This window comes from Panthera onca, chromosome X (assembly GCF_046562875.1).
Source record: "Panthera onca isolate mPanOnc1 chromosome X, mPanOnc1 haplotype 2, whole genome shotgun sequence".
In the NCBI taxonomy this organism is placed as follows: Eukaryota; Metazoa; Chordata; class Mammalia; order Carnivora; family Felidae; genus Panthera; species Panthera onca.
Genome location: NC_138357.1, coordinates 117,328,952 through 117,617,309, shown reverse-complemented (window position 1 = coordinate 117,617,309; position 288,358 = coordinate 117,328,952). Strand labels below are relative to the sequence as shown.

Sequence of the window (288,358 nt, the reverse complement as noted above, 5' to 3'; positions counted from 1 at the left end):
AAACACACACACACACACACACACACACACACACAATGGAATATTATTTATGAAAAGGAATGAAATCTTGCCATTTACAATGATGTGAATGGAGCTAGAGAGTATTATGCTAAGCAAAATAAGTCAGAGAAAGACAAATACCATATGATTTCAATCAAATGTGGAGTTTAAGAAACAAAACATATGAACATAGGGGAAGGGGGGAAAAAGTAGCTTTGGGTGTATTGCGTGGTTCCAAAAGATCTAGGTGGAAAATAAGAATAATGGAGTGTGGGAGTTAAAAAACCACTAATAGTATAAGAGTTGGGATATTCTTAATCACTTTTTTATCTTAAGCAAGATTTGCTTAAATTTATTAAAGGCTAGGTGACATATGATCTAAATATAATGGATGGATGGGGCGCCTGGGTGGTTCAGTCGGTTAAGCGTCCGACTTCAGCTCCAGGTCATGATCTCACAGTTTGTGGGTTTGAGCCCCGCGTCAGGGTCTGTGCTGACAGCTCGGAGCCTGGAGCCTGCTTCCGATTCTGTGTCTCCCTCTCTCTCTGCCCCTCCCCTGTTCACACTCTGTCTCTCAATAATAAATAAACGTTAAAAAAATTTAAAAATATATATATAATGGATGGACTTGCCCTGCAAGAGTCACCATGATAAATAATCTCAAGGGTTAGTCGCATTTGAGCACATGACTCTTCATCTTGCCCTCATCCCAGTAAGCTGAAGACAAGCCCTTCTTGCAAATCTCACTTAGTGTTGCTTAACAGTAGCTACCACATAAGATTTTGTGAGTATCAAATGAGATCTGTATGCTTTATGCTTAAATAGTTCCTGGCATGTAGTATTCATCCAATAAATGCTAAATGCTATTAATAATAAATGATATAACATGTTCACAGATTGAGAAAAAATGGAGCAAAATGTTGGTGAGGAGTAGAAATCAAAGGCAAAGCAGTCGAGTGAAAATTTCCAGTCAATATCTAAAATGTCAAGGCAGAGTAATCTGGGCTAACCATTTGCATACATGTAAGGAAAGTAGCCCAGGGCATGACCCCCAAACAGCAGACGCCTGTTATTTCACCACAGGTAATGTGTTGCTGCTAGAACCCAAAGAAATGGGCAGCCTTCTTTTCTGAAATAGTAAACTTGGGACCAAGATGTGGGGAAGTTTTGGGTTGTCTTCTTTCTCCTTCTTTCCAGCTACTTCAACTTCGGTCTCTTCAGTAAAGGCAGGAGTGATTCATAATGCAAGAACTACTTTGCTACATGTGGGGGGAGAGCGAAGTCCAGAGTTATGAACCAAGGACAGCAAATATGTTGATGAAGCTTGACTTAGCATATCCTTAAGCGTCTACTACTTTAGGATTCACTACAAAGCAAATAGGTTCTCAGTGAGCTTCTGTTATTAGCTATCTGATGTGGTGTCTGGCCCTTACTGGGCACTTTACAAAAGTTCCCTGAATTTGGTCTTAAGCAAATAATCTTTGAGCATTTGTCAGCACCAGAGAACTCAGGGAGGGTGAATGTTGTTGAGAGGCAAAAGTATGACACTGACAAGTAAGGACGGTACTATTTTTTAGTTAACAAAAATTTTTTTTTAATGTTTATTTATTTTTGAGACAGAGAGAGACAGAGCATGAGCGGGGGAGGGGCAGAGAGAGAGGGAGACACAGAATCCGAAGCAGGCTCCAGGCCCTGAGCTGTCAGCACAGAGCCCGGTGCGGGGCTCGAACTCACGGACCGCGAGATCACGACCTGAGCGAAGTCGGCCGCTCAACTGACTGAGCCACCCAGGCGCCCCATTATTTTTTATTTTTTTAAAAAATCTGTCAACTGACAAAGGAACGTTAAGAAATGCAGTGACTAAATGGACTTTTGGAGCATTGGTGAAAGTTTCTGGGGGAGGTGAGATGTTCAGGCTGAGTCTTGCACAACAGACCAGCCCTGGGAGAGGACAAAGACAACCCCGCTTGTGTCGAGACACAGAGGAGGCCTGTATGTGGGTTGGAGATGGACATAGCATGGGATGGTGTGGAAGGGGTGTAGGAAGCTGGAGAGGCAGATCAGGACCAGGCAATAGGCGTTTTACAGACTACCACTTCGTTTGATGTCCAGTGAAAGGCCAGTTAGAGTTTTTAAATTAATAGAGGCACACTCAGATTTGCTCGTAGGAACAGCACAGCACACGGGTGTGCGAGAAACAGGTGCCAAGACACCAGCCATAAGCCAGTTCTAATGAATCAGGGAGGACATGGTAGGGCTTCCTTGATGATAATGCCAGTCGGTGAGGAGAAGGGACAGACTCAAGAGGCCTTTAAGAGACAGAATCGACAGGACTTCCCAGCCATTGATTATGGCAGGGGAGGAAGGCAAAGCAGTCAAGGACCACAGAGATTTCTAGCTGGGAAAACTGAGTGGAAGAAACACTCCTACTGTGTTCATGGGGTACAGAACAAGGGACGGGGGGGAAGGAATGTGATGAGGTCCGTTGGAGAGACCCTCAGGACAGCGAGGCTCGAGGCAGCTGGAACCCCCTCATCTGCTCCAAGCCAAACCTTGTTCCGGGGTCCCCCTGGCTGACCCCCATGGGTCTGATCTCCCAGCAGCTCCACCACCTGCCCCCACCCCACCACTGCTGTCCCAACAGTTTTCCCTCTCGGTGCTCCTGCAGTCACCACACCCGTGAAGTTTTATTTTTTTCTCCCAGTTCTGTTACGTCGGGACCTGCTTTTCAGATTAGCTAGCACCCACCTCAGCCCCCTTGCTTCTTTCCTCACGTCTGTTCACAATCTGAAACACAATGGAACAGTGCAGAATTAGTAAACCCGAATCCAATCTAATATATCCTTTAGTGCGGGTGTCACTTTCCAAGTGTAAACAATAGCTGAGGCCCAGAAAAAGTGGCATAAAGTCTACGTCACCTATTATTTCCAGACTCCACCTCTCCTGCTTCATTCACTTACTCTACAAACTCTTCTCCCCTTTCCTTCCTGCCTCCAGAGCCTCCCTGGCACTCCCCTCGTTGTCTCAAGCACTGTGGGCTGGAGAGAGAGAGAGAGAGAGAGAGAGAGAGAGAGAGAGAGAGAGAATATGAATGAATCCCAAGCAGGCTCCACGCTGCCAGCGCAGAGCCAGACATGGGCTCGAACTCACAAAGTGTGAGACCGTGACCTGAGCCGAAACCAAGAGTCGGACACTTAACTGACTGAGCACCCAGGCGCCCCTCAATCCCCTAACTTTTATTCTCTCCTTTTCTTGTGTTCTCATAGTATTTTTTTTTTCACATTAGTACATGCAAGTGTTGCCAACATGATTTGCTCTTGTGTTCTACAAAATTGAAACTTCCTGGAGGGCAGGGGCCTGCTGTATTTGGTTCATTTTTGCATTTTTTATGGCTCATGAATATTTGTTGAATATAATTGAATTGACTAATTCTAATCATAAAGTTGATTTCTATGAAGCCCAATACATTTTTTTCTCATTCCTAGACAGAAAAAAAAAAACAAAACAACCAATTTCCAGGATCTATCATAAACAAGGCTTTGGAATATTTTTGTCTCCATGCTGATATTTTATGCCCTATTTTAGGACAAGAAAATCTTACAAAACTGTGATATTGAAAAGGCTCATCAAGTTTTGTAGGTTAATTTTACAGCCATAATCATGATGATCTTTGATGTATTTTCCACAGGCTAACATTGCCTTACTTCAATGAAAGTGAATCATTACTGCTTGGAAACAAAAACTAACTGTAGTTGTGCCAACATCGTATTCCTAAAGTGGGACTTTAAACAACAGTTTCTCTTTTCTTTTCTTTTCTTTTCTTTTCTTTTCTTTTCTTTTCTTTTTTCTTTTCTTTTCTTTTTTAAAGAACATATGTGCCTGTGTGTTCCATCCTGTGAATGAAGACCAATAAATCATGAGTTTTATGTAGTAAAAGTATGACTACGGAGTGTTCTGATATTTTCTCCTAGAGGTTTAATTATTTACACTGCTTCTTAGATGTTACGCTGAAAGTTTTTCATGGTCTTGGCATACAATGCTTGCTGCTTTTCCAGGCGAAAATTCTTGCAACCATACATGGAATAGCATTTTCTGTCTTTGATTGCCTATCAGGCCACCTGGTGGAGTTTAACCAGAGATATTTACCCTGCCCATATGTACTTCCTTTGCCAGCCTTTATAAAGAGGTAGGAGGGGCATCAGGGCATGTACCACTTGGGTTAGAAGCTCTCATTTTTATAACAGAACCTTAAACTGTCCTCCTCCTAGCTGATATAAAAGCATATGAATTAATTCCTCAAAGCTTCTGCCCTTAAGTTTTGGCCAGCGACAATGGCCTTGTACTCTCTTCTGCCTGAGAGTTAGCAGCAGCCCTTTAATGAGAAATGTGGTTTCTGAAAGACTGTAAGGACCTCTACTCCTACAACTCAGACATACTGGACAGGTTGTTGCTTGCAGTCACTCCCTCATTCTGTAGTGTTGATCAATCACACAACTTTTTCCTTCCATTTTCCTTCCTTCAGCCCCCAAACTTCCCAGTATGGTTGCCAGTCAGCTACTATGAATGGATCAGAGTTGAAATGCTAGTTGAAACCTACTTGCCATCCTGGGGAACAATAATCTAAATGCTACCCCGGGTTAGGTAAGACCATTCAGGACCTGTATACTTTAGTTAGACAGGAACGTTTGGACATGGCTTAACACACTGTGCTTTGTGCTTATGGCAATGATTTATATGACATTTATATTCCACTTAGCTCACGACACCGTCTTTGTGAGAAAGCAGGATTTCTCTTAGTACTAAAAATCGAGAAAGCTTTACTTCCCCAAATCAATCAGCTTTTGTGTTATGAACACTGGAAAACCTTAAAATGATTATCATTCTCTCTTTTGATGGGCATCCAGAGGTTTACAGTCAAATCTCTGGCCTGCCTTTCACAAGGACATTTTCCTCTGTGCTCACAAGGGGAAAGTTCAGGATCTAATGGCTTGTCTACTTGTCTATCTTATCATTGGCTACATTACTCTCTTTCTTTTAAGCTCTCCTTTCCTTGATTCTTTCAGCTATTTCATTTATCCAGCATTGTCTATATTTTCTTAAGTTGCCTCAAATCATTTGGGGAAGAAGTAAGCTATTGCTAACTACATAAAAGGTAACTCAGTAACTCAGTCTGTATTCGGTCTCATTTCCTGTTATTTTTAAGGCAAGAAATCAATGACACTTGAAACATTTTATGTAAATAAAGCAGAGTTCTCAAGGTCAGAGTTAGCTGAATAAAAGTGCTCCGTTGAGAATTGTTCTTTTCTCTATGTACCTTCTAGCTCAACATTGTGAATGTTCCCACCATCTTCAGGGCAGAAATGGAATGGAGGAGGATGGGAAAGAAAAGTAACTAATATGTTATCCTAAAATCATTATTGCTGGCATATGAAGAGTTACATGTAGCAAATCTAGCTACTATGGAGGGAAAAAGATAGCTCTCTCTACATGAGTTAAAGGGATGTACATTCAATGAAGATTTATTGAGAATTTATTGTGTAAGGGGCCATAGTAAGTACTATATTTTCTGCCCCCAATATTCCTACTAATCAGATCAAGAAGGCCTGTGGTTATTATCAGATGACAAAAATAATACAGTTTAGTGACAAATTTGATGTCCTTTATTCAAGGGAAAACAATGCATGGATTGTGGGGGACAGTGCCTCACAAGCAGGGCCGCACTGTTCCTGATGGATGTGGGACAAGAGTGAGTTTCAGAGAGCATTAGAAGAGGCAGCCCAGGAACAGCGCATGATTGGGTAGGAAGCCAAGAACTTTCTTACGAGGCTAGGAGGTCCTATTTTCCACGGTAAGGTAGGCCAGCTAAAGCAAAGCTGGAGGTACCTGGTGTACCTGGTGTACGTTAGGTTTTCCTGACAAGCGTTTGCCGTAAGTGCTGGCTGACTTGGGTTTAGAACTGGGATGTGGGCAGGGCCACTGGAGCAGCCTCCAGTTTGTGGACCCCAGTATACAAATTAACTTTATCATTACCAAATCCTTTTTCCACCGGTCAACCCCCTTGACACACCTTTCTTAACTCTCCAGTCATTTCTTGCTCTTCAGAACTGAAGTGGGGACAACTTCAGGCTGTAAGATCCTTGAGGCTCATTTGTCACTGGACTATGGTACTTAATAAATATGGTTTGAATGAATGAGTGAGACTGAATGGCTACTGCAGAGAGCCCTGGCCCCAGGAGTGCTCATTCTGAGATTTTTGGATGGGAAAGGAAGTTGGTTATATATAACCTCTTCATCGTTTTCCTTCGGGACCCAGAGTTGTAAATGGAGGAAGCAAGGATAGCGGAGTAATCTCAGAGTCCAGGGCTACAGCCAGAGTTTCATTCTAAGCGGGGGTGATGTCAGGTCTGGCCCTAGACAGCCAGAGCACAGTAGGTACCCAGGAAGGGTCCTTGGGAGGAGACATCAGGAAATACGGGGTTGCTGATTACTCCAAAGCATCTGTCTAGTACTTAAGGTCAGCTGAGGAGCTGGAAGGAGCGAGGTTTTCCAGGTCACGTTATAGGGCATGAAACTTGCCTAGAAGGAACATAGGTTTAATGGACATGGAAACTGGCCAGAAGGAACATGGTTCTGTGACCCATCTGCCGGTTGTGTTTACCCACTAAACGACTATGTTGCTTCCCCTCAAGTCGTGGCATTTGGAGCCAGGAGGAATCTGAGGAAAGTCACATTTTATTGATTTTCTTTTTTAAATTTATGTAAAAGTTTATTTATTTATTTTGAGAGAGAGCGTGCATATGCATGTGTGTGCACAAACAAGGGAGGGGCAGAGAGAGAGAGAATCCCAAGCAGGCTCCTCACTGTCAGAGCAGAGCCTGGCCCTGGGCTCAAACTCACAAACTGTGAGATCATGACCTGAGCCGAAATCAATAGTCACATGCTTAACTGACTGAGCCACCCAGGTGCCCTAGGAAAGTCATATTTTAGACATGGACCATGGGTCCACAGCTTCCTTTCATTATACACATGCCACTGGAACCAAGCTCTGGGGCCTGAGTAGGATTCTCAGAACCTGAGCGACCCCTACAGGCACTCCCTGAGGTGTCAGGGACCAGGACTCGCCAGTGGGGAAACAAAAAGGTTGCGGCACATAAAATAGATTGAGGTTGAGACAGAGTGCACCTAGCTTTCCTGGTACTGGATGGGCGAGGCCATAGAAGGTTGCAAGGATGTGGCATGGGCAGAGAACAAAGAGATAGCCCAATTGGGAAGGGCATGGCTGAATAAGAGGGGCATGACCACTGGGTGTGAATGGGGTATAGCTGTGATGGGAGGGGAGTGAACATTGACTAGCACACAGGCCAGCCAGGGGAGTGGCCTCAGAGGGAGAGGAGTGTTGGATACAGAAGGGACTATAGTTAAGACTGAGCTCATTTGCCATGGCCCAGCCAGTAGTGGCATGGGGCAGGTGGACCGCAAGAGCATGGCCTTTAGTGAAGGTGTCTGGCAGATTGGGAGGGGGCTTATTTATGACAGATAATAGGGAGCAAGGCCCTACAGGTAGAGGTGTGCTCACAGCTGAACTTGGAGTACTTAGCTTCGCCAAAAGAAGTGTATTGGGAGGTAGGAAGTGGCTAGGAGTGAATGAAAGGAACTGCCAGTTGGTAGTGATAGGGGTGTGACCTGAACAGGAAGTACATGGCCAGGTGGAGCCCAGTGGCATGGCTTTGAAATGATGGGCATGGATGTAAAGAATTACAGAAGGGTGTTGGGGCAACAGCCAGAGACCAGAGAGACATGAAGGGGGCATGATGAAGGGTGGCCCAGATGGACCACAAGAACGTAGCCATAACGGGAGGGCTATTGCTCATGCAGAAAGGTCAGGAGAAGCGCAGGAGACCATTTATCTATACATCTCACAATACCTTGTCTTTCCCATAATTCCTTGTCTGTCCCCAAAGTCTCTACATCTCCCAGAATTCCTTGTTCTCACTCACAGTTCTCTACTGTAACCCACAATCTTCTCCCCTACAATGCTTTGTTCTTTGCCATGCTGCTTCTTTTTCCCTCTTAATACTTTTCTCCCACATTTCCGTTTACACACATAATTAATTCCATGTCTCTCCTGCAATTCTTTTTTTTAACCATCTTTTTTTTTTATTGAGGCATAATTGACATATAACATATTAGTTTCAGGTGCACAGCATAATGATTTAGTATTTATACATATTGCAAAATGATCATCACAATAAGTAGTTAACATTTGTCCCCATACATAGTTATACATTTTTTTCCCCTTAGGATAAGGACTTTTAAGATCTACTCTCAGCAACTTTCATGTATGCAATACAGTATTATTAACTATAGTCATGCTGTTCATTACATCCCCATGACTTGTTTTATAACTAGAAGCCTGTACCCTTTGACCACATTCCCTCCCCTCAAACAACAATCTGTTTTCTATATCTATGAGCTTATTTGTCTTTTTTTTAGATTCCACATATAAGTGGGGTCATAGAGTATTTATCTTTCTCTATATGACTTAGCATAATGCCCTCAAAGTCCATAAGTGCAAATGGCAGGATTTCATTTCTTTCTTCTTTTTTTTTTTAAGAGAAACCATCTTAGGGGTGCCTGGGTGGGTCTGTCGGTTAAGCGTCCGACTTCGGCTCAGGTCATGATCTCTTGCGGTCCATGAGTTCGAGCTCCACATCGGGCTCTGTGCTGACAGCTCAGAGCCTGGAGCCTGTTTCAGATTCTGTGTCTCCCTCTCTCTCTGACCCTCCCCCGTTCAAGCTCTGTCTCTCTCTGTCTCAAAAATAAATAAAAGTTAAAAAAAATGTTAAAAAAAACAGAAACCATCTTAATGTTTATTTCTTTTTGAGAGAGAGAGAAAGAGTGAGCATGAGCAGGGGAGGAGCAGAGAGAGAGGGAGACACAGAATCCAAAGCAGGCTCCAGGCTCTGGGCTGTCAGCACAGAACCCAACGTGGGGCTCAAACTCACAAACTGTGAGACCATGACCTGAGCTGAAGTCGGACGCTTAATCAACTGAGTCACCCAGGCACCCCAGGATTTCATTTTTTTTTTAATGGCTGAGTAGTATTCCACTGTGTGTGTTTGTATGTATGTATGTATGTATGTATTCCACAATTTCTTTATCCATTCATCCCATTAATAGACACATGGGTTGTTTCCATATCTTGGCTATTGTAAATAATGCTACAATGAACATAGGGGTACATTTATCTTTTTAAAAGGTAGTATTTTTATTTTCGTTGGATAAACACCCAGAAATGGAATTGCTGGATTGTATGGTGGTTCTATTTCTAATTTCGGGGGGAATTCTATACTGTTTTCCATAGTGGTTACACCAACTTACATTCCTACCAACAGTGCATGAGGGTTCCCTTTTCTCCACATCCTAGCCAATACTTGTTATTTCATATCTTTTTGAGAATTGCCATTCTGACAGGCATGAGGTGATAACTCATTGTGGTTTTCATTTACATTTACCTGATGATTAGTGATGTTGAGCATCTTTTCATGTACCTGTTGACCATCTGTATGTCTTATTTGGGAAAATATCTATTCAGATCCTCTGATTTTTAAATCACGTTGTTTTTTTTTTCTATTGAGTTGTAGTACTTCATATATTTTGGATATTAACTGCTTAACAGATATATGATTTGCAACTATTTTCTCCTATTCAGTTGGTTGCCTTTTCATTTTATTGATGGTTTCCTTTGCTGTGCAGAAGCTTTTTAGTTTAATATAGTCCCACTTGTTTATTTTTGCTTTTGTTGCCTTTGCTTTTGGAGTCAGATCAAAAAGGCATTGCCAAGACCAGTGTCAAGGAGCTTACCACCTATGTTTTCTTCTAGAACTTTTATGGTTTCAGGTCTTACATTCAAGTCTTTAAATCATTTTGAATGTTTCAGTATGGTGTAAGATAGTAGTCCCGTTTCATTCTTTTGCATGTAACTGTCAAGTTTTCCCAGCACCACTTATTAAAGAGACTGTCCTTTCCCCACTGTATATTCTTGGCTCCTTTGTCATAAATTAATTGGCCATATATGTGTGTTTATTTCTGGGCTATTTTGATCCATTGATCTATGTGTCTGTTTTTATGCCAGTACCATACTGTTTTAATTATTATAGCTTTGTAATATAGTTTGAAATCAGCAAGTGTGATGCCTTCAGCTTTGTTTTTCTTTCTCATGTTTGCATTGGCTATTTGGGTTTGTTTTTGTGATTTCATACAAATTTTAGGACTATTCCATTTCCGGGAAAAAAATGCCATTGGAATTTTGATAGGGATTGCATTAAATCTGTAGATTGCTTTGGGTAGTGTGGACATTTTAACAATATTAATTCTTCCAGTTCATGAACCTGGAATATCTTTCTATTTATTTATTTCTTCTTCAGTTGCTTTCATCGATGTCTTATAGTTTTCTGTGTATAGGTGTTTCATTTCTTGGGTTAAATTTATTCCTAGGTATTTTATTCTTTTCGATACAATTGTAAATTGGATTGTTTTTTAATTTCTCTTTCTGATAGCTCGTTATTAGTGTATAAAAATACAACAGATTTTTGTATACTGATTTTGTATCCTGCAACTTTACTGAATTCATTGATTAGTTCTAACAGTTTCTTAGTGGAGTCTGTATGGCTTTCTATATATAATATCATGTCTTCTGCAGACAGTGATAATTCTACTTCTTCCTTTCCAATTTGGATGCCTTTTATTTCTTTTTCTTGTCTAACAGTTCTGGCTAGGATCTCCAATAGTATGTTGAATAAAAGTGGTGGCAGTGGGCATCCTTGTCTTGTTCCTGATATTAGAGGAAAAGCCTTCAGCTTTCACCATTAAGTATGAAGTTAGCTATGGGCTTGTCAAATATGGTTCTTATTATGTTGAGGTATGTTCCTTTTATACACGCTTTGTTGAGAGGTTTTATCATAAATGGATGCTGAATTTTGTCAAATGCTTTTTCTGCCTCAATTGAGATGATTGTGTGATTTTAATTCTTCATTTTGTTAATGTGGTATATCACATTGTTGATTTGTGGATGTTGGATCATTTTTGCATCACTGGAATAGATTCCACTTGATCATGGTGTATATTTTTTAAATGTATCATTGAATTTAGTTTGATAAAGTTTGTTGAGAATTTTTACATCTATGTTCATCAGGAATATTGGCCTGTAATTTTCTTTTCTTGTGGTGTCCTTGTTTGGTTTTGGTATCAGGGTAATGCTGGCTTTGTAAAACGAGTTCAGAAGTGTTCCCTCCTCTTCAGTGTTTTAGAAGAGTTTAAGAAGGACAGATACTAATTCTTTTTTGATTATTTGGTAGTATTCATCAGTGAAGCCATCTGGTCTTGGACTTTTGTCTTTTAGGTGGTTTTGTTTACTGATTTAATCTCTTACTAGTAAGTAGTCCATCTATTCAGATTTTCTATTTATTCATCACTCTTGGAAGATTGGATGTTTCTGGGAATTCATCCATTTATTCTAAGTTGTCCCAATTTGTTGGCATGTATTTGTTCATAGTAGTTTCTTATGATCCTTTGATTTCTGTTGTATCAGTTGTAATCTCCTCTCTCATTTCTGATTTTATTTACTTGAGCCCTCTCTCTTCTTTTCTTGGTGAGTCTACCTCAGTTGTCAATTTGTTTATCATTTCAATGAACCAGCTCTTAGTTTTGATCTTTTCTGTTGTCTTGTTAGTGTCTACTTCATTTATTTCTGCTCTGATATTTGTATTCCTTCCTTCTATTAAATTTGGGCTTAATTTTTTTTCTTCTTCTTCTAGTTATTTGAGGTATAAAGTTGGGTTGTTTATTGGGTTATTTATCTTATTTTCTGATGTGGGCATTTATCACTATGAACTTCCCTCTTAGAACTGCTTTTGCTGCAGCCTGTAAATTTTGGTATGTTGTATTTCTATTCTCACTTGCCTCAAAGTATTTTTTATTTCTTTTTAAATTTCTTCACTGACCCATTCATTGGTTGTTCTCTCCTGCAATTCTTAGCAGCAGGCAGGTAAGAGGCATAGCTAGATGGCACAGGGGTGTGGTTATGGAGAACGAATGCATATGGCCCCAGCAAGAAAGGTATTGTGGTGCAGGAAATAGTGTGACCTCAGAGGGAGGGATATGACAGGGCATGGCCACAAGATGAAAGGATGGGCCCTGCAGGAAAGGTGGATAGAAGAACAAGGAATGAATTCTCTTTCCTCCATAGCCATAGTGGGAAAGGCGGGTTGGCAGCTGGGTGGGGAGGCATGGTGGTCGTGAAGTTGACAAAGCAGAAGAGGCAGGGCAAGCACAAAGGGTGAATTTTCAGTATCTCCCACAGGACCTTGTTTTTCCCACCATTCCTTTTCTCTCCCAGAATTCCTTGACTTTCACATATTTCTCTTCTCACCAACAAGTCTCTGTTTTATGTATTTTCTGTTTTAATTGTGTGTTTCCCAGGGTTCTCGGTGATGCCTTGGTAGTGGGCATTCTATTCAGATGTGCAGGCGGCATGGCTCTGGCAGTAGCTGTGTGGTCACCACATTGATCAGAGGGCTTAGCTTGTGGCAATAAGAAGGAAACGGACATGGCCTGATGGAATGTTAGGAGCTTGCCCAGGTTGTGGTGGCCAAGGTGGAGCACAAGGGTTGATTAGGAAAAGGAGGAGTGTGGCAAGGAGAAGGAATGGGTAGTGACTCAGATAAGAAAAGCTCGGTCAGCCAGAGTACAGGGGCATGACTCAAGAAAGATGAGAATGGCCATGAAGGAGCATAGGAGCATCCAAGGGAATATTCCAAGGACTAAGACTGAGCTCAGGTGCCAAGGCCAAGGTGAAGGGACCCATTTTTGGTCTCTTCTATAATACCTTGTGTATTAGGGTTCTGCAGAGAAAAAAAAAAAATATATATATATATATATATACACATATATATACATATACATATACATATACATATACATATACATATACATATACATATATATATACATATATACATATACATACACATATATACATACACATACATATATATGTATACATATACACATATATATTGAGAGAGAGAGAGAGATTGATTTTAAGGAATCAATGATTATGATTAAAGTATCAATGATACTCCAAATGATTATGGAGTTGTTAAGTCCAAAATCTGCAGGGTAGGCTTGCAGGCTGGGACTCAGGATAGAGTTAAGTTGAGTCCAAACAGTTGGCTGGCAGAATTCTTCTAGAGGAGGTCAGCCTTTGTTCTATGAAGGCTTTCAGTTGATTGGATGGGGCTCACTCACATTGTAGAGAATAATCTGCTTTACTCAAAGTCCACCAATTCAAATGTTAATCTCATCCAAAAGGACCTAAAAAAAAAACCTTCATAGAAACATCCAGAATAGTGTTGACAGAGTATCGAAACATTACGACCCAACCAAGTTGACACATAAAATTAACCATCACACCTTGTCTCACCAAACTCCTCTCCTCTCCCACAATTCTCTGTTATTGCCCCAAATCTTTCATTCTCCCCAGAGTTTCTTGTCCCAGAAGGAAAAACACCTCACTGCTTCTGTCATCAAGAAAGCCTTGCTATGAAAAAAAGTAATCCTAACTAAATACTGTGTTTCATGACATATCAGATTTACATTCCAGTTCAAGTTTCTTATCTCAGCTTGGACTAGTAACTAGCCACTCCTGAGCTAGTACTTGGGTAGCACTGCCATTTTTCATTTATAGCCTATTCCCTGGTATATAAATGAGCAGTTACTGAGGTATTCAGTCAGCAGGAACCGAAGAGATGAAGGAATCGATGAGTCTTGAACATGACTTATTCACTAATATTTATAGAGCACCTGCCGGTGTGTCAGGTGCTATGATAAGTGCTGGGAATACAAAGCTGAACAAACTAGTCAAAGTCCCTGCTCTTATGGAATTCACATTCTAGTAACCAACCAACCAACCAACAATCCAAAATACAAACGAGTAAATAATTTCAAGTTGTAAGACACAGCATGAGGAAAATGAAACAGATAATATGATAGAGATAGAGAAGTAGGGCTGCTACTCAAAGTGTCTTTTGTGGAACATCAGGTTTGCATCTCCTGAGACCTTGCTTGAAATGCAGAATCTTGGGTCACACTCCAAAATCACTAAGTCAGAGTATGCATTGTAACATGATCTCCAGGTGATCCCTATGCCCAGTGTAGATGGAGAGACTCTGGATGCAACTTCACATATGGTCATCAGGAAAGACAGCTCTAAAGAGACAACATTTGGGGCAGCTGGGTGGCTAAGTCCGTTAAGCAGTGATTCTTGATTTCAACTCGGGGCATGATCTCACGGTTTGTGAGTTCAAGCCCTGAGTTGGGCTCTGTGCTGATAGTGCGGAGCCTGCTTGGGATGCTCTCTCTCTCTCTCTCTCTCGCTCTCGCTCTCACTCTCGCTCTTGCTCTCTACTCCTCTCCCACTCTATCAAAATAAATAAATAGATAGATAGGTAAATAAATAAATAAAGAGACAACATTTAAACTGAGAACTAAATGATGAGAAAAACCCAGTCATGTAAATCTCGGCAAAGAGTGGTCCAAACAATAGGAACAGCAAAGGAAATGTTCTGAGATAGGAATGAACAGGGGAAGAGGCGCCTGGGTGGCTCAGTCAGTTAAGTATCTGACTTTGGCCCAGGTCATGATCTCACGGATTGGTTTGTGAGTTCGAGCCCTGTGTCAAGCTCTGAGCTAAGAACATAGAGCCTGCTTCAGATTCTCTGTCTTGCTCTCTGCCCCTCCCTGCTCACTCTCTGTCTCTAAGTAAATAAATAAATGAACATTTTTAAAAAAAGGAATGAAGAGGGGAAGACTAGTGTGGGTGGGACAGAATGAGAGAGGGAACTTGAACTCCGCTGTTAGATATTTAGAAAAAGCCCTATAAGGGCACCCAGGTGGCTCAGTCAGTTAAGCGTCCAGCTCTTGGTTTTGGCTCAGGTCATGATCTCATGGTTCATGAGTTCCAGCCTGGCATCAGGCTCTGTGGTGACAGCGTAGGGATTCTCTCTGTCTCCCTCTGTCTGTCTCTCTCTCAAAATAAAGAAAACTTTTTTAAAAAGCCCTATAATGAGAATTGTTGATTTGGAGCGACTACACAAAAACTCTGCATGCAAAGACCTCTATTTCTACAAATCAGAGCTACCAAATAGGTTTTTTGTATGTAGCCATTCACCCATCCTGGACCCAGGACAGACATTAATCAGTCACAGAACTTCTTCCTTCTGAGCCTAGACAAATACACAAAACTCAGCATAGTTATTCAGGTAGCCACTACAAACAGCTTTAAGTTGACAGATGAGTTGAAACCTATTTGCCATCCTAGGAAAGATTATGAAAATGCTACCCTGGAGGGCCTGTGTACTTGAATGAACAGAAAATTTTGATGGTTCACAGAATTGATTTAATGCACTGTGCTTTGTGATTGTGCCAATAGCTTACATTGAGGGAATCTGTGTTTAACTCCTCACGACTCCCATTTCCCACTTAGCTTACTACATCATCTATATGAGGAAACAGGATTTTTCTCAGGACTAAAATGCAAGAAAAACTGTGTTTCTAAAAAAAAAAACAAAAACACCAAAAGGTTGATTTTTATCTTAAGAAAACAGGAAAACCTTAAAATGATTGCTATTTCCTCTTTTCTATTGCTGTTCAAAAGCTTAGGGGCAAATCTTTGTCCCAAGTTAACAACTGTTCTGGATCTGGTGGCCTGCATACTTAAATGCTAATCTTATCATTGGCTGCTTTATTCTCTTTACATCAAGTTCCCCTTTCCCTGGCTCCTTAAGCTATTTGTTTTATCCAGTAATGTCAATATTTTAGTAAGCCGCCTCAAATTGTCCATGGAAGAAGGTAAGGCAGAAGTCATTATAAAAATCAACTCAGTGATTTATACAGGCTGTATTTGGACCATATTCTGTGAGTTCATTTTCCAGGCAAAAATGACTGACAGTTGAAACATTTTATAAATGAGGCAGGGTTCTCAGGGTCAGGGTGAGCTTAATACAACTGTTCTGTTGAAACTTGTTCTTTTCTCTGTGTTCCTTGTAGCGCAACATTTTGTATAGTCCCACTGTCTTCAAGCCAGAAATGATATGGAGGGTGGGAAGGAAAGAAAAACTAAATATGCTATCACAAAATTATATTGTTGGCATATGAAGAAATAAATGTAGCAAATCTTACTGCTAGGAAAGGAGGAATGTTATCTTTCTACACATGTGAAAAATATAAATATTCAATGAAGATTTATTGAGAATTTATTGTGTAAAGAAGTGTACTAAGGCCCATAAAAGTGGCTTCCTGTGTTTGCTGCCCAAAATATCCCTACTAATCAAATCAAGAAGACTTATGCTTACCAAATCCTTTTCCACCTATCAGCCCCTTGCCACATCTTCTCTTTCTCATCATTTCTTGTCACATTGAGACCCAAGTTGGGACAACTTCAGACTCTAAGCTCCTTGAAGCTCATCTCCTTTGTTACAGGAGCATGTACTCCAAAAATAGGATTTGAATTAATGAATCAGATTTCTGCACAGGAGTAGAAAAGCTGGTTATAACCTTCACATTTCTCTTGTGGACCCAGAGTTTTAAGTGGAGAGAGTAAGGCTAGCACAGTGATTTCAGAGCGCACACAGGGCTGCAACCAGAGTTTCAGTCTCATTGTGGTCGTGTCTCTCTACAGGCCGTAGACAGCCGAAGCTCACTGGGTGCCTAGCCAAGGTCATCTGGAGGAGGCATCAGGAAATACAGGAATTCTGTTTACTCCACTCGTCTGTCTAGCACATAAGGTTGGCTGAGGGACTAGAAAAAACATTGGCCCATAGTTCTGGTTGAGGGGATGTGAAAACTGGCAGAAAGGGGCAGTTTCAAATTCTAGTTCAAATGTGAAAACTGGCCTGAACAAACTCGGGTAAAGTGGACATGAAAATAGCGGGAAAGGGACACGGCTGCGTGACTCGTCCAATGCTTGCGTTTCCCTACTGAGCCACGTGCTCTCAGTGCACTCAGTCTTCATGTTTGGAAATGGGAGAAACCTGAGAAAATCATTCTCTCTACACGAGGCTCGTAAGCCTGCAGTCTGATTGCACCCGACAAAATGTCGCCAGCGCTCAGTTCCCAGACCCGGGAGTGTTTCTCTAGAGACAAGGGGAGGCCGCCCACGCGACCTCAAATTCCTACGATCAAGTCCCGCCTGGTAGGAGGGAGCGCTAGGGGCTCAGGGCAAGCGGGGCAAGCGGGGCCAGAGCGGAGCGCAGGGGCGTAACCAAGGTGGAGGGCTGGGCCCAGGGGGAGCTCAGGGCTGTGGCCCGGGTGGGGAGGCGTGGCTGTGACCGGGCGGGAGAGGCCAGGCCGCGGACTACGGAGAGCACGGTCGGGGGGCGTGGTCAGGGCAGCACGTAAGGACGTGAAGGGGCGTGGTCCTGCCCTGTGGGGAGAGGCCTAAAGGAGAGAGGCGTGGCCTAGGCTGTGGGGCGTGACGATGGGGCGTGGCTATGATGGCCCCCCGCACTAGCGTCAGGTCCCGGGACTAGAGCTAGCCGCCAAGGTTCGCGCTCTGGAGAAACGCTAAGGTAAGGGCCGGTGGCCGACTGGAGTGGGGGCTACAGCGGAGACACGCCGACTCGGGGAGGGCTGAGACCCTCACACCCCCCGCCCCACCACGCCAGGTCTCAGACTCGGGACAGCTGTTGGTCCAGCGAGAATTGCCGGGGTCCCCGCGGGGCGTCGCTCTTTCACCCCCGCAGCCCTATTCTACCATGGGACTCATCAACTAGATGGCTGCACCTCCTTAGGGTTATTGCACTTGCGGGGAAACAGTTGTCTGAGGGAATTTGGCGGGGAGGCGTGAGGGCAGTTCCCTAGGAGAGAGCGCTGCCAGGGGTGGTTGGATGTGAATTAACTCAAGTCCAACCTGCTGTGAAATAGGTGTAGACAGGGGTAAGGGCTACAAAATCTCAGATTGCAGTTCCGGAAACCAAGGCGCGGCAAACTGGGACTAACTTGGGTCTGGATTGTATTCCCCCCACCCCCGACTATACCAAGGTCTGTGGACGGAGTCCCAGCCACCCCCAAGGCAGGGACTCAGCATCACAGCTGTGTCACGTGGACGAATCTGAGCCTTCTCCATTCCGCAGTTACTTCTGGCCTTTTTGTTTTGTGCCCCGCCCCAGAACTGAAGGAAAAACGCCTAAGTACATTTTTGATAGTTATGAGTCTTTGTGGCATTCACTGCTAAACGCTGCTACCTTAAGGCTGGTGGCAACTCTTTAATATTAATGTAAGCACCCTCCCGTCCCCTGTATTTTCCCTGGGAAAATTTGAGAAATACAAGAAGTTAATGTGTACACCTGAATTTGGTTCGAACTTGTTCTCTCCCAGCGTCTGAATACTACAGACTATATTGCTTTCTGCTTCTCCTTCTTAGTCCTTTACAGATAATGTGGCCACCTCCTCTCTGCTATTAAAAGCCTTGCTGGAATAAGGAAAGGAGTAGCCAGATTTTCGGGTGAGGGAAGCTCCTCAGCCCCTACCCCTTATCTGCCTGCACATCCCTCAGAATATGTTGGAATATGGAAAACCTTTCAGCTATCTAGGGCCTTTCTCAGATAATTTTTATGTCAGAACCAGGACTGAAATTCACCAGAAGGCCAAGATCATCAAGGGCATGGTTCTCTGTGCCTGTACACACCGGCCCTGTTCTCCCTGGAGCCAGGCGAAAGGTTGTGACCACTCACAGTTGGGACTCGATAAAGAATGTGAATTGTGAGTGAATGAGAGAACTTGAATATTTTGGAAATCTGATGGGAGGAAGAAAATTCCATCTCATCGGCACCACAGGGGAGCTTGGTTGTGGCACACAAAACAGTTACTAGAAATGTATTTTGAAACCTTTGGCCACCCCAGATTGGGATCACGATCTTGGGGAAGAAGTGGGTGAGAGGAAGAAGCTCCGTTTTCTCATCAAGACGTGACAGCTTAACCTTTTATTTACATTTCAGGGCATATTGCAAAAGACTGGCTTCCTTTGGAACTCAGGAGGTGAGAAAATGGAGAGTCAGTCTGATGAAAATTAAGGAATTTTCTTCAATGTAATTGTAACCTTTAGTCAGTACTTTTTTTTTCTGTTTTGCATACATATAAATGGCTTAATCAGGCAGAGTTCAAACTACAGCTGACCCTTGAACAGCACAGGGATTAGGGGACACCAACCCCCTGCCCAGTCGAAAATCCATCTATAACTTTTGACTCCCCCTAAAACATAACTACTAATAGCCTAGTGTTGATCAAAAACCTTACCAATAATATAGCCAATTAACACATATTTTGTGTATTATATGTATTATATACTATATTACAATAAAGGAAGCTAGGCAGTCAGTTGAGCCTCCGATTCTTGGTTTTGGCTCAGGTCATGATCTCACGGTTCATGAGTTCAAGCCCTATGTCAGGCTCTGTGCTGCCAACCCGGAGCCTACTTGGGATCCTCTTTCTCCCTTTCTCTGCCCCTCCCCTGCTCGCTCTCTCTCTCTCTCTCAAAATAAATAAATAAACTTTAAAGTAAGCTAGAGAAAAGAATATTAAGAGAATCATAGGGAAGAGAAAATACATTTACCCTACTGTACTGTATTTGTTGAAAAGAAACCCACAGGGGCGCCTCGGTGGCTCAGTCGGTTGAGTGTCCGACTTCGGCTCAGGTCATGATCTCGTGGTTCACTAGTTCGGGCCCCGCGTTGGGCTCTGTGCTGACAGCTCGGAGCCTGGAGCCTGCTTCCGGTTCTGTGTCTCCCTCTCTTTCTGACCCTCCCCCCATTCATGCTCTCTCTCTGTCTCAAAAGTAAATAAATGTTAAAAAAATAAAAAAAAAAAACCCACATACAAATGGAGCTGTGTTGTTCAAGGATCAACTCTCCCTATCATTTAATAAATACATAATTTATTAATGATTCTTTAAAAGCTTTTAGAATCTTTTTTTCATACATTTCTAAGTCTGCAAAACATCAGATAAAGGACATGTTAGTAAAAGTTAAGGACGTACATAAATAATTAGTGATAGTAAAGGCATATAGTGAAAAAAATGTAGCGCTCCTGGGGCCCATTCAAGCTACTGTCCCATCTTTAAGGACAAACTTAAGTAAGGATGGATTTTCTGTGAAATCTAGTAATGTATACTAGTAGTTCATTGTTATATATAATGTTTGATAGACATTATTTATGGTTTTTACAAGTTACGGTTTTATGAGATCAACAGGTAAATTTAACTATCAATAAATTATAATTTTAATATAACAGAGGGGATTATCTTTAGGCTTTGGCATAAATAACCTCACGTATTGCTACAGGTATTGTAGCCCAGCATTAGCTAAGTTGAGTTTCTGTTTATTTGAATTTTCCTGGAACCCTCCTCACCCCTGACCTTCCATGCTCTGTTCCTTCCTTGATTGCCTTTGACTCTTCCTTCTGTCTCTTGGCTTCCTCACTGCACTTTGTCTCAGTCTCCCTCTATACACCTGTTACTCCTGGGGGAGGGAAGGGAATTTTCTTCTCTCTCTGACCTCAGGACCTCTCCTGAGCACCAGAGCTGCACTGACTCTCTCCTAGACTTTTCCTCCCGCTGTCCCCTTGGACCTCAACTCCGTAAGATTCACGGGAAGAATGACCTCTTTCCCTTCCCACCTGCTCCTTGAGCCGGCTTATTTCTCTCTCCAGGGACTCATCCTCCTTCTACCATCAGCGTCATCCCTCCATAAAATCATGGGGCCTTCTTCAACTTCTTCCCTCTTCTCTCTTCCAGTTGAGTGCCGGATCCTAGGTTTTTTTACCCAAATGGCAATCTCTTGCATACAGAGTACCTTGGTTCATCGCTACTGTCACTCTCCCGTCAGTGCTTCATATTCTGTCACTTGGATTCCTGGAATTTCATTTCAAACTCAAGTGCCCAAATCTGAGCTGCTCCTGTCCCACCCGAAACCTGTTCTGCACACTGTGGTGCTCATCTCGGTTCCTGGCAACTCCGTCCTTCTAGCTGATTAGGTGGAGAATCTTACGGGCTGTCTCTCCAGGATACAGCCAACACCCAACTGCTTCTCACCACCTCCACTACGACATCCTTCGTTCCAGCCCCTGGATTATTCTGAGTGATCTCCCTGCTTCTTTCCTGCCTCCCATCCCAGTTGATTTCCAGTAGGCACCCTGAATGATCTTTTAAAGATGCAGATCAGGTTGTGTCCTTTCTCTGCTCCCAAAACTCCATTGTGTCCCCCATTTCACTTAGAGCGGGGGTTTCCACTCAGGGGTGATTCCCCTTCTCCAAGGAACATCAGCGGTGTCAGGACACATTTTTGGTGGTCGTAATGGAGGGAGTGTGTCATCGGCATCTAACGGGTAGAGGCCAGGGATGCTGCTAACCATCGTACGATGTATGGGACAGCCCCAAAACAGAGTTATCTGGTCAAATGTCAACAATGTCAAGGGTGAGAAATGCTGAATTAGAGACAGAACCTTTACAGTGGCCTAGAAATCTACTTGATCTGGCATTCATGATCTCTCCACCTTATCTCCTACTACCGTCCTGCTAGTACACTCTGCTCCTGCCGTGTTGGGCTCCTTACTATCCCTTGTATGTGCCAGCCATGCTCCCGCCTCAGGATCTCTGCATAGGCAATTCCGTCTTCCTGGAATACCCTTCCCCCGATAGCCCCAGAACTAATTCCTTCATTTCCTTCAACTTTTTGCTCAAACTTCACCTCAGTAAGGCCTCCTTCAAGCGATTTATTTCAAAAGCAACACTCCTTTCCCAGTGGCACTCCAGAGTCACCTCATCCTGCTCTACTTTTCACTGAATTTATTTTAATTGTCCGTGCAACTGACTTATGTGTTACGTTGCTGTTTATTATCTGTCTCCCCGACCAGAATGTAATTTCCACCAGGATAGGGACTTTGTTTTATTTCCTCGGTGATCCGAGACCAGTGTCTGGCATTTGGTAGCTACTTGATTGACGTCCTGATGAATGAAAGGATGAAAGAGTGATGGATTGAAGGAAGGATGGTTGGAGGAATCTCCTTGTCACGGACCTTCCCGCGTCCGTTCTGCCCACTCCCATCCATCCTGTGCTGTGCGCACGGAGTCCTCAGAAACCATCCTGTATGTGTGGAATAATACCTGAGAGTCTTCCAGCCTCCTGGAAATTCATATTCTTCAAGTTAATCTCCAGTCCCATCCAGCTTCACCTTCAGCTGCGTCACCTGGGCATCTGCTTGGCCAGCACCTTAACAAATATTCATAACAGACTTGGGATAATGGGAAATTCAGATATACTTGGCTTTGTAACAAAACGGGATTTTTTGGTCTAAAAACACAAAAAAAATAATCCTCAGAGACTATGTTCACTGCAGTGAGGTCAGCAGCATTCTTAGAAGACAGAGAAATGGTTCAGGTTTCTAGACCCTGCGCACAGCCCACAGCTTGATGGGCTTTGTGAAAGAAGATGACCAAGAGCTGAGGGTACCAGCGGGCTCGCTGGAACTTTGTGTACTCCTTACCCCTAGAGAGCGAGTCCAGAAGCGGGCAGGAAATACTTCCTCTGGGCCGGGTGTCATCAGCCACCAGCCTCAGTGTCGTGCACAGACAGCATGACTGCAGAAAGCAGGGCAGTCGCCCAAGGAATGAACACAGCCCTGGCCATGCCATGGTACTTTCCTGATGGCTCTCTGTGGAGCTAGACCAAGGATCATTCACCCAGACTTCACTGGGCACCACGCTCACATGCTTCAGATCCCCACAAAGCCTCTTATGCAGGGCCAAGTGAGTACCCACTTGTCTGTACAACTCCCCTGGCAGTCAGACACGCACTTGGCTATGTCTTATCACAACTTTCCCTTTGAAGGACAACCAGCATGTCCCTTCTTTTGACTATATGTTGAACTTATCATTGGGTTCCTGGGAATTACTAAGTCTCCTTTTCCATTTAGATTGTTAAGCAAGAAAGGAGTCCTTTTCGATATGTTTGCCGACCTCTCTCTGACACTGGGATTGATTATTGAATAAGCCCAAGGTTCTGCCCATTTCAACCTCATTTGTCCTCTCCAGCCTTGACTACTAAACACTCCTGCCTCCCCAAATGTCCTCATCATCCCTGACATTACCCCTATCTCTCTAGCTTTGCCTCTCCTGTTCAAATTGTCTCTCTCCTGTGACACATGGTCCAGATGCTGTCCCCTGCTAAAATTTAGAGCCTCTGCCCTCTGTGTTCTCATTGAATTAAGTCAGAGCTGCCATCACATCTGGCTTTGATTAGGAAGTATTTGTTTAATTATACTAAGTGAAATAAGACAGGCACAGAGGGAAAATGTTGTATGAGTCCACTTACATGAATTATCTGGAATAGGCAAATACATAGAGGCAGAAAGTAGACCAGGGGGTGCTGGGGGGGGGGGGTGCTGGGGAGGACTGGGGAGTTATTGTTTAACAGGGATACAGTTTATGCCGGGAATGATGAAAGCTTGGGGTATAGATACTGGTGATGGTTACACAACGTTGTGAATGTGATATTTCATGCCACTGAATTGTACACTTAAAAAAGGTTAAAATGGTACATATTATGTACATTTTTCCGTAATATAAAAAGGTAACTAAAAAAAACAGAAAAGTTACATGTTTAATATTTTTTTATAGATTGTAAGTTTGTGGGAATGGGGAGAAAACATGACTTTTTCGTCTTCACCCAGCCCGGTGCTTTGCATGAGATAATCACTCATTATTGCTTCAAGTCAGGAACGGAAATCAATGAAAAGAAGCACAGAATTCAGGCAAGATTTCCCCATACCTCTTAGCAATTTTTAAAATTTTATTTTATTGTTGGGGTGCCTGGGTGGCTCAGTCAGGTAAGCATCCAACTTTGGCTCAGGTCATGATCTCACGGTTCATGAGTCCGTGCCCCACTTTGGGCTCTGTGCTGACAGCTCAGAGCCTGGATCCTGCTTTGGATTCTGTGTCTCCCTCTCTCTCTGTCCCTCCCCTGCTCGTTCTCTCTCTCTCTCCCTCTCTCCCTGTCTCTCTATATATCAAAAATAAGTAAACATTGAAGAAAAAAGAAAAAAATGTTACTGTCAAATTGATTTTATCAGAAAGAACCTTCTGTAGTTGGAATTGTTTAATGGCATTGTCTCAAAAAGAAAACAAAAAACATGAAATTAAAAATTGTCCCAAACTGCTTTCTATTTTCTTAGTGTTTGCATTTATAGCATCAGTAGCATTTTAGCAAACTCGATTTGAATAATAAGAACTTTCATTTATACAACACTTACCAGCTTTTCTGAGAGCTTTTTCAGCCCTTAGACCATTTGAAGTCACAGAAAGAGTCAACGTCATGTATAGCATTACTGAACAAATGTTTCTCCTTCTTCTCTGGTTCTAGATTCTTTCTTGCATAAGATGAAGTGTGTACATTAAGCCTTATTCTTACATATTTCAGTTCATATAATCCTTTTACTCTGCTGATCTGCAGTTATAAATTATACAGTTTCGTGCTGCACATAGTCTTACAAGTTAGAAAAAAGCATAAAGGTCTTGATATGACTCTCATCCAAGATTAGGGTGGAGATATCAAGAGAGAGGTGAAATGTTTACATGAAGGGATAGGCAGGTACTGAGAAAATATCAGGTTACTGGGCTTTTTTGCAATGTTTTTAATTTTGGAAAATTGATTATTTTCATATTCTGTCCATAAACAACACCAGAGGGTATTTTCTACAGATGATTTTTGTGGAGAAGAAACTATAAATTTGGAGATATTTTCCTATGGAAAACAATCATGGATAAGTTTCTAAGATGTCAACCATTTGCTTCAAAGTAATACAGAGAGGGGAAGTAGAAGGGAGGGTAGAAATAAAACATGCTTGGCCACCAGCAGATGATTGTTGGAATAAAGTATTGGGTATAGAGGTGGTTTTATTATAGTATTTCCACTGTTTGTACGAATTTGAAGTTTGCCAATAGAAAAAATTAAGGACAAAAAAGAAATAGATTCTGAAAGGAGGTAGCCAATGGTCTATTATTTCATACACCTGATGAGTTAATTCAGTGAATGGAGGGATTTGAAAATGAGGTACTTTTATTTGGCACAAGGCACTATCAAGATAATATCTTGAGAAGCAGCCTGTGTGGCTCTGTCAGTTGAGCATCCGACTCCTAATTTTGGCTCAGGTCATGATCCCAGGGTCATGGGATCAAGCCCCGTGTTGGGCTCTGTGCTGAGCACGGAACCTACTTGGGATTTTTTCTCTCTCTCTCTCTGCCCCTCCCCTGCTCGTGTGTTTGTGCACGCATGCTCTCTCTCTCTTGAATAAATAAACATTAAAAAAACCTGATAATATCTTGAAAGTTTATTACCAATCTATATTTGAAATCTGCATAGCTTAAAGAAGGTACATATTGACATATCACCCCAAAATGTGTATGCGTATGTATACGCGCACACACACATAAAACTAAACAAAAGTGATTTTATGTTGGTTTGAGAATTTCTGATACCTGTTGGCAATGCAAACATAGTTTAGTTGTTGCTGATCTAAAGACCGCAGGTAAGGAGTTAGGCCTGCAGGCGAGGAGCCTCCATGGGATTCACAACTTTCTACCAGTCCCCTTTAATGCAGCGACCATGCATCTTTGTTTCCTGTGTTCAGTGTGTTCACTGGCAAAGTGATGTATACAACAGGGTACATGGCACCAGGTTTCAAGGCTGGCTGCTTGCCACAGGTCACTTTACAGTACTTGGCCAGACACATGGCTCGTTGATGGTCATGAAGGGTTCTGCCTGGAGCCCTCACTGGTTCCTTTCAGGTAGTAACAGGAAGTAACTCTCCTTCCTGTTTTTACTGGACACACTTCAGGTGTGATTTTTTTTTCTCTCCTTTCCCTTAGATGTAGACCTCTCCTCTAGCTCAGATCTAACAAGGTTAAGGGCAGCAGCACAGGGGAGAAGAGCTAGTTTACCGTCAGTTAAAACCAGTGTACTTCGTGAAGTACACAAAGAGAGGAAAGGGTGAAATGAGAACATTTGCCTCTTTGCTCAGCATTGCTAGGGATCATTATTTCTCTTTTTATACCTTTGGGCACCTCTCCTTCCCCCACCATTGCCGGACAATTGAGAGGCCTCTAATAGGCTGAAGGCAGAATCTGAGGAGTCATGGTTTCCCTTCCCGTATGATGTGCATTTCAAGAGGCCCTGAGCAGGAGAAATTAATGGCACACCTGGAAGGTAGAGTTCGTGCCTTGTTCAGCTTTGCATCCCGGCACCCAACATGGTGCCTGGAACAAAGGAAATGATGATAAATGTTGAAATACAAACGTTTACTGGCAGAACTTCCATCCCTGTGAGACCAGCTTAGACTCATATTTAGCTATGGTCCTCCTTCAGATCGTACAGAACTTTGGGGGTCCTTCAGATCTTACAGGTAGGGATTGGGGCCCTACCCTTAAATGGCAAGCATTCCAAAGTGTTTCAGAAGTATAAATAGCCCCACAAATGGGTGACGGTGGCATCTAGGAAAAGGAAAAACCCTTCATACTGTCTTAGAACATTCTGGCATCACTTCACAGTTTGTGGTTCTTGAAATTAGTTAAGATCAACATCTTCTCTATCGCCAAGGAAGTGTGCCCAGGTCACTGAGTGGCCATCAGGTGCCAGACAGTAAGACATACAGCTACGGGAGAGACAGACACGGTCCCTACCACCATGGAGCTCGGCTTCCAGGAAGGTGGCGTCATAAAGTACATTCCTGATCAGGTGTTCAACTGCAAGGAGCACCGTGAGGGAGACGAGGGTGCTGGGCTCACCTGGTGAGTGCCGGTCAGGGGAGGCTTCTAGGAAGTGATGCTGGAGTGGAACACCTGGAGGGGGGTGGGGGGGAAGAACCAGGCGGGGATGGAGGGAGAGTGGTCCAGGGAAGGAGGAGCATCCGTACAAGCCCTGAGGCCGGAGGGAGCATGGGGAGTGGGAAGAACCGGAGCCCTTGTGGCTGGTGTGCAGGCAGAAGTGGGAAGGAGACTTGACAGCAAAGGATCTTTCCTGCTGGAGTGGCAGGTGAGTTTCAGGAAGAGGAGTGGATTAACTCTTGACTCATTCCCCCTCCGCCCCTCCCCACCCCCGCCCCACCATGTGTGCTCAGAGTCCTAATGTTGTTGCCCTACTCAGAGCTTCCGCTCGATGGTCACCCTCGGTTGTTTACAGCTTCGCCTTCTCTGTCCTCCTCCCTCTAGGTTATTAGGTTCCTGCACGTTATTTCGGGCCTGATCAACATTTCAAGCTAAACATGGTGGTGATGAGTATGCTCAGGGCCATTCTGCAAGCCTCTCCATGCAGGTCACCGTGGAGAAGATTCCAGATCCCCAGCTCCGTGCCGGCGAGGCCCTGCAGCCTCTACACCTGCACGTACAAAACCCGGAACCGAGCTTGTGAGTACCCCGCTGCCTTCGAGAGAGCGAAAGGCTGGTTTCGTAGCAATCACGTGTGTCCTGTTTATCCACGTGCTGTCAGTGGCATTCCAGAGTGGGATTCTGTGCCCTAAGAACCGTGGGAACAGCTACTTGTTTCTCTACTTGTCTTCTCAGATAAATGTGGAAAATTCTTCTCCCCCGGGTTCATTGAGATGTAGTTGCCACATAACATTGTGTAAGTCGAAGTTGTGCAGCGTGATGATTTGATACACGTGTATTGCAAAACCGTCATAAGGTTCAGAAAGTCCTTTCCTTGACCGATTCTAACATGTTCAAAGGATGTCGTGCCGAAATAGGACAAGGGAGATGTCCCAGTTTCCGGTACTCTGGAACCCGTTCTGTGCTGTTGTGGTTAGCAGTGGTCTTCTTACTAACGTGGATCCACAGACGGCGAATTCTCCCCGTGAATCTTAACGTTCTGCAAGTTGCGTATTCACGTTTGCCAGCAGGTCAGTGGCTTCGCGCTCTGGAATGTTCTTTCCCGAGTCACAAACTGCAGAGTTAATTCCAGCCGAGCAGCTTGCCAGCGTGTGCTCTGCTGTCAGTGCAGCATCAAGGGAGGCGGCAGATGGTCTCTCCTGCCACCTCCCGCATCCCGTTCTTCTCCTGAGACACCAGCTACCTGGCACATCCCTGTGGTGCAGGGATTGTCCACCGAGGCACTACTGACTGGGGGGATGGGCCACTCTGTGATGTTGCACGTGAAGCGTGCACTGTAGGGTGATTAGCTGCATCCCTGCCCTGTATCCACAGTGGTCATCCACAGAGATGACAGTTGCACCCTCACCCAGTTAGAACAACCACAAATGTCAGCAGACGTTACTAAATGAGCTCCGCGGGAGACAGAATTGCGCTGGTTAAAAATCAGTGGGACGAGAGGAGAGAATAAGAATGCATGTTTTTGTGGAGAGGTGAGTTTGAATTTGTGGAGAGGTAAAATGCCTAAGCATATTGTGAAAGAGGAATTTTTCATATTTTCTATTATCTTAAAGGAATTGACGCAGGGTTTTCAAATGTTCGTTTCCTTCTAGGTCTGGGTTTCTCTGCTTTTTCTCTCTGGGTTTTCTCTCTTTTGACATCATAAGCACATACTAAAAAAAGAAGGTAAGAAAGGAATGTTTTTATATCAGTAGTACTAATCTAGCTAAATCCAAGGACTTGAAACTTCTTCACAAATGCATTTTTATTATGAATTTACTTTGTTTCCTCTAACATTGACAATGTTCTCATTAAAATGAATTGGTCAGAGTCATAATAAATTTCTGGTTGCTGGGTGTGGCTTCCTACCAGCAGACCCACATCCTACTGGGACTGGCTTATTCTCAACACTGGCATTTTGTGGTCTGAGGCTTCAAATGGAAAAAAAGAGTCATATTTATGTAACTACCAAAGTTTTACTTTTTTTTTTTTTAAACAGAGAGTTGAAAGATAAAGGTCTAAAGTCCAACATACATATGTCTTGCTTCTTTTAGTGCCGACAAACAAAACGCGGTGGCTTGGGGAGGTGTGGGCTTTCCTTGATTAATTTTTCACATCAGATGTTCTTGTTTTTAACTTACTAAGAGAAACAGGCAACAGTCATGATTTGGTTTTGCTTTTGGCATATTGCTCTGCCCCTCCTGTTTTCACTGGGGAGAATATTGTAATTTCTGCTGCTCTGAGCCACTGGCAGCTTAATACGACGGCAGAAGGCCCCGTTGTGTACTTGTGTGACCAAGAATGACCCAAGATCGTTGAGGGCTAGAAAAGATAACCTGCAAAGCCCGTAGCTAGTGGCCGCTGTACAGTGAAGACTGTGTTGGCAAGTACTCCTACTCCTAGTACTACGATTATCATCATCACTGTCCTTATCGTCATAGGCACAGTGCCCCCGTCAGATGTTTTTGTGACCATTTTTAAGATTGGGTTAAGCGGGTGGCACCTGGGTGGCTCAGTCGGTTGAGCGTCCGACTTCGGCTCAGGTCATGATCTCACAGTCTGTGAGTTCAAGCCCGGCGTCGGGCTCTGTGCTGATGGCTCAGAGCCTGGAGCCTGCTTCCAATTCTGTGTCTCCCTCTCTCTCTGCCCCTTCCCTGCTCGTGCTCTGTCTCTCTCTGTCTCAAAAATAAAATAAAAACATTAAGAAAAAAAATTAAAAAAAAAAAGATTGGGGTAAGCGGAATGAGGAGTAAATGAAGTAGGAGGATATGGCAAATTCAGGAAGCAGCATTTCACTAGGGCCTTGTGCTCTGGGATTCACCTTCAGTCCCCGCTTCTCACCTCCCAGGGAATCATTGGCTGTCGACTCAGATCACTGTTCACTGTTATCTCAAGTAGCAGACAGTGTTGACAGTCCTAATTTGAGGATTTGTAGTCTGATAAAATAAAGCTAAAAGCCTGCCCCTGTTACCCAAGATGAAAATAAAATCAAATTCACTTAGTATATCTTTTACTGAAATTTATGTTAATTGTCACATAAAACATTCAGTGTTAGAGTAGATCAGAAAATGAAGCCCAACAGTCAACAATAAAGAAGTCTAACTAAAAACGGATCAAAGACCTTACTTAACAGACACCTCACCAAAGAAGATCTATAGATGGCAAATAAGAACATAAAAAGATGCCCCACTATGTGATCTGTGATCAGGGAAATACAAACTAACACAATAATGAGATATCACCAAACACCTATTACAGTGGCCAAATTCCAGAACACTGAGCATACCGAGTGGGTATGAGGGTGTGGGGCAACACAAACTCTTACTCATTGCTGGTGAAAATGGTACAGCCACCCTGCAAGATAATTTGGCAGTTTCTTTCAGAACGAAATATAGCCTTGCCATACAATTCAGCAATCATGTACCTTGGTATTTACCCAGCATTGTTTTAAACTCATGTCTACACAAAAACCTACACATGGATATTTACAGCAGCTTCATTCATAATTGCCAAAACTTGGAAGCAGCCAAGAGGTCCTGCAGTACTTGAATGGATGCCTTATCTATGGTGTATCCAGACAATGGAATTTTATATCCTCACTGAAAAGAAATGAGCTATGAAACCAGGAAGAGAAATGTAGGAACCTTAAATGCATATGACTAAGTGAAAGAAGCCAATCTGAAAAGGCTACAAACTGTGTGATTCCAACTGTATGGCATTCTAGAAAAGGCAAAACTATGCAGGCAGTAAAAAGATCAGTAGTTGCCATATGTTAGAGTATAGGGAGGGATGGATAGGTGGAGCAGAGGATTTTTTTAGGGTAGTGAAAATACTGTGTATATTTTGATGGATACAGATCAGTATACATTTGTCCAAACCCAAGGAATATATAACATCGAGAGTGAACTACAATGTAACGTATGGGCTTTGGGTGTTATCATGTATCAGTGTAGGTTCATGAATTATAACAAATGTACCACTCTGGTGGGGGTTGGTCATAATGGGGGATGCTGCATGTGTGGGGGCAGGGGTAAATGGGAAATCACTGTACCTTAAATTAATGAATAAATAAAGTCCTAAAAAATTAAACATGTGATCTGAGACCAAAATGACATAAATTTAATAATTTTAATTCTTAATTAAATATAAAGAATATCATCTAGAATTGAAATAGTACATATTTTTATTTGTTATTATTTAATTGATTCTTATTTTTCATGATCTCTATGTTTAGATGGAAGAGAAATATTATTTTAGGACAACATGGAATAGAATGGCACTGTATAGGGGCACCTGAGTGGCTCAGTCAGTTAAGCGTCCAACTTTGGCTCAGGTCATGATCTCATGGTTCGTGAGTTCAAGCCCCACATCAGGCTCTCTGCTGTCAGCACAGAGCCCACTTTCTCTGTGCCCCACTCTCTGCCCTGTATAAAATCTAGCCACTAACCCTATGTGTGTATTTTCATGTAAATATAAATGTATTAAAATGTTATGGCCACATGTTGCTAGCACTTACCACAATGGAAATTTCCATCATCAGAGAAAGTTCTGTTGGACAGGACTGGTCTGTATTATAGTTGAACTGTGTTAGAAAGTTGTTCTGTTATTTCTCCAGTTAATTTTGAAGGATAAAAATCCTAGAGGACAATAGTAGCAAAAAGTTTGTTTTGCAATGTGTTCACAAATAACTCTAATAACCCCTAAATAATACAGATTCAGGATGCCCCAGATAGAGTTTTTCATTAACATTCAAATAACCTTGAGAAACAATAGGCTGATTAAGAGCCCCTTGGAATTGTATTAATAGCTTCAGGGGTATCAGCAGCAACAAGGAGCTAACAAACAGCCCTGAACTGACCCCCAGGAACTGTGGCCTTTAGTCTTCTGTGTTGTTGACTGCATGTGTATGCTGCTGTTACCTGGGCTCAACATCAAAGTGCCTTTTACAGCCCTCATGCTCTGAGAAGACAATTTATGATTCTGTGATCATCCCTAACAATATCACATGGGAGGGGGCTGTCCCTGTGTATCCTATCACTGTGCTAAGCCCTCGGGCCTACTAGGATGGTCTTCAATCACATGAGAAAATTGTACAGCTCAAGAAAAAGGATGGTAACAGGGCAAGGCGAATGAGAAAAAAACAATGAGGGCCTAGAATAACAATGTCCAGTAGATGAATAATGTGAACCACCAATATGAGAGCCATATAGGCAATTCTGTATTTTCTAAAACTACATCTTTAAAAAGAACAAATAATGTCAATTACATCTCAATAAAATGGGAAAATTCATTCTAAAATAGTAAAAACATAGGCAAAATATAGTATATAAAGGGGCACCTGGGTGGCTCAGTTGGTTAAGTGTCTGACTCTTGATTTCAGCTCAGGTCATGATCTCACTTTCTTGAGATTGAGCCCCGCATTGGGATTCTCTCTTTCCCTTTCTCTCTACCCCTCCCCAACTTGTACTCTTTCTCCCTCTCTCTCTCTCTCTCTCAAAACAAATAAACAAATAAACTTAAAATATATATATAGTATATAGTTAAAAATATTTTTGCCAATATATTTGTTGGGGAGGAAGAATATTTAACCTAGCATATCCAAAATATTCTCATTTTAACATGAGATGAGTATAAAAATTCTAAATGAAATATTTTACATTGCTTTGTGCTAAGTCTTTAAGGTCCCTCGCTGTTTTACATTTATAGCACATCTCAATTTGAACAGTCACGCAAGGTGAGTGGTTACCTTATTACGTAGTGCAGGTACAGAGAATAGATATCAAGGGATGCTTAATGCAGTGTGGGGTTGTCTGGGAAGGGGCTCGAAGTGATCTTGAGAGCCTGTAGGATTTTAAGAAATGAGAAATGGGTAGATGTGATCATATGAACTGTTAAGGGGGAAGCATTTCTTTTACCCAGTTCCTGCTAGCCGGACTGAGAATCGAATTGACATTAGACAGATTAAAGGAAGATCAAATTTAATAGCATACATAAGGGAAATCCACAGACATGAAAATTCCAAGTATAGTGAGGCAACATGAGGCTTGTATGAGCTACAGAGAGGGGTAGGGGTCTGAGGACAAAGGGGAGGAAGACCATTAGCAGGAAGGTGTGAAGAGATGTTTGGAAAACAAAGGTTGCCCTATTAAGATCAGTCTCTTAAGTAAAGAGGACTCTTTATTAGTAGCTCTCTTCCTGGTATAAGCAAGCAGTTGAGGGAGAGGTACAGAGCTTTTCCTGAATCTGCTGGGGTTATTTGCTTTTAACACAAAATAGCATTCATGCCAAAGTGGCCTATCTTGGGGCAGCCTACACGTGGCCCCTACAGTTCGTTCCTCTGAAACTTGCCTGAAGTTTCTACACATTAAAAGTTGAGCTGGCAAATTGTTCCATCTCATTGAACCAGTCTTAGTCCTGACAGTACGTCGATTCAGCTAAGTTCATTTCATCTCTACCATGATGCAGGTGTGTTTTCAAAATTAGGCCTTTGGTTCAAGTCATTGGGTATTAAACAACAGGCATTTCTGTGGAAACAAAAGAAAAACAATGGTTATTCATTAGGTCAAAATATACATCAGTTTTTTTTGTTCTGAGGATAGCTGGTGGAGAGGATTTCTAGATGTCAAGCTTGAAGCATCTTCAGATAGAGTGAGAGCAGGCAGTGGCAGTGTGACAGAACTTCCTGGTTTGTAGTTCTGAGTGTCTGTGGTGATTTTTGCGTGGCCAATAGAAGAGCAGGCATGAAGATTGCCTACACATGAGCTGTTGTGATTTCTCTGAACTTACATCAGGTGGTTTATATTTATTTTGCAGGGCTTCGGGGGGAAAAAGGGCAGTTTTAGTTCTCAAATGAATCCAATTCAGAAAGGAGGAACAAAAATCAAAAGCATTAGTTTGGACAGTTGCAGCAAAGCATTGGAAGGGACTAGAAGAAATTAGGAGCTAGCCTTGTTTATAACAGACAGTATTAGAATCTAGTATTTACATAGGTGTGTTATTGAAACATACTTTTTCCTTTCTGTAATCACCCTGATTTCTACCAAAGATAGTCAAATTTAATATTTGTTTACAAAGTAAGTCTAGTTTTAAAAATTTGGCCTAATTATTTACAGAACCACCACAAGAACACTGATTGGCCATGTAGTTTCCTTTAAATCTCCTTTGCTGGAACTTTTCCTTGTTGTTACGAAATTATTGGAGTCTTTAAAAAAATAGGAAATATCTAGTTTCAAGATTTCAAGCTTAATTACCTTTTTTTACCATTAAAAATTTTTATTTTAATTCCAGTATAGTTAACATGCAGTGTTATATTAGTTTCAGGTGTAAAATACGGAGATTCAGCAATTCTATACATTACTCAGTGCTCATCATAATAAATGTACTCTTAATCCCCTTCACCTACTTTACCCATCCCCCCCCCACACTGCCCCTCTGGTAACCACCAGTTTGTTCTCTACAGTTAAGAATCTGTTTCTTGGTTTGTCTCTTTTTATCTTTGTTCCTTCGTTTTGTTTCATAAATTCCACATATCAGTGAAATCATATGGTATTTGTCTTTCTCTGACTGACTTACTTTATTTAGCATCATACTCTCTAGCTCCATCTGTGTTGTTGCAAATGGCAAAGGATCTCGTTCTTTTTTATGGCTTAGCAACATTCCATTGTGTATACATGTACTTTTTCTTTATCCATTCACCTATAGGTGGACCATTGGACTGTTTCCGTAATTTGGCTATTGTAAATAATGCTGCAATAAATATAGGGGTGTATATATCTTTTCAATTAGTGTTTTTGTATTGTTTGGGTAAATACCTAGTAGTGCCATTACTGGATCGTATGGTAATTCTATTTGTAATTTTTTGAGGATCCTCCATACTGTCTTCCACAGTGGCTACACCAGTTTGCATTCCCACCAACAGTGCACAATACTTCCTTTTTCTCCACACCCTCACCAACACTTGTTTCCTGTATTTTTTTTAATTTTAGCTATCCTGTCAGGTGTGAGGTGATACAGCCATTGTGGTGTTGGTTTGCATTTTCCTGATGATGAATGATGTTGAGCATCTTTTCATGTGTCTGTTGGCCACCTGGATGTCTTTTTTGGTGAAATGTCTTCTGCCCATTTTTAAATCGGATTTTTTGGGTTTTGGGTGTTGAGTTGTAGAATTTCTGTATATATTTTAGATAATGACCCTTTATCAGATATATCATTTGCAGGGGCACCTGGGTGGCTCAGTCAGTTAAGTGGCCAACTCTTGGTTTTGGCTCAGGCATGATCCCAGAGTCATGGGATCAAACCCCGCATCAAGTTCTACACTGAGTGTGGAGCCTGCTTAAGATTCTCTCTCCCTCCCTCCCTCTCTCTCTCCCCTGTCCCTCCCCTCACTCACACATGCTCTCTCTCTCTCTCAAAAAAAGATATCATTTGCAAATATCTTCTCCCATTCTGTAGATTGCCATTTACTTCTGTTGATCATTTCCTTTGCTGTACAGAAATTTTTATTTTTACGTAGTCCCAATAGTTTATTTTGCTTTTGTTTCCCCTGCCTCATGGAGATATATCTAAAAAATGTTGCTACAGCTGATGTCAGAGACATTACTGCCTGTGCTGTCTTCTAGGATTTTTATGGTTTCAGGTCTCACATTTAGGTCCATAATCCATTTTGAGTTGATTTTTGTGTATGGTGAAAGAAAGTGGTCCAGTTTCATTTTTTGCATGTAGCTGTCTAGTTTCCCTAGAACCATTTGTTGAAGAGACTATCTTTTTCCCCTTGCATATTCTTGCCTCCTTTGTCATAGATTAATAGACCATATAATAGTGGGTTTACTTCTGGGCTCTTTTGGTTGCATTGATCTATGTGTCTGTTTTTATGCCAGTACCATACTGTTTTGACTACTACAGCTTTGTAGTATATCTTAAAATCTGGGACTGTGACAGTTACAGCTTTGTTGTTTCTTTTCAAGATTGCTTTGGCTATTCGGCGTCTTGTGTGGTTCCATGCTAATTTTCGGATTATTTGTTTTAGTTCTGTGTAAAATGCTGTTGGCATTTTAATAGGGATTGCATTAAATATGCAGATTGTTTTCAGTAGTATAGACATTTTGAGAATATTTGTTCTTCCTGCTGGAACTTTTCATAAGGAATTTCTAGTTGTATTTTTAGCAGCATCAAGGCCAGAAGCCAAGCCAAAACTTGCACCAAATACCTGCCAGACTTTGCCTGTAAGACCTATAGATTTGGGTGAATTTTTCTCTTCTTGAGGTTCTCCAAATATTCTGAGGTTCCCATATACCTGTCAGGAAGTAACCTTCTTTATCATCTGGTATGGCTGCTGGGAACTCTGTAAGCAAAGTTAATATTAAGGCCAATATTTCCAGGGGGCTTTATTGGCTCCATGAAGCCAATCTTAGTTCCTTAAAGCTGTCTGGTCATATCTAAATCTATATAGGTATCAAATATTACATTCCAGTCAAAGCCTTGGTAATATAACCTATGTTTCCAATTGTGTCCTGTTACAGGAGAACAGATTCTTATTGACCTTATGCAAATAAATGTATTGCCATAAAAATATAAGAATACTTGGGCTCCTGTGTGGCTCAGTCAGTTGGGCGTCCAACTTCGGCTCAGGTCATGATCTCACGGTTCGTGGGTTCGAGCCCTGCATTCAGGGTTTCCATTGTCAGTGTGGAGCCTGCTTTGGATCCTCTGTCTCTCTCTCTCTGTCCCTCCCCTGCTGGTTCTCTCTCTCTCTCATAATAAATAAATAAACTTAAAGTTTTTAAAAATATAAGAATACTCATTTTCTGAATTATGGAGGGTTCAGGTATGGAGAAAAGATAAATGTTTCAATTCTGTTTATAACAATATAATTTATCAAATTATTATAGGTCAGTTAGCTTAAGAGAAAAGATTTCCTCAATCTTGAAAAACAAACCATTTCATGGGGCGCCTGGGTGGCCCAGTTGGTTAAGCGTCCGACTTCAGCTCAGGTCATGATCTCACAGTCTGTGAGTTTGAGCCCCGCGTCAGGCTCTGTGCTGACAGCTCAGAGCCTGGAGCCTGCTTCAGATTCTGTGTCTCCCTCTCTCTCTGCCCCTTCCCCGCTCATGCTCTGTCTCTCTCTGTCTCAAAAATAAATAAAAACATTTAAAAAAAAAAAAGAAAAGAAAAGAAAAACAAACCATTTCAAAAAGTCAGATATATTTTAAACAAAGAGTCACCAAAATTATAATTATCATCCTCAGTTCATTGAGTCCCATGTTTTTGTTTTGCTTGAATCCAGTTTTTCCACTAGTTTTAGAGATTCTTACCTAGTTCTGTTTTATGATTTTTTAAAATTATATTTAAAAAAAATTTTTTTATGTTTTTATTTATTTTTGAGACAGAGAGAGACAGAGCATGAGCAAGGGAAGGGCAGAGAGAGAGAGAGACACAGAATCTGAAGCAGGCTCCAGGCTCTGATCTGTCAGCACAGAGCCTGACACGGGGCTTGAACTCACCACGAGATCATGACCTGAGCTGAAGTCGGATGCTTAACCGACTGAGCCACCCAGGTGCCCCTCTGTTTTATGATTTTAAGGTTATCAGAAACCTGTGCTCAAGAGTTTTTTCAATGAGTTTTACTGAAGATGAAATACATTTGCAGTGACATCCCAGTGTAAAACAGTAACTGTCAATGACAAGAGTTAAAAATGGCCATGGCTGAAGATTTGATTAGAGTTCAGTATGATGCAGTTCACAAGGAAATTTGATTATTTCTCTAACACACAGCACTTCAAGATAACATACCACGACATCAGATTTCTAGGGGTGTTATAAATAGTTTTTAGGACACTTATTTTAATTGTATATCTTACACAAATATAATCTAACAGGGTTTAATGTCACTTATTTGACAATGCTTCTCATTTAATTTAATACATCAAATAAGCCTAATTAGTTTAATTTTTCACAAAATCTTTGAAATGTTCCAGGAGTTCTCTCAAACATCTCAGTTAGATTGTAGTCATTTTAGAATTTGATTTTGGGGTGTATGTAAAAAAATATCAAAAGGTTTGAACATTTCATTAAATAGGATCTCTGATCATTATGAAACAATATTTAATTATCCATGTAACCAAAGCGACAAAAAAGATACCAAAGGCAAATACAGAAGGTTACACAGCTGTGAGCAAATTTAGGTTTTTTTAAAAAATATTATGATTCAGGTTTTTTAAAAAAGTAAATCAAAGATCACATAAACATAGAAAATTTTGGCAAAATACAGAATCCTTGTTTTCTAGTCAGATAACTTTAAAGATAAAAGCATTTACAGTGTTTTATTAAGAGCAGATCAATAGTTTAAGAAAAAATTTTTTAACAACGAGAAAACAAGAATTTTACCTTTGCGTTAGTATATTTTTGTCATTGAAACCCATTTACTTACTTAAACTTATTCTAATCTTAGCTAGTACTGACCATACACAAAATTCCCTTCTAAAGATTCCCTCTTCATAAACCTTCTACAACTTTGCTGTGTACATTCAGAGTTTGTCCTAAGTTTTCCTTCTTTAAATAACCAGTCTTACTTTAGGAAGAAATTACTTTCTTGTCCCTCAACAAAAATGTATTCCCATTCCTCATATTTTTCCCCAAAACACAGATCTTACTTTTCTTGCATACAGAGTCATTTTTCTTATTATTTCTAGTAGATGTAACTACATTTATTAGAATTCTTAACCCTTAGGAACTTTAGCTTCTAGTGAAAACTAAGTACTAAGCAATTATGAACTTTTGTTATACCAACATTCTTTAGATTCGCAAATTTATGAATACATTCCATAATTTCTAGAAACATGCATTTTTTCATAGTACAATTTCTTAAAGAAATCACATAGCAAATTTACTAATAGAACCATATTTGTCTTTAGTTGCTCTGCAATAAAGCAAAAGTAGACAGATCTATGTTTACTACTTAATGTTTCATTATTTTATCTTATTTGGAAATGATGCAGATAATTCAATAAATCAACTCATCATGTAACTTAGCAAAATTCCAAATTTTCAGGCTACCAAACATTTTGGAAGCCACCCAAAAGTTTACCTATAAACCTTTTTTTTTAATTAAAAAAAATGTTTTTTTAATGTTTATTTATTTTTGAGACAGAGGGAGACAGAGCGTGAGCGGGGGCAGGGTGCAGAGAGAGAGGGAGACACAGAATCTGAAACAGGCTTCAGGCTCTGAGCTGTCAGCACAGAGCCCAATGTGGGGCTCAAACCCACGAACCATGAGATCATGACCTGAGCCAAAAGTTGGACGCTTAACCGACTGAGCCACACAGGCGCCCTGCTTACCTATAAACCTTTTAATCTTATTTATATCTATTTACTCTACTTGTTCTTAGAACAATTATGTTCAGGTTACCCACAAAACTTCATGAAGCATTAGACAAAGTTAACCATTACTCTAATGTTTTTGACACATTTGCAACAGAGACAACAAGAACCCATTCGACCTTCATTAAACACAGACAAAAGTCTTACATTAAAAATTTTTTTGTTAACATTTATTTATTTTTGAGACAGAGAGAGACAGAGCATGAATGGGGGAGGGTCAGAGAGAGGGAGACACAGAATCTGAAACAGGCTCCAGGCTCTGAGCCGTCAGCACAGAGCCCGACGCGGGGCTTGAACTCACGGACCGTGAGATCATGACCTGAGCCGAAGTCGGCCGCTTAACTGACTGAGCCACCCAGGCACCCCAAAAGTCTTATATTTAATGCACAATGCTAAAGACAATTTTATTTTAATTAAGCCAACAACCTTAAATTAGCTTTAGTACTGGATATTTCCCCGGATCACATATCCTTAACAGAGCATTTGGGTTTCTATCTTCCAGAGTTTTGGAATACTCAATTCTTATAAGCACTTGCCTACAAACCAATGAAATAGAACTCTTTTACAAGTTTATTTATTTATTTTTTTAATGTTTATTTTTGAGAGAGAGAGAGAGCAGGGGAGGGACAGAGAGAGGAAGACACAGAATCTGAAGCAGGCTCCAGGCTCCGAGCAAGCAGCAGATATCCCGATGCGGGGCTTGAACTCACAAACCTGTGAGATCATGACCTGAGCTGAAGTTGGCCACTTAACCGACTGAGCCACCCAGGTGCCCCTAGAAGTTTGTATTTTTAAAAAACCTCTTTTTCCCTTTTATTTCTTCAGTCTCAGGCAATTGTGGGATGTGTTTACATTTTAAAGATGTAAGATGTATGATTTCAAGGGACAGGATGAATGCAAAAAAATGTGTTTTTTCCGAGTTTCAGGGTAATTGTGATTTAAAATTTACCTTTAAAAAAAAAAAGTACAGGACACTGTTTTAATATCCTGATCTTTCATGATATCCACAAATACTTTGAGAGGAATAGGTGAGGTTTGGGGATTGGTAAAGATAGGTGGGCTTTGACTGGCTTCTAGAGTTTCATTTCTGGGTTTGTAGAGACTTATAAGACCAAGAGTTGTTTTTAATTCCTCAAAGAACTAGATTACAGCCCGAATATCAAAAGACTGACCTGTCCTTTTAACTAAAGTAGGGAGGTTTTTAACTAAAATGGGAATGAAAAGATTTTTCTCTGTATAAAGTCTGTATAAAGCATCTTAACATTCTCACATTTAAGAAAGCATTTTAACCCTTCTTTCTGGGTACATAATTCAACACAGGCTTCTATTAATCCCTGAATAATGCTTTTTACAGATCATTTGTAAGAGGGCCTAGGAGAAATTTTTGGTCCTGTTTCCTGTGAAGGGGGTTTGTGTAGTCATTCTTTTTATCGCTACATTTAGTTGGATCTTTTCAAAGTGGAGCTAAAAGGGCTTTATAATTTAAAACATCTTGCTGCTGTCCAGAAGACATGAATTCTTTTGTAGTAGGGGGTTAGGAAACACCTGCAAAGGACATTGCATTGGAATGCCTGAAGCTGACAGGGCCCGATTATCAATCCTTGGAAGGTAGAATCAAAGCCAGCCTTGTTGGTAGTTTCAGGTGCTTTTTTTAAATTCACTTCCTAACTTTCAGGATTTACATGGCTACCTGCATACTTTAAGCCTGGAGATTAGGCCTTGAGTGCTCCCTATAAATCTTACATAGAAAGGAAAATTCTTAAGTCTAATTTCTGTGATTTTTACTAGTAAGACAAGTGAGAGCTCTCTATAAAGAATATTTTTCTTTTAAATATAGCTAACTTAAAGGTTCCATTGTCTGGCCATTGATGAGTGGGATCTATTAATAGCAACGGAAACCAATAAGCCTTAATGGTTAACCGAAAATGCAAGATGCGTCCAAAGAGGGCACAGGTGATCTGTCCCTGTGATCCAGAAGTTTACTCCCAAAATCAGTCTAAGAGAGCAAAGACCTTCATTTCACAGGCAGTAAGGGTCATATGGTGAAAATGGTGTTTCCAGTCTCCCACAACATCGTGAGACGCCTCCAGTAGGACAAAGGAGGTTTACTGGCGTAAACCTGCTTGCCTGGTTGGAGAGACTATTGGTGTGAGTGAGGTAAGGGTAGAGAGCCTTGGTATCAACTTGTTTGGTTTTCTCTATCAATAAAATAAGCATTAAGTGCCTCCTTTGTGCCTGGTACCAAGTTCAGCCTGGAGGCTGTAGAAGAAGTCTAGGACACAGGCCCTAACACTGAGGCCTTGACACGGGCCCCGTGAGCAGATAAAGCAAATGCACACTGCACGAGCAATGGTTGGATGTGAAAAGGGCTAGAGTCAACATGATGTGAGTTCAAAAGAAGGAAAGGTCAACCTGGTGGGAGCTAATGTCAAAACCAAAGTTTGGGAAGATGGAGTAAAGGGGAATGAGAGAGCAGGAAAAGAAATCAAGGAGCATGGTATGAAGTCTGGGGTGTAGGGGCCTGAACTGGGCTGCTGGTCATGGGCCAGGCACGGAAGAGATAAACCTGAAAGATTCTTAATGAAAAAGTAATGTGGTGATCAGTAGGGTACTAGGAATAAACAGAAAAGGGGACTGGAACCTTCTCAAGGATGCTCTTTATCTTGTACATTCAGTGCACAAGCAGTGATTGAAAGCCAGCTCAGCTGTAGACTGTGGAGCAGTGGGAGAGGCAGATAATTACGCGTATGTGTGTAGGGGAGAACAAATAATTTTCCTTCCACCTTTCTGAGTTCTTGGCCGAGACCACCCATAATAAAAGACAGGTTAACAAGAGAAAAACAAACACAAGTTTAGTAACCTGTACACCTCCTGGACACATGGGAGAGACCTAGGAAGACTGAGAAGCTCCCAGAGATGGCCACAGCCATCACCTTAAATACCATCTTCAGCTAAAGACAAAAGATGTTGAGGGGGGCAGTCATGGGAGGTTACCAAACAAAGCACAGTGAACAAGGGCATGGTTGTTAGGTGGATTTAAGTCTAGCCTTTTCCTGTTGATGAGAGCTCCTGGTGATGTATAGTCATCCTTCTCTCCTGGTATAGAGAGGGAGACACCCATGCACAGGGAGATTTCCCTTATAAATGGAGATTTCCCTTACACCAAGAGTAATTTCTACTCAGTTTTCAGAGCTTCTCCTGTGTTGGCTGTTGCCAGAAAAATCAGCTCAAAATAATCCTTGTGCCAAAGAGGCATATGGGATGGTGTATCTTGCTACCCTTCACCACCTCAAAATATGCCTCTTTGGCATAAGGATTACTTTGAGCTGATTATTTTGAGAAACTGCAGATACAGGAGAAGCACTGAAAGGAGAGTAGAAGTTATCCTTTCATCAGGGAAATTTACATTAAAAGGGGGGGCTGGACCAGGAGGAGAGTTATTACCAGAGACAGCTTTTTCTTTAGAGAGACTTACCTGCTTGGAAGGGCAAACTTGGCTTCCCCTGCATTTTCTCTTCTCACCTTCCTGTGAATTGCCTTCCTCCGCTTTGAAGCCTTGGGCCTCTGCACCTTTCCTTATCTCCCCTGTTATTTAAGCCTCAATTGCCTGACTGCCATTGGAGTCTCATACCTCTGTGGGTCTCCAGTCAGGAAATAGATAATTAAAATTTTTTCTCCTACTAATCTATATTTTTATTACAGTGGGGGGAGGGTGTCTCAGCTAAGGACCTCGAAGGGTAGAGTAAAACTTATTTGTCCTTCCCTACAATGGCATATTCTGCTACCCTTCATATAAATACAATAATAATTATACCAGTGGAATAAATCTTTTGAAAGAAAAAAAATCAGAGTGTTATGATCAAAAAATAAGAAGATCATATTATAAGAGTAGCCAGAGAACATTTTACTGAGGAGTTGACGGTAAAGCCCAAGACTTACAGATGATGGGAGCTGAGTGAGGGGAAAGTGTTTTCTGAGGAGAGGGAGGAGCAGGAACTGAGGGGCCAAGGCAGGAACGTGCTTCCTGTGTTTCAGGAGTTGAAAGAGGGACACTCCTGAGGCTGGACACATAGGGTGGTACAGGCACAAAAGAAATCAAAGCCGGGACTAGTCCTATTAATAAGAACTAAAACCGAGCACATTTTCTCCATGGAATCTAAAGAGATGTTGATGCTTGTCAGCAATAGATTAGTGACTCCTTCATGATGACGGTGTACCTCTACTCACTGAAACCATGGTTGATAAAATCACGGTTTCTGTTTATTTCATTTTCTTCATACAAGAATAACCTGAAAATGAAGGCACTGTTAGAACACGTAATCGTCTTCCTATGTGGGGGGAAAGTATGAGCAACTACCAAGATATTGTTTCATTCTGTATTTTGTTAACATGGAGGAAGAGGATGGGAGAGGAGAACAAAATGTGAATTATTTTTAGCAGATCAAACCGTTGGCAAAAGTTGTCTTCCCTAAGGCCACAGTAGACAAGGGCCCCTGGTGGGGGGATGGTTTGGGTTCCAGAGGAGGAGGTTTGGGGTGGGAGTGGGGGTCAAAAATCTTCCAGAAGCTGACCTCGTGAATCGAAGGACATAAATTGACAGAAGCATCAAGGCCATAAAAGAGCAATGAAGGAATAGGTCTGGGATTTGGGGGCTGGTGTTTGCATGGGTGAGAATAGATTCTGGTCATTTCCTGAATGGGGTGGGGGACGAGTCAGGGTGAAAGGAGGGATCGTCTTGGGGATCTGCTTGTTAGTCCCCTTCTTGCCTGGTCTTTACAGGAGACCCTCACGAATTGGTTTTGAAGAATGTGAATTCTCAACTCCTGGGCCACAGTCTGAGATCTCAGAGGGGAAGGTCCTGCAGAGTCTCTTGGTGCCAGGCATCCTACAATTGAATCAGCTTGAACAGACCAATTACCAGCAAAGAGACTGGATCTGTAATCAAGACTTCCAGCAAACAAAAGTCCAGGACCAGATGGCTTCACAGGCAAAATTTAAAACATTTAAAGAGTAAATTAAAAAAAAAATTAAAGAGTTAATACCTATTCTTCTCAAACTATTCCAAAAAATAGAAGGAAAACTTCCAAAATCATTCTATGAAGCCAGTAAACAGCCTGATACAAAGCAGATAAAGACACCACAAAAAAAGGAACTATGGGCCAATATCTCTGATGACCAAAGATGCAAAAATCCTCAACAAAATACTAGCAAATAGAATCCGTTAAAAAAAAACCATTCACCATGATGAAATGGGACTTATTCCCAGGATACAAGGGTGGTTCAATATTGAAGTATCAATCAACGTGATACATCACATCAATAACAGAAATAATAAGAACTATATGATCATTTCAATAGATGCAGAAAAAGCATTTGACAAAGTAAAATATTCATTCATGATCAAAGCCCTCAACAAAGTAGGTTTAGAGAGAACATACCTCAACATAATAAAGGCCATGTATGAATAACTCACAGTGAACATCATACTCAATGGGGCAAACCTGAGAGCTTTCCCCTAAAGGTCAGGAGCAAGACACAGATGTCTACTCTCACCACTTTTATTCAACATAGTACTGGAAGTCCAGGCCACACTAATGAGACAACAACAAAATAAATAAATGAAAAGGATCCAAATCTGGAAGGAAGAAGTAAAACTTTCACTATTTGTAGATGACATGGTACTACATACAGAAACTGGAAAGACTCCATCAAAAAAACTACTAGAACTGATAGATCAATTCAGTAAAGTCACAGGATACAAAATCAATGTACAGAACTCTGTTGCATTTCTATACACTAATATCAAAACAGAAGAAAGAGAAATCAAGGAATTGATCCTGTTTACAGTTGCACCAAAAATAAGATACCCAGGGATAAACCTAACCAAAGAGGTGAAAGACCTGTATTCTGAAAACTATAAAACATGGATGAAAGAAATTGAAGATGACACAAAGAAATGGAAAGACGTTCCATGCTCACGGATTGGGAGAATAAATATTTTTTAAATGTCTATACTACCCAAAGGAATCTACACATTTAATGCAATCCCTATCAAAATTCCAACAACATTTTCCACAGAACTAGAACAAAAAATCCTAAAATTTATATGGAACCACAAAAGACTCCAAATAGCCAAAGCAATTTTGAAAAAGAAGAACAAAACTGGAGGTATCACAATTCGAGACTTCAAATTATATTACAAAGCTGTAGAAATCAAAACAGTATGGTACTGGCACAAAAATAGACATATAGATCAATGTAACACAACAGAAAACCCAGAAATAAACCCATGATTATATGGTCAATTAATCTTTGACAAGGCAGGCAAGAATATGCAGTGGGAAAAAGTCTCTTCAACAAATGGTTCTGGGAAAACTGGACAACTACATACAAAAGAATCAAACTGGACCACAGTTCATACACAAAATAAAGTAAAAAATGGATTAAGGGCCTAAATGTGAGACCTGAAACCATAAAAATCCCAGAAGAGAGCACAGGCAGTAATGTCTCTGACATCAGCCATAGCAACATTTTTCTAGGTATGTCTCCTGAGGCAAGGGAAACAGAAGCAAAAATAAACTATTGGAACTATATCAAAATAAAAAGCATCTGCACAGCAAAGGGAATGATCAACAAAACTAAAAAGCAAACTACTGAATGAGAGAAGATATTTACAAATTACATATCTGATAAAGGGTTAGTTTCCAAAATATATAAGGAACCTATACAACTCAAAACGAAACAAAAAACCCAAATTATCCAATTTAAAAATGGGCCAAAGACACGAACAGACATTTCTCCAAAGAAGACATACAGATGGCCAACAGATGCATGAAAAGATGCTCAGCATTACTAATCGTCAGGAAAATGAAAATCAACACCACAATGATATATCAGTTCACGCCTTTCAGAATGGCTAAAATCACTAAAGAAACAAGAAAGAGACAAAAATCACTAAAGAGACAAGAAACAACAAGTGTTGGCGAGTATGTGGAGAAAAAAGAACCCTCTTCCACTGTTGGTAGCAATGCAAAACTGGTGCTGCCATTGTGGAAAACAATATGGAGATGCCTCAAAATGTTAAGGAACCTACCCCTTAGTTCCCAGCAACTGCACTACTGGGTATGTACCCCCAAAATACAAAAACACTAATTCAAAGGGATACATGCACCACTACGTTTATTGTAGCATTATTTGCAATAGCCAAATTACAGAAGCAGCCCAAGTGTCCATCGACAGATGACTGGGTAAGAAAAGGTATATATACACATACATATATACACACACATACACACATATACAATGCAGTATTATCCAGTCATAAAAATGAATGAAATCTTGACATTTACAAGGACACGGATGGAGCTAGAGAGTATAATGTTAAGTGAAGTAAGTCAGAGAAAGAGAAATACCATATGATTTTACTCATATGTGGAATTTAGAAACAAAGCAAACAAGCAAAGGGGAAAAAAAGGAGAGAGAGAGAGAGAGAGAGAGAGAGAGAGAGAGAGAGAGAGAAACCAAGAAACAGACTCTTAAACTATAGAGAACAAACTGATGGTTACCAGAGGGGAGTTGGGTGGGGGGTGATGGGTGCAACAGGTGATAGGGTTTAAGGATGAGCACAGGTTGATATATGGAATTGTTGAATCACTATATTGTATACCTGAAACTAATATAACACTGTATGTTAACTAAATTGGAATTAAAAGTTATAAAATCAGAACAAAAAATAATCAAACCGAATCAGGGCTTTTCTAGGGGATTCTAGAAGTTTAAAAAATATTACACAGGTAATGAAATAGACCTTTTTATTCCAGAAATGGCAGATGGATAATCAATATGAAAATGAAAGGACATATATTCAATAAGGCACTATAGGGGAACAAACAGAGGAGGAAGATATGGCTCCTGTCTGCAAGGAATTTGCATTGTAATCAGATTGTGACTGTATTGTAACAATTCATATGTATTTTTCACTTAGGATTTATGAAACAGAAAGTTGTCATTCTTTTCTAAAATAAATTCTCGTTCTTCACCAGTTCTTTTACACTAAGGGAAAAAAACAAAAACCCTGGGTTCAGATTTCTCTAGGGATGGGAGTACTGAGCTATATGAAAAAAGAAAACGAAAAAGAGGATAGTTTGAGTTTGCCTCTATCTTTCAGCCCAAGACAAAGACTTGTCAAGTTTTGTATTATTGGTAATTGGGGCCAGACGATTCTTTCTCGTGGGTGCCTGTCCTAGGAATTTTAGGATGTTTAGCTGCATGCCTGGCCTCTACCCACTAGATGTCAGTAGCACCTAACTCTAGTTGCGACAACCAAAAATATCTGCAGACATTACCAAATGTCCCCTGGGAGCAGAATTGCTCCCTTCATTGAGAATCGCTATTCTAGTAACTGCCTGAAGAGCTTTGTCTATACTGCTGGGGCTCTTTTTCCAAAAATAACAAGGCTAAGATCTTGAATTTCTAGCTTTGGGGCAGCTAGCTCAGAAAGAGATGCCTTCTCTGTAAGAGTAAACAGTGGTAGGGGCGCCTGTGTGGCTCAGTCGGTTAGGCATCCGACTTCGACTTCGGCTCAGGTCATGATCTCACGGTCTGTGAGTTTGAGCCCCACGTCGGGCTCTGTGCTGACAGCTCAGAGCCTGGGGCCTGCTTTGGATTCTGTGTCTCCCTCTCTCTCTGACCCTCCCCTGTTCATGCTGTGTCTCTCTCTGCCTCAAAAATAAATAAACATTAAAAATTTTTAAAGAGTAAACAGTGGTAAGTTTCTGTTTGGTTTTGTTTTATTTTATGGAAAGTGGAGTGTCAAGGGACCCCATCATACACACAGGAGATTGACTGAGTCACAGCTACCTCATCACTTTCTCAAATCCTTAGACTCTTTCTTAGAGGTGGAGTGAGGTACAGAGCATTGTTGGTAATGATTTATCTCAACTCATATTTCTTCTGGTTGTCCTGCTGCTCTTGGTTCTTCTGTGTCCGTGGTGCTACTAAAGGGCAGAGAACTGGAGCACGCCGTATCATGCACATGGGTTCTATCACATCATGCATGGATGTCTCAGCAGCTGCTCTGTCTATGTTACAGGAAGTCTGCTGAGATTTATCAGGAATTTAGCACAAAGACCTGGTGCTTGGCTCTTTGTAGAAAAATCATCGTCAGTGCTATATTGTGTCTGTGGGGAACAAACTGTGCATGGACACTTTAATATATAATGTCCATAGCTATGTATGTGACAGAACTCGAGGGACCTTAGCAGTACTAATATTCCACCCGGGTTTTGTAGGATGGTTGCCTAATCCTCACAGTTTGCTTATATAGGAGATGAACTCAGCATACACACTTATATAGGACCATATAATCCCACCAAAGGGATTCATCTCTCTGCTTCTCTTCCCTCTGACACACTTCTCTGCTGTGATTCAGGAAGTGTTCAAGTCTGTCCTTAAAGATGTAGGTGTCTCTGTGTCCCCTGTTTTTGTTTTTTCTTCTCCTTGGTATAATATGGCCCCCAAACCCTGAACATCTTACTCACATGTCTCAAATTTAGAAGAAAGTACTCTTCTTTTCCCCAGATTCTTTGGCATTTGTGTTAGTTTTTCTAAAACCCAAGACTGTCTCCCCCATCTCAGTTGGAAGACTGTAATATTGCATTGTGTAAATAATCCAGAGATCTTCAAAACTGCAAGTTAAGTTACAGGTGCATGCCACGAAAGTGTTTACTTCAACCAGCCAAGCGATCAAAAACTTACAGTGCTTGGTTCAACATTTGCTTTGCAAAAATTCTTCCTCTTCTTCCCACATTTCCTTTGTTGGAAATAATTCATTATTGGAAATTTCATTGATTTGTATTTGTATGTAAACTTGGTTTGGTAAGTGGGGCTCAGAAAATTATCAATAAAGAAAAACAGCTCATTTGAAGGTACCCTCCTTCCACACGGTGCTAATCTGCACGCGTCTTACTGTTACCACAAGAGCGGGTGGCACTTGGTTCGGGTGAAATCAGAGGGTGGACTGAGCCGCTTGTGTCTGACAAAGCAGCAGACGTCTGTGCCCGTGCAAGGTGCTCTCTGAGCTGCCTTTGTCCTCTGCCTTAATCAGTCCGTTTAGCCCCCAGGTGGCTAATTCCTAAGAGGTAGACTCCATGGGCCTGGACACACTCCCCACAACTCGAATTGCCTCGTGTGTGATCCCACATAGCAGACGTCTTGATGATGGCCCCGCTGTGCTTTTTCTCCTAGTGCACCCGCTCTGGGAGAGCGTGGACCTGGTCCCGGCGGGCGAGCGCCAGTCGCCCATCAACATCCGGTGGAGGGACAGTGTCTATGATCCTGGCTTAAAACCGCTCACCATCTCTTACGACCCGACCACCTGCCTCCACGTCTGGAATAACGGGTACTCCTTCCTCGTGGAATTTGAAGATTCTACAGATAAATCCGGTGAGGGTCAGACTGGTGGTCTTGTCTGGAGTTAAAGGGACAGTTTGATGTGAGCACAGGCCACACCACACTGCCTCCTTGGGACCATGGACCTGTATGAGTGGTGGCATGGGACTCCTTGCACTCAGCTTTTTCAATGTATGAAAAAAATCCCGTCGAGTTTTTATGAACATTTTCTTCTACTAGTATAGGTAGTACTTTTATTAATAAGTATGTGTATCTCTATGTATAGACAGAAGATAGGTTGTGAAATTAAAGCTTTGCCTGAAATTTATTTTGTGTGTATTGAATACGTACTGATTTTCTCTGCTTGCTGACTTTACAAGACACTTTTACCTTTAAGAGTAATACTATTTAATCAGATTTAACTGATCAGATTGCAGTACCTTTGAAATGGGGCAAAAAAGCATATTCATGTGTGCGTGAGGTTATAATCTTAACAACCAGTTCTATATTATAAAATGAAAACTCATATTCTGTTAATTTTGTTGATTTAGAAGAAACACAATTTAAAGGAGATTTTCAAAACCAGATATTATATTGCTTTTGAATCTTCTCTGGTTTTGAACCTACCCAGATATAAACTAATCTGAATGATTTCAAAGTTTACCTAAAACTTTTAGTATCTATTGAACACAGAATGTGATTAATTCTATGTAGGTTTCTTTTCTCTTTTTCTTTTCCTTTTCAAATCAAATTTGATGGTACCAAATAGTCTTCATCTGAAATAATTATTATTTGAAATAGTCTCTCTTTGTGGTTATCAACCAGTGGCAATTTTATCACCCCTTCCTCCCTAGGGGCTGGGGACACTTGGCAACATGCGTAGGCATTTTAAGTTGTCACACTTGGGAGGGTGGGGTGCACCTGTTGTCTTGTGGGTCAAGGCCAGGAAAACAGCTGAAGAGCCTACAGTATGCAGGACAACATTCGCAAAGAGTTATTCAGCCCCTAATATCAATAGAGCCGAGATTGAGAAACCCTTTAGGAAATTAGTTTTCTCTTATGAATATGAGGAAATAAGCCCATGAACGTGTTAATGAATCAAGTACAAAATGTAACCTAAAGCATAAATGGAAGCGTTTAGTCCTGTATCTATCCTCGCTCTAGAATTCCCAACTGTATCTTGGTTCTCTATGCATTTTCCTAGGGTTGCTCTGAAACTTAGACATGGCTCTCTGGCCCAACAGCAAAGAGACTGCTCCTCCAATGGGAATTCTCTCTCTCTGGCTCTCTTCCCTTTGATGTACTTCTCTGCTGTGATCCACCAAGTGCTCAGGCCTGTCTTTAAGAGCTTAGGTGTTTCTATGTTCCCCATTTTTTTCCTTTCTCCTCTGTGGTATGACGTGGCCCCCCAAACCTGAGCATCTTGCTTACATTTCTCAAACTGAGAAGAAATTACTCCTTTTCCTCCCAGATTCATTAGTATCTTTCCTAACTTTTCCAAAACCCTATAGTGTGCTCCTGTCTCAACCGGAAGCTATATCACTGGAATACTGTAGTGTTACATTGTATATAAGGATTCCAGAAATCTTCAAAACAGCAACCTAAATTCCTATATTCCAGATAGCTATCTTGCATGACAATGAGCTTTACTTGTCTCAGGAGTTCTAGCATTACTCCTGCCGACTACACCAATGGGCAGACCCAGTCTGTAAATACCAACTCTCCTACATACACTCTGGATGCACAGCAACCCTCTCAAGTCTCAATTTTGTCTAGGTCCTTGGCAACCTTCTTTTTCTTCTGAGGATCCTAAATGTTGGTCAGCTTTCTAATGACCTTGATGGTCTAGAGACTCTTTCCAATATAGGTTTCCTTCACTGAGTTGGAAATTGTGGGAAGTTGTTTAATAGGTTTCTAACCAAGTGAGTTAATCTCAAGATCATTCGAGGCAAATAGCTTTCTGTTTCATTTTTTAGTCATTTTTCCCCCTTTTTAACAATAGATTCACGAATTCTTATCCACCCATTTGCTAGGGCAATCTCAGATGGAATACAAATGACCTGCATTTTCCTCATAATAACTCCTTAGATACCTCCAAGCACAACTCACTAAACTGATTATTCCTCGATGTTACCTTCCCTAGGTGTGTCAGTGTCGCACTATTTTTATAAAATATCCAGAAAAATTGTAGAGAGGTTGCTAATTTTCCACTTATTTTGTTAGGAAGGACCAAAATAGGTAACCCTTTTTAAAATTATGCTTTAATAATCATTCTCTTTAAAATACCATTAATCTTTGATAAGTATCTAACTTTCTCTCTCTCTCTCTTTTTCCACATTTCAGTGACTGCCTCCTATTTCCTGCTTATTCTTCATTGCTATTTCTCCATGCTGTTGCAAAATAATTAATAGCATTCAAAGAGGAGGAAAGAGTGAATGAACATAAAAAATAAAGAAAAAGTAAAAGACAGCAAAGACTTCCTAGAAATGAAGAAAGGCAAGAACCAATTCTAATTGTAGAAAGGAAAGGAGCTAATAAATATCAATGTCTATAAATTAAAAAAAAAACAACTAGGAAATGCTGCTACAGTGTGCTTTACAAATAACTCGGGATAAGGTGTGCAAAGAAAGGGTTTGAGGAAGGTATGTGACAAAAAGAAACCATACCAAACCTTATGGGATGTAGCAAAAGTAGTGCTTAGAGGGAAATTAGAGATGAAAATGCCTTTATTGAAGAAGAAATTTCTCAAATCAATAATCTAGCTTCCCACCTTAAGGAGCTAGAAGGAGAAGAGCAAACTAAACCCAAAACAAACACAAAGAACAGAGCAGAAACCAATGAAGTCAAAAGTTGGTTCTCCAGAAAGATCAACAAAACTGATAAACCTTTAGCTAGGTGGAGCGAGAAAACAAATAAGAGAAGACTCAAATTACTGAAATCAGGAATGAAAGAGGGACATCACCACCAACCTTACAGAAATTAAAAGGATAATAAGAGAAGGTATGTGAGCATCTCATAGCACTGCCCTTTGCTGGGTACTGTTTTGTTGTTTGGCTCCCCTGAATAGGACACAGTGCATGTGAGGGATGCAAAATGCCATGGGGAGTGGCACTAAATTATGCCTGGGCTGAGGTCCATGGATGATCTCTAATTTCACCTCCCGTGAAAGTACTCTCATCAGCTAGGTCACTAGGCCTCAAAGAGAGGAAGAGATGGGTCCTGTTGCTCCCCAAAGGGTGCTTCCTGCCCCATCTTGTGTCACTTTACACTTTTCTGGGGTATCACTGGTAAACCCAGGAAGAATGTTTCCCAGACATTTGAAGAGCTCTCCTTCCTAATTTTGGTCTTACATTTGCTTTTTGGGAGAAAACAATGTAATGATTTGTAGCAAACCTACAGAGTGGTGTATCCGTTAGGACCATCCAATTTGAGAACATTTCCATCACCCCAGTTATTCCATATATCTTATGACCACTCTGCTTTCTAATTTGCAATCTTCTGTTTCCCTTCTGCCTGTTTCTTGCTGACTGTACTTCCCCCTGTCGTCCACACATCTGCCCCACCCGACCCCACCTTTTTCTTCGCTCTTGCTGAGGTTACCAGTGATGTTTCAATTAACAAACCCAACAGATACTTTGCAGTCTATTTCTTTAGTTCCTGGTTTCATTGAGAATCTTCTAAGTGCCACACACTGTGCCAGGTGCTCAGAATGGAAAGAGGAAGAAGGGATGGTCGCCACCTTTAAGGAGCTAATACTGTGGTGGGGAGACAGACCCATGAACAGACAGCGCTAATGCAGAGTGCCGAGCGCTGCGAGGGAAGTGTTCAGGTGGGGTCCGGTGGGAGAAGGCTTCCTGGAGGGGGTGACACCTGGGCCGTCTGCATGGAGGGGGAGGTTCAAGGCAGTGCAATGCTTGTGTTTGGTACTACTGTGTGTAAGTGCAAGAAGGAAATGGCAGCCAAGTGAGGCCTGAGGTAGGCAGGAGCTGATACACAGCCAGTTCTGCAGACCTTGCCCAGAGAGGGGTAATGTGGGTGCAGCTTACCTGCGTACTCTTGCTCTGGGTCTCGCGCTGGGCTGTGATGGAGGTGTCAGCTGTGGTTGGGGTTTCATCTCAAGACTCCTCTGGCGAAGAATCCTCATCCAAATTCACTCACGTGGCTGTTGGCAGAATTCAGTTTCTCTCAGGGCCTTGGTTTCTTTGCTGGCTGTTGGCGAGAGGCCACTCCCTTTTCCTTGCCCAGTGGGCCTCTCTGTAGGGCAGCTCACAACATGGCAGCTGGCTTCGTCAGAGAGAGCAAGCAAGATGACAACCAGCATCTTTTTGTAACCTAATCTGAAGACTCATATCGCATGACTTTTACCCTTAGAAGCAAGTCACAAAGTCCAGCTCACACTCAGGAGAGGGCATCACACAAGGGTGTGAATACCAAGAGATAGGGTTCATTGGGAGTCTTCTTAGAAACTGCCAGGATACGTGGCCGATGGCACAAAGCCAATGAATTCAAACTGAGGTCCCTTTCCTGTAAAGTGCATGCCCTCAGCCCCATTATATAGGAGAATACCTCCTTGTCTCACTTCTCCCCTATGTACAATTTATGTGGATCTAGTACCCAGTGCATGCAGAGACTTCATGATTTTTCTAGTTAGAAGTGCCCAAATCAGATGCCTGGGCATCTCACTTCTCTCCCAGGGATCACAAATGTAGAGGTGCCTATAGTGCCATAGAAGTAATGAGCATGAGCCAGGCTGGGAGAATCTGAGACAAATGGTAGTGATGGCGACTGAGAAACTGGCAGGACCGTCGAAAGGTGGTGGCCGTTTCTCCCATCTAGCCTGTTGTTGCCTGGTGGGAGCATGTGCCCAACATGGGCAGGGCTTCTCATTCTCCAGTTAGAAATGTGGAGTTTTATGGGAAATTGTCTAGCTTTAAATGTCGGCAATGAACTTTAAGATGTATTTAGCATTGTGTGGGTGAATCAAAACACACCTGAAGACCAGTTCTGCCCCCTTCCCCCTGCAGCCACCCACTAGTAACAGCTCCTCTCTGCCTTGCTCATTATCTTTGGAGGAGACACACAGTAAGTTTCCAGAATATGTTGCCAGTGTTTTTCTGGAGATAGGAGAGAAAAGCTAGCCTTCCCTTCTGCCTTGGTCACTTAACATGGGACGAGGACTTCAATTTCATTCAACAGATTAGATTGAATTTTGCCAAAGTCAAGCTCACAATATGGAGCTGGCATAGAAAAGCAAGGTTTTGGAAAATATTTTATTTTTATTTCAGTATGCTTTAGTACCATCCTCCTGTTATTTTAGTGAATCAGGTGGTATTAGTCTCTGTACCTCCCCTGCCCCTTGAAGAAAAGTGGTCATTGGTGTCTTTGCTCACCTCTTTCAAAACATTTTTTTTAGAGGAAGAAATTATGTAAAGTATTTTCAAAAGGCAATAAGATACATAGCAGACCACTGCATGACATATCTGACGTATTTAGTCCTGGGATTGTTGTAATTGCACATAAAATTCAACTAATGATGCAGTAAACTCTAAAGATCACTAAGGTAGTTGAGATAGATGGGTTTTATGCTCTTATATTGGTTTAACCATGAACAGACATCTCCAGGGTTGGATTAGATGGAAGGAATGAGGAACTAATTAATATGTGTTAGGAAACTCAAGAAAAAAAATCAGTACAACCCAAAGTCTGACGAAAGATGATTTTAAAATCTTGTTTTATCTGGATATTTTGCATTTAAAGTATTATTTCACTAGTTCAGAAAACACTAGCCAAACAAAAGGTATTTATTATCCAACGTGGTAAGGACAGTGGTACAGTGTGGATGACTCACATCGTTCACTCTGTCCAAAGGGACATGGGTGATAAGTTTTCACTTGCAAATTTCCTATTTTATTTCAATGGAAGGGGAAGACAAACAGTAGTATCTTCCAAAATTGAAATGCAAGAGGCACCTGGCTGGCACATGATGGCACGTGGTACAGCACATGACTCTTGATCTCAGGGTCATGAGTTTGGGTCCCACACTGGGTGTAGAGTTTACTTTAAAAAAAGTATCAGTGCATAAAAAAGAAAGAATATCTTTTGTCCCCATACTTCAGTTTTATGAGATTGGGTTGGATAAATATGCTAAGAGAAATTTGCATTTTACTGCACATTTAAAAAGTAGGCGCAGTAACTCAAGGTCAAGAGCATGTTCTAGGAGGAGGCGAACGCCCTCATCTTCTAGGCACAGGCAGTTAGGAAGCAGATCGAGAAGGAGATCACATTCTAAGTCAAGGAGTAGGGGATGATCCAAACGTCCAAGACAGAGAAGATCTCATTTCAGAGAGAGAGGTAGAAGGTCAAGGAGTACATCAAAAACCAGGGCAAAAAGAAAGAAGACAAAGAAAAGGAGTGTTCCAAAACACCACCAAAAAGTTATAGCACAGCCATAGATTCCAGAAATGCAAGCAGAGACAGACAACCCCAATGAAGTAGGCGTGGCACAAGATCTCCTACAAAGCCTAGGTCACCTAAAAGAAAAATGTCTAGTTATATCCTATAGGAGATATAAAAAGGAGAAGAAAGGTAAAGAAAGAAGCAGAGATGAAAGAGAATGACCAACAAGCAAGAAGAAGAAAAGTGAAGATAAGGAAAAGAATCAGAAAACGAAATCAGAGAGTGATAAAGATGTAAAATTAATAACGAAGAGGAACAAGGGAATGACAGTAAGAAAGAGAAAAAAGAGAAGAAACCAACAGAACCAAGTTCCCCTAAAACAAAAGGATGTTTTGTGGAAAAGGGAACTGGTGATTCACTAAAAGAATCCAAAGTGAATGGGAATGATCATCATGGAGAAGACATGTTTATGAGTGACTGAATATTGCCACCATGGGAATCCAGCTGCATACATGCATGAATGTCATTCCTTCGTGTGATTTCTTAATGCTGTTTTTGTTCCTACCAAACCTAGATGTTTACAGTTCTGAGTTATAAATGGATACAAAGCTTCTAATATTGATACTAGTTATTTACATCCAAAACCACTTAGAAAATGATACAGGAGTAACCAATTCTTTAAAAAATTTTTTTCAATGTTTATTTATTTTTGACAGAGAGAGAGAGAGAGAGAGAGAGAGTGTGTGTGTGTGTGTGTGTGTGTGTGTGTGTGCGCGCATGAGCGGGGGAGGGGCAGAGAGAGAAGGAGACACAGAATCCAAAGCAGGCTCCAGGCTCTGAGCTGTCAGCACAGAGCCCAACATGGGGCTCGAACTCACAGACTGCGAGATCATAACCTGAGCCGAAGTCGGACGCTCAACCGACTGAGCCACCCAGGCGCCCCCGGGAGTAACCAATCTTGACATGGTGAAATCTGTCAAGCAGTTTTAAAAGTATTCTGGTGCTGCTTTAAAACAAAAACGAAAAGCTGCATACATCACAGCACCCATGGATAGTTTATGTTGTATGATCTCCTTTATTAAGTAAGTTCACTTATAGTATTTCTAGAATTTGATTCATTGCTATAATGCAGCTATGTAGGGAATGCACTGATTGCATGTTAATTGTGGCAGGAATATCCTAAATGTCATTAAAACCCTCCAACATGATGGATCTACTTATGGTCTTATCTGTTGACATGACAAATTAACATTCTTTTTAAAAAATTTTTTGTTAATGTTTATTTATTTTTGAGAGAGAGTCACAGCATGAGCAGGGAAGGGGCCTGAAGCAGGCTCCAGGCTCCAAGCTGTCAGCACAGAGCCTGACACGGGGCTTGAACTCATGAACTGTGAGATCATGACCTGAGCTGAACTCAGACACTCGACTGACTGAGCCACCCAGGCGCCCCAACATTCTTATAATTACATCTGAAAATGAAAATTTGAAATAAATCACCCTTTAAGGCTTGTAGTTAAATTTTTTGTGGCTTTTGTTTAACTTTGAAAGGTTCTATCTGCACTAACCTTTTTTGATGACTGACTAGGCTTTAATTACAGAAACAAAATTTGAAATGAAATTGTCTTTGGTAGTAAGCAAATAACGTATTTTGAAGTAGAGTTGTATACTTTTTTCATAAGGTGTTTGGGAATTTTTTTCCCTGAAATAATTTATTCCACATCTACATCAGTGAAGGCTTCTGCCTATCCTGAGCCCATCTGTTAAAGAAAGTTATCTCTTGTCCTGGTTTTCAATTTTCCACTCTTTTATTAGTTTGTTTTAATCTCAGTGTTGGGAAAAGGGGGTAGGGCATTTTAAATTGACTTTCATATACTTTAAAATAAGACAAATCTACTTTTAATGTTTATTTATTTTTGAGAGAGAGACAGAGTATGAGTGGGGGAGGAGCAGAGAGAGAGGGAAACACAGAATCTGAAGCAGGCTCCAGGCTCTGAGCTGTCAGCACAGAGCCCGACACAGGGCTCGAACTCACAAACCTGATCACGACCTGAGCTGAAGTCGGACGCTTACTGAGTGAGCTACCCAGGCGCCCCAAGACAAATCTACTTTTAAATAAATGTTTATTATTTTGAGAGAGAAGTGTGCATGCACATGAGCAGGGGAGGGGCAAAGAGAAAGGGAGAGAGAGGATCACAAGCAGGCTCCACACTGTCAGCACAGAGCCTGATGCAGGGCTCAATCCCAAGAAAGCCTGTGATCATGACCTGAGCCAAAGTGAAGAGTCAGACGCTTAACCGACTGAACCACCCAGGAGTCCCAAGACAAGTCTACTTGATAATGTACTTTTTATGTGACGTCCGGTATAAAACCTATCAATTTGTGTTACTGGTACTGCAGTAGTAATCTTATGCACACAGTGATTCCACGTTAAATGCAAAGTAGTTAGGCAACGGTTTTCTTAGTTACAGGAGTTTCAAGGTTCACTTTTGTGCAGAAAAAACTAAAGTAGGCTATAGTCTGTGTCATGTTGATGTACAGTTTCTGAAATTGTTTTATAAGACTTTGTTATAAAACCCTTATTTCATGTTCCTGTAAAAAAAGAAGTGGGCACAGTAAATATAGAATATAAAAATAAGTCAAGAATTGGCCTTTAATGGTTGTACAGAGCTTGGAGTGTGTTAATTCTCAGTGTCTTTCAGAGTGCAAGTCTTGCCCTTATACCTGTACTGACTGCGTGGAAATCAAGTTTATATACACGTGTATCTAATACAGTGTGCCCCATTTAAAACAGTTCACATAGAAGGTCCCCCCAAAGAGTCGGCCTTTCCCCTGCATTCCTCCATGGTATGAAAAACTGTCCCCTGAATTGTTGGATGTGCCATTTCAGTGATCGAGGGAGGACCCCTGGAACACAACTACCGACTGAAGCAATTCCATTTTCACTGGGGGGCCATTGATGCTTGGGGCTCCGAGCACACTGTGGACAGCAAATGTTACCCGGCAGAGGTATGTTGAGCAGCTTGGGAACAGCGACAGCCGTGAAGTGGGGATAATGCTGAATTTCTAAGAAATTATCAGGGAAAATCCAATGATTCCTATAAATGCTAAATAGCTCTCTCGGGCATATTTGATTATTCCCAGTTTATACATGTAAAAATGATATGTGCCCTCATCTCACATGATCGAGCAGAAATGAAACTTAAGATCCTAAAACGGAATCCTTCCAGAATTCCAAGCTAGGCTCAAATTATAGCCTGAAGTTATAAGCCAGGCAACAATGCAGGGCCACCAGATTAAATTAATCCAAGTGAGAATTGGGAGGAGCCTAAATAAAGCCTGTGACAATAGAAACAGAAAAAGAGCAAGATTTAACAAGCATTTCTGAAATAAAAGCAACAGGACTTGGAGGCATGGTCCACTTCAGGAGAGGAGAGGAGCAAGTTAACCGTGACCTTGAGGGTCTTACTTGGGAGACTGGGTGATGATGCATTGGCAAATGATGGACAAGAAATAATTTGTAGGGAAGTACAGGGACCGCATAAGGAAACACAATTTATTCTTACAATTTCTCCTTAATTTGGTTTTAAATGTTACCGTGAAAAGAAGCACATTTTAAGTGGTTATCCCTCAAAGAAATTTATCTTCAACTCTTGTCTAATTCCCATACAGAGAATCTATTTCTCTCAATATAAACATCTCTCCTTTAGATGCAAGTGGATTTTGGATATGACGGTTTCATATCCAAAACAGCGTGGGAATGGACAAAGTTTGCTTCCTCCCTGAAATGTTACCCACTTTGCTGTATTTGTTTTCTTTTATTTTTCTCCAAATAAATCCCTCTATTCAGAAGTAATGTTAATTGCTGTTCCTGCATACATTTCTTCCTGTTATTTATTTCTCTCATTTTGCACCAGATTGGTGTATGCTTTTCTCAGTGGCTTTATTTTGGGCAAGGAAACATTAAAATATTATGTGTTGAATAAGGCTGTCTGTTTTGGAGCAATCCTATATGCTCATGTATCAAACCATCTTTTAATGCTGTTTTAGCTGCACTTGGTACATTGGAATGCAGTCAAATTTGAAAACTTTGAGGATGCAGCACTGGAAGAAAATGGTTTGGCTGTGATAGGAGTATTTTTAAAGGTAAAAAAGTCTTACCACTTTACATGATGTGTTGTATTGTGGGGTAAAAAGATATAACATTGTCATATTAAGATCTAAGTATATCGGGATAAAAAAAAAACCATAATTGACTTGTGGAATCAATATGTTGTACACCCGAAACTAATGTAAAATTGTATGTCAACTCTACTTCAATTTCAGGGAAAAAAAAAGAAAATGAACAATGGTTAAAAGAAGAGATTGCTATGAATATATTTCAAATGATATTAAAATGCACAGTCCAGGGGCGCCTGGGCGGCTCAGTCAGTTAAGCGTCCAACTCTTGATTGTGGCTCAGGTCATGATCTCATGGTCATGAGATCAAGCCCCCTGTCGGGCTGTGTGCCAAGTAGCTGAGCATGGACCCTGCTTAAGATTCTCTCCCTCTCCCTCTCCCTCTCTCTCTCCCTCTGCCCCTGCCACACACTCTCTCTGAAAACAAAAATGTCCAGTCCAATAGAGTAACAAGAGTAACAAGCCACATGTGGCAAATGAGCTCTTGAAATGTGGCTACTTTGACCATGGTATGGTTTTTCATTCTAATTAATTAAAATTTCAATGTAAGAACTGGTGTTTATTATTTATTTTCGAGAGAGAGAGAGAGAGAGAGAGAGCATGTAAGTAGGGGAGAGGGACAGAGGGAAAGAGAGAATCTTAAGCAATCTCCATGCTCCACATGGAACCTGACAAGGGGCTGGATCCCAGGACCCTGAGATCATGACCTCAGTGGAAATCAAGAGTTGGCTGCTTAACCAACTGAGGCACCCAGGCGCCCAACGAACTGATATTTAAATGGAGCTGGGGCACCTTTCCCCGCAGGCACACTGACCCTATCAGCACACAGCCTGCTCATTTGTTTTGTGTCTAATTTGATTCAGTGACGTTTATAGCAACCTAAATTGCCCGTTTAAGTGTAGTTTAAGTAGTGTGATTGGTTTGTTTATATGTGATCACCAGGTGGCTAATTTTAATTCATATTCTGTTCTGATTTCAAAAGTGAAGTGTCCATTGTTTTTAATATTTTCTCATTGCTTCTTCTTTAGCTAGGAAAACATCACAAAGAGCTGCAGAAATTGGTGGATACTTTGCCATCAATCAAGCATAAGGTAATTTCCCCCCCTAAATCACTTGAAATACATTTTATGTTTAATCTCCGAGTGGAGACGCTGACAAGGCGCCCCGGAACACAACTCGCCACTGCCTTGGTTCTGCCGCCATGCCACTGAGCGCTCGGCACTCGGGAACACGGTGCCGTCCCCTCCTCTGCTCCGACACCTGCACACCTGCGTCTTCGAAGTCCCCGTGGGAACACTCAGACCAGCCCTCTTGGCTAGACCTCCCATCCCGCAGGCGGGGAGCAGGGAAGAGTGGGACGGACACTTGGCTTGGCTAGCTGTGAAGAACAGTTACCCGTTTCCGTCCGGCCCGTCCGCATGGACGCCTCTGTCCAGACCCCAGGATTAACTGTTGCCTCTTGAGGATCCCAAAGGGGCTGTTCCCTGGAAGTCCTCCTCTTCCCTGTCTCCCCCTCTTCTCCCCACCTCAGTCCCTCCCCACTGCCTCTTTCCCTCTCCCTCCCTCTCACTCTCCCTCTTTTTCGTTGCCTGTCTCTTTCTCCCCTTTTGATGCAGGAGCCTGGCTCCCTCTACTTTCCGTTGTGTTTTAGAAAGGAGAATTCTGTTCGTTTCTCTTGAGAAAGACAAGCCTCCTTGTTCATGCACCAGCTACCACCTGACCCTCCCGCCTCCCGAAGAGTTCAGAGGAGACTGGCACCTGCAGTAAACTCACGACAATGGAGGGGGGAAGTGCTTTTGGCTGTGTTCCCATGGAGGATGATCAGAAATACATAGTTAATTACAGGAGCAGTGCACGGGTGTGATTCTGTCCAAAGGTGCCCAGAGATACTCTAGACCACTGCTGGTCCCCAGATTCCCCTCGAATCATCGCCTCATCATCCGATTTCTGAGTGGTTTTCATCACAAAATGATGACTCGGTGACCCCTTCTCTTTGCCAGGACACCCTTGTGGAATTTGGGTCATTTGATCCTTCCTGCCTGATGCCCGCCTGCCCAGATTACTGGACCTACTCGGGGTCCCTGACTACCCCGCCCCTCTCCGAGTCTGTCACCTGGATCATTAAGAAGCAGCCTGTAGAGGTTGATCATGATCAGGTATGTTCTTTCCACCTTTCTGTATGAGGACATGCTAGTCTGCCCCTTTAACACAAGGCTGGGCTCAAACTTTGGCATCGGTTTTGAACATCTTGTAATGCTTCTACATTTTTATTAAAATGCGCTAACATCTTATCTCAAAATTTGGATATAAATTGGGGAATTCTTCAAACCAACTAGAGAGAACAGTTAAAATTTAGGACACATAAGCTTTTTACTTCCATATTTGGCAATGACATATGTCTTATGTATTGTGTATTTTATATATAAATATGACTCTCTATATAAACAAGGCCCTTTTAAAGGGAAGAATGAAGACTGGAGATGGGTGTGCTCACAACCCTTTAAAATCCTTAAGGAGGGGCGCCTGGGTGGCTCAGTCGATTGAGTGTCCAACTCTTAATTTTGGCTCAGGTGATGATCTCACTGTTCATGAGTTCAAGCCCCACATCTGGCTCTGCAGTAACAGTGCAGAGCCTGCTTGGGATTCTTTCTCTCTCCCTCTCTCTCTGTCCCTTCCCACTTACATGCACTTTCTCTCAAAATAAATAAATAAACTTTAAAAAAAATCCTTAAGGAAATTTTGCTCTGGAACCTCAGGATAAAGACAGAATCCAACAGTGTCTGTCCATTAATTTTAAGTCAGTTGTTTTGAACTTGGAGTTTATTTTCTTTTTAAAAAGTAAGTTTAAGTGGTAATTACTTGCCACTAATTACTAAATTCAATGCACAAAATCCTGTTTAATTCATAATTTAAACTATAATAGTACTTGTATATGCTTGCTTTATGGGATTTTTATTAATTACAAAGCATTTTTATAGGAGCAAAGGCTTCCAAAATCTTTTTTATGAAGCCAAGATAACTGATACCAACACCCATTAAATATTTTTAAAAATTAAAAGTAAACTAAAGATTGATCTCTCTGAAGAATATGTTTTAAAGGAAGCAAAAGTAATACATGAAAAACAGAAGCTAGCAGTACATTAGAAGAAACATACACATTTTGACCAAGTAGTATATATTCTAGTAAAGCAAGGATGGTTCGTTATTAGGAATGATATTAACATACTTCATCATGTCAGTGAATCTTAATAGAGAAATCATGTAATCATTTCCATATACTGTTAAAAGGCATTAGCAAAATGTACTATTCAGTTTTTTAAATTTTTAAATAAAATAGAAATGAATGGAGATTTCCCTAACTTGCAAAAAAGACATGGCTCTCACTTCAAAAGTAAACAGTATGTTTACTACGGAAAGAATTGTTACCATATACACTTTGGAAGTTGTTCTGGAAGTAGCCAATACAATTAGACCAGAAAAGAGAAAATGAATTAGAGAAACAATAAAAACTACTTTAAAAATAAGGTAGTTTAGTAATTAGTGGAGTATAACATTAATTTGTAGAAATCAATACATTGATTTTTTAAGTTCTTTTAACTTATTTGAGAGACAACACGCGCACACAAGCTGGGGAGGGGCAGAGAGAAGGAGAGACAGAATCCAAATCAGGCTCCATGCCGTCAGCACAGAGCCCAGTGTAGAGCTCGAACTCACAAACTGTGAGATCATGACCTGAGCCGAGACCAAGAGTTGGATATTTAACCAACTGTGCCACCCAGGTGCCCCTAGAAATCAATACATTTAAAGCACATATAAATATATATATCACTATATATAAATCACAATCAGTTAAAGGATGCAATGATATAAAGTTATAATGGAAGAATGAACCCTATTTATAATGAAAACAAAAGTATAAAATGCCTTGGAATAAGCTTAAGAAAATTTAACAAGTAAACTTAAAATATCCCTGAAGGACACAAAAGAAGAATTCATAAAATGTATACCATGTTATTGAATCAGAAGACACCATAAAGATATCTTTAGGTGTCAATTCTCCCTGACTCGTTATTATCCACTGTTTATTCTCCAGAAATTTGATGTGGTCCATTCACTATGCCAGTAGGATTTTTAGATAGATGTGCTACTTCTAAAATCATGTGGCAAAACGAACAAGCATAAATAGCCAGGGAAAATTCTGAGAGAGAAAATGAGAGATGATTAGATCTACAAACTTATAAAGTCACAATAATTAAATAGTATGGTACTGGCACACAAATAAAGAGATCACTGGAGGGAAGAAAGCGGTAAGTTCAGAAATATGTCTAAGTACATATGAGAATTTAGTTTGTGATAAAGGTAGCATCTCATCTCAATGGGGAGAAAAGATAAGATTCTTCAGTAAATGCTAATGCGAGGACAACTGGGCAGGCATTTGGGGGAGAAAAATTAGATCCACCATGCAGACCTTATGCAAGAATATATTCCACATATATTAAATGTTAAAAACACTGCTAGGACAAGCGTAGGAAAATCTTTTTATACCTCCAAATGGAGGAAGCTTTTTTCACTATATATCAAAACCAGAAGTCCTAAAGAAACCAACTAGTAAATTAGACCACATAATTTTTTTAAATCTGTCTGATAAAAGCCACCAAAAACAAATGACAAAACATAGAGCTTACCTGTTCATAAGCCTGGGCTTGGTGACCTATATGTTTAGTCTGCGTTTATCCTTCACATTTAAAAATTGACCTAACACTGGGGCGCCTGGCTGGCTTCCCTGGTTCAGTGTCCAACTTCAGCTCAGGCCATGATCTCATGGTTCGTGGGTTCAAGCCCCGTGTCGCGCTCTGTGCTGACAGCTCAGAGCCTGGAACCTGCTTCTGATTCTGTGTCTCCCTCTCTCTCTGCCCCTCCGCCACTCATTCTCTCTCTCCTTCTCTCTCTCTCCCTCTCTCTCTCTCTCAAAAATAAATAAACGTCAAAAATCAACCTAACACTGAAAAATAAGTCAGTAAAATAAATAAATCAGAGAGTCAGTGGCCCATGTGAGGAGTTTTCAAATGAAATCTCTACACAGAAAATTCAGTAAGAAAAAAAACGTTAGCTGTCATCTATAATCCTAGTCACCTATAATCAGTGTTAGTCATTGTTTGGGTAAATCTTTCTGGTTGTATATCTATACACATGCACATAAATCCTTTTAGTCTTTTATCTATATAAATATACATAATTTTCTTCACCAAATGGAATCATTCTGTACATACCATTTGGTTCCTCTTTTTACTCAGTGATATGTGAAACATTTTATCGGTAATAAACGTCTTCAATATCACTTTTAATGGCTATGTACTAGTCCATTTTATAGATCTAATGTAACTTAATGATACTTGAGCAATTTCTAATCTTTTGCAATTAGTTGAATAAAAATAAATCTTAAGTACTTGGACACATTCTTAATTTCTGAGGGTATATGCGTAATTTGCAAATACGGTCCCTATGTTTGCCACTCGCCCCTGGTCACAATCCTGCCTCCGCAGCTCTACTTGGCCTGAAGTCTTTGATCGAAACACATCTTCACATGCTTGCCTACTGTGCCCCAGGCTGTCCTCTCCATAGCTGCGGCGTGCCTGACTGACTGAGGAGAAATGTTGTGAAAAGATTTTACAGCGGGCTTGAAGTCCAGTGTTCCATAATAAGGTGGCTCGGAAAGCCAGGGGGGCGAATGATGCTATCGCCATATTAGAGAACAAGCTTTTGACTTGGGGTTGCTCCTCTTTGTACTGAGCTGCATTGTCCAGTCCATGAGCCACTAGCTGCACATGGCCATTTACATTGAAATATAAACACATTAAAATAAAAATTAAACATTCAGTTCCAAGGTACCCGGCTGGCTCAGTCATTAGAGTATGTGACTCTTGATCTTGGGATCATGAGTTTGAGCCCCACGTTGGGTGTAGAGATTCCTAAAAAATAAATGAATAAACTTTCAATAAATAAATAAGTAAGTAAATAATCCAGTTCCTTAGTTACACTAGCCACATTTCAAGCACTCGGTAGCCATATGTGGCTAGTGGTTATGATAATGAATCACGCAGAGGACATTTCCGTCATTACAGAAAGTTCTATTGGACAGTGCTGGCTGGGGGCATCCCACTGCCTGTTAAGAAGACATCCATACTACGGGCACCTGGGTGGCTCAGTCGGTTGAGCATACAACTCTTAGTTTCAGCTCAGGTCATGATCTCATGGTTCGTGAGTTCGAGCTCCACATCAGGCTCTGTGCTGATAGCACGGAGCCTGCTTGGGATTCTCTCTCTCCCTCTCTCTGCCCCTCCCCTGCTCGCTCTCTGTCTGTCTCTCAAAAATAAATAAACTTTAAAAAAATGTAAAAACAAGAAGACATCCATATGCATTGCCTTCCCCTGCAATGCCCAGGTACAGTGAGCAATGAAGAAGACATTGTTTACATTAATGATACAGTTACATTTTGAAAAAAATGAAACATTTTTGGCACTGTTACTGTATACATCAGGCCTTCCCTATAGTATTCTGTAGGCTAGTTATTTTGCCCATTTAAAGATGAGGTTCCTGGAATCAAAGATGAAAACTTGTCCTTGGCAAACGGCTAATGTGTGGGGGACAGGGCCTTTGACCCCCAGTCTTTGGATCCCAAGTACCCTGCTGGCTTCACCACCTCCTGTTACCCTCCTCCTCATACATTTTATTCCCTGTCTAGTAGTGAAGGTATTCCTAACCAGAAATAAGTTGTTCTGTATCTAGTTTTAGACGAATGTTTTGGAATTGTAAAAATAAAAGTAATTTATTCATGAAGTTAAACTGTTACGCCATTGAAATCATTTATGCTTCCTACTTCTATTTCTAGCTTGAGCAGTTTCGGACCCTGCTCTTCACTTCGGAGGGGGAGAAAGAGAAAAGAATGGTGGACAATTTCCGCCCCCTTCAGCCCCTAATGAATCGCACTGTCCGCTCTTCCTTCCGTCACGATTACGTACTGAATATACAAGCGAAACCCCAGCCTTCAACTAGCCAAGCAACTCCCTAAGACACTCATATCTAGGCACTACTTTGCTTTAATGAATACATACTAGCTTTTTAGAGATTGCTGATTGGAGTGTTCTAAACGCCTACATTTAATAATAATTGTAGATGCGCATTTCTTGGTGTGGCAGTGCTCCTTCAGTCTTTGAAGAAAGCTCTTTGGTAAAGAAGTTCTTAACTTTTATTGATAATGATGTTTAACACTGATGTGGCAGTAAGAGACACAAGTTTGTCCTTCAGCAACCTGTTGGTAATCGTAATGTCTTTTTATGTCCTATATTTCTGAGTTGTCTTATGTTTATTAGTTGTCTTTTTATGTTTATTAGTTAGTAACTCTATAGAGTTGTAAGTAGTGATGGTAATCAAAATATTTAACACCGGTAAGGTGCAGACACTGACCATCCAGAATGCAGGCCTTTCAGAAATGGCCCCAGTGCCCAAACTGGTACTTCCTGGCTAGCTGAACATTGGCCATGGTTTTAGGGATATTTTATTTCAAAATCTGAATGTATATTCTTTTCTAAAGCCTTCTCAACAAGTATATTTGCCTGATCTTTAGTTGTTATCCCTAGTACATGGTATGCTTACTATCAATTTATGACATAGAAGAAAATATTTTGTAGTTCTAAGAAAATAAGAATTTACTTATAACGGGGAATCCTTTTGCACTTCTGAAGATCAAATATTTTACCTCAAGACCTGATCATATAGAAAGCATATACAGAGCATTTTAAAGAAAATGCTTGAAGTTCCTAGAATTTAAAATTCTATCATGCTTTATTTACAGGCATCGTTTTCAAAAGACTAGTAATATAATAGTCTATAGTTTATAGTGTTATTTTGCATTGTTTGTACATTGTTTCATAGAATATAATATTTTCCACAATGACAGAACTATCATGGCTTTCCTTGAGAACTGCCTGACCTTTATTTCATGAGTTGAGGTTCTGTGCAAGGCAGGTGCTCAACATAAATCTCCCAGTTAATATAATGGTTTAAATGACTTCTGCTACAGTAATAAGGAGAGAAAATTAACAGGCTAAAATCTAGAGAATTCTACGTATTTGGGGGAATCCATGCCATTGTTGCCTTTGCTTGTAAATATCTTGGAATGTTTCTAGTTGCCTATAAGCCTGTGTTCAAACTCAATACTGAATTTACTGGTGGTCTTTCTTTCATTAGTATGCTAGTCATCTGATCTGCAAGGTAGGGTTGGATGAGTAGACTTGACACTACTAAACTATACACTGAAAAAGTTTAAGATGGTAATTTTTATGTGTATCTTACCACAGTTAAAAATAAATAATACATTCAGTAGAAGAAAAAGAGGGATGGAGTTGTATATGTGAGTTTTGGGCGGGGGGGATGGATATCTGCTCTTAAAAAAGGGAGGGGGCACTCCTGGGTGGCCCAGTCCGTTAAGCATCAGACTCTTGATTTCAGCTCAGGTCATCATGACCTCACGGTTCGTGAGATGGAGCCCTGTGCCACGCTTAAGATCGTCTCTCTCCCTCTCTCTCTAAAAAATAAATAAACAAACAGATAAATAAATAATTTTTTTGTCACACGATATGCATTTTCTAGAGCACAGGGCTTCCCTCCTAGGCCTCTCACAAAGTGTTTGTGCAAAATTCTATTGCAGTGAGTCTTCTAAATTGGAGTGAGAACCAGTGCACCAATATCCGACTTGCCCTTACTTCTTAGAGCTACAGAGGATGTCTTTATTGGGTGTGTCCCAGCTTGCCACTCCTGATTCACCTGCACCTGGTGTTTTGGTGTGATTATGAACAGCACCCTCTCGCTCTCAACCATGTCCTGGTTCGCATGATCAATTCTTGCTCACCTTCTCTGCGGAGGTTACATGGAAACCGCCTTGGGGAGGTGTGTTTCTTTTCCTCGGTGCCTTAGTCATCTGAGCTCCGAAGGGGCTGGCAGATTCCGGGGCTACTGATACACCCTAACAAGAAATGTTGTGTCTTTTGTGCCTCCAAAAGTGTTTTACTTGTACCTTCCTAAACAGCAAGGGGCAAAATGTCCTTGAGAAGGAATTTTGTATTAACATTGCTGCTTATCTTCATTAAATACTATAATAAAACCCTTTCTTTACAATATTAATATTGAATGGCTTTTTCTTCCTATTAGTTTTTTTTTTTCCAATATGTAAGATGTCTATAAAACTAGCGAGACATCCTTTACCCATGTAGTGACTTTACCATGAAAGTGACTGGAAAACTTGTAACGGATTTATTAGAAAAGCAGGAAACAAAAACCACCCACTCTTCAGCTCACCTCTTTCTGTCAAATTAGTGCACAATCTGCTGATATCACCAGTAGGGGAAACTGCCAACCCTTTTCTCCTCTGTGAGCCTACATGGATTAGGGTAAAATTGCCTGTTCTGAAGCAGGCATTCACCTCAAAAAAGTTTAGGAAGATACCTTTCCCTTGCTCACTGGGGGACACATTTCTTTTGGTGTGTTAGCAAAATTACAGTATTGTAATCATTTTAGGTATTTTTCTGTGTCACTAGAAGAACCAACACTATTTACTTGATACGTGTTGTCCTTAACATTTTACTGTCTTCTTGATTCAACTTTATTGGTTAAATTCTTTCCCATAAAATTTTACTTGGATATCATTGTTTTTTAAGCGAACAGGCTCTAATTTTACCATATAATGAGTGCATCTAAACAATACTGGCTTCTTTACATATAAATAGTAATGCATCCTTGTTAGGAACTGAATGTTTATGTCCCTCCTGCACCAAATTCATAGGTTGACACCTAACCCCCAACGTGATGGTGTTAGGAGGTGGGGCCTTAGGGAAGTGAGTAGGTCATAAGGGTGGTGCCTCATGATGGGATTAGTGCCCTTATAAAAGAGACCCCAGAGTGGTCCCTCACCCCTTCTGCCATGTGAGGATGGATACAGCAAGAAGATGGCCACCAATGAGCCAGTAAAGGAAGTTCTCACCAGACACTGAATCTGCTGGCACCTTGATCTTGGCCTTCCAGCCTCTAGAACTGTGAGGAATAAACAACCCAAAGAGACTAAGACCCTTTCTGTCCCTTCGTACATTTTGATTCTTGCTTTTTGAGTTCAACCACTCTTCAGAAATAGTACTTTGCTTTGGGTCCTGGGTGCCGATATGGACTCACCACCACATTTTCTCAAACCACCAGCAGTTTTTTGCTTAGAACCTACCACCAGAGGAAAGAATCGAGTAATAAGCACTAGCACTGCATAGTTTGTTCCTCTTTCAGTCAGTTGTACAAATATAGATTTGCATGCACTTTTCATGTTAATATACATCAAGTATTTTATTTTGCTATCTTAGGTAATGTATATATACTCTGGAAAATATATAAAGCCCTTGGTATAGCAATGATGACGGTTAGAGAGGAGTTGAGATCCCATTCTATGTCCCTGAATAAATCTAGTGACTCATACTGAAATTAATAGTAGGTGAGAAATTAAATGTTCTTTCCTGAGAATTTCTGCATTGACCGTTCCCTGAATCCTCGTACCACAGTCCTACGAGGGCAAGAAAAAACCAAATTAATTGAAAGAGTACCAGCCTGGCTTTCAGAGAGTAGATTCTTGCTTTTTCTTGCTCTCTCTTTATGCTTGCAATAAATGTGAGATACATTTATGGATCATTCTTTGGTCATGTTATAATAACTAAGATTCATATGTACTAATAACAGTATCTATGACATCATCTACATAAGTTAAAAAACTTTAACTTTTTGAAGATAATCATCTATTTTCTACTGACGATGTAAAATTAAAATTTAGGCATTTTCCCATAGAGGGGGGATAAACTGAAATGTACATACCTGAGAATAAGTAGATGTTGCATATCAGGAACCAAGAAAAATACATGTTATGTTGCAGAATAAAGATAACTTTGTTCTATTTATCAGGATATTATAGTAGAATGTACCTTTGCACTAAATTTTTACATACTTTATTTTTATCTTATGATTTATTGAATTCAAATGAGCGTAACTACAGTTTGAAATGAAATTGGCTTTTAGAATAACTTCTGTAATGAAGTTAATTTGAGCAATTCAAGCTTGTTCATGAAAATGAATTCAGTGGTTAATTGTTGAGGATAAATGTCTAACTCCTATAAAAGGAGATTTACATTCATTTGTAAATCATAATAAAATAAAATCTAGGGGCACCTGCCTGGCTCAGTCGGTTAAGCATCTGACTTCGGCTCAGGTCATGATCTTGCAGTTCACGAGTTTAAACCCCACGTCGGGCTCTGTGCTGACAACTCAGAGCCTGGAGTCTGCTTCTGATTCTGTGTCTCCTTCTCTCTGCCCCTCCCTCGTTCTCTCTCTCTCTCTCAAAAATAAACACTGAAAAAAAATTTTTTAATAAAATTTAAATCTGTATCCTTTTTAAAGTAGGAGCATGTTCACAGAAGACATCCTCACTTTATTGCTCTCACATGAAAGTCTGGTCTAACTCATAAGCAATGCTACAGCAGTCCAAACAACAATCCAAACAGTGACACTTTCAGAATGGCATCATAAGTCCTGGTCCCAGGAACCAGCAAAATTGGTCATTTGTACAGCAACGTTTTTTGCCCGTCAGGGCATTCTCCAGTTAGGGGCTATAACCACCAAGTCTCCACCTTCAAGTTTAAGATTTAGTGCAAGAAGCAGCTTTGTGAAAGCCACAAAGAATATAGCGTGAGAGGTGCTATAAAAGGTGAAATACGTGAGCTAGGAGTATACACAGGACAAGTATCAACCCACTCTTGAGGGAATAGGGGAGTATTCACACTGATGATGATGATATAACAGATAATGTGTCAGAGACACTATTGCCAGGCACTATGCCAACATATAGCATGCATTTGGGAACTGTTATCACTACCTTGATTTTTACAGATGAGAAAACCAGGGACTAGACATTAAGGAGTTTACTCAAGATCAGAGAGCCAAGGCTTGAGTTTCCCAGTCTGTCCAACTCCAAAGCCTGTAACCATAATTACTGACGCACTGAGCTGGGCAAGGTCAGCTCGGAGGTGTGTTGTTCCAAGTGTGTAAGAGGGAGCAGGGCAAGGCTCTATGCACTTTGGGCTTTGGGTGGCTGCTGGATGATTCCAAGGAGGGACTAGGAGAAGCAGGGGCAGTTTAGTAACTGGGTAGCTCAGTGATTGTCAATTGGAAGAGAGAGGAACAAAGGTAGGCCAAGGAAGTTATCCAATCACTAGAAAGATGGGGGTTGTTAATCATTTTGCCGCTGCAGTATGTCCTGAAGAGAAGCATTTTCTTCTTGGTCTTGTCTCTGGCCTTGTCTGTATACATCACAGTCTGATTATTAACAGGGCTGATTTTACTTTCTCAATCCTACCCTCATTGCCCCAATTTAATTCCTCATCTAGACTGTGATATTCCAGCCGTTATCCTTTGTATTGCAAACCAGAGTAATTTACCTAAAACACAAATGACGACAAAACTCAACCAAAAAGCTTTCAGTACTTCCCTGTTGCGTAGAGGACTTAATTAAAGCTTCTCTGCATGGTTTACTAGGCCCTTCTTCATAACCCAGGTCCACCCCACCTCTACTGCTATGTTCCTTGATATTTTGGAACTTGCCTTTAAATTCGATGGCCAAAATTCTTGCGGGTCTGGCAGATTCCACATTGTTTCATCCCTCAGTGACTTCGCTTATACTGATTTAGCTTTCCCACCTGGGGATCCCACCCTTCTCTCCCTGGGTAAAGGCCACCTTCCTTTAAAACTCAGGCATCAGAAAGTCCTCCCTGAATACCAGGTGGACTGTGTTAAGTAAATTCAGTTGCCTGTACCATATTATCTATGTATTTGGTCCTTCTTCGTCTCTAGAGTGCACATTCCTTGGGAGCAAAGATGACGCCTTGGCGGCCCAGGTGTTGCTTTTCCCTACAGAGGTGGCAGGTGTGAATGGCAGAGGGCGCTTCGTCTGAGGGACTGATAGATGGGACCGCAGAAGAAGGCGGTGCCTGAAAGTCGGACTGGGAAGCTAGGCGATACACTGTGCCTGGAACGAGGTTTCGTGTGACGATGAGGACAAGAGAGACAAGTGTAACTTTAACGTCCTAGCCACAAGACACACCAGTGTGGTGTGGGTAGAGGTAGTGATATTCCCGGGGAAACGCTAGGAGGGAAGAATTACTTTCAGGAAGGGGTAGGAATTTTCGGGAAGGAGACATTCACTTGTGCGGTTTCGGAACACCAGCAGCCTATCAGAACCCCCACGCGCCATGCGTCTTTGTTCCCCCAGGGGCGCCCCGCGGTACACGCGCCTGCGCGCGGCCGCTCCCTTGCTCGTCAGCCGGCCTCTTCCGGCCAGCTCGTAGGGGCGTGGCTGCCCTGACAACATGGCGGCGCCCGGGAAGATGATGTTTCCGGAGAAACCGAGGTAGGCTGGGCTGTGACAGATGAGCTGACGAGAAGAGGGGACGGAGCTGGCCGAGGCTGGACATGGAGGATGTGTAGGCAGGAGGGAGAAGGGAGCTGGGCCAGGCAAGAGCCACCGTGGCCGCTCGAGCACTTCCTCGGGCGCGCCCCAGCCTGTCACCGGCGCGTGTTGTGGGTTCGGGGAGGTGAGGAGGGGACCGGGGGGCGTGATGGAAAAGACCTGCCGTCTGCTTGTGGGACGGCGAGGCGAGAGTAAATCCGTGTTGTGTGATTAAAACACGGGAGGCAAGATTTCACTCCCGGGCACCCGAGCGATTTCCTGTACTGGGCGCCGAGGAGACGGCGCGCGGAGCGGGCGGGCGGGCGGGAAGGGGTGGGGGGAGCGGAAAGCTCCGGCAGCGCCGCAGGTGCGGTCAAGTGATGCTGGCGTGTGCGTGTCTCAATCTTCCAGTCACAAAAAGTTCAGAGCCGCCCTGAAGAAGGAGAAACGAAAGAAACGGCGGCAGGAACTCGCTCGATTGAGAGACTCAGGTAATTTCCCCAGCCCGTTTTGTGTGTCCGAAATTGCTGTCTCCGCTCCCGTCCTGACTTGAAGCCCCGGTGCCAGAAGGAAGCCAAGTATTGTACGCGCTGAAAAATTACTGCGGCCCCTGCCTCCCGGGTGCCGTTAGGTTAGACCCACTTCCGAAACGCTGTTAACGTCCTAAAAAGAGGGGGGGACAGGTCATGGTGAATCGCCCCTGGTCGTGTGTAAGTATTTATGAAGTATCCGGTATTACAGGTGCAGGCATCATGAATTACAGCAGCTAGCACAGCCCTTGCACATAGTAAGTATTCGGTGAACGTTTCCCTTTGTAAAACCAGCAGGGCTCGAGGGGTTTAGACCTTTTGCCCCAGTTTCTCTTTCACCGTTTCTCGAGTAACACAAGAGACCCTTTGTGGGCTCCGATTATTATTGTCATTTAAATGTATCTGAGCGCAAAACTGGATACGAAACTCTGACCAGAAAACAATGTCTTTACAGATTACCAAACCAAGTGAAATGACACATCCGGTAAAATTCAAATCTACGTGAATGTAATGTTAGGGATGATGTGAAGCAAGCTTACAAGCACGATCATGGTACTGATTGGAGTTTGGAATGCCACTGCTAGTGTTGCCCTGTGGTTATTTAGCAGTTTTTTTTATTCCTATTAAAATACTGTGGCACCTTCATCTGTACTGGCTGTGGTGTCATTTCTCCTTCACAAGGCAGAATCTAACATTTATATATTAAACCTGCCTGTTTAATACAATGAAATTAGTACTAACGCAGTTTTAAAAGTTACATAGTCATTATAGAGGCTGATGGAAGCACTGAAGCAACACAGTACTGTGTTAGGGTTGCCACCCCGATTATTCAGACAATTCTCTCTCTCTCTCTTTTGAGTTATAGTCCTCACTGCATTAGTTTTATGGGTACAATGTAATGGTTTGATATTTGGATACATTGCACAAATGTATCTAGACACTTCTTGCACTCCACCGCAAAATGTATCTAGACACTTCTTGTAGTCCACCGCAATGGCCTCAAGTAACCAAGATTCTCTGGCCTTGGGAAACATAGTTATAGACATTTCATTTACTCTTGGAGTTGCCCGGTAATTATTTTAGTAGCAATACTTGGAATATTTAAAATGGGAAGAGTGGTGTGTTTACCTGGGACCTGTGTTAGTGTCTCTCTTTTACTCATTCAACACTGAACCACTAAACGCGGGATAAAGCTTCAGGGATAAAAAGAAAAAACAGGGCAGGTTGCAGTTATTGATGTCCTTGGTGTCTGCCCCACCCTCATTCCCCTTATCGATCTCAGCTACAGTACTTTGTGTACTTAACCTGTTCTCTTCCAACATAACTTTTTTTTTTAACTTGTTAATCTTCCCTGTTTTAAATCCTAGACCTGTTTGTATTGTGTTCATTCCCCCCCCCCCCCCCCCCCGCCCCCTTTGACTTTGCAAAGTGCTTTCAGAGTGAGCCTTTGTGGAGAAGCAATCTGGTCATGTCCTTTGGCAGTTCAGTCAGTTGAAGGATGCAGTCACTGGTTTGGTCAGGATTGTATAGCTAATGGCAGATCCAAGACTAAGCACTTGTCTTTGGACTACTGCCCCAACTTTGGCCCACTCCAACTCCTAATTCTTAGTGGTGCTTCATGAATAGTGTGGCCTACCAAACACTGCTATTAATTGTAGCACATGTCAGATGGGCAAACAATACCCAGTAAGCTAGAAGAGATATTCTGTAAGAGTGAGTTGGAAACTGAGTGGTAGAAATTTCTGGAATATTGACCGCTCATTTACAAGAAGCCTCTTTAGCATCCAGTTCTACTTGAAATAGCCTGAAATGAGCTGCCTTCTCAGAAACCAAGGTGACATTAAGAATAAAAAGCAAGTTGTCTGATTCCAGTATGTACAGTTATATGTATAATACGGTTAGATATACTATACTTGTATATATCCTTACATATATTTGATTGTATGTATAGAGCAAATGCTATACCTCGTACTGTTAGTGATCACCTCTGAGGAGTATGAGCTTGACTTTAAGAGGATGGAGGGGTTGAGTGAGTCAGGCAACATGTTTTTGAGCATCATCTGTGCCCGGGCAATGTCTACTCTATGGGAATACCTCTGTAAGTCAATCAATCATAGCCCCATTGCCAGGTTCTTTGGAAGGCCCTCTCTGTAAATTAGATCATTTAATGATCTGAATAATTAGATTTTATTCTGTGTGAGTTAGGATTTACCCTAATTTTTTTTTTTTTTTTTTTACCTATTTTAATTTCAGGTGCTAAAATAATAATGTGTAGTCGCTTAAGTAAATTATCTAGGACTGGGTGTGCCTTTGATTAGACCTGTACTCAACATATATGTGGCAGATACAAAATCTTTTTCCTTTAAGTCTGAGATCTTCTGTTATATTTCCTTAGGATCACTTCAGTTTTCTTCCTTTTTTCTCAAATTTAAATTATGACTAGGAAAGGATAAAAGTTTTTATTATATTAAAAATACTTTCCTATGTTCTTATTTTGAAAATGGTCCAGTGTACAGAAAGTTGAAAAAATGGTGCAATAAACATCCACGAACCCTTCATCTAGATCTCCCAATTGTTAACAATTTGCCTTACTTTCTCTTGATATATATGGATACATATGTACACATTTTTTTCTAAACTCTTTGCATGTCATTTGCAGATATCATGACTTCTCATCCCTAAATACTTCATCCTGCATCTCCTAAGAATAAAAACCACAATATCAAACTTGCAGCCAAGTAAAGGAACAATACCTCAGTTGTGATATATAGGCCATACTGGAACTTTCCCAAACCAAGACTGATTATTGTGCAAAGCCCACAGTAGTTGTCTGGTGGAACACCCAGACTTCTGGATTAGCCTATCTTCTGATTAGCTTACAGTTATACTCCTTGTGACAAGTACTACAAAGCCGATGCTGTATACCTGTCATTGCACACCTCAGGGGGCCTGTGATGTCACATTGTTTTGCTCTTAGTAACGCTAGGAGCGGTCAGAGTGTCACCAATCAGATGGCTCCACGGAAAAGGGTATTCCCCCTTTGGAATTAGTACTCGTCCGTGCGCTCATGTTTTGAGGTGGGGTAAATAAATTTCTTGCCAACAAGCTTTCATCCAATGTTTCTAGCATTTTTTTCTAAATAGTTCTTAAGTGGGGGTTGCAAAAATGACGGCCTTTCTACATTTTTTTTTGTTGCCGTTTTTCTGTAAAAATGAATGTTCCTTCTCACACCCCACCTCCTTTTTGAGTATGACGATGGAAGCATCAATTAATTTTTTAAATTTAATGTGTTATCTACCATTATTGTTCTTTTTGGGTATCAAAATTGTTACACATTTGGTTGAAGCCTTTATTGTTAGACCCTTTATTATTAGAAGGCTTTAAAAACAGGTTCGTACCATAACTGTAAAGATTAGCTTTTATCTTTTTTCTTTTTTCTTTCTGAATCATTGACCAAGGTTTTACAATATTCAGATCGTTTAATAAAACATTTAAATTCCCTTAGGACTCTCACAGAAGGAGGAGGAGGATGCTTTTATTGAAGAACAACACCTAGAAGAAGAGATGCTGTTGGAGATAGAGAGGTCAGCAGTGATCGGAGCACTTCCTCATGAACCCAGTTGTTTTATTTGAATTTTATAAGTCTTTATGAACTAGTACAGGTCTTTATAATATCTTATACAGCATAGGTCTTATAAAATACCTTGGATAAACTATTTAAATCTCTACTTGACAGACTAAAGTTAGATGTTCTCATTTTTCTTAAATGGAAGTATTTTTCGCTATTTTTGCTAATATATAAATGTTTTTGAAAGAGAAATTGAAATAAGTGTAAAAAAGTGAAAGGGCTTCAATGAAATCAGCACACCCAAAGATAGCCACCATTAAAAATGTAAGTGGGGGTCGGGGGAGCACCTGAATGGCTCATTCAGTTAAGTGTCTGACTTCGGCTTAAGTCATGATCTTGTGGTCAGTGGGTTCGAGCCATGTACCGGGCTCTGTGCTGACAGCCCAGAGCCTGGAGTCTGCTTTGGATTCTGTGTCTCCCTCTGTCTCTGCCCCTCCCCCACTCATGCTCTGGCTCTCAAAAATGAATAAACGTTAAAAAAATTTTTTTTTCAATTAAAAAAATGGCCCATTTTGAGCTCTGCACTGAGTGTGCAGTCTGCTTAAGATTCACTCTGTCTCTCTTCCTCTGTCTCTCTCCCCTGCTTGTGCTCTCTCTCTCTAAAAAAAAAATTTAAGCGTGTAAATGTACTATACATGTTTATTTCTATAATGGGAGGATATTTATGCATTTTTTAAATTGCTTTTTTTGCATAATATATAGGACCTATATTTCAAATATTTTTTTAAAATGTTTAGTCATTTTTGAGAGACAGAGACAGCATGAGCAGGGAGAGGCAGAGAGAGGAGACCCAGAATCTGAAGCAGGCTCCAGGCTCCAAGCTGTCAGCACGGAGCCCAAAGCAGGGCTCAGACTCATGGACTTCGAGATCATGACCTGAGCTGAAGTTGGACGCTTAACCAACTGAGCCACCCAGGCGCCCCAGGACCTATATTTCAGTGTTGATTCACATACCCGATTCAACAGTTTCAGTGGCAACATAGTGTCCATTGTTTGAATGTGGCATAATTCTTTATTCATAATTTATAGTTTTCTACTGATGGACGTTTAGGTTATTTGCTATTAAATAACGTTCACTTATTATTTACTATGAATTTCCTATTATTTATTAATTTATACTTAGGTATTTTTTATAATTCAGTAAAAAGTTGCCATGAGTATCCACGCTTATGTATCGTTGGTAATTGTCCTGTTTTTTACTCAGGAAAATGCCTAGAAACGGAATTGTTGGGATCAAAGGATAAGTACATGTAAAATGTCGGTGGTTGGGTAGAAAGGGCATCCCAGTATGCAGCCCTTCCAGCTGTGAATCGAGGTGCCCATATCCCCATACCTTCACTCACACTAGGCATCTATTTTTTAACCTCCTGTCGTGAAAGTTGTATTTCATTGTTTCAAATATACATTTCTTAATTAGTAAGCCTGGTATTTTTTAATATATTTTATTACCTATTTTAGATTAAGTCTTGTACCTTTCTTTTTTGGGATACATGTTTTTAAAGTTTGTTGTGTAAGCAGTATTATTACTATTAATCGTTGGGGCGCCTGGGTGGCTCGGTTGGTTGAACGTCTGACTCTTGGCTCAGGTCATGATCTCACAGTTCATGAGTTCGAGCCCCGCATTGGGTTCTGTGCTGAAGTGCAGAGTTTGGCATTCTCTCTCCTTGCCTCTCTCTGCTCCTCGTGCGCGTGCGCTCTCTCTCTCTCTCTCTCAACATAAATTAAAAAAAAATGTAAAGAAAAATTTAAAAAAAGATATTAATCCTTTATCTGTCATATGTATGATGTATGTTTTTCTCATTTGTCATCAGTCCTAACTTGGCTTATGGCATTACTCACCATAGTTTGATTTTCATGTCCTCAACTTTCATCGTGATATCTGGCCTTGGTGTCTGGACTGTAAAAGGCCTACTCCATCGCAAGATGATGAACATATTCTATTTTCTCCTCAATATTTTTCAGGGGGTAGTTTTTTTTTTTTCCCCAAGTGGTGCAGAATAATGTGCATGTACTTAATGCTGTTCAACCGTACACTTAAAAATGGTTAAAATCCTAAATTTTATGGTACATATATTTTGCCACAATAAAAAGTAAATGTTTTTTAAAAGGAGTAGAAAACTTTATAGACACCCTCTAGCTATGTGTGTTTAGTAGGGAATGTTGCTTCTTTGCATGTAGTTCGTTCCTATTTTCCACCTAAGCACGTAAATAGGTGCAATCAGCAAAATGCCAAGAGAAAATATAGTGGTGATGCAGGCCATGGAGTCGATTCAGCCAGAGCTGCATTGCAGCCGTGGCCCTGCCGCTTACCAGCTGTGTTCCAGTTGCTTATCTCTCTAACTTCAATTTCCTCATCTTAAATCTGGAGATAAAATGGAAATAAAATCAATCATAGTACCCACCTCATAGAATTAGGGCGACGGAATGAGTCGGCAGGTGTATACACTTACCATCACGTTAGCAGATGGGCGGTGCTGTAATAACTCTGCTTGTTTTAGATTCCTCTTACGATGAAGATGATATACATGGCATGATATAGGGAAGTCACTTTTTTGTTTTCCCATTTATTTGAGGTGCTGCTTTTAAATCACATAGACAGATATTTGTGTTCCTTTGGTGTTTTTTGGTTCCTGTACAAGTTGCATGATACCGTGTTGTTGAAAAACAAGAGAACTAATTCTCTGGCAGTACCGTATGGCTTTATGTACTGCCTTAAAGCAGATGTATAGCATCAGAGAATAACACAGGCAGACTTGAAAGTGGTGAGAACAGATTGTGTCCCGTTTCTCCTGACTGTAGGGGAAAGAGCTGAGCTCCATTCTGATTTGTGCAGGGGAGATTTGCGTCTTTTAAAGGGAGAGAGCGGGAGGAGTATAGGGGCCCAAGAGAATTCAAGAGGTGAAGAAGTACAAAGGGTCAGTCAGTGTAAATGTGACCAGGCCAGCTGCGTTTGTCAGCAGGCAGGCAGAGAATTCAGCAGTCTGTCCTCTCACAGAGGCTGGGACACAGAGGCCTTATCCTTCTTAAAGACTGCATGTCCAGCGAATGGCTCTCGGGTCCTGGAGAGAGACCTATTCACAATCATAAGCCCTTTTTAGTAAATGCTCTAAGGGAGGGCAAGGGCCGATCATCCTGTGTTGGCTACAGCAAATGCTCCATTTTCCTGGCAGTGTTGAGCTTTCTCAGGCAGGCATTTTCGCGGGGGGTGAGGGTGGGGTTTCTGGGGGTCAGTCTAAGGACAAGCCTTCCACTGCGGCAAGCCGTGCTAGAATCTGCTCCAGGCTTCCCGGGGCAGGGACTTGATGTACTTAAGTGACCAGAGCTCTGCAGTCCTAGTTCTCAACACTGTATTCAAGTTGCTAAACTGTAAAGTTTGTGCCATTTTACTCTTTTGAGGTCTTAGATTTATATGCACTTTGTTTTTTTGGTTGGTATACAATTAATATATTCCTCAAAAGATTCATAAATTAGAGTCCTACACACTGAAACATCTATATGTAACCTACAATGTTGATGTATGCGGTGTGCCCATCTTTACCATGGGTAAAAGATGTGTTCCTACCATCTGTACTTGGAAATGAAATCTGTTTTCCCGTAGGGTATTTGATACTGTGAATAGGTTCCCCAGACTAGACATAAAACCTTACTTAACTCCTGACATTGCTGAAGAACCATTTCTCGTATTTCACTTCTCTTTTACAAATTCAGTGGCAAAATGGCAATCTAGGTTCTAAACACCATGGGGCACCTGGGTGGCTCAGTTGGCTAAGTGTCCCACTTTGGCTCAGGTCATGATCTCATGGTCCGTGAGTTCGAGCCCTGCGTCAGGCTCTGTGCTGACAGCTCAGATCCTGGAGCCTGCTTCAGATTCTGTGTCTCCCTCTCTTTCTGATCCTCCCCTGCTTATGCTTTGTCTCTGTCTCCCTCTCTCCAAAATAAAAATTAAAAATAAGTAAATAAATAAATAGACACCTGCTTGACTTTTGAGCTTTTGAAATGTAACCTATCTTTCAATTAGAACCTGTGCTATTGGATGTCTGAGACGCTTGCCATTTTAAGATAACATCACTCTTTATAATTGGCCATTTTCAAAAATAAACTAGACACCTGCTCATTTATTTTTATAACTCCTTGTCATCTTAAAGCCTGTAGCTTTATTTTAAAGACAAGATCAGGTATAGTTTTATTTCCCTTCTTCGAGCAGTGTAGGTGCTTGGGGCAAGCCACAGGAGTGTCTTAACTGTCTAGACTAGCCATCAAAGATCTATGGCAGCAGATGGCAGGTTTTCATGGTGCTGCGGTCTTCCATCACTACTTGTAAAACGCATAGAAGAGAAAGGATAGGACCCTCGGAACGGGAAAAGCTAGATGGTGCTTCGAAACTTGGCATCTTTATTGACACCTAAACATCACAATGGTCAACCTAAAGGGAAAGTTGTAGTGTCATCGTTCTATGTAAAAGATGTCACAGGTATCAAATGTGCACGTAGTGATTTTCAGCTGTTACCCTCTAGGAAAAGAGCTACTGAGATGCAGTGCTTTTCCAAGGTAGCTACTCATATCTTCTGTTCCTCTTACTTTCCACTTACCTGCTTTCTGGAAAATATCTTTCATGATAGCTTCATCATTTTGCTATCATTGGGTGTATTTGTAGATTAATGCTGATTTCTTTTGTTTGATTGCATCATTACATTGATAGGCAAAAATTACATGAGGCATGGTTGCTTCGGGAGCAGAAAGCACAAGAAGAATTCAGAATAAAGAAAGAAAAGGAGGAGGCAGCTCGAAAACGACAGGAAGAACAAGAGGTATGGTATTCATCAGATAACCAGCTAACTAACTAGTTAACCAAAATAACTCTAATTAAGAGTTACGGGTTTTGAACTTAAAAGAATAGATATTATCCATTTTACCAGTGGTAAAGCTTTTACTTTATCTTCCCCATATGTTACATGTTTTTAAAAAGTGTGTGAGAAGAATTACCTTTCCTTTTCTTTTTTTCTGTAAAGAGAAAGTTAAAGGAAGAATGGGAAGAGCAGCAGAGAAAAGAGAGAGAAGAGGAGGAGCAGAAGCTACAGGAGAAGAGAGAAAGAGAGGTGATTCCTGTCACAGGAGGATAAACGCACTGCGTATCCTCTCAGTGCGCAGATCTGGGCTGGGCTGGGGCTGAGGAATAAGCTATAGGCATATCAGGGTTTGGACTTTGTTTTCCTGGTTAGCAAGAGGCCTGTTTTGTATAGATACACACTAGAGTTGCCTTATGATGCTCTGCTTTGGGTCTTTGCAATGGCAGATACCTTAAATCAACGTTCTTCCCCTTTATACCAGGGATTGGCACACTTTTTCTGTAAAGGCCAGAGAGTAAATATTTTAGGTTTTGTAGTTTGTATGGTCTCTCTTGCAAATATCCAACTCTGTTGGTGCGCCATGAAAACAGCCAGAGATAATACATAAATAAATGGTTGTGGCTGTGTTCCAATAAAACTATTTCTAAAATCAAGCGTCTGGCCCCTGCTTTATACTTTGTATCACTCTAGTGCAAGTGTTTTGTTTTTTTTTTTCCCTCTGGCTCTTTACATTCACACCAAAGTGTTTTTCTGAGCTTCTGTTGTATGTGGGTTGACTCATTCAGAGAATATTTTGTATGGTTTCCACACTTATTTAGTAAATAAGACACTTAGCTGCTTATGGCATGTCAGCAAGAATGAATTGGTTGAAAGAAATCACAAACTCACATATTGAGGAATTAGGAAATATTTTTTGTTGCTAAATATTGACTCCCTTTCCAACTTGGCTATCAAGGTCATTGTAGGTAACACGTAGTCACTCATTAAAGAAAGAAATGTATGAGGTCTACGTATATATCTTCCAGGATCTTTTAAAGATTGCTTTGATGTGTTTTGCTGCTGTTCCTTAATGCTGTGTATTTATTTCCAAGATCCCATAGCTCATCATTCCTTGACTGACTCATCAGGATGTATCTTTTCCATCATATTCCCAAGTTTGAATAGCATAAAAATGGGTAGTCACCTTATCATGGAGAAAAATGGATTTGTCTGTCCTAGTTGTGATAGGGTAGAAGCAGCCTCCGTGAACTTTGTTTTTTGTGTCTCAGGCCTTCAGTTAATTGCAGTGCAGATTTTTAACACCCTTATTTGAGAGCTGCGTTACAGATGAGACCATGCTAGGTTTTTAGGGGGCAGGAAAACTGTTGGGAGCTTGTCATTATTTTACAGAGTAATTGATTCCCATTTTACAGTAGAATATTCTCAATTGAGGTCTTTCTGGCATCAGATAAAAGCTAAGGCTTCTTTAAAAAAAAAACTAAGGCTTTTGTTTGAAAAAAAGCCTGGTGAGACATTACGGAAAGGCAGGTAGAATGAAGTAGGTTCTAAACATGTATAAAGAGATATGCAATCTGTGTTTCTGCTGTATGCTCGGTACTTTTCTAGTAGATGGAGGTAGAATGGTGAAAAAGACAGTCCTTGCTCTCCCCGAGTGTTTTAGATGGGGGAACTAGATAATAAGTAAGCAAAAAATAATTTTAAGTGCTTTGAGATAATGGTAAGTGCTATAAAGAAAGAAAGCAGAGTCATGTAATAGTGATTAGGTCGGAATGTACTTTTTTAGATTGCCCTCACCAAGGAAGACTTGTCTAAGGAGCCGATGTTTGAGCTGAATGCAGAGATCTTGGGAGAAGGGATCCAGGCAGAGGGAAGAACCTGAGCACAGAGCTGAAAAAATGTCAGGGTGTCTGAAATCTTAGAGAACAAAGGAGAGAGTGGTGGGGGCTAGGGAGGAGGTCAGGAAGGTAGGCAGGGTCAGATCATGTAAGGCCTCCTGGACTGGGAGAAGGAGTTTGGGTTTTATGTTAAGTGTCATGGGAAGCCATCACACAGTTTTTAAGCAGGGTTTGACTTCATTTAATTTATATCTGTACCCTTAACAGATCATTTTTTTTTATTAAAAAAAATTTTTTTTAACGTTTATTTATTTTTGAGACAGAGAGAGACAGAGCATGAACTGGGGGAGAGTCAGAGAGAGAGGTAGACACAGAATCTGAAGCAGGCTCCAGGCTCTGAGCTGTCAGCACAGACCCGGATGCGGGGCTCAAACTCACGGAGCGCAAGATCATGACCTGAGCCGAAGTCGGACGCTCAACCGACTGAGCCACCCAGGCATCCCAACAGATGGGATGCCTTGTGTAAAGAAGGGGGGCTGGGGAGCAGGGAGCAGTGACCCAAGGAGGCAAGAGTGGATATAGAGTGACCGATTAGACAGTCTGTTCCAGATCGGACATGATGGTGGTTTGAAGGGGAGTGCTTCATATCAGATTCGTATCAATCACACAGATTTGGGGTGTGTGGAGGCAGAGTCACTGGGACTCCAGCTTGTAGATTGAGTGGACAGGGAGGGGAAGAAGGAGAGGCATTCCAGTTCTACTTTTTAGGCTGTTAGGCGGAACAAGCCAGCAAATGGCAGCACCGGTTACCAGGTGTGGGGCAGCCAGGTGGATGGGGATAGGAAAGAGCTAGAGCTGTGCCCGTGGGCACACTAAGCCAGCACCCCACGTGGCCAGGTAGAGTTCTCCAGCAGCCAGACGGATGAGTCTTCTAGGTCATGCTCTTGGGGGCTGGGGAAGAGAGGTCTGTCAAGAAGATTTTAAAATGTGTTTAAGTGACAGTGAGCTCAGAATTGACTGGCATATTGCAGGATTTCCTTTGCCCTACCAAAAACTTTGAGATTTTGTCATCAACCCGAACTACTACTGTTCATGTCATGATTTAACCTCTTTTAAGTGGTGATGACGTTTCTGAGCATTACATTTTGTAATATTCACTAATACTAGATCACTCATCTTAAAAGCTAGAATATGGTATATATGAGTAAATATGCTAAATGGTACTATTACTGAAACTTATAAGACTGTTTTGCCATGTGAGCTGTTCAATGCCCTATTTGAATAAACATTCTCAGCCATATGTACTTTGAAGGCTTTTCAGAAGATCTGTGCTAGAAGAGAACAAACTAGAACCTGAAGCCTTTTGTGTGTGTGGTTTGTTTTTGTTGTTGGTTGTTTTTTTTTTTTTTTTTTAATTGTTACACTTGAGATTCTTAACCAGAGAAACCAGACGTGACTTTCCTGACTTGCACGTTTTCATTAGTCCTGTGTTTGCACCATTTGTAGGAAGCTGTGCAGAAGATGCTGGAGCAGGCTGAAAACGAGGTATTTTTAAACCTTCCATTCAGAATTCGAAACTAGTGAACATTTCTATAAAAACAGTTTTTTTCTATAAAAACAGTTCTAGTAATGTTAATTTTGTGGTAAGCTATTTAGGTCATGTCTGAATATTGGAATCTCTTTTGTGGCTCTGTGACTTTTTAACTGCAGCGACAACAACGGCAGGAGTTTCCTGACGAACAAAAGCAAATGGTATCAAATCAGCCCTGTGGATGTTGCTTATTTATAGTCCTTAAAGTGTGTGTGAGCAACATGACACGCTGTTTCCCCAAAATAGACGGTTTAATTTGCTACAGCGCAGCGTAACGTTCCCTCGGGTGGCTCCCTGACAAGTCCTTTGACCCTGTTCAGAATGGATGGGCAGCAGGCAAACCTTGGCGACTGCTCCTGGTAGCCACAGTGATGCCCGCTGTGGGCAGTGAGTGGGAGCCAACAAACACCCAGTGCGTGTCTCCAGACAGTTGTTTGTGAAGTCTCAATTGTGTATTATGACCCATGTGTATATATTCTTAACTCGATTTTTTATTGTTAGCCAAAATATTTGGATATGTTTGAAACATTGAGTTCTTTGTGGATTTTTACACCACCAGTAAAGTCATGGTTATTTTCAACAGTTGGAAAATGGTGCCACATGGCAAAACCCAGAACCACCGACGGACTTACGGATAATGGAGAAAGACCGAGCCAATTGTCCATTCTACAGTAAAACAGGAGCGTGCAGATTTGGAGATAGGTAACTAATTTTGCTTTATCACGAATTGAAATGTCGAGGGTTTTCAGTTCCCCTTTTGGGAGCATCACAGGCTTGAGTTTGACATGTTTGCAATCAGGTACCTGCTGCATTCTTGCCACTTGTGCAGCCCGCTGTTCCTCCTGTACCCGTTCCCTGGGCGGGCTCAGGCTGGTTCTCTGACCGGGCTTCCTTTGCCCTCCTTCCACGGCTTCGCGAAGACCTTTTGCTTTTCGTTCTCTTCCTGTGCTTGCATGGGTCTGCGTGGGGCGGTTTGGATGGGGAAATGATGTAACTCAATACGCTGGAGTAGCTTGGCTTTCTTTTTTTGAATGGCCGACACTGTGCACAAAAGAGGCTTTAAAAAATTGGCATGCCTCAAAAAAATAATAAGCTAATTAATTAAAGTTTAAAATTTAAATTTAAAAAATTGGCATGCCCAGAGGGCTATCTGTGAAAGACAGGACCGGAAGGAGTGAGGAAAAGTATTGTAATTCTCCATTCTCAGTCTGTCTGTTCTGACGGAGGAACAGACCCCGGGTGCAGAAACTGACTTTAGCAGCTGTCACTTTGAGAAAGTTACTTAAGAAAAAAAAAAAAAGAGAGACAAAGTTACTTAAACTTTCTGTGCCTTAGCTTCCTCATTTCTAAAATGGGGATTAAAAATGGTATATCTCCCTTCCAAGGGAGGCAGTTGTGAGGCTGTGAGGAGCGCGTGCGGGGAGAGCACAGAGGACCGTGGTGGGCACACGGCAAACACTGTCTTGAGTGTTTGCTGCTACTTTCGTTGTGTTCTGGTTGCCCTCATTCTCTGAGACACTCAGTTCCGCCTCTTGTGGCTCAGTGTTTTTGAAACAGGACATTCATGTGGAGAACTAAGTGTCAGTGTCTTCATTCATTTAGCAGATATTTAAATGGTATATGCCAGGCGTTGATGATTTTTATAATTTGGCTTATTTATGAATGAACAACTCAAAGTAGATAAATAATTCATAATGGTGAATTAATCTATCCAAGACAAAAATCTGATTATTACTAAGCATTCGGCAGAAGAGATCTAATCATTTCTTAGTATCCTGTTAATCCCAAAAGGGATATGAATAAGCAAATTCATATGTATTTAATGAGAAAACTTTATGTTGTTGCTCACTTGATTCATAAAATTATCCATGCCATGAGTTCCATTTCCTTCTTTGAAAATATGAACTTTCTCTTATTTTTTATTTTTCATTTCTCATTTAAGCCCTCATGCCCTTTTACATTTTTTAAGAGCAATGGTTCTCAATGCAGGTGCACGTTAGAATCCTCTAGAAAGCTTTAAAAAGTTTGTGTCCTACCTTAAGTTGAGTAAATCTGTGAGACTTGGGCAGCCTTACTTTTGAAAGGCCCTCAGACATTTCTCATGCGCCCTGGGATTGAGAGCCACTAACATAGGACGCGTGGCTCCATTTACAATTTAGAGCCGGGCTTGTGTAAACCTACAGTATCTGTGAAAGGGCTCACAGGATGCGGTCAGTACTGGAAGCATCCTCTTGAGGAACTGGGAACTAGGGAAAGGAGAAGAGACTTTATATTCCCCTTTGTACCTTCAGAAGTGTTTCCTGAAATTTACTTAATTTCATCAAGAAATAGTCATAATTGATGTTAAACACCCCCCACCAAAGAGAACTGTTGAGACTCGATACACATTCACATTTGTGTGGGTGGCCGAACCAGATTGCGTTTAAAGTTTTCTAGCTGAAGGACTTCTCGTTTATGATGTATCTCTAGCATTTCCTTGAATTTGAAGACTGTGCTCATGTGATTCTAAATTCTCCTTTCGATGGGCAGAAATGAGAGAAGGGGAGATGGCCTAAATGATTTCAGGCAATCAGCCAGCAGTACTTGTCTGCCGAAAGGAGAGCGGACTGTCAGGCTCTCAAAACCCAGCCCTGAGAATTGTTTCAAGGAGATAATTGGCAGTGATCAGATTAGTTTGTGAACATTTCTTAGTATTTTCCTTGGCACGTGAAATTGGGAACATTTGGGTACTTTCATCATTCCAGTGATGAATTGTGAAATCAGATTCTATGCAATGAGCAATTTTGAAATCCAGCACCATCCCTTCAGACAGTGAAGCTGTTCCTCCTCGACAAAGGGCTGCGGTGCCTTGCTCCAGACTCACACAACCGTTCTTTGCTGTTGAGGCTTGTCCCATCGTCAGACAGACACTTCCATAACCTAAGCATTTCTTCGGTGGTTTTGTTTTCGTAATTAGTACACGGTTCAATTCTAGAACCTTTCTGGAATTGATACTTTTTGGAGTCACAGCTTTGAGGGGAGTTCTATTTTTTTTCCTCCTGAAAACATAATTGCTGATGAAAAGTAAAACTTATTTATCAGAATATTTATAATTCACTGATTTCCAGGAGTGATTTAAAGAGGGCTCGTAATCTACTGCACTAAGTTTACCCAGAGAAATGGAGAACAAGGAAGGGAGGAGAAAGTGACCTATTGTGAATGGGCGGTACATTTGGCCCTGGATTGTAACATAGCCTGGGCAGATAATGGCTCACTTAGTTCTTACCAAAAATGAAGAATGAGTGGTATCTCCGGAAAGACAGAGATTTTCCAGGCATCAGATTCTACATGTTTCTCCCACGGAATACTGCGTAAAGACCTGGAGTAAGGAGATGGACACTTTGATAGATGTTTTATTAACAGCTGCTTACAAAATTTTCCCAAAAATGTTTCTTTTTTAAATTTTTTTTTGTGTTTATTTTTGAGAGAAAGAGCATGAGTGGGGGGAGAGGCAGAGAGAGAGGGAGACACAGAATTGGAACCAGGCTCCAGGCTCTGACTTGTCAGCACAGCGCCCGACGTGGGGCTCGAACTCACAAACTGTGAGATCATGACCTGGGCCGAAGTTGGACGCTTAACTGACTGAACCACCCAGGTGCCCCTCCCAAAAATGTTTCTTACAGAGACCTTCAATAAATGGTTGCAGCCTAATTTCAGCATGTAACTTGGTTCTGTGGAGGACAAAGGTAGTGGGGACCTTGGGTGCCCCCTCAGGAAGAGAAAAAGAGGTGTAGTCAGTTGGCTATACCTGAGGGGCATCTGGAGACCATATGGTTCACGGGCCGACCTTGGGCTTGGGTAATGTCTTATTATGTGATTTCATGGCAGTCTTACTCTCTACTCAACTAACTGCTTGATAAGCCTAAACCATGGCTTCGCAAACATGGCTGACCTTCAGTATCAGGTGGGGAGAGTTACTGTGAAAATATGGGTTTCCCACCCTGAGCTCTTAACAGATGGTCTGGAACAGAACCTGAGAAATCTCCGTTCCTTCCAGTGATTCTGGGAATCACACAGGTTTGGTACCACACCTTTAGATTGCCTTCCCAGATCTCTCTTGTCTGAGAGGACTTCTCAGTAGGCGCTTTAGGGCTGGCCCCGAATGAACTCCGATTGTATGGACTGTCTCCAGGCCAAGTGGGGATTTTCCCTAGACAGGGACTTTGGCTGTGTTCCAAAACTCAAATGCTCATTTGACACCCTGGGAATTAGAGCCAAGTTCATTCAGATGTAATAATCCCATGAGCAGAATTTTAACCTTGTTAAATTGGTTTCTTGTTGAAGTCTCTATGTGCTTCGTACTTGGAAAATTCTGATTCACCACCAACACTTGTAGTCAGGTTGAGGTTTCACTCTCTGTATTGCTGGTAGCTCTACTTGGGAAGATGGATCTCATCACAAGGTTTCTAACTGAATCTATATAGGAGGGTCCTTTGAACATTTCACATTAATGGACACTGTGCATCTCTGTACTGGGTATGATGTATGGGAGGTACTCTGTATGCGTTGTCTCCCTCGGTGCACAGATGTATTACGGATGTGGAAAGTGAGTAGGAGTTCAACATTTAGGCATTTCAAGGCCATTGATTTTTCTAACACTTGCCTTTTTCTTCAGCTTTTTTTCTTCCTAAGTTGTGGGGATTTTTTTTTCTTGAAAATTTTGCCTCAACGAATTTTTTAATAGAAATCTAATCAGGAAAATTTGATGATTTAGAACCTTGAACTACATTTTTTGCCCCTCATTTTTGGAGAAGGAAGTAAATAAAGTAAACTCATATAAAAGACTTAAAATATTCAGGTATAACATGATTCAGTTTAAACTGTGAAAAGAAAAATGTTCTTCATAATGGTTACCCTCTTCATTACATGAAAACTAATTGCATTCATCACACCATATAATGAACAGGCATTAGTCAGGTGAACTCAGATCTCTTGAATCCTCTCTTACCAGCCATGTGACTTGGATAAGTATGCCTCAGCTTCCCTCTTTGCAAAGTGGGGAAAATACTGGCCCTGACTGTCCTAATGGGTTGCAAGGATCAGAGGAAGAAATAGAAAAATGCCACAGAAACCATGAAATGCTATACACATGTGAAATTGAAGTATTCCGTTAGCTCGAAACTCTTATATTCTCTAAGCACGGAGTTAGTTGAAGATTGTATGGAACCAGGATCGTATTGTTCTCCCCTTCCTCATGAGTTCCACATCCGGTATCTTCGTGCTGTCACCACAATCTGTCATGGCAGCGGACCTTTTTTTTTCCTGCACTTTTACACGTAGGAGGCTTTGTGAGCATCACCAAAAGGCAGCTGAATGGCATATGAACTTGGAAACAATTCGCAACTTTACATCTTCATGAAAGCAAGTATATTGGTCAGTCTTAGAACAGTTTAGGTGTTGAAATTGGACATCTGGATAGGGCTTATTATCTTGCAAGTGGAAACAACCAAGTTATTTGGGTCTCTATCCCAAAGTTTAAAGTGAGCTTTTGATACTGTAACTATTGGACTGCTGCATTTAAGTCTCCCTTTCGTATGCAGGTGCTCACGTAAACACAATTTCCCATCCTCGAGTCCCACACTTCTGATTAAAAGCATGTTTACGACATTTGGGATGGAGCAGTGCAGAAGGGACGACTATGACCCTGATGCAAGCCTAGAGTACAGTGAAGAGGAAACCTACCAGCAGTTCCTGGACTTCTATGATGACGTGCTTCCCGAGTTCAAGAACGTTGGGAAAGTGATCCAATTCAAGGTGGGCGTGCACAATGCACATGAAGGAGGGGACTGCTCACCTGCCACCAACGTGACCCGTAGGACATGAGTGCTAGGGTGTAGGCTCCCTGCCTGGGCTGGGTGTGTGTGATGGTACAGCGCCTAGTCCACTGGTGGGCACCCAGGCGCTCAAATGTGATTTCCTTGGCCTCCCCCCTGCGTCGGTGCCTGTGCAGTAGAGGACTGTGTGAAGTCCTGTGTACTAGTGTGCTGTTTCCTGGATTCCAGGATCTAGATGGATGGAAGGATCTCTCATGTATTCATAGTACCTTTATAGTCCAACTCTTTCCCAGCCTATGAACTCTCAGCATAAGGTCCTGCACATAACCATCCCAGCATTCATTTAGAGGCTGTGTATGACAGAGGATGCACTCCCTCCCTTCCAACTGTAGTGGATCTCACCTAGAGCCGCAGTGTATACAGTGGAACACCACTTACTGAATTTGTTGCATTTTGTTGATGGTGCCTGCTTGCAATCTCCATCCTAGGAACCTATTCGGTCTTCTGGAGCTACCCTAGAAAAGAAACCTTGATTCCTTTTTTTGACGTTGTTTTTGTTCATTCAGTACTCTCAATACTGAACACGGTGTTCTCCAAATCATGGCTTGTGGTGCAGCATCCTGGGTGAAAAAAAGAGCATTTCGGGTTACAGATAGTTATTTGAGAACATTCCTTAAGGCAAGAATAAAGGCAGAGGTCAATAGCTGCTGCTCTCAGGACCCAGGAATTGAATCCTAGCATAGCATGGCCTCCTACCTCATCTGTGATTTGATCAGTTCCGAACCTGAATGATTTTGCTGTGTTAGGGTGGGGAAAACGTCCCATAATTTGGAGGGGAAAAAAAGGAATAAAATCCTGTTTTTTCCCCGTGTTCGTTGGCACTGACCAGGGGCAAGGTGTAATAGCCAGGGAACAGAGCAATTGCTAAGCACCAGCAGCACTCACAGAAGCCAAAGCTATACTTCTGTCCACTGAGTGCAAAATTAAAAAAAAATTATTTTAAAATTTCTCTTCCCCCTTTATGTTTTATTTCTGTGGCGTGCACCTTCCTTCCAGTCTTCACACCGCTTCTCGACACAGGCAGCGAACACGAGAGTGGAAGGGCCGGCCCCACACGGCACAGTAGCACATTAGCACATTAGCAGCACGACCGAGGAGTCTGCGTGCTTTGAGTAGCTCTGGGCTTTTGAGCATGTCATTTTACCTCTTCCTGCCTCTGCCTCATCCCGAAGGGGAGGGACTTTGACTACATCAGTGCCTTCTGATCTGTGGGACCACCTGTGGGCCTACGTTATACTGCTTCTGTGAAGTCAGTGGTGCGGCTGCTTTCAAAACTTCCACCTGCTTAGTGGGGACCCCACCATTCGTTCTAATGGGCTGCACCCGCTAGCCATGGCGTGGTTTTTTTTCTGGTTTAGAATTTTATTGGCCAAGCTCATGCTAATCACATTGGAAGTTCTAAATGGAAAGGTGTTTGGTAAGAAAATTTCCAAAATACTGAATTTATCATGGAAAATTAATGGGTCCTTGGGAGCCACTGGATTAAATGATCTCTAAAGTTGCTGGTGTAACTGACATGGCCTCCCCAGGCCTTTTAGTCCTCCTTCTAAGGAAGGGGTTAGAAGCTATCATTATGGATCTACCTCTGTGGATATTCTAATAAAAATACTCTAGAACAAAATTGTAACAATGTAGGTTCATTTTGAAAATAAAAGCTAAACATTTGTATCAACATTTGAGGACCTTCTTATACCATTAAATAAAAAAACAAGTCCTATTTTTTTAATTTAAGTTTATTTTAATTTCACCATAGTTAACATACAGTGTTAGTTTCAGGTGTACAATATAGTGATTCCAAAATTCTGTGTATTTTTCAGTACTTGTCAAGGTAAGTGTACTCTTAATCCCCTTCCCCCATTTCACCCATCCCCCTTCCCTCCCCACCCCACCTCCCCTCTGGTAACTATCTGTTCTCTAGTTTTTCAGGTTTTTTTTCCTTTATTTTTTTAAATTGTATATATGGGTGAAATCATGGTCTTTGTCTTTCTCTGACTTACTTCGCTTAGCATTCTACTCTCTAGCTCTATCCATGTTGTTGCAAATGGCAACATTCATTCTTTTTATGGCTGAAGGACATTCCATTGTATATTACCACGTCTTCTTTATCCGTTCAGTGGACACTTGGGTTGTTTCCATAATTTGGCTATTGTAAATAATGTTGCTATAAACATAAAGGTGGATGTGTCCTTTTAAATTAGTGTTTTCATTTTCTGTGGGTAAATAGCCAGTAGTACTATTACTGGATCATATGGTAATTCTATTTTTAATTTTTTGAACCTCCATACTGTCTTCCACAGTGGCTGCACCAGTTTGCATTCCTACCAACGGTACACAGTGGTTCTTTTTTCTCTGCATACTTGCCAACACTTGTTGTTTCTTGTCTTTTTGATTTTAGCCATTCTGACGGGTTTGAGGTGGTATCTTATTGTGGTGTTTATTTGCACTTCCTGATAGTGATGTTGAGCTGCTTTTCGTGTGTCTGTTGGCCATCTGGATGTCTTTGGAGAAATGTCTGTTAGTGTCTTCCCATTTTTTTTTTAATGTTTATTTTTGAGACAGACAGAGAGAGAGAAAACAGCAGGGGAGGGGTAGAGAGAGAGAGAATCCCAAGCAGGCTCCACACTGTCAGTACAGAGCCTGACACAGGGCTCCATCTCACAAACCCATGAGATCTTGACCTGAGCCAAAACCAAGAGTCAGATGCTTAACCTACTGAGCCACCCAGGTGCCGCCATGTCTTCCCATTTTTATTATTTTAAAAAAGGTTTAGTATCTATTTTTGAGAGAGAGACACGAGCAGAGGAGGGCAGAGAGAGGGAAAGAGAAAGGATCCCAAGCAAGTTCCACACTGAGCATGGAGCCCGATGCAGGGCTTGAAGCTACAACTGTGGGATCACAACCTGAGCTGATACCAAGAGTCGGACACTTAACTGACTGAGCTACCCAGGTGCCCCTGCCTTCCCATTTTTACTTGGATTATTTGTTTTTTGGGTGTTGAGTTGTATAAGTTCTTTATATATGTTGGATACTAACCCTTTATTGGATATGACATTCACAAATATCTTCTCCCATTCCATAGGTTGCCTTTTATTAGTTTTATTGATTGTTACCTTTGCTGTGCAGAAACTTTTTATTTTGATGAAGTCCCAATAGTTTATTTTTGCTTTTGTTTCCCTTGCCTCAGGAGACTTATCTCGAAAAATGTTGTTTTGGCTGATGTCAGAGACATTACTGCCTGTGCTGTCTTCTAGGATTTTTATGGTTTCAGGTCTCACATTTAGGTCCTTCATCCATTTTGAGTTTATTTTTGTGTATGGTGTTAGAAAGTGGTCCGGTTTCATTCCTTTGCATGTTTTCACAGCACCATTTATAAAAGAGACTTTTTCCCATTGCATATTCTTGCCTCCTTTGTTGAAAATTAATTGACCATATAATCGTGGGTATATTTTTGAGCTTTCATTCCATTGATCTGTATGTCCAGATTTGTCATTTTTGAAGGCAAATGATCAAATGTTCAACCTGACTAGTAATAGAACATGCATATTAAATGAGATTATTCACACCTATCAGGTGAAAAGTTATAAATTCTGTTAATACTAAGACTGGGTGAGGAAGTGTCCATCAGCAAAACCACTTCAGAGAGCACTTTGTCAATACTTAGTGAAGTGGAAGGTACGTATAACTGGGATAGCACTTCTAATTATGCATACTAGAGAGATCCTACCCACGGAGACACGTTCAGGGATGCCGATTGCAGCACTGTTTGCTGATGAAAAATTGGAAGCACCTTGGATATTTATCATTTAAAGGAGTAGCTGAATAAATTTGAAAATTTGATCTATCCAGCATATAGTTAAAATGAGTCATGTTTATGTGATGATACCTTGAAAAAAGAATGTAAAATATACGCTATTTTTGTAAAAATTTTAAATGTACAAAGCAATACTATACATTATTTGTCAATACATATACAAGTTTCTTTGCATATGTAAACATAAATATACCCATATATTCACGAAAAATATCCCCATTTATTCATAATAGACCTGTCTATACATAATATACCTGTGTATTTTATGGCATGCCTATATGTGTATATGCCTGTCTGTGTGCATATAGCTATGTGTGTGTGTTTCTGTGTAGACAGTTGTCTGTATGTGTGTTTCCATTTGGAATGTGAAGGATACGCCAGCCTCAGGCTGGTGCTCTTCCGTGTGATGGGGGAGGGAAAATAGGCAGAAGGGGTTTCAACTGGGTCTTTCATGTTTTGCATATTTAAACATTCTTAGTCAAAAATAGAAAGCCTTACTGTTGAATCTGGGTGGTGTATGTATGGGTTGATTTTTGTTCTCTATACTTTTATGTATGTGTGAAGCATTTCACATCTATGAAAAATGAATCTAATATCAACAGGGATCAAATAATTGGGGCCTGCAACACTGCTGTGTGCTGAAGCATGCCTTAAATAGACCTGTGAGTGGTATTGTATCTGGGTTTTGGAATCTTCAAATGATAACTACTCTTGGTAGTGTTACTCTGGACAAGATGCCTATGATGACCTGGGAGGTGGGGGGGTTCTTTTCCTTCATTTTTCTTCATAAGATTTTTTTTTAAGTTTTATTTATTTATTTTGAGAGTGAGAGAGAGAGCACGAGGTGGGGAGAAGCAGAGAGAAGGAAAGAGTGAACCCCAAGCAGGCTCTGCACTGTCAGCATGGAGCCCAACGTGGGGCCTGAACCCACAAGCCGTGAGATCGTGACCCGAGCAGAAACCAAGAGTCGGACGCTTGGCCAACTGAACCACCCAGGTGCCCCTTCCTCCATTTTTTTAAATCAGATTTTTCATTGCTCCTTAGGTCAGCTGTAACTTGGAACCTCACCTGAGAGGCAATGTGTATGTTCAGTACCAATCGTAAGTATTTGGAACATAAACATCTTCACGTTTTGTCATGGTATAGTGTTGTGATTATGTTGCCATCTGGGGTTCTTCCACTAAATATATCGCTTTCATATGCATGGTATTTTTAAAAATGTAAATATCAAGAGCTAATACAGAAATCTATATAGAAAGGATTTGAAAATGCATTTGTATTTTATCCGTTGTACACTTACATAGTTTTGAGTCTTTTGCAATGGTTATTTTTTACTTACATAGTTTTAATAATTAAAATACAAACTGGAAAGGGGGATCTAGAATAGAGAACAGCAAAGTATACAGTGAAAGAGCCAGAAATTGAAGCCCCAAGTAATCTCCGTGCATTTGGCCCACTGAGAAAGCAATCGGTGTATCATTTCTGCCAGTCTTGCTGTTGGTTTGGGCCATGCCATGGCTAATGGGTTAAATTAACCATTGTGATAAGAAAACTAGCAGTCCTAGCTGAGAAAGGAGAGGCTCCGACAGTCTGCATTTTGAATGGTCGGATCTTTGGTTTAAGCAGCTTTGCCTCCGGCCGGTGGCCATTCGTCAGAACCTCTCAAGAGGGTTAGTACGAAGTGTTCCTGAATAGATTGTGAGCATCAGGGGCTTGAATGCTCTCATGAGGACTCCTTCGAGTAAAAGCAGTGGACTTGGTGGTCCTATGATAAACTACTAGAAGGGTTAATTACCAGTAGGGCTTATCTACGTAATAGAAAGTTACTGTAAAATGCACCCTTTAATGTGTGTTTTTTAAAGGGAAGAAGAATGCCAAGCAGCCCTGTCTCTGTTTAACGGGCGATGGTACGCGGGACGGCAGCTCCAGTGCGAATTCTGCCCGGTGACTCGGTGGAAAATGGCAATTTGTGGTAAAATACAGCACAGTGGTTTTACGCCACTCGTTCCAGTGTTGTATAAGAGGGCTTTCTTGAGGGAAAAAGCGGTCTTTTAAAGGGGTGAAACATAGCTTTTGCCTCACACCGGACGAGCAGAGGTCGTCCTATAAAGGCCCTCCCGTTTTAGATCTGTAATACACTTGTGGGTCACTTTATGGATGAGGTGACTGAAGTCCCAGTGTCTCGGTGGCAGAGTGGAGGCTAGAACCTCCGTGTTCTGGTCCTCAGTCCTGGGCTCTAAAACTTGAGGAAGCCTGGGAGTTGTGTCAGTGGGAAGCCGCGTCTTCCTCGTGGCGGTCAGAGGGACTCCCCTCACTCAAGCTTGGTTTGTTTCCCCATCTTTATCCCTAACGGATCTCCTGTCATCTTTGCCACCTAAAACATGATAACATGTCCTGCCTCGCTCGAAAGACATGCGTTTGTGCAGTGGAGAGCGATGATGGTGGGGTGTGGTGAGGGTGCGTTCAGTCAGACGGACTCATCGCGGTGTGGCTGCCACGTCCAGGAAGGAGTCTGTCCTTTGAATAGCTGGCAGTTTTGAAGGCCTCATTATTGTTTCGTCTCTGTCACATGGGCTTAGCCAAACTCTTTATTGTTGAACCATTCCGGGAGCAAAGAGATAGAGCGATCCGTGCCTCAGGGGAGCGTTTCTCTTACCCTTTCCCTTTCTTGGCTTTACAGTTGTCTGCTTAAAGCCTACTATTAAAAAGAATCTATGATTTTTGAATTCTTTATCTTTGGCAGCGTGGTCTTAATGGATGCTGTCACTTAAAAGCCATTTATTGAAGGCGGGGGGTGTGTGTGTGATAATTTAGAGTTCCTTCCTTTGGAAAGCCCAACTTTTCCGTCTTACGTTTGAAAGCTTGTGGGCTGCAAGAGACGGAACTGTTTTTTCCCCGAAGGTGGTTATTTTTGTCGGTTCCTGGGAATCCAGTGTGACTTCAGTGAGGTACCTCTGGGTGTGACATGGAGACGGTTTCACGTTTTTGAAATAACCACTTTGTGATATTCCCTCGTAACTAATGACATTGAGCAGTTTTCGTGTGTCCTCATTATTGGCCATTTGTAGAACTTCTTTGGGGAGATGTCTATTTAGATACTTTGCCCCTTGTTAATTAGGTTGACTTTCTATTACTGGGTTGTAAGAGGGCTTGATCCGTTCTGCAGACAAGCCCCTTATTGCATATAGGATTTGCAAATGTGTTCTCCCATTATGCTGCCTGTTCACTTTGATCATGTCCTGTAAAGCACAAAAGGTTTTAGTTGTGATGAAATCTATTTAATCTGGTTTTTTTCTCTTTTTTTGCTTGTACTTTTCGTGTCCTATCTAAGAATCCATGGCTCAGCCCAGTGTCCCAAAGATTTTACTTGTATGTTTTCTACAAAGAGTCATATGGTTTCACATCTTACATTTAGGACTCTGGTCCATCCTGACTTTTTGTTTATAACGTGTGGTGTGGAGGGATTTCACTTTTCACTGTTTTCCATATTTGGGGAATTTACCGATTGAAAAAAAAAAAGTTTGAAAACCTCACAAGGGTCTCTGAATCGTTCAGATAGATTTTACCTTTGACAAGAATCCTTTATATTACAAGCACTTGGTATAAATTTAAAAGCATTTGGCCAGTGTTTACCATCTTCTTAAAGTGTAAGGCAGGGACTCCGAAGGGCTGGGTGTTCAGTGTTAGGGATTTACACTGTCCATCAGTGGGATGGTGCAACTCTAAAAAAAAAAGGATGTGGTCACCATTTGTTCGCTTGCACTGCACACTGTCATGCAGGCGGGGAACAGGAGACTCTGGTTAATTAAAACTTCTGGCTTGTTACCTTTTCACAGTGTCATTTGTTAGAGCATTTGAATATTTTTGAAATTCTGGGAACCAGAGCTATGCCATCAATTTATGTAAGCCCCTTTTATTTTCTTATTTATTTATGGAGAGACAGAGCAGGGGAGAAGCAGAGAGAGAGAGGAAGAGAGAGAACCCCAAGCGGGCTCGGAGCTGTCAGTGCAGAGCCCCATGCGGGGCTCGATCCCACGAACCGTGAGATCATGACGTGAGTCGAGACCAAGAATCAGACGCTTAACCGATCAACCACCCAAGCTCCCCTGTAAGCCCCTTTCACATACGCAGGAGAAAATAGGTCTATCACCTCCAAACATCGGCAGTGTACCCTCTGAAAAGGATCAAGTGCCAGCAGTAAATGCTGTTTCCTCACTGTGCCATTGCAGGTTTATTTGAAATACAACAGTGTCCGAGAGGAAAACACTGCAACTTTCTCCACGTGTTCCGAAATCCCAACAATGAGTTTTGGGAGGCTAACAGAGACATCTACCTGTCTCCAGATCGGACTGGCTCCTCATTTGGCAAGGGCTCAGACAGGAGAGAGAGGATGGGCCACCACGACGACTACTACGGGAGGCCCAGGAGGCGGAGAAGCCCTAGTCCGTCGCATTCCTACAAGAGAAACGGGGAAGCTGAGAGGAAAAGGAGAAGCAGCCACCGGGGGAAGAAGTCTCACAAACACCTGTCAAAGAGTCGCGAGAGGCACAGTTCGCGCAGTAGAGGAAGAAAAAGGGATGGCAGCCGCATCCGGGCCAGCCGGAGCCAGAGTTCCTCCAGGTCCAGGAGTCGTGGCAGGAGGAGGTCAGGCAGCAGAGACAGGACAATGCAGAGTCCCAAATCCAAATAAACCGATTTTGTTCCGAAGTGATCGTACATCTTATTTGTGATGGCTGCTTCATACTTGGGTAGTAGAGGGCTCTGAGCTCGATGGATTAGCAAGTCCGGCAGAAAGAACCCTATTTCAAAATACTTTTATTCTCTGAGAATCAGTGTGTTTAGCATAGAAGACACAAAATGTATAGATAATGTGAAGATCACTTGTAATCCTAACCCTTGGTGATAACCAACACTGGAGCATTGCTTAAGTCTTTTTCCTCTTCTTACGGATGTGTACAAATATTTTTTACACAGAGATCATATGTGGCTGCAGTTGAATATGCTTTTCTTCCTATGCAAAACCTCATAATTTGTCAACCCTCTTACTTTTCTCACTGCATGGTGCGGATCTATCAGTTTTATTCAACCATATCCCTAATTGTTGGATTTTAAACTTCTCCCTAATTTTGCACGATTAAAAGAATCCTAAACAATCCTGCTGTGGATCTCCTTAAATACTTTCACACGTTTCTGATGGTTTCCTTAGGATAAATTACATTACACCAAGAGATAGGACTACTGAAGCATTTACAAATTGCCCTCTGGAAAGGCTGCAAAAATTTTACTCTTTCAATAATGAATTTTTCTATTCCCACAACACCAAGTTATTTTAATCTTTGCCAATTTGGTAAAATTTTAATCTTTGCCAATTTGGTAAATTTTATGGTTAACTCTTTGTTTCTCTATGTATTGGTTAAGCCAGACACTTTTTCTGTATTTAATCGCTGTTAAATCTGGTTGTTTGCCCTTTATTAATAATCTATTGGATTTCTCTACATGCAATAGCTGAGCAGCTTTTTGACTTTAAAACTCACTTTGCTTTAAAGTACTTAAAGGGAGGAGGGGCGCCTGGGTGGCTCAGTTGGTTAAGCGTCCGACTTCGGCTCAGGTCATGATCCTCGCGGCTTGTGAGTTCGAGCCCTGCGTCGGGCTCTGTGCTGACAGCTCGGAGCCTGGAGCCTGCTTCGGATTCTGTGCCTCCCTCTCTCTCTCTGCCCCACCCCCGCTTGTACTCTGTCTCTCTCTCTCTCAAAAATAAACATTAAAGAACTAAATAAAGTGCTTGAAAGGTAAAGTCAGTTTTTCCTCTCCATCCTGTTCCTTATTCACAGCCCCTTCTCAGGTGGAGGTTTTCCATTGGGGGGGGGTTCATCTTTTTTATAGTGTGTTGGGGAGCTCTTTATATAGAGGTAAATCCTATTTTTGTCATTTTCAGGAAAATCAGGATCGTTGCTGCTGCCTACTGTTAAAGGAATTCTCATTTAAAAAACAATGGTCAGAGACCTGTTTAAAGAAAAAAAAAAGGCTTAAGGCCAAAAAATACCATTCTTAGATTTCAGATCACAAAGAAGAAAAGATGCTCTCATACTTCATATGTTTTTAATTTCCTTAGTAACCTTTCCATTGACATACTGGAGATACTGAATTTCAGAGTATGTGGCATTTGGCAACTTGAGATTTGGAAATAAGGGTGCACAAAATACTGAAGCCAACAGAGGAAAAGAAATTTCAAGATTGGGATTTCTGAGTGGTTATCTGTTGAAAATGAGTTCTTAAAAAAAAAACAACAACGAAAAAATGAGTTCTTCAGTATGTAGTCTATGGAAGAAAGTATGGTCCAGGTGTGCCTGGGTGGCTCAGTCAGTCGAGCGTCCGACTTCGGCTCAGATCATGATGTCACAGTTCGTGGGTTTGAGCCCGTGTTGGGCTCTGTGCTGATAGCTCGGAGCCTGGAGCCTGCTTTGGATTGTCTCCCTCTTTGTCTGCCCCTCCCCCACTCATACTTTGTTTCTCACAAATAAACATTATAAAAAAATTTTTTAAAGTATGGTCCAGAAGTCATTTTACCTTACAAATTGATTTGTTCAATGCTTTAAATGCTTGCTTTACCCTAAAAACGATTGAAAACTGTCATTATCTACTGGACTCACTAATGCAGAATAACTATCCCTAAATCCAGTGTTCTTCAGTACTTTCCTAAATATAGTCAAGATATACACAATTAAAGGTGGTATTCCGAGCTGAATAGCCTTCACGGATCAGGGAGGACAAATCGGGATAAACACCAGCTTGGGCTCGAGGTAATCATGAGGTGATGGGGTCTTTTCCCTTGGGCATTCATGGGCATTGTGTGGAGGGAGGGAAAGGGCAGTTTTTAAACCACTTGACTGGTTCGTTCAAGTGTGCATCTTGAACTTAAATGTATTACTGTTTTTTAAATTTATAACGTGATTTCTATTTATGATTTAAAAATTCCAGCTCTACGTTGCCAGCAGAAGCCCATCAGGCCGGTTTCCAGTGAATAAACCAACTGAGTATTGGAGACTAAGTCTGCAAGTATCTTTTTAGCAGACTAGAAACTTGATGGTAGTTGATCCTTTGTTCTTTACTATCCTTGCTTTAGTATGTAACATTTCCCATCTGCACTTAGGAGGGGGTCCCTTAACTATCATGAAAACCGAAGTTTTGAGTTGCTGCTTATATCAGGCAGTAGTTTGCAAACATCAGTTCATTTTGGCAAGTGTGCTAGCCTCTCCAGGGCTGGGGGGAATGGCGATCCGGCTGATGTGGCTGATGTGCAGTACCTTCCATTACCTGGAGTAATCAAGAGTTGCTCACTCAGAAAGAGTAGAAAAGTCAACTGCATCGAGGTTTTAAAAGCGGCATTTATTGATTGAAAATAAATGTGTGGATAGGCTCTCAGCATGGAATCCACATTATTTTTTAATGAGCTTGAAGTACATGAAGACTCCTTACATCTTCCACCGTTTATCTTGTGTGTGCTTTTAGCAACCGCATTCAAACGGAGATGAATTTTTGACATTTGACTGAAAAAATGTAAAACTCTTTAAGCAGCTCCCCATAGTTGATAAACCTTTGCAAAGAGAAAGATAAAAACACACTACAGTGGTATACGTTGAACATTTATTACAACCAATTGGTGATGTGATAAGACAGTGCTAACATGGCCTGAATATGTATTGGTCACAATCACAACAAAGCTTAATCCAGCCCAGCAGATACAAATGAAAGTGTAAACCATGAAGACATGTTTACATACACAGAAGTATGTATAAAAGTGACATTGAAACAATTGTACAGCTTTAAAAAATATAGGGCCCACTAATGCCATTTTACCTCATTCGGCTCTCACTTTTATATGAAAGGTGGTGTCTGCTTTTAGAAGATTTCTGATAACTAGGCAGTGCCATGGAAGGGAATGAAGCTGCCCTAACGTTTGCAGCACTTGTAAGTGGAGGGAAGCTAAATAAATTTGGCTCTAACAAGCACCCCGGAAGGAATATTCGTGCTTTAAACAATGACTTAAGCAACACTCTGTGAAGAGAAGAAACATGTTTTCTGTAAGATACTGTTATGAAGAAATCCAGGTTACGTCTATGTTTCCTTTTTTATTTGGGGGCATCAAAAACCATCTAAGTCACTACATGGTTATGACCACAAAAAAATCTGTCTCAGGAGTTGAATGTTCCTTGGCCTTAAAAATAACGTGCTCACTATTAGTCGCTCTCTGTTCCTCGTCCCAGGTCTGGAATGCCAGGGAAAGATTTTTTAGTGTAAAACACACCATTTCAATTTAGTCATTTGTGTATTCCCTTTAAGTATGTAGTTTCCAATGAGGGTCTTTGGTATAAATTTGGTTCTCTTTTTTAAAGTTTCAACATAAACAGTTAAATTTTAATTCATTTGATATGTATCAATTCCCTTTATCCTCAGATATACTGAAATGTCCCACACTAGTCTTTGGTTTCATATAACCAGGTTTCATATAATTTTTAACAGTTTCCTTTGCCAAAGACCGTAATTAATGAATGTAGATTGCCTAATTGTGTCATTCTCATAGATACATAATCAGATTGAGAGAAACAGATTTAAAAACTAAAATATCCAGAAAAGGTACCTTTCTTTTTCTGCATCATTCTAACTCATGTTTAAGTCCCTTAAGTTATCACTTGATTAACCAAAGTTCCCTTTAAAAAAATTTTGTGTGTGTGTAGGCCTGAATGAAGCAGCTTAGCAAAACAGTAATACTGACAAGACGTCATCTTATACCATTAGCTAACATGGACATGAAGGCAGTGACCATCTACAGTGTGTGAAATGTCACAAGAAGTCATCAACAAGGGAGGTGAGTTATGTCAGTCCAATTTCTTCAAGAACACTACGTGGGGTTTCAGCTTCCTGTGGAGGGAAAATGTGAGACTCTGGTAAGCAGATCCGGGGAAGCTTGAGAGTGTGAAATTGACACGGAGGGATGTGCAAGTTTCAGAGAACAATGCAAGCAGTTCATTGGTTTGGGCACAGTCTAAAACCGAGAGCAGGCGGTTATTCAGGGTTGTGGACCCCAAAAGACCACAGAAGGGTATTTTCAGCATGCATTAAATACTCACTAATTAACCTACCAATGTGCTGGGTACCATCGCTATAACACAAAAAGCAGTCAAGCCTGCTGGCAATTTAGGAAATCATTGCTACTGAATTAGCTGCAGGAAAAGTAAGTTATCTTTGTGTTAAAATTCAAAACCTCCCCTAAATAAAAAGCAGGGAAAACCCCAAGTTCTTCTGAATCTTCACATAATGGTGTTTCCCATGGCCTTTTTTTTTTTTTTTTTTTTTTTTGGTCATGTGTATTCATAGAAATGTCTTACTCTGAGTTTTTACTCAGTTTTTAACTTAACTGTCCCCAGCAGCATGGCTTCAGAAACTCACCTTCCCAGACCTCTCCAAGGCAACCAATGGCTTTGGTGAGGCAACACAGAAAGAATACCTGGGGACAAAGGCATTTTTGTCCTATGTAACAATCAATATTCATTTTTAAATGTCAAAGGAAGACAAGACAAAGCAGGCATATCTAGAAAAAAATTAATATTCCAAAGTGGCTGATTTTGCACATCACAAAATAGGACCAGGTCAGATTCAGGGGTTACTTGCAATAATTCTGTAGTTAAAAGGCATACTAGAATTTAATGGAGAAAACGTAATTTTTAGTATCCAATAACAAATTAACTTACTTTTGCATCCTAATTATGGTACAGCACAAAACAAGGAAAAGAACAATATTAAACCACAAATCCACACGTTAGATTTAATTGCATGTAAAGCAGCACATGGAATAATCTTAAGTAAATTAAACGCTAGTCTGTTTCCGTATTTGGATAGTACTTACCTTCATATAGAGATTTGAGGGAGAAGGCTTAGTGCCCGACTTCTAGAAAGTGCTCAAAAAAATGTCAACTGATAACATTACACAACTGAGACCTAACTGAAGGTATTTAGCATTTAGTACTAAATAAAGTACTATAAATCAACTCTGCATATAAAGTTTTTATGGTAACCTTTTAGTAGGTGTGTTTACTAATGAAAAGTGGGTAAGAAATCAGCTTTGGTTAAAGAAAAAAATTCTGAAGTATTCTTGCCCTCGCCACCCCTCCCCCCAACGAAACCTCAGCTTAACCAGGCTACACATCAAAATATATATGGTGGATAAGCAAACAAGTTAAACAGCGCCACAAGATTACAACCCGCTGGAGGACATTCTACAACATAGGTGACTCAGTTTAAAAAAAATGGCAAGGAAAAAAAGCAGACGAGTTGTTAAAGATGAAAAGACTTAAAAGACATCAACCAGATACCACGTGAGCCTTGTTGGAAATCTGGTTCTAACCAAGTATAGAAATGCATTTTCAACAATTAGGAGAAATTGAACCAGGAACAAGTATTAGGAATTACTGTCAAATTTGGGGGCGGGGGGAGGACTGTGGTACTTCTTTCTCCTGGTGATACATATCGAAGGATTAAAGATGAAATAAGAGGTCTAGGGCTTGCTCTAAAATACTGAGGCAAAAATGGGGGTGGGGGAAATGGATGACGAAACAGGCGTAGTACTAGGAGTACTGAGCTGGTGGTTGCTGAAGCTGAGTGACGTGCACACAAAGGTTCTCTTTTATTTGCAGGTCTCAGAGTTTTCACGCTACAGTTTAAAGAAAGTCTAATGGAAAGATGCAACAGTCCCAAGAATCATGTAAGCCAGTCTCTTTCACTTCTCATGTTTAGCCTCAGACATTACATATACTGTACTGACATCTGAATCACATATATCTTAAATAAAGGAAACAATTTAAAAACAATCGTTTCCCTTTAGGCCTTGAACTGTAACCAGTCCATTTACTTGCGGACTTTTTTACCATATAGTAACTCTATTTTCCTTAGGATTTTCTGAACATTTTTTCTCTACCTTACTGTACTGTAAGAATATGGTATATAATACATATACAGACGAGGTGTTAACTGAATGTTGAGGTTGTCGGTAAGGCTTCCAGTCCACAGTTGGCTGTTAAGTTTTTGGGGGAGTCAAAAGGTGTATGTGAATTTTCAATTGCCTGGGAGGGTTGGCGCTCCTAACCCACTCGTTGTTCAAAGGTCAACTGTAATGTTAAATTGTCTTTAAAAACACCATATAGCCTTTAATGCATTTATTAAAAGATGCTACATTGAACTCCATGCAGGTAACATTCTTCACTTATCCATGTAAGAATGACTCCCATTCTATTCCCCGGAGCTGGTCAGACTTCCCCTATGTCCTTACTGCCTGTAATCCTCTATGGCATTTCCTGAAGAGAACCATGTTACGTGTCCCATATGCATTATTTAAAATATATGTCCTTTCCAAAAGGCCTACTTAAAAGCAATCAGTTACCTATTTGATTCCTTGAGACTTGTACTATTTGTACATTAGTTTTTTTGTTTTTTTTTTTACAAATTGTGTTCATAATATAAAATGTAATTTTGCCATGTTCACACTGAAATTGTAGCTCAAAATTACCTAGAAAAACTATTCTCTAAAGTAATCAAATTCATAGAAACAAAGTAGAATGGTGGTTACCAAGGGCTGAGGGGAGGGATGGGGAGTTGTTTAATGGCTACAGTTTCAGTATGACAGGATGAAAAATTTCTGGACATCACCTGCACAACGTGAATATACTTAACAGTCCTGAACTGTACATTGAACAGAATTTGCCAGCGTAACCATTTTTATGTTTTTTAAATATGTTTAATAAAATTACCTGGAAAAACTAAAGTGTAAAATATATTTGTCAAAAGGGATGCAGAAGAAAAAAGTCATTCACATGAGACAAAGTACATGCAATACTTTTATTTTAGACGTGCAAGAAAAGCGATTTCAGAATCTACTAATTTAAAGCAAGCAGCTGTATACAAATAACAAAAGAAGCAACATCTTGTTACAGCTCAGCACACAGCATCCAAAGCAAACAGGCATGAGACAATGCATATTCAGCATTAAAACCAGATGAATAACATATTGCAGGGTTGGGGGAGGGGCAGAGGACAAAAATGGAAATGAAAGACCAGTGTCTCCCAATGCTTTCAAGGTATAATGCTAAGTTTCTCATTTGATAGCCCATCCAGGTGCTTCAAATGTCATGCAGTACAGTGAGAATGGAAAGAACTGGTCTGCATACCTGCCTAATAGACACTTTCATAGGTCGTCTTTCAGTGGTAAACCTGTTTGAGCATCTTTTGAATTGGTTTAATGATAGCTTACTTAATCAGGCTTTAAACTCTCTACATATAAGCAATGAATTATTGGATACTTTTCCTTTTATAATAAGTTGCACGTTTTAAAACTATACACCATAATCAATATTAAGTCTTAATATTTAGAATATAAAACTATAGTTAACAAATCATTAAGTATTTAAATGAAGACTTAATATATTATAAAACCATCACTAGTAAAATACTAGTATTTAAACTATTAGGATTTTAACTATATAAACAAACTCAGTATTAACATTTTGAAAAGGTTATTTCCTATTAAACAACAGATACTGTAGAAGAGACTTCTAACACAGTTTTCTGATCATTCTTAAAGGGACCGTTCAATATTGTGTGGCACAAATGTGATCCAATATACATGGCATTACAAACTTAAGAAATGTGAATGTTTCACCCTTAAATATTATGTAATAGTACAGATTTTACTTTCTTGAATTATTTCCAAATATACTTTTATGTGATACGTCAGAATACATTAGCTCACAGAGAGCTGTAATACGGTCACACTAAATAGAATTTCTTTTCTCCCCCAACATCTGAAGACCAAGTCACACTGTATGTTACGGCACTGTTTATTCTGCTGTAGCACTTCTGCTATATGCTCTTTGGTAAAAACTTGAACGATTGCTAACGTTTCCTCTTACAAGATGAATCATGGACGTGTTTAAGGTGAAATACTACTCAAAACATTCATAGGCCATATTTCAAGAAGAAATTAAACCAGTTGAGAGCAGGAATAAACTATATCAAGATCATATATAGAATGAAAATCAAACAGAGAAATGACGACAGGAAAAAAAAAATTACAACGGTGAAGGTATTGATTCTGAAATGATTATACAAGATAATCAGTCACCAAGCTGAGGGCCTTTTCTTTCATAAGTATATCAGCTCTCTATTTCCTCTGTGCAATTCTGCATACACGATGAGTAGTCATTTAGTACACAGGGACATTAAAATATTCATGACGTGGCTACAAAAGAAATGCATATATTCTTATACAGTATACAAACTGAGAGACACAATCAGATTTCTAGAATGTTTACTGCACAGTAAGGAAAATGGAAACTTAAATTTTTGTTTTTGTTCTTTGGTCTATGGCTGAATATTTAGCTTTATAAACAGTGCTAAAGGAGTTCAGATTCCTCTTTTAAAAACCTCATATAATGATAATCAAAATGACCTATGTCCTACAAAATCCAAAAGCACTGTATTTACTAACAGGCTGAAAAGATTTTCGGTGTAAAGTCATCTGGTCAGTACTGAGTTAACTGAAAATTCAATTAGAACACTACCTCCCGCCAGTCTTCAAGTATGTCAGGATTTTATTACACAAAGTAAAGGAATTTAATCCGTTAATGAAAATCGTTACATCCTAAGGTGACCATAAACTCTTTTACAGATCCTAAAGGAAAATCTTTCCCAAGAAGTAGTGGAAAAGCAGTCACCCATTTGGTATTTTAAGTAGCAATGGAGGTTTTTCATGGTTCACTTAGCTTTAAAAAAACAGAACAAGAAGAAAAAAAACAACAACAAAAACTCCAAAGACAATGCCTTTAAGACTGAGGATATTACTTTTTAAATAATCCTCAAGATAGATTATAAAGAAATCTCCAAAAAGATGTCAACTGTCTATGCCTACAAATTTATGTAAATACAAGTTTCTCATGTCAACGAGGTAACCTGAGGTGAGGTTTTAAACTGAGCCTAGAGTGTCCACAGATGGATTTCTAGGGACTCCACAAACCCCTTAAAACTAGAGGCAAAACTCTGTGCAGATTTTCCTGAGAAGAGGGCCCAGGGCTCTTTAGACTCTCAAAGGGATTTTACCCCTGCCAAAAGGCTTGTGATTCAAAGTTTAAAATTGCTCATTTGAGTGCTTCTAAAATATCCTCATTTTAATATTAAATTCGGCATTTTGAAATGTTAGGCTACAAAGTCATGTAAACTGTTCAAATATGTGACAGATCTCTCATACGAGAACCATTAAATATAAAAGTATCTGAGAGGGGCGCCTGGGTGGCGCAGTCGGTTAAGCGTCCGACTTCAGCCAGGTCACGATCTCGCGGTCCGTGAGTTCGAGCCCCGCGTCAGGCTCTGGGCTGATGGCTCGGAGCCTGGAGCCTGTTTCCGATTCTGTGTCTCCCTCTCTCTCTGCCCCTCCCCCGTTCATGCTCTGTGTCTCTCTGTCCCAAAAATAAATAAAAAACGTTGAAAAAAAAAATTAAAAAAAAAAAAAAAAAAAAAAAAAGTATCTGAGAAGCACCAGTTAAATTTTAATCCTCAGATAATTCTTAAACACTTTCAAGAGACAGTTGTGCCTTCTTCCTCACTCAATACAGTGGAATGAACCAGCAAGTTAAAATAATGTAATAAACCCCAAATGCTTCATGTTCTTATGGAAGCTCTCATTTGCATAGGGGAATTCTATTTCTGTTATCAGTGACATTAGCGCTTCACAGTATTTACTAATACTTTTTTGTCAAAGAACCTCTGAACCTAGTTCAATATTCTGTGTAAAAAAAAAAAAAATTCTAAGTCCCAACGATGAATGACTAGCAGAGTAAAATTCCCTATGAAAATAGCAGTTAAACGAAGTATTGGGACTATCCCTTACAATTTAATGGAATCAGACTTATCAGGTAATACTAAAATATAAATAACAAACTTCACAAAAACCAAACTGAATTCATAGGTCCTACTACATTTTGATGCGTGTCAGAACTCCAGCACGTATTCTAGTACGCTCTCTTACACCCAATGAAACTCTTGCTGTGATACATATTCTCTGTTTTCTGGAGAGAGAACAAGAAAAGTTTAAGTCTGTCAACCTTTCACCTAAATAGCAGTTCTTTGAACCTTTATATTATAGCTTTAAATCTTTTTGTTTTCTCTTAATTCTATACACACTGTGCAAAAACCAACCATGGAGAGCTTATGCCCATTGAAAGAAAAGAGAAAGGTAGTGTCCCAAGTAGGGCTGAGCACACCAGCAGTCCTCCCCAGAAGAGACTTACTATGGAAGAAAACAAACAGCTCTCAAACATGACTGCCCGGCACGTCTGACAGGCCTCTTACTACACTTCGTAAAGGAAAGGGGAGATGCTAAACAGCCAATGATCCATATTAAGTATACTTAAACAAGAAATTAGCATCCATCAAGTGTGAAGAATATTCTTCACAGGGAGAAAACCCTCTTCATTGGAAAAATATTCTTTCAGAAACCCTAAAATGCACACAAATAATGTATCCTTTTACCACTTTTAAGTTACCGTAACATGTTTCAACAATTTCTCAGTTGAGACAGTCTGAAAAAGCTGTGCTATAAATGCCTTAGTGACCACTTAACATTTAAGGTTAATTTTAAGCTGAATGATAGATATGCCCACATTAGCCAAATGATTTTTTTCTTTAATATCCAAAGAAAATATGACAGCGGATTAAATATAACTCTAGTATTCTGGGCCCTCACACTATCAGTACATCTAATGAGTCATGGAATAATTATTTACTTAAGAATTGGGGAGGGTGAGAGTCAAGCGTGTCATAATGCACAAGGGGTCCTGTGCAGAACCAGAACTACTATCTTTTTCCACTACCCAGGCAAGGTGAGTTTCTTAATACACTAAAACATCAGCGATTTCAAATACAGGGGAATAGAGGCCAGAATGAAAGCAAACATTTTTTTAATACAGTTGTTTTATTACACAAATACCGCAAATTGCCCTTAGTACCAATTCTCTGGAGACCTGTTCTCTGATTAGAGATTAGACATTATTTTCAACCTGAAATGGGCCTACAGTCCTGGGCATTCCTTTTACTCCTCACTCATTTACTCCCCAGTTAAGTCTATTCCAAACCCTCAACATTTCCCTCAGGTTATCTACGTCTCCTCTTTCTCCTCCGTCCCTAGCAGCTCTTCTCTAGACGAGTTTCTCAAAGAAAATGACAACTTTCTCAATTTCGCTCATCCAGCTGATGAGGAAAAAACAAACTACAGCTTTACTCAGTTATCTCCTCCTAGCAGGAGGAAGATGTGTCTTGCCTAAGACCAATGCTTTTGATTCCATTCCCATTCACCCTGCCAATACACTTTCCCCTTTAGTCTATCGCTGTCTGCATTTGCTCCTTCTCCTTAGTGTACGTGCATGTATGTTCAACTTTCCTCCATACTAAGAGTAACTTTTTTCTCAACCCCCTACAAAAAGAACCAGAGGTAGCGGGAAGTGGAGGTTAACAAACACAGCAGAGAGAGGAATTAAGTGACACCTGTTCTTAAAACTGCCTACATTGCTAAGACAAACTCCATCACCTTCAAAATTCCCAGAAAGTCACCATACTAGGCCGATAACTCATAACAATCTGGGAAACTGTAATGAAATCTGGTAAGCTAGCACTTATATGAAGACTTAAGTCTTGTTGAGATGAGTGCTTAAGTTAACTACTGGTATTGGATCCAAAACGGAAAACCTAGTCTCCCGATTTTCTAGTACACAAAGAGAAAATAGTTTACATTTAATGAAAAATACAAGTAACTGTAATTTGAAGTTACTGCTTTATTCGTTTTTCTTGTAGAGGGGCTTCACTTATTCCTTGTACTAAAAGTAGTATCCTGTCCTTCATGTTCTAGAATACAAAGGTCCAGGGGCGCCTGGGTGGCTCAGTCGGCTGAGCATCTGACTTAGGCTCGGGTCATGACCTCGCCGTTCGAGCCCCATGTAGGGCTCTGTGCTGACAGCTCAGAGTCTGGAGCCTGTTTCAGATTCTGTGTCTCCCTCTCTTTCTGCCCCTCCCTCTCTCTCTCTCTCTCTCTCTCTCAAAAAAAACATTAGAATATAATGGTCCTTTTTACTGCCCCTCACTGTATTCTGTGGCAGAATTCCTACTCTCAACTCTGGAACCCTATTCCTTGTGCTTAAAGACCAAAGGGCCAGAGAAGATCCAAATTCACGAAGATCTATGTTTAGCAATGAATAGAAAGAGAAGAACTAAAAGCCCTCATAAGGTACCTTTCATGACACAGCTCATGTCAGTCGTATTCCATCAGCAATTGTGAGGCACTAGTAAAGTCAGAAAGTTTTCTGACGTTAAGTTAGCAACGATTGGCAAGAGCAATATGGTTGTTCCAGATAGTTAGGGTCTAAAATGGCCAAGAGCATACAAATGCCTCACTTTATATGCTGGAACTTTCTTTTTAGCAAATTCTACCTTTTACCTAATGGAATAACACAATGTGTACTCTTCCATTCACACAGCATCATTTTGTCATTTAAAAAACTTGTAGATTAAAAATATATTTCTACTTCTAGTACATGTTTGTTTTACAGTTCTAGAAAAGGGAGGGGGACCTCAAACATTTTCACAGGTAATGCTGATAAGTTAATGTCCCACTCCTAGATCTTTCCTCAATTGATATACTGTGAGTATCTTTCCTTATCATTACATAGAAATCAATCTCATTGCTTTTACAGCCAGGTTAACAGTTCCATGTATGTAGGTAGCATAATTTTCTTAACCTATTTCCCACTGATTAACATTTGGGTAAGTTCCAATGGCTTAATATTATACTGAGTCTTAGTGTATTTGTATATTTCTTTTGGACACAATTCCTTGAAATTTAACCGATGGGTCAAAAGGTGTACACATTTAACTGTTAACAGCACCAAACTCATGCTCCAAAATGGACTACAAAGTTTAAGTGGTCATAAGCAGCAGACAAGAGGGTTGCTCATCCATGCCAATCCAAGAACCAAAAGAAGTTATCATTCATATTTTAATTTACATTCCCTTACATAAAAGGGCCATTTGTTTTTTTCTCTCATCTGTGAATTATTTTCTTTCATCTTTGAATTATTTATTTATATCTACTGTTGTCTTTTTCTATTGTGCTGTTGATCTATTTCTATTCCACGTCTCAAAAGTTTGTCTTAAAAATGATAGGGATAGGGGCGCCTGGGTGGCTCAGTCGGTTAAGCGTCCGACTTCGGCTCAGGTCACGATCTCACGGTTCGTGAGTTCGAGCCCTGCGTCGGGCTCTGTGCTGACAGCTCAGAGCCTGGAGCCTGTTTCAGATTCTGTGTCTCCCTCTCTCTCTGACCCTCCCCCGTTCATGCTCTGTCTCTCTCTGTCTCAAAAATAAATAAACGTTAAAAAAAAAAAAAATGATAGGGATAACTACCATCTTGTAAACCCTGCTCTAAAACCTATTAGTTATAAAATACTAAGGACAAATTACTTTCTCTGGCAGTTAATTATACTTTTCAAATTAAAAAAACCAGACTAATTAGCAAATATCACTTTAGACTTGAAATAGTTTTAAGCATACTTTAGGGTAACTGTATTGTATTTGCCTTGGTCTTCCATTTGGATCAGGACTTGAAATGCTTTAAATTTGATTAGGGTTTTCAAAACATAAAAGATTTCTTTGAATCACTGAATTTCAAATATTCAAACTCTCTATCTTTGCTAAGTAAGTTCTTGAAGGCTAGTAAGGTACAGAAGAACAACAAAAAAAAAAGTCTGCATGTACAATAAAAGCCTGTATTTGCAAATTCTGATCATTTAAATTATTCCTCCTATAAAAAAAAATGATCAAATCCCTAAAGTGAATGGGGAAAACAGCAGAAAATTAAAAAAATATTCTAACTGCCTGCAGGGTATACTCAATTCTGTTTCCATGTAAAAACTCAATTACCTTAACAGACATCAACAGATTTGGTTATTGTTCAGGAAACGAAATTATATAGTGACAACCCACAAGCTTTGCTGTGGGTTAGGTGTTGAAGTCAACCACAGATTATCTCCCCAGGCACTGGTTATCAAGTAAGGGTGACTTCATTGACTCACAGAGGTGATTTTTATAGCCATTTACATGTTCTTATTAAGCACATTTGTCCTTCTTTTACTGTCCTTAGGGTTTTTTTCCCCCTCCTGCTTTTGATTCATTGCAGCCAATCATTTATACTCTGGACTATATATTATATTGAAAAGATATATGGTCTGTAAAATGTAAATGGAATCTTTGTATATATATCCTATTGTGTTAAATTAAACTAAAGTTTCTTAAGCAGGGCACTCCTGATACTTGAGGCTGGATAAATTCCTTATTCTAGGAGGGCTGTCCTGGGCACTGTTGGACGCTTAGCAGCATCCTTGGTGCTACTAGATGCCAGTAGCACTCCACTGCCTGTTGTGACAATCAAAAATATGTCTAGGCATTGTTTAATGTTCCATGAGGAGGCATAATTGCCCCACTCCCCATCCCAGTTGAGAACCACTGAGTTAATCTAATCGTCCCTGGTTGATGGGTAAAATTATGTTTTAGTGTGCGTACCTGTATTTGCTCATTCTTCTATAATGGACATTTAAAAAAAAAAAAAAGGCAATAGAGGAAACAATAGAAGAAAATGTAAAAGAATGTGTCAGTAGGGGGGAAAAAACCCTCAAACCTTGAAATTTTTCAGAAAGTACTTTTTAAAGAAAAAAAAATCACCACCAACGGCTAGGAATATGCTCTTTGCAGGTGCCAGTCTTAGGCCTCATGCAATCAATTTAGTAGATCAGGATCAGCATCGAAGAAAATAGAAGAGAAAATGTGAGATTGCAACACAAGAAATAAAAGTATTATTTAACAAAATATTTTTTCAGTTTATGTGCGTGTAACTACTGTGATATAAACATGTATTTTACTGTGGGTTCTTGTCAAATATCTTTGAAAATCAGATTTACAGCTACTGATTTTAAGTTACTCCAACTTTTCATTATTACAAATAGCCCAGAGTAGCAAGAGCAGGCTCAAAATGAGTTAAAATGAAACTCATTTAACTCATAAAAATAAAAGGGGGGGGGGGGAATCCTCAAATTCTGAAAAGCAGGCAAATACAGAGCTCAAAAAACACATCTAGAACAAAATGATTAGAACCTGAAAACCAGTGATCAAGGACATTGGCCAAATTGTTTCTTATAAAGCATAAAATGAAAGACAAGATTTGTTCTGCCTTTTGTTTTTTCTGCATCTGCCTTTCTGTATTTTCCATTTCAAGCATTAATGTAACCAAACCTTACTTATCTAGTTTGTTCTAGCAGACCCCAATCAAGTTTACCTATAAAAAATTACAATATGGGGGCGCCTGGCTGGCTCAGTCAGTTAAGCGTCTAACTCCCAATTTGGGCTCAGGTGATGATCTCATGGTTTGTTGGTTTGAGCCCCATGGAGCCTGCGTGGGATTCTTTCTCTCCGTCCCTCTCTCTGGTCCTCCCCTGCTCTCCCTCTCTCTCTCAAAATAAATACACTTAAAAAAATTAAAATACGCTGGCCTTGTTAACTTTTAACCCAATTTAAAAGAAAAAGGGTTAGGCTTAAAGGCTTTAACAAACAATGGAAATCACAAAGGAATCAAAGGAGTTTGTCTTATTAAACCAAATCCTAAGAGGATTTACATCAAAACACTTTTTGCTGTTAAAGGATATTGTAAATATTTGAACATATCTAGCTATTGTAAAACAATGTACAATATTCTTGAGTTTGAGTAGCATGCCCATTCTTAATTAACAAGATTTTAATTTAACCCCCCCCAACTTTATACTAAAAGGCATGTTATTAAATACTCCAAGTACTTATTTACTTAAAAATAATTTTAGGTTACAAAAGATTCATTTTTAAAAATCACTTTTTCTAAGATTCTTACCTTTCCATTTTTATGCAGTCCAACAGATTTATTATTACTTCCACAAAGATGTTGCATAGTACTAAGATATATCATGCAGCCCCAGCACTAAAACAAATCAATTTTAGCAGCGCTAATTCTCCACAGAGCACCACTTTCTAGCTGAGGCAGATTAACAACTGCAAATCTGAGTGAATCTATTCATAAAGTGGATCATCTCGAAGTAGAAGCAAATTCATAAGTGTAATGCTTGCTTTTGGTACCTCACTTATTTTTCATTTCTCAGATTACTTTGTGAGAAACAATACCAACAGCAAACAAAGCTCAAAAGGAAAACCCCCACAAATTTCAAAATGATGCTGTTAGTATAAAAAAGAAAGGCTGACACATCTCAAAGCGCTGATCAACACCATCATGCATCTACCGCTGAGGTTAAAGCCCGACGCCCGGTATTTAACTATTTGATCTTCACGGATCAGGCAAGGACTTGAAATCATCTCACGTGCAACAGTCTTTGCATAACACCCCACTTTATCCATGCCACAAAGATGGTAAATTTAGTAGTTACCAAGAAATAAGTTGGGGGTCAAAGGGACTAAAGCCTTAGACTGCTCTTTATCATAAGATATCCTCAGACAAACCTCCCCATTCTTCATTCTGGCTCTATAAAATTAAGGAGCAGAGAAAAACTGGTAAGTGCCTGACTTTACAAAGAAAATGCACTCTACATTTCCTTGGTCATTACATGTATGTTTATAAATCAACTGTACCACTCCCCCAGGTCCTCCCCCACAAAAAGCTGGCTTAAAATAGGCACTTAATTGGTGGTGTGGGTGGAGAGGTGGAATGTTCCAAGTATTGCAAAGAATGTCAGTTTAGTAATCTCAGCATGTTGCACTTTAGTAATTTAAGAATCAAGTACCAGTGGCATGTTAAGAAAACGTGTTAAATTCCAACAGACATTAAAAATTGGATAATAGACCAATTTTTCTGGGCTTTACCCCCAAATCTATGTATTCACAGAACCAAATACCAAGAGGAATACACGTACAGTTCAGTCTAGAAATGTCAAAACTGAACCACTATTTACCAAGTAATTAAATAAAATAAAAAAGATCTTTATTATTTGATCACAGTGTCTGATATTGTAGCAATTATTCAAATACCCATTGATGTTATGTTCTCATTACTGATTATAATATGCTAATAGAACAGCTACCATATCCACTGACTGTCCGTCCTGTTAGTCTATAAAACGAAGGACTACCTGAACAAACTATGTGACATATATACAAATCAGGTAAAAGAGAAATTTTTCTGAAGAAAAACATTCTTAAGGATAGAAATGTATATTTCACAGATTTTAAAAGGTCTAAAATCAAAATTATTTTGCAATTTCCCATGTAACATCAAGCCAACAAATATTTGCATTATAAATTTAAAGGCATCTTTGGTGTCTAGAAATAGTCAATTCAAGTAAAAGACCTGACACCAAACAGAAAAGTCACAATACATGGAAAAGTAATTAATTAGGCCCTCCACAAATTTAAACTTGCATTTAGATGAGTGTCTTTACAGCCATATTTACAATGTTGGAAGCAAAATCATTTCATGACATAGGCTAAATGAATACTATATCCCAAATTTTAAGACCAAAAGAGCTACTATAAATCCAGGAGTTTAGATAAATCCGAGAAGAAACGATTTAAACAATTATTATTTATGCATCCAACTGAAAAATACCAATTACCGATAATGTGGACAATGAAAATCTTCAGTATAAAAGGTAAAAAATGGTATCTTAGAAAATCTATTCTGTTCCATACAGAAAAACCTCCAGAATGATTAATCTCTTTATTCCTGAAAAACACAGAAGTTGGTACCTAAAACAGAAGGTTTAAAATACACATACCAAGACAATACACAAAGCGGGGGGGGGGGGGGGGGTGGGGAGGGCGACGGGGGAAGGGAGAGATGGACAGAGCTCAGTGGTTAAGATTTCACACAGCTCTGAAGTCTAGCAGATCTGGGTTTGGAATGCTAGGACCAGTTGCTGGAACCTCACTGAGCCTCTCCTTCGTCATCTGTTAAAAAGGTACTCATGATCTTTCTCAGGGCATGTTGACGATTAGCACAGGATGCTTCACAAATACATACTCAGTAAGCATTAGCTCTCATCATAGTTCTTTTTTTTTTTTTTATTTCATAGTTCTTTTTTGTTGTCATAGTGTCCAGACCTGATCTCATGACTGACTATATGTAATATGCTAAGAGAAAACCTACTTTATCACCTGATGGTCTGCCCTGTTTGCCTGTTAAAGGACTACCTAAACAAATCAAAACATGTTTATATAAATTGGGTAAAAGGGAAATTTTTAGCAAATTTAGAAATTTTAGAAACTTAGCAGTCTGTGGAATGCTTTTTCTCATCTTATTCCACTATTTTATGAACATAATATTCAAATACTCTCCTAGAGATGTAAACATGTATCATGTATCAACATATAAATGAATCTATTTTAGGAAACAATCATCTTGTCATCCCTGGATTTGTGACAGTATGTTGGCAAATAAGCTAAATGAGTAACAGGTTAACCTGAACAGAATCATCTGAAGCCTTACTGCCACAAAGAGACTTTAGCTTGGCTTCATAAAAGCCTTAATCTGCAATGTATTATAACTCACTCTAAATTCAGAACAGACTAGCCACATTCTGCCTCCTCAAGAACTGAATGGCTACATTGAGAAAAATGGTTTATTCAGACACCAAATAGAAACTGTCTTAATGTACTATCACTTTGGTTTATGTACAAAATGACGTTAAGGTCACAGATAAGAAACTGGGCAAAAGTTCTCTTCAAAAGGTAAGAAACTGTAATTAATAGCAGTCAAAAAAATTTTTTTTAAACTAGGGTGAGACAGGGTAAGGAAAATCTTACATGGAACCATAGACATCCCATGCTTCTCTCTACTCCTTTCTACTAAAGATAAAAAAAATACTGCTTCAAAAAGGGAGGTATTATTTACTATTAAAATACTTTAATAGGGGAGATACACACACACACACACACACACACACACACAAATAAATATGGACTTGAACTAACGTTTTTATCCCCGATACATCAAATACTCAACACATGCTATAAAGTAAACTTAGTACATTTGCCGTATTTACAAAGTCAATAGCAAGTTCCCAGTAGTTTAAACAACAGTCCAGACACAGGAGAGATCAGTACCCTAAACACTACTCTCCAGAAAAAAATATATTAAAAGGTGAACTTCAAGAACTTTAAAATGTTTTAAGGCAGATGGAATTAATCAAGAAATGATGAAGAACCTGGAGGAAATACCAGGATCTGACATAATATAGCTCCATAATAACAGAATATAAAAGTGAACAAGGGAAGAGACAAAATGAAAAATTCATAGTTCCTGATTCTGCTTTTAACCGAATTTTTAGAAAAGTCTGATTAGTAAACAGCAAAATAAGGGGGTGCTAACTTTAAAACCACATATGAGCTTGTGGTCAGAATATCAGATGTTAAAAAAGAATCTCCCCAGTGACATGTCTGCAATCAATGAATAAAGCACCGCGGCGAGCTGTACGCACTCAGGAAAGGCGCCGTGCCCCTTTCACTACTGACAGCGGATGGCATCAGGGCTGCCAACCAAAGATTCCACTGGTGCAGGCATCTTAACCACTGTTTTGGTACCTCGAGATCATTACACGCACAATGTGTTGTCTCACGTTTAACAGGTGTATGTTCTGGATGATATCGTCCCAACTTTGAGCAATCCTCACAACTGACCCAGTCAGTGACTGATGCAGAGCCATTATTGAGGCCCTTCCTCCCACAGGGGCCCACTAGAAATTATAATGGACAAAAAGAGATTTACTCTTCTTAGTTCACATTTCTGTTATAGCGGAAATGCTAAAAAACTGCATTTAAAGCCTCCTTTCATAGTAAAAAAGGCAATTATCGTAATGAAAACATACATTTTTTGTATTCACTACTCCTTTCTATTTGATTAAAACCACAATTACTGCTAAAGCATAATTCAACTTGGTATCTGAATTAAGGTATCCTTAAGTTTTTTGAAAAAGGTGGCCCTATCTGTGAAACTTTAAACTTCGGAAATTGAAGGTCCGGAAACAACAAATACACAGTTAACCCAGGACAACTATGGAAACTGGAAAGGGAAGATGGTTTATAAATGGCTCTCGTGATAGATATCAAGGCAAAATAAGAACACAGTCATTTGACAGAACACGGTTTGTTATTTCAAAAGAGCCAAGAGAAGGCCAACTACCTTTTAGTTAGTCTTGCTAACATAAAACTACAGACGTCTACGAAAAGTGTAATTATAACACTGTCATTTGCTTGGCTAACACTTGCACTTAATGGACATGAGGTGAAAATATGAACCAATCTGGGATGAAAACACCACAGTCTCACAGTCAACTGATGGAGAACAGGGGTTACCGTAAGTAAGTAATTCACAACAACGGATGGAGAGTTCTCAAATTCCTGTTATCTTGATGAATCTTTTCCCTTCTTAGTCTGTCCTCTAAAGGTTCAGACTCTCGTGTTTTAGGGTCCAAAAATGGGCCATCATTATGACAGACCATCTCCAAAGTAAACAATCCATCCACAGATAACTGAGTTGATGAGATGGACACATATTCCCATCAAGAAACTGTGCATGGACACTACATGCCAAGCATGCTTCAGAGTAATTTCTGAGAGTCTACGAATGAGGGAGCACAACTGAGACTTCCCTGGCAAGAGCAAAACATGCTACTGCCCAGCGAAGAGAACTCTGATTAGCTTACCTCCTGCAGTAGATCAGCCTGTTCAATTGCTTTAAGGACATTTTTCTTGGATGTTTCTTGAACTTCCCCTCCCAAAAGAAACTCATCCAAAATAAAATAAGCCTTCTCAAAATTAAAGATGATATCAAGTTCACACACCTGAAAAGCAAGGAAAACAATGGTAAAACTGAAAAAAGCAAAAGGTACTTACCCACTATCAGGTAGTGAATAAAATCTGATCAGAGCAAATCCATCTTAATTCTCTCTAAAAATGGCAATCTTGCTAACTAAGCATCATCAATTTAGTCAGCATATTTCTCAAATCTCAAGTACTTGGAAACACAACGCCTACAAGCTAAGTAAGAAAGACCTGATTCTGGAAGCTCCCAACATGGGCAACTTAATAATTTTCTACTCACAAAAACTGATCTTTTTAAATACGTATTTCCCGGATAATGTGATCGTGACTGCTTACCAAATCTAAATTCTATATTAAGCACTTCCAGAATGTTAATCTCTGCAGTTGAACTCCTTTCCGTTTCACTATTTTAAACCTTATTCTCACGACCATCATCAAATGAGGCAGCGGGGTCAAGCACTGCGGCAGTTAAGTGGCTGTGCACGCTGGCAAGAGTCAGAGTCAGCCCTTCCCTCTCCTGCAGTTACTTTCAAAGAGTCAGAATCCCCAAGACAATCAAATAATAAACTTGTTACAGAAAAGATTAAAAAAAGATACTATGGCATTCATTTTTCTAAAACAAAATACTACTCACACTGCCAAAATACTTGTCAAGTAATTCCACATAACGATGAATTATTTCCAGGGTAATTAGCTCATTGTCCTGATCCTCGATAGCACAGCAAAAATACAGACTAGCATATCTGTAACAAAAGCAAATGTGGAAAAAATTTTACTCTATAATCATGTTTTCTAAATATATTTTCATACCCTATTGTGAAAGATCCCATACTTAAACAATTCATTTTCCCTTTTACAACAGTGTAGATTATTTTCCTCCCGGAGTGCAAAAGTAATGAATGCATATAGAGAAAGTTTGAAAGGTACAGGCAAGAAAAAAAAAAATCACTCAAATCACACCATCTAGAAAGAGAAACTTATTCTGCTCTTCTTCCTTTCAGGCTCCTTTCTAAGAATATTCATAGAAATACATATAATATTCTAAAACATAGCTGGACCCAGTTACAAAACACATTGAATGAAATACAACGGCCCTCAATTGTATGAAATACGATCTTGTGTTTACTTAACTAAAACAAAATGCACTGTGATTAATGCAAACTACAAGTAAACAGGGAAGAAGATAAACTTTCCGACTAAAGGACTTATTGAAGATATTGTCAATGCGAAGCCAATGTCTCAAAATGTTTTACTGGAGCGTTAATATGCACAAAGAGAACACAAATCATGTATGTACAGCTTAAGGAGTTTTCAAAGTGAACCCACCTGTGTATCAGCACCCTGATCAAGAAACAGATTATCGAACTCCTAAATCCCCTCCCCTAGCCTCTCCAGTTCACCACCTGCCACCCCAAAGGGTAACTACTATCTTGACTTCTAATAGCATAAAATTGTTTTTTAAAAGGTGGTTTCTAGATCTGTGGAATAAACTCCAAGAAAAGAACAGCTCTGTTTTTACAGAAGTTAGAGAAAGAGAACAGGGGAAAACTGAAACCTGTCCTCAAATTTTCCAAGTTCTACCTGTTAAATGAAAGTTTTGGTTATTTACCCTTCATGAAGAGTAAGATTGGAAAAGTAAACATTCTCTTCCAAATTAGGATTGTAGCACATGGGACTAGACTATACTTGACTCAAGGAAGCCAAAACTTAAGACAACCTTGAGGCATAGCAAACAATGACCAAGTCCTTTGAGGAGGATTAAAAGAACATTTTCAAATGGTTTAAGTGTATTAAAGGCTTTTGAAACAAACAAAAAACAAAACACCTATGACATTCTTAACAAGTCTCAGTTTAGATTGTAATTTTCACTGAGGAGCATTTAAGGGATTTTTGGGAAACACGATGAGCAACTACTGCTCATAGCATTGATGGAAAATAATATATGCAAACACATAATCTGTTTTGGAACCCAATGAATTTCTGCTCTTCAGTATGAGAGTAACTAGTATTTACAGAATCCTCTATTAATTTTAATATTATCAACTGATTAAGATCAATTATTTGATCATTCCAACAGCAAGCACCATCATCCTTGACTGGGGGTGGGGGGTAGAGGACAAAAAAACTGAGGCCCCAAGAGTACAGGGTCTGCCAAGTGGTTGCTCTGGGACAAGAAATCTGATCTTCGGACATCAACTCCAGGCCTTTTCCCACTCCACCTTAGGGACTCCCTTGTCATCCACAGCTTGACTTTTCTGCCGTGTCCATTCTGACTCACACATTCAGTAAGATTTAAAATGGTAGGAGAGTCTGTTGCAGTCTTAGAGAGGGGGCTTTCCAATGTGTTCATTTATTAGCATGAAGGACATAACAGGGCACCACCTCCAACTTTAACAAAGTGTTTCCTCTCTTTCCTACCCTATGGTTTTATCTGTTTAACAGGCAATGGGATGTTTCAATTCTCCATCCTCCCTAACCCATGCTCACCAAATAGTTTTGAATTTGGGGAAATTGATACAAATGATACGTTACAAGTCCCTGAATTAAGCAAACTAAAAATTAAAGGAACTGGCATTAAAATGGTAGATAAAAAAAAACAGCCATGAACAGCGCACATGAACAGGGTGCTATTTCAATAATCCCATTAGAAAGAATTTACTAAGTCAGTTACTAATAGTAAAATTCCTTTTAGTCTTAATTGTCAGCATTTCGACAATGCTAATGTTAAGTAATCGAATGCTTGCCCCATGGTCCTTGCTCCTCATCCACAGTACTGCCAGTGCTGCCTTCTTACAAATAAACAGCACTGAAATACTAGTCATCGGTCTTCAACTGTAGAATCATTTGGAAATATTAACTTAAGTATCACAAGGACTGGGGGCTCCTGGGTGGCTCGGTCAGTTAAGTGTCCAACTCTTGGTTTTGGCTCAGGTCATGATCTCACAGTTCTTGAGTTCTAGCCCTGCATCAGGCTCTGTGCTACAGCTTGGGATATTCTCTCTTTTGCTCTCTCTCTCAAAATAAATAAACTTAAAATTAAAGAACTGTTTTCAATACGACCAGGACTGATGTGTCTAAGCATCAGCTGATAGTATTTTAAAAATCCTGCAATTCTACCTAAATGTAGAATGGACAAAGGGCCATCAAAGTAAACAAATTCTTTGCTGTAAGTGAACAGCTAGTTATCAGGATTCTAAGACACCACTTTACAGAAAGCTTACTGAAGAAACAGAATAGTGACAGGTAAGACTCACTGAGTCCTCCCTCTGAATGAGACACTAAATATTAGCTGAGGCTTTTGCATATTTTACTATTTGAATCCTCACAACTCTTCTAGAAAGATACCATTATTACTTGCATTTACAGGAGACCCAGGCTTAATTGAGTAACCTCCCTAGGAACAGCAATTTGACTCCAAAGCCCAAGTTTTATATTAAAAACAATAACCAGGAACTGTATTAAATAGAGTAATCCTGCACCTGGCAAACATTAAAACTGAATAGGCAGTATTTTAAGAGGTTTGAAGAGGCAGTGAAGTAAATGGTGTTACACTGATTTAGTAAAAGATTACCAAGAGAACCCTATTTTTGAGCCAAATGCTTTTTAAAAAATTCAATTATGAGCTCATTTTTTCTTAGTACATATTTGTAAGTCTAAATCTGAAGTAAAATTAATAATAGACTAGTAAGAAGAAAGGCATGTTTGGTTATTTTTAGCACAGTGGATTAAGGCTTACTCTAATTACTGGCACTCAGAGAACATCTGAAAGTGCCTATTCTTATACTCAAAACACATGACTTCTCTGCAGTCAGCTAAGTGTCAGCTGACTATGGGTGAATGTAACGAAACTGTTCTCAATCCCACCGGTATGTCATTAAAAATTATTTTGTTAGTAAAGAAAAGAAGGTATTCTGGCAAATTCTCAAACTAGTAATTTGGACCTATGTATTTTTAAACTCATTGTAAAACTTTAATCTAGTGCCTCTTCCGTAGCATGCTGCATAAAATACACTCTTCAGCCTTTAAGGGATCTTCAAGAGCATTTATTTCAGAGATGAGGAAAAAAGGAAAAATGACTTGTTCAAAGTTACAAAACTAGTTAAGGGTGCGAACCAAGCAGAACTCAAGTCCCCTGATTTTCAGTCTGTATTTTCAGCTATATTATCCCTATCAACCCCCATCCCCCACCTGCTCCCCAAGAGGGGGAACTGTTTAAGTGAAATACTCAGCAAGAAGAATGTGGCTGAGACAAAGGGGGGAAGGAAGACCTAAAGACCACTTACTGACAGGAACAGCCAGAGTCCTCGTTCACAATCTCTCAGAAGTGATAGCTCTTTTGCTTAAAAAGGTCTTCTCTTCCAGCTGGACTAAGGGGGAAAAAATCACCTGTTTCTATGAATATGTCCTTACAAAGAATATGTCCTTAAATATAAAACATGAGGTTTTCAGTATGAAATGGGGCAGATGTATCGAAAAATTGACTGAAGATTCTAACTTCTGTAGGTGAATTTTATTTCAATAAAGCTGTTTTTTAAGTGCACCTTTTGTTTATAGCCGCTTGATACAAGTATCAGAGTCAGGTTAGATTACCCTTTATAGCCCTTCATAAGAAAAAGTGGCGGCCCGACGTAGGTGGGCTGAATCCTGTGTGCGGGAATACCAATGAGTGCTTTCTTTCCCTCTGTTTAACAGGCCATTGCCTGCTGCAATGAATCTCGATTCCTGGGATTGATTCCCTTGCTGGTATTTTCCTCCTCCACACGGGGGACTCCTTCCCCTATCTAGAAATAAGCTTAAGTCACTCGCACCTTTTTAAAAACCCTGTTTCCGACTCCTGCATCTATGGGTGGTTACCACCTCTCTTCGTATCTTCGGAGCAAAGCTCCCCAAATAGTCTACACTTGGTGTTTAAAAGTCTCCACCTCTTCTTCACACTTTGCTCCATTTCTTCGAGACTTCTGTTCCTACTATTTCACTGAAAATGTTCCCACAGATGGCATTTTATGAACTCTCATTGTAAAACCTAAAAGATTCTTTTCTTCATTTAAACTGTTTTTGCAATTTTGGCAATGGTAACTTAATTTGCAAAACTCTCTCCCTTTCCCTGACGTTACTGACCCTACACAATACACCCTTTGCTTGCCCTTTGAATGCCGGTGATCTAACACTTTATGCCTCATTTCCCCCCCTGACTTCCACACCCGCCCCGAGAAAACTAGGCATCTTCAAATGGAAGTCATACAGGCATCGCAAAGTCAACATGTCTGCTACCTCCTATTTACCTGTCAGCTGAACCAGAAATGTGGAATCACTGCCCTCCCCCCTTTTAGCAGCCACCAAGTCTTCTAAAACTTACCTCATAGTAACAGCTCTCTCCACCTGCTGTGCACACAGCAGCAGTCTTCCTTCAGGGCCTCATTATAATGCGGTCTCCTTAAGAGACCCCTCAGGTGCCAGTCCCGGTGCTCCCCTTACCCATTCTCCTATTACAAGGATCTTTTAAGAAATACATATGTGCTCTTTTCTCATCCCCATTTAAAACCTTTGCCTCCAGGCTTAATATTTCAGTTCTAGTCTCCATGTCAGTCACTAACTAGAACGTGACCTTGAACAAGTAAGGTCTCCCAAATTCTTCTTTTCTAAAATTGAAGTTTAATCAACAGTAGCCATTTTAGGGGCACCTGGGTGGCTCAGTTGGTTAAACATCCTACTTCGGCTCAGGTCATGATCTTATGGTTCGTGGATTTGAGTCCCACATTGGGCTCTGTGCTGACAGCTCAGAGCCTAGAGCCTGGAGCCTGCTTTGGATTCTGTGTTCCCCCCTCTCTCTGCCCCTCCCCGCTTACACTGTGTGTGTGTGTGTGTGTGTGTGTGTGTGTGTGTGTGTGTGTGTGTGTCAAAAATAAACATTAAAAACAAAGTAGCGTTTTATTTAAAACAAACAAAAAAAACACTTCTCCTATGCAGAGGGTACAGGCCAAGTGAGCAGGGGTATAAGATCCCAGTCCTGATTTCATGAGAGCACCTCCACTTCCACTTGTTTCATTTAGGGTTCTAACCTTGGGGGCAACAAGCTTTTTAAAACAATCACTTGACTAGATTATTCTAAGACCTCTCTCAGCTCTAAAATGCTATGATTTTTCTCAATAAGTACTAAAACAAACACTGGATACAAAATCACCCAAAGATGACTAAATTTATTCTACTGGAAAGAGGAGTTTATGGTATTTAAAATATTCTCGATGTCCTATAACCTCCATTACTTCCTCTGCCATCTCCCCCACCAAAAAAAACGCATCCATACCTAGAGTGGAATAAAGGAAATGGAGATAAAACCCAGACTTCTCTTCAACTCTCCTTGCAGCCCATACCTGTTAGTTCCCTGCACTTCCCTACAGAAGACAATTTCTGACATGCAGAAACACTCATCTTAAATACAGTAAATTATTTGTAAGGGAAGGGAAATGGAGAGCAAAGTAATTATATTTCTTTTAACCTGATTAGCCCAATCTTGAGAAATGTATTTTAAGGTATTGAAAGACTTTCAGATATTAATAAAGACGTACATTTTTTTATGGTTTTTTTAAATTTTATTTTTGAAGGACAGAGACAGAGCATGAGAGCGGGAGGAGCAGAGAGAGAGGGAGACACAGAATCCGAAGCAGGCTCCAGGCTCTGAGCTGTCAGCACAGAGCCCAATGTGGGGCTCGAACTCACGAACTGTGAGATCATGACCTGAGCCGAAGTCGGATGCTTAACCGACTGAGCCACCCAGGCGCCCCAAGACGTACATTTTTTTAAAAGCTTAGTGTTCAGGGGCCCTCAGGTGGCTCAGTCGGTTAAGCATCCGACTTCGGCTCAGGTCATGATCTCGAGGTTTGTGAGTTTGAGCCTTGCATCGGGCTCTCTGCTGTCACTGCAGATCCTGTTTTGGATCCTCTGTCCCCCGCCTCTCTCTGCCCCTCCCCTGCTCACGCTCGCTCGCTCTCTCTCTAAAAAATAAACTTAAAAAAAAATAAAAAATAAAAGCTTAGCGTTCAAGCAAATGTGTGCGACATTTTGCAACACCAAAAATTTAAAAATCTATTCTTCCCAAAATTATCAGATCTAATTACACCTCCACCACAAGTATACTTCAAATCAGTTAACACTAGTAAAGAGATATTGTATATACATAGTTTCAAAACATCTATATGACTGAAATGGTCTATGCATCCAAGGTGTTGTGTTCATAAGATTGTAAAAGTCTGAGAAAAGGCATGTCAAGTATCAGTCATTACTGTATAGATTTTCAAGAAGGGGGTGGAGGGAAAAGGCTTGTTTAAATTCAGAGAATTACACCATTTAAAATACGGCCCCATATTCACCTGCAAAGACATAAATTCGTTGCATTTTTCTAAAAAGATTAAATAGTAATAATCATTTATGCCTTTATTTACATAATTAGTTTTCAATCGACTTTCCTGATTTTATCTTTTTGCCTGGGTAATCAAGCAAAATAGCAGTTATTTTAAAAATACAAAGCTTTGACTTAAACCTTTTTCATCTAAATCATTATTCATTATTTATAAATGTCATTTCTTAAAAGTCTGCCATTACCACATTACAAGTGACCAAATATTTGATTCTACTATTTCATCTTTCTGAGAAATAAAAATTATACCTTTTGTAAACAATCTTCAGATCTCGCCACTCAAGAAAGCTGCACATTTTCGGTTTCCGTGCTAAAACGGTTTGAACAAGTTCTCTTGTGATCTTTTTCTTTTCTTTGTCTGACAGTGGGACATACCATTTCTGCAGTCGAAGCTTTCCCTGACGACTAAAAAGCAACATAAACTGCATCTGTTAAGATAAATAGAACCAAGATTACATGCAACACTTTGATTCAGTAGAGATTAAGAGGACATGTTTCACAGAGAAGCTTTGGGGGCAGGGCCTTTGACTGACAAATGATTAGCAACCATCAGTATTTCTACGCTAGTAGAAATTCTGTAGAAATTCTTGTAGAAAGAAATTCTTGTAGAAAGATCTTCTGACCAGATGTAAATCTTCCCACCCCTTCCCACCCCATCCCTTTCCACCTAAGTTTAGAGAATAGTGGGGGGGGGGGGGGGGGGGGACAGGTAAAAAGCCAGAGTGAAAATTTTGAGGAAAAAGAAAGATAATTCTTACAATTTCAGAAACTACTGTCTGCCAGGGCTATACATTTCACATTCTCTGTATGCTTCAAAAGAGAACTGTTGACACCAACTGGTTCAGACACATTTGAAAGAAACAGCAGATCTAGTCCTGTTTTTCACCGTGAGGCTGTTCCAGTTCCAGGCTGAATTACTTGTAGACAGACTGCTATCACTTAGGATGCCCTCTTCAGTTTATGCTTATATATCTTAAGCAAAACAAAAGATCTCAAATATTAACCCAGAGAAAACCCCACAAAGGCACATTTTTCCTAATAAAAGCCTGATGTTTAAGTATCTCTTCTCATCTTCACTTTTTAAAAATTCCAGCATAAATATGCACACAATAAAGTGGGCTACTGTAATAATATGACAGAGAATATAAACCTCTAAAAGCCAAAATAAGAGGTACACACAGGCAGAGACATTACACGAAATACTTCATTTGAAACAATTAAAAAAGGCATCTACAGATGGAGTGGATGCTGAATTCTGGTGTATTTTACTTAAACTATTTTGTATATGTGTATTTGGAATCTCGAATCTGTTGATTTGTTTAGATGTTTAATTTTCAAGGAAAGCTTTTTGTAATTCAACTGGTCTTCTCAACTGCAAACAGGTAGGCATTGTTTCTACAAAAGTAATTTAAAGGTAGAATTCAGACACGGTTTTTTTTTCCCCCTTGTGAACTATTTTAAGTTCCTTTAACAGCGTTACTACAAGATTCCAGCCTGATTCTTAATATGCACCACACCATCTTAAATTTGAATATGGGGTGGGGAAATTTACACAACCAATTTAGAATAAACCGGGCTCTAAATTTCCCTAAGAAATTAGTGACGTTTTTCGTACTAATCCAAACGGGCATCAACAAGATATTTAGCAATTTATGAGGTGGCAATTTAACTTTAATACTCTATATTTAAGTTAAATAAAATCGGCTTATTACACCTCACTTCAAATCTTCCCTGGCACAAAATAAACGAACGACGTTCTTGTTATCAAAGTGCCCCCCATACGAGTCCTGTTAAGATAGCGGCATTCGAAGGGGGACAGCAAGTAAAGCATCAACTGGACAACGGGTTTAACGCAGACCCGTTACCAGAACTTTGAGAACAACAGACCCCTATTCCCGGACCCTGATGACCTGGAAGGGTGGGGGTTGCTTTGGAAAAAGAGTACGAGCTCAAGGCTGTCTGTATCCCCTCCCTACCACTTCATAGGGCGAATAAATAATTCACTCTTTAAAATAATTATGTGCTAACATGGGACGACACCCGGTTGCGAAGCACAAGTATTCCTTCCCTCGAGTTAAAAACTAATGCTTTGATTTTGCCGCAAATCACAGGCCACCCCAGTTCCTCGAGATTGGTATTAAAAACAATAGGCTCGGCCGCGGAGCGGGCTCAGGGCCAGCGTTCCTCCGTCCGGCCGTCTCCGACGCCTCCCCGCCGCCCCACGGGGCCGCACTCCATCACTGACCGAGCCCGAGCGAGGTGACGGGCTAGGAGCGGGGCAGACAATGGCATTCGCCGCCGCGCAGGGGGCGCCAAGGGTCCTCGGCCGCCCCGGGCCGCGAGCCCCTCCCGAAAATGCCCCGCAAAACTTGAGGTGATTCCCGAACCACAGGTGCCGCGGGGGCTCCGCATCCTCGGGGCGCGGTGAGGAGTGGAGAGGGGCGCGGACGCGGAGAGAAGTGAGTTGCCGGCCGCGGCGCCCCACTGGGGGGCCAGCGGCCAGACACGGGGTGGGGTCGTCGGGGCGCGCGCGGGGCGGCGGAGGGCGCGCCCAATCCTCCCTCTCGCCTCCCCGTCCCCGACGCCCCCGCTCGCTCCCCGGGACTTACGGCGGCCGCGGGCCGCGGGCACGGCGTGGCTCGGCCGGCGGCGGCTGCGACGGGGGCGGCGGCGGCGGCGGCGGCTGAGGGGAAGCCCCTGTCGCCGAGCTGAGGAAGAGAAGCCGTGTTGCCGCGGGGAGGAGACCCAGTTGGCAGAGGGAAGGCTTAGGCGGCGAGGGGAGGGCGAGCCGACAGACCCCGCCCTGTGGGCCGGACGAGGGAGGAGCCGGGGTTGCGGCGAGCGGAGGGGCGGGCTGGGCGACGCGCGGGAAGCAGCTCGACCGTTGCCAACGGCACCGGAGGCAGCGCAGGTGACCGCACTCCAAGGAGGCCGATTGGCCGCGTCTCTACCGAGAGGCGTGGTCCCGGCCGGAAGTTAGGCCACGTGACCCGGAAGCGGCTTTTGCCGAGGCCTGCGCGCCTGCGCGCTCCTGCGCGTACCTTCGGAACTCGGGCGGGCGGCTACTTCACCTATCCAGTGGTGGGAGCGCAGGGTTCCGAGGTGCCCTTTGTCGACCCCGCTGTGCGGGGCAGGGAAGGTCAGGATCGCCAAGAGCCAAGTTCGAGCTCCGATAACTCTCCGTGCCCAAAGAGGGCGGGGCGGGGAGGCGTCACTGCCGGTGGTGATGGTGAGGAGAGTGAGGGAGTGCTGCACCTCTGGGGAAAACAAGTCAGCTCTGTCGAGGAGCTCGTGCACGCGTTCAGAGGGCCTTTTGCAATCATTCTGCCTCCAAACTGCCTGGAATCCTGCACGTCCTTCCCATTGCACTGCTACAGCCCTAGACACCTTTTGCCCCAAGCCGTGCGAGTGTCTTTTCCCTGGGCTTGTCTCGCCAGTCCTCAGTGCTGCGGACCTGATGAATTACTGTCCGTTCTCTGCCGAAAAGCCCCGACCGCATCTCGTCTTTGAGATCCCACTTCCTTCACACGGACTCGCGCCCCCCGCCCCCAAAGCCGCCTGTGTTCCAGTTAAGCCTTGCCGAAGACTTGCTCTGCCTGGCATGCACTTCCTCTCAAATGTTACATCTATGAAGCCTCACCCTCAAACCCTGTAAGAACGAATCCCTCTTTCACCCACACGTTCATTAGCCTCTGTTTAGCACATCTTGAGTTTTACTCATTTTGCATCCCCACGTATCCATTTGCCTCTATTCAGCACGTTTTGAATTTTATTCATTTTGCGTCCCAACCTAGTTCACTGCCTGATAGATAACACATCTAATAAATGGGAGTTGACCGATGAGGACTATAAAATGATAGATTTGTTAAGAACCAAAGTGCTGAGTTTTGTGCCTGGCACATAATGGATGTCCATATTTTTTTGAATGAGAAGAATGGATGAATCATCTAGTCCGACTCATCTTTTACAGATGAGGAAAGGGGAGCCCCACGGGATTAAGTGACCTTGCTTGAACAGCCACGGGTTTCTCATGTTGAATGCTATTCATTACCCCAGTCACCTAGGTTCTTACAAAGGAAGCTAGAAAATTGCTTTTGTTGAGCTATGCCCTTTTTGCAGAGGTTCCCAAACACGGTCGCCAGAATTTTTTAATGGCCCAAAGTGAAAAAGAAATGCTACGTTTTCCACGAAGCTAAATTTAATCAATTTAAAGGAATCCTTTATTAGGGATTGTGTTCTTTTTTGTGTGGTAAAAGGTCTATAAAACTATGATAGTATATAGTAGGGATTTGAGGGCATTTTTAATGCCCTTATTTGACAAAATAAAAATGTATAATACCTTCCCTTTTGAGCACAACTATACTGCTAGGAAAATTTCCTACAAATATATATGATAATGTACGCTGGGATATTAAACAAGTGATCGACAGAAGGCACAGAGCTGGCTTTCTGTGGTCTTTAGGCCCCCTGCCCAAATTTCTCTCTGCTTCCTGAGTAGTCATTCTCCAAAGTCACATGTTAATGCCCCATTTCTCCCTTACTACACAAAACAGATGCCATTAGTCAGTTCAAAGATAGATCTAATACTATGCAATGAAAACTTGTCCTCTAGATCCAAATGCTGTTTTTCTCTTTTTCTGTACAAACGAGGTTCCTAAGATAACCACCTCTAAGTTTAAAGTCATTGGTTATGTTCCTAATGTAGGTCTGTGGTTCTGAAAATGAAGACAGGAGTCTTGCTGATGACATATTGGCAGTCTCTGGTGCTCCTAGCCAAGAAAAGGTGGGGGTGGGAGGGTAGTGGGGGAAAGGAATTATGGGAAAAATAATTAGCAGCTGAAAGCAGCTATTACATAATCTTGGCTGCTTATTAATTTAGGAGAAGGAATAGCTTATTAAATTCTAATAGCAACAGCACAACTGCAAACAACCTAGCAATTAACAATGCAGGGCCCATTATTTTGTTAATATGTCCTCTTTTTTTGGCAAGTGTATAAGAACAAAATTTATAGAAGCACATGGTCTTTTTCAGTAGATTATAGATGGTTTTTCCCCAGCCTTAGTATTAAGTGCTAATTGTGCATTCACTGTGGAAGACAAAAGAAGCACTGTTACTGTCTTTGTTAGTAATTAACTGCTTGACTTTGATTCCCACATGTTCCAAATTGTGGGCTTTCTTCTATACGGATTCTCACCTAGTATCTTCTTCATCTGTCATGTTAATAGGGTATCTTTTTTAATCCTCTGCTTTTGTTATCTGGGTGGTCCTGATTTCTTGGTTGTTAAGGATGAAACAAAAATTATTTTTTATGAAAAAGTAAAAATCAGGTTTTATACCTTTTTTTCTTGGTACAGGAGACATTTATTACAAACTCATTTCTCATGGAACAAGAGCATGCACTTTCATGGTGCGAGGCTGTCTGATGCTTCCCAGGTTTCAGTGGCCCAGGCAGATAAAGGAAAATTGAACAAGGTCAGAAGAGAGAAGAACAGATCTGTCCTTAAGTAGGAAAGATAACCGTGTTGCCAGTATACAGAAGGGGAGCAAATGAAGTATTTCTGGTAAACTGCCTTTTATTTATTTTTTATTGAAATATAATTGACCCACAGCATTATATTAGCTTCAGGGATACAACGTAATGATTTGATATTTATGTAGATTTGTGAAATGATCACCACAATCTAGTTAGCATCACTTGTTTCTTAAAAAAGAAAACAAAGTGCCTAGCTTTCATTTATGCTTAATGCGTGAGGTGAGGGTGAAGTAGGGATTTTGTTTTCTAACAAGAAAATTTTGAGATTTTTAATGTAATCTTTTAAAAGTTATCAAAAATAACTTTAGTTTCCTGTTAAATATGTGATGGCTATGTGCTTTTATCTCTCCTTCTCAAAATGCCCTTAAATGAAAAAAAAAAAAAAAAAAAAGAGGAATGTTTGAAGTATATACCCACATGGACAATAAGAGAGGGAACATTAGTGTGAGGATGTCAACAAGGATGTCTGGGGACACTGTTGGCTCATCGTGAAACATTGATGATTTAGGTAAAAATTGTAATATATTGAGAATGTGGAGGATCACAAGTGAGGGGATTTGAAATAATGGTAAACCCTCATGCACTAGCCGTAAGAAAATAGATAACATCTAACATAAATGAAAAAATAGGATTATTAGTGTAGTCTCTTCAAAAATATATTTATTTATTGGGGCGCCTGGGTGGCTCGGTCGGTTAAGGGTCTGACTTCGGCTCTGGTCATGATCTCGCGGTTCGTGAGTTCAAGCCCCGCGTCAGGCTCTGTGCTGACAGCTCAGAGCCTGGAGCCTGCTTCTGATTCTGTGTCTCCCTCTTTCTCTGCCCCTCCCCTGCTCATGCTCACTCGCTCTCTCTCTCTCTCTCTCTCTCTGTCAAAAATAAACATTAAAAAAATTGTAGATATTTATTTATTTTGAGAGAGAAAGAGAGCTTGTGCAGGAGAGGGGCAGAAAGCGGGGGAGACAGAGAATGCCAAGCAGGCTCTGTGCTGCTATTGCGAAGCCTAACCTGGGGCTCAAAGCCACGGACCGTGAGATCATGACCTGAGCTAAAATCAGGAGTTGAAATCAAGGTGCTTATTCTTGATTAGCACCGACTGAGGCACGCAGGGACCCCAATTAGTGTATTCTTGAGACACCAGGAAGCAAATTGCAGAGGCAATGATGACTTTCTTTCCAGAGACAGAATCTTGAGGTAGGAGGTATTAAAGGTTATTATTACATTATATTTTAGTACAGGTTTTACTTAGATCACTTTTTACAATATTGTAATGAAATAGATAAAGCCTCTTCTGTTAGTGCTAACACTATTTTATAGACTTGTACAACATTCCTTTAGCCAGTCTATGTTATTTAGAAATGATTAAATAAAAATGCCTTGTAATGCAGTTCAGTGCTGAATCAGTGTAGAAGATCACACTAAGTATAAAAAAGATGCTTAGAGTTTGTGAATTTGCATCTCCAAAGATAAACTTGTTCCAAGGAGAAAACTGGCCTAAAATAATGAGGATTTGTGAACCAATCATTTCAAATAGATAGAGCTGTCACTGCCAAAGCCCTCAACAATGAGCTAAAGAGAAATACGGGACATCTACTTTTTCTTGAAGCCTGTTTCCAGAGCTTTGAATAAAATGCAAGAAAATGATTCTTCTTTTACTCTTAGGCTAGAGCAGTGATTCTCAACCTGGGCAATTTTATACCCCCGCCCCTAGAGGACACATGGCAGTGTCTGGAGATACTTTCGGTTGTCACATTGGTGCCCAGGTATGGGGCAGGTGGGGGATGGGGGTGCTGCTGCTGCAACGCACAGGCCGGTCCCCTACAGAGAATGATCCAGCCTAAAATGTCAACAGTGCTGAGACTGAGGCCCCAAGTTAGTCACAGAAAAGGTTAGCATGTAGTAACCGAGCTCTTTTGTGGACATTTCAAGAAACGGGACACGTACTATCTTTATACAAGGTTTTCTCTCTCTCTTAGAGAAGTTGGAGGCCTTCTTAATATTTGATGACAGGTACAATTCTTAACTGCTGGAAAGACTGGCCACATACATAAGGCAGTCAGTAACTAGAATAAACTATTGAAATCGGATGTTTTTTCAAAGGGGCCCCGGAATATTAGTGGAGAGTATTTAGAACCTGAATCTATGGGATGACTATTCATTCCATCCATTCATTCATTTAACATAAGCGTTTATTACATATCTACTGTATGGCAGCCACTGTGAAAGATAATGGAGTTGCAAAGATGAATAAGATGTTGACTGTGTCTTAAAGCTCCAAAACCATTTCTCCTGACACAGAATTTCCTGTCTTTTGGAGACAAATTCTGGGTAGTCAGAGGAGCAGTCACCAACCAAACATAAGAATACATTCTCTTTTGGGGAAGCCCCTAGAGATGCTTCATAGAAACTTCGATTTCCATGGGTGCCACCTTTGGAAACTATTTGTCCTAATGACCTACCAGGGCTCTCTTTGTGAGCTTTTCATTCTGTGAGTTTTCTACAGCACTCTTAATTGACAGCAACATAAGAAAGTCGATATGTTTTCAACAAAATGATTTCAAATAATATTCTTTTGACCTGGTCCTTGGAATGAACTGTTTCAGCCATAATCTAACTAAACTAGACTAGTTATTAAGCTAACTAAACTAGACTAGAGAATACTAGGTTATTCTCTATAGGATTTGTGAAAACATACAGATTTTTGGGTCCCATCCCCAGAGTTTCTGATTCACTGGGTCTGAGGTGAGACCTGAGAATTGTATTTCTAACAAGTTTTCAGTTGCTGCTGATGCCAGCGATTCAGGGATCACACTTTGAGAACCACTGCTCTACACCAGAAATAAAACACAGCAGCCAACCCCCCCCCCCCAAAAAAAAACAAAAAACCACCCTGTGATACCTAACTGGCAAGTTCTCAAGCCAGCAATTGTGATATAATTTTCCCAGACTGAAGATCTGAAGAAACTTGAGATCTGAATTAAAAAAAAAAAATTTTTTTTAATGTTTATTTATTTTTGAGAGACAGAGAGAGACAGAGTGTGAGTGGAGGAGGAGCAGAGAGAGAGAGAAAGACACAGAATCTGAAGAGGCTCCAGGCTCTGAGCTGTCCGCACAGAGCCCGATGCGGGGCTCGAACTCACAAGCCGTGAGATCATGACCTGAGCCAAAGTTGGACGCGTAACCAACTGAGCCACCCAGGCGCCCCAAGATCTGAATATTTTTTATTGCTGACTTCATTAAGTTTGATAACATTAGGAGGGTAATATTCCCAGTTACGTGAATCTGAAGCTAACTCTATATGCACATACCAGTTTGTATGCCCTGTACAAACTAATGTACTATATTAGTCTAAGTTAGAAATTAGAGCACTTGGAGAAACTTGAATGTTGCACCATAAAAAATCAGACGCTTACTTAATGACTATCACTACTCTAAAAATATTTTCCAACTACTCTCACCAAGTAGGAAGCCCCTCTGAAATATTTTGTCAACAATTACAGGCATGAGGTAGGAAAGAGAGTTGAGAGGGAATGACTAGACAGAATCAGTATCTCTGGATATGGCAGAAACCCACTATACTAATCAGAATATGCCCCTTCTCTTCCTTGCCACACAGCTAGACCCCATTCCTCAGCCACCCCTGCAGTTAGGTATCCCATGGGGCTGAGACTGGGCTGATGAAATGGAGACGGAAGTGATATCAGGCAGGGCCCAGAAAAACCTTCCACAGGAAAGCCCCTTCTCCCTGCCTCCCTCCTCAGCCCTGCTTTTGTCCCCTGCGTGTTGACACCCAGGGTGACTTTGGAAGTTAGTCTTTTAAGATGGCTGAGTCTCTGTCAGACACGCAGACCACCACCGCCACCATCATACTTACCACCAGTTGCGCTTTAAGTAAATCAGAAACAACTTTGTATGAAGCCACTGATTTTTCTGGGTTCATCTGCTACAGCTGCTAGCAGTACTGGCCATTCTTGCGAACTGTTACGCTGTTACTCGGTTGCAAAGAGAAAGAAACATAGTGACTGGGAGAGCAGGTGAATTTGCCAGCGGATCTGCTCTTTTTCTTAATTCTAAACCTGCTTTTTGTGCTCCTTCACGTATCTCCTTTTCATTGAAATTTAAAGAATTTAAAACTACTCATGTATCAAAGGGGCAAAAAGACTGATTGGAGGATTTTTATTTTTTTTATTTTCTCTGGCAGAGCCTAGCATTTGTGCCAGGCGATAGATAAGGCAAAATTAAAAAAAAAAAAAAAATCATAGGAACTGAAAGAGCCAAGGAGTTGGGGGTTGGGGGCACATTCCAGTAAACTGTCCCTAATTGTCCAAAGTAGATAATTTTATCATCAGTCTCTCAGAATCAAGAAACCAAAGTTTATAGTTTGTAACCAGATTATGTCTTTGTCTTCTAAATATTCTAGGACACAGTTAAAACATTTATCCAAAAGCACTATTTAGAGTACATGAACATTTTAATTGAATGATTTGAAATTTTTTTAGAAATGCTGCATGTATATAAAATATAACACATATATGAAATAATAGAATTTTAAAGGTCATTTTACTCAAGAACTGCATTTTACAAATAAGGAAATTAAGGCCCAGAGAAGTTAAACAAATGATTCAAGATCATCCTACCTGGTTAGCGACAGATGAGGAGCTAAGACCCTATGTTTTGTCTCCAGGCAAGGTTTTTTCCACAACAGTATACAGTTGCCCAGAAACCACTAGTCCTTATCTGTAGGCAAAAACAAACAAACAAATAAACTGAAAAACTACACATACACAGCCCCTCAAAATGTAAACTCTTCAGTGCCTCCTCCTGTGATCTCTCTGACTCCTATTAAAGTATTTGTGTCTCAGGGCACCTAAGTGGCTCAGTTGGTTAAGCATCTGACTTCGGCTCAGGTCATGATCTCACAGTTCGTGAGTTCAAGCACCACGCTGGCCTCTGTGCTGACAACTTGGAGCCTGGAGCCTGCTTCAGATTCTGTGTCTCCCCCTTCTCTGTCTCCACCGCCCCCCCCCCCCCGCCCCCTGCTCATGCTCTGTTCTTGCTCTCTGTCTCTCTCTCAAAAATAAATAAACATTAAAAAATTTTTTAATAACATAAAAAAAGAATTGGCTTAATATGGTCCAACAGGAAAGGTATGCCATGCTCATGGATTGGAAGAATATTATTAAAATGTTCATACTACCAAAACCAATCTAGATGCAATCCCTATCAAAATACCATTAGCATTTTTCACAGAAATATAACAAACAGTTCTAAAATTTGTATGGAACCACAAAAATCCCTGAAGAGCCAAAGCAATCTTGAGAAAAAAGATCAAAGCTAGAGGTATCATGGGGCGCCTGGGTGGCTCAGTTGGTTAAGCGTCTGACTTCAGTTCAGGTCATGATCTTGTGGTTTGTGAGGTGCAGCCCCGACTTGGGCTCTGTGCTGAGAGCTCGGAGCCTGCTTCAGATTTTGTGTCTCCCTCTCTCTCTGCCCCTTCCCTGCTTGCGCTCTGTCTCTTTCTGTCTCTTTCAAAAATAAATGAATATTAAAAAATAAAAAAAGTATTTGTGTCTCCAGTAGCCAACTAAAACCCTTGGAATATCCAAGATTGGGACAGTATCTTATCAATCTCTGTCTCGCATAACCTAATGCAATGCCTTGCATAAAATAGACACTCAAAAATGTTAATTAAATTGAATTGGATGACTCTACTTCAAATTTAAAAAAAGGAAAGAAAATGAATTGGAATGGCAAAAGGTTTACTAAGCCCCTGTCTTATTACTTCTCGAATGTTGCCAGTTTTCTGTGCCCCCTCTTCCTGCCATAGCATGCAAAGTATCTTCTTTCTTTCTGTCCCCACTAATATTGCACTAGGTCAGACCAAGAAACTGGAACTTCTCTCTCACCCTTTCCTTCCAACCGATCCCATTACGGTTTCTTCTGCATGCGCATGGCCACTTGAGTGTTTTTTCTAAAACTTAAATCTGAGATTAGACCCCCTGCTTAAAATGCTTCCATTTCTTTATTACTTCGTGAATTTGTACACCTAAGTCTGGACCAGGCATTCAGTACTGGGGATAAAATAGAGAACAACTTAGATGGAACCTCCCACCAGGTTCATAGGTTGTAAAGGTGGGATTGGCAGGGGGAGTAGAGTTTACAATTGGCAATCCCAATACAGTGGAGTGAGTGTTTCAAAGGGGGGAGGGCAGGATGCTGTGGGAGCATATAAGTGAGGGCCTAACCTAGAGTTTTGGTACTAGTGATATGTGGTGGAGTCAGGGAAGATTGTTTGGAAGATACAGCCTTTGGCCAAGATTTTTAAAAAAGATGGGGGGAGGGGGGCATTAAGCGAGAGAAGACAGGGCAAGAGTGTTCCGTAAAGAGAGAATAGCATGGGCAAAGGTGAAGCGATGAGTGCATGAGTATTCTAGGGACCAGAACAGAAGGTCCACATGGCCAGAGGGTACCTAGGTAGGGATGAGTCTGCGAGGATAGGAGAATCAGATCAGGTGGGACCTTTCAAGCCAGATTAAAAAGATACAGGCTTTCTATAAGGATATTGGGAGACATTGAAAGATTTTTAAGCAAGGGCACTGCCATTACAGGATATGAGTTTTAGAGTTTCAGAAAGATCAGTCTGAATGAACTGTGGTTAATTACAGGATATATTGTAGCCAGAGTTTAGTTGTAGATAGAATGAACCATGTTCTAACTGATACTGATGGAAGCAGTCTAAAAATGATTGGAAGAGCACAATCTAGGCTGAGTTTCCAGAAAAACCTTCCAGAATAATACTACAGACCTTGACTGCCGGGGAGCCTCTGTGTCTGCCGTGATCAGTGAGCTGGAATGTTAAGAAGCTGTCTCCCTAACTGCTGGCTTCAGGACTATACCTTCTGTGCTGTGTTTAAGAAGTCAGGAAGCTGTTGCCAGCAAAATGGATGCTTGGGTACTGCCTTTTTTTCCCCAGTTATATGGATAGGGACTGGACACTGGGCTCCTTCTCCAGCTGCCACTGAAAGCCAGACGCTTCCATAACCATGCTGGCCAGCTGGAATAGCAGAGGCAAGGCCCCCTCTTCATGATATATCACTTCCATCTTCCAAATGTTACATGAGTGCACTTGATCATTACAGTCTATGTCACAACCAGAAGCCTGTTTAAAGAAGGTTGTTTTTCATTTTCTGGAAAGAGCACGGCAGGGAGGTTGGAATGGATATTGAGCAAGCAGGTCCACAATGTCCATAGCAGAGGTTAAGACTGGTGGCTAAGAGACCAGTTGGGAAGCTGTTGGATAATTCACATGAGAGGTGACGGTACCCTGAACAAGGAATAAAGAGAGGTAGATTAGAGAATAAAGAAGGAGGTAGATTAGAGAAAGTTTAGGAGGTAGGACTGATTGGTATAAGTTGCTATGATGTGGGGGCCAAGTGAGTGAGCATAAAGTCAAGAATGACAATGGGGGATGATTTTCTGAGAGGAAACTCAGGAAAAAGGCAGACAGATGGTGAAATGAACCCATTTTTTTAAGCTCCAAAATCAGATATCTGAGGGGCCTGAATTCTACTAGCACCCTGAATGAGCTTGGAAGAGGCCCCCAAGCTGCAGATGAGAATGAATCCCTGGCCAACACCTTGACTTTAGCCTCGTGAGACCTAGGTAGAGGACCCAGCAAACTTGTGCCCGAACTCCTGACCCATAGAAGCTGGTTTAAACTGCTAAGTTTGTGTTAATTTGTTACACATTTAACAGCTCACTTATACAAATACCCAGGACACAACTCAGGGATACTAAGTCTTAGGGGGCAGGCAAGGCAAAGCCTCAAAAGAAGACTGAGAAGGAGTGGTGAAAAGCATGGGAGGAGATCCGGAAGTATGTAGCATCATGAAGCTAAAGGAAGAGATCCTCATAAGAAGGAGAAAGTTGTCAAATGTGCCAAATATTGCTGAGAATTCAAGTAGGAACAGAAAGAGCTCACTGGAGTCAAAAAAGCCATTTGAGTGAAGTGATGTGTAGACAAAAAAGCTATTTGAGTGAAGTGATGTGTAGCAATACTCATTGCAGCATATGGAGGAAAAAGTGGAAAGGGAGAAATGGAGACAGCTTTTTTAGGAGGTTTGTATTTAAAGAGGGGGGGGAAAAAGAGAGGTAGCTGAGACAGGTAGGGCATCAAGTTCATGGTGCTGTTGCTTCAGGAGGAGGACATGCTGGTGAGTAGGAGTCAGCAGAGAGGGAGAGGGTGAAGATTTGAACAGTGAACGGTGGATGAGGAAGAAAAGATATTGATAAACACATAGTTTGGTGGTGCGGAAGGAGCTGCTTCCTCTCTGACATAGAGGAGGAGGTAAGATTATCTACTGGATGTGAAGAGGGACGTGGAGATGGGTTGCGAGGTGCGAATCAGTTTTCTACTGGACCTTGGAGAACTGGAGAGAAACTTGTGGAACAAGAGGAAAGGATAACTGAGGGCACTGAATAAGCAGTGGAGACAAGATCTAGGACTGGGTCATTCTGTAATTAGTTACACTGATGGAAGGTTGAGATTTGGCAGATGACTGAGATAGAAGGACACGAGCCTGAAGTGACGAGGCTTGGCATTCAAAGCAGAGCAGGAAGGCAGTGACGCTGGAAGTGGGGAGTTCCAGGATGGGAGGGCAGGAGGTTGAGGAGATCGAGAAGATCAGAAAGAGAGAAAGTAATGGGGCTGAGGAAGAGGAAGACCCTACCCCTAAGAAGGCCAGGTTATAGTTAGTGCAGCTAAGTGAGACAGCTGGAAGTACTGGAAATTGTGTTCCGAGAGAGACACGTGAATGCATTATCTCAGAGGTGGAGGAGGTAGGGAGGTTGGGTAGAGTGTGCAACAAATAAGGGCAGAGTGGGTGGCTGAGCGGAATGGAAGCAACGGTCCCCGGAGCAGAGAAGACCAAGGAAGGGACACACTTGGGTGTTAAGTAGCGGGTCACCTATGTGGATGTTAAAGTCATTTGGGATGGCAGCAGGACCAGATGGAAAAGGTGACCATGATCCAGTTGCTAAGGGCTCCAAAGAGGAGTGGTGTATAATGGTAACAGGAGGAGTAGGGTGTAATTTAAAACAAAACAAAACAAAACAAAAAAAACCCAGCTTTATGGGCATATAATCCACATGCCACACAATTCATCCCCTGATAGTGTACAATTCAGTGGGTTTTAGTTTATTGACAGAGCTGCGTAATTGTTACCAATATCAATTTCAGAACATTTTCATTACTCGAAAAGGAAACCCTACCTCTTAGCCATTACCCCTGAATTTCTCCACGCCCCCCCCTTCCCCGCCAGCTTCTGGCTTTCTGTCTATGGATTTGCCTATTCTGGCCATTTCATTTAAATGGAAGCATACAGTATACAGCCCTTTGTGGCTGGCTTCCTGTGCTTTCTGTCTATGTGCTTTCTGTCTATGGATTTGCCTATTCTGGCCATTTCATTTAAATGGAAGCATACAGTGTACAGCCCTTTGTGGCTGGCTTCCTTCAGTTAGCATAGTGTTTCCAAGGTTCATCCATGAGATTTCATTTCAAAGCCTGCTTTTAATGGGGGGACAGAACCTCAAAAGAACTTAGGGGAGGATGTAAGGCAAACACTCCCTTTGGACACCAAGTCAGCTCTGGTCGTTAACATTAAGCACTGAAATTGTTATAAGTACCTCTTTCTCTTGGAAGTATGTAAAATAAGTTAGTATTAAATACTAATACTTTCTTTTTCCCTCCCCACCCCCAGCAGTAAATATAACAGAAAGCGTTGCTTAATTACAAAGATGGAGTCAGTCATTGTTGCTTCATGTTAACTACTGGCTTAAGAAACACATTCATCTTGTAGAGGAGATAATGAGCAAAACTGGCAATGGCCTAATAAGCTCTAAATTAAGCATGCATAATATTGAGCAAAATAAAAGAATCAGCAAAAAAATTTTTCTACTTATTGATCATTAGTGTTAATGAGAACAGCAGCAAGTGGCTTTGTTCCTGTTCGCTTAGAAAGTATAAAAACAAGGTAAGCAAACAATTAGGAAGGTTAATGTGAGGATTCAGTTTTCATCCTGAGAATGGAATACTTTACTTCCTAGCCTTTTGACCTTGGAAGCCCTCGACGGCTTCGGGTTTTGTGGTCTTTGGCTAATTTTCAATCACATCAGTAATATAAACTGTGCAAATGGGATCAGGGCCTACTAACAGCAATAAAAGCGAATAAATACATCTCCCTCCAGGAAATGTCAGTTACAAATAAGCATATGGGGCTGTTGTGTATATGAAGGTACTGGAGCCCCTTATTAATAAGAGTGGAGGAAGTAATCCGAGAGACTAAATGTGCTGGCGTGAGGGGCTGAGACTCTTGGAGGAGCTCAGATTGGAAGAGACACATTAAAAACCTGGGAGGAAGGAGATAGCAATCAAAGACTCAGACCACAAGAACAGCACAGACCTGTAACACTAATGCAGGAAAGACTAACTCGAGAGAACTGAGACTTACTGAAGGGTATTTGAAATCGAAGGTTGGGTGCTACAGTAGAATCTCTCGTTTGCCCAGTATCCCTCCCTCCTTCTAAGCACAGCACCCCCATTCTTTAGGGAAACTTCTCTCCCCTTCCCACCACCACTCCCCCTCCAAGGATGCAAAGAATAAAAAGAATGCAAGTCTTCAGGTTTGTGCAAACCATAACTGAAACTATGAAAACAGTTTTCAAAACAGGTCCTTAAGATACCATCTGCAGTCTATGGGAAATAAAAGTGCTTCCTGAAGACAGGAAAAGGGCAAATGTCTTGGTTTTCAGAAAGAGGGAGAAGGTAGGTGATGGCAATGTGAACAGGGATTTCTTTTTTTTTTTTTTTTAATTTTTTTTTTTTCCAACGTTTTTTATTTATTTATTTTTTTGGGGGGACAGAGAGAGACAGAGCATGAACGGGGGAGGGGCAGAGAGAGGGAGACACAGAATCGGAAACAGGCTCCAGGCTCTGAGCCATCAGCCCAGAGCCTGACGCGGGGCTCGAACTCACGGACCGCGAGATCGTGACCTGGCTGAAGTCGGACGCCTAACCGACTGCGCCACCCAGGCGTGAACAGGGATTTCAAAATCAGTTCTGCATTAAGAATATCATAGGGGTGTGGTGCGTGAATTTGCACAGAGGGAAGAGGTGAGCCTTAAAGAAAACAGCATGAATTTACTAAGAAAAGGCAGCCTGACAGGCAGGCTTTGGTTTCTTTTGTGATATGTTTATTAGATGAGTAGATCAAAGGAACTCTGTGGACATAGAGTTTCTGTATTTCTGCAAGGCATTTTTCAAAGACTTTCATGGCATCCTTGCGGAAAAGATGGAGAAACTGGATGGATGATGAGATAATTTAGCAGCATAACCACTCTCCCCTAAGAATGCTGATCTGTTTTTGTCAAATCTGGCAAATTTTCTTGAATGCCTGTATTAAACAGGGATGTTTTCCTAGCATGGTCCTTTTTAAGTAACCTGAATATGGGCTGAGTGGACGTGGTTATCAACGTCTGAATAACAAGAAGCTGGGAGGGAGTGTGAACAATCAGATGACAAAGCAGGTTGCAAACTGGCATTGGCTCAGGGACGATGTATCAGCTAGTATCTTTTGGAATAAGGCAGGATAAATTCATAAATAAATGCATAAGTGGCCATCTCTATTAAAATGAAATTTAAATATGACCAGTTTGAGTGTTTTATTGTTGGAACCAAAGTTAAGGATATGGGGAGAGCTTGGTAAATAGCACGTAGGAAAAAAAGACTTGGGGATTTTAGTGGCCTGAAGCCAGGAAGAGCCCAGAGTGTGATGAGGCTACAAAACAAAAGAAAAAAATACCCAATGGAATCTTGGGCTGTTTAAATAGAAATATAGTATTCTGACTGTTCCGTGCTTTTGATAATCAATCTTACCATCCTTTGATTTATTATGTTCAATTCAGGGAAACATATTTCATGAGAGATGTAGACCAACTTCAACTCCTTCACAGGAGTCATACCATAGAGTGCCATAAATCATGACATAGGAGCAAATGCTGAAATGAGTAAGGATGGTTAGCTCAAGGAATAAAATATTTAGGGGCAAAAGGATGGCTCCCTTATAGCATAGAAAGAGATGGAATATAAGGCAAAATTACGTTTAGTTCCAAGAAGAAAGCAAGGATCAATGGATGAAAGTTACAGGCTGGTAGATTCTAGATAACGTATAAATAAGCACGACTAATAATTAGGAGTCTAGAGTTGAGGTAGGTGAGCTCCCGGTTGTTGGAGATGTTCACACGAATGACATGGTAGAGGGGACTCCTCTGCTACGTGAAGGGCAGGACGCTCAGAACCTTAAGGCTCCTTTCAATTTGGGGATCCTGAAGAGACCAGGGCAGGTCTGACATTGTTGGGGGATGTGTGTGTGTGTGTGTGTGTGTGTGTGTGTGTGCGCGCGCGTGCGCGCTCTCTGCCCTAAGCAGAAATGAAATGTTTCATGAGTTATATGCCAAAGTCTAGAATAGTCACGCACAAATGAAATAGGAGGCCAGTGTCTAGAATTTCTTTGGGTTCTCCTTCATAATGCCAAATGCACAAGCACTCAGCCGAGGGGCTCTTTTCTTGAAGTTGCTTTGTGTTTCTCTTAAAGATGCTTTCTTATTTTATACTCCATTTATATTCCTGATTTAACCTTGAATTGAGGTGATTTCTTTTCTCTTAAATGAAAGTCTTTCCTTCAACTGCTTTCTTTCTGCTTGTGGGTATCTCTTAATCTGAGTGGAGAATCATGCATTTTCACAACTACTAAAGAAACTGCATTTCCTTACTGTGATTTCCATCATTGCAAATTCATATTTAGTACAAATACTTTTCTTTTTACTTATTTTTTATTTTTTTAACCTTGACTTATTTTTGAGAGAGAGAGGGAAAGAGACGGAGCATGAGCAGGGGAGGAGCAGAGAGAAAAGGAGACACAGAATCTGAAGCAGGTTCCAGGCTCTGAGCTGTCAGCACAGAGCCTGATGCAGGGCTCCATCTCACAGACCACGAGATCATGACCTGAGCCGAAGTCGGACACGCAACCAACTGAGCCACCCAGACGCCCTAGTGCAAACACTTCTCTTTTTAAAAAAAAATTTTTTTTTCTTAATGTTTATTTATTTTTGAGAGAGAGACAGAGTGTGAGTGGGGGAGGAGCAGAGAGAGAGGCAGACAGAATCTGAAACAGGCTCCAGTCTCTGAGCTGTCAGCGCAGAGCCCGAAGTGGGGCTCGAACTCATGAACTGTGAGATCATGACCTGAGCCGAAGTCAGACGCTTACCGACTGAGCCACCCAGATGCCCCAGTACAAATACATTTCTAATTCTCATCTTATGGTTTCTCCAACAGTGCTTTGTTGTGGAAGGTACTCGGTGTTGGCCACAAAAGCCTGAAAGCTTTTCAGGGAACCATACAAAACACTATGCCCTTCAAGTCAGACAGACTCAAGCTTTAAATGTTGGTTTTTCTCTGTGCCCTAATCAGCTTGCTTAATCTTTCAGAACCTCAGTTTCCTCATCTGTTAAATGAGGTTAAAAATATATGTTTCAGAGGGACACCTGGCTGTCTCAGTCAGTACAGCATGTGACTTTTGATCCTGGGGCTGTGAGTTCGAGCCCCACATTGGGTGTAGAGATTACTTTAAAATGGATCTTAAAAATATATGTTTCAGACAGTTGTTTTGACGGTGCAATAAAATAAAGGATGCTGAGGACCTATCACAATGCTTTGTACATAGTAGGTATAAGGCGGCATGTGAATACTATGAATTCTTCACACAGCAACTTTCCAGGAATTCTCAGTTCTCCTTTTTTAAAAAAATTATTTATTTATATTAGAGGGACAGAGAGCATGTAAGTGGGGGAAAGAGGCAGATGCCGGGGGAGAGAGAGGGAGAAAGGGAGAGAGAGAGAGAGAGAGAGAGAGAGAGAGAGAGAGAGAGAGAGAATATCCCAAGCAGACCCCATGCTCAGCACAGAGCCCAACATGGGGCTCGATCCCACAACCCTGGGATCGTGACCTGAGCTGAAAACAAGAGTCGGACACTTAACCGACCAAGCCACCAGCTGCCCCTCAGCTCTCCTTAAAGTAATAAGTCAAACTAGTTTCTTTATTTTTATTTTTTTTAACATTTATTTATTATTGAGAGACAGACACAGAGTGTGAGCAGGGGAGGGGTGGAGAGGGGGAGACACAATCTGAATCAGGCTCCAGGCTCTGACCTGTCAGCATAGAGCCCGACGTGGGGCTCAAACTCACAAAGTGCGAGATCATGACCTGAGCCGAAGTCAGCCGCTCAACCGAGCCACCCAGGCGCCCCCAAACTAGTTTCTTGACACTGTAATATTTAGTGCCAGTTGCCATTTCTTTCCCTAATCTAATCATTCAGCTGCAGCTAAAATTTTTTACAGGTTTATTGAAAAAAAAAGTTGGTGTGATGGTAACCAAGTACAAGGCATGTGTTTATCATTAGCCTTAGCTTTTTTCTACCACCAGCTCTGTGTCTAGGTCTGAAGCTATAGTTCTCCCAGAATGTCTTGCCCGGAGAATAGCAACCACAGGCTTCTTGCCCTAACCAAGCCCAGGGCACTGATTGTTTCCTTCCTGTACTTTGCAGAAATTGGCCTCCTCTGTTGGATTTGAAGTCATGAGTCTGGATCACAGTAAGTGGCACACTCTGCTTAATGAATCATTAGTAGAACAGAGAAAAGAACAGACTCAATTACATGCTGGGCTGGTTAACCAGCCTTTCCCTGAACACTGCCCTGCTCCAACCTACACCGAAACAGGGAAGCTTTTGTATAGCAATGAGTCCCTTACCAGTGGTTCTGTCTGTTGAACCTAGGACCCATATTCTACATTCTTGATTGATTTTAATCTGACTTGGCAGCTGTCTTAAGTACTGCAGCCATCTGCAAGCAGGAATAATGAGGGCTTTGTACAAACAGCATAGCTGCTGGGCTCCCTGCCTCATTTCCCTCTTTCTGTCTTCTTGACCACATGCTCCGTGCTTGCTTGCTTGCTTGCAGGTGTCAAACTGTGTAGTGGCCCTTCAGGGCCAGACTCCTGGGGCTTGCTCAGGAGTTGATGAGCCCAAGAAGTGAGGGGAAAGAGAGTGGCGGACAGAGAAATGATAAACACGTGATCAGATGATGATAAGTGCTACCCTTCTCTCCTTTGCAGCTGGGGCTCTAGCCTCAGAATATTAAAGTTCCTTGAACGACCTATATTCTCTTCCACCTCAGTGACTGAACACCTGTGGAAACCTTCCTCAGCATTCAGAAAACCTCAGCCCTTTTCACTTCTTCACTGAGACCTCCCTGACATTCCCTAGATCGTGACCTATTGTTGTCTGGCCACTGCTATTAGTCCAGACGTTCCCTACCAGCAGGGACATTGTTTTTCCATTTTCTGTGTCTCAGAAACTTGACACGGTACCTGGCGTATAAAGATTGGTCAATAACTCTTGGTTGACTGACTGAATGGGTCAGGGGAAAGTTGAAGGCCAACCTGAATTTATTACATAAATAATGCAGAGCTCCTGTGATATCCCAGGGGAGCTAGACAATCCAAAAATAAACACATAACTCTGTCATGTAGTGAGAAGTGCCAAGAGGTGAGGAGAAGGGAGTGACAGCAGGAGACACACAATAAGCAGATAAACAAACAGGTCAGGAGGTGAGAAACAGCACCAGAAACATGCCAGAGAGGGGCAGCGGGTGTTGCTATTTCTTTTTTTTTGTTAATTAAAAATTTTTTTTTTTTGTTTTAGAGAGAAAGAGTATGAGCAGGGGAGAGAGGCAGAAGGAGAGAGAGAATCCCAAGCAGGCTCCATTCTCAGTGCAGAGCCTGACACGGGTCTCAGTCCCATGACCCAGGAATCATGACCCGAGCCGAAATCAAGAGTCGGGCACTTAACCAACCAAGCCATTCAGGCATCCCAGAGGTTGCTATTTCTGATAGAGTGGCCAGGGAAGGCCTGTCTGGCAATGTGATATTTGAGCATAGATCTGAGGAAAGTGAGGGAATGAACCTGTAGAATCTGGGGGATAAGCTTTCCGGGGAAAGAGAGAACAGAGAGTGAAATCCTAAAGATTGGTGGGAGGAAGCTGGCATGGCTGGAGTAGTGAGTGAAGAGGAGAGTGACGAGAGGTGAGATTTAAAAAGAAGAAGAAGAAGAAGAAGAAGAAGAAGAAGAAGAAGAAGAACGAGGAAGAAGAGGAGGAAAAAAAAATCAACAAAAATGCAGCATTGATTGGCCATAAGTACTGGGGTTTGAGCCCAGGTAAATACGATGAACCATCAGCAAAAACTTACAAATGAGACCCTGGATTCCTACTGTTGGAAAGGAGAGAAGCTAGAGGGATGGAAGGGTATGGGGAAAGGGGGGAGTTCCTAATTTTGAAAAATGAGGCAATACCAAAAATTACAGTCTAGTGTACTTGATGTAACTCCCAGGTAATTGATTACAATATTCAAAGAACGATTTAGCACCCACACAGGAAATTGCTGAGCTGTAGGAGCTAGGATGGTGGGGTCACAAAGAACGTAACATCAGTCATTAGATTTCCTTTTACTTGTACTTTTGCTAATGATGTGAGACTGGTTGGTCAAAGTAATGTGGTGTAAATAGTGTACAGAAAGTTCTGCAAGGTGTTTGGCAAGGTCTCAGTATCGGTCGAGATGGACAGATAGGCCTTATTAGGTGGCTTTGTTCTTTTTTATTTCTTTTGTAAATTGTGGTAAATTACACATGATATGAAATTTACCATTTTAATAATCTTCAAGTATGCAATTCAGTGGTATTAAGTACATTTTCAATGTTGTGCAAGAGTTACCACTAGTTGGTTGTAGAACTTTTTCATCACCTCAAAAGGAAACCCCATACCCATTAAGCAATCACTCCCTATTCTCCCCTCCCCCAGGCCCTGGAAATTACTACTCTGCTTTTTATTTTTATTTTTTAATTTTTATTTAAAGAAATGTTTAATGTTTATTTATTTTTGAGAGAGAGACACACACAGTGCGAGTGGGGGAGGGACAGAGAGAGAGGGAGACACGGAATCTGAAGCAGGCTCCGGGCTCTGAGCTGTCAACACAGAGCCCGATGCGGGGCTCTTGCGCTGTGAGACCATGACCTGAGCTGAAGTCAGCCACTTAACTGAGCCACCCAGGCGCCCCCACTAGTCTGCTTTTTTAAAAAAAAGTTTTTATTTTTTATTTTTGAGAGAGAGAGTGAGTGGGTGAGGGAGGGAGGGAGAGGAGCAGGGGGAGAGAGAGAGAGAATCTCAAGCAGGCTTCACACTCCGTGTGGAGCCCAACACGGCGCTCAATCTCATTACCCTGGGATCATGACCTGAGCCGAAATCAAGAGTCGAATGCTCAACTGACTGAGCCACCCAGACACCCCTATTTTTTTTTTTTTGAGAGAAAGAGCACAGGAGTAGGATAGGGGCAGAGGGAGAGGGGGAGAGAGAATCTTAAACAGGCTCAGCGTGGAGCCCAGTGCAGGTCTCTGCCTCATGACCATGAGATCATGAGCTGAACCAAAATCAAGAGTCAGATGCTTAACCAACTGAGCCACTCAGGTGCCCCTGACCATCTGTTTTTAATCATTTTGGGTATGCCTAGGGGTGGAATTGCTGGCCTACATGGTAACTTTATGTTTAACCTTTTGAGGAACTGCCCAACTGTTTCCCATAGCAGCCGTACCACTTTACAGTCCCATCAGCAATATATGAGGATTCCAATTTCTTCACATCTTCACTAACATTTGTTATTTTCTGGTTTTTGGTTTTTGTTTTAAATAGCCAGCCTAGTGGATGTGAAATGGTATCTCATTGTGGTTTTGATTTCTATCTCCCTAATGATTAATGATGAGTATCTTTCATGTACCTATTGGCCATTTCTACATCTTCCTTGTAGAAAGGTCTATTTAAGTTCTTTGTACATTTTTAAAGATTGTTTTGATGATTTATTTTGTATTAGCATAACACTTTATTTGCTGAACGAATATCCGTTGAGTAATCTTACATGTCTGCCAGTTTTGGGTGATAAACAGAAAATGAAGGAATGAAAAACAATGAAGGTATGACATCTAGAAAGGGATGCCCAGGTATAATTATAGATACTGTAAATCCTGTACGGTTATGATTGTGCACCTATTGGTGTTTTACATATATAAGTTACTTGGTGTAGAAAATAACGCAGAGGCTGGATTATCAAGAAGTTACATGAGTAGTGAAGGTTAGTCAAGGATAATTGGTTGAAATAAAAATGATGATATGGTGATGATTTTGACTTGTGAAATAATATTGATGGTGTGAAGTCTGTTTTTTTCAGATATACAGAATATGTTTTCTCTATGCCATTAAGGTAGAATACACTTACCACTTATGTTATCGTACAGATTACTTGGTGTGCAAGCTGGCATCAGTCTGTGTGCCAAGACTTTTCTCCTCCATCTTCACACTCCTTCTAGATCACAGGCCTAAGCCACTGACCGGATTACCTGTCATTTGGCCCTCCTGCACATAGTGATGCTCTTCACAGTAATGGATTTTTCTGTCACTAAATTTTCAAAATTATAAAATATAAGGCATTTCTCTATATGAACAGGGTAATTAGGGACCTCTGGATCTGTACCACCTGCCTCCTGAGCATGTTCTAGGCCATTACCATCAGCCCTCCTGGTTGGCAAGATTTAAACATAAATTCAAAGATTACATTACCCATATGTTCTTCCTTTTATGGTTCTTTATTTTGTCTTGTAGCGGTAACATGATCTTCTCCACCATGACTTCAGGCAGTCTTTCCCAGACCAATCTACTGACTGTCAGTGAACACTGCTCACTTTCCCCTATGATCTCCATCATCAGAGAACTCTTTTTCCCTTTGACACTATCTAGGGACATTTTCTTTGTAGAAGCCATGTGTCTCTCCAGTGCATACATGGTGATTCTTTTGTTCAGGCATCAGAAGGGAACTTAGCACCTTCATAGCATCAGCCTCTCCCCCAGAGTCTCCCCAGAGAAAAGGGCCACCAAGAACATCCTGCTGCTGGTGAATATACTGGGTGGACTTTGTAATTTCATCCTCCTCAACCCTTTTCTGGGTGTATGGCCCAGTAATCCTGGGTTTCCAGAGGCTGCTAGTCAGTACCTATGCTACTGTCAGTCCTTTGGTGCAAATGAGTTCTGCTAAGAGGACAATCAGTGTTCCACAAAATATGCAGTGGAAGTACCTTATTATTATTATTATTTTACAATTTAGCAATAGGAATATTTTTCTGAAAAACAGATTCTTCTGCCTATAAATTAAACTATTCAAGTTGCACAGAATTTCTTATCTCATCTTTTTAATTTATGGAATTAAAAATTTATTGTCTCAAGGCACCTGGGTGGCTCAGTCGGTTGAGTGTCCAACATCAGCTCAGGTCATGATCTCACGGTCTGTGAGTACAAGCCCCCCCATCAGGCTCTGTGCTGACAGCCCAGAGCCTGGAATCTGCTTCGGATTCTGTGTCTTCCTCCCTCTCTGCCCCTGCCTGCTCATGCTCTGTCTGTCTCTCTCTCTCAAAAATAAATAAACATTAAAAAATTAAAAAAAAATTATTGTCTCAGGGCGCCTGGGAGGCTCAGTTGGTTGAGTGTCTGACTCTTGATTTCAGCTCAGGTCGTGATCCCAGGGTTGTGGGATTGAGCCCCACATCATGCTCTGTGCTGGGTGTGGAGCCTGCTTAAGATTTTTTTTCTCTCTCTCTCTCTCTCTCAAATAAAAAACACTATTATCTCTAAATACTTTTGAATTTGATGCTGCCATGGATTATGGAGCTCCTTTAGTTTGATGTCCATGATGATTTGATATTTCCATATCAAATCACTTACTGTTATTTTCCTTTTATCTTCATATGTAAAAACTTCTATTTCTCCTAGAAGTGTACTCTTAAGAAACTGCTATTGGGAATCACATCACTCAGTTAATTTATTTTTGAAAACATTTTAACTTAACTCTTATTCGTTATAGATATTTTCACTAAGTTTCAAATTCTAGCTTGAATACTTTTGCTTGGCACCCAATATTTGTTTTTCTGTCTTCCACCTCTGTAGAAGCTGTAGAGGTTTTTACTCTCACGTTTGTAGTTTTCTCTCTTTCCTCCTCATTGCTTTTAAGTGTTTTCATTATTGTTAATGTTATGCAGTTTGTTATTTCTTCTAAGTAATTTTTGTTTTCTCTCTTTTTGACAAACTGTACTTCTGAATTCAAACTGTACTGTCTGGCTTTCAATTTTAGAAGCTTATAAATCACTGTTTTTGATTATCGCTTTGAAATTCTCTTTATATCCTTTGCATATTTTTAAATAGGGTTGTTTGTCTTTTTGTTTTTAAGTTGTAGGAGTTTTTTTTTATATATTCTAAATATTAGACCCTGATCAGATATATGATTTGAAAATAGTTTCTCCCATTCTGTATGTAGCTTGTTTTTTCACTTTCTTGGTAGTATCTTTTAATTCACAAAAAGTTTTTAATTGTGATGAAGTCTAACATATCTATTTTTTTCTTTGCTTGTGGTTTTGGTGTCATGTCAAAGAATCCATTGCTAAATCCAAAGTCATAATTTCTGTCTAGATTTTCTGCTAAGAGTTTTACAGATTTAGAGACCCCCCACCCCTCCACTGTTACTCCAATATTTATGGAGGAGCTGGAAGGGTCAGGCAGCACCCTGTCAAGTAACAGTGGGAACTGGGAAGCCTTGGGAGGTCTGTCAAAGGAAGGGCCTCCTGGTGAGAGGAATATCCTCATGTCAAAAGCCCACCAGGAGAGTCTGCTTCCCAGCACCCATTCAGCCTTTAGTCTTCAGGCCTTGCAGACCTTCCTCCCAGGGCTCATTAAATACAGGCTTCCTTTCAGGGGCAGAAGTTAACTGGGCCCTCAGTGGGGTTTCTACAGTTAGCCAGAGGTTAGAGAAGCCACTGTGTTAATAGACTCCAGAAAGTAGTATAGAGCCAACCATGTAGCTCTGTGGGGCTCTCAGTGCACACATACCCAAGGCAGTATCCCAAGAGGTGACCAGGAGCTGCTTGGTGGCTTCCCCAGGCCTTGCAGGGCTTGCTTGACTTGGCCTGGTTGATGACCAGACGGAGCAGGAGGTATTAGCCTCTGCACACACTCCTCCCTCAGCTAGGTGGCCTTCCAGCGCAACCTGACTGACTCTTCTGCTTCCTTTTTCCACTTTGAAGGACCCTTGAGATTACATCAGGCTCAAACAATAATCAAGGATAACCTCATTATTTTAAAGTTAGCCAGGGGCACCTGGGTGGCTCAGTCGGTGAGGCGTCTGACTTTAGCTCAGGTCACGATCTCACAGCTCGTGAGTTCAAGCCCCACGTTGGGCTCTGTGCTGACAACTCAGAGCCTGGAGCCTGCTTCTGATTCTGTGTCTCCCTCTCTCTCTTCCCCTCTCCTGCATGCACTCTGTTTCCCTCTCGCAAAAACAAATAAACATTAAAAAAAATTTAAAGTTAGTTGATTAGCAACCTTAATTCCCCTTTGCCATGTAATGTTACATATTCCCAGGTTCTAGGGATATAGGACATGAACATCTTCTGGGACCCATTACTCTGCCTTCCACCCCTTCCTTGTCATCTTTAGAGCGTGAAAGGATCTTCAGACTTCTGAGAAGAAACCAGGGGATGAAGTCATGGGCAGCTTTATCATCCCATATTTTCCTTTCATTGAACATACACTGCCCTAGGGCTTCTGCAGTCTTTGGGCATAAGCCTTGTGACCACCTGATGATTGGTCATTCCAACTCAGCCGGGTGACTTGCCAACAACCCCAGGGAAGATGTATGTCTCCCTGGGTGAACCCTTCTGTGTTTCCAAACGATCATAGCATTAGGTCAGGTGGTGCCACTATTAAATCCCAAGGCAGCAACAAATACTATACATACTACATAATGCAGTGGTAAACCAGGTTTATTGAGGAAACTTAGAGGAGGACCAATGAAATACATGACAGTGTCACACATGTGCCCTTCTCCCAACTCTTCTCTTTCCTGTAGAGAAGTGCTTGAGGGCAGGGTACAGTTGGAAGCACCAGGGTTGGCTCCAGGAGAAGGACTGTGCTCCTCTGTACTCATAGAGAAGTTGAGAGGGGCAGGAGGCGCCCGATAGGGAGCGCATCGTCAGGACTTAGGAAGACTTGAGTTCATGGTCAAGGGAATGGCTCTGCCAAGGTGAGGAGCATCCTAATCTTGGAATTAGCACAAAGCAACCACCCTTGTCAGCTGAACACCTCGAAGTCCTTCCTGTGAGATAGCCTGTCACTAGGCTCCCTGAGGGGAGGCACAGGCCCGTCCAGCACACCATCTGTCTCTCTCTCGAGATGGCAAATTGATCAGATTTTCAGACGATACCCGAGTGGATGGGGTACCAGATCCAGAATCAGGATTTTGAAAGATAGAAGCCAGCCAGAAAGATGAGTAAAACCTAATCACACATCTATTTGTGATCTTCTTCTCCTTCTCCTTTCTTCTTCTTTTTTCCAAAGGCATCTAAAAACTCCAACATCATAAGTTCAGAGTAAGTGAGATGGGTCACCTGTGGAAAAAGAGATTTTCTGGGCCAGTTAACACATCAATATATGTATTAATCCAAGATTAATTTTAAGGACCTATTTTTCCTTCAAAGAGTAACAAAAGATGGAAAGAATAGATACCTGCTTAAGGAAAATAAACATGAAAATAATTACTAGTACTCTTAACAGGAACCCAGAGGCTACCCAAGTAGCCTACCAAGGAAGGCATTAAACATGCCCAAATTTATTTCCAACATCCCGCAACAAATGAATGTTAAAATTTCAACGTGTGTCCTTCTAAATTGGCAAACTCAAAGCCCACTGGTTACCAAACATTTTGCTTGATGTGGTGATATCTGTCCTCCACTCTTCAAGAGCAGCTGTCACTGTAAGACTGTTCCACTCCAGGTGCCATACATAATGCAATGAATGAATAGGGTGCGTACATGAGGGCTGGGGTGGGAGTAGAAAAAGTACAGTTGAGACACCAAATCAGAAACGGTATTATTCTAGAGTCAACTTCCCCACCATAAATTTTTTAAAACCTCAAAATCCATCAAAATGCTTATATAATATTTTTCATCTTCAATATCAGGAGAGCACCAAAGAACAAGCCAATTACTTTCTAAAAAATTTATGAAAAAGTAAATCATAGAATTCCATTCAATTTTAAACTACGTATAATATTTATGAGTCCACAAATTGCAAATGAAAAAATAAGGAAAGGTAATAAAAGTGATTTGTTTCCAACTGGGAAACATGCATTAGAAAATTCGAATCTGCTCTTGCAGTCTTGTTCACCAGATTTTCTCCTGGGGGCCTGGACAGTTAGCATTAACACAGATTTTTCAGATGAAGAATGCCTCCTAAGGTTTGAATTTTCACAACTGACTAATTTTGACAGTTTTAGCTGATATCAAAGGACCTAACTCTTAGCCAGACCAGGGGAAAAAATGCATAATGTAACCTAGGAATGTCTGTGTCCCTCGTCCAGTTCCAGTCACCACCATTTATAACATTCCCATGACTCTAACTGAAATCTTTTGGCTTGCACTGTTACTTCAACTTGCAAACAGCAGTAGGAGAAAGGGAACTGATAAATAAAACATCCAAGAATATTATAATTTCCAAGTGTTGACAGAAAACCCATCTGAATGCTACAGCAGGCATGATTTTAAAGTAATATTTGGTGTTTGAAAACACGAACAAGTATTCTGTGTTGTGTGATAGTATTTGAACTTAAGTTAACTGATTACTTAGAACTTTTCAGAAACATGAATTCATATATCAAAAATAGGTGTCTACCCTTGGCCAAGAGAAAACAGGAATCGTCCCAAAACCCAGGGTAAAACTGAAGTGCTATATGTGGATAAGATGACATCTTCATGAGTGACACAGAAAAAAATTCAGGTCAGTAGGGGGCTACTGGATGCTTCTAAAACAACTAAACTGATTCTCAGTTCTCAGGTGGGAAGCACCAAAATTGCCATCTCTCTTGATCTTAGCACTATACATTTCAAACACTTTTTTTTTCCTTGAAGTTACTTGCAGACTAGATGTTGGTGTTTCCTAAGTTATAGAAATAAGCACAGATGAGGGCAGTAACCCCCCAAAAGTGTTTTTGGAATGCTGATAACAAATAATCACCTCTTTTAGACAAAAATCTGCCTCAAAGAAGATGTGAATGCATTTTAAATTTTTCAAAAAAAACCTTATTTCTATCCACAATCTAAAACCAATGGTAAAAATGAAAAGTCCCAAAGAAAAATGTTGAACAGGTGCCTGGGTGGCCCAGTCACTTGAGCGTCTGACTCTTGATTTCGGTTCAGGTCATGATCTCACAGTTCATGAGATCGAGCCCTGCATCGGGCTCTGCGCTAACAGCGCAGAGCCTGCTTGGGATTCTCTCTCTCCCTCTCTCCCTGCCCCTCCCCTGCTCATGCATGTGTGCGTGTGCACACTCTCTCGATCTCTCTCAAAATATACAAATAAACTTTAAAAAAAGAGAGAAAAGAGAGAAAAATTTTGGAAAGAGCATTACATCTTCCTACTTCCCCAAGATAATGTCTTATTAATTTAACAGAGGAAAATGGATAAATATATGCAATTTTTACATTTTACACTTTTACAGTCTATCCTTATGCCTGCAGTAGTAATTGCCATTATGATCTGGAATGCTGCTTTAAAAAAAAAAATGGTAGCAGTGTTCCAGATCATGATGGCAATTACTCGACTATAGGCCAAGCCCAGCCCACTGGTCTCCTCATCCCTATCCAGAATGTTCCGGTAGGGACTGAGGACTAAAATAGGAATTGTTTATGTATTTTAGAAAGTCTGACTATACCGAGGTGGTCAAGTAATGCAGTCACTGGCGAATTCAGCTTCTCTCTGGGGGCTCCACTGATTTCTAGTGTCTTTTTTCTACCCACCCACTTCCTTCCCCTCAAACTTCTTCATGTGTTTCCAAATTTCTACCTCTTCAGTTCGCTTGCCCTTTTGTTCATGGAGCCTGGACAGATGTTGCTTCCATATCTGGCCTGCCCCCTCTCTCAGTCATGCGATGGGGATCAGATCTTTTTCCTCTTTCGTTTTTATTTTTTTCCTGAGACACAATTTGCCCCTTTACACTATCAGCCTCTATAAGGAAACATCCATTTCTCACCCCAGTTTGTCATGACCACTCAGACCAAATCCTGACTCCAAAAGATAAATGAAATTGTGTGTTTTCATTAAGGTCAGAGGCCAGTAGATTAGGAGAAAAAACTGGAAGTTCAAGGCTTCATTTGTGGATATTATAGCTTAGACATGTTAAGAAATCATCTAGATTGTCTTGAAAAGCAAATATGAAACTGAAAGAACCCTAACTTCATGGTTATGGTGGTACCCTCCTATATAAACTTAAAACGCTTAATCTTGTTTTTAAGGAAATGCTTTAAAATTCCTACAGTACGAATAATAGAAATCCAACCAGCAGGATGAAGGTCCAAATTGTAGAGAAAGAAAAAAGATTGCAATTCTACTGAAAAAGGAGCCCTACTTTCTGTGAAGAAAAGTACAATGTGGCCAGCCCTGACTCAGCACAGATGGGGCAATAATAGCCTAAATCGAATTCTTCTGCTGCAGGATTATCCATTTCATTAGGGATTTCGATTCAGAGAGAGCTGTGCGTTTTTGCTCATTCTTATTCTCACAATAATAATATCCTTTCCTTGAGCTAGTCAATTTTATCTAAAGTTCTCTATGGCTAAGACTGCTAGAAGCTATAATACCCAGCAGAATCTTTTGTATGTTGCAAAGTAAGGGCCAAGGAATATTATTCTTTATGTTGTGACCCTAGTGATCTCCCCCTTTCTATCTCATTTTTATTTAAATTTATAGGAGGACAGAGAAAAAATGTTGAATTTCTCTGTTATCCCTAGTCTGTGACCCCTGTCAAATTGCTTTTATCTCAATAAAACTGTTTCCATAACACATATTTTTAACATCTAATTTTACATGATGAAGCATGAATGACTATTCATGATAAAACTTCAAAAAATACACATTGATGTTGTTGCACTAATTACTTGAGCATCCCCTGTGTAAAACCATAGAATTATTTCTAATATTTGCTTGAATAGATCATTTTTCTTGTGAAGGACCCACTAATAGAGTCAAATAGAATCAGCAGGGTATGTGCCTACAGGGAAAAATGAATCTATGCCTGTCTTTATTATGATAATGGTATACTTTTCTCTCAAGAAATAAAAGCTCATTGCATCCATCCCATAACCCTCTTGTGACAGTGTTAGGAAATGTTTTCCTCCTTTAGTGATCAAAATGATGTGTTTGTGAAAGCCCTTTGTAAGCTCTAAAGTAGTATTCATGTGTGAGTTAGTATCGTTGTTGGGTTATACTTATTTATATCTGAGGCTAAAATGAAACACTTACATGTTGTTCTCATTTGGTTCCCCCAAAGCAGACCCTGAAACTAGGATTTGGGGGCAAAGAGTAAAATGGGCAGGTGATCCCAGGAAGCATAGGTAAGGGAGTGGGGACCGTTAGGCGAGGGAGGAAGTCACCAAAAAGGGTGAGTTATGAGTCATTATACCCATGTGCAAATGAAGCTCAGGGGAACTGAGCAGCCTCTGAGCCCAAGGTATTTAGCCACAGGCTTCTGTCCCTCATTGATTAAGAGCTGCCCCCAGGGGATAATAAATCCCTGGCACTTCCTAGACTGCTGGGCACAGGCTGAGCCAGCTCCAAAGGTGCTAGAGAAAGCCCTCAGGCAGAGATGCAGGGAGACATGGGTCACTGCTTGAGGCAAGGAAGTGTCAGCATGCACAGGACTGTCTTCCCCAGTAGCTGCGGGTGAACCCAGGGTGGGCCGAGGGCATATGGGGCAGAGCATTTGTGGTGTGTGCTAAGAAGTCAACCGTCACATGCAGGCTCAGAAACAAAGTCTGGGATCTGATTTGTTACCTTGGTCCCAGGCGGATCATAAACACTTTGCCTGAGTGGAGCATCCGAGGTGAGATTACTCTGGGTTTCCTTTAATACTTTGTATTGCTGCCACTATTAGCTATTTTTAGATGTTGAGATTGAAGTGCTGTCCAGCCTCTGCTATGTTTCATGAAATTTACTCATAGCGTTGGGGAGGTACATTCTAGTACAGTTTGTTCTAACCCGGGGTTTTCATTAGACTCATCCAAGGAGCTTTGCAGGAAAATGCTGATGCCTGGGCCCCACCTATTTAAAATAAGGATCTCTAAGAGGAGTGGTGCCAAAGTCGTGTGTGTGTGTGTGTGTGTGTGTGTGTGTGTGTGTGTGTGTTTTAACTCTCCAGGTGATTTTTATTGCAGCCAAAAATGAAATCACTGGGTAATAAAGAAAATAGCTTTAGAAAAACTTTGAAATCAGATGGCCTTGGGTATAGATTTCTGCCTCTTCACTAAGCAGCTGTGTAACTTTCTATGAGTAACACGAGTTTTCTGGGCTCAGTTTCCTCATTTGTAAAACAGAGACACTATACCTATCTCACATACTTGAGAGTTAAATGGATGCACGCACACACACAAAAGTCTACTCTTGTTCCAGTACGTAGTTGGCGCTTAATAAATGTCAGTTTTCACCTTTCCATTACTCTCTGACTTGGCTCTAAAAAGTGGCAGTGTGTCTCTATATGTTGGAAAATGAAAATTAAGCTTTCCTGTGTAGGTGGAGAGGGTGGAAAGCTATAAGAACAAATGGAAGAGGGAAGGATAAGATTGTTGCACTGTCAGAAGTTAATGAGAGAGAATATAGCAAGAGAACAAACAACTGGTTGAAAATGGAAACAAAACCACTAATGGGCTAAAGAAAAGAGTACAATTATGCAAAGGCTTCTTTTGGAATAAACTTAGGATGGCCTGAGAGCCAGTCCCTGCCAAGGATAAGTGGATACTGTAGCGTCAGGCCTTATGAAGCATTTGTACAGAGTTGAAGTCTTAAGTGGAAATATCTTCAAGTATTTGAAAATATTTACTAAGGAGCCTTTACAATACCCTGTGTTAGGCTAAGTCCCCTCCTCTGGGTTTCTTAGGTTACTTTTAAATTAGCATTTAATATTACATTCAAAGGAACTATTTCTGAATTGATTAGAAGCCTGTGAGTTTCTTTTGGGCAGGGCTGTGTTCATTCATCAACAATACCTGGTTCAAAATTGAAGTGCAGCCATTATCAAACTAAACTGAGCCAAAAGAGAGACTCGGGTCAATGCGGCAGACTTGGCAATTGCCTCTCCCAACAAGTGGCAGCCTTAATCCCTTCCCCTTTTGTTTCGGGAATGCTGAGTTTGTCCAGTTAGAGAAGAGTCTAATGTCAGGAGAGACAAAACCTGCACCCATTTTACTTCCATAAAGAATGCCAGTCTTGGCAATCATTATGGTATTATGTTGGAAGACAGAGCAAAGAGTCACGAATAAATGGAGTCTGGGGCCCTTACTACTGGAGCTTGTCAGTTATGTGACCCAGTCCTGTTTCAGTTAGGTCTTCTGCAACTTGCAAGCCAAAGTTTCCAAGTGGATCTGGTTATTGTTGGGAAAGGCAGGCTCACATACATTGGCTCCCCACCTGGCCACATAAGAATGGGCCTTGGACCTTGACCACTACCTTGCCAAGAGGTAAAGAGCCTGCACAGCTTATGCTGCCTTGTGTGGGAAGATCTTTTCCTGTTTCATGCTCAATGAATGTTCCTTCAGTCTCCTTAACTCCATGTATGTCAACAGGCCACAGGCACACACCTAGCTTTTGGTATTGCAGACTCCATGGGGAGGGTCAGAGTTCTTCTGTGGCACAAGAGGGGTGTGCATAGGCCAATTGCCCTGCGTTGGCTTCCTGGGGAACCTGCTGGCTACGGCGGACTAACCCCCCTATTGTCACTGGTCTTGCTCTGTCTTTTCTCCATGTAAGTCAAGCATCATTCCATCTAGTGCTGGACTGTGTTGCGTTTTCCTTAGCAACTCCAGTACCAACATGCAATGGGCAGAAGTGTTTAGGGTCCTCTGGTGGCCAGTGTGCAGGGGATTGATAGCTGGTGCATGGTGTTCTGCTCGACAGTGATATATAGTCATATTTTGCACCAAAGTATAGTGAGTGCATTATCTTCAGACAAGCAGGATAATGACTAAATTTCTTAGCATTGCTAGTTGTATTAGTTGGAACTTTTCAAGACAGATGGTAAAACAAACAAAAAGGACTTTAGGTAAAAAGGGATTTATTAGAAGGACCTTGGGATGATTCATCGTACTTCTTTTCTCAGTGATGTGGTTTGTGGAAAGATGCCGATAGACAGAGTTAAAGGAGTATGTTTTCTCTGATGTCAAAAGATACAGAAACTTAGCTTCACGCAACAGCCTCACAAAGCAGGAGACGATGCAGTTTGCATCCTTGATTCCTCCAAGATCCTTTTAAGGACAGCAGGCACAGAGTGACAATTTTACTAGGTGAGAGAAACCTTCACTTGCTGCTTCTTTTGGGGTCTTTTTACTCTCTTAGCCCCTTTCAATCGTACCGGAGAGCCCGGCCACCTGCTTGCCTACTTGCCAGAAAGAAACGTACACAAAACAACCCTTGTACACTCCTCATTTGCCATGAGACTGGACACATTAAAGGTAAATTTCCCACAAGTTTCTGGTTCTGAGCCTTCAGGCCTGCTTGAGGTCCATTCCATACTTCTAGAATAGAGATCAGAACCAGCAAAGCAGCAGTCTTGGCGAAGCAAAAACCAGGACGCCCCTGGGAACTTCAGGGATAAGATGATGATGCCCCTCAAGATTCCCTCCCTCCCTTGTTGCTCCCTCTCGATGCAGGATTCAACCAGGATGTTGAAAACCTGCTTGATGGCAGCTCAAGGGCTCACATCCTTCTAGCACAGATGCCTGAAAAGAAACAGTTCTCTTCTCTGGGCTGTTTGGAAAATGTCCAGAACAATCTTGGTCATGTACCCTCTCCTGTGAATCAGGTTTCTTAGCTCAGGCAGCTATAACAGAATATCATAGACTTGGTGGCTGAAGCAACCAACATTTATTTCTCTCAGTTCTGGAGGCTAGAAAGTATGAAATTAGGGTGCTGGCATGGTTGGCTTCTGGTGTGAGCCCTCCTCCTGGTTTCCAGATGACCACTTTCTTGCTGTGTGCTCACACGGCAGGGTGCAGGAGAGGGGGCAAGCTCTGTCATGTCTCTTGTGAGGGCACTAATCCCATTTGTGAGGCTCCACCTCAACATCATTGTTTCCCAATGAGCCCCTAATACCCTCACATTGGGGGCTGCAATTTCAACATGTGAATTTTGTGGGGACACAAAATTCAGTCTCTAACATGGGCTGCGGGGTGCTGATGGGAGCTGGGAGGAGGGTATTAGGATTAGCAGTGCCATTAAAACCACACAGTTGGAGCACGAAAGACAGTTCTCCAGAAGAAAGAATGGGTCTTTGTCAGAAGGCAGGGTAGTGGCCACATAAAATAAGTAGATCCCACCACAACAGCAAATAATAAACCTTCAAAATCCAAATAACTTTCACCACTAATGCTATGACCCTGTTCAGGAAGAGCTATCATCCCTGGGAGCCTCATTTGTCTTCTTTTTTTTTTTTTTTTAATTTTTAATGTGTATTTTTCTGAGAGAGAGCGTGAGTGGGGGAGGGACGAGAGAGAGAGAGAAAGAGAGAGAGAGAGAGAGATTCTGAAGCAAGCTGCAGGCTCTGAGCCATCAGCACAGAACCTGACATGGGGCTCGAACCCATGAACTGTGAGCAGGTCAGACGCTTAACCAACTGAGCCACCCAGGTGCCTCTGGAGCCTCATTTCTTAAAGAATGGTGCCCAACAGAGTTGTTTTTCTAATCTTGTTCAGTCATGACAAATATTGTGGTACTCCTGTCCCTTCAAGAAAACACTCAGGAACAGAGGGTGACTGTAGGTTCCATTTCTCTAAAATGTCTAGAATAGGCAAATTCATAGAGATAGAAGGTAGATTAGTGGTAGATTGCCAGGGACTGGGGGAAAGAGGAGTGATAGCTAAAGTGTTTGGAGTTTCTTTTTGAGGTGGTGCAAATATTCTAAAATTATGTTAATGGTCGCACAACTTTATTGATATACTAAAAACCCTTGGATTGTACACTTTAAATGGATGAAGACAGTGGGTGGGGACAAGGTCATTATTTAACTCAGAGCTATTTCAAGTGTGGACTTCTCACCAGCAGCTGTGTCTCCTGGGAGCTCGGTAGAAATGTAAATTCTTGGGTCCTACCCCAAACTACCACATCAGAATCCCTGGGGATCCTTAAAGTTGAGGAAGCACTAATTTAATTTAATTCACCATTGCTTTTAATAACAGGAACTCCTCCCCTAACAGTGTGCAAAGTGCTACCAGCAGTGCTTCCCAAACTGCAGGTCAAACAAGTTGTAAAAGCAGCAGTAACACATTTTTTAAAAAAGGTTACTTGGGGACGCCTGGCTGGCCAAGTTGAAGGGGCATGTGCCCCTTAATCTCCAGGCCTTGAGTTTGAGCCGAATGCTTGGTGTGGAGATTACTTAAGTAAATAACTAAAAACTTTGGGACAAAGGAACTTTAATTCTGTACTTAGAAGATAACGATACCAACGTAGCATGGATTAACAACCATGGTTACTTGCAAATGAAGATAGGTTGTTTGCTGGAAGCTGCTGAAGCAGTTAAGCAGAGTGATGTGCCTTGAAGATGCAAGTATTTTCTCCATGACCTGCTGGAAAGATGCCTCCATCATTTTTCTCCACCCAAGATGCTGAAATTGGTGTGAATGGAACGAAGGCTGAGATGCAGGTGGAAATTCAGAGGTAGTTCTGTCATCTTGAAAGCCAATTACTTGCTCCAATGCCACATTTCCAGATCCAAGGTTTGAGGACAAATTTATCTCCTGTAATCATGTGAAGCAATGTAAGTGCTGCACACATATTAGAAATAAGAAGCCAGAACAAGAAAAACAATCTTAAGGCTGCTCCTGAAAATATTCAGAAATTCTCTTCTTTAAGCCGTACACAAAAGCTTGGTTAGTGAGCCTTCTTCACTGAAATTGCTCGTCAACATCCACCTAACCTTTAACTGTAGGAGGTAAATTTTGACCTTGGTCAGTTACTGTTAGGAAGGAAACTTAATAAATCAGTGGCAACATCCCCAGAAGCAGAAGTCCATGCTGGCAGGTGCTGGCCAAAAACACTGCACGCCTGCTCTGACTTCACTCGAAAGCAAACGTCCATCTGGTACAAAATTGCCAGCATGTGTGTGGTACAGTGGTTGAGAGAGCAGTCCAGCAGCTGTCTGAACTCAGAAGTTTCTGTAGCTACAGTAAGATGTCACATTTTAAATAATGACTACTGTAACTTTGAATAATAAAATTGTAATATTTTAGAATATGTATAGAAGATCATTCTAGGATAAAATACAGTTGGCCCCTGAACAAAATGAGGGTTAAGGTCCCAACCCCATTTGCAATTGAAAATCCACGTATAACTTTTGACTCCCCCCAAATTTAACTACGAACAGCCTATTTTTGATAGGGAGCCTTACTGACAACATAAACAGTCAATTAACATATATTTTGTATGTTATACATATTGTGTACTGTACTCTTACAATATTTTTTTCTTTTTTTGGGGGGCAGCTATTTCTAGACCATGTGTTTTGTCTGTGAGTTTTTTTTCAAATTGTGGCAACTCTCCAAAAATTTTCCAATATATTTACAGAAAAAAAATGCACCTATAAGTGGACCCATGCAGTTCAAAGCTGTGTTGTTCAAGGGTCAACTAACTGTATTTGGTTGTGGCTTTGGCTTACACCATTGGGCACTTGGCTTAAAATGTGTATTTTGTGCACTCCTGGATTACAATGGGCAAAACTGAAAATTAACATCAGATATCCAGATTTTTAAAACAATTTCCTGGCCTCCTTTACAACTCTGCATCAGCTTGTGTCCTTGTTCAGCTCTCTCTCTCTTCTTCCTCTTCTGTTTTGTTCCTCTCAGGAGCCAAACACAAATTCCTTCCATTTTCTTAGGGGAGAGATTTGGCTGTCTCTCACCTGGACCTCCAAATTCAGCCAGGGCCTTTCTTCACATAGCTACGCCCTTCTAGTAAGTACAGAAACCTGGGGCAACTCCTTCCCCAGACTCTACAGAGACAAATGTATATATTAGCAAATATATGTAATATAATGTAGTTTATATATAATATACATAAGACATATGCAAACAATAGATGATACTAAGTATTAAACTACATAAAAATGTCCAAGAGTACAAATAAGGGGTGCCTGGGAATTCTCCATACCATCTTCACAGCTCTTCTGCAAATCTAAGTTTACTCCAAAATAAGAAAAAAAATTAATAGATGGAAGAATAATATGTTGGAAAGAAAAACAGTCCCGCCAGCAAGACCCCTGTCTGTACTAATATAGAAGAGAGAGAAAACACAGGATGCAAGTAGTCCACACAAGAAACTGTGGAAATAGGGCAAAATCTCACATACTTTATAGAGCAAAGTAGAAGGAAAAACAATGACTTCTCCTATGTCCTGAGGAGACGAAGGACTTAGCTTTCTGAAGGCCTCCTGTACCTCTTTCAGGACACCCTTTAGCTAATTCCAGAGGTACACACATTTACATATCTAGAGGCTCTTTGGTCCTCGACCTTGGAGATAACTACATTGTCAAAATTGGAGACTGGAAACATTTATCTCTATTCCAGAGGTTAGAGTAAGGACTCCAATTCATGATGTCACTGTGTCTTAGGAAACACTCTAAGAAAAGGAGTGAGGGAGAGAATGGTCTCTTTGCCCTCTGTAAACAGAGAAATAGTTTTTATTTACTCTCACAATACCCAGTGTGGAAGACGTGTGTGAAGGAGAACTAATATTCTGCTGGTGAGGATGTGAATTGGTAAACTCCTTTCGAAAACAATTTGGCATCATCTAGAAAAATGAAGGTGCACATACCCCATGGCCTTACTGCTATACTCTAAAGAAACTGTGGTCTAGGTGTACCAGGAGACATAAAAAAATGTCCACCACAGATTATTCAAAGTAGGAGTAAACTGGAAACAACCCAATAGTCATTGACAGGATAATGAATAAATAGTATTGTATTCACATAATGGAATACTGTAGAGCAGTGATCATGACTGAACTAGAATTTCACCAATCAAGATGGCTGAATCTCACAAATATACTGATGAGTAAAGGAAGCCACAGAATATAGAATACACAGTATAAAGACACACACACACACACACACACACACACACACACACACAGAGCATACAGAAGCAAGCAACTCTAAACAAATATTCTTTAGGTTTAAATATATATGTTGTAAAATTACTAAGAAAAGCAAAGGAGTAAAAAAATTAATGAAATTCAAGATAGTGGTTACCACTGGAGGCAAAAGGGATGTGATAGAGATCTTGAAACATTGGTAGCATTGTTTCTTAGATTGAGTGGTACATACATAGATACTTGTTTTTATTATTCTGTATACCTTATATAGGTAGTATAATCTTTTAAAATATGAAGTAACTCATGGTGGATAGTTTTGTTTTAATGGCAGGTAGAGATAGTAAAAGCCACAGGAGAGATTAGTGCTGGCAGGATTTCCAGAGCAGAACCCTTCAGGAGGAGCTGAGACTTCAGTTGGGCCTTCAAAGGGAGGAATCACATAATTTTTCAAGCCTGGAACGAATATGAGAGTTTATTTGCCCCATCCCTTCCTTTTGTAGATGAAGAAATTGAGATACAGGGAAGTACCTTTTTAAAAAATTTTTTTTAAGATTTTTTATTTTTTAAAGTAATCTCTACACCCAGCGTGGGGCTCGAACTCACAACCCTGAGATCAAGAGTCACATGCTGTACCAACTGAGGCAGCCAGACACTCCGGGAAGTACCTTTTTTTCTTAAAAAAAAAAAAAAGGGGCGCCTGGGTGGTGTAGTCGGTTAAGCGTCCGACTTCAGCCAGGTCACGATCTCGCGGTCCGTGAGTTCGAGCCCCGCGTCGGGCTCTGGGCTGATGGCTCGGAGCCTGGAGCCTGTTTCCGATTCTGTGTCTCCCTCTCTCTCTGCCCCTCCCCCGTTCATGCTCTGTCTCTCTCTGTCCCAAAAATAAATAAAAAACGTTGAAAAAAAAAATAATTAAAAAAAAAAAAAAAAAAAAAAGATTAAAAAAAAAGTTCAATATATTCTCCACATCATCAGACCAATCGCAAGGTGGAAAATTGGGGCAAAAAGCTCTTTTGAGAAGAGCCTTTTAGGAGTTGAACACCACAGCCCTCCAAATGTCAGGTTGCCATGCTCTTTTTCTCAGTCTTTGCACGCCTCTCTGTTCAGTATATGCTCGTGGCCCTATCACGGGGGCCTGAGTGGGTCATTTGGCTATTGGTGATCCGGCATGACAGGCAGCTATGAGTGGGCAGACAACCTCAGTCTTCTGGGCTTCCCCTCTTGCACAGGACAGGTGCTGCCTGGGGCCTGTTAGAGTCCATTGGGGTAGTGACGGTACCAGATGAGTGTCCTGTCCGTGGTACTCTTAGACTCCTAGGTCATTAGCCCAACACATCTGGAGAGTGCCAAGCACTAGAAATATTATGTATTATTCATTTCTTCTTTAAGGGGCTACCTCACTTCATCATACGACTCACCTAACTACTCAGGAACAGGATTATAATGTTCCCTCCCACAATGGAGGTTGGACATCGTCAGGTTCCACCTCAGAGCTGCCTGGCTCCAAAGTGCGTGCTGCTTTTTACCATAACCTACTGGCTGTGTTATCTTCGTCACTCAAACTATTTAATCCTGTTTTAACCCTGTCTTTCCCTGTCATGAATTAGTAATGTTATCTATTTATTTGTGATATTAGTATGTCACTGGATCTAAGGTTGTCAGATTAAATGCTATGCAATATTTGGGACACGTTTATACTAAAAATGATTTCAAGTTTATCTGAAATTCAAATTTAATTGGGCATCCTCTATTTTTAATTTGCTAAATCTGGCAACCCTAACACAAAACCTTTGAGAAGGTATTTTATTATTTCTAGTGAGGCTTTCCTCCTCATGGGATAAAGAGCAACTCATGGGATAGGTTGGCCACTGAGTAAAGACCTTAAAGAAGTCTTCTCAAGTCTTAACTGGGGGTGACCGTGCCCCCCCACTCCCAACATTTGGCAATGTGTAGAGACATTTTTGGTTGTCCTAATTGGAGGGGAACTTGCTACTGGCATCTAGTGGGTAGAGTCCAGGGATGCTGTTAAACTTCCTACAGGGCACAGGACCGCCCTCCCCTGCCAGCAACAAACAATTATCTTGTCCCAAATGCCAATAGTACCGAGGCTGAGAAACCTTACCTTAAAGAATCACTCATCTAAGGCAGTATAAATCCAGGAAAATCATATATATTTATGGGTTTTTTAATCCCTTTAAGGCTACCAATATATTTCCAAATAGGGCTTGGCCTTCTTTTATTTCCTGGAAAAATAATGCCAAAGCCTTTCATTTATCTGAACTAGTTAATTCATAATTATGGATGCTGGTGGCAGCAGAAGTAGACTCAAATTCTTATGTACTTTGGCACATATTAGAATAGGCTTGTGATATAAGATTTGTACTCTTAATTATGTTTATTGAATAACATTCTTGATTTGTACTGGGGCGGGGTTAGAAATGAGGTGGTCTCGGGAAACAGTGTCAATATTAGGTTGAAGTACATGATGGTCAAAACTGGTTGAATGTTGGCACTTTCACATGGTTCGACCTGACGGATGCTGTGTGGTAAGACTGCACGAGATGGAAATGCACGCTGACCCAACCCTTTGAGTCATGTAGGGCTTTGGCTGGGCCGCAGAGTTGCTGTGGCTGTTGGTCCTGGGGTAGAACCTTCACTGAGTGGTTGGAAGGACAGCTTTAGTTTTTTGTTTTCATTACCAATGGCACTTGGGAAACTCGTCTTTCAGCTATTTGCTGTCCCTGCCCTTTTCTCCTTTATCCGCTTCTGTGCATTTCCCTGGCGTGGGCCATAAAGAACTTAGGTCCCCAGGTGCACACGGTGTGCCCAAGCCTTGAATAGCAGGTAAACCAACCAGGAAAGAGAGTTCTACTTAATTTCTAGTCTTCAAAATTTGGATCCAGATTTAGCTCAGGGCCCTGTAGTGAAGAAGGAACAGAATGTTTTAATTTTATTTCTTGTCAAGAGCCCCTAGAGATAAGGGACATAAGAGAAATGCCAATTTCCCCCGGTTCAACATCCTTGAACATAAATATTAGCTATATTTTGGAGTAATAGATTTAGAAGGAAAAACTTCTTTGTTTAAAAAAAAGACTAAGGACAACATATACTAAAATGATTTGAATTTCACAGATGATACCCTACTAATATTTTTAGTTTAGCACCATCTGTTTATCTGAAATTAAATTTCTGGCAAATGGTCACGCCAGGAGATGCTGTTTTTATTTTTGTGTGCAGCTGAAACACAGAATAATAAAAATCTGCTTGAGTTGAAGAAATATGTTCATAAAATGTTTCTTTTTTAATCTGAGTTGGCTGAGAAAATGACTTTTTAATCTAGTGGCAGCTGCTTTCGTTTGGCTGGTTTTCAGTCTAAATAGTTTATGTTGGAGACAGATCATTTGTTTTATATTTGGATGCAGTATACTAAACAGTGCCTTTTGAGCTATGAGGAGGACCCAGATATACAAACATCTCATTCTCTCATTAGCCTACCTTTCTGATGATCTCTTGTTTCTTTGACCGACACAAGTGGCACGCGGTAGGTCTGTAAATTAAAAGCACAAGTGGCAAATTGCATAGCACCCAGTTGCCGTGTTATTTTTATTCGACTCTAAGAAAGTCACATCCTACACATTAATTGGCATTTGTTTACAGGAGGGGAAAACGATGGCTTTTGAAAATCTGACTCAGTGGAAACCCTTCTCGTCACACTGGCTTGCAAATAGAATCACTGCACTCCCTTCGGGTGCTGTGGGTGATCCCACTGGGAGCCCGATTCTTCCCAACAGAGCGTTAATTAAAGAAAGCCACCTCTTGGCCCCTGTCTTGCTCCAGCTACACTTCAGAATCTTCCAGCCACCTCTTTAATCAACAACATGTGTTCGATGCCTACTTTTAATGTGAGGCACTGCAGCTCTCACCCTCATTTCAAAGGCAGTGGCAAGGACAGGGTGGGGGGGGGGTTACTGCATTCTTTCCAAGTCAGCGCACCTAAACCTACATCAAAGACGCCACTAACATCGGCCAATGACCTGAAATAACCAAAACTTCCCGAGAAAGGCGTGAATTAATTTCATGGGAGAGAGGGATCTGGCCTGTCTGCCTTAGTGCCCTAGCACTTTGTGCCCAGGTCTCATTATGTTTATCTAAGAAACCTGCTTGTCCTACTGGGCACAGTTAGTTTTTGTACCATTTTCTCTTAATAATGAAAAAACGATGCATTATTTTGAAGTGCAGAGGCTGGTCTTCAGAAATAAACTCATTAACTCAGAAAAGTGAAACGCATCTTAAAGAAAATGGATGTATTGGTTAGCTCGGGCTGCCATAACAAAACACCACACACTGGGGAGCTTAAACAACAGAAATGTATTTCTCACAGTTCTGGACGCTGGGAGGAAGTCCAAAAAGGTGCTAGATCCTGCTGAGCGCTCTCTTCCTGGCTCTCTTCCTGGCTTGTACAGCCTTCTTGCTGTGATCTCATAGGGCAGATTGTGGTGGGGTGGAGGTAGGAGTGGGGGAGGGGGGGCACGGAGATATCTTCCTCTTCTTGTAAGGCCATAGTCCTATCAGATCAGAGCTCCACCCTTATGACCTCCTTTAACCTTGATGACCTCCTAAAACCCCTGTCTATAAATACAGTCACTCTGGGGGCTAGGGATTCAACATATGTATTTTGGGGGGACACAATCCAGTACAGAGCAATTGGACTGGACTAAAAAAGACACTTAAAAAAATTTTTTTAAAGTGTTTATTTATGTTTTGAGAGAGAGACAGAGCATGAGCAGGGGAGGGGAAGAGAGGGAGACACAGAATCCAAAGCAGGCTCCAGCTTCGAGCTATCAGCACAGAGCCCAACGAAGGGCTCAAACTCGTGAACTGTGAGATCGTGATCTGAGCCGAAGTTGGATGCTTAACAGACTAAGCCACCCAGGCGCCCCTAAAAAAGACACTTTAATAATAAGACTCTCAAATTACCATAAAAAAACAACTTAAGAATTTTGGTATTAATATTATTACCTTTTAATTTCATGTTTCAAAAATAAATCCATTTTCAGAGTTTTACTTACAATTTGAAAAGATGCCAAACCAATCTATGGAATATTAAAAGGCAGGATAGGGGTGCCTGAGTGGCTCAGTTGGTTAATGGTCCAGCTTCGGCTCAGGTCATGATCCTGCAGTTCATAAGTTCAAGGCCCGCATGGGGCTCTGTGCTGACAGCTCAGAGCCTGAAACCTGCTTCAGATTCTGTGTCTCCCTCTCTCTCTGCCCCTCCTGCACTCGCACTCTGTCTCTCTTTCAAAAATAAGTAAACATTAAGAAACATAAATAAAAATAAATAAAAGTCAGGATAGTCATTCCAGGGGACAGGGTGGGGGTAGTGACTGAAAGGGGGCACAAAAGGGGCTTCTGGGATCCTGCAGCGCTCCATTTCCCATTTGGGTGCTGATTCAAAGGATGTGATCAGTTTGTATCTGGTGAGCTGTTAGTATATAATTTGTGCACTTTACTCTATGTGTGTTTTAGGTCAATCAGAAATTAAAACACAAAAGAAAAATCTGAATGATGTGTTTAATACTAGAGGTAAACGAGACAATTGTCCCGTTGAGTCCCAAACTAGACAGTGAACAGGCTACTCCTCCTTTGTGTTTTCTGCTTCAAAAAGGCAGCATGGGTTAAAATCTAATGAGTTGGAGCGTACGAAGACGACTAGCCTTGTATAAGGTTGAGTATAATATTATCTTCCCACAGGCACAAGCAGAAAGAACTGCAGACACAGTGAAAATTTCTGGCTGACATTGCTTGATGCTGTTTTTCTCAGCCTGGTAGCTCAGCAGCTGGAGGCTAAAAAGCCAGGTTTCCAGGGACAGGAGGAAGGCTTTCTGCATAAGAGGCAGCGTGGACTCCAGAACAGGGGCCTAGCCGGAGTCCTCTCGACAGCAGAGGCAATTTTAAATGGGTTGTAAACAAACACCGCCATGTTGTTCCAGGAAGCTCCAGCTGCCCCAGGAAGAGGCTTTGAATCTGTACAAGTGCCAAAGCCGGTTTTCCTAGGTGATGTGTGGAGCCGAAGGATCAAGTGATATGTCTGTGACCCCGGATGTCAGTGTCCCTAGAAGCTTCACACCCACACACCCAAGGGGGGACTTGTCTTCCTCAAAACAGCTGCAGTTACAGAGCTTGCTCCGTGTAACCTTTTACACCAGCCAGCGTCTGCTTTGTAGACGCCTTCCAGGGTTACAAACAAGATTACTGCCCAAATTGTAGAACGCCAGGACTCTGCTCCATTGTTCCCAGCTTACACATTCAGTATTTGATTGTTTCACATTGTGCTTTAACTCCCTACAGAATATTAACAGCAGTAGCCAGTTGAATGTTTTCCAAACCATTTACGTGTGTGGCGCTGACCGTGCCACACAGGCTAATGGAAATTTCATTGTTCCAGGAGTGCTGGCTCTGTCGACAACCATCTCGGTGTTCTCGACTTACTTTTTATAACTGTTGTGATGTAATTTTATTTATTTACTTATTTTTCTAATGTTTACTTATTTTTGAGAGAGAGAGACAGAGAGAGAGAGAGAGAGAGAGAGAGAGAGCTTGAGCGGGGGAGCGGCAGAGAGAGAGGGAGACACAGAATCTGAAGCAGGCTTGAGGCTCTGAGCCGTTAGCACAGAGCCTGACCCGTGGCTCGAACCCACCAACCCGAGCCTCCAATTAGTTTATGATCAGAGGGAAGCAAAGACTGAGGAGAGCCCCAGGGAACACCCTCCACCCCCAGCAGGATGGCAGTCTTGAGATGGCAATTAAGAAATGGACGGGGCGCCTGGGTGGCTCAGTCAGTTAAGCATCCAACCTGACTCAGGTCATGATCTCATAGTTCATGGGTTTGAGCCCCACATCGGGCTCTGTGCTGACAGCTCAGAGCCTGGAGCTTGCTTCAGTTTCTGTGTCGCCCCCTCTCTCTGCCCCTTCATTGCTCACACTCTGTCTCTCTTTCTCTGTCTCTCTCTCTTCCTCAAAAATAAATAAACATTAAAAAAACTTTTTTAAAATAACGGCATCAAATGCTTTTTACAATTAATTTGGGAGCTCTTAGTTGTTATTTCCCTGCAGAAATGTTTCCTTGTGGAAAAAAATTACGTTGTTGAGGGATTGCTTCTCAGCCTTTTGGTGAAGATCAAGTGAAGTTGTTGAGGTTGTTGAAAAGTTTTGATTTGGTGTTTGTGGGTTCTGTGTGGGTGTGGTGGCAACAAGCCTATCTCTTCCTGCTTTACTATGAGACTCTAGACATTCCTGATCACATCAGTCTCTAGCTGTTGGTAAGTTTCCAAACGTTGAGGGATGTAGCTCTCTTTTCTTCACCATTACCCAACGATTGACACTCAAAATGTCCTTGGACCACCAGCATGGGATTACCACAGAGCTGGGCAGAAGGACAGAATCTCGGGCCCCATCTTAGTGTATATAATAGCATAATTTGCATTTTAACAAGATCTTCTGAGTGATTCCTACACACATGCAAATGAATCAGCGCATAGGCAAAGGCAGGAATTGAGAGATCCCTCTTCTCAAAACTTCTCCCACTGGGCCAGGGCTGCTATTATTTAGGATGAATTTTTCTAGTTTGTGCCACTTATTATGAAATATGCCTGGCCTGCGTAACTCAGTAAGTCATTTTCAGTTCAAAGCCTTCCTGTGAATTCATCCACTAGGGCCTTTCCAACTCGACAGATGGCAGAGAGCAGGTTGACTGAGGAGTGAAGGTGGGAGGAAGGAAGTGGAGTAGAAAATGCAGCGCCTTCGGTGGAAGAAAGTAGGCAGTCTCCATAACTGGCACCCTGGAGTAGGGCTGCACGGGTGGGCGACGGGAAGGAGCCAGATATCAACGACAGTGATCACAATAGTGGTAAATCTATGTCGTGCAGGAATGCCTAAACTCGTTTGACAATAAGAGTCACCTCAGGGAGGAGGGGGGCTTCTTAAAAAAATAGATTCCCCAGAGGCAGGGAATTATGGAATGTTCACCCTGGTTTATGGTTTATTCACCTTGGGCTTATGACATCTGAGTCTCTGGGGGAGCAATGTGTGTATTTTTTTTTAAAGTTTATTTATTTATTTTAGAGAGAGAGCATGCGCGCTCATGAGCAGGGGAGAGGCAGAGAGAGAGAGAGAGGGAGAGAATCCCAAGCAAGCTCTGCACTGTCAGCACAGACCCCAGCTTGGGACTGGATCTCATGAACCGTGAGATCACTACCTGAGCCAAGATGAAGAGTCGGTGGCTTAACCGACTGACCCACCCGGATGCCCCAATATCTGTATTTTAAAAAAAATTTTTAAATGTTTATTTTTTTTGAGAGAGCGCACGAGAGGGGGAGGAGCGGAGAGAGAGGGAGACACAGAATCCGAAGCAGGCTCCAGGCTCCGCACTGTCAGTGGACAGAACCCGACACAGGCTCCAACCCATGAACTGTGAGATCGTGATCTGAGATGAAGTTGGACACTTAACTGACTGAACCACCCAGGCACCCCTCCCCCCACCGCCCAATATCTGTATTTTTAACAAGTGCCTCAGGTATTCACATCCACAGGCATGACTGAGCAAATGGATCCTGTGCCTGGTGTTCTATAAATATTATTTCTAGTGCCCACAATAAGCCTAACAAATTGTATGACATTTTACTACCTGCCCTTTGTAAAGGAGAAGTTCAGGGCCCTGCCCGGTGTCACACAGTACAGAACAGAGGCAGGATTTCATCCCAGATCTGACTCCAAAGCGTTTGTTCTCTTTACTCCGTCATACCTTAACCTTTGTAGGGGACAAAAACTTTCCCCTTCTTCCCTTCTAGATTCTTTGACTGGTCTAATAATGAAATTGACATGAGACAGATTAACAGGAGCACAACTAATTTAATTATATATGTGTGGCAGCTCGAAGATGTGAGACTCAAGGACAAGTTGAGCTAACGGGTAGGGCCTGGGGCTTCTAAGGGAAGAAGGGTGATTGACAGGACAAAAGAAGTGCAGATGTTTGGTAATGAGAGGGTTGCCCTGCCAAGCGAGGTGGCCCACTCAGATGAGAAGGTATCTCTGATAATAGCTCTCTTTCTGGGCCGGGCCCCTATCTAAGTTCTTTTAGGTAATTGAGGGAAAGGTAAAAGCTTTTCTTGATTCTACTGAGTCTTGACCGCCTTCAACTCAAAACAATCCACATACCAAAGTGGCATGTTTTGGGGTTGCATATTCTGCTCCCCTTCACCTTCCGTAAAGCTGTTGTGGCCCAAAGGTTATTCTACCCAGAACACACTGTTTTCCCCAACCCCACCCTTTGGGGGTGGCAGTTTCTGCAGAAGTTTCCTAATTTGATTCTGAAATTATGATATGAACATCCAGATTTGGGTGGAATTGGACAAGGAAACCACACTGGTGAACTAGGAAGGATGACGCCTCCTTCCTCCTGCTGCAGTTAATAACCAACAGAACTAATAACCCGGGCCTAGGCTGCTGGTCCCAAAGGGAGGAAAGGCAGGGCTCTCTTGGGGAAGTGAGAATTTCTGGTTGCCTTGGTAGTAAAGCAGTTTTCGAAAATGATGGAAGCAGGCGTATATTGTTCTTGCCCTCTGAAACCTTATTTTGTTTCAAGAAATCCCTAGAAAGAAAACACACTAATTTAATACGGCAATGTTGAATAGTGATAGTAGCAAGAACAGGGCACCATCTGGTACATTTGAATAATTGTCAAGGTTGGCTTTTCTTTAAATGCTGCTTATTACTCAGTCCACCCGTATTCAATTACTAGAGCTAGAAGTCATCTGGTGGTGATGTTTTGGTATTACAAGAGTGTACCTGCATAATAAACTCGTCAACTTGGACTCAGTTTGGAAATTCAGATGCAGCGTTTGACCTTCATCTGTATTTAATCTCGTGTTGTTGGTCACAGCCTCCTTTCTGGATTTGTTTCAGAAACTTTGGGTCCTGATTCTGTCGTTTAGGATGGTGGTTTCCCATGCAAGGTATATAAACCCCAAAATAATCCACTGGGATGTAGAAAACAGAATTGCCTTTTTCATTAAAGTTTTTATTTTATATGTACCTTGTAATGTATATGGCATTGTACTGTAGTAGTAGAATATGTATAAGATTTAGAAATGAATGCGTATAAATATACTGGGGTGAGGCTGCATGATGAAAACTTCCCACCCTTTGGGATGCTGGCTCAAAAAATTTATACACTTTTCTTGCTGTGTATTAACTCTTCCTCCCAGCGTCATGTTATCTGCTCATTTGACAAGAATGCCTTTATCCTTGTGATTTTGGTTCAGGCTTACCCTATGTAGGATCATGTGTTAAATGTTCTAGTATATAAAAGGATAAGGCATATGTATTGCTCTTGCAAAGTCTACTATCTGGAATGGAGATGTCGATAATGGTAGTGACTGTGGAAAAGGTGACCATGATAATGGTGGGGATGATGATGATGATGATGGCCAAGAAAGGGAAAGGGAGACGAAAGCCTCATTTATGGTTGACATTAAAGCAAAGCTGAAATCAACTGCTTCTCCTCCACGCTATCTGGTAATGTGACATCTTTCGCTAGCACTCTTCCCTGCTTGTTCATCTTGCTTCCAGCGCAGCTTAAAAATACTTTTAGTCATCGTCAGCATGTACTATAATTCTCAGCTTCCTAGGATTTAAAGCCTTGGGAACAGGAGGTTTTTCTAGGCCTCTGCCACTCTTCTGTATTTTGGTCCTCGGTGCTCCACAAGCTGTGAGTCATGACTCCCATATGGCGGGATTCCCTCCCCTCCCCTCGATCCACACGCCTGCCCAGCCATCTGCTGCCACTCTCAAGGTTATGGAGCAAGAGATGAGACAGGGAAGGGAAAGGAAAACACCAGGAACGTGAACACTGTTTTATAAATGAAACTGAAAAAAAGATGTATTTTCTTATTACAAAAGCAATTTGTATTCATTGCAGAAAATCAGAAAATGAAGCACAAAGACAAAACAAACAAAACAAAAACACAACACAGCTTCCCTCACAGCGTCATTAATCATTCCAAGCATCTCCACATACGTTTTTCCAAACCTGCCTCCTGCATGTATTTAGGTAGCTAGCTATCAAACAAAATGGGACCATTACCACTTTATTTCGTAACCTGTTTTTTGAACTGAATCAATGAACATCTTTCTGTGTCTGTAACTAAGCCCCCACACTAGCATTTTTTATGTTAAAGGAGTATTTTCTATGCGAGGCATTATTCCAATCGCTGCAGTTTATATACAAAAATAGGTAAGATCGTCTCTGCCCTCAAATGGGTATAACATTATTTTTTTCTCTAACATTTAGGTCATTTCCATATTTTTGCTTTTACAAGAAATGTGTGATGAGTATCCTTAGAGCTAAATCTTTGCATATACCCTTAATTTTTCCATGATTGTGTTGGCTACTGTCTGTTTGCCCCTCTGAGTTTACTCCCCATCCCTCTTTGCCTTGCTCTGTGGTCTGCGTCAGTGGGCTCATTTACTCTCTGGCAACGGGAAGCACAAGCAGGACATCGGGGGAGGGTAGAGAAAGGTGGGTGGTATATTCTGACTTCCACGCTGTCTCCTTGTGGATTGTCACTAGCTGCATTCTTGTATTGATGATGGCTGTGGTGCCTTGGCAGTCCTCTCCCAGGACTCAGTTCTCAGGGACTTGCTCACCCCAGGGTACCACACCATTCCATGATGGTTTCCCTTAACCTTGCCCTTGCTCTTATAGACAGTTCTTCATTACACCCTTCTCCGTTACCCCCATGGGAGTGTGCCATTTGTTTCCTGGCAGGACCCTGGAGGTTAAGGCATCCTCCTCCTGGCATATTGTGCATCCCTAACCACTTGCCTGCATTGGGAACCTGGGATGGATGGTGCAGAAAGGTCAAGAATTCCCTTTTCTCCTTTGATTTAAGACCTGGACACCAGTGACTAGTGAGCGGCTATTTCCCATTTCTTTCTCCTGGACCCCTCCATACCCCCATGGAGATCTCTCAATCGGTGACTATGGGACTCTGGTGGGGGCACAAGAGAGAACCAGGAGCACCCAGAGCTTTGAGCCCAGGGTCTGTGTCACCTTCATCTTGTTTTTTTCTTTTTAGTCCTGGAATTAATATATTTAATTTATTTATTTATTGGAGTATAACATACGATGTTATATTAGCTTTAGGTGTACAACTTGTTGGTTCAACAGTTCTATAAATTACTCAATGCTCAGCACAGTAAGCAAAGTCACCATCTGCCACCATATAACATTGTTACAATATTATTGACTATATTCCCTATGCTGTACTTCTCATCCCTATGACTTACTTATTTCATAGCCAGAAATTTGTACTTCTTAATCCCCTTTGTCCACTTCACCCATCCCCCAACCCACCTCCCCTTTGGCAACCATCAATTTGTTCTCTGTATTTAGGAGTCTGTTTTGTGTTTTAGGTTACACATATAAGTGAAATCATATGGTATTTGTCTTTCTCTGTCTGATTTATTTCACTTAGCATAATGCCCTCTACATTCATTTATGTTGTTGCAAATAGCAAGATCTCATTCATTTATGGCTGAGTAATATTCCATTGTGTGTGTGTGTGTGTGTGTGTGTGTGTATGTGTGTGTATGTATACATATTCTCTATCCATTCATCTATTGATGGATACTTGGATTGCTTCCATGTCTTGGCTATTGTAAATAATGCTCCAATGAACATAGGGATGCATATATATCTTTTCAAATTCATGTTTTTGTTTTCTTTGGGTAAATATGCAGTCCTGGAATTACTGAACAATATGGTACTTCTATTTTTAATTTTGGGAGGAACATTCATACTGTTTTCACAGTGGCTGTACCAATTCATATTCCCTGCAACACTGCACAGGGCTCTTTTTTCTCCCTATCCTCAGCAACACTTGTTATTTTTTATCTTTTTTATTCTAGCCATTCTGACAGGTGTCAGGTGATATCTCATTGTGGTTTTGATTTGAATTTCCCTGATATAAGTGATGTTCAGTATCTTTTCACGTGTTTGTTGGCCATCTGGATGTTTTCTTTGGAAAAATGTCTATTCAGGTCCTCTGTCCATTTTTAAATCAGTTTATATGGTTTTTTTTTTTTTTGGTGTTGACTTGTATAAGTTCTTTATGTATTTTAGATATTAACCCCCCTTTCCTTGTTTTTGGTGCCAGAAGCCTTCCCTGGGGACACAGTGAATTAGGAGTGGTTGTGTGGCCAGTTCTTATCCTTATAAACACCTGAGCTCATAGCAAACTTTTTTTCTTTAGTTCTTTCTCTACTTTAGTCTTAAGTGGTATTATAGTATTCTTTTTTTTAAAGTTTATTTATTTTTGACAGAGAGAGCGAGAGAGAGAGAGACAGAGCATGAGTTGGGGAGGGGCAGAGAGGGAGACACAGAATCCAAAGCAGACTCCAGGCTATGAGCTGTCAGCACAGAGCCCGATGCGGGGCTCTAACTCAAGGAGCGTGAGATCATGACCTGAGTCGAAGTAGGACGCTCAACTGACTGAGCCACCCAGGCGCCCCTAGTATTCTCATTAAATAGGCAGAGCTTTATTTTTAGAGCTTCTAGCTTGAATTAGTCCCCTGATACTATCTCTTCTGTGGTTTTCTCTTTTCTGTGAATCAGTAGAAATGTGTTTTCTTAAAAGTCCACATCCAATTTTACCTTCCTTGCCTTTTGAATTTTTAGATAATGCTATCTCTTTCTTCAAAAGTTTTTCACACTTCTGTTTAATCAGTTGTTCTTGACTGTTCAGAATTAAGTGTCCCATTTCTTTTGTCTGCCTCCTGTTCAAGATTTCTTGTAAGACTAGCCAAGAATGATCAAATACTCTTCTTTTTAGTAAGATGAAACTTTCAGATGTCCACGTATTTGGGGTTCCCATCTTATTGCTGTGCACCAGGGCCCTGCTCCTTGGTGCATTACCTTGTTTTGGAATTCAATTGCCAGAGGTGGGCACTTAGAAGGAGTTTAGTTTCCGAGTCAGAAAGATCTAGAGTTAAATGCAGTCACTTACTGGCTTTGTCACTTTAAGTCTTCTATCTTTACTGAGTCTCAAGTTTCCTGGCTTTCCTCTCAATGTTGTTGGGAGAAATAAATGAGATGACCTGTATATAATAAAGAATCTAGCACAGCATGTGGAAGAGTGGTGCCTCAGACTGTGTAACTTTCTCTTCCCTCCCTTGGCTCCCTTCTTCTTTCCCATCTCTCTGCCCTCCTCCCAACATCTCTTCCCTTATCCCCATTTCTTCCCTCCTGCCCCCCCCATGTTTTTCTCCTTCCCTTCTTTACTTTCCTCTCCCTCTCTCAGCTTACCCCTTTTCCTCTTCCCTTCCTCCCTCATCACTTCTCCTCTCCCTTCTTTTTCCTCCCCATTTCCTCTTCTTTCTCTCTCTTCTCCCTCCCCACTTTCCCCTCTCTTCTCTCCACTTTCTCTGACTGTGAGACTTACTCCAAAGGAAAACTCCCAGTTGTAAATCTAGGCCCCCAAAGGCTTTTCCAGTATTTCTGAGTTCTTTCATGAACTTTCTCCTTGTAGCGTCAAGACACAAAGAATGATGGGAAGTTGCTGATAATGATCATTATTTTCCCGGGCTTTGAAAAATGCTTGTCCAGTGTTCCAGACTGAAGATTTGTTGTGTTGAATCAAAAGATGATTACTCGAATGGGGCACCCTGCTGGCTCAATCAGTAGAACATGCAACTCTCGATCTTGGGGTTGTGACTTCAAGCCCCACATTGGGCATAGAGCTTACTTAAAAAAAAAAAAAGATAAATCCTCAAATTGGTTATATAATTTGTCAAATGGTCCTATCCCTGGTGGAAGGGAGCTGGCTGGCTAGCATGAGCCAGTTCAATAATTCTGAGGTATTTGGAGTTGGGTTGGAAGTATGATCCTGGGTTTCAGGAAACTGCTGTATCAGTTGATAAGGGCTGCTCTAAAAGCTACCTGGAGAAATGCATTGTGAGTCCTTTGCACCAGAATTGACACTTCACTTGGTCCCTCCTTCTCAATTCATACAAATTCTCAACTTTTCAAGGAGAATACATTGGTCTTAAGATCTTTTAGGAATTTACATCACAATATTATGACAGAAAAATATTTTTTTTCTTAAATTTTTATTATGTAATGTTTTATGTATACAAAATAATGAATGGGGGCACCTGGGTGGCTGAGTTGGTTGAGCATCAAACTCTTAATCTCAGCCCAGGTGTTGATGTCTTAGCCCAGGGTCTTGAGTTCAAGCCCCACGTTGGGCTCCGTGCTGGGTGTGAAACCTACTTAAGAAAATAGTAAATGTAATATGTAATGTATATATACATATACATATATGTATGTATGTATGTTGTGGAAAATATTAAAATATAAATACACAGGGGTTGAAACATTAATATGTGGCCTCTCCTCCATGATTTTTACTTTTTCCACCAAAATAACTGCTCTTCTGAATTTTGCATTCCCTTTTATTAAAAACAAAACACTTTTTGCCATATATAGATGCATTCCTAAACAGTTTATTTTTGCTTTGTTTGGAGCTTTATAAAAAAATGACATCATAATGTGTATAGTGTTTTTTCACTCAAGTTTCTAACATTCATCAATTCACTTATTGTTTATAGCTGAAGTTCATTCCTTTTTACTGCTGTTCTTATATTCCATTTGGTGAACATTACCACAATTCACTTATCCATTGTCCTGTCTGTGAACAATTTTGGTTGTTTATTGTTTCCAGGTGTTCTTACAATAGTCTTGTTAACAAAGATAAGAAATATACTAATAAGAATTTTTAGTGTTCCTTTGTCAAATTGTCATAAACACTAGATTTGTTTGCCTGGTATCCCTTTGAGCTTTTTCTATTTCATTATTCCCACTTATCACCTAAAGAAACCTAGATGCAGGAAAAGAAAATGAATGATTTACCCAGGCTCTGTTGTCACTCCACTATTATTAAATTCAAAAACCAGTTACGTCCCCTCTTGGTTCTTCTTCTCTAAACAAAGAGGAGCCCCTTCCATTCTCACACCAGAATTAGGAAGTTATTAATTTTTATCTCACAAAACTATGATCCAGGAGGCAGTGTGTTGCAGTGAAAACAATACTGGCAAAAGAGGCAGCAAGACTTGGCTTTTAAAATACTGGCATGGGCAGTTAGAGCAGGGGGTAGTCTTGTGCAAATTACTTTATTCTCTCAATTTCATTTTCCTCATCTGCAAGATACAGATTGCAATGCCTTCCTCACAAGATGGCTCACTGATTATGTGACCTGTGAAAGGCCCAGTCATCACATTATAAAATATGGAACAGAGGAGGATTCACAGCCTGTCCAACGGGACTCATGATCTCACCCTAAAAAAAGACACAGGTAGAATACAGAAAGAGATCAGTTTTGGCTTGTGCAATTTCTGACCCTTCTGCAGATCTTTCTAGCTTAGAAAAGAGGAATAACGAGGGCCTTTGCTGACCTGATGGTGTAGGGGTAGAAAAATGTTCCCTTCTTCTTTTCTAGGTTCTTTGGCTGGTCTAATCATTAAATTGACATAAGACAGATTAACAGGAGAAAAACAAATTTACTTTGTGTGGGTGCCCCAAAGACATGAGACTCAAAGGCAGCCAGGCAATTAAGACTTATATGCCATCTTGAGCCAAGGAATGGGATGGGCGCCTGGGCTTTCAAAGGGGAAGAGGGCAATTCACAGGATATAACAGCAGAAGTTTGGTTATTAATGTTTGCCCTGCTGCACAGATAGATCTTTCAGATGAAAGTTATCTCTGGTAATAGCTCTTCTTCTGGGGCAAGCTTGCTGTCTAAATTCTTTTAAGCAGTTAAGGGAGAGGTAAAAGTTTTTCTTGAGTCTGCTGGGTCTTGATTGTCTTTAGCTCAAAATAATACACATGTCAAAGTGGCACATTTTGGGGTGGCATATTCTGCTTCCTTTCAATGGTAATGTAATGTTTTGGCTTTGCTTTGGATATCAGCTTTTTCTTCCCCAGCCTATCTTGTGGGTTATTTTAACAGTCCTTTCATTCACAGCTTAAAAGTCCTTTGTATTCTGACTGGCAAAGAAAAACTGATCAGAGTGTCTAATAATTAAGATCATGCTTTTACGCTTGGAGAAAATTTTAAATTAATAAATGTGAATTAGTGTTAATTAGTTAATTAATGTTAAAGCCATTGCATAGAACATTTAAATCCAGATATTGGGTGGGAGCTGCATTGGGAGTGTGACTTAGTCTTTCGTGATCTTTACTCTATCCTCAGTGCCTTGCACAGTGACTACCCATAATAGTTGATCAAAAAATATTTGATGAATGAATAAGTGAAAGGGCTACTTCTTTTTTGTCTTTTCCTATTGCTACAATAATATTTTTTTCCTGTTCAGAATCTTGAATAATGGAGGTTTGGGATATCATGAAAGTTTGTCAAAATGTAAGCAACGTCCCTTTGGAGCAATTATCTCTGAAATACAAATATTCCTGGGAGTAACATACTGTCATGCTGAAGAACTAATGGATAAACTGAGTTTAGCTAATCCTATGGCTCATCCTCAGCCTCAGGGTTTAGGGAAGAGACTTGGGGAAGGGAACAAAGACATCACAAACACCTTTATGAATTAGTCTAATTGGAATTAGTTTAACTGGAGGCTTTCCTGCTGACAATTTGCTGATATTCATAGCTGGAAGGAAAGAGACAGAATGGGGGCGGGAGAGGAAAAAGGCCTAATCTGGGAGTCTGGACCTCTGTGAGGGAAAGAAGCCTGGAGTGGAGCTTACCAGAGCAACCTGAATACACCTTGCATGGGGAAATGGAGGTCAGGCAGACAAACCTTGTCTACATGCCCTTTTTCTAGGGGGTAGATAAATGAAGTTATGGTATCCTGCCATAACAGAGGTCTCACAGTAGAGTAATAACTTCTATTCGTTCATTAGTCCATTTAACAAATATTCAGGGAAGGCCTTCATTGTTCCAAGCATTCTTCTAGGGTCTTGGGGTACATGAGTGAAGAAAATGGACAGAGATCCCTGCCGTCATAGAGCTTATATGCTGCTGGGGAGAGACAGACAATAAATGAAAGATGCAATAAGTAAGCAAACCGTATAATATGCTAGAAAGTGAGACGAGCGAGAGGGAGCAGAACATGCCTGCCATCCTAAAATGTGCCACTTTGACATGTGGATTATTTTGAGCTGAAGGCAATCAAGACCCAGCAGACTCAAGAAAAACTTTTACATCTCCCTTAACTGCCTAAAAGAATTTAGACAGGGAGCCTGGTCCAGAAGGAGAGCTATTACCGGAGATAACTTTCATCAGAAAGACCTATCTGTGCGTCAAGGCAAACATCTAATGTCCTCCTCCCCTTTGAAGGCCCAGCCCCTATCTCATTTCTTAGCTCAAGATGGCATATAAGTCTTAATTGGCTGACTGCCTTTGAGTCTCATGTCTTTGGGGCACCCGTATGGACAAAATTAAATTTGTTTTTCTCCTGTTAATCTGTCTTATGTCAATTTAATGATTAGGCCAGCCAAAGGACTTAGAAGAGTAGAAGTAAAATTTTCTTCTCCTATACTAGCAATAGAAAACCAAACATGTGGAGCAGGGAAAGGGACACTGAATGTGGGAAGAAAAGGGGAGCCATTGGAGAAGTTTCAGCAGAGACAGCAGTATGATCTCACATGTTATAGAAGGTGCCACCTCCCTGGCTGCTAGAATACATGTGTGGCAAGGACAGATTCAGACAGAGAGACCTACAATTCAGGCAGAGTTACAGTTACCCAGGCAAGAGGCCAGGTGCTTGGACCAGGGTGGTACCAGTGAGGTGGTAAGAGGAGATCAGATCGTGGATGTATTTTGAAAGTAAAACCATCATAATTTCTTGATGAATCAGATATGGGGTGGCAGAAAATGAAAAGAGTTGGGAATGTGTCAAGAGTTTTTGCCTGAGCAAATAGAAGGCAGATGTTGCCACTACTTGAGGAAAAGTTGCTGGTAGAGAAGAAGGTTTGGGGGGAAACAGTTTGGAAATGTTGAGTTTGAGGTGACTGTCACATGGGATTGTTGACTGTGCAGTTGGATGTATGTGCCTGAATTGGAAAGAAGTATGGGCTGGAGATATAACTAGGGGGAATTAAAGGCATTCTGTACCATTTAAAGCCTCGAGATGGGTTGAGATCATACAGAGAATGGCGGAGAAGAAGAGAGCCAGTATTAAGCCCTGGAACATTACATGAAAAGAAGAGGAGGCCAGCAAAGGAGATTGAGAAGGTGCAGTCAGTGAGATGAGGAAAGCAAGAGAGGGTGGGACCCCGGAAACCAAGGAAGAAGTGTGTATCAAGGAGGAGGGATTATGGACTGTGCAAACTGCTGCTGCTAGGTCAGTGTAAGAGAAGACTCAACCGGGGATTCAGCAATATGAAGATCATTAGGGAGCTGTGGAGAGTGGCTTCAGTGGAGTGATAACATGAAAGACATAACTGAAGTGAGTTTCATGGAGAATGGGAGGAGAAGGATTGAGGAAGGCAAGAACAGAGAGAGCTATTTTGAGGAAAGACTTACCTTTCTGGGAAGTTATATGGCAACATGTTTTTTAAAATAAGTAATTAAATTCTTTTAATTATTAAAATCTAAAAATGAAATAATTTTTAATTAATATCTTTATTTTACAAGGATACTCTTACTCAATAATTCTAAGAAGCTTTTTGTTGTTGTTTTTAAAGAAAATGTAATCAGATATATGCACTGAGATTGGCCTACATCTTTAAACACAAGGATGCACATGGCCTTTACATGTGACTTCGGCTTTCTCACAGCATGGTGGCTGAGTTCCCAGGACAAGAGACCTGAGTGAAAGTCACATGCAAGTATCACCTGGGGAGACTTGACAAAAAATGTGTGCCTGAACTCCCAGAAATTCTGATTCTGTTTCTCTGGGATGGGCCCAGGTATTGATATTTTTATAAGCTCCCCAGGTTGGTTTTGTGCGCCCAGGGTTAAGAACCACTGTTCTCGTGAAGAGTATATGAAACAAAAGATTCGGCTCCCCAAGTGTCTGCTATCAGCAGTGGTTCCACAGTGGTTCCAGAATGTTTCCAGAGGTTTTAGTCATGGCCTGTGACATTGAAAGGCCTGCTGTAGAAATAAGATCAGGACAATGCCTGAAGCAGTTGGATCACCGGTGCAATTACTACAGAGCTGCACAGCTCCCACCAGGCTGCTTGAGGCTGATGGTGGGTGGGCCCAGACCGCAGGTGTCTGACCTGCTGGTGAGGAGGAAAGGTTGAGTTGAAGAACTGGACTGGGACTCCTGGTTGCCCTATTCTTGAGGTGGCCGTTAGATGAGCCAAGTGCCAACCAGAGTTTCCCCATCATTCCCAAAAATATATAATCTCTGCACCCGCGAAAGGAATTCCCCTGTTGTATTATTTGATCAGCAGCTAAAAGGAGCAGGTAAAGAAAGATGAATGTTAGCTACTGCTCATCTGAAGTATTCCCAGTAGGTGCCACAAAGAATTAAGATCTTGTTACTTTTTAACCTGACACAAGATGTCACCATTGCTCCTGTGCTTTTAGCAATAACAGTATAAAGTTAAACAGCAGTGAGAGTTTGACTCACTGATGACACAAGTTTTTCCTTTTCCCTAACGGTATGTTCTGTCGGTGAAGTTCATTCATCTATAGGCCATTCCATTTATCCAAGTTAAAGTATTTATTTATAACACTTACTTGATTTTTTCCCCCTTACACCAGCTATGGATCAAAATTAATATCTCTTTGTGAACACTTCACGAAGAAACTTTGGTGGAGGTGACTGTAAAACAAGATAAGCTGACATTTTTATAGGATAACTGGAAAATTGCAAATCATGTTTTAGTTCAGCTTTACTGCTGCTGCCAATGTTGAAGTGATCTCCTCTTACCATGCTTAGTTTGGTGCCAAAGTGGGAAAACAGGCATGGCCATCTTCCTAGGGTACAAATGGCTAAGAAGCAGGGTTGGTAAAAGAGCGCTAAACATCATTGGAAATGTTGCCAAGATGGAGAAACTTCTCTCACACAGCACTGTGCGTGGTTGGAAGGAATACTTTGCAAAGCCATTTGGAGGTAAAGATGGTGAACTCAAAGTAGAGCTGAGTGAAGTGTAGAATTTTGGGTTGGAGTCATATTATTGGGAGCATGAAGAGAGGCTGGGGCTACTGAGCGTTTCTATATTCTGCCATTCCTGTATAATACATCTCCTCTATATAAACATTGAACGTTGCCTAAAGAATATGTACTTGAAGTGGTGCCTAATTATGATTCTGCTATAGTTTTTCACACCAAAATGTTCAGTGTCTGTTGACTCAGGCTTGTGGAATTAAGGACTAGTGATTAATTTCCTTATTTTCCAATTTTTTCTAGAAGTATGTAACTAGAAAAAAGGATCTCAAAACAACACAAACTATATACTGTATAATTTCAACTAATGTGACATTCTGGAAAAGGCAAAACTATGGAGACAATAAAAAGATCAGTGGTTGCCAGGGGTCATGTGTGCAGGGGGCAGGGATGAATAAGCAAAGCACGGAGGATTTTTAGGGCAGTGAAAATACTCTGCATGATGCTATAATGATGAATTTAGAATGAACATCAAGAGTGAATCACAATGTCAACTGTGGATTTGGGGGTGATTATCACATGTCAGTGTAAGTATATCAGTTGTAATGAATGTACCACTCTGGTGGGGATGTTGATAATGGAGGAGGCTATGCATATATGGGAGGCAGGGGGATATGGGAAATCTCAGATCTGCTGCAAACTCATAACTACTCCAAGTCAGTAAGTCTTGAGAAAAACTCATGATTCCAGAGATTTGTGATGAAGAGAGATGTGCTTGTGTTATTAGTTAAGAAAATATAATTATCATTACTTTCTAGTCAATCTAGAGGCATATGTACCTTAAGCTCTGGATTAGTCATGGTCCTGGCAGGAACATGACACATTTAAATTCCGTAGTTTGAAGAGAATTTTAATGAAGAAGTTGTTTTTAGGGGCGCCTCGGTAGCTCAGTCAGTTAAGCATCCAACTCTTGATTTTGGCTCTGGTCATGATCTTAAGGTTCGTGAGTTCGAGCCCCACGTCGGGCTCCACACTGAAACTGCAGAGCCTGCTTGGGATTCTGTCTCTCTTCCTCTCTCTCTGCCCTTCCCCGCACTCACACAAGCACTCACTCTCTCAAGAAATAAACTTAAAAAAAAAAAAAAAAAGAAACTGTTCTTAAAGGTTTAGATAAAGAGAAATCCCAAGGGAAAGTGTGGTACTTGAATATAGATTAGTGGAGCTGTTACCATTATTAGGTCTGGAGTGCAAGTGGAGAGAGAGCCTTGTAGACCACCCAACTGGAGTTGTGACCTTCGCTGGAGGGATGTAGACGGCCTGTGGTGCCAGCATACAGAGGGAGCTGTGACATTAATGCCCTGGTCTAATTCTTCTCTCTCACTCCAGTCTCTACTGTTTAGCTAATTCAGCTAAGACTGTTGGTGGGGTCCATGTGAGTCAACTTCCCAGGACACTCAATGGGGAGGAGCAGGGCAAAGGGTAGATCTGAGGGGGAAATGGAAGATATACAGCAATATTTTTTTTAAAAAATTAATTTTTAATCACACAATTCTACAAATTCATAAGGTTCTATTCTACGAGGTTGTCAATGAAAATGAATAATCTCTTTCCCCACCTTTCTCCATGTCTGTCACCCACTTCTAAGAGTCAATCACTATTGATTCTATTAGCTATTTTTTTTCTGGGATTTATCTCTTTATTTTAAATCAACACTGAGAGTTCTAATTTTTTTCTAATTTGGTGCTATTTGTGAATTTATTAGTACAGAGGCTGAGGATTTAACTCTTCCCCTCCCCTTCCCTTCCAATCTCACACTGAGCTCCAAAACTCACCTATTTACTCCATCCTACCTTCCAGTTCTGTTATACCAAATTTGAAAAAAGATCAGAAGTCACTGTTTCTTATATGACTTTGTAACTATAATGTATAAATGAATTATGTAGTATATAATCATTACATTTCTTTTCTTGGAAAAGCTTTGTGTTCTTGGGAGCTGATGATTGCATAATTCTTGGACTGGTTTTCTGCATATCTTTCCCTAACTCATCCTCAAACACTCGGCCAGAAGCATCAATTCCCTTTGAGTGCATCACACGTGTGTGGTAATCTACAGCTTCATTTTGTGTTTGGCGTTACCATAATTGGAGCCCTCATCCTCTTTCTTCAGTCTGAATCAGTGGTTCTCTGGGTCCACTTCTTAGCTGTGTGGTCCCGGGATTTTCTTCACCTTCATCCTGGTGGAAGACAATTATCTTCTCTCTCCTCTGTTTGATTCCTTTTCTTGATCCTTTCTTTATCTTCTGTCTTAGTTGACTCCCTCAGTTTGGTGGACACGTCTACTGATACTGATGTCAATTCCAACAGGGGGGGATAGAGGTTCTACCCCACCAAGCAACTCTCCAAAACCAACTGGTTGTCCTACAATTCAACTCAATTCTGACATTATCTACCTGGAGATAGCATTGGATTCCATAGATTAAGGGCTCAGTCCTACAAGGCTGCCCCGACCCAGTACGTCAGAGTCAGACTGGATACCAATCGAAAGTCCAGGTTGTCACCTGTACTTCTAACCTGACTACTACTGACTATAGATTGGAGGTTATACCTGCCCCCTCCTTGGATTTGACTAATTTGCTAGAGTGGCTCACCGAACTCAGAGAAACATTTTACTTCCTAGATTGCTGGTTTGTTATAAAATAATGTAACTCAGGAATAGCCAGATTGAAGAGATGCATAGGACAAGGTATGGGGAGAGGGGCCCAGAGCTTCCATACTCTCTGAGCCCGTCACTCTTCCCACATCTCCATGTGTTCACCAGCTGGAAACTCTCAAAACTGTCCTTTTGGGGTTCTGTGGAGGCTTTATTACATAAGTATGATTGATGAGATCATTGGCCATTGGTGACTGAACTCCAATCTCCAGCCCCACTTCCCTCCCCAGAGATTGGGGGTGGGTGGGACTGAAAGTTTCACCTTTTTAATCACATGATTGGCTCCACAGGCAAACCAGTGGTTTCTAAAAATCACTTCATTAACATAACAAATGACACCTTTATCCTTCTCATCACAGGAAATTCCAAAGGTAAACTGAGACAAAGACCAAATCTATATTTCTAATAAGAAATAAATATAAATCACAATATCACAACATCCCAGTAGTTTCCTGAGGCTTTTGAGGCCCTATATGTTTTTGAGACATTACATGCCTGAAAATATTTTTAAACCACCATCAAAACAGATTGATGAGATGGCTATGTGTAGAATTCTATGTCAAAATTATTTTTTTAGAATTGTGATAGCGTTGTTCCACTGTCTTCTAGCCAGCTTGCTTCTTTAGCTTTTCTTTGTGAGCTATATTTTTTCTCTGGAAGATTTTATTTTATTTTATTTTTTAAGTGTTTATTTATTTTGGGGGGGGTGGCAGAGAGTGGGAGAGAGAGAATCCTAAGCAGGCTCCATGCCAGCAGCACAGAGCCTGACACAAGGGTCTATCCCAGGAACCATGAGATCATGACCTGAGCTGAAATCAAGAGTTGGATGGATGCTTAACCAACTGACCACCCAGACTCCCCTCTCTGGAAGATTTTAGAATCTTCCCCGTATACCCAGTATTCTGAAATTTTATAGTAATACCTTAGCAAGAGTAAAGTGCTGGGCAGGAGGTTGGCTCCTTATTCTGTTCTGGAACTTTTAATTATTTGTTTTTTATTGTTTTCTCCTCACCATTTTTATGTCTTTCTTTCCAGAACTCTTATGATACAGTCTTGGACCTTATAGATTGATCCTCTGATTTTCTTATTTTTTTCTTGTCTTTTCCATTTCTTTTCTTTTTCTATCTATTCAATTCTCTATAAAATTTCTTCAGCTTTATTTTATAACTTCTCTATTGATTTATTTTCTGTTATGTTTTAATTTTAGAGAACTCTTTATTGCTTCCTTTTTTCTATAGCATGCTGCTCTTGCTCCTTGGATGATGCAATCTCTTTTATCATTTCAGGATATAATTTATAGTGAGGCTTAGTTTTCCTCTGCTCTCTGCATTGTTTCTGTTTTCTCTGGGTTCCTTTTTTCCATTTTTCTTCTTTGTCTTTCATGTTAGAATCTTCCTTTAAGTGAAAATTCTTGGTAGTCTAGGAGTGAAACACTACAAAATTTAGTTTTGGGGCACTTGGGTGGCTCGGTCAGTTAACCATCCAACTTCAGCTCACTCAGGTCATGATCTCACAATTCATGAGTTCAAGCCCTGCATTGGGCTCTGTGCTGACAGCTCAGAGCCTGGAGTCTGCTTTGGATTCTGTGTGTGTGTCTCTCTCTGCCCCTCTCCCACTCATGCTCTGTCTCTTTGTCTCTTTGTCTCTCTCTCTCTCTCTCTCAAAAATAAACATTAAAAAATAAAAATAAATAAAAATAAAAAGCTTAGTGTAGTGGAAACTGTGTATACTGGTAGGGCTTGACAGTTGATGGACCTTACCATAGGTTGATTAAGAGGGGGCTTGGATGTTTCATTGGAGACCCCCACATGGTAGTATCTGTGAGTGCTTTCTCAGGGATTATTATCTTATCTGGGAAGTAAGTGAGTGGTTGCTGATATTCTCAGAGCCAAGTAGGAGAAGGGATTGGGAGCATATCACTATTTGGAATATAATAACTCTGAATTAATTCCTCTGGTTTTAGTACAGTACCCCTGCCTGCCCTCACTTATGGCTATGTTTTAGCCTTCTGCCAGTAAACCTTCAGAAGCACCTGGTCCTGCCAATTTCTGAGCATCCCAGGAATTCTGCGACTCAGATTCGTTTTTTCTTGCCACTGCTACCTAACCCTGAATCCTTGTGGATACTTAAGTTTTAGCTTTATGCTAAGTCAGTTACCACCTAGCCACCTGCTTTTCAGCTTTCAAAATTTTATGGCCACTTCTCATTTGCTGTCTTGTGCTCTCTCATTCTTTCTGACCTCATAGCCTTTCTAAAAAATCATTTTCCCTGCCATGTTTAATCTGAAATCTTTCAATCCTCTTGTTGTTTTGTATCTAAACTGAATGAGTGGTCAGAAGAAACTATAGCTTAAGGTTGTTCAGCTTCCCAGGATCACTCCCCCCTAAGTAGTCTCTTGCTGAAGATCTTAGGAAGCCTCATTTGCCTTTATAAACTTTCTTGCTTCTTTGCTGTGTTGACTCTTTCTCAGACATCTGGCCCATTACACCCTTGAAATTACATATTCCTCCATTACACTCAAGTCCAGTTCCTTTATTCCTCAGAAGATTACAGGCTTGCACATGATCAGTGTTGAAATGAATTAATTTCTACTCTATTTATAGAAATGTGGTGACATGTCTCCCAAGGTATAAATAGAACAATGGGTGTTGACAAGATTTTTTGTAACCATGGATACGCTGCAATTATTCCTGAGCCATACTCATTGTGTATCCATATCTGAATTTTAACAAACAGGGCTCTTGCCGCTAACACGAATTTTCCAGGGTAAACGTATCGCCCATTATTATCCTCTTCTCGTGAGTCAGGCTTTGTCTTTCAAGTTTAAATTCAGCCATATACATTTGAGAGGCCTGACTTAATCACTCTTCTTGGGTAATAGTTGAAAATTCATGATGAGAATAATAATGGCAATAATGATGATGACGATATAAGAAAAACCAAATATTCTGACAGTGTTATTTGGTTCTAAAAATAACTCTATGATGTAAGCAGGTATTATTGTTAATCCCCACTTTATAGATGAGAAGACTTGAGCCTCAGAGATCTCCATTTATTGCCCAAGACCACAACGCTAATAAATGACTGAGATTCATAATTAGGCTGTCATCAAACATTTGCTGGATACCCATTATGTCTCAGGCACTAAGGATACTGAGATGAACTACATACAGTCTCTGCCCTCTGGTTGCTTACAGATTGATAAATTAATGCATAAATGAATAAGTAAACAAATACTTGGGAATATGTACTGGACATAGGAATGGGGGTGGGGATGAGGGAGATAAAAAAATTTACCAAATTGCACGCTGATTTCAATGTGCCATGTGAAAGGACCAGAGAGAGAAAGGTTTGAGATTGTATTGGTTAGGTCATAATAATAAAACAGTAGTTTTGAAAGCAACTGATACCAGATCCACCAGCTGTCGGTGGTCCTTGTAGGTCACTTACTTGGATGAAACATTTGGGAGAGTATCTGGAGAAAGCATTGATCAACTGGGTTTTACACACTTCAGGATTGTTTTCAAAGTACGTATGTGCATTCCATGATGGCTGTCCCTACAGTAACACTATGTAACCACTTCAGTGAATATTCCACTTTATGTACTTAAATTGATTGACCACTCAGTAATTCACTTAATTTCACACTCTATTTCCTCATTTGTAATAAAGTACACCATAGACATTTCAAGTATACTTAGAAAGAAATTTTCAGAGCTTCTGAATGTATAATAAACCAGATATTTTTATTTAATATTTTCTTTCCTTTGGGGTTCTGGCATCCCCTGAGTTAGCCCTACTCCACTTATAATGATCCATAGCTAAAGCCTACCATATCACTCAATTTCAAATAACCAAAATTTTCCTCTGTAAAATATTCTATAATGTTCTTCTGATGCCAAAAGACAGATTTAAATTATTCATTTCTTTAAAAAATACATGTTAAAGTCCCTGGTTTTTGAATCCAGTTCTCTCCACTCTTTTTACTATTCCTACCTTTCTATAGAGTATAAGCATAATATTTAATATGTTAAATTAATGTTGTGACTAAAAAATAAAGTCTCCAAAATGCTTAGATTCACTTTTAAAAAATCAGTGTAAAACTACAGGCTTGGGAAGACATTCCCCCAAACTCTTCCAGATGTGGAATTACGTTGGATTTGACTTTCATATGGCTTTATGGTTTCCCTGGAGTGAGGTGCTAAGGGAGCTGTGGCAACAGTGCAAGGGATGATGGGAAAGTTCTGTCATTTCAAGGAGTAGAAGGGAGCAGTATTCACCAGGGACGCCTTCCATGAAGCAAGGGGCTGTTTGACCAATAGTTCCAAGTACTGATGAGAAAAGGAGGTATGCAAATTAGATCTGGTACCAGAAACTCTTGAAAACCAACCTCTAGGTTGGGATGGACCTATGTGCATATCTGAATAAGGCCTGGCTTTTTGTTCTGACCCCTCTGAGAGTTTGTATCTAGTTCCATCTCTCATCTGCCCCAAGGAAGCATCGCTCAGGTGAGTGCTCCTACAGTTTTTTGTGGGGACATAACATTGGCCTTCCTGATAATTGTACCCATAAAGCATTTGACTTCTCCATCAACAAATAAAAGATAATCCTCCTGATCTTGATTATCCTGTGTTCCGCATTAAAAATTTTTTTCAGAAGACTCACCAGCTAATGTGAAATTAATAAGAATTTTGTTACAATAAAAAATGGTAAAAATGGACAAAAGCATTCAGAATAGCTTCTTTATTCTCACTGGTATTTTCATGGCAGAAGATACACATTTTTTGTCCTCCAAGGAAAATGTGTAGCAATTTTACCCCAGAAGCCTACATTCTAATTGTATTAGACAGACTATATCTCTAGCATTGTCATTCCATTAGAGAATTTGCAATAAATCTTAATGATACATGCAAATACACCAACCTAATGGTCCATTATAAAAGAAATGACTGACTGTTACCATTTGTTTCCAGCAATTTATGTGATTTCTCACCTCCTGCTGGTAAAAAGTTCCAGAAGGCAGGGAACTTAATTTTTTTTTTTTAAGGTCAAAACAGATCAGAGTGAAAAGGGAAGACTAAGAAAAAATATTGCTCTTTTCTTCTGCCTGCATTAAAAGTTTTATAGACTTTCATAACCTGGCATAATTCTGAGCTTTTTGACTTGAAAACTACCTAAAAATAGTTATGTATAGATATTTTTTTGTTTACTTTGCTTTGGCATTCTTTTTGATGCCCTCCTCCATGGAGTTATCTATACAGAGTGTAGAAAAACAGGGGAGTAGGTAAAAATCAGGTCAGAGAGGAAAAAAAAAACTTTGAAAGGGTTTCCTTCTTCTAAAAAATCAATGGAATCATCTCCCCTTTCTGCCTCTAGGCTACTAAGTCATCTTCCAACTAAGAGATCTGAACTCCTTCTTGCTAGATATGACTTGATATGCATATACAATACTGGAGTTGGGTGAGAGTCATTTACGATAGCAAATTATAAATTCCTGGACAGGGTCCATGTCTTAATCAGATGTGCAGTCCCAAGACCTAGCACAGTGTAGAACCTCAGTTGAACTCAGTTTCTCAAATTGAATCCAACAAGCCAAACCAATAGACCAACCCCTTTTCACTATCTTTTTCCCTTAATAGCCTGTGATGACATATGGCAGGCAAGATGACTCTCCTGGCAGGAAGTAACAGATACCTACTCAATGAACTATACACTAGGGATGGGGATCGGGGAACACATAAAAAAGCCAGCAAATTTCATGCTGGTTCCGGTGTACCACATGGGAAGATCACAGATGGAAAGTTTTGGGATCATATTGGTTAGGTCATAGTAGTAAAGGTAAGCCCTTGACATGAGCTACACCAGCTCTTTATAGTCCTTCCCTTTCATCTACTTGGATGTAACTTTTGGGGGAAATATCCACAGAAAACATTGATCTGCAAAACAAAGGCTGCACCATCTCTGCTTCTCTCTCCTCTATTTGCAAAGTACTTCTCTTGGCATAAACTTGGCAGAAGATATCTGCCCCATTGTTTCTGAACTTATATATCCTTTGTTTAAATGACTAGTGGAGACTGACTTGTGCTTTTGATCACAGATCCAAAGTCTCAAAAGAGAGAAACAGGTCTGCTTAGCTTGGGTAAGTTTTCATCCCTGACGCAATATTCAAGGGCCAAGGGGTAGGTTAGGTAGTTATAAATATGACTCAGGGACCACTCTTGTCTGGGAGAGCAGTTCTCAGAGAGGGGAGTTGGTGGGTTAGGCAGATAACCTAGAAGGCCTGTAATACAATGAAAAAAATAATAATAATTTACTTTTGCCCAGAGAGGAAAGAAAGTACAAAATGAATAGGTTATATAGACAATCAATAAACAATATGTGCAAATTTATGGAAGGCAATTGAATTGGATCGATAGCTCTCATAAATATAATGCATTCATCTGGTAGCACAGGAAAAAAAATCTCATCAGTCTTTTTTAATTAAAACTTTCTTTTCAGAACCAAGCCTGAGAAATGGCTGTAACAAAGAATACCTGCTTCTAGAGGAAGGATTTATCCCCTTCTTCTATTAAAACAGTTGGGGCAAGGTGTTGCCAAAGAGCTGTATGCTGAAATTGTCTGCACGCAGTGGGACTTCCCAGAAAAAGTGTGGTTTTGTTGTTGTTGTTTAGCTCCCCCCCCCTTTTTTTTTTAAGAAAAGGGTACATAGCTAGCATACATGCTTTATACTTTTCACTCCTTTCCCTTCATCCCGACTGGAATGCAGGCATGATGACTGGATTCCCAGCGTCCATTGTGGAACAATGAGGTGACCTTGAGGGGATGATAGTCACACTCTAAGAATGAAGGAATAGAGGGGCGCCTGGGTGGCTCAGTTGGTTAAGCGTCTGACTCTTGATTTTGGCTCAGGTCATGATCTCGCGGTTAGTGGGATCAAGCCCCACTTTGGGCTCTGCGCTGACAGTGCAGAGCCTGTTTGGGATTTTCTCTCTCCCTCTCTCTCTGCCCCTCCCCTGCTTGTATGTACTCTCTCTCTCTCTCTCTAAATAAATAAACTTAAAAAAAAAAAAGAATGAAGGACTAGAAATATAGTAGGTGACTGGGTCTAGGATGATGCCATGGAGCTCTACTGCTTAGCTACAGACTTCTTTTACATGGTGGGGATGGTGTGGATTAATGTCTGTCTTAGTTGAACCATTTGTGTCTCAGGTCTCCATAACTAGCAGCCAAATGTAGATCCTAACGTGGTTAAGGAGCCTCTGTTCAAGGGGGGAGCACTATGTGATCAACTGATGAAAACCGATAAAAAACAAAATTGATAACAAGACCCATCACTGAGACTAGTTTGCTCTGGTCCTGACCCTTTATGTTTTCATAGTGGCTAAAATCTATTAAAACAAAATGGTATACAGATAAGACGGATAAACTCGTGTCACCTTTAAAAAAAAACAACCACTCTAGGTTTGGTTGTGTGCTGTGCTCTGAAGCTTGAGATATGAAGAATGAAGGATGAAATAATGTTGTCCCTCTTTTGCTACCTCTAATTTGGTTGAAAATACGAAAAAGTGGAGAGAGACTCTGCCCCACACAGTGTTCAGGAAACCAGGCAGACCTACCTCTGTCTGCTACCTTCAACATGTGGGAGGAAGGAGGGTAGAGGATTACATGGGAGCATTTTTGAGGCCAGGCCTGGAAATGGGGTGTATAACTTCCTGCCTATATTCCATTGGTCAGGAATCTGTCACATGGGAGGCTGGGAAATGTAGTCTACAGGGGAGCCAAGGAAGAAATGGAAATGGGTTTGAGGAACAATTGGTCAGTTCCTACCCCAGTCACTTAGAAGAGGAAGTATAAGGAACAATGGGGCCTTGGTTTCCTCAGAAAGGGGAGTTTCTTTTTACAGGGACATTTCCGTATAGTGCTTTCTCTTTATCAGTACTCTGGCTGCATCACTTCATTAGAAAGTATAAATTTTTAAGGGATATAGAATATAATAAAATATTTTATGGTAGTTAAACTGTCTTAACACCACTTAATTTACTTGGAGATTTGTTATGCAATCAAGTATTCCCAGACTGCTTTGAACAGATTGCAAAGCTGCCTGATCAAAATTCTCATTTCTTATTTATAGGCAGATTATCGTTCAGATCCAGATGTTGAATGGGGGAGCAGGTAAGAAATTTTATCTTGCGCTTCATAGGCATGTCAAGTGAAAAGATGAATTGTATTTTCTTTTTAAATGCACAAATAGATGGCTATGAATTGGACCCTGAATGAAAATATATTTAGGATCTAATCAAATTTCTATGAATTTGAATACACTAAGGCTATTTATACATTAAAAATAAAACTAGTTCAATATCACAATGTTCCATATGAACCATCACTCAAAGATGGAAATTTTATTTTTAACAGTGCATTAAACCAAATCAACCTTTACTTTGAATACTGCCAATTTTGGGGTGGGGTGGGGAAAGGAACATGTGTAAAATGCTCTCAGTAACATTTCATTTAACATTTGCCTAGACTGTCAGCATATCTTTTTCTAACTTGTGTTAGCTATTTGGCAATTCCAGCTGCTTGATAACAGTTGCAGGATACGAATTTCTCCAGATTGCTGACTACCACACGAGACCACACAAAGTCAGAATTAGATTAAAAATAACATTCGTGAAAGGATAGCAGAGTAACCAAAAGCATCACTTTTTAGTTTGGTTTCATGATACCAGCAGTTAAAGAAATTCTCTTGCCAGTAACACTTTATGAATGCAGTGCTTTAAATTCAGAAAAGATCTTAAAGGTCAACTAGTCCAACCTTTTCATTTCACACTTGAGAGAACTGAATCTCAAAAAAGCTGAAGGTTATGCAGCTAATTAGTTACATGGCCGGGTTTAGAAGCCAAGTTTGTCCATCCATCCATCCACCTATTCATCCAACTAATATTTATTGAGTTCCCACTGTCCAGACACATGCTTGATGCTGAGGATACAATGGTGAACAAAATCAGACATGGTTTCTGTTCTCGTGAAAGAAACAAACACTATTCAAATGGTTATAATAATATATTGCCACAAAAGACAACTACACTGTGTATTGAGAGCATATAACAGGGGCTGACCTTTTCTGGTAGGTGAGGATGGCAAGGAAGTCTGACTTTAGGTCCTGAAATTTAAGCTGGGAGCTGAAGTCTGAGTGTGCCTTAACCAGGCAAAGAGGAGGAAGAATACACCATGGAGATCCATGTGCTCTGATAGAAGTAAGGTAGCATATTTGACGAGCTTGAAGTAGACCAATGGAAGTAGATTGCAGAGACCAAGTGAGAACCTGGTTCAGGGTGGGGCTGAAAGATAGGCAGAGGCTAGCGGAAGAGAACATCTGTCATCCTAGTGAGTTGGTGAAGATACGAGGTTCAGACTTGAGCTGCCCTTTTGCTACAATGGGGGGCAGGCCAAGGCCTCAGCATACAAGGCCTGAGGATGGTGCCAATGCCACAGAAGGCTGAGAAGAGACTAGTGAGAAACCAGGCCCTTGGTGGCACTTCATGAGCCATGGGGTCAAGTCTCACCTGAATTAAGCAATAATGTGCAACTACTTAGTTGTAGTTTTTATGATTTGAGTGAGTTTAAATTGGATTTTTTGTCACGTGTAACCAAAAATGTCTCCCTCACATAGGGAGTCAACCAAATTAAAATGGCAGTCATTGTACTTGATGTGATGTTTGTCTTTTTTTTAGTAATTAGTGGATGTTTGCTGAATTGCGTGCCCATTTCCATCACTCTGTGGATGCATGGAATGCTTTCTATGTCTCTTTAAATCCTACTCATCCTCGAAGCCCAGGTTAACCTCCCTACCTTTCAGGAGACTGAACACGTACCTTCATCCCCTTTTTGACTGCTTCTGCTCTTCCTGTTGGTCCATTAATACTGTGACTGAGTCTACATGATCTTGTATTTTACTTATTTCTTTTTTTTTAAGAACTACCCCCTGCCTCTAACCTTTTTTTTTTTTTTTTAAAGAATGCTCTTGTGTTTTAATGTCAGGGCTTCACCTGTATCTTTTTTCCTTTGTGTCTTTTCAAGTATTACCTCTCACACATAACAATCACCTGTGGACTTGTTAAAAAGGCAGATTCTCTCATATATCATAGGTGCACACATGGAGAAACACTGTACATTAGGTATTATATATTATAGGCACTCAGTGCATAACTCATGAGTTGAACTGAATTAGAAGTCCAGGAGGGATTTGCTTTTGGGATTATCAGAAACCTTTCTCCTATAAGGCTTTAAAACTGGGAACCTCCTTCAACTTCTCCCTGGTGATCTCATAACCAAGCTGGGTACCAAGGTTGAGATATTGCATGATTAAGAGGCAGCCAAAATTTTTGATGACTTTAGCTAAAAGTGGTGAGAGAAACCGTATCTCACCCCTCAGATTCTGCATTAATGAGAATCAGTGTCAGGATTTCTTGACAAATAATGGGTATTTCACCAGCTCCTCAATGACTTTTCTTTTCTTCCCAAGTGCCTTTACTTCCTTCACCTTTGAGCACTGGTCTCTTCCCACTGATTTTTGGTTTGTGTTCCAATAAGAAGCACCCTGGTGTAACAAGAAGCAGTGATGCTTCTACCTGGACCACAACTTTGTCTCAGCAACAGCTTGTTCATTTCTTCCTTTCTCCCTCTGGCCTGAGCTGAGCCCTGCCTTACCCACCTTTACCTCTCATACACATATACAGCTCTTAGCGGTGTTTGCTGCAGAGGAAGATGGTCTTCCAACTTCTCCTACTGTAATCTTCTTTCTTGGACACACACACACACACACGCACCTTTTTCAATTTCATATATGAAAATATAAAATTTTACGTTTGTTTAACAAAACAATGGAGAAGTTTAAAAAACTATAAGAATTTTTTTTTTTTTTAGTTTATTTTTTTTGAGAGAGAGGGAGAGAGAGCAAGCAGGGGCAGGGCAAAGAGAGAGGGAATCCCAAGACGACTCTGCACTGTCAGCAAAGAGCCTGATGCGGGGCTCAAATTCACGAACCGTGAGGTCATGACCTGAGCTGAAATCAAGAGTCCGACGCTTAACTGATTGAGTCACCCAGTCGCCCCCAAAAGTATAGGAATTCTTATAAGCCCTAGTAATAAGGGTCTGTTTTAATTGCCCCCACTGGTGATGGAGGAATTTCCACCCTACAGTTCTAGGGATGGCTGAACACACAGCACCCCCCACTGGATAGATGAGATGGATGACAGTTTATTGGTCTTATGTACTCACAGTCTGGGGGGAGGAGAATACCACATGCCATACATAAGGCTACATGGGGATTGCATTCAGGAACGGAGTGAACACCCAGGGGCTGTGAGAGGCAAGCTTGATGGTATCAAGAGGGTGAGGTGACCCCTGGATCCTGTGGGAGGATGTGATCGGCTTGTCTGGATAGTTCTGAAGGCTGGCAGGGAACTGCAACCCACTACTCAGGGATAAGCAGGAGCCGTGCTCAGTCCCTCTTCAGGAGAATCGTTTGGCTAGAGGACATTACCCTCCACAGCAGAGTGGGGAGAGGAACTTGTATGTCAGCCATGGAGGCCTTCCTGATTTTACCAGATGTCAAGGCAACACGTAATATTAATTTTAGGCCTTATACCACAGGGTCTCTATTCTTCAAAAAAAAAAAAAAAATCTAAGCGGAGCTAGTCTAGTTGTTTCTGCCTCCTGTTTTATCTTCTCAGTGTTACTTTGTGAGTAAACTCACTCAAATAATTTTTCTGTTCGGAATTTATATCGCCACTTTGCTATGTATGCCTTTGGGTCAGATTAGAGTGTGTCAGAGGTCCTTTTATTTCTGCTTGCCCTAAATTTGAGTGATTAAGTAATAACAGTGAAAATGATCGACTCTTTATACACTTAACTTTGAAGCTCTTCACCTCCTCTCTGAGCTTGGGTTCCTTAGAAGCAGAGCCTGAGGCAGGAAGTCAGGTGGATGGGACGCGTTGCAGGAGCATTCTTCAGGAATAACCTGTGAGGAGGGAGGAAAACAAGAAAGGAAAGGAAAGCTCAGCAAGGAAGTGGTCTCATTTTCTTAAAGAGAGGCTCTGAAATGCAAGGCATACGTTGGAGTTATCCCTGCCTTGAGGGGAAGGGGGTCTCTTTTACACCCCATAGCAGCTTGTCATTGGCCGTGGGTCGTGGGGTGGGGTGACTTCAAGGAAGAGATGGCTGCTATCCATCCAGGGAAGTTCTGCAGAGAAGATGGGCAGCTGGGGGGAGGTGCTCTGCCCTCCATTGATCTCCTCTACAACCCGAAGAGGCAGATATATGATTACTCTATTTTTTAGGTGAGGAAATTGAGGCTTAGAAGAAGCATGGCTAAAGTCAAGTCCATATTCCAACCCGGAGAGCCGGGTGCTCATTTTTAGAGCATTACAGGGGAAACATGCTTGACAATTCTAAAGTGTCTTCTAGCTCTTCATTTTAGCCTTTTAATTTGATTCAATTCATAAAAGATGCACTGATCACCAATATTGTGTAGAGTTGTCTTACAGGAGTGTTTTGCTGAAGGGCCTGTGTTACATTGCATCCCTCTCCACTGGAGGCTTTGATGTTGAAAGACCCTTGGGCCCATTTTGCCCAAAACTTCAAATTATATAATTAACTACCCATACCTTGTTGGATTCAGTCTCAAACTGTCTAATCTGTCTAATGAGTTTGTTCTTCTTAATTCATCCATGTGAATTATCTGCTCATAAGATATGTCTTTTAATGAGGCAATGAAACAATGACTCTTCATTTAAGTCAGTAATTAAGGAATATCATAGAGAGGAACATTATCTCAGCTGCCAGCATTGTACCTTTTTATCCTCAAGCAAATAGCTTGAAAGAGAGAGGCAGATGACTAAAGATCTTTCTGGATAAGACCGGACAGGTAGCCTGCCGTGTTTCTGGTACAAAAGAGAAATGGCATGAGCCATGGGTTCTCTGTGAAAGAGGCAGATCCATCTTCTTAAGACTTTACCCCTGGGGTGCCTGGGTGGCTCAGTCGGTTAAGTGTCCGACTTTGGCCCAGGTCATGATCTCACGGTTCATGAGTTCGGGCCCGTGTCGGGCTCTGTGCTGACAGCTCAGAGCCTCGAGCCTGCTTCGGGTTCTGTCTGTCTGTCTGTCTGTCTCTCTCTGCCCCTCCACCACTCACGTGCTCTCTCTCTCTCTCTCTCTCAAAAATAAACATTAAAAAAAAAAAGACTTTACCCCTTTTAAAAAAATGGGATGGGTTTCCATCAGCAGTGATCTCTGGGGAAGAGGAAGATTGCTAGGTAGGTCAAGTTTGAGTCACAAATTTTCTAAATTTTTTATTCTTAAAATAGATAATACATCACATGGTTTAAAATTCAAAAGGGTATTACAGTAAAAAAAAGTCTTTATCCCTGATCCTGCAGGTATCTAGTTCCATTTCTCAAAGGCAACCAGTGTTGTCAGTTTCTTGGTTATCTTTGCAGAGATGTTTTATGAATATTCAAACAGGTACATGTAAATATTTCCTGAGATCTTTGAAAATTCAGTGCTCAGGGTAGAAGTAGGAAAATCCACGTATTAATCACCTACGGCTGCCATAAAAAATTACCAGAAACTGAGTGGCTGAAGACAACGGAGACTTATTCTGTTGCAATCCTGGAGGCTAGAAGTCCAAAATCAAGGTGTCGGCAGGGCCATGCTTTCTCTCAAGGCTCCAGGGAAGAATCTTTCTCTGCCACTTCCTAGCTTCTGGTGGTTGCCAGCTCTTCTGGGCATTCCTTGCCTCGTAGACACCTTACTCCAATATCTGCCTCTGTCGTTTCCTGGTGTTCTCCCTAGGTGGCTCTGTGTCCAAATTTCCCTCTTATAAGATCACCAGTCACTGGATTAAGGCCCACTCTAATCCATTATGATCCCATTTTAACTTGATTACATCTGCAAAGAGTGTATTTCCAAATAAAGTCACATTCACGGGTACTGAGAATGAGGACTTGAACATTTCTTTTTAGGGACATAATTCTACCCACTTTAACCCATAATGTTATAATTTCTTTTTCTTTTAATTTTTAAAAAATGTTTATTTTTGAGAGAGAGAGACAGAGTGTGAGCAGGGGAGGGACAGAGAGAGAGAGGGAGACACAGAATCTGAAACAGGCTCTAGGCTCTGAGCTGTCAACACAGAGCACAACACGGGGCTTGAACTTACAAACTGTGAGATCATGACCTGAGCTGAAGGCCAACACTTAACCAACTAAGCCACCCAGGTACCCCTTCAATGTTATAATTTCAAAGCTTTAAGTAGCCTTTGTAGGAAAGTAGAGTTCTTTTTTTTTTTAAATATATGAAATTTATTGTCAAATTGGTTTCCATACAACACCCAGTGCTCACCCCAAAAGGTGCCCTCTTCAATACCCATCACCCACCCTCTCCTCCCTCCCACCCCCCATCAGCCATCAGTTTGTTCTCATTTTTTAAGAGTCTCTTATGCTTTGGCTCTCTCCCACTCTAACCTCTCTCTCTTTTTTTTTCCTTCCCCTCCCCCATGGGTTCCTGTTAAGTTTCTCAGGAAAGTAGAGTTCAATTCATTTTTAGGATGTGGAATGGAGTTGAGAGTTCTGTCGTTTTGAAGAAAATAAATACCTAAATGGATCTTTCTCTTTCATAGACATGAAGCAAAGATCCACAACAGTAGATGGAGATTTCTAAACCTCCAGTAGCATCAAGAAACCTAGCTGTTCTGGATGAAAATGAGTATTTATACTGGTGAGGGTTTTTTTTTCCCCCAATTTTTTTTTGATTCTTGCTCATAGTACGAAATACGTCATAACCCTGAACATCCAAACGTTTGAATATACATATACGAATAGATATAACTGAAACAAGGACTTGCTCCATGAAACAGTATGTACATTTATTATTTGAAATGAATTTTTATCTTTTCTAGTCTACCCTTTTTGATTAATTTTTTTCTCAGGACTACTAATGGGTTGCCACTTACAGTATGAATAATACTTCTCGGTGATTCATTCTTCCCTAAGAAAGGGTTTATAGATTTCACTGCCTGCATGTTATTACTTATTCTCATGGAGATGTTTGTGTATAGCAGGAATAAAGTGGAGGACTAATCTTCACCTCCCCACGGGGGAGTTAAAGGCTGTAAAAGGGAAATGACCCCTGCTAATCACCTTGGCTCAACACAGATCGGACTGTAGGTGCCATGCATGCATGTTACTCAGTTTTATGTAAGTCAGACTTGGTTGAATGTACTAATGTCAGGCTTTTGTGTTCCAATGTCTTCTTGGAGTCCTAAGACCAAGATTAGGGAATAGGGCTGTCAGTCATCTTGGAAAATCCTGGAATTGAAACAGGATTGAGTGATGTCTTTAAGGGAGAAAGAAATGTCTCTGGGACCTCGGACTCCACGGAGAGGAGCCAGCTCAAAGACATTTTTGTTGGTGGAATGGAAAGGAGGTGGAAAAATGATGAATAAGGTTAAGTCTTTTAAACACTGATGAGGCCAGGGAGATTGGCAGAGGTGCTCTTCAGGAACTAGTTGTGAGCTCGGTTTTGGTCATTGTAATAGATGCTGTTGGTACCCACCCAGATCTCTGTCTGTTTAAGGGCCTGTGCCCCATCCCTTAGCCGTTGTGAGTGTTGCCTGTTAACAGTTCATAGCTGCCTCTTTCTCTGGAGAATTGTCCTCAGCAGAATGGGACTCTCCTTGTCTGGGAAGTTATGTTACCCTATCCCCTGAGTAGCAATGGCTGATGACTGACTGACACAAAGGTACAACAGGCTGGCTCCTTTGCCCCAGGGGACAGCTGTTCTCCAGGGTTCTCTGTGGGACCAGGTTGAAGCTGAATTCCCACTCCTTCCTTCCTTTGCCCCATCCTGCTTCCTTCACCCCTCTTCTCTCTCCTCCCAAGAAATCACATGCCAGAGAATTCTTATCTTAGGTTCTGCTTCTAGGGAACCCAGCCTAAGATGGTTACTCTGTTTTGTACCTTCCTCAACTTGCAGTTTTATTATTACTTATTAGCATGTTCTGATTACTATAAGCTGCAGCCTTGCATTTCACTTTGGAGATTAAGGAAGGTGATCAGGACCATGCTTTGGGCAGAGCAGCACATGGGAGTGATGCAGGAACACAGGGCAAGTGGATCCTGGGAGAGGACAGTGACCAGCAGCAGGGTCATCAGTGGCCCCAAGGCTGGACAGGAGTGGCTTTGAACCAGGAAGGTACTAAGTCAGCAGGGGACAACCAGGACAAACTCAGAGAAAAAAGTAAGCCCTTCCCTTTTACTTCTGGAGGGAAGTCAAAGCCTGGTCTTCTAGTGACAAGTGAGATGGGACTTGAGTTGTAATTTAGGGACCCGGAGTAAATTGATCTCATCTTGTCTGCATAGGCTGTTGGCATATTAGTTTCCTGTGTCTGTTGTAACAAATTACCACAAATTTAGTAACTTAGAACAACACAAATTTGTTATGTTACACTTCTGGAGGTCAGAAGTCCCACATGGGTTTGCGGGACTGTGTTCCTTCTGGATGCTCTGGGGGCAAATCTGTTTCCTTTCCTTTTCCAGCTTCTAGAGGCTACCTGCATTCTTTGGCTCGTGGCTCCTTTTTTTTTTTTTTTTCCTTCAAAGCCAGCGGCATAGCATCTTCCAATTTCTCTCTGTTCCTCTGCTTCTGCCTCACATCTCTTTCTCCCTGACTCTGACTCCTCTTGTGTCCCTTTTATAAAGACCCTTGTGAATTGAAAGGGCACACCCACGTAATCCAGGATAATCTTCCCATCTCAAGATTCTGAATTTAGTAACATCTACAAAATCTCTTTCATTATGTAAAGTAACATATTCATAGGTACCCTGTATTAAGTCGTGGACATCTTTAGGGAGGGCCGTTATTCAGCCTACTGCACAGGGGAGGCCTGGACACAAAAGTTATATTTGCCTTTCAACCTTTGCTTCACGTTCAAGGCCAATAATCAATTTTGCTGAGTTAATAATGTCTGCACCTACTCCTCACCCTCTCAGTGCAAGAGCTAGTCTCTGTGAGGGCTTGGAGCTGGATCACAGTAGGTTCTGCCTCCGATACTGGGGCCATGGGATCTGTGTCACACAGGCCCAGAGTATACAGGGCTGTGTGGTGCTGGTGTGCCTAGACACGGACAGACTTTGTCCTGGGACAATTTGACAAGGGCAGAACCATGAGTGACATCTCCATATGGTCTGTCCACCACCAGCTATCCGACCGGCTCTTTTGGGAACTCACTAAAGCCCAAAAGGAAAGGATGAGATGACTCTTCTCTCGCCACTAAGGGTGTATACGTATGTTCAGCTGATAATTTATAGCCACTAAGGAAACAAGGGGACTTAAAGAAGAAATCGCCATGAGTCGCACCCCAGCCTCACTCTCAATCATTCTCTTTTCCTTAATTTGTCATGTGTTGTTCCTCTTTACACAAGATATCAAAATCAGGCTCAGGGCTCCAGACAGAGTCTGCAGTGCATGCAAACGAATTGCAGAAGTACCGTTGAGTAAAATGCTAAGATAGGGTGGCATGGGCTTTCTTTCTCCATTAAATAAAAATTTCTTTGTGGACAGTAACTCATGATTAATGTCAATCAAGGGAGGAATAGTATCAGAAGGTGCTGTCATTTGATATCAGTAATTTTTCTTTTGTGTTCTTCAAATTACTGTCAGAGGCCATTGGGAGTGAAGTTAGGCATGATTTTGCCCAGCAAAATGTATCTGACTGAAACATTTCCTGTTTTGTCTTTGCATTGCAGTCTCGATATGAAAGAAATAATTCAGTCCCTCAGCAAGGGGTGCATGATGTCTTCCACTCCTCATACTTTGAATTCATGCCTTTGAGTCTCCCCTTTCATTAATCTCCCTGGCTTTCTCTCCCTCTCCCTCTATGCTGTTCAGATTTTTTTTTTTTTTCATCCTCTATATTACTTATGTTCTTCATTGTAGCAATTCTTGCTTGAGCAGGATCCTGGTCATCATATGGATAGTTTGGTGAGAGCTAAAGTTAGAAAGCTATGCTAACTCTACGTTTTGTTTTTTTTTAAGATTTTATTTTTAAGTCATCTCCACACCCAACCTGGGGCTCAAACTCACAACTGCAAGATCAAGAGTCTCAAACTCTATGGACTGAGCCAGCCAGGCACCCCTAGGCTACGCTACTTTCAAGACACTTGCAGTATGTCGAAAAACAAAACAAAACAAAACAAAACAAAACAAAACAAAACAAAACCATCTGAACCTTTTGAGTTGCTTGCCATTGAATTTCAAAAACCCACCAGTGATTTTCTCAGAATATTGGCTTGGACCATGTGCTGTTTATGACAATTCATTATTCCTAATATAATGCAAAAGAGAGATATTGACTAAAGGTCAAAATCATGCACATTGCCTAGTCACTTTTCACAATCCAAGATGTGGAACCATGAACTTGATGAATTCTGGGTGTCACTGACATGCTTCAGGAAACCAAGTGGCTGCTTCATGGATATTTGTTCAGTCTTCAATCTTTCTTGCTAGCTGACTGTGACAGTTTTGTACAGGGCAAGAATATCCTTTCTTAATATGTTTCCTTCAATCCCCAAGAATATAAATGAGTTGATGATTAGAGCTCTGAAGCATACAGGATTCCATATCACTCTGTTTCTGAGATTTGAGCTATTGATTTTGCCAGCTCAGTGTTTCTCCAATGCCAGGAAGAAATCTAGCAAGAGCAGGAACCCTGTGATGTTCTTCACGTGGGTATGACTGTAGAGACGATAGAATAGAATCCAACATGCGACCAACCTGTCTTAAGTAATAATAATAAGAAGAAATAATAATATGTAATAATAATAAGAAGAAGAAGAAGAATTTCTTTTTTTTACTTTAGCAAGAAGTAATAAATAATGTGCTCTTAGGGGAAATAAGCAAAATTATTTCAGAACTTGACTAAGGTACGTTATTGGCATTTTGAAAAGCATCAGACAGAGGATTTCATGAGTGCATTTGAGTTGATTGAACTTTTGTGTGGGATGGCAATATGTATAAGACAAATAGAAAGTCCTTTCTCCATTGAGAGCTACTGGCCTAAGGGAAGCATTTTTATTGACAACCAAGTAAGAATGCAATTTTATTAGTTTCTTTAAAAAAATAGATAAGTATTTTATTCCATAACTGTAGAAATATTTTTAAACATTTTATTAGGAGATTTTCAAGTACACACATAATTAGTGAGAACAGTATAATAAATTCCCACATATCCATCATCTAGCATAAACAACAGGCATAGATTTTCCAGTCTTCCAACTTCTTTCAAAAGTAAGAAGTACTTGAGTCTTATCTTATAGAGGCCCTATTCAGTGTCTTATCTACTCTTTCAACTTCTTATGAACCTTAAGCCTTCTTAATTTCAATAGATTTTCTTACCTCTTCCTTCCCTGAGAAGATAGGCCATTCTACCATGTTTCTTTCTCTCCTCTTCAAAATGTCTTGTCTGTGTCAGAATTCTGCTCTATTTCTCCCATATTTTCCTTTTATTTCTTTTTTTTAATTTTTGAAGGAGAGAGAGAGAGAGACAGGGCATGAGTAGGGGAGAGGCAGAGAGAGAGGGAGACACAGAATCCCAAGCCAGCTCCAGGCTCTGAGCTGTCAGCACAGAGCCCGACACAGGGCTTGAACTCATGAGTTGTGAGATCATGACCTGAGCTGAAGTAGGATGCTTAACTGACCGAGCCACCCAGGCGCCCCCTTTTTATTTCTTCTTGTTGCAGAGAAATAGTGTTTCTTCTCAAGAAATTAAACCTCTACCTGAATATTTTGGTCATATCTATCTCATCCAGAATCTTGTCCTATTGATTTTCCCTCATCTATTTTCTTTTTTTTTTAATTTTTATTTATTTTTGAGGGAGGGGAGGGGCAGAGAGGGAGGGACACGCAGAATCCGAAGCAGGCTGCAGGCTCTAAACTGTCAGCACAGAGCCCGATGCAGGGCTCGAACCTGCCAACTGCAAGACCATGACCTGAGCCGGAGTTGGACACCCAACCAACTGAGTTACCCAGGCGCCCCTCCCTCATCTATTTTCTATCTTTACTCTTCCTCTTGGCTCTGCCAATAAACATGCTCAGATCTGCTCTGACTCAAACCTTCCTATTTGTGGTTATTCTTTTTTTCCACCTCGACTTGAAATCTGGGAAAATTCCTGTTTTCTTCTTGTTGTTCTTTTTCCAGCCAGGCTCCGGGAATCCATATTCCCTCATTGACTTTGCATCTGCCCCAGAGTAAGAGGCTGTATTTTCTGAAGATGGCCACAGCAGTGTTTCCCGTCCTACATGTTCTTCTTACAGTGTGACCTCGACACACCTCCTATCGGGTGGTATGGTCTATGTCCCTTCCCCTTGCACTGGGTGAACCTCTGTGACTAACCTTAACCATTAAAGTATGGAAGAAGTGCCCCTATGTGATTTCTGGGATAGGTCATAAATGTGCCATCTGCTTTGCTCTTGTTCTTAGAGCCCAGCTACCATGCTTCGAAGAAGCTCAGATTTGTCCACATGGCGAGACCACATGAAGAGGCTGTGTGTAAGTGTGTCAGCTAATAGCCAGCCTCAACTACCAGACATAGACGTGAGAAAGTCTTCAAGATAAATAAATGGAGTTCCCAGTCCTTGGGTCACTCCCAGATTTGAAACTTCCCCAGCTGAGGTCCCAGGCATTTTAGAGCAGAGACAAGCTGCCCTCGTGATGTCCTGTTCAAATTTATGACCTACAAAATCTTTGAACATAGTAAATGGCCGTTTTATGCAAGTTTTCAAGTGATTTGTCACTCAGCCATAGCCCTGGAATACTCAGCCTCTCCTTCCTCGGTATGCTAGCTCTGGTTCACACACGCATTTTCTTGGCCTGATTTCTGGATTAGGCTTTTGCCCTTAAGGATCTCGTTGCTGCCTCCATGTCTCACCTGAACAGAACACTCTCCTGTTTTTGAAATACTTGTCTGTCACAGTTTTCATTTGCTCCCCAACACTGGGGAATGGGCAGGGCATATTCTAAGAATTATTTTGCAGATAAGGAACTGAGATTTAAGTAAAGAGAGGTTTAAAAGTCTCTCAATTTGGGAGGGAGGCAAACTGTATGAGACTCTTAAATACTGAGAACAAACTGAGAGTTGATGGGGGGTGGGGGAGGGGGAAAAGTGGGTGATGGGCATTGAGGAGGGCACCTGTTGGGATGAGCATTGGGTGTTGTATGGAAATCAATTTGACAATAAATTATATTTAAAAAAATAAATAAAAGTCTCTCAAATTAGCTTACAGAGCTAGGACTAGAGCAATAAGAGGGGATTTACTCTAGAATGCAGAGTTTCTCAAACTTGTTTCCCTATAGAATCCTTTCTGTAAACACCTATCAACATTTGAAGAACACTGGTTTCCCCAAGGACCACAGTTTGGGAAATTCCCTTCTAGCCCAATTTCCTCTCTTTATGGTCAGGCTTGGGAGATTCCATTTCTAAGAGGTAATTAAATAAAAGATACAAAAGGGACAACTGGAGCGCAGGGTTATTCTGCCAAGTCTTTACAGCTTGCCATATGTGGTGAGAATTTTTGTGCGCTTATACCTTTGGAATATTCCTATCAGCCTGGCTCGTGGTGTCCCAGATGAGAGAGGAAAAGATGTATTTGGAGGTGTCAATGCCTTTTAGCCAAAGACCACTGGCAGCACACTTAATTAAATAAGTTGAGTTTATTACTCATTGCAGGGTACCCTCAGTAAGAGTGTTAGAAAGAACATATTATAAGATTTGGGCTTCAGTTAGGGGGCAAGAGTTTAGACTGGATGCTGTCAGAAAGCAAGGATAATTCTATGATTGGGCATTTTATGGTTTGCAAAGTGACCTTGTTTTTGTTCATGCTTAATCAAAATTATGGAGTAGTCTTGTTTTGTTTCATTTTATCATGATCTCAGAGTAACCTTGTTTGAGACTGGTGTTTTGTCAGTTTGTTTATATCCAACAGGAGAAAAAAAATGGCCTGGCTGTATCAGATGAGCATGTAAAAGTATTGAGGTCTAGCTGTGAATATCACATTAGTTTTGGATAGCAAAGATTTTTTTTTTTCTTTTTCAGAGGTCATTATTCTTAATCACCTTAGGTATTAAAGAGCAAAGCAGGCTCATCCAAGGGAGCATGACTTGGTTTGGGGTGGGGTCTTTACTGCTGAGTAACAGGAGAACGTTACAGCAAAGAAACAAGCAGATGGCCAACAGACTTTGTGAGTAACATCCAATTCTTATTGCATGTAATCTTCCATAGAATAAAAGACACTGTTTCAAAACAACAACAACAACAACAACAACCCTTCTAACCAATGCCCATTAGAATTCTGAACCTTTCAATTACTGCCTTAGAAGAAACAGATCCTCCTGATTCAGGCCAAGAACACTCAAGACGCATACGCACAGAATTACATTAGAATGGAGAAAGAACACTTATGAACTTAGAACCTGGCTCATAAAGCAACATTTTCCCATTTTACACAACTGGTTAGCATTTGATTTAGGACTAGAACTCAGGTCTCTGACCCCTACTTCAATGCTATTAAATCCCCAGTGCCTAGCACATGGCCTGGTACACAGTACACATTCAGCAAATGGTTATTGAATGGATAAATGAATTCATCATAGATACTTGGTTTGGAAATGGATTGGTCAAAGGTGACAGTGAAATCTATCACCGTGTAACTGGCTGAATTTAACTGGCCTCCTGGCTTGCCCTGCCCCCCACGTGCCATTCTCAGCTTAGTCTTCAACAGAAAGCATAAGCTGAGGTACTTCCTGTTTCTTTTATAGTCTCGGATCTGTGTCTGAGGCAAACCAAAGTTTATTGTATTGGTTCTCCAGCAGGAGGTTTCAGCAATAATCAATAATCAAAGAAAACCCTTTGAAGGGTCCTTTAGTGGAAAGGTGAGTTTTCTAAATATAAAAATGTTACAACATTTGTTTTTCAACATCGATCAAATTGGCACTCATATACATAGGCATTGACATTATTCATAATGTTATGTTGGCATCTAGCACCAATTGTTTTTGTCCCTGCATGGCCCTTAATGGGTATGTTTTCCATAGAATGGTTAATCACATTTTAAATTGTTACTTCAGAACTCATGAGATCTGATAATCATTGGGTATTTGATGATTCTTCCCCAGTGTTTTTGAAGGATAATAAGACTGCAGAAGAGAAGTGAATATTTTCTTCTTACAGCAGTGTAGCTCATAATTAATTGATCATCATCTCCTATTAGTGAGGTATCTTTGATCCTGCTAATTGAAAATGAGACTTTTTCCCTAAGTACAGAATAAAAGCAATATTAAACTGCTTAGTCTTTGTCCACTTAAGGGCCAGACGTTAGTCAAGTGAGCTTAAAAGAACGATTAATCAAAAAGTTTAAACTGATTTTTTAACAATTTGCTGGCCACACTGGTTGAGAAAATCTTTTAGCAGGATAGCTTTCTTAATAGCAGAGAAGTAATTGTAGAGAGGTTGAGGGGGCATAAGAGAAGGGGACCACAAGATACAGTGAACCTTACCATCATCATCATGACACAAGCATGTTGCTTTCACATAATTATTACTACTTCCCAGAAGTCCCGTGAGAGGTAATTTTTATTCCCTTTTTACAGATAGAAGCATCAGGGCTACATGGTGTTAGGAAATTCACACAATGTAAGTGGCATAACCAAAATATAAATGCAAATTTTGGACTCTAAGTCCTATGTTAGGTACAGCACTCTTTTTCCTGTATCATTTGGCTTTATAATCTGATTAATGTTAAAAGAAAATATGAGCAATGCTAGAATATGAGCAGCTATAGGCAAATGCCCAGGATCAGTATAACTTACCATCACAATTCTGATGTGATTGTTATGCTTATACTTACATTGGAAAGACAATGTAACTTGCAGAGTTGATAGATATGGTAAAATGTTCTTGGAGTTGAGTGGCTGGATGTTGTGAAGTGATGGTGAAGAGTAATTGCTTTGGACTCTACAAATTTCCTATAAGACTAGAATACTCTTAACAATGGAACACCTAAGTAGATAGTTTTAGAAAGAAGAAATCAATCCACTGTTTTCCTCAAATTAGTTCTTTTCTTACTGCAATGCTACATGTCTTTATTCCCCTTAGCAGCAGCAAAAAGTATCACACAAGAGCACAATTTGTTACAATGTCATAGGGACATGATCTAGTGTGTAAAGGATGCTGTTGAGTCTTGCCTTTTTTTTTTTTTTTTTAATGTTTATTTATTTTTGAGACAGAGAGAGAGCATGAACAGGGGAGGGGCAGAGAGAGGGAGACACAGAATCTGAAACAGGCTCCAGGCTCTGAGCTGTCAGCACAGAGCCCGACGCGGGGCTCGAACTCACTGACCGTGAGATCATGACCTGAGCCGAAGTCGGACGCTTAACCGACCGAGCCACCCAGGCGCCCCGAGTCTTGCCTTTTTATAAACTTACAGTGTGGTCATCAACATACAGGCAAGAGAATGATAACGCCTAAATTAGGGGTCGGTAAACTTTTTCTATAAAGGGCCAAATAGTAAATATTTTAGGCTCTGTGAGTCACATGGCCTTTTTTTTTTTTTTTTTTTTCAGCTTCTCACCTCTGTTGTTGGAGAGCTAAAGTAGTCATAGATAATACAGAAACAAATGGGCAGGGCTATGTTCTAATAAAACTTTGTTTATGGACAATGACATTCACATTTGATATAATTTTCATGTTTCATGAAATGTTATTCTCCTTTCGATTTTTTTCAACCATTAAAATGATGTGAAAAACCATTCTTCACTCACAGGTTGTACAAAAACGTGCAGCAGGACGGACTTGGCCGGTGGGCCACGGCTTGCAAACGCCTGGCCTAATTAGGATAGAATGGCTGTAAGGGATAAAAGAGATGTGGATTTAATTGGGAGAGGGGAGAAAGGCATTAGGATGAAAACAAAGCTGACTTCAGGTTTAGAGAGGGACAGAGCAGAGAAAGCTCTTGGGAGCAGGCGGACACCTCTTCCCAGCCACAGTAATGAGCAGTGCCTGATGCTTTGAGGGATCCTGAACAGATTCACTCAGAATGACTCACCGGCTTGAACAAAGCTGGGGAAGACTTTTTGCCTTTTATTCAAAGAGAGTAATTGGCCCACCTGCATCTCTTAAATTAAGATTGCCAGAGCTCTAGGCCTTTAAGCCTCTTAACATGGTTTACTTCTTACACCTTTTATCAGCATAGAAGAATGGCCGCTCTTCTCATCTTTTTTTGTAAAACCCTGCTCCAAATGTCCAAACCACTTTATCCACATGATGATTCATGGCCATTTCCAGGCCTATGATCACGGAAACACAAAAAGTTACAGAAAATTTAAATGGCACCCTGTTAAGTGTTGTGGGCAGCCTTTGACAAGACATAGATAATCTGGAGTTTCAGAGATGTGACTTGAATTTCTCATCTGCCTTCCTTCCTGCCCCCCCCCCCCATTTTTTTTAAACTGAGGAATAGGTTATATATGGGCAATTCATTCTTTTTCGTACATAGGTCTATGAAGTTTGACAAATGCATGTAAGCACCATGACATGCTACATTTAACAGTTACATAACTACCATGGCAAGCAAAATATAGAACATTTCCATTGACTTAAAAAATTCCCTGGTGCTCTTTTGTAATTATCTTGTACCCTAACACCCTAGTCCCTGGTAAACATTTATCTGTTTTTCTGTCCCTATAGTTTTGTCTTTTGCAAAATGGCATGTAAATGGAGTCATACAGGATGTAGCCTTTGGCATCTGGCTTCTTTCATTTGGGATAATGCAGTTGATGTTCATCCGTGTCGTTCTGTTTTCTCACTAGTTTGTTCCATTCTATTGCTAAGTAGATTTCATTGTTTGAGAGCATCAGTTGTTTACATATTCTCCAATGGGGGATATTTGGGTTGTTTCCAGTTTTTGGTGTTTCTGAATAAGGCCAATATAAACACTTATGTAAGGTTTTTGTGTGAACATAATAAATTTGTATTGCTCTTGGGTAAACTCCTAGAAGTGGCCTTGCGGAGTTGTGCATGAAGCGTATGTTTAACTTTGTAAGAAACTGCCACGCCATCTTCTGTGCCATTTTGCATCCCCTCCAGCAGGGTATAAGAGTTCTAGTTGCTCTGCATCCTCTCCAGTGCTTGGTACTGTCAGTTTTTGTTTGTCAAGTTTGTCCATTCAACAGGTGTATAGTATCATCTCACTGTGGTGTAATCTGCACATTCAGATGACTAACAATGTTGAGCATCTCTTCATATGCTCATTTGCCACCCGTGTATCTTTGGTGAAGTCTAGTCAGATTCTTGCCCCATTTTTTAATTGGGTTGTTTATTTTATTACTATTCAGGTGTGCGTGTGTGTGTTTTTAAGTAAGCTTTATGCCCAACGTGGGGCTTGACCTCATGACCCTGAGATCAAGAGATACATGTTCTACTGAATGACCCAGCCAGACACGCGCTTACTATTGAGTTTTGAAAAGTTTTTTTTAATACTCTAGGAACAAGTTCTGTATCAGATATATGTTTTAGAAATATTTTTTATCAGTCTGTGGCTTGTCTTTTCATTTTCTTAACAATACCTTTTGTAGAGCAAAATAGTAATAATAATCATTTTGATGAAGTTCAGTGACACCCCAGTAACAAGGAGCACATATAGTGCCCAAATTTTGGGTTTAAAATACCATTCTCCAGTAAAAGGAAGCAGGACTCCTTAGGGAAATGACTGATTCCAGGGCTGGGGCAGGGAAAATACATGAAACATCATATGGTGTCAGAAAGCAAAAGTGCTAAAAACTCATGGGGATGGGTTGAAAGAGCATGTGAGTCAACCTGAAGGAGCCCTCAATGGCCACATGGGGAAAATACTAGCAACAAAACAAATAATGATAGTAATGGATTATAACCTATGGAATAAGATAAATATCCATGAATCCATACTGACATAAGTAAATAATTGAGTAAAATGATAAATGAAAAAGAAGTTCTTTTTTGATGAGATTTTAATAATAAATATGGAAAGAATGATGGAAATAGAAACTTGCCATTTGGCAAAAGCTACAGTAATAATTGTTTTAGGCAAATTAATAATGGATGTTAAATTAGCAGATAAAAGTTTAAGCAGATAGAGTATGTGAATGATACCTCAGTAAAGCTGTTTTTAAAAAAATTTTTTTAATGTTTTATTTATTTTTGAGACAGAGAGAGACAGAGCATGAGCAAGGGAGGGGCAGAGAGAGAGGGAGACACAGAATCTGAAGCAGGCCCCAGGCTCTGAGCTGTCAGCACAGAGCCCGACACGGGCTCGAACCCACGAACCCCAAGATCATGACCTGAGCTGAAGTTGGATGCTTAACCAACTGAGCCACCCAGGCGCCCAGTCAGTAAAGCTGTTTAAAAAAACTTTGTTATGGAAATTTCGAACACAGACAAAAGAGTCTAATACAGTGACCCCCACGTACTCATCACCTAGCTTTTTAAAAAAGCAAGTTTTGGGGTGCCTGGGTGGCTCAGTCAGCTAAGCGTCTGACTTCAGCTCAGGTCATGATCTTGTGGTTTGTGGGTTTGAGCTCCGAGTCAGGCTCCGTGCTAACAGTGTGGGGCCTGTTTGGGATTCTCTGTCTCTGACCCTACCCCCACCTCAAAATTGAATTAATCGTTAATTGAATCGTGTACCTCCTGATAGGATGCACTGAACCTTCTCAGCATCACTTCTATGGTTTTCTTACCCAAAATGCATAACCTGAATTTAACCATGAAGAACCATAATTTAAACTCAAAGAACTTTATATAACTAGCCAGTCCTTTTCAAAGGTGTCAAAATCATGGAAGGCAAAGAAAGATTGATAAACCGTCTCACATTGGAGACAACTAAGGAGTCATGACAACTAAATCTAGTGCAGGATCCTGGATGGGATCCTGGCCCAGAAGGAGGACATCACTGGGACAATAACAATATAATAAAATCTGAAAGAAGTTCATAGTTAAGTTAATAGTATTATACCAATGGTAATTTCTTAGTTTTGAAAAATGTACCATGGTTAAGTAAGATGTAACATTAAGGGAAACTGGATAAAAAGTATATGAAAACTTTCATATTATCTTTACAACTTTCTGTAAATCTAAAATTATTTAAAAAGAAAAGAAAAAAAACCCCAAAGCAGTGGAAAAATAAGCCAAAAACTTTAAAATTATCTACACATTGGAAGAAGGAAGAAACCATGATAAAGAGACAGGGATAGAAATTGGATTTTCTGCTACATTATGTTTTGTAGATTGGACTTTGAAATCATGTCAATATTTTACATAGCTCTAAACAAAATTAAATTTGAAAAGAATTTCTTAAAACTAAAAAGACAAAATAAACAAGTCTAAAGGTTTAGTTAGTTGCAAAAGTACAGAGACAAGACTATTTCAAAAGACTTTAAAATCACAGTGATTTTGGAGCACCTGAGTGGCTCATTTGGTTGAGAGTCCGACTCTGGATTTCAGCTTAAGCCATGATCCCAGGGTTGTGGGATCGAGCCCTGCAATGGGCTCCGTGCTAAGCATAGAGCCTGCTTAAGATTCTCTCCCTCTGCCCCCTCCTCTGCTTGTGCTCTTGCTCTAAAACTAAAAACAAACAAACAAACAAAAAACTCCAAAAAACCTACAGTGATTTGACTGTATATTTCTAATGAAATATACCCTTTGGACAAAAAAAATTGTAAAAATTCAGTTGTGTCTTATGGCCACAGCTGGGTCATATAGTAGCACAAAGCTGCAAGGGAATATGTGAAAGCACTTGACATTTCACTCTCTGTAGTGTGAGGCATCAAGGGAGAATGGGGCTGGGAATGGCTTTGGGACAGCCAGTCGACACTGCCAGCTCAGGATCTACTGGGGCCACCCTCCTCCCTATTTCCACCCCTCTTGGATTGGGGTAGACAGAGTCTTTCCCACCAGCAGATAAAATGGTAGTGGCAGCAATGCTTCTGCTTCAAGTGTTCTGCCAACTTACTGAGGCTAGGGTTGCTGCCATGACCGAGTTGGGCAGCAAATCTGTAACCATGTCTTTTCTGACCGATGCAGGAAGAATTCCAAGTTTGTTATCAGCGGTTACTAATCTCTCATCTCCAGGCTAACGGTTGGAACACTGCCTCCATCACTTATTTTTATGCTGAAGAAAATGGTAACCCTGCTTAGAGACTCTTGCATTTTGTAACAAGACTTGTGATTTTGAAAGTAATGGAAGAGTAATGGAAGCCTAAATTCGGGAAAGTTGCGTGGTGTGTAAATTCAGTCATCATTATGCAAATGTATATTCACATAATAAATCCAGAGATGGCTGACTATATTTTAGAAATATTATAGGCCAATTATTTTGACATCCTGCAGGAGGTAGATAAATTGTGAAATATATGTTATAGTATACACAGTAGCTTATTAACAAGATGTCTTTTGCTGGAAAATATTTTAGCAGAGAAACCATCCATCAGCACATTTCCAACTCTGTTCTCCTCCTTTGACTTCACAGACACATTTAGTAGCATGAAAAAAAGGAGGAAGCCTTGTGTGTTTGGTAGAGGCTTTTGGTAGTTTTATAAACCTTGTCTCATTTTATACTTATAATAATTAGTGAAATATTTGGGTTTTTTAAAGTTTATTTATTTATTTTGAGAGAGAGAGAGCAGGGGAGAGGTGGAGAGAGGGAGAGAGGGAGAGAGAGAGAGAGAGGGAGAGAGAGAGAGAATCCCAAGCAGGCTCAGTACTGTTAGCACAGAGCCCGACACAGGGCTCTATCTGACGAATGTGAGATCATGACCTGAGCTGAAGTCAAGAGTTGGACACTTAACTGACTGAGCGACCCAGGTGCCCCAATGAGTGAAATATTTGAACCATAGCTCCTGTTCCCATTTTATAGATTAGCAAACTGATTAATGATTTATTTAAGGTCAACTGGGAGGCAAATTCAGATCACAGCCCTTTATCTGCTCAGTATCTTTTGCACTGTGACATTTCTATCCTGCTTTCACTCCTCACTTTTCAGATTGAGAGAGTTTGGTGTAGTCTGGCACCCTCAGATGGAGAGTGACTGGACACACATGAGGGTCCTAGCATTATTGGTGCCATATCAACAGAGGGTAACGCTAAAGAGTTTGCCTTTTTAGCTAATGCCTGTGTGCAAAAATGTTCAGTAGACAAAACCCGAACCTTCCAAGACCTCTGCTATCGTTTGCATTGTTTATCAGGTAGCACTGGGGACGGTGTTTCTATATTCAGAAATGCACATTAATGGCAAAGTGTCAGGGCCTCAAGGTAGAGAGAGTGTCAGGAGACTACTGATTTCGTGGGTGACATAGTACAAATTACTTCACCCTTCTGGACCTCAGAGTGTATTATTTCTCAGGCTCCTACATAGTTCTAATATTTCATAATTCCTTGCTTGGAGTTGCAGTGAAGAGAGGGAACGTTCTAACCCAGGGGAATGGTAAGAGGTCAACTGTTTATGCCATAGATTTCTGTCTGGACACATGGGCCTCACCTGCAGAGTTTAAAGTCTGACAAGAGAATTCTCAACTCCCACAAACAATTGTGGAGTGCAGGAAAGTTGAATTAGTAAAGATAATAGTGTTACTAGGAATTTTAAATGATGCACTTAGTGCTGTCTCTGTCGGCCTCACAGAAGCTTCATGGTTGGTTTTGTAAGAGCAGAGAATGACATGGTTAAATTTGCTACTTAAGGACAAAGCTGGGGGTGGATAAGAGAAAAATACCCTGGCAGTCATGGTAGCCTGGTGGTAATGGTTCTCAATTCTGGCCATATCACTTATAATTTTAAGATTTTAAAGGTTATTTGCAATGGAGATTTAAAATAAACAAATAAATATACACACACAGAGCAAAAATCTTAAGTATACAACATAATGAATCTTTACCTATGTATCCACTTTTGTTACCATTACCCAAGTCATTCCCAGCACCTCAGAAGCATACCTCCCATTCACCACCTTCCCCCTGGGGTTACCACTCTTCTGTCCTCTATCACCATAGATGAGTCCTGCCTATTTCTGAACTTCATGTAAATAGAATCGTGTAGTAGATACGCTTGTACCTGGCTTGTTTCACTCAATGTTATGAGTGAGGTTCATCCATGCTGTTGTATCAGAGGTTTGCTCTTTTCCGTTACTGTGTCCTGTTCCGTGGCATGCAGCTACTACGTTTTATTTGGCCATTCTACCGTACATTTAGGTTGTTTCCAATTTTTGTATTACTCTAAATGAAGTTGCTATGCACATTCTTGTGCATGTCTTTTGACGCACGTGAGCACTCATTTCAGTTAAGTGTATACCTAGGAGTGAATTTTCTGGATCAGAGGGCAGATGTATGTTTACTCTGTAAGAAACTGCCAAACAGTACTGCAGAATGGTTGTACCCCACCAGTTGGCTCAGAATCTCTGAGAGTGGGGCCCTACCTGAATGATAGGGATCATTCAGAATCTCACTTGGTGGTTCTGACACACAGTAGAAATGACAGCCTCTGTGGTCCAGCCTTAATTCCCAGGCCTGTATCTCTGTTATCATCTCAGCTCCAAAGGAACAATTCATTTATTGTCCAAAAGCAAGGACATTATTCCTTGTCCACAGATCTGAGAAGGAGCTGAGATTTATCTTTTGGGGTTTGCCTCTTACCTCTTGATTGCTTTTGTTATACTTCGTGGGGATCAAATTAATCATCTTTGTCCTCCCCAAACCCTTGAACACAGGAATGGAAGGCTTTGTCCTATGCAAATGGGATTTTATGCATTAGGAAATATGAAGTGTGAAGATGAGGCAAAGAGCTCTTTCAGGGCTCTTGACAGCATCTGACCACATGGGTAACCACAATCTTCTCACACTGTAGAAATTCATCTCCTTTTAGCATTTCTCTACCCAATTAGGCTGAGGGACTGTCGTTATTTTCTCGGTCTGTCAGTGCTTTGAATTGACTTCGCTCAAAAATTTTACAAGCAACATGGCCCATTTAGTTATAGTTCATCTGAATTAATAAGAACAACTAATATTTAGTTGTTATTATGGACAAGGCACCCAGCTATGTCCATGTATTCTCTTGTAACAAGCCACCAAGCTTTAGGAGCTACTGTGAAGCCCATTTTACAGATGAGGAAACTGAGGTTGGAGAGCTCAAGTAACTTCCCCAAGTTCATGTGCTGATATATTATGGAGCTGGGATTCAAGCCCTTGTATTCTGGCTTCAGAGATGGAATTCTTAGTCACTAATTATACCACCTCTACTTAACCAATCTGAGCTTTTGAGAGCTATTTATGGCCTGGAATATGAAAAACAAGAGCTTTTCCTACTTCTCTGAGTTACAGGTCTCCTGGAAAGAAAATGCCAAATAATGGTGGTCTCTTGAATAATGGCATAGGGTGGAATGACTGAAGGGCCAAACTTGGACTTTATATCTCCTTAAAAGAGTTGCTAGTCTGCCGGATGATTTTTTCAGGAGAGGAGCAGAAAGCGAAAGGGAACAGAAAAAGCAATAGGAAACTTATACAGCTTGCCTTCTTGTTCTTCATTCTATGTAGATGATCTTACCCACAACTGGAACTAAAACTCTAAATGGGCATGAATCCAGGATTTTTATCCAGAATAATTCTAAGCCACTCCAACTCCTTATGTGGTTCCTTTACTTGGATGTCTTATGGGAACCTCAAATGTAACATTGTTCAAAAATGGAATTTTTTACTTCCTCTGGCCCCCCACCCAATCTGTTCCTCTTAGCATTCTTTACTCGGTAAATGTCACGTCCCCCACCATTACTTATGTCCCAAACCAGAGTAGCCTTGCCATTCCCCTTTGTCTTCTTCCACCTTATACCATCACTATGTCCTGTTGATTCTGGCTCCAAAATATATCCCACCTGCCTGTGTTTGAGTCCTGACTGTCCCATTGGAGACAAGTCTCTTAAGCTCTCTGTCCTCAGTTTTCTCTTCTGTAACATGGTGCTAATAGTTGTAAGGCAAGCTAGCAACTATGATTATTATTCTCGAGACTACACCCTAGTTTAAGTCACAACTCTTTCTTCCCTGGATTTCTGTAAGCACCTTCTAACTGGTCTCACAACCATTGGTGTCCTTTGGACCCATCGTCTAAAGCAGTGGTTCTCAACTGTAGCGGTTTTGCCCCCCAGGGACACTTAGACATGTTGGAGACATTTTTGTTTGTTACAGTAGGGGAGGGGATTGCTACACTCCCTGGCATCTAGTGGGTAGAGGCCAGGAATATTGCTAAACGTCCTACAGTGCACAGGACAGCACCCACAACAAAGAATTGTCTGGACATATGTGGAGAAGCCCTGTTCTAAAGTGATGTTTGTGAAACACAAATCAAGTCAGGTCGTGCCCCTGCTTCTGTCTATCCAATAACTCCCCACAGCTCTTGGACAAAGCCCATTCACTTGGCTGTGCCCCCAGGTCCTGTGGTCTGGCTTTAGCCTACTACCCCAGACTCATCTCCCACCACTCTTACCCATTTACCCTGATCCAGCCACCTCGGTGTTCCTCTAGTTCCCAAGTAGACTGAGTGCCTTACTGCCTTAAAATCCTCAAATAGCCTCTTCCTGCTGCCAGGGCCACTGTTTGCTGTCTGTGTGGATCCCCACCCTGCCCTTTTCTGACTTTCCTGAGAATTGGTGGAAGATAGCCCTTGAGATGGAACAATCAATTGCACTTGCTACCAGGTAGTGACCAGCATCCTCTATTAGTTCCTCTATCCCTGCCTTAAGCATCATAGTGTACATTTAGTCACACTACTCTTCTGTGGCCTTTAACCTGAAGTGATTACAGAAGGGTCCTGTAAGGATAGGAAGGTGAGGCAGAGGGCTACACTTCCCTGAAAGGCCTGCCTGGAGATGGTAAACGGGAAACCTGATGGAGAAATCAATTCTTCAGACTAGTCTCTGAGGATTATGAAGAAAATTAAATTAGTTGCCAATATTTAAAGATCCAGAAAATTACCATGGACATCGGAATTCAATTTATCTCTTTCATAGGAAAATCTGGGAGTACGTGGTTACTGCCTCATGAGGTAATACTCACCAAGTTCTGATTCTGGTTTCCCTTTAAATGGGGCTTCCGCAGCCCCCACCTGGCTTCCTTTATGCAGGTACCTTACCTGCCCACCCTTAGCTAGCCATCCTGTGTCTGAACCCCTGTGTCAGTCTAGAGCCCTCTAGTGCTAGAGGATTTTGTCTGTCTGGGGCTGCCAACCCATGCCACTGAGCCCTTGCTACCTACACTTAGGAGGAATGTAAACAGACCAGAGCCCGAGCTCACATCTTCTGCTTTTTGGAGTGTTCTGTGTCTCCCTCCTGGCTGGGGTTAATTTCCTGGGCCCCATTAGGAAGACACTCTGTGCTTTCGTTTCTGTTTGAAGTCAACGTGAGAGTAACTTGGCTGGAAAGCACGTTCATTCTGCCACCTCAGCTTGGATGTGTGTACCTGTACAGGGGAGCTTGGTCACTCATTGTCAGAGGTGCCTGGGTCTCGTGAAGACATTTTGTTGTGATAGCAAATTACAGTGTCATAGTCAGTTTGGACAGCTATAACAGAATACCATGGACTCGGTGGCTTAGGCAAAAACATTGATTTCTCACATTTCTGGATGTGGAAGTGCGAGATCAGCATGCCAGCATGGTCCAGTTCTTGGTGAGGACGCTCTTCCTGGTTTATAGATAGCTGCCTTCTTGCTGTGTGCTCACATGGTAGAGAGAGAGAGAGAGAGAGAGAGAGAGAGAGAGAGAGAGAACGAGCACAAGCACATGCTCGCTCTGGTCTCTTCATCTCCTCATAAAGGCATCAATCTCAGCATGGAGGTTTCACCCTCATGACATCATCTAGACCTAATTTCTTTCCAAAGGTCCTACCTCCAAATACTATCACATTGGAGGTTAGGGTTTCAGCATATGAATTTCGGGGACACACATTCAGTCTATAGCACACAGCATTAATATTTCTAGCAAATATTAGTGGTTACCAGCTATGCATCCCTAAATTGATTCCAAGCAGGTAGAAGATGAACCTATGTGTCCTGGATCACCTCAAATCCACCTCCTGCTCTGGGAGATTAATGTGGCTGAAACCCTATAGCTGCACACTTGAGCAAATGTGGGGCTCTTCCCACTGTGTTCTCAGTTCCACGCTGGACTTCCACAGAATCCCATGGCTGAATTCATGTTGGTCATCTTGATCCTGCCCTGAGCTTACCAGAGTTCAAGTCTCCTCTGCCAGTTTTTTTTTAAGTTTACTTATTTATTTTTGAGAGGGAGAGAGAGAGAGAGGCAGAGAGGGAGGAGAGAGAGAATCCCAAGCATGTTCTATGCAGAAAGCATGGAGCCCGACGAGGGGCTTGATCTCATGAAATGTGAGATCATGACCTGAGCCAAAATCAAAAGTCAGACACTTAACCAACTGAGCCACCCATGTGCCCCTGTTTTGTTTTGTTTTGTTTTGAAGTCCATTATGGGCTGGTTAGCCTATAGATTTAATCCAGCTTTGGGGCTCTCCTAGAGGAAGATTTTCAACTGCTTCCTGAACTTCCCATTATCTTGGCAGCTATTAGCTGACTTTCTCTCCCTCCGCCACCACCCTTGCTTACTCTCTGCTCATATTTCTCCCTCTACCTTCCAAGTTCTCCAACAAGGAGCAGGCTTTCTGAGTCTTCCCGCTGTTTGTAGCTTCCCTAGGAATTCCTGTGAATAAAATTTTCTTCATCTCATCCATTGTTCTGAAAGACAAATAGTGTGGAAGGTGACATTACTTTTCAGCACATATGTCAAGTCTTTCTGAAAATCACTGACTTGCATCAAACTACAGATTTCATCAGTTCCAAAGCATACATTTTCCTCCCACATTTTAACATCTGTGAAACTGAGGTGTGTATTATGTCTGCTAGTGGGTCATGATTTAATTGTCAGTGTGGTTTTCTTTCTTAGTGGTATAATAGTTGTGTGTCTTAGAGTTAATGACATCTTAGATTTGCTGAACTATACTAACATGAGCATCTTGCTTACAAAATGTTTTCTTGAGACAGAGACAAGAGGGCAGATGCCTGAAGGCTGTGTAGGGATGAACTGTGGGAAAGGGCTAGGGGTGCAGAGAGAGGCAATAATATTCTCAAGGCACCTGGTGGGGGGAAGAGAATGGCCTGTCCAACAAACCAAAAGTGTTTAGGGAGGCAGGTGTGTAGAGAGCAGAGAGGATAATGAGCCACTTTAAATGGATGTGAGGATTGCACAGGAATATTTATGGAAAGTGCTTAGGACTTATAGGCACTGTATAAATGGTACTTTGCTTTGGTTTGTTTTCTGGACAAATGAATGAGGAAATTTATGATATTTTATCAGTTCTCTGGCATTCTTTTTCCCCCCCACATTTTACACCTCCAAAATTCGGATGCATTTTACAAGTAGGGTGTTTCATTATTTAATTGGCAGCGTTTCCCTCCATAAATGGTATCTTATAGTTGATGAAGCATGGTATATAAAATCAATTGCTAAAACTGACACACTGTCCCTTTGTTCCTAAGTTCTTAACCTGAATTCCTGATCTCCTACAAATTCTGATCTGTATACTTGGAACTTTTTGAACTGCTTTTCCTAATCCAGGCTTAGGTTATGGGTCTCATGGCAAAATCCCTTTGTGCCTCAACCCTTGGTGTCTATGAGATCCTATGGGGCTGACCTGAATGTCAGTTTGGGCTTCTCTACACCTGTGTGAAAAGGAACAGATGAGCATTTGAAGGAATGACAGTTCATACAAGTATTCATGTATAGTTTCTTCTTCAAATTCCAGGCTTTAAAAATTCATCCATTCAACCAGTATTTATTTGAATATCTATTATCTGCTAGGCCAGAGTTTGGCAATCTATGGTCTACAAGCCAAATCAGGACCAATGCCTGTTTTTGTAAATACAATTTTATTGGAACACAGTCACGCCCATTTATTTACAAATGGTCTATAACTACTTTTGAGCTACAAACAGTAGAGTTGAGTAGTTGCAACAGATGGTATGGCTTGCAAAGCCAAAAATATTTACTATCCTGGCTCTTTATAGCACCAGTCTGTCCTCCGGGGATCAAGAAGGGTCCTATCTTAAATGAACAGTCAGAGAAAAGACAATACCATAAGAAAAACGTTCCATTTTATATTGAAAAGCACACATCTAACCCAGGAGAGCATGGGCCTTATATGTCTTTGTCTCCAAAGAATTCCCACTGACTAAAACAGTGCATGGCACAAAGTGGGTGCTTGTGGTAGATAAAGATGCCTTCTCTCTTTGTGGCTCCTCCCACTGAGAGGTGGAATCTATTTCTCCTCCACTTGGTTTGGGACTAGACTAGTGAATTTCTTAATTAATAGCTTATGGCAGATGTGATATTCTGGAACTCTGAGGCTAGGACATTATGCACCTTGCAGCTTACCAAGCCTCTTAGAATGCTCACCCTGAGGGAAACCAGCCACCTGATAAGGATTCTGACTCCATCATGCTGGAGGAGCCAGGTACAGACACTCTACTCAACAGTCTTAAGTGAGGCTAGCCTTGCAGCCATCACCTGCAGACATGTGAAAGAACCCACCCTGGACCCTCCAGACCTCCCATCCACCAGCTGAATACCACTGAGGAATCCCAGTTGATAACATGGGAATCAGAAGAATCACTCAGCAGAGCCCTGCCCAAATCCTGGACTCATAAAATCATGAGATATAACAAAATGATGTTGTTTTCTTAAGCCACTAATTTGGGGGTACTTTGTTCCTAAGAAGTAGATATACGGAACAATGTTCAATAAATATTGGTGGCTTTGTTTGTTTACATAGCCAGGCAAGTGTAGAGTCAGTACCAGAACCCAAGTCTGTTGATTCACAGCATTTATGATAGTTTTATTTCTATTGATAGTTGCCTAAGCTTAGCAGGGCAATCTGATTCTTCTCACACCCCTTCCGTTCTCTCCCAAAGTCTGAGTCAGTTAGAGGCCAAATAACATGTTAGGAGCTTTGTGAAAGGTGATGTCTAAAGTCTGACAAGTGTTTCTGGGCCGGATGCTGGGGAGCATGATGGCACTAGAGTGTGCTTCACAACATACAGGGGCCTAGGGTGCACCTTCAAGTTTTGAGGAGCCCCTCAGAAAGTTTTAGTAGTTCTGCAGAATCTCTGATATAGTACATTTATAGAGGAGGCCAGGAACAATAATGAAATTCAGTTTCTCCAGAAAGACTGCTTGGGTTTCAACTCAGATCTCATGCTTACTAGTTAGGAGGACTTGGATGAGGTATTGAATTGTTTTACCTCACTTACCTCATTTGCAAAATGGTGATAATATCGACACACGGGTTGTCATGAAGATTGAATGAATTAATCCATGCAAAGCAAGTAGATTTGTAGCACTTAGTAAACACTCCTATAAAGAGAGTCATTCTTAGTAGTAGTACTAAAGATCCAACTTTCATTAAATCTCAACTTTCATCTAGAAATTTTTAAAAATTTTTTTTAACGTTTATTTATTATTGAAAGACAGAGAGAGAGACAGAGCATGAGCATGGAGGGGCAGGCAGAGAGAGGAGGAGACACAGAATCCAAAACAGGCTCCAGGCTCTGAGCTGTCAGCACAGAGCCGATGCGGGGCTGGAACCCACAAACCATGAGATCATGACCTGAGCCGAAGTCAGATGCTTAACCGACTGAGCCACCCAGGAGTCCCTAGAATTTTTTTTTTTTTAAACACATGACATATCCAGTTGTCCTGTAGGGACTAATATATTGGCATATGTTTTTATTCATGGATTTGTTGGAATGATTCATGTGTAGTCACCTACCTTTGGTGTGTTGTTCCACTGCACATTTATCATTTATGTTCTTGACACACTGAATATCTATACTCTATTACTTCATTAAAGGCATTGGAATCTGTACCACAAAAAATTTTTTTAACTACATCTTTGGCTTTCCAGTTTACTCAGCTGTTAGGCATACTTTACAAACTCTGAAGGGCAGACACATCTCATCCATCCCCAAGTTTTCTGGATCTGCCTGTTTTGTACCCTAAGTGGCTCAGTGGAAAAGGGAGATGTTCTTTCTTTTTTAAATTATTTTTAACATTTATTCATTTTTTTAGTGTTTTTATTTATTTTTGAGAGAGAGAAAGAGTGTGAATCGGGGAGGGAAAGAGAGAGAGGGAGACACAGAATCCAAAGCAGGCTCCAGGCTCTGAGCTATTAGCACAGAGCCCAAGGCCAGGCTTGAACCCAACAAACTGTGAGATCATGACCTGAGCTGAAGTCGGATGCTTAACCAACTGAGTCACCCAGGTGCTTCAAGGGAGACGTTCTGTCTTTACTGAACCACACTGTGGGATGGAGCTAGATGTAGTGGTTGGGGTTGGTTTAAGGGAAACTTAGGTCCCAATAGTTCATTGTTGCTTTTATTTCCCCTGCCTCTGGAGACGTGTTGAATAAGAAGTTGCTGCGGCCAGGGTCAAAGAGGCTTTTGCCTGCTTTCTCCTCGAGGATTATGATGGCTTCCTGTCTTATGTTTAGGTCTTTCATCCGTTTTGAATTTATTTTTATGTATGGTGTAAGGAAGTGGTCCAGGTTCATTCTTCTGCATGTCGCTGTCCAGTTATCCCAGCACCACTTGCTGAAGAGACTGTCTTTATTCCATTGGATATTCTTTCCTGCTTTGTCAAAGATTAGTTGCCATATGTTTGTGGATCCATTTCTGGGTTCTCTATTCTGTTCCATTGGTCTGAGTGTCTGTTTTTGTGCCAGTACCATACTGTCTTGATGATTACAGCTTTGTAATACATCTTGAAGTCCGGGATTGTGATGCTTCCTGCTTTGGTTTTCTTTGTCAGGGTAGCTTTGGCTGTTTGGGGTCTTTTCTGGTTCCATACAGATTTTAACATTGTTTGTTCTAGCTCTGTAAAGAATGCTGGTGTTATTTTGATAAGGATTGCATTGAATATGTAGATTGCTTTGGGTAGTATTGACATTTTAACAATATTTGTTCTTCCAATCCGTGAGCACGGAATATTTTTCCATTTTTTTGTATCATCTTCAATTTCTTTCATAAGCCTTCTATAGTTTTCAGTGTACAGATTTTTTTACCTCTTTGATTAGGTTTATGCACAGCAAAGAAAACAATCAACAAAACTAAAAGGCAACCAATGAAATGGAAGAAGATATTTGCAAATGACATATCAGATAAAGGGTTGGTATCCAAAATCTATAATAAACTTCTCAAATTCAACACCCAAAAAATAAATAATCCAGCAAAGAAATGGGCAAAATACGTGAATAGACACTTTTCCAAAGAAGACATCCAGATGGCTAACAGATACATGAAAAAATGCTCAACATCACTCATCATCAGGGAAATACAAATCAAAACCACAATGAGACACCACCTCACACCAGTCAGAGTGACTAAAATGAACAACTCAGGCAGCAACAGATGTTGGCGAGGATGTGGAGAAAGAAGATCTCTTTTGCACTGCTGGTGGGAATGCAAACTGGTGCAGCCACTCTGGAAAACATTATGGAGCTTCCTCAAAAAGTTAAAAATAGAATTATTCTACAACCCAGCAATTGCACTACTAGGTACTTATCCAAAGGATACAAAAATGCTGAGTCAAAGGGGCACATGCACTCCAATGTTTGTTTGTTTGTTTATTTATTTATTTATTTATTTATTTATTTATTTTTATTATTATTTTTTAATATGAAATTTATTGTCAAATTGGTTTCCATACAACACCCAGCTCATCCCAACAGGTGCCCTCCTCAATGCCCATCACCCATTCTCCCCTCCCTCCCACCCCCCGTCAACCCTCAGTTTATACTCAGTTTTTTAAGAGTCTCTTATGGTTTGGCTCCCTCTGTCTCTAACTTTTTTTTTCCTTCCCCTCCCCCATGGTCTTCTGTTAAGTTTTTCAGGATCCACATAAGAGTGAAAACATATGGTATCTGTCTTTCTCTGTGTGACTTATTTCACTTAGCATAACACTCTCCAGTTCAATCCACGTTGCTACAAAAGGCCATATTTCATTCTTTCTCATTGCCACATAGTATTCCACTGTGTATATAAACCACAATTTCTTTATCCATTCATCAGTTGATGGACATTTAGGCTCTTTCCATAATTTGGCTATTGTTGAAAGTGCTGCTCTAAACATTGGGGTACAAGTGCCCCTTGCATGAGCACTCCTGTGTCCCTTGGGTAAATTCCTAGCAGTGCTATTGCTGGGTCATAGGGTAGATCTATTTTTAATTTTTTGAGGAACCTCCACACTGTTTTCCAGAGTGGCTGCACGAGTTTGCATTCCCACCAACAGTGCAAGAGGTTTCCTGTTTCTCCACATCCTCTCCAGCATCTATAGTTTCCTGATTTGTTCATTTTAGCCACTCTGACTGGTGTGAGGTGATATCTGAGTGTGGTTTTCATTTTTATTTCCCTGATGATGCACTCCAATGTTTATAGCACTGCTATCGACAATAGCCAAAGTATGGAAAGAGCCCAAATGTCCACTGACAGATCAATGGATCAAGAAGATGTGGTATATATATACAATGGAGTATTACTCGGCAATCAAAAAGAATGAAATCTTGCCATTTGCAGCTATGTGGATGGAACTAGAGGGTATTACGCTAAGTGAAATTAGTCAGTCAGAGAAAGACAAATATCATATGACTTCACTCATATGTGGAATTTAAGATACAAAACAGATGAACATAAGAGAAGGGAAGCAAAAATAATATAAAAACAGAGAGGGGGATAAAACATAAGAGACTCTTAAATATAGAGAACAAACTGAGGGTTGCTAGAGGGGTATGGGCGGGGGAATGGGCTAAATGGGCAAGGGGAATTAAGGAGGACACACATTGGGATGAGCACTGGGTGTTATATGTACAGGATGAATCACTGGATTCTACTCCTGAAATCATTATTGCACTATATATGCTAACTAACTTGGATGTAAATTAAAAAATAAAAAAATAAAAAATATATATATTACAAAAAAAGAAAGTTAAAAAAATAAAGGGAAACTTAGGAGCTCTGGTTGCGGTTGAAAAGCTATGTTAGAGCAAGAAGGTATAGTAAGAGATGGTTCTATATGCTGTTTCTTATTCTCAGGCTTCTCATGGGAGATGGCAAGGAATCAAAACTTGTTGAAAGGCTAAAGTAGATACTGGAAAAGGTTTAAAGCCAGAAATCTCTGGTGCTAAGGTCTGCAAATGTTTGAAGGAATATAAGCAGTCATGAAAGTCTATTCTGGGAACCTATGAGTTGTTAGCTTAGCAGGCTGGGCACTGGTAAAATAAGGTCAGGGTCTTAGATGTCATTCCTAGGAAGATAAATGAGCTTTACTCTGGTCCCTGAATTCTGTATTTCTATGAAGCCTGGCCAGGCTTGGTTATTTAACATAGGCTAGTTATTTTGTACCCCCTCACTGAGATCCTGAACACAACGGGGAGTGGATGAGCAGTACGTGAATTAGATGGATCCATCTTCCCTGGTTGGTTAACAACGCATGGTTTAAAAAATGTAGCTGTGAGTGGCACCTACGTGGCTCAGTTGGTTAAGTGCCCGACTTCGGCTAGGGTCATGATCTAACGGTTTGTGAGTTTGAGCCCGGCGTCGGGCTCTGTGCTGACAGCTCAGAGCCTGGAGCCTGTTTCGGATTCTGTGCCTCCCTCTCTCTCTGCCCCTCCCCTGCTTGTACTCTGTCTGTCTGTCTGTCTCTCTCTGTCTGTCTCTCACTCTCTCAAAAATAAACATTTTTTAAAAAAAATGTAGCTGTGAGGGGCGCCTGGGTGGCTCAGTCGGTTAAGCGTCCGACTTCGGCTCAGGTCATGATCTCACGGTCCGTGAGTTCGAGCCCCGCGTCGGGCTCTGTGCTGACAGCTCGGAGCCTGGAGCCTGCTTCCGATTCTGTGTCTCCCTCTCTCTCTGACCCTCCCCCGTTCATGCTCTGTCTGTCTCTGTCTCAAAAATAAATAAACATTAAAAAAAAATTTTTTTTTAATAAAAAAAAAATGTAGCTGTGAGAGCAGAGGGGCACCTGGGTGGCTTAGTCGGTTAAGTATCTGATTATTGATTTCTACTCGGGTCATGATCTCACAGTTTGGTTCGTGAGATTGAGCCCGCTTGGGATTCTCTCTTTCTGTCTCTGCCCCTTCCCCAGCTTGCGTGTGCACTCCCTCTCTCAAAATAAATAAATAAACATTAAAAACAAGTAGCTACGAGGGAAGAAGGATTATTTTGACCAGGTCGTGGGAGGGGAGTTAAAGTAGACCAAATATTAGACCTGGGAAACAGCTGAATTGCTTTTCTCAAAGGATGGCTCTTTGCAATGGACATGGAGGGGAGGGGGCAGGCTATGGGTTTAGGGTGACATGTGGGCATGGATGGAGCTTTTCTTTCTACCCTAACTATAAAATTCAACTGTGTGTTATTCGAGCAGGCAGCAGAAGGCCTCCAAGCACTAGACATTCTAACTCTTTCCAGTGAAATTTGGATTGTTGAGTGGATCACATGCTTTGAGACTCTAAGCGGTAGGAGTGGGGGTGGGGAAGAGCAAGGGACAGGAAATTCCATTTCTTTCATAGTGAGCTAACTTGAGGATGCTTCTCAGGGCCAGCTTATCAGCAACCACTCTAAATTGACCGTGATTTTATCCTTGCCTCTCCTTGTAAAGATTTCTTTTTCAGAATCTTCAGCCAACAGCTTCCAAACTGTCATTTACAATTTACGGAAGGACAGAAAGTAGAATAGTTGTCAGCAAGCAGCATAATTATGTGCCAGGAAATGACATGGCAAATACTCTAGCCTGGCAAGTGCTAGGCGGCTCTTTCCCTATCTTCTAGCTTCAGGCAGGAGCAGAACTATAATATCTGCTCATCTGTTTGTGACTTACTTTACACTTGGAGTGCAGATTACTAAGGAGTATTTGGTCTGGAGATGAGGCAGAAATTTATTTTTTTACAAAGCAGAGCAGTGGGGATACAGGAACTTGGAAAGTGTGATCTGATGTTATGTTATGAAATTCTATTGTGTAATCCAGTGGTTCTTAAAGTGTAACTCCTGATGGAGCAGCTGTGTCATGTGGGCACTTGTTAGAAATGCAATTTCTTATGAGCCATCCAAGGCCTACTTAATTAGAAACCCTGGGGCAGGAGTCCAGCAGTCTGAATTTTAGTAAGTCTTTCAGTTGATTCTGATGTCTGCTCTAGTTTGAAAATCACTAGTATGTAATAGACATCAAGTAAATCCTGCCTTGTTTTACTTGTTTATCGGTTACAAATAAAATTAGCTGCAAAAAAAAAAGCCCCCAAATCTGGAAAACCTAGCAAATAGTGTGGCTGTGTAAGTAAGAAGAATTTTTATTATTCTCACAAAACAAAGGAGACACAAAACAAGGGAGACAGTCCAGTTTTGTCTCACAAAACAAGGGAGACAGTCCAGGTTGTTTTCCAGGGCTCAAGGATGCTGTGTCCAAGGATCCAGGCTCTTTGTGACTTCCTATTCTGCCATACTTAGCAAGTGACTTTTCTCACCAGAGTGGCAAGATGGCTGTGATGTGTCCAGGCATTACTTCTATGTTCCAGGCAGGGAGAAGAAGGAAGGACAAAGGGCTTCCCCTATTTTTATTCGGGTAAAATAACTCTGCTCAGGGATTTCTGCCTTATCTCATGGCGAGAACCACGTTATATGGCCAACTTGAACAATAATGGAAGTTAATCAACTTTAGCTTTTTTAGTCTTTATGATAGAGAAAGTCAAGGGAAAAGGGGTAAAGGTGAGAGTAGTTTTGGGGAAGCCAATCCATACCATCTCCTTCAACTTGCAATTTGTAGCTAATTCTGTTGCTTTTTGTTGTGAAATTCTTGGGATAGGTCATTATGGAGAAAGTCATCTTAATGTTTAATCAGGAAATAGGATCAACAAATTATCTATTTGCACGTTAATTCTGAAAATCCAATTCATTAACGAAAGCTCAGGTTTTATGTCTAAGAAGTTATGTTACATTAGGTTAAGGGTTTGGCTGAGCTTGCCTTCTTGAGATTTAATGGAAGGTCTGTAAAATAAGGCAAAATAAGAAATAATGTGAACTACTGCACAACTACACATATTGGGACTAATTATAGTTGAGAGTCTGAAAATTAGAGTATTTTAAAATACTCATCTATTATTTCTTTAAAATATAAATAATAATTAGAATTACGTTCCAGGGTGGTTACATACAGTTTCTTCTTATTATAATGCATAGACAATGATGATTATTGACTTACTTACAGTAAGAATTGTTTCCAAATTAGTATAGCAGTGTAAAAGCTCTTTATTAGTTTCTGTAATCCTATAAATTTCTCAACAAAGCCATTCCTCTTGTATTTTAAATGGTAAATTTGCACAGACTTTGTTCAAAATATTACCAGTTTTGATTTAATGCAATGTGAATATATGAGCTACTGTTGGACTCATTGCGGTTGCAATGGTAATTATCTAGCTGACAGCTAGAAGCTGAGGACCAGAGAAGATCAATGATATGACTAGGGTACAAGAACTTATCCATGTCAGAATTAGGGTCAAAACAGAGATGGCCGGACACTAAGTCCTTTGTTCTTTTTATACTCTTTTCCTCTAGCTTCCAAAGTTCTAATTTTTAGTCTTCAACAAAATATCTGTAATTAAGACAGCCTCTTAGCACTCTCTTCCTTAATCCCCATCCTGTAAGTCAGGGGTTGGCAAACTAGAGACAGTGGGCCAAATCTGGCCCATCACCTGGTTTGATGGAGCTCATGAGCTAAGAATGGTTTTTACATTTTGAAATGTTTGAAAAAAATTCGTATGACGTGTGAAAATTATATGAAATTCAAATTTTAGTGCCCATAAATAAAGTTTTATTAGAATATAACCATGCCCATGTGTTGAACATGTCTATGGCTGCTTTCATGCTGCAACAGCAGAGTTGAGTAGTTGCAACAAAGACTGTATGGCCAGCAGTGCCTGAAATATTTACTATCTGGTCCTTTACGGGAAAAGTTTGTGGACCCCTGCTCTAGGCCAATCCTAATCAAGGGGCCTTTTGGACACTGAGAGAAAGGGAAGCCCTCTGGTCTGAAGAGCTTAGACACCTCTGATCAGTCTTTCTTGCTTTTCTGACATTTTTCATAGTTCTCTTTCTGCAGCGTGAGTCTTGCTTGGACATAAACGGTGATAGTTTGTAGCTGTGCTATCAAATATGGTAGATACTAGACACATGTGGTTACTGAGCACTTGAAATGTGGCTTGTGCAAATTGAGATGTGTTCTAAGTGTAAAATATATACTAGATTTTAAAGAATCAGTACAAAAAAAGAATGTAAAATCTCTCATTAATATTTTATATTGATTACATGTTGAAATGATAATACTTAGGATATATTAGATTAAATTAAATTTGTTTTCTATATATTAGATTAGATTAAATTTGTTTTTCTTACTTTTCAATATGGCTATTAGAAAAATTAAAATTACACATATAGTTCACGTTATATTCCTTTTGAACAGTGCTGGTTTGAAACTTTTCACTTCTTCCCACCTCACTCCACCCCTCGGAAATAGAATTTTTCTTTTTTGGGGGTCAAATTTGCATTTGATTTTTTTTCCAGCTTTATTGAGATACAGTTGACAAATAACATCGTGGAAGTTTAAAGTATACAAGGTGATGATTTGATATGTAGGCTGTGTAAAATGCAGTTAGTTAACACATCCATCACTTCACATAGTTAACATTTTTGTGTGTGAGAACATTTAAGATCTACTCTCTTAGCAAATTTCAAGTATACAATACAGTGTTGTTAATTATGGTCACCATTGCTGTGTGGTCTCCAGAACTTATTCATCTTATTACCGAACCAATTTTCCATTAGCAAACCTCTGTCAAGTCACTAGAAAAACCGTAACAGGTGCTTTATCAGAGTTCACCACCTTCTTGTTTCTCCATGGGTCATTAGTGACACTTTGGGCAGAAAGTTGTCTTCTTAACCAGGCAAGTAGACAGAAAAATTTAATGGTGGACAAGTATTTCCAAATTTGTTGAGTTACCAGTAAAATTGATTATTTACTGCTACAGTTTGAAAAGTGTTATTTTTCTAAAGGGTGAAAAATGTTAAACAAAACCATTTTCCAAATTACATCACTTAAAAATATCAAACCATTTTATCAATGTGAGTTTTCCCACTGGTATTTATATATTTTGTAAACTTTATAAATTACAATATGGGAATAGAAGCAAATGTAGGTTAGGGGTTTCTTTTTATAAATTTCAACATGGCAAATTAATGGTAAAAGGCTTGTAGTTAGCAAAAATGTAGAATTGACTGCAAGTACCTAGAAAATGTCATTTTTCCTGGCTATTGTACTTTCAAATCACCATTGGCATAATATGCTAATTCTTATTTGACTTTTTAAAAATAGACTCTATTTCTTACAGCAGTTTTAGGTTCATAGTGAAATTGAGTAGGAGGTACAGAGATTTCCTATATACTCCGTGGTCTCTCGTACCTCCAACGTGTACAGCCTACCCCATTATCAATATCTGTCCCCAGAGTGGTGTATTTGTTACAATCAATAACCTGCACTGACACATCATTTTCACCTGGAGTCCAGAGTTCACACTAGGGTTCACTCTTGGGTTGTACGTTCTGTGGGTTTGGGCAAATGTATAATGATGTGTGTCTACCATTATAGTATCATACAGAATAGTTTGACTGCCCTAAAACTCCTCTGTACTCTGTCCACTCATTCCTCTTATGTGATTTTTAAATCTGCACAACTCAATAGTTTTGTTTCTACGCAGCCACCTTCTTTTAAATTTTATTTTTCTTTTTAATCAGTTATTTTTGTGTGTAATTTAAAGAGACAGGTACTTTCCAAGATTTATTATGACTAAATGTCAGTTCCGTCTCCTCGCTTCACCCCTTTTCCTTCTTTAGAGGCAACATTTTCAGCTTCCTAATCTTTTTCTTTTTTTTGGTGTTTGTCTCTATAGCTTTAAATAACATGCTTATATTGCAGTTTTTTTTTAATTTATAAGAATTATCTGATTATTTTCTACTATCTTAGATCAGGGCTTAGCTCTTTCAGATCTTTTCATCCCCACCACACACATGAACATTTCCTGTACACCAATTTTCCCAGCATAGTTTCATTATAATTTTAGTTAGCTTAATAATTTGACTATATAAATGCTATTTGTGGCTGAGCCAAGTTAAACCACTGGTAAGACAACTAAAGAAATAGTTAGGGAATTGGAATATAGATTTAAACATTTACCCAGAATTCAGCTTACATAGATACAAATAAGAGAAAATGTGAAATAGAGGTTAAAGGGAAATGAAAGACAGAAAAAGAATGCTCAACATATGCTAATGTAAGTTTAGAAAGAAGTACAAGAATGAGGGGGAATTAAGTGTCAGAGAAAGTTGACTAAGGAAGAACAATCAAATAACTAGCAGGAACATTTTGTAAAAATCATACTTCTATCTGTTGAGATTAAAAATGAAATAAAGATTTTTCCCAATAAAGTCTGAGAGAGTTGACCATTCACAAACCCTTGATATTAAAGGATGTACTTCTGTAAGAAGGAAATTGAATCTAGAAAGAAAGATCAATACTAAGAAGTCATGTTGCGCAAATAAATTGGCAAACATGTTGGTGATTTTAAATAACCAATGACTGTTTATTTTATTTTATTGAACATTAAAAAAATTATTTATCTATTTGAGAGAGAGAGCACAAACAGGGGAGGGGCAGAGAGAGAGAGGTAGAGAGAGAGAATCCTAAGGAGGCTTCATGCCATCAGCCCCATGTGGGGCTGGAACTCATGAACTGTGAGTTCATGACCTGAGCTGAAACCGAGAGTCGCACACTCAACTGACTGAGCCATCCAGGCTCCCCTAAATAACCAATGACTATTTAAAAAAAAAAACAAACCTCAAAATCATAACAGCAATAATGACTATGGGGGGAGGAGAAGTTCAAAATAAAGTGGAATTAAATATTATATGACCTATCATGGAACATTGAGGATGTGTCCATATGGAGTTAAAGGGTTCTAAGTACCTTGAATTGTCAGGAGGAGTCTAAACATGAGATTACAGTCAAAATTTTGAAGTCAAATAAGCATATTAAATCTTTTTACTAAAATAATAGAAATAAGGGGGGCCTGGGTGGCTCAGTCAGTTAAGCGTCTGACTTTGGCTCAGGTCATGATCTCACAGCTCGTGGGTTCAAGCCCCACATCAGGCTCTGTGCTGACAGCTCAGAGCCTGTAGCCTGCTTCGGATTCTGTGTCTCCCTCTCTCTCTGCCCTTTCCCTGCTCATGCTCTGTCTCTCTCACTCTCTCTCTCAAAAATAAATAAACATCAAAAAAATTTAAAATAATAGAAATAAGATGTATATTTCCCAAATAAATGGAAAACAGGGAAAAGAAGAAGCAAAGAAGAATCTAGATAGGACACTCAATAAGAAGAAATCACATATACTTGTAGTAACGATAAATATAAGTGGTTCGACACTCCTCTTTAAAGATAGTGCTTCTTAGATTAAATAAACCCCAAATCTAACCATATTCTGTTTATAGGAGATGCACATAAAACCTAAAGACACAGAAAGGTGGAATGCAAAAGGATAGAAAATGAAAAACTAAGGGACTATTTGTTGAACAAATTACTAAAGTTTCTGGATGGCAGAAACTTTTTCTCCTCTTATTAATAGACTTCATTTTTTAGAGCAATTGTAGATTTACAGCAAAAGTGAGTACAAAGAGTTCCCACGTATCCCCTCCCTCCCAGCCTCCCCCACCACAGTGGTACATTTGTGATAATCAGTGAACCAACATTGACACATAATTATCACTCAAAGTCCAAAGTTTTTATTTGTAGTCACTTGGTGTGGTACATTCTATAGGTTTTAACAAATGTATCATGTCAAGTATCCATCATTCCAGTATCATACAGAAGAATAGTTTCACTTCCCTAAAAATCCCCTGTGCTCCACCTATTCATTGAGACTGTGTCTTATATTTATCTTTTTTTATTTGCTATAGGGCCATGCTTGGGTGTTTGAACGTCTGTGCTTGGATTTAACTGTCTTACCAAGTCTGTTCTCATATTCATCTCTTCTGATTATTCATGATAATCAGAGAAAATGAAAACTTTTTGGCAGTTCCAAATACTAGATCTTTAATGAAAATGCCACCACTACCAAGTACCTGATGCTTTTGCAGACACTTCAGAAAATGGTATTTCTTGCATAAACAGGAAATAAACCTCTTCAATTTTATCTTCTAGAACTAGGGATGCTTAGCTCAGCTCTATGGAAAATGGACATGTTATTTATAGTAATAAAATAATTTGTTCTGTGAAGGATTATCAAATAATCTTAATTTTTCTGAGTTTGTACTTATTATTAAAAGGACAGGGGCGCCTGGGTGGCTCGGTCGGTTAAGCATCCAACTTCGGCTCAGGTCATGATCTCACGGTCCGTGAGTTCGAGCCCTGTGTCGGGCTCTGTGCTGACAGCTCAGAGCCTGGATCCTGCTTCGGATTCTGTGTCTCCCTCTCTCTCTCTCTCTACCCCTCCCTCACTCACACTTTGTCTGTCTGTCTCTCTCTCTCTCAAAAATAAATAAACATTAAAAAATTAAAAATAAAATAAAATAAAAGGACAGCGCCCTATGTGACAATCATAAAAAAATCCTTGGACAGAAAGAACATCATCCATCAAATTAACGATTCATCAATTGATTTTAATAAGAGAGTTCTAAGATATTTATAGACTCAAACTACACTAAAATCCTCTGTATTCTTTTTCTTTTTTTTTTAAATATGAAATTTATTGTCAAATTGGTTTCCATGCAACACCCAGTGCTCATCCAAACAGGTGCCCTCCTCAATACCCATCTCCCACCCTCCCCTCCCTCCACTCCCCATCAACCCTCAGTTTGTTCTCAGTTTTTAACAGTCTCTTATGTTTTGGCTCCCTCCCTCTCTAACCTCTTTTTTTTTTTCCTTCCCCTCCTCCATGGTCTTCTGTTAAGTTTCTCAGGATCCACATAAGAGTGAAAACATATGGTATCTGTCTTTCTCTGTATGGCTTATTTCACTTAGCATAACACTCTCCAGTTCCATCCACGTTGCTACAAAGGGCCATATTTCATTCTTTCTCATTGCCACGTAGTATTCCATTGTGTTTATAAATCACAATTTCTTTATCTATTCATCAGTTGATGGACATTTAGGCTCTTTCCATAATTTGGCAATTGTTGAAAGCGCCGCTCTAAACATTGGGGTACAAGTGCCCCTATGCATCAGCACTCCTGTATCCCTTGGGTAAATTCCTAGCAGTGCTATTGCTGGGTCGTAGGGTAGATCTATTTTTAATTTTTTGAGGAACCTCCACACTGTTTTCCAGAGTGGCTGCACCAGTTTGCATTCCCACCAACAGTGCAAGAGGTTTCCCGTTTCTCCACATCCTCTCCGGCATCTATAGTCTCCTGATTTGTTCATTTTAGCCACTCTGGCATGAGGTGATATCTGAGTGTGGTTTTGATTTGTATTTCCCTGATGAGGAGCGACATTGAGCATCTTTTCGTGTGTCTGTTGGCCGTCTGGATGTCTTCTTTAGAGAAGTGTCTATTCATGTTTTCTGCCCATTTCTTCACTGGATTATTTGTTTTTCGGGTGTGGAGTTTGGTGAGATCTTTATAGATTTTGGATACTAGCCCTTTGTCTGATATGTCATTTGCAAATATCTTCTCCCATTCCATTGGTTGCCTTTTAGTTTTGTTGATTGTTTCCTTTGCAGTGCAGAAGCTTTTTATCTTGATGAGGTCCCAGTAGTTCATTTTTGCTTTTAATTCCCTTGCCTTTGGGGATGTGTTGAGTAAGAAATTGCTGTGGCTGAGGTCAGAGAGGTTTTTTCCTGCTTTGTCCTCTAGGGTTTTGATGGTTTCCTGTCTCACATTCAAGTCCTTTATCCATTTTGAGTTTGTTTTTGTAAATGGTGTAAGAAAGTGGTCTAGTTTCATCCTTCTGCGTATTGCTGTCCAGTTCTCCCAGTACCATTTGTTAAAGAGACTTTTTTTCCATTGGATATTCTTTCCTGCTTTGTCAAAGATTAGTTGGCCATAGTTTTGTGGGTCGAATTCTGGAGTTTCTATTCTATTCCATTGGTCTATGTGTCTGTTTTTGTGCCAATACCATGCTGTCTTGATGATGACAGCTTTGTAGTAGAGGCTAAAGTCTGGGATTGTGATGCCTCCCGCTTTGGTCTTATTCAAAATTACTTTGGCTATTCGGGGCCTTTTGTGGTTCTATACAAATTTTAGGATTGCTTGTTCTAGTTTCGAGAAGAATGCTGGTGCAATTTTGATTGGGATTGCATTGAATGTGTAGATTTCTTTGGGTAGTGTTGACATTTTAACAATATTTATTCTTCCAATCCATGAGAATGGAATGTTTTTCCATTTCTTTGTATCTTCTTCAATTTCCTTCATAAGCTTTCTATAGTTTTCAGCATACAGATCTTTTACATCTTTGGTTAGGTTTATTCCTAGGTATTTTATGGTACTTGGTGCAGTTATGAATGGGATCAGTTTCTTTATTTGTCTTTCTGTTGCTTCATTATTAGTGTGTAAGAATGCAACTGATTTCTGTGCATTGATTTTGTATCCTGCAACTTTGCTCAATTCATGTATCAGTTCTAGCAGACTTTTGGTGGAGTCTGTCGGGTTTGCCATGTATAATATCATGTCATCTGCAAAAAGTGAAAGCTTGACTTCATCTTTACCAATTTTGATGCCTTTGATTTCCTTTGGTTGTCTGATTGCTGATGCTAGCACTTCCAACACTATGTTAAACAACAGCGGTGAGAGTGGACATCCTTGTCGTGTTCCTGATCTCAGGGAGAAAGCTCTCAGTTTTGCCCCATTGAGGATGATATTAGCTGTGGGCTTTTCATAAATGGCTTTGAAGGTGTTTAAGCATGTTCCTTCTATCCCGACTTTCTCGAGGGTTTTTATTAAGAAAGGATGCTGAATTTTGTCAAATGCTTTTTCTGCATCGATTGACAGGATCATATGGTTCTTCTCTTTTCTTTTATTAATGTGATGTATCACATTGATTGATTTACGAATGTTGAACCTGCCCTGAAGCCCAGGAATGAATCTCACTTGATCATGGCGAATAATTCTTTTTGTATGCTGTTGAATTTGATTTGCTAGTATCTTATTGAGAATTTTTGCATCCATATTCATCAGGGATATTGGCCTGTAGTTCTCTTTTTTTACTGGGTCTCTGTTGGCTTAGGAATCAAAGTAGTGCTGGCTTCATAGAATGAGTCTGGAAATTTTCCTTCCCTTTCTATTTTTTGGAAAAGCTTGAGAAGGATAGGTATTATCTCTGTCTTAAATGTCTGGTAGAGTTCCCCAGAGAAGCCATCTGGTCCAGGACTCTTATTTGTTGGGAGATTTTTGATAACTGATTCAATTTCTTCGCTGGTTATGGGTCTGTTCAAGTTTTCTATTTCTTCCTGTTTGAGATTGCTTAGTTTGTGATTAATTGTTTTATATATTTGGGTGCTTCTGAATTCAGTGCATAGACATTTATAATTGTTAGCTCTTCCTGATGGATAGACCCTGTACTTGTTATATAATGCCCTTCATCATCTCTTGTTACAGCCTTTAATTTAAAGTCTAGTTTTTCTGATATAAGTATGGCTACTCCAGCTTTATTTTCACTTCCAGTAGCATGATAGATAGTTCTCCATCCCCTCACTTTCAATCTGAAGGTGTCCTCAGGTATAAAATGAGTCTTTTGTAGACAGCAAATAGATGGGTCTTGTTTTTTTTTATCCATTCTGATACCCTATGTCTTTTGGTTGGAGCATTTAGTCCATTTACATTCAGTATTATTACAGAAAGATATGGGTTTAGAGTCATTGTGATGTCTGTAGGTTTCATGCTTGTAGTGATGTCTCTGGTACTTTGTGGTCCTTGCAACATTTCACTCACAGAATCCCCCTTAGGATCTCTGGTAGGGCTGGTTTAGTGGTGATGAATTCCTTCAGTTTTTGTTTGCTTGGGAAGACCTTTATCTCTCCTTCTATTCTGAATGACAGACTTGCTGAATAAAGGATTCTCGGCTGCATATTTTTTTCTGTTCATCACATTGAAGATTTCCTGCCATTCCTTTCTGGCCTGCCAAGTTTCAGTAGATAGATCTGCCACTAGTCTTATCAGTCTCCCTTTATATGTTAGAGCGTGTTTATCCCTAGCTGCTTTCAGAATTTTCTCTTTATCCTTGTATTTTGCCAGTTTCACTATGATATGTCGTGCAGAAGATCGACGCAAGTTACATCTGAAGGGAGTTCTCTGTGCCTCTTGGATTTCAATGCCTTTTTCCTTCCCCAGATCAGGGAAGTTCTCACCTATGATTTGTTCAAGTATACCTTCAGCCCCTTTCTCTCTCTCTTCCTCTTCTGGAATTCCTATTATACGGATATTGTTCCATTTAATTTCATCACTTAGTTCTCTAATTCTCCCCACATACTCCTGGATTTTTTTAATCTTTCTCTCAGCTTCCTCTTTTTCCATAATTTTATCTTCTAATTCACCTATTCTCTCCTCTGCCTCTTCAATCCGAGCTGTGGTCACCTCCATTTTATTTTGCAGCTCATTTATAGCATTTTTTAGCTCCTCCTGATGGTTTCTTAGTCCCTTGATCTCTGTAGCAATAGATTCTCTGCTGTCCTGTATACTTTTTTCAAGCCCAATGATTAATTTTATGACTATTATTTTAACTTCATGTTCTGTTATATTGTTTAAATAGTTTTTGATCGGTTCGTTAGCTGTCGCTACTTCCTGGAGTTTCTTTTGAGGGGAATTCTTCCCTTTCGTCATTTTGGATAGTCCCTGGGGTGGCGTGGAACTGCAGGGCTCTTCCCCTGTGCTGTCTGGAGTAACTTGCATTGGTGGGTGGGGCCGCAGTCAGACCTGATGTCTGTCCCCAGCCCACTGCTGGGGCCACAGTCAGACTTGTGTGTACCTTATCTTCCCCTCTCCCAGAGGCAGGACTCACCATGGAGTGGGGTGCCTCTGTCTGGGCTACTTACATACTGCCAGGCTTGTGGTGCTGCTTCAATGGGATCTGGCATATTAGCCGGGGTGGATCCGCAAGGTGCACAGGGGCGGAAGGGGCAGGCTTAGCTGGCTTTGCCTTCGGTGGTCCGCTTCGGGAGGGGCCCTGTGGCACCGGGAGGGAGGCAGACCCGTCGGAGGGATGGATCTGCAGAAGCACAGCGTTGGGTGTTTGTGCGGTGCAAGCAAGTTCGGTGACAGGAACTGGTTCCCTTTGGGATTTTGGCTAGGGGATGGGAGAGAGAGATGGCGCTGGCCAGCACCTTTGTTCCCCTCCAAGCTGAGCTCTGTCTTCTGGGGCTCAACACCTCTCCCTCCCAGTGTCCTCTCGCCCTCCCGGTCTCCGAGAGCAGAGCTGTTGACTTATAACATTCCGGATGTTAAGTCCCACTGGCTGTCAGAACACACTCCTTCCGGCCCCTCCACTTTTGCAAGCCAGACTCCGGGGCTCTGCCTTGCCGGGTGGCCGCCCCTCCACCGCCCCGGCTCCCTCCCGCCAGTCTGTAGAGCACAGCGCCTCTCTGCCCTTCCTACCCTCTTCCGTGGGCCTCTCGTCTATGCTTGCCTCCAGAGAGTCTGTTCTGCTAGTCTTCTGGTGGTTTTCTGGGTTATTTAGGCAGATGTGGGTGGAATCTAAGTGATCAGCAGGACAAGGTGAGCCCAGTATCCTCCTACGCCACCATCTTCTCCTGTATTCTTTTTCTGTTATGCAAAATAAGTTACTCTAAAACTTAATGACTTAAAACAACGAACATTAATTATCTCATAGTTTCTGTGGGTTGAAAATTTGAGAGCATCTTAGCTGTGCAGTTCCAGCTGGGGACCTAGCTTAAGATTTCAGTCAAAGTGTCAGCTGGGGCTGCAGTCATCTAAGGGCTTGACCATGACTAGAGGGTTCACTTGCAAGATGGTGCACACACATTGCTTTTGGCAGGAGGCCTCAGTTCCTTGCCACATGGGCCTCTCTAGTTGCTGCTTGAGTGTCATGATGCATGGCAGCTGGCTTCCCTCAGAGTGAGTGATCTAAGAGAGAGCAAGACAGAAGCTACAATGTCTTTATGACCCAGACTTTCAATGTCACACTCTATCATTTTTATAATATCTTATTGATTATATAGGTCAGCCCTATTCAGTGTGAGAGGGAACTATCCAAGGGCATGAACTAAGAGACAGGGATTACTAGGGGATCATTTTGAAGATTGGTGATCATGTTCTCAGATATAGACATCAAACTAGTATTTGGAAAGGATAGAAGCAACATTTTTAGGAAATAATTTAGAATTTCATCCCTACTTTCATTTTTTTCTATGTTACATAATGACATTTTTAATTTAAATCAACATTTTGACTTTTCCTTAATTCCTACCGTTTCTAGTTTTATTAAGCCTGAAATTCTTGAAAGTTAAGGAAGCTGGTGACATTTAGAGGTTTTTCCACTCTTATTGTGTAGCAATATTGAGGATTTAATTGTCACTCTGGTGTGAATATCTCAATGTATGTATATATCATTTGAAGTGAAAACTGTCTTCCACCCCTACAACAATTATCTTCATTTTATGTGTAGCTTTTCCTAAAGTCAGAGGTAATCTCTTTTGTCAACATTTTAGCCGTTTTCATGCAATTGAGGCCACGTTAAATATAAGGAAAATGTTTTTTTTTTACCTTCTTGTCATCTTCTGATCTGAAAATTTCTGAAAAATGTCCTCTAACTTCCATGAAATTAATGCCTTTAACATTTTTCCATCCATACTAGAACCATAGTAGGAAGTGCTTTTGTAACATTTTTAAGGGAATGGTATATGAAAACCTGCCTATAATTGGCTAAATGGAGACATTAAAGAATGAAATACCTCAGCCCTTTCCAAAGGGCTGCTTCCACGGGACGATATGAGCTTTGAAAAGTGGATGCGACTTTATGAAATTGGGGGCTTACGATGCATTAAAATCTAGAAAGTCTGCACTTCATTTCAAATTGAGGTTTTAAAAGGAGTACTCTTACAGCTGCGTTATTTTCATAAAACTTCAGGGATAATTATTTTGAAACCACCGTCATCCTGGGTTTAAATGAAAATCACAAAAACTTGATTTAAAACTTGAAGCACGAAAGTTGCTAGAGTCTATTTCATATCATTTTTAAGGAGATTTGAAATAAATGAATAGCTGACACTGCCACCAAACCTCACTGCAGATAATCTTGCATGGGTCTCTTGTCTCTTAACCTTGGAGAATTCCAAGTCCTTAGGGGCCTGCACAGGCCCGTTTTTACTTTGTCTGGAATCTTCGTGGCTACACACTCTTCTGGGTTAGAGAACAAAGGAGAGGGCATTGTTTTCAGAAGGTTTTAGTTGTTTGTACATTTTGTGTCTCACCAGTGTGTGAGTTCATCCCTAGACTCCTGATTTGGAACCCACCAATTGCCAGACTGGCAGGATCTTCTTGTACTTGCCTAAAATCAGGCTGGTGGGATGAAACATAGCCCACAGGAAATCAGAGCTGATGTCTTTGAACTTGCTGTCTTTCTAACTGCAATGTTCTCCTACCTCTGACCCAAAGCTCAGCTGCTCTGCTCAGATCCCATGAGGGAAACCCTTGCCTGCTGATCTCCATTACCTTCCTTGGGATTTTGGCTGGACTATTAGAAATGCATCTCTGTCTCTCCCTCTCTGTCTCTGTCTCTCTCTCTGATGATAGGGCTACAGGGTAGGATTTCATCTCAGAGCTCTTGGTGGTCATCTTTGTCACCACTTGGGGAGAACTGTTAGAAAATAAAACCAACTGGGGCACCTGAGTGGCTCAGTTGGTTAAATGTCTGGCTCTTAATTTCGGTTCAGGTTATGATCTCACACATGGTTCGTGGGTTCGAGCCCCATGTCAGGCTCCAAGCTGGCAGTACAGAGCCTGCTTGGAATTCTCTCTCCGGCTGTCTCTGCCCCTCCCTCTCTCATGCACACTGTCTCTCAAAATAAGTAAACTTTAAAGTTTAAAACAAAACAAAAAAAGAAAACCAACACAGCAGAAGAAAGGGGCAAGAAATGGAAAGAGACTCTTCTGGGCTCCTGCCAGGTGACTGTTAGATTTGTCAATGAAATAAGCCCCAAGATTCCCTCTTCTTGTGCTTAAGTATATTTGAGCTGAATTTAGATCACTTGAGACCAAAAAGAATCCTTATTACAGCAGCAATTATGAGATGAAAGTATTGCTTATAAAAACAAATGTTATCTCTTGAGGGAAGAATTTGATTATGTTTTTCATTGAACAGTGGCCAAGAAAAAACAAAATAAATCCTTAGTATGGCTTTTTGAGTTGCTGTAAAAAGAATACAAATGACATTATACCTAAAAAGTGGAGTAAGCAAAGGCTACTGGTAATATAAAGAGGTTTGGATTGGCTCAATGGCTGAATGAAGATCGAGGGGAAAGCTAGTGGTTTTAGTCCACAAGTGCTTCGAGGCAAAACTAAATAGGAGAGATACTTTCTTCTTGTCAAGAGAATTTTAAGACAGCCATCTGGAGAAATGAGAGCAGTGGATAAGACAAGGACCTGTTGCCTGGTCAGTTTTAGGATGCGAATTGTAGGGTGGGGATTGGTAGGAGTAAAGGGCATTTGTCCTATGACTTTGTCCTAGATGTTTTTGTCTTATAACTTGAGACACCAAATCTCAAGACCCTGTGACCTAGCAAGCCAGATAGAGATATTAAGAATCAGACTGAAATAGGAGGAAATTTTGAGTTCTGAGCCTGATTTTTCCTTTTGTCTCATGGAGCAACATGTCCTTATTTATAGTCTCTCTTCACATGCTAGAGCCAGTGATGTGGTGAAGCCCTCGGGACAAACATAGAGAAAGCATCCGTGTGTGTGTGTGTGTGTGTGTGTGTGTGTGTGTGTGTGTGTGTGTTGTATTTTATGCAGGGGACAAGAACTGTCTATAGTGTACTTTAATTATTATTCCCTTTGACTGTTGGGGAGCACTTTGGTGAATCGAGGGAGAGAGGAAGAAGCTGGTTTCTGGGATCATATTGTAGACACTGGACAGTGTTTCACAGAAGCAGCAGAGAAAGAAGGACGTGGTGGGTTCACTGCCTAGGAGATAAAAATACTCAAAATCTGAATTTCAAGAATCCACAACTGTTACTTGCCCCACCCATGTTTCACCTCTGCAGCAAACACTGACAAGTATCTCCTCCTAGTTCTGCTTCTATCTATAAAATAGCACTTTTTGTGACATTACCCACCCCACCACCCCCACCACTCCCACCATCCCCACCCCCCCCCCACCCCCCGCTTCAAAGCTACCCTGATACTTAGGGAAGAGAGAAGAGATGGAAGGAAAGATGATGAAGATAAAATTCAAGGCACTCCTCCTCCAGGCCCTTAAATGAAAAGGAAATGTTTTAGCCAGGCTTTCAAATAACAGAGGCTTTGCTGGCTAATTTGGGCAAAACAGGGAGTAGGACCATCCTCGAGGAAAAAGAAGGTGAAAAGAGTCTTGAAGCCTAAGTACATTTCAGAGCACCCAGTGCTGCTTGAGAGTGAATGTCAAGCAAGGGCTTCCGATTCTCTGGTGGGCAAATTCTCACTCCTGTCTCACTCTTTGACCATGTTTCCTAGCATTGGAATGTTCAGAGTCACATTGGCTGCTGTAATATGAATTAGCGCAATATATGACTGGCGCCATTTCTGATTCCCAGCCTAAACCTGTGCTTTTTGCACCCAAGAGAAACAATGGATCCATAGACCAGAGTGTGTTTTGCTACAAAAACATTCATCAGTGTTTGAGCCCCACCTCAGGATGTAACTTGAATCACACTGGAAAATTATGTATTGGAAAATATGTGTCTAATAAATCCAGTGTCATTCAGAGAAAGAAGACCTGTTATTAGGCTGAGGCACTGGCCCGCTATTCATTTTCCCAGTCAAGACCTCCAGGCATGGCAATTTAAAGTTTAGCTCTGAAACAAACAGCCCTCTCGCCTTGGAAACCTCTTTCTCCCCACTGTTGCTAGGTCCTCCAGCTCTGTGCAAGCACCGTGCGTAATAGCTTCTTGTGAGGAAATGACATTTAGAGCTCTCAGTCTGTTAGCATAATACCCGCATTTTAAAAATCCTATGTTAGTGAGGCCCTCTCTTCCTTTAAGTCTAAATTTTTCTGCTTCCAAGTTTGAAAATATGTTCAAGGAGCAATTTAACATTGACACTGGCATTTGTGTGGTGATTTTCTATTTAACAGTGTTGATTTTCCATGTTGAAAATAGCTTCTTTAATGAGCAAAATATATATTAAAAAATAGCTGTGAATGAAGGGTTTTCTTGCCATAGCTCATTTCCCCAAAGCATTCCTTTCCAAGTAGGTTACTGTGGATGAAAGTAGATAATTATTTATTGAGTGGGCTGTTCTGCATTTTGGCTTTCTTTCTAGTGCCTGGCACATAGTAGATGCTCAATAAATAACTGCTTAATGTTTAAATGAATTAATGAGTGCCTGATGAATCAGACCTGCCTCGTTATTTTATACTGAACTCCAGATCAATATACCAGTGTTGTACTTTTTGGGGAAAAAAAACTTGATTATCTTGAAGGAATATTAACATTGCCATGTGTGTGCTTTTAATTTTTAAAATTATTTTATTGTGAAATTTTTCAAACATACTGCAAAGTTGAAAGAATTTTATGGTGATTATTTGCATACCATCACCTAGTTCCTCCCACTTATAGTTTACTGTATTTGTTTTACCACCTGTATCAAATCATCTTATCTGTTGATGTGTTAAAATTGAAAACATCTGTATGCTCCCTCCATGTCCTGCAGCATTCATGCTACCAATTAGAGTTAAGTATCTGCCTGAAGTTTTCCTTTTGATGTAAAATTTACATGCAATGAAATGCACAAGTCTTAAGTGTACATCCCTGACGTTTTTTGTTTGTTTGTAGTGTTTATTTACTTATTTATTTTTAATTTTATTTTTAATTTTTTAAAACTTACATCCAAATTAGTTAGCATAAAGTGAAACAATGATTTCAGGAGTAGATTCCTTAGTGCCCCTTCCCCATTTAGCCCATCCCCCCTCCCACACTCCCTCCAGCAACCCTCAGTTTGTTCTCCATATTTATGAGTCTCTTTTGTTTTGTCCCCCTCCCTGTTTGTATATTATTTTTGTTTCCCTTCCCTTATGTTCATCTGTTCTGTGTCTTAAAGTCCTCATATGAGTGAAGTCCTATGATTTTTGTCTTTCTCTGACTGACTCATTTCACTTAGCATAATACCCTCCAGTTCCATCCACGTAGTTGCAAATGGCAATATTTCATTCTTTTTGATTGCCAAGTAATATTCCATTGTATGTATACCACATCTTCTTTATCCATTCATCCATCGATGGCCATTTGGGCTCTTTCCATACTTTGGCTATTGTGGATAGTGCTGCTATAAACATGGGGGTGCATGTGTCCCTTTGAAACAGCACACCTGTATCCTGGGGATAAATGCCTAGTAGTGCAATTGCTGGGTCATAGAGTAGTTCTAGTTTTAGTTTTTTGAGGAACCTCTATACTGTTTTCCAGAGTGGCTGCACCATCTTGCATTGCCACCAACAATGCAAAAGAGATCCGCTTTCTCCTCATCCTCACCAACATCTGTTGTTGCCTGAGTTGTTAATGTTAGCCATTCTGACAGGTGTAAGGTGGCATCTCATTGTGGTTTTGGTTTGTATTTCCCTGATGATGAGTGATGTGGAGCATTTTTTCATGTGTCGGTTGGCCATCTGAATGTCTTCCTTGGAGAATTGTCTATTCATGTCTTTTGCCCATTTCTTCACTGGATTATTTGTTTTTTGGGTATTGAGTGTGATAAGTTCTTTATAGATTTTGGATACTAACCCTTTATCTGAGATGTCATTTGCAAATATCTTCTCCCATTCTGTTGCTTGCCTTTTAGTTTTGCTGATTGTTTCCTTTGCTGTGCAGAAGCTTTTTATTTTGATGAGGTCCCAGTAGTTCATTTTTGCTTTTGCTTATCTTGCCTAAGAAGTTGCTGAGGGCAAGATCAAAGAGGTTTTTGCTTGTTTTCTCCTCGAGGATTTTGATGGCTTCCTGTCTTACATTGAGGTCTTTCATCCATTTTGAGTTTATTTTTGTGTATGGTGTAAGAAAGTGGTCCAGGTTCATTCTTCTGCATGTCTCTGTCCAGTTTTCCCAGCACCACTTGCTGAAGAGACTGTCTTTATCCCACTGGATATTCTTTCTTGCTTTGTCAAAGGTTAGTTGGCCATACGTTTGTGGGTCCATTTCTGGGTTCTCTATTCTGTTCCATTGATCTGAGCGTCTGTTCTTGTGCCACTACCATACTGTCTTGATGATTACAGCTTTGTAGTATAGCTTGAAGTCTGGGATTGTGATGCCTCCTGCTTTGGTTTTCTTTTTCAAGACTGCTTTGGCTATTCGGGGTCTTTTCTGGTTCCATACAAATTTTAGGACTATTTGAGAGAGAGAGGGAGAGAGAGAGTGAAGGAGGGACACAGGGAGAGAGAGGGAGACACAGAATCTGAAGCAGTCTCCAGGTTCTGAGCTGTCAGCACAGAGCCCCACACGGGGCTTAAACCCAAAACCGTAACCGACTGAGCCACCCAAGTGCCCCCATCCCTGAGTTTTGGATGCATTCAGACCCCCATCAAGGTATAGAACATTGTCATCACTCCAAAAAGTTCCTTCATGCCTCTTCCCAGGCAGACACCGTCCTCACCTAACACCCTATTCCCCACCAGGAAACCACAGTCCTAATTGTTTTCCCTATAGATAAGATTTGCCTCTTCTAGAGCTTTGTATAAATGGAACCATACAATATATATTCCTTTCTGTAAGGCTTCTTCTACTCGGCATGTCTTTGAGATGAGTGCATATTATAGAGTGTATTGGTAGCTCAATTCTTCTATTGCTGAGTTGTATTCCATTATATGAACATATCATAGTTTGCTTATACATTCCCTTATTGATGGACACTTGGACTCTTTCTACTTTCAACTATTAAAAATAAAGCCACTGTGAACATATGTGTGTAAATCTTTCTGTGGACATGATTTTCATTTCTCTTTGGTAGTACCTAGGAGGAATTGCTGCATCATAGGGTTGGTATATGTTTAGTTTATAAGAAGCTGCCAGACCTTTTGCCCAATGGATTGAATACTTTTAAAGTCATACCAACAATATATGAGAGCTCTGATTGCCCCAAATCCTTGCCAACATTTGGTGCCTATTCAAATATCTTGCCCGTTTAAAAAAAAACTTTGTTTTGTTTTAAATTATTAAGTTTTAGTTCTTTATATATCCTGGATGCCAGTCCTTTGTCAGATAATATGTTTTCTAAAGCTTTAGGGCTTTTACTTTTATGTGTAGGTCTGGGATATATTGCAAATCAGTATGTGTGTGGTGTGAGGTGGAAGGCTGATGTTATTTTTTCCCCTTTACATATGGATACCCATTTATTCCAGCAGCGTTTGTTGAAAAGACTCTTCTTTTCCATTTGGATTCCTTTAGTGACATTATAAAAAATAAGATGACCATATAACTGGGGGTCAATTTCTGGGCGCTATTCAGTTCTGTTGATCTATTTGTCAGTCATTAGACCAGTACCACACTGTTTTAATGATTTTAGCATTGTAGTAAGTCATGAAATTAGGAGGTGTAAGTTCTTAACTTTGATCTTTATTTTCAAAGTTGTTTTGGCTATTCCACATCCCTTGATTTTTCATGTATTTCTATACTTACCTTGTCAATTTCTATAAAAAACTCTGCTGAGAGTTTGGAATTGCATTGTATCTCTATAGATTCAATTTGGGTGAACTGATATCTTAGTAATATGGAATGTTCTAATCTATGATATGATATATCTCAACATTTATTTAGATCTTCTTTGATTTCTCGCAGTGATCCTTTACATTTTAAAAGGTAGAGACCCTAGAAGGCTTTTGTTAGATTTATTATGTTATGTTTTATGTTATAATTATGTTATATATATTATATATAACATGTTAGAATGACTTTGTAATTGTTTTTTTTTTTAATTTTTTTTTTTTAACGTTTATTTTTGAGACAGAGAGAGACAAAGCATGAACGGGGGAGGGTCAGAGAGAGGGAGACACAGAATCTGAAACAGGCTCCAGGCTCTGAGCTGTCAGCACAGAGCCCGACGCGGGGCTCGAACTCACGGACCGCGAGATCATGACCTGAGCCGAAGTCGGCCGCCCAACCGACTGAGCCACCCAGGCGCCCCGACTTTGTAATTGTCGATGCTATAGATGGGATCCATTTTTAAATTTCATTTCCCAACTGTTTGTGACATTACTTGATTTTTTAAATTAACATATCTTGTGACTGCTAAATTCATTTATTAGTTCTAGCATTTATTTTGTGATTCTTTAGGCTTTTGTATGTAAATAGTTTTGTCATCAGCCAATATATTCCTTTTTAGTCTTTCTGCCTCTTATTTCTTTTAATTTTAATTTTCTGCCATACTGAATTGCCTGAGACCTCCTGTACAATATTAAATAGAAGTGATGACAGTGGCAACCTTGCCTTTTCTTAGTATTACAGAAGAAACATTCAGACTTTCAGTATTAAATATGAAGTTAGCTGCAGGTTTTTAAAAGATGGTTTAAAAAAATTTTTTTTTTAACGTTTATTTATTTTTGAGAGACAGAGAGAGACAGAGCACAAGTGGGGGAGGGGCAGAGAGAGAATGAGGCCCAGAATCCAAAGCAGGCTCCAGGCTCTGAGCTGTCAGCACAGAGTCCAATGAGGGGCTCGAACCCACAAACCGTGAGATCATGACCTGAGCCGAAGTCAGACGCTTAACTGACTGAGCCACCGGGCGCCCCAAAAAGATGTTTTTTATCAAGTTGAATAAATTTCCTTTTATTCCTAGTTTGCTAAGGGTTTGTATGATGAGTGAGTGGATTATTTTTCTGCACCTAGTCAAATTATGGTATAGTTTTTCTCCTTTATTCTGTTAATATAGTAGATTGCTTTGACATTAAATGTTAAACAATCTTGCATTCCTGAGATAAACCCTACTTGGTCATCATGTATTATCATTTTGATATATTGTTGGATTCCATTTGCTAATATTTTGTTAAAGGTTATTTTTGCATCTATGTTCATGAAGGTTATTGGTCTATAAATATCTTTTTTGGGCTGCCTTTTTCATGTTTTAGAATTAAGATGATGCTGACCACACAAAATGAATTGGGCAGTATTATTTCATTCTTTATTTTCTAAGAGAGTTTTGGTAAGATTGGTGTGATCTCTTCCGTAAGTGTGATAGAATTTACAAGTGAAACCATCTGAGTTTGGAGTTTCCTTCTCAGAAAGCTGTTTAACTATGAATTTAATTTTTCTAATAAATACAGGAATATTATCTTTCACACCCTCAATCCAATCCATCAGCAAATCCTATTGGCTTGACCTTCAGAATATATCCAGAAACTCACTTCTTATCACCTCTTCGGCTACCACCTTCCACCAAGCATCTCTGGTCTCTTTCTGGATTATTGCAGTGACTGCTTTGCTGGATTTTTTGCTTCTTCCCTTGCTCCTGATAGTCTGTTCTCAATATAGCAGCTATTGTGCTGCTTAATGTTAAGTCAGATTGTGTCACTTCACAAAACCCACAGCCAGAGTAAAAGTCAAAATCCTTGCAGTAGCCTATAAGATTTCACATGGTCTGGCACTACGTTACCCCTATCACCTCTCATTCTTCTACTCTCTCTCTCTCAGCTGCTCCTCTCCACACTGTCCTCTTTGCTGTTCCTTCAACATACCTTGAACATACCTTGCCCCATGGCCTTTGCACCTGCCCCCTCCCTCTTCCTCCCCTCCCCCACCTCAGCACATATTCTCCTTAAATATTCATAAGTCTTGTTCCCTCATCTCCTTTAGGTCTTTGTGCAAATGTCATCTTCTAAATGGAGCCATCCCTGACCACCTAATTTAAAATCCCCAGTGACCCCTGGAATTCCCTGTCCTTCTTTCCTTTTTTCTTGTTCTCTATACACTTATGACTTTCTAATGTACTATGACATTTACTTATCTTGTTTATTGTTTGTCCTTTCTATAAGGTCTATGAGAGCATAGATTTTTGCTTATTTAGGTACCACTGTATCTGAGAATCTAAAACAGTGCCTGGTAAATAGAAGCTACTCAATACATATTTGTGTAAGGAATAAACTGTGCTCCTAGATTCACAACCTTGTCTAAATCATATGGTATTTTGGGGGCACATAGGTGGCTCAGTCAGTTAAGCATCCGACTTTGGCTCAGGTCATGATCTCATGGTCCATGAGTTCAAGCCCTGTGTCAGGCTCTGTGCTGACAGCTCAGAGCCTGGAGCCTGCTTCGGATTCTGTGTCTCCCTCTCTCTCTGCCCTCACCTGCTCATGCTCTGTCTCTCAAAAAATGAGTAAAAATGTTAAAAATTTTTTTTTTAATTTTAAATCATATAGTATTTTCAAGAAAGGAAAACTAATATGTAAAAGTGTTCCAAAACCAGCTCTAATGACAGTACCTTTTTCCTAATACTCTTAATCTTTATAATTTAAGAAAATAAGATTTTTTTAAGTCTGGATCTTTTGTAAATAAATGATACTATAAAACAACAATTTTGTATCTTTGTTCAGCAACAGTGTCACAGAACTTATCCTCAGGAGCAGTGAATTATTTTATAACAGTTGATGGAATTGACAGGTGAGGTTGCTAAATGAAAATGCTATCAATCCCACAATCCTTTAACTGTGTTACAATATAGAATATAGAACACCTTAATATGATTCTTACTCAGTAAAAATATGTGTAAGAAAGAGAGAAGCCCTGCTGTGAGTTTATGATGATTTGAATAAATGAAGTTTGCAAACATCAGTAGTTAAACTATCCCTTTGTTTGTGTGCCCCTGAAGTTTTCACACTCTGGGGTAAGGCCTAATGGTAAGATTTGAGAATTCATAGAAATATGTCTATGCCTGAAACATGGAAAAGGATGCTTCTGAAAGGAGAGGAAGGAAAGAAGACCACCACTTTTAGGAGGGATTGCATATATAGAGAAGTTGAGCTGAAATTGATTTCCTCAAAACTATTTATGCCCTTGTATCCCTTGGAAAGTCTTTGTATAACCCCAGCTTGAAGACTGCTGCTATTGTTTTAACTCCATTCTTCTGCAGTTTTGGCTCTCTTAAATCATTTTGGTAGGCATGGATTTTTTGGAGGGGAAAGGATATTTATGATATAGATTTTTAATAACTGTAGGCTGGCCTAAGATTTTCTTTACATCTGCAATGACGAATATAGAGCCTGAGTTTAAGGATGCTTGTGACGTTATCCCACATGTGTGACTAGTCTCCACTGAGAGAGATGCGTTGTCATTCCTCACAGGGTCTTCTGTGGGCTACAGAGCCTTCATTGTGACTGGTGGAAAATTACAGCTTCTTCTAACTGCATTATAACCCACAGTATGTGGAAGCTTTTAAAGAATGTTATTGTAAGCTTCTAAGTCAAATCTCTCACTTCTTTCTAAATTTCTTTGGAAATTTCCCATGTATACTTAAAAAGAGAATCATATTGTACTTGTCTTTGTAGCTGTGTTTTTCCTGTTAGACCAGAGTATTATCTATCTATTACTATATAACAATTACCCCAAAACTTATTGGCCTATAATGATAAAACTTTGTCACCCCATAGTTTCTGTGAGTCAGAAATTCAGGCATAGTTTAGCTGGATGGGTTTGGTTCAGGTTGTCTCATGAAGTTGCAGTTAAGACATGGGCTACCCTCATCTGAAGGCTTGACTGGGGTAGGAGAATCGATTGCCACGGTCATGCAAGGACTGTAGGAAGAAGGCCTCAGTTCCTTGTCAATTGTTGGCAAAAGGTCCTAGTTTTGCTTCATGTGAGACTCTTCATGGAGCTGCTTGAGTATCTACACAACATGGCTGCTCTCTTCCCCCAGAATGGTTGATCAAAGGAAGAGAGTAAGGAGGAAATCACAATGCCTTTTATATCCTAAGCTCAGATGTCATAGACTGTCACTTCTACCATTCTATTCATTTGAAGCAAGTCACTAAATACAGGTTGCATTTAAGGGAAAAGGAATTAGTTTCTACCTTTTGAAAGAAGGAGTATCAGATAATTTGTGAACATATTTCAATGCCACTATAGCCATATATCTGGATCAAAAGTAGATTGCTCTTTTTCTTTGGCTAAGACATTCCATGTTAGGTAAAGCCAGGATAAAAATACTGTTTCTGTTTTTCAAAGGAGGCTCAGATACAATGAATGATTGACCTACTTACACAGTTAAAAAATGGTGGTCTGAGATTAGCTCAGATCTTCTGACTATGATAACTCCTACTGGTTGATAGCGGTTTTCATCAATTATGTCAATAAACACTTGAGAATAAGTCTTTCTGTTAATAACTCACCAGTACATTATTGAAAACTGCCCATGCAATAATGCATTGCATATTTCTTGTACTTATTTGAGCCTCATTAAAATATTTCATTGGTATGATATCCCCAGTAACTAAAGAAGAAACAGATTCCTATGAAAGATACCATTTCCATGGAAACTATTTTCAGTTGCTCAGATTATCTTTCAAAATACTTGGTGTGTTCATTGAAAATGACACATTGGAAAATAAAAATTTATTTTGTTTACCTTTAATGGCTTGAACTTTTGTGTATCAATCTACAGAGATTTTTCAATTAATAAGCTTGTAGCTGTGAGTTGGCAGAATGACAACATGTATACTCTTTGTGGTCTTTGGAACATCATTATCCTCTCGTCAAAGGTCAGAGATAGAGGTGCTGATAATTTGGGTCCTTGTTAGCAGAAAAGACAGGAAAACAACTGAAGTCATTATTTCTCAGCTGTTTGCAAAATAGTTGAAATTAGATTTCAGAGACTCAATATTATAACAGATTTTTCTGTTTGTTTATAAACAGTAGTTGAACTTGGCTCTTGAAAAGCTCATACAACTTTTGAGTAGATAATACTCCTTGCATATTACTAGCAAATCAGTCCCTTTAAAAATAATGGCCTGCACATCAGTGCTGGATACACACCTGTACTGCATTGTCACACAGCTCACATTGCTTACAAGTTCGCTGAGCTGAAGGAAAGATTGATCATCGTTCTGGAAAAAGGCTGGAAGATGGTCCCAAGTTCTTGAAACCTGGTGATGCTGCCATCGTTGATATGGTTCCTGGCAAGCCTGTGTGTGTTGAGAGCTTCTCTATCTTCCTCTGGGCCGTTTTGCTGTTCGTGACATGAGACAGACAGTTGCCTTGGGTGTCATCAAAGAAGGCAAGAAGGCAGCTGGAGCTGGCAAGGTCACCAAATCTGCCCAGAAATCTCAGAAGACTAAAAGAATATTATCCCCAGTACCTGCCATGCCAGCCTTAATCAGTGGTGGAAGAGCGGTGTCACAACTGTTTGTGTCAATTGGCCATTTAAGTTTAATAGTAAAAGACTGATTAATGATAATAATGCATCATAAAACCTTCAGAAGGAAAGGGAAATGTTTTGTGGACCATTTGTGTGTGTGTGTGTGTGTGTGTGTGTGTGTGTGTGTGTGTGTGTGTGTGTGTATGTGTGTGTGTGTGTGTGTGTGTGTGTGTGGCAGTTTTAAGTTATTAGTTTTTAAAATCAGTACTTTTTAATGGAAACAACTTGACCAAAAATCTGTCACAGAATTTTGAGACCTATTAAAACAAAAGTTTAATGAGAAAAAGAATAATGGCCTGGTAAGAACGTCCTAAAACCACTCAGTGAATGCTCCCACAGAAAGCTCCCCATAATTGTCACTGGTTTCGTTATAACGGCTCAACAAGAAAGTTATTCTATTTTGTCATGCCACTGGTTCTTCATCCTAGACGTATGACTACAAGCAGTATACTTTTGTGGCAAGTCCCCCAAATTATAACATTCTCAGCCAATCTTTTAAAATGAAAAATCCCTTCGGGAATAGGGGAAGCGCTTAGCAGAGGCACTTGTGTGAGGCACTTGATTGAACAAGAAAGTACAAGTATCTTTGTCTTTTGGTTTCTCCCCTAAGTTATCTATACTATGAGTCACCTCATGGTGTATTATAAAACGGGCATACCTGATCCTCAACTACGTTTCTATTGAAATATTACAACATGTTTGTCTTTAGCAGGGGGAGGATGCAACAATAACACATCATTTGCTGGTACTGACAGCTGTGTGGTTTTTGGGGAAGGCTGAGTTAGGGGAAAAAGAGACGCAGGATCTTATTGTTGAGGTTGATGATTAGAATCGTGCTCTCTGCTCTCAGTGCAGTATCCAGGCACCCTGTGAGGCGGTAGGCTCACTCTCTCACTGGTCTCACTCCAAATTTGCTTTGTTAGGGGCAGAGCTAGTGGAATGAGGATCGGACATAGAATAAATAACCCAAGAGAGGCAGGAGTAGCAGCATTAGAAGGCAAGGGAGATAGGTTAGCCAGATTCGTTTCTGGGCTCCAGGTTTATACTGTGGCAATAGTCAGACTTGACCTTTTGGGAGGCAGGGAGTGTCTATTTATTGTTATTTTAAAATAACACTAGTTCTTGGGGCACCTGGGTGGCTCAATCAGTTAAGCATCCAACTTCTGCTCAGGTCATGATCTGACTATTTGCGAGTTCGAGCCCCATGTCGGGCTCTATGCTGACAACTCGGAGCCTGGAGCCTGCTTCCGATTCTGTGTCTCCCTCTCTCTCTGCCCCTCTCCCACTCGTGCGCGTGCGCTTTCTCTCTCTCTCAAAAATAAAAAAATAAACATTAAAAGAATTAAAAAAGTAACACTGGTTCTTGACAAAATACAGATAAATACAAAGAAAGAAAACAAAAAAGGTCATATTCTCACTGTTCAGAGAATGTACGTTAACACTGAAAACATACCAAACTTCACATATGTACATGTTTAGAAAATGTAGGTAAAAAAGAAAGATACAAATAGCACAGACATCTTTTCTTGCTCACTTTCCCAGCCCATTTTTTTTCCCCAAAGGTGACTGCTGTTAACAGTTTCTTAGTATCCCTTAAGAAAGAGTAAAAACCTATCTGGGATTGAAGGAGTGAAAAATCATCTCAGATTTTGGTGGGGGGAAAGGAAGTCCTTCTACCACTAAAACTAAGGAGATAGACACATAAATTCAGATGCAAAGTTACCAGAAAACATTCTTTCTCCAATGATTGTGCAGCAGCTATAATATGCCGAAATGGCACCCCTTGTGAGTGGCTCCCGGTTTCTTACTGATGACAGCCCTCCAGCCCCACTTTTGCTACATCCATCTATTATCAAGAGACCCAATCCTGCTAAAGTCCCCTAACCTCAAGACAGCACTCAATCCCTAGTTGAACTCCCCTTCTAACACTACTTCAGAAAAGTAACCAACCCAGAACTGATCACCACTCTCTTAAACCTTCCTTATAATCCTTCAGCGAGAACCCAAATCTTATAAAAGATGTTTCTCTCTTCCTTGTTGTTGAGCAGCACTCCGTGGTTCTCCCAGAGGACCCTCCCTCGCTGCATCGAGCGAGACAATAAATCTAACCTTGTCATACTTCAAGTTTATCCTTGGTAGTCTTTGGCTGATTCGGCTTTAAGGTAACAAATTTTGTATTCATCTACCTGCTTTTTAATTTACAAAAGTGATTTGCTTTACACACTGAATTACACATGCCTTTTTTGTTTAATGATACATCTTGGAGGCCCATCTATATTACAACATAAAGGTCCACTCCTGCAAAGGATCCATAATAAGAATTACCATAATTTGTTTAAACTTAAGTCCCCTATTGACATGTACTTTGGATGTTCCTAGATTTTTACTATTGAAAAGAAGGTTGCAATTAACATCTTTACACACGTATTACTATAAAATTTGTGGTTGAACTACCTAGCATCTACTTCTAGCCTCTCCCTTCTCAATAGTACACAGCTTTTCTATCTGGGGGACACATCCCATCCTTATCTTTGGGGGTTGATGCTGATTGATTTAAATCATGTAGCAAAATCACAGGATGCCTAAGTGGCTCAGTCGGTTAAGCATCTGACTTCAGCTCAGGTCATGGTCTCACAGTTCTTGGGTTCAAGCCCCGTGTTGGGCTCTGTGCTGACGGCTCAGAGCCTGGAGCCTGCTTCTGATTCTATGTCTCCCTCTCTCTCTGCCCCTCCCCGGCTCACATTCTCTCTCGCTCTCTGAAAAATAAATAAACATTAAAAAATGAATAAATGTTAAAATATTAAAAAATAAATAAAATAAATCATGTAGCAAAATCAGAGGCCTTAATTCAGCCCTATTAGGCTAAACATGAGCGTTGTTTCTTGGAACATTGACACTGAAGTGCTTTCTATATCCTGCAATATCTATATCCCCAAATGGGACTGCTAATCATTTAATGAACACTATGGAAAATATTGGTTGGAGAGAACTAACCCTGGAAATCAGAGGGGAGAGAGTATGATGTTGTTCGGCTGCTGGATCGCCCAACCCTGAAGTCTGCCTGTGGCAGATGCTATCAGTGCCCTGCCCGTATCCACTTCTCTTTACCACTTCAGCGCACGCTGGCCTGATTTCTAACTGTCAGTACTAAACTCTTTGCCTCAGGGCTTTCTCTTACTGCTGGAGTCCCCTTTGCCATCCACTCAGCAGAATGGAAGGGATGTCCCTGAAGGGCAGCTCTCAACCAGTGACTCATTACATACCTCACCCCCCTAGGGTGGATTACCTCGAAGGCACATGTTTTACACCGGCTCTCAAGGGTTCCTCCCTGGAATTAAACTCCAGTTGTCCACAGTGGAAATTAGCTTGATAATATACCCAGCATTGGCTCTCTTCTCACCTGTCTCACTTTTCTACCCTTTCCTTGGTGTTTCCTTCACGTCCCCCAAACCAGCCCAAACTATGAAACATCTTACACTCGAATTTTCCAAGTCTTTGAGCCAACAAACCTCCTTTATTGTTTAAGCCAGATTGCATTGATTTTGTGTTACTTTCTAGAAAAGCGGTCTGACAATACATATCTTTCGTGGGCATATCCAAGGAGTCATTTTTTTTTAAATATATGAAATTTATTGTCAAATTGGTTTCCATACAACACCCAGATGCCCGAGGAGTCATTTTTGTAGACATATCTGAGCAGTGAGTATGTGGGGACTAAAAGGTACACACATTTTTTCATTTGGATAAATATTGTCCTCCAGAATGGTCATATCAATTTGCAAAAGATTTGTCTCTTTAAAAAGTAACCCATGTTATAGTTACCCAGATGTTACCCTTTTCTTTGCAAAACTGCCCAAAGTTACTGAGCACTAAAGTGAGTTTGAATAACCTGAAGCTTTTAAGGATTGTCGTCACCTGTTCCAGAAACTGCCACCTAATCAATTATGCTTCACACATACCTGAGGATTTTCTATAGCAACCCTAAAGAGAAATAACATGTGTGGGGCAACCTGACTGGGTGGAGGCTGGTGGGGTGGGTGGTGAACGAATTCATCCAAGGTAGAACAAAGGAGATAGAAATTTAATGAATACACACAAGGGAGCACGGGTAGGACAGCACAGGAGAGACTGCCAGGAGACAGTGATGAGGGGCTATAATTATAGGGGGGGAGTGAGGGAGTATGGGAATGTACAGAGTTTTTCTGTTTTGGTACCTGTGCTCGGTTGTAAGTAGCCTATTGGTCAGTTAGGGCTTATGGATAGTTTGAAGTGGGTTGCCTGATGAGCCTGTTTGCATTCAGCCTGGTAGTCGGTAGTCGCTGTGGGCCCTCTTTACCTTACCCAGGTTGCCTAAAAGCAGCCTCTACACATCATTTTTCCTTTTTATGGAGTTTCTCATTTATTCACTATCAGTGCAACTTTGTGTGAATTATCTTCCCATTAATAGCTTTGGTTTTACAGCTAGTCATCAATTGAACATTGTAGCAGTGTTGAATTAAACTATTGATTGATTTCACATGGGGAGAGCAAGTAACGTTATATAGCATCATCTTAAATTCTCTTGCAAGCCAAATGATTTCCCCACCCCTGGACATAATAATGTCACCAGGAAAGATATTGATAGAAATATCTCTCCTTTTGAGATGTTGGGTTTCTTGGAGGGTTTTGTTTACTAATCTAATATTAATCTAGTATTACTGATGATCTAAATGCCATCTTATATGAACAAACTTTTACAATATACATAATGTCTTTCAGCCAAAAGTAACTAGGCTTCAACCTTTTTGGTAACAAAAACTAAATCTGTTATGAGCATAGATTAGTCTAGACCACTTGGGGTTCCATTTTAGAACACACCATGTTGGCACACCTGGGTGGCTCAGTCGGTTGAGCATCCTACTTCAGCCCAGGTCATCATCTCACTGTTCCCAAGTTCAAGCCCCACATCTGGCTTGCTGCTGTCAGTGCAGAGCCTGCTGCAGACTCTCTGTCCCCTTCTCTCTGCCCCTCCTCTGCTTGCTCTCTCTCTCTCTCTCTCAAAAATAAAAATAAATGTTAAAAGAAGAAGAAGAACACACCTCTAATTCAGCTGACTCTTAGAACTCTCAGAAAGGTGAACTAGTGTCCCCCCAACCTCCATCTTATCTGCCTCTTTAAAGTCTTCCTTTGCTGGGGCACCTGGGTGGCGCAGTCGGTTAAGCGTCCCACTCTTGATTTCAGCTCAGGTCATGATCTTGCGGTTTGTGAGTTCGAGCCCCGAGCCAGACTCTGCGCTGACAGTGTGGAGCCCCCTTGGGATCCTCTCTCTTTCTTTCTCTCTCTCTCCATCCCTCCCCCGCTTGTGCACTCTCTCTTTCAAAATAAGTAAATAAAACTTAAAAAAAAATAAAGTCTTCTTTTTCCAAAGTGAGATTTTGGCACAGTTTATAGTAGAGATTTGCCCTGCTCATCATCTTGCCTGTGAAATCGCATTGACAATTTCAGTGATTAAGGTTAAGGGTAGAAATAGAAATTTCAGCACCTATAATTTAATAATACCACAGAGAAAGAGACAAAAGATTTGTTTGATGGGCCAGAATATACTCTATTTTGGTTAAATGTTCTCTATGCACTTGAAGAAGAATGTGTATTTTGCAATATTTTGAAATGTTGCATAAATGTTAACTAGGCATTTTGTTGATAGTGGTGTTCAAGTCTTCTGTATCCTTATTTGTTTTTTTGTCCATTTGTTCTTTCAATTATTGAGAAAAGGCAAATCTCTGAGTATAATTATAGATTTGTCTATTTCTCCTTATACTTGCATCAGTATTTTTCCAAATATTTATTTTTGAGGGAGCACAAGCAGGGGAGGGGCAGAGAGAGGGGGACAGAGGATCTGAAGCGGGGTCTGTGCTTTGAACTTGCGAACTGTGAGATCATGACCTAGGCTGAAGTCAGACACTTAATGGACTGAGCCACCCAGGTGCCCCTATTTATATCAGTCTTTAATTCATGTAATAATTCTTTTATTAGGTGCATGCAAATTTAAGATTGTCATGTCCTCTTGCCGAATTGCGCTCTTTATGAAATGACCTTGTACTCTTGTTAATATTTACTCTGAAATCTACTTTGCCTTATAATAATATAGCGGCTCCTGCTTTTTTTTTAGATCAGAATAACATGGTATATATTTTTCCATTTTTTTAAAGTTTGTTTATTTATTTTCAGAGAGAAAAAGTGAGAGGGAATTCCAAGCAAGCTTCATGCTGTCTGTGCAGGGCCTGACGCGGGGCTCAATCCCAGGAACTATGAGATCATGGTTTAAGCTGAAATCAAGAGTCAGATGCTGAATTGACTGAGCCACCCAGGCACCTCTCCATTTTTTTATTTTTAACCTACTTGTGTCTTTATATTTAAAGTACATTTCTTAAACGTAGCATATAGTTGGGTCTTTTTTTTTTTTTTAACGTTTATTTATTTTTGAGACAGAGAGAGACAGAGCATGAACGGGGGAGGGGCAGAGAGAGAGGGAGACGCAGAATCAGAAGCAGGCTCCAGGCCCCGAGCCATCAGCCCAGAGCCCAATGCGGGGCTCGAACTCACGGACCGTGAGATCGTGACCTGAGCTGAAGTCGGACGCTCAACCGACTGAGCCACACAGGTGCCCCTCTTTTTTTTTTTTCTTAATCCAATTTGATGATCTCCATTTTCATTGGGTGTTTAAATCATGTACATTTAATGTTTTATTAGTTATTGCTGCAGAATAATACTGTCACAAACTTAGCAGCTTGAAACAACACACATTTATTATCTCGCTGTTTCTGTGAGTCAGAAATTCAGGTACAGCCTAGCTGAGTTTTCTACTTCAGGATATCTCACAAGGTTGCAATTGAAGTATTGGGCAGGGTTGAGGTCTTATCTGAGGCTCAAAGAAAAAAGAATCCGTTTCTAAACTAATGTGATGAGAGTATTTTCTTTGCATGCTGTCAGGATGAAGGCCACTTTCAATTACTTGCCACATGGACTTCTTCATATGATGACTTCCTTCATCAAGGCTAGCAAAGGAAACTGTTAATAGAGAGAGTCTGCTTGCAAGATGGAAGTTCCAGTCTTATATAACAATCGTGATGGTAACATCTCATATTCTGTTGGTTAGAAACAAGTCACAGGTTCCATCTACACTCAAGAGGAGGGCATAAATACAAGGAGACAGGGATAATTGGGGGCCATCTTAGAGTCTTTCCTCCACATATGTGATGATAGATATGGCTGTACTTATATCTAGCATCTTTCTATTTTTACCATCTTTTATTTGCTCCTTTTTTCTCCTTTTCTCTCATATTTTGGATTCGTTGAGTAATTTTTATGATTCCATTTTATCTCTTTTGTGGCTTTTTATCTTATTTATATTATAAAGTATTATATAAATAACACAAAAAGTTACCCACACGAGTAATACAAAATATTACCCCAGTCTGCCTTCAGGTGATCTTGTACTCCTTCCTATATAGTATAAAGATCTTACCACAACTTACCATTTCTCCCCTTCTGACTCTTGTGCTATCATTTTCATATATTTTACTTCTACATATAATATGAACCTCAAATACATTTTTTATATTCTTGCTTTAAATGGCTGATTATCTTATAAAGAGACTTACATAATGACAAAAATTTCTTTTAATTTACCCATATGGTTACCATTTCCAGTACTCTGTTTTTGTGTAGATCAAGATTTTCATCATTATCATTTTTCTTATTTACTATTTCATATATATAAGGCCTGCTTACAATGAATTATTTCGTCTTTTGTATGCTGAAAAAAATATTTTGCCTCCATTTAAAAAAAATTTTTTAACGTTTATTTATGAGAGTGAGATAGAGTCAAGTGGGGGAAGGGCAGAGAGATGGAGACACAGAATCTGAAGCAGGCTCCAGGCTCTGGACTGTCAGCACAGAGCCCAATGTGGGGCTCAAACCTACAAACCGTGAGATCATGACCTGAGCTGAAGTCGGACGCTTAACTGACTAAGTCACCCAGGTGCCCCCTCCATTTTTTTAAAAGATATTTTTGCTGGGTATAGAATTCTAGGTTGACAGTTTTTTCTTTTGGTACTTCAGCGATATCATTTCACTGTCCTTCAGCTTGTATTGTTTACGAAAAGAAATCCGTTATCATGGTTATCTTTGTTCTCCCATACTTACTATGTATTTTTTCCTCTGGCGGCTTTTAATATTTTCTCCTTATCACTGGTTTTTAAATTTTTGATTATAAGTGTCATATGTGGTTTTCTTCATGTTTTTGCACTTGAGGATTTGTTTAGCTTCTTGAATCTGTGGGCTTAAAGTCTTCATCAGATTTGAAAATTTTTGTCCATATTTCTTCAAATATATTTTTTGTCTTCTGCATTCCCCTTCTCTTTTTACATATATATATATTTGTCCATTTGAAGTTGTTTCACAGACCATTGATTCTATTTCCCCCCCACACACACACACTCCCAACTCTGGATGTTTCATTTTGAATTGTTCCTATTAGTAAGTATTTTAAGTTTACGAATATTTTCTTCTGCAGTAGCTAACGTGGCTACTTAATTAATTCCAATTAATTCCATCAAGTGTATGTTTCATCTCAGACAGTATAATTTTAATCTTTAGGGATTTGAACTGGGTCTTTTTCAAATCTTCCACGTGTCTATTTAATATGTTCAGTCTTTCCTCTATATTTTGAATATATGGAATCCAGTTATAATTTTTTCCTTGTGTTTGTGTTACTTCTGCATGAGTTTTAATTCATTGAATTTTTTCTAATTTTGGGTCATTTTCCTGCTTCTTTGCTATTGTCTTATAGGGTGCCATATATTTTTGGATTACTGTAAATATTCTTGAGCTTTGTTCTGGGAGGCAGTTAAGTTACTTGGAAACAGTTTTATACTTTTGAGTATTGATTTTTGAGTGTTGTTAGGTGAGATCAGAGCATTAAGTAGTCTAGTGTTATTTCTCCCCTACTACTGAGACAAAACCCTTTTCAGTATTCTACCCACTTCCCTATGAATTTCAAGTTTTCCATCCAGCCTGGTAGGAATGAGCACTATTCCTGGTCCTGTGAGATCTTCAGAGATTTATCCCTTTAAACTTCTCTGGAGTTCCTTTCCTCATGTGCATGTACTGATCTATACTCAGCTGAATAGTCAGAGGGGACCCTCTGCAGATCTCCAGAGTTCTCTTTCTATGTAGCCTTTTCTTCTTTGATAACTTACTGCCTTGGCTTCCCTGGATCCCAGCTCTCTGTTCTAAATTTGGGTGCCTGTCAGGACTGTTCTGGGTTTTTTCCTTCCTGCAGTAAGCTTGAGCAATCATAGGGTGCATCTCATTTGCTTATTTGTTTATCTTTTGGAGATGATTGTCTTTTGTTGCCTGATATTAATGTCATAAAAAACATTTTTTATACCTTATCTCCATTTTTTGGGTGTATCTGTCAAGAAATTAAATCTGGCACCTATTATTCTGTCTTAGCTGGAAATGGACATATCATCTAAGTCCCCTTTCATTTTTAATCCTCTACATGCAATCAGTAGTCAATTAATAGTTGAGCTAACATTTATATATGTCTTATATTCTTTTAAAAAAAAGATGTAAGTCTGTTTTAGGTTGGATACTTCAAGTGTAGACCCTGAGATGTAGACTTTTTTTTTTTTTTTTTTTTTGCAAATACCTTATTGAGGAAGTTTTCTCAGAAGGGAATTGAGGGGAGCAGTACAGGACAAGAGAAGGAGTCAAGCAGGGTTGTGATATCAGCTGGAGACTATCTCATTCTGATCCTTTGGGGAGTTCTAGAGCACAAATTGTATCACAAAGTTGGTTCCACCTTTAGGCGAATGTGGGAATGGGAGGACTTTTGTACATCCTTGTCTCTAAGTTAATGAGAATAAGCTGCTTCTTGCAGGAAATGACTTCCCCAGTGACACAGCTCCCAATCAAGCAATGACTGTATTTTTTAAGGAAGGAGGCAGCTGCAAGCTATTAGTAACCAACATTCACAGTGTGTAGGGGTTGGATATATGGACTGAGTAAAGGGATCTGGGAAGAACAACAGCAACATTCCCTATATTGTTTTAGGAGTCTTTATCTCCAAAATGCCTTGTACTCAGTAAGCATTCTATATGTTAGTACCTTAATGTATAGAACTACAGCAATAGCACATTTCCAAGGAATAAGTTATTTCATATGGGTCAATTTTTTTAGATATTAAAGATTGTACTTTTAAAAACTTCTTGATGAGAATGTTTCTAAAATATATCATATATTTTCCTTACATCACACAGACGATAGTGAGATCAAAATGGTCTTTCCATGTTGACTCAGGGTGATAATTTAGGAACCTTAAACACTTTGCAGGGGTGCAAGTTAGTAGGATCTTCCTTTCTAAATCTTTAGGTGAATTTTAGGAGCTACTGTACAAGGCAGTATGCTGGGCTGTCAGATATCAGCTGTCATTACCCGTAATAGTACACTGGGTTCTTGAAGGTTTCTTCAACTTCACATCTCTGAGGACTGAGAAGTCTGATGATCAAAGATGTCAAGTTTGTGAGAAAATAAGGTGTGGATTACATCCTGAGGATTTCTCCTAGAATGGATTACAGGGCTTTAGTTCTTTGGCAATTGACAGATTGTATGATGTATGAGGTGTTAAAGCATGCTCATGCTTGCTTCTCATTCGTAGCCCCGCCCTGTAGACTGGGGTTTTCTAAACTTCAACATCTGTGGGAACCCTGTAATCAGAGTCCATCCATGGTTCAACTGATGATTGACTTTTCAAATGAGAGAGTTGATTTGACAAATTTCATTCATATGGGCATTAAGGAATTAAAAAGACAAAATTTGCTTTTACTAATTTTCTGACTTAGAACTTTTAGAAGTCATTTGTTGCTTTTATAGTCTGATGTTAAGGAATGTTTTAAAGTAGGTGAAGAATTGCTTCTTGGCCTTTAGGCTAAGGTCAAGTGTAGCATCTGTTCTTATCAGTTTAAAGTAGGTGAAGAATTAAAATGGAGTGTAAGAAAAGGAGATTGAGTTTGCAATTCAGTATTTCATGGTCTCCAGAACCTTTGTTCTTTTTTCCAAAATGGCAGTGAATTTAGTGGTGCATTTCGTGTGGTAACAAGGGTTTATTTATGTATCTGCCCTAAATTGAAGCTGAAAATATAAAGTGTCCTGATCCCTGGAGCTGTTCTTCTTTGTGATGTCCTTACTACTCAGGAACTGAATGAAGGGTGAGCAGTGCAGTCCATTGGATTTGGCACAGTGATGTGCTAGAGAAAGCGCCATGAGAGCCAGTTGTGTATATCTCTTTCCTATTCCACCTGTAGTGATATCTCACTCATAGCTTCAAATTAGCCATGGTGGGAATATTTATAACATGGAAATTGGCTAACACTATAAACAGGGTTTTTTCTTTTTGTTTTTTTTCTCAGAGAGCCAACATTTTTAAGGTTTACTGGCATACCACTGCTCTCTAGACCATTGGCCTTAGCATAAGCCACTAATTAATGCTTTATTAAGGCAACTTTAAAAAAATGGACATATAATGACCAATAAATTATATTAGTTTCAAGTGTACAATGTAATGAATTGTTATTTGTACTTATTGCAAAATAATCGACACAATAAGTCTAGTTAACATCTATCACCATACATAGTTACAGTTTTTTTCTTGTGATGAGAATTTTTAAGATTTACTCTTTTAGCAACTTTCAAATATGCAAAACAGCATTATTAATTATAGTCACCATGCTGTACATTACATCCCTATGGGTTATTTATTTTATAACTTGAAGTTTGTACCTTTTGACCACCTTCACTCATTTTGCCCAACCCAACCTCCCTGACTCTGGCAACCACCATCTTCTCTGTTTCTATGAGCTCAACTATTTTTTTTTTTTTGATTCCACATAGTATTTATCTTTCTCTGACTTATTTCATTTAGCAAAGCCCCCTCAAGGCCCATCTATGTTGTCACAAATGGCAAGATTTCCTTCTTTCTCATGGAATAATATTTCAGTGAGTGTGTGTGTGTGTGTGTGTGTGTGTGTGTGTGTGTACCATAATGTCTTTATCCATTCATGTATCAATGGACACTTAGGTTGTTTCCATGTCTTGCCTATTGCAAAAAGTGCTGCAGTGAACATTGGGGTACATATATCTTTTTAAAATTTTATTTATTTTAGAGAGAGAGCGAGCATGTGCATAAGCAGGGGAGAGGGGCAGAGGAAGAGTGTGAGAGAGAGAATCCCAAGCAGGCTTCATGCTCAGCAAAGACCCTGACACAGGGCTGGATCCCTGGGATCATGACCTGAGCTGAAATCAAGAGTCGGATGCTTAACTGACTGAGCCACCCAGGTACTGTCTTTTTTAATTAATGTTTTTGTTTTCTTCAGTTAAATACCCAGAAGTGGAATTGCTGGATCAAAAGGAAGTTCTATTTTTATTTTTATTTTTATTTTTTGAGGAATATTCATGCTGTTTTCCACAGTGGCTACACCAATTTATGTTCCCACCAACTGCATACAAGGGTTCCCTTTCTTCCACATCCTCACCAACACTTATTTCTTGTATTTTTATTGATAGCCATTCTAACAAAAGAGGTGTGAGGTGATAACTCATTATGGTTTTAATTTGCATTTCCCTGATGGTTAGTGATGTTGAACATCTTTTCATATACTTGTTGGCCATCTGTATGTCTTCTTTGGATAAATGCCTATTCAGATCCTCTGCCCAATTTTTAATCAGAATGTTTGGGTTTTTTGCTATTGAGTTATATAAATTCTTTATATATTTGGATAAATAAATAAATATATATGGATAAATAAATAAACATATGTATATATATATAATTGTATATTAACCCCTTATCAGATATATGATTTGCAAATATTTTCTCTCATTCAGTAGCTTATTTTTTCATTTTGTTGGTTTCCTTGTTGTGTAGAAGCTTTTTAAGTTTAACATAGTTCCACTTGTTAATTTTTGCTTTTATTGCTCAAGTCAACCTTCTTGGACAAAGAAAACAAATTAGACTCAGATGAACTTAGAGTTATCAAGTTGCTGATATGTTTGTGTCAGAGGGCACCTGGGTGGCTCAGTCAGTAAATGTCTGACTCTCCATCTCAGCTCAGGTCTTGATCTCAGGGTCATGAGTTCAAGCCCTGTGGTGGGCTCCACACTGGACGTGGAGCCTACTTTTAAAAATAAAAAATAAAATGTTTGTGTCAGGAGAGACAATATCATCAAATCCAAACCCCTTATTTGTTTTTAACCAAAAGTAAAGTGGGACTCATAAATGAGTGGAAAACAACTTGGGCAGATTATATGTTGTAGAAAGAACAGGGTTGGGATTAGAACCAGGTCTCTTGACTCTTTGACCAGACAGTTTTAAAAAGTTTACTTTAAATAATACCTTTTATTAATAGTATAAAATAATGTTCCAAAATGGAAAAATAGAATAATAAAATTTAATAAGAAACATTAGCAATTAATTGTATATAATTAAGAATTTAATATCTCGTGTGTTCTAAGTACCAAACTGGCAATTTACAGTATTCTTTTTTTATTAAGTTTTTTATTTTAATTCCAATACAGTTCGCATACAGTGTTCTATTAGTTTCAGGTGTATAGTGATTCAACAATTCTCAGTGCTCATCGTAAGTATACTCTTGATTCTCTTCATCTATGTCACTCATCCCCCCACGACCTCCCCTCTGATATGCTTTATTTTAAACAAATATCCTCAGTAAAAGTTTTTTTTTTTTTTCAACAAGAAAATTTTTTACTTGAAGCATACTTGGGAATACGTGACTCTAAAAGATATATATAAAACATTCCAGGGGCACCTGGGTGGCTCAGTCAGTTGAGCATCCAACTTCGGCTCAGGTCATGATCTCGTGGTTCATGGGTTCAAGCCCCGTGTCGGGCTCTGTGCTGACAGCTCAGAGCCTGGAGCCTGCTTCGGATTCTGTGTCTCCCTCTCTCTGCCCCTTCCATGCTTGCACTCTGTCTTTCTCTCTCAAAAATAAATAAACATTAAAAAAACGTTCTATCGCAGAAAAATAGAATACACACTTTCTTCAAGTACACACAGAAGACTCTACTGGCTATAATATTCTCTCATTTAAGCCCTACCACAATCACATGCCTTATAATCCCCATTTTACTGAAAAAGAATCAAAGATCAGAGAGGTTATATAACTTATGGAAGTTTACACAGCAGGTGGGTAGCAGGAGCAGGAAGCAGAGAGCCCTGCTGTTTTGAAAGCCCATTCTTCTCCATGTGCCAGATTGCCTTTCTAAACCTGACATTAGCAGGCTGAGATTGCGCCCCAATGAGGCACACATTTATTTACTTCAAAAACACTTTGGAAAATAAAAAAGAGCTAAACACTAAAATGAGAATTTTCTCATAGACTAGAGTGTTTCTTTCTATAGCTCTCTTCCCCATCTCCTCATAGAGACCCTTAAAGGAGAACAGCCTGCCATTTACAGCAGTTAGCCTCACGCCTCTGCAGTGCTCCCTGGAGCTTGTGAGATTCCCGCTGGGTCACATTGGATTGGTCCTGCTGGGAAAGTTTACTGAGTAAGCCTTGATTCCTCCAGTGATAACCTACCATTTATCAATTGGTTAATGTGTGTCTTACTCATTTATGTAGTCTACTAGAGGGACATTTGGCATAGCTTCTGTTTGCCTTTTAGCAAGGCAAGTTTTTGTTGTTGTTAAGTTTTGTACATTCTTGTATGTGTGTGCCTGTGTGTTTAACAGTTTATAACAGAAATGCTTCTTTGAAGCCAAAATAATTCTTCATGGTTACAATGTAACCTTAAACTCTTATAGCATGTATGAACACTTTCTTGAAACTGAGAAATACACCTCCTTGAGCCAGCAGATTAGTTTTTAATTTGGGATGTTTTCTTAAAAGATAAAATATTCTGCATTTTTTTCTTGGTGAATAGTTTTAGAATGGGTTCCCAAATTGCATTGCCAGTTCAAGTCTGGCGGTAGTTCAAGTGGAATATAATAACAGATAAAGGTCTGGAAGTGTGTGTTCCTGTTAAGGGCAATGGGGCTGGAAGGGCTAGAAGTAAAGAGTGTCTCAGAACAGCAATATGTCCGGGAGGAAAGTCTTGGAAGCCAAGGTGAAATGCTGATAAACACAGGCACCCATGCATTTGGGAGGGTGAGTGCAGCTACATTCCTCATTAACCTGACAACAGTCCCTTTCTCTCTGGCAAGGTTGTCTTGGTAGGCTCAACGTGCAGCTAAAAGAGGAATATACACTGAGTGCTGGAGGTGGAAGTTAGGATGTGGCTGCCAAACAGTTCATATCTTTGAGATGACCACAAACACGGTGCAATGACCGTGAGGAAGAAGATCCACACAGATGTTCTTATTCAAAGACTATTCTGGCTATCTATTGCTGGGTATCAAACCACCCCACAACGGGGGCTTAAAAAATAACATTCACTTATTTTGCTTACCCATAGCGGGGGTTGACTGGACACAGCCAGGCAGTTTCTCTTGAGACCTAGCAGATGGTTTCAGTCATAGTGGTTGGAGTTGGGGCCATCTCAGAGACTCCTTCACTCTTAGGTCTGGTGCTTGTGCTGGGGAAATTCAAACAGTTGGGGGCTGGAACAGATGGGGATCCTGGGCGTCTCTGTCTCTATGTCACCTCTCCAACATGGTGGTATAGACAACCAGGCTTATTACATGATGGATGAAGGCCCTCCAAGAAGGTATTTTAAGAGATAACATTTAAAAGGTGCCAAACATATAGTAGAGTACCTAACGGTAAATATTACATTCATCCAAAGGAATTTTGAATTCAGAATTTCAAGCAAACAGATTTCAGGTGAAGCACATTATTCTCCTTATAGTAGAGTATATAAGGCTGACCTGTGGGATTGGAGACTGTGGGACATGTAGAGGTGTGCTCGTGTGTGTGTGTGTGTGTGTGTGTGTGTGTGTGTGTGTGTGTGTTGCAGCATGTAAACAATTTAATGATTCCTAGAATCTCCCAGAGGTTCCTCTCCCTCCTGGCTAGAGAGAAGAGAGAGAAATTCACATGATCCTATCCATCTCCACCTCCAGCTTCTTTGTAATCTGAGATTTTTGTGTGGTCCTGTATCACGCAATCATTCAGTCCTCAATGAGAGAACATGTCTAACGACCAAGTTGTGCAGCAATAATTAAATATACCATAGGTGAGGCTATGTATTTTACTTGGTTCCAGCCATGCTTAAGTGGCTCAGCCTCTAAAGCTTATGAACTTAGTTCAACTCAAACACAGGAAGGTATCTTGTTTATTGCTAATTAGTATAAAATGTAATTACTATGAAAGTAAAAGATATGTTGGGAATCAAGCAAGGATTCCTTGGTTTAAATACATTTCATTTGGAGAATAGGGAAGGCTTTTTTTTCAAGAAATATAAGAAGAGTTAAGCATTTTGCTAAGGAAATTGAACCTTGAGAGACCAGAGTTTAAACATATCATACTTAAATATATCATATTTAATCATTACTTGATTAACACTTTTAACATCCAATTAAAGATTAATTTGTACACCAGCTCTAGAAGCTTATTTCATTTACTGATCTTTAGTCTAAGCTGGTTTTTGTTTAGTTTTCAAAGCACCTTGGATGCTGTTCTTTGAGCTTTCTTTGTGGTAATTATTAAGTTAATTGAGGGAAGTCAGGGCCTAAGTATTTCAGAAGTGAAATTATATGGCCATTAATTTGTGAAGCTCCTGATTATCTTCTCATTCAGTGTTTAAAGTTCATTTCAGAATCATAAATAAGGGAGAGATGACAAGTCTAGTTTTATGAACTAGGCCCTGGCTTCAAGCACTTAAGGAAATCATCCTGAGTCCAGTTTCTAATTGCCTTGATCCAGTTGTGTGAATTATCCCCATTTGTTTTTGCTTCTTCTTCATAATAACGGGGCACATATTTCTTGTAAAGAATAGCCGACTTATTAAGAGTGTGTTTAGTGCTATTTGACCAAAGGTAATGTTCTGGAAAATTTATTTAGATAAATCCCTTGGTTTATTCCATCCACTTGGCCTGCTTTCTTCTTCCTGTTCCTCTTCATCTCTATGACTCTCATCTATCCTTGATGAGGCTCTGAAAGACATTTCCACTTCTCAGGTTGGATTAGCTGCCTTGCTGCAGCGGGCATAGGCCTTCAATGCACACATTCCTCTACGGTTTCTATCACTTGAAATGAAAGTAAGTATCTGTTTAGATGTCTGTCACCTCACTAGATATTAGCCCTCTGAGGACAGGAACTTTCTTTTTCAACAGTGTACCCTCCATATTCAAATAAAATTATATAAGCTAGGGAGAAATTGTGCCTCAAACTCAGGGCACATGATACTCACCTGATAAATGCTTAGGGGACGAATGTGTACAAGTACCCTGAATTTTTAACTGGTGCTTTTCAGAAGCCCAAATCAATGCAAAGTTGACTTGATAAAGTGAGCTTTGAGGCATTTTGGTGAATGAAAAACAGTTTTGAATTTTTGAAGAACAATTTGCTGATACATATTGCAAACCAATAATTATGCTTAACAATAAAGCAAACAGCATTTTGCTATTGTTGGGTTTTATCATCTGTGAACCCTAGCTGATTGATAAATAATGTATTAGTTATCTATGGCTGTGTACAAATTACCCAACACTTAGTGACTTACAACAACACACATTTCTGATCCCACAGTTTCTGTAGGTCAGGCATGTGGGCATGGTTAACTGGACACTTTGCCTCAGCATCTCACGGTCTCCAGTTCTCTTGAGGCCCCAACTGTAAAGGACCTACTTTCCAAGCTCACACTCGTGTGCCTGTTGGCAGGATTCAGTTTCTCATGAGTTGTTGAACTGAGCCTTCAGTTTCTCATGAGGCCTCCCTTGGTTCCTTGCCATGTGGGCCTCTCCATAGAACATCTCATTCATGGTGACTGGCCTCATCATGGGGAGCACGCAGGAGGACGGGAGAGGGTGCCAACAAGAGAACACACACAAGTCACGACGTTTTGTAAACTAAACCTGGAAGTGAGATCCCATTGCTTTTACTATATTGTACTGGTTACTAGGTCCGCCCTACACTCAAAGTGGGGGAGGGGGTATTACACAAGAGTATGCATGCCAGGAGGTAGGAATCATTGAGAGCTGTATCAGAAGCTTCCTACCATTCCTAAATAAGAATTTAAGAAAATTACAAAATGTATAACACAATATTGGGGGCACAAAAATGAAACACACTAATGTGATTTTAAACAATTTAAGCCCCGATTTTTTAACGCTTTATTCTTTAGTCCAAAACATTAATTTTCTGTCTACTTGGTGCCACACCTCACAATACGCTCATGGCACCCCAGAAAGGAATAAGACCTTGTTAATGACTGAAGGAGCTTAGAGATTCGTGAAGGAAATACACACGGAGGAAAAAACCATTAAGGAAAATTTCATAATGCAAGCACTTGAGTGTGGTTTTTGGAGTATAGGAGTAGAGTAGGTGTCAGGAAGGTTTACTGAGAGTTGTGTTGCTGAAAGTTGTTTGGGGAGGTGAGTGATGAGGAAGAATTTCCTAAGCAGACAGCGGTGACATGAGGAAGAGCTTGTGGAAAGGAAGAAATACTGCTTATCTGAGATGAATGAAATCAAGGTTTTGCTGATCGTATAAAGACATAAGAAAAAATCATGAAGTGGCTGGAAGAGAACTTATACCAACTGTCCCCCAAGTCTCAATGTCAGTGCCAAGGGGAGCAGAGGTGACTCAACTCCCACAGTTAGGAGAGGTGACTTTGTGAACATGATCTTTGGCAACTGCTCTTGTCTCCTTAAAGGTTAGTTATGCTGGATTTTTCTTCTTTTCTTTTTAATTTTTTTTAACATTCATTTTTGAGAGACAGAGAGAGACCGAGCATGAGTGAGGGAGGAGCAAAGAGAGAGGGAGACACAGAACCCAAAGCAGGCTCCAGGCTCAGAGCTGTCAGCACAGAGCCCGACATGGGGCTAGAACTCACGAACCATGAGATCATGACCTGAGTCAAAGTCAGATGTTCAACCGACTAAGCCACCCAGGTGCCCCTATGCTGGATTTTTCTGAATTCATGACTGGTCCTTGATGAAACTTTGAAACATGCACATTTTGTCATTTGGGTCATAGTTGAAGCCCCTCTCCTGCTCTGTGGTATTTCTCTAACCCCAGGAATTTGGTCAGTTCTGGGTGGTTTCTTGTCATCTGAGGTTTCACCAGGCCAATCTTGACAGGCAGTGTGCCTTCCAGGCTCCCTGGGAAGGTCTCCCTCCTCTTACCTATCAAAGCCTGTGTAACATGTTTCCTCTCCAGAGGGTAGTAAAGGAAGAGACTTGGGGCCAGCATCCAAACTGGCAAAGAAACTGATACCTGTGTCACCTGATTTTAAGGCCAGCATCTAAGGTAGCAGCACAAATTACCCATAGTGATGTGGTGAGGGAGGTGTGCTTGACTGTAGATTATACAGTTGACCCTTGAACATGGGTTTGAACTATGCGGATCTACTTACATGTGTGTTGTTTTTTTAATATAAATGCATTACTGTAAATTTATTTTCTCTTCCTTGTGATTTTCTTAACAACATTTTCTTTTCTCTAGTTTACTTTATTGTAAGAATATGGTATATAATACATATAACATACAAAATAAGTGTTAATTGGTTGTTTATATTATCAGTAAGGCTTCTAGTCAACAGTAGGCTATTAGTAGTTAAGTTTTTGGGCAGCCAAAAGTTATATGCTGATTTTCAACTGCACAGGGAGTCAGTGCCCCTAACCCCTGTGTTGTTCAAGGGTCAACTGTAATTGCATTATTTTGCTCTTAATTATCTTATTTTTTTGCTTTTGCTGTCACCTCAATTACATTTGTACAAATATGCCTCTTTTCTTGTGACAGGAGCCTGTATTTATTTCTGAGTTTAATTGTTTTTGGCATCATTCAATTTTACATTCTTCAAAATAATAACTCCAGGATGCCATTATCTAATGATCGATGAGTTCTCTGCCAAGTCATTGTCTCATGTTTAAGTTTTTGGGTTTTTTTAAATGTTAGGTTATATCTAAAAAAAATTCTGTATACTAGGGAGGAACTGTACTTCAGAGAGGGTGAGAAAGCTAACCTAAATCCTGTGTTCTTTGCACGAAGCCAAGCAATAGAGCCAGTAGAGCCAGTAGATGAAATTATTGTCTGGAATCTTTGAGAAATATGCGGTATCAGCAGAGCTTCTGAGTGGTGAGAGTTGGGCAAATGATCTTTCCCTTTTCCAATAAGGGGGAGCACTCTTCAAACTATAGGTTGAATAGCTTTCTGTCAATCCTTGGAATGAGGAGATGAATAAAATAAGCTAGGAGAACTTATAAAAGGGAATGACATTGACCTTGTAACCCTCTACACCCTCACAGCTATCAGCACCCCTTTCTGTAGCTTTTTGAATTTGCCTGTTTATGACACCAGTATCCCCTTGCCTACTCAATGGTCATGAAGACTCTCTTCCGTGTAGATCATAGTGCAGTTCTCAGAAGGCATCTTACTGTGTATATAAATATAAAAGAACACCTTAAATTTCTATGTTTTTAGGAACTCGGATAGGTTATCACCAGCTTCTGATTGGTAAAATATTTCCCTTCTTTTTTTTTCCCACTGAATCTCTAAGGGCCATAGTCTGATTTTTAAATCCTGAGCCACAACAGCTATACGTGTCAAATTACGCTCTAATTATGTGCTTATATATCTGTCTTTCCTGCTAAATTGGAAGCTCTCTGAAAGTTGGAGTCCTGGGCTTTTTATCTATGTATACATTCATTCGTTCATTCAATACATTCATCTGTGTATTGAAATATATATATATGGGGACGCCTGGGTGGCTCAGTTGGTTAAGCGTCCAACTTCAGCTCAGGTCATGATCTCATGGGTCATGATTCTAGCCCCACGTCGGGCTCTGTGCTGACAGCTCAGAGCCTGGAGCCTGCTTCAGATTCTGTGTCTCCCTCTCTCTCTGCCCTTCCCCCACTCACATTCTGTCTCTCTCACTCTCAAAAATGAATAAATGTTAAAAAAAAAAAAAACTTGAGGGGCGCCTGGGTGGCTCAGTCACTTAAGCATCCGACTTCGGCTCAGGTCACGATCTCACAGTTCATGAGTTTGAGCCCTGCGTGGGGCTCAGTGCTGACAGCTTGGAGCCTGGAGCCTGCTTCGGATTCTGTGTCTCCCTCTCTCTCTGCCCCTCCCCTGCTCATGCTCTGTCTCCCTCTCTCTCAAAAATAAATAAACATTAAAAAAATTTTTTTTATTTGAAATGTATATATATATATATATATATATATATATATATAGTGTTAATACACATATATAAATTGTTATATATATATATATATATATATATATATATATATATATATAACAATGCCTGGCACCTAGCAAACTGTAACAAATGCTTGTCCACATAAAGTCATTCATTCATTCATTCAGATTATTCAATCTCTGAACTTTACTTTCTTTATTCTTATTAGGATAACAGTACAAAAATCACCTGGCAAGTTGTCAGATACATAGTAGATATTCAATAAATAATGCGATATTCTTTCCTCCTACTCAAAGATGTAATCCATGAAACCTGAAGAGGTAGGTATTATTTAGAGAAGTCAAGTGTTCTGGGACCATGTTCTTATCTGTTCTAAATTCATCCATGTTAGCTTTAAGTGTATCAGTCTCTACATACCTCTCCTTCGCAGGACAGCAGAAGAAAAAAGGCTTCCCAGGCATTCTGCTTTCTCTGTCTTACATGAACACAATTTGTGTACAGACTGTCAGTCTTGTTCCTTTTGCTGTGTGAACACAGCTATAAATAACCCCTAACTTTACAGACATGATTTGATCTGGGCCAGGTCCCGTTTTTCTTCATCCTTGATTAAACATCCTGCCTTCTAATTTTTGTATGTGACTTTAAAATCTGAGTTCATCAAATGACTTTATCATTCATTTTCTGCTTTGATCAGGAGAACTCACAAATGTTTAATGCTCACAAAATGGAAACATGATAAAATATCACACATCATAATATAGTCAAATATAGTACATGTGATTTGAAATCTTATCAATGCCTTAAAGAACTTCATTTTGACCCTATTTTTAAAAGAGGCCAAAGTCATTAACAAAAAGTCTGTGAAAAGTTTTGTTTTTGTTTTTGTTTTTGTTTTTGTTTTTAATTTTTTTTTTCAACGTTTTTTATTTATTTTTGGGACAGAGAGAGACAGAGCATGAACGGGGGAGGGGCAGAGAGAGAGGGAGACACAGAATCGGAAACAGGCTCCAGGCTCCGAGCCATCAGCCCAGAGCCCGACGCGGGGCTCGAACTCACAGACCGCGAGATCGTGACCTGGCTGAAGTCGGACGCTTAACCGACTGCGCCACCCAGGCGCCCCTTTTTTTTTTTTTTTTTAATGGTTCTGCTTATCAAGATGCTGAGGGCCTAAATCCTGAACCTGATGAAAGAAGTTCAGGTCCATAGTTTCCTATCTGCAGTCCTGAAAATTCTTAAACTCTGGCAGGCAATAGTTTTTTGTAACATATTTGGTGACAAAGTTTGAGCTAAACTGAAGAAAGATTACAGTCTCTATCCTACTTTGCGTGAACATTCGTGTTTCATGGCAAAAATGCCAGTGTTCAGGGGCACCTGGGTGGCTCAGTTGGTTAAGTGTCCAACTTCGGCTCAGGTCATGAGCTCATGGCCTGTGAGTTCGGCCCCACGTTGGGCTCTGTGCTGACAGCTCAGAGCCTGGACCCTGCTTCGGATTCTGTGTCTCCCTCTCTCTCTGCCCCTCCCCCACTCATGCTCTGTCTCTGTCTCTGAAAAATGAATACACCTTAAAAAAAATTTTTTTTTAATGCCAGTGTTCACTTACTGTGGGCTGCCCCAAGCCCACTGCAAACGTTATTTAGTACAGAGTTCACATTCTCTATGACATTCTAAAAATTTGAGAAGTCTGGATATTGAAATATATTTGGTCCCAAGAATCTCTTTGGGAGAAGAGATCATGGGCCTGTAGTTACCAAACTTGATCCCTGGAGTGTTAGCATATGTATATAAACACTTGTATGGAATTAAGTTCCATCACGTTTGATTTTAATAGTTTCAAAGAATATTCAAAATAGTTTCTACCTACCAAAATATTTATGCATGGAATAATGTAGTGTCTGTGATTTGTTCAAAATAAAATGGGAAAGAGGAAGTGGATGTCAAGAACTTTGAAGAGTCCTAGATCTTACCTGACTTGCAAGCTCACAAGTTAGTTGGCCACAGTTTCATAAATGTTGGCAGAAGAAGCTGGGTCAGAGGTAAAGGACTTTATTTTTCACTGAATAGCAACCAGCATGACTTTCATGTTCACATTAGATCCCTCTTGCTTTCCAAGTCCCAGTGGGCAATGGGAAGTGGCCCAGGTAGATGTTGTGCAAGCAGGCAGTTCACTGAGTTTAGAGAGCCTGAATCTTTTTTCTGAAGTTTATTTATTTCTTTTGGCTTGGGGGAGTGGGACAGAGAGAGAGGGAGAGAGAGAATTCCAAACAGACTCCGTGCAGAAGTGTAGAGCTGGCTGTGGGGCTTGATCTCATGAACTATGAGATCATGACCTGAGCCAAAATCCAGAGCCGACGCTTAACCGACTGAGCCACTCAGGCACCCCCTGAATCTTTTATAATGGGCACTATATAATGGGCACTTGCCTGACCTTGCCTTGTTGGGAGCTATTATCTTTGCCATACTGGTCAGTAAACAAATCTACCCTCTGCTCTGAAGAGAGACACTATCTTAATTCTCCAATACTGTTTACTATACAAGCATCCTTGAAAAGATAGTTCATAACAAGGCAGTCAGCACCTCTGGTCACAAAATATACAGAAACACAAGAGACCTATGGGGAATGGTACCCCAACAGTAGAAGCTGAAACAAAATTAACTGAGTTGATGGATTAAAACTGGATGATGGATACATTGAAGTACGGTTTACTTTTGTATATTTTTGAAATTTTCCATGGATAACAAGTTCAAAAATAGCAGCCACTCTAAGTTCTATGTGACACTCTCCACATAAATCACAATAAAAAAGACCAAAAGTGACTGTGTTAACTCTGCACTATTTCACATCTCTACTTCCCTGAGCAAATGTCTGAGGTCTGTTTAGTAAATGTTCTTGGAGGCTAATTACATTATTGGTTTGCTAGAGCACTGACAAGTTAAATTTGATGAACTGAAATCTCTATAGGTTAAATAGTTGGGAATATTAGAGAATGGTAGAAAATTGTTTTTCAGTTTTTAATTTTTCAGGAGTACCACATACATGTCATATATATGTGTGTGTTTGTGTGTGTGTATGTGTGTGTATAAATACACATATCACAGTATACATATATACATATATATATCACATATATATCAGTGAGATAGAGGCAAAGGAGACTTCATTTATCTATAAGGTCTTTTATTCATATAAATAGTAGTCAGACTGTCAAAAAAGGGAATCTTGAAAATCATGCTAATGTAGGTCTTAAAAATCATGCTAATGTAGGTGTTTTTGGCAAATAAATGTTTCAAATATATATATATATTTTAGTAAAACATAGATACATTCCTGTTCCATAAGCAGAGGTATCTAGACTAAAAAGTGAATGTCTTATTCCCCACAAAGCAAGCACCATGCCCTCTCCAATTTTCCATTTGCCTCTAGAGAGATAGTTACTGTTAGCAGTTTGGTGTGTATTCTTTCAGGCAAGTCATTATAAATTTACATACATTAATATGTAAAAGTACAAATATAGTTTTAAAAAGCGTAAATGGGATTATACTGTGCATACTTTTATATATCCTGCTTTTTTCCCATGAAAATTCCTTGGAGATATTTCAATTTCAATATATATAAAATTATTTTGATTTTTAAAAAATGGTTGCATAGCATTTCATAGAACGGATGTATCATACCTGAAATATTCAACCTAAGCTCATATTTCACTGCTGCTAAGAATTTTTCATTGTTATTATGAACCCATATCACTGTTGCATTCTTATCAAGTAAGTTTCACAGTCTAGTTCCTGCCCACCTGAGTATATATAATCTAAGACAACTTCAATACAAACATGTAGCAAGAAGATAATTTCTGTGCATGTCAAGAGTTCTGAGACATTTATTTATTTATCTATTTATTTATATAATGTTTATTTTTGAGAGAGAGCGTGAGTGGGGAGGGGCAGAGAAAGAGGGAGACAGAGAATCCCAAACAGGCTCCATGCTATCAGTGCAGAGCCCACTGTGGGGCTTGAACTCACGAACTGTGAGATCATGACCCGAGCCAAAATCAAGAGTTGGATGTTTAACTGATTGAGCCACCCAGGTGCCCCAAGACTATTAATTAATTTATTTTTTGTTAATATACAGTGTTTATTAGTTTCAGGTGTACAACATAGTGAT

General features: G+C 40.6%; 3 protein-coding genes, 2 long non-coding RNA genes and 2 pseudogenes across 13 annotated transcripts; 5 read left to right on the top strand and 2 right to left on the bottom strand.

Moving 5' to 3' along the window:
• Window positions 1–17,514: 17,514 nt before the first annotated feature.
• On the top strand, window positions 17,515–68,695 carry CA5B (carbonic anhydrase 5B). 3 transcript variants are annotated; one of them, XM_081792959.1, is made up of 9 exons: window positions 17,553–17,627; window positions 19,056–19,095; window positions 27,314–27,508; window positions 49,589–49,786; window positions 59,016–59,134; window positions 60,176–60,271; window positions 61,333–61,395; window positions 62,305–62,460; window positions 67,194–68,695. In XM_081792959.1, the coding sequence occupies exons 3-9, from the start codon at window positions 27,367–27,369 to the stop codon at window positions 67,371–67,373; spliced, it is 954 nt and encodes a 317-aa protein (XP_081649085.1). In that variant the 5' UTR covers window positions 17,553–17,627; window positions 19,056–19,095; window positions 27,314–27,366; the 3' UTR covers window positions 67,374–68,695. The 3 variants fall into 3 exon arrangements, with proteins under 3 accessions (XP_081649084.1, XP_081649085.1, XP_081649083.1); XM_081792958.1 differs by lacking the exon at window positions 19,056–19,095 and having other exon boundaries at window positions 17,515–17,627; XM_081792957.1 differs by lacking the exons at window positions 17,553–17,627; window positions 19,056–19,095; window positions 27,314–27,508 and adding an exon at window positions 27,516–27,999.
• On the top strand, window positions 50,395–56,872 carry LOC145713994 (uncharacterized; annotated as a pseudogene).
• A 4,981-nt stretch (window positions 68,696–73,676) lies between the features above and the next one.
• ZRSR2 (zinc finger CCCH-type, RNA binding motif and serine/arginine rich 2) lies at window positions 73,677–100,651 on the top strand. 2 transcript variants are annotated; one of them, XM_081792580.1, is made up of 11 exons: window positions 73,677–73,790; window positions 74,241–74,320; window positions 77,865–77,943; window positions 82,687–82,795; window positions 82,997–83,083; window positions 86,176–86,214; window positions 86,844–86,962; window positions 91,840–92,053; window positions 96,989–97,044; window positions 97,807–97,916; window positions 100,174–100,651. In XM_081792580.1, the coding sequence occupies exons 1-11, from the start codon at window positions 73,750–73,752 to the stop codon at window positions 100,632–100,634; spliced, it is 1,395 nt and encodes a 464-aa protein (XP_081648706.1). In that variant the 5' UTR covers window positions 73,677–73,749; the 3' UTR covers window positions 100,635–100,651. The 2 variants fall into 2 exon arrangements, with proteins under 2 accessions (XP_081648706.1, XP_081648707.1); XM_081792581.1 differs by lacking the exon at window positions 73,677–73,790 and adding an exon at window positions 74,571–74,616.
• Window positions 100,652–103,574: 2,923 nt separating this feature from the next.
• On the bottom strand, window positions 103,575–132,101 carry AP1S2 (adaptor related protein complex 1 subunit sigma 2). Of its 6 annotated transcripts, XR_014136676.1 has the most exons (7): window positions 131,904–132,097; window positions 129,544–129,722; window positions 122,515–122,623; window positions 121,763–121,900; window positions 117,494–117,588; window positions 105,392–105,449; window positions 104,729–104,863 (listed from the first exon to the last, which is right to left on the bottom strand). XR_014136676.1 is itself a non-coding variant. In XM_081792582.1 (6 exons), exons 2-6 carry the CDS (start codon window positions 129,720–129,722, stop codon window positions 104,856–104,858), a joined length of 492 nt encoding a protein of 163 aa, XP_081648708.1. In that variant the 5' UTR covers window positions 131,904–132,101; the 3' UTR covers window positions 103,575–104,855. The 6 variants fall into 6 exon arrangements, 4 of the variants coding, with proteins under 4 accessions (XP_081648708.1, XP_081648710.1, XP_081648709.1 ...); XR_014136675.1 differs by lacking the exon at window positions 105,392–105,449 and having other exon boundaries at window positions 103,575–104,863; window positions 131,904–132,096; XM_081792582.1 differs by lacking the exon at window positions 117,494–117,588 and having other exon boundaries at window positions 103,575–104,863; window positions 131,904–132,101.
• Window positions 132,102–132,321: 220 nt separating this feature from the next.
• Window positions 132,322–201,217, top strand: LOC145713681 (uncharacterized). The gene is made up of 4 exons (XR_014136677.1): window positions 132,322–132,945; window positions 134,650–134,856; window positions 149,483–149,528; window positions 201,176–201,217. It is a non-coding gene; the product is annotated as an uncharacterized LOC145713681 (long non-coding RNA).
• On the bottom strand, window positions 166,742–173,723 carry LOC145714052 (uncharacterized). The gene is made up of 3 exons (XR_014136780.1): window positions 173,579–173,723; window positions 172,695–172,746; window positions 166,742–166,852 (listed from the first exon to the last, which is right to left on the bottom strand). It is a non-coding gene; the product is annotated as an uncharacterized LOC145714052 (long non-coding RNA).
• Window positions 201,218–273,785: 72,568 nt separating the features above from the next.
• LOC145714803 (U2 spliceosomal RNA) lies at window positions 273,786–273,963 on the top strand (annotated as a pseudogene).
• Window positions 273,964–288,358: the final 14,395 nt, after the last annotated feature.

Coding starts and splice junctions, on each gene's coding strand:
- CA5B (XM_081792957.1), top strand. CDS start 27,819: ATGTTCAAAGGATGTCGTGCCGAAATAGGACAAGGGAGATGTCCCAGT. Junction 59,135..60,175: donor GCAAATGTTACCCGGCAGAG/GTATGTTGAGCA, acceptor ATGCTGTTTTAG/CTGCACTTGGTACATTGGAA. Junction 62,461..67,193: donor TAGAGGTTGATCATGATCAG/GTATGTTCTTTC, acceptor TTCTATTTCTAG/CTTGAGCAGTTTCGGACCCT.
- ZRSR2 (XM_081792580.1), top strand. CDS start 73,750: ATGGCGGCGCCCGGGAAGATGATGTTTCCGGAGAAACCGAG. Junction 74,321..77,864: donor CGCTCGATTGAGAGACTCAG/GTAATTTCCCCA, acceptor AAATTCCCTTAG/GACTCTCACAGAAGGAGGAG. Junction 97,045..97,806: donor GTGTATGTTCAGTACCAATC/GTAAGTATTTGG, acceptor TGTTTTTTAAAG/GGAAGAAGAATGCCAAGCAG.
- AP1S2 (XM_081792582.1), bottom strand. CDS start 129,722: ATGCAGTTTATGTTGCTTTTTAGTCGTCAGGGAAAGCTTCGACTGCAG. Junction 122,624..129,543: donor CTGAAGATTGTTTACAAAAG/GTATAATTTTTA, acceptor CTTTTGTTACAG/ATATGCTAGTCTGTATTTTT. Junction 121,901..122,514: donor TTGACAAGTATTTTGGCAGT/GTGAGTAGTATT, acceptor CTTGCTTTTCAG/GTGTGTGAACTTGATATCAT.